The sequence below is a fragment of the Physella acuta genome, unplaced genomic scaffold, assembly GCF_028476545.2.
Source record: "Physella acuta isolate Inbredline_101_S28 unplaced genomic scaffold, ASM2847654v3 ptg000557l, whole genome shotgun sequence".
NCBI lineage: Eukaryota > Metazoa > Mollusca > Gastropoda > Physidae > Physella > Physella acuta.
In genome coordinates this window covers 2,501-212,500 of record NW_026732076.1, presented here as the reverse complement: position 1 = coordinate 212,500, position 210,000 = coordinate 2,501, and the positions used below count along the sequence as shown (strand labels likewise).

Genomic DNA, 210,000 nt, shown 5'->3' with positions numbered 1-210,000 from the left:
AGACTTTTCGAAATTAAGTAATTTACCGCTCTCCATGTATTCAACAAAAATTTTATTTTCAAAACAAATCAGGATCAGAGTTTCTTCCAGGCATCACTTCGGGAGCCCCCCCCCCCCCTCCCTCCACCCCCCGAAGATAGTCTACCGCCCTCCGAACGAAAAGAAATTTATATAGAAAATATATATTTTTAATATGGGGCTGAAAAGCAGCATCTTGACATCAAAAGAGCTGCAGGTTGCCGACCCCTGCCATAGTGTGATATATCTAAAGTGCTAATTATCTAAATTAATGATAAAAATAATATTGAAGGTGTTATAAAAAGAATTTCATTTTCCAAACTGATAGTGTTAATTGTTGGCACGTTCATTAAAAAAATTAATGAAAATGTATCACCCTTCACAAAAATTCTAATTGTGTCTGAAAATTATTTACTTTTAGTCTTTTAGCACTCATTACATCCCTTGATAAATTAGGAGAACACAATTACTTCCCTTTTTAAAAATTATTACACCGGGGGGGGAGGGGGGGTGGTCTGGACGAATTTTACTTTTTATTACTTTGATTTGGTGTTGGATTGTGGATTGATAAAGTAAAACACAGATATTTTAAATACTGGCTTTTATTTATTTTATACACTGAACGTACAGTTTACTAATATATTTTTTAAAATCAGTTACAGTTTAGAAGCCATTCCTAAATGTCCTCTATATTTTACTTCTATCTTTCTGTTTGCGGATAAGCTAGGGTATTATAGTCGTTCACTAAATTGAATCAGACGGTTTTGTCTGCGCCCCAGCATGGTGCGATTTGGCGCCCCGGGCTAGACTGTGAGCACTTTGCGTTTATGTTTGCATTTAAGTTTATGTTTGTGTTTATTTGCATTATTTTGAGTTATTGTTTGCGCTTAAGTTTGCGTTATTGTTTGTATTTGCATTTGTGTTTCCTTTTTGGTTTGCATTTGTGTTTTCTTTTTGTTTGGGTTTGAGGTTGGATTTGGGTTTGTTTTCGTTTGCTGTTTTGTTTGGGTTTGGGTTTTTGTTTGCATTTGTGTTATGTTTGCATTTTTTTTTTTTTGTGTGTGTTCTGGTTTTGGTTGGTTTTGGTTAGGGTTAATTAAAAAAACAAGATATTTCCAAAACCGAGGCAATGCTGGGTATATGCTCATTGCCAAACACATGTCATGGTCCTTTACAGATAGGTTTTTTACAGAGACTAGTGCAGTATATAAATATATATATATAAAAAGTGCTTGTGTGTTAGTTAAATAAAAGTTTAGCAATAAGTAAATTAGTATAATGAAAATACACAAGTATCCCTAGATAGGAAATAAAATGTCAACTGATGGTAATTTAACTAGAGAGTAATACATGCTGTGTTCTTGGGTCACAAATCTCTCAGTATGATCTATATATAAATGAAGGATATCTGCCAAAAACATTTGAAAAATAAATGTGTCTTCAGCAGGGAACATAAGGGTTAGGGTTATTGTGTTGCTTGTATGGAAGGGTTAGGGTTATTGTGTTGCTTGTCTAATGGAAGGGTTAGGGTTATTGTGTTGCTTGTATGGAAGAGTTAGGGTTATTGTGTTGCTTGTCTAATGGAAGGGTTAGGGTTATTATGTTGCTTGTCTAATGGAAGGGTTAGGGTTATTGTGTTGCTTGTCTAATGGAAGGGTTAGGGTTATTGTGTTGCTTGTATGGAAGAGTTAGGGTTATTGTGTTGCTTGTATGGATCTAATGAAAGGCGCAGGATTACATTTGATGTCACATTGTATTATGTTTGTATGTGGGATTTGTATGTGGGATTTGTCCACTTAACACAAGCAAATCGGAGAAAGTAAGTTATCCTGATGTAATTGACGCATTTGTTGTGTTTTAAAAGCCAGATCAATCAAGTAGACATGTGTTCATTTTGCTAGAGCTCACTTGAAGTAAACATTCTCTGGCATGAAGCAATCACAGTTAACACTGGCGTTTATGTTTGATCAAGGGACAACATTCCTTTTTTTTGGATGGGGGTGGGGGCGGGAGAATCTCATACTTTTTTGTATTTGTAAATTTAAAAGGATAAAAGCTTCTAGTTTGGACATTCATTTTGAGTGTAAGAAAAAACAAAAAATCCACAAGACAATTATTTTTGTTGATTAGAGAAAATTGGTGGCCTCCTATTCAGGCCCCCCCCCCCCCCCTGCCTGCCACTGAGCTCTGGCCTTATCACTTAGTATTCTAGACTCTGAGAGATAAACCTTGTCATATAATTTTTAGCTCTCACCTGCTTTCTAGGTTAGGCTTCAATTCCTATAAATTCGGTAAAAAAAAAAACGTTACTACCCAATCTAGTATTTAAACCACTTTAATTCCTACATTTTAAATTTTAGTGATTTTGAACTATGCATATTGCGAATTAATAGGTAGATCTATATGAGACATGCCTACCGTCCCGCCAGTTTTCGTCAAAGTTTTTTTTTTTAATTTTTTAAATTTTTTTTTTAAATAATTAATAAAGAAAAGTAATAAATCGAATTGAAAAAAAGGCAAGGAAAAGCAATTATCTCCCTTCAGCACTTGTATCTGTTTCCTAGTTTACTTACAATATTTACAAGTATCATCTAATTCTAGAATCCACTAATAGATCTAAATAATGTGGACAATCTAGCTTCTATACGTTCTTTTTAGTATTTGCAATTGAATTTAAGATTTAAATTATGTAGGGAGAAAAATACAATAAAAGAATGACAAACACGCTAATTTCTAGATCTAACCATACTAGTTAGTAGATCTACTGTTAGGATACTGATCTATCTTGTAAGTTGTAACCAGTAATGAAGAACTTAGTAAGAAGTAATCTAGGTTTTAGCTCTTAACTTATATTTTATATTACATACAAAGCCTTCAATAATTTTATGTCCAAGCTCTGGTTTTTATTGGAGGGGGAGGGTGGGGGCTATGCCTCAGTTTACTGGTTAACTTTTTTTTTTAATGTAAGCTGACATTAAGCAGTAAATGATTTAGTTAGCAAGAAAGTTGTGCAAACAAGTTCCGTAAATGATTTAGTTAGCAAGAAAGTTGTGCAAACAAGTTCTGTAAATGATTTAGTTAGCAAGAAAGTTGTGCAAACAAGTTCCGTAAATGATTTAGTTAGCAAGAAAGTTGTCCAAACAAGTTCCGTATTAATTCTTCTAATGTCATATACAAGTTGTCTGTTTAATGTTCCAGAATGAAATGTACCTGCTTAGAGGAGAGTTTTTAGCTTTTAAAAAGGATGAGCATGACAACTTTAAGGTATGTAACCATCTCTTATGTTTTGGCCATTTTAGAAGAGCTATGCATCACTAATGTTTTGACCATTTTTTTTAGAAGAGCAATGCATCACTAATGTTTTGACCATTTTTTTTTAGAAGAGCAATGCATCACTAATGTTTTGACCATTTTTTTTAGAAGAGCAATGCATCACTAATGTTTTGACCATTTTTTGAGAAGTTCAATGCATCACTAATGTTTTGACCATTTTTTAGAAGACCAATGCATCACTAATGTTTTGACCATTTTTTAGAAGACCAATGCATCACTAATGTTTTGACCATTTTTTGAGAAGAGCAATGCATCACTAATGTTTTGACCATTTTTTTTAGAAGAGCAATGCATCACTAATGTTTTGACCATTTTTTTTTAGAAGAGCAATGCATCACTAATGTTTTGACCATTTTTTTAGAAGAGCAATGCATCACTAATGTTTTGACCATTTTTTTTAGAAGAGCAATGCTTCACTAATGTTTTGACCATTTTTTTTTAGAAGAGCAATGCATCACTAATGTTTTGACCATTTTTTGAGAAGAGCAATGCTTCACTAATGTTTTGACCATTTTTTTTTTAGAAGAGCAATGCTTCACTAATGTTTTGACCATTTTTTGAGAAGAGCAATGCATCACTAATGTTTTGACCATTTTTTTTTAGAAGAGCAATGCATCACTAATGTTTTGACCATTTTTTTTTAGAAGAGCAATGCATCACTAATGTTTTGACCATTTTTTTAGAAGAGCAATGCATCACTAATGTTTTGACCATTTTTTTTAGAAGAGCAATGCTTCACTAATGTTTTGACCATTTTTTTTAGAAGAGTAATGCTTCACTAATATTTTGACCATTTTTTTTAGAAGAGCAATGCATCACTAATGTTTTGACCATTTTTTTAGAAGAGCAATGCATCACTAATGTTTTGACCATTTTTTTTAGAAGAGCAATGCATCACCAATGTTTTGACCATTTTTTTTAGAAGAGCAATGCATCACTAATGTTTTAACCATTTTTTTTAGAAGAGCAATGCATCACTAATGTTTTAACCATTTTTTTTAGAAGAGCAATGCATCACTATACATTTTAAATGAAGATCTTGACAAGCTGGTGGCCCGAGCTGAGAGAATAGAAAATGTTATTTACAATCTGACAGCTGCAGTAGAAAAGTTTAAAAATCCTGGATCGGCACCATCTATTAGCACACTCAGCCCTATCCTGGTGTCTCCATCAAATACAGGTACAGTTTTTGTCAAAGCTTTTATTGAAAACACCATTAGATCAGATATTTTTAATTGTATTATAAATTCAATTTATACACTTCCTATGTATGTATGTGTGTGTGTGTATATATATATATATGTATGTATATATATATATGTATATATATATATATATGTATGTATATATATATATATGTATGTATATATATATATGTATGTATATATATATATGTATGTATATATATATATGTATGCATATATATATATATGTATATATATGTATATATATATATATATACACATATATATATATTTATATATATATTTATATATATATTTATATATATATATATATATATATATATATATTTATATATATATATATATATATATATATATATATATATATATATATATATATATATACATATATACTAGCGTACCCGACCCCCGCGCGTTCCCGCGGGGATAGAAGAAAGTTTGACGAAATATATTAGAAGGATTTCACTAACACGTTACCAATCATATGTTCCTAGACGCGTGACCTTCTTTTCTACAAGTGAGTTATTTAAATGTAAACAATGCCTGCGCTTGGATCATAAATATCAGGACACGGGTTTACCTACACTGCCGCATGAAAACTTTGAGTGTACGTTAATCACTCACTGATATAATATGGTAGAACACACTTCGGTGACCGCCCATGTGTCAGAGACATAGAGGCCCGCTCTAATTGCATCATTCGCAAAGTGACGAAACTATTTGGATTTTTTTTACGGACAAAAAGAAACATCCCAGTTAATAATCTAACCTTGGTTAATTTTTCTGATTATTAAAATAAAACGTATTACATGGTCCTCAGTGGCCCATGTGAGCCTTTGGGGGCCGAAACAGACATTTTTATTTGCAGCCTAATCGTACCCTACCAGGGCGCTAGAGGACACGCCTGATTCAATTTAGTAAGCGTTTGTAATGCCCCATCCTATTCATTGTCTATCACACTGTTTAGACCTAACGTATTCACCATAGCGCTCATTGGAAAGACCAGGGCGCCAAATCGCATCCTGCCGGGGGGCCGCCCAAGCAAAATTAAATTTCCCCGCCCACACCACACACCCATCCCTATTCCCCCCCTCCCACCCCAGAAACCTTCTCGGGAGTATTCATCAGCTCCCTAAAGTTTTATGGCACCGGGATAAATTGCGTCAACCCGCAATCGTGTTTTATTTTTAAATACCGTCTATTGAGAAAAATCCCACCATTCCGTGGCGGAGCCCTTGCGAAATTAAAAATGATTTTTTGATGGCTATCGGATGAACGTTGTGAAACCGCAATCAACTTTTATTTTTATATACCATATATAGAGAGAGAAAACAAATTGCGCCCTGCCAGAGCGCAACCCCTTCAAATTTGAAAATGTTTTTAGCACAGAAACCTCCCCAGGAATATTCTCAACATCTTCCCAAAGTTTCATGGCCGTCGTGTGAACACTGTCACTGCAATTCACTTTTATTATTTTTATATACCGTATATAGAGAAAAATCCCACCATTCCGTGGTGCTGCCCTTGCGAAATTAAAAATGATTTTTGTACAGAACTCTTTCCGAGAGTGTTCTAATCAACTCCCTAAAGTCTCATGGCTATCGGGTGAACGCTGGCAAACCAAAATCGACTTTTATTTTTATATACCGCATATAGAGAAAAAACCAATCACGCCCTGCCAGGGCGCCACCCCGGCGAATTTGAAATATTTTTTTTCGCATAAACCTCCCCAAAAGATAATATAGTGATCCACGCTTTTCTTTATAGTTATATAAATAGTAGTGTATTATTATATATTTTAAGAAATTTATTCATTTTCCACTTTTTAGTACATTATTACATAAAAGCTTGTTATTAAAACGTTTTTGTTTTTTTTTTTAATTTTTTTTCAGCACTTTACTTTTTTAAAATTATGTAATTATTTTTTCCCAACACCAAAACAAAGTAATAAAAAGTAAATTCTTTTCCACTAATGCAATGTTTTGTAAAGGGAAGTAATTGTGTTTTCCTAATTTATCAAAGGGAAGTAAGTGCTAAAGGACTAAATATAAATCATTTTCAGACATAATTAGAATTTTTGTAAAAGATGATATTTTTTTTAAATTGTGTTTAATGAACATGCCGACAATTATTACTATCAGTTTGAAAAATGAAAATTATTTCCCAACACTTTCAATAGTAATTTTTTAACTCATAAATTTAGACTATGAGCACGATAATAATCTAACACTTAAATCCATCAAAGTATGTCCACGACAAACAAACTTATTACATGTTACATACAGAATTGAGCTTTATATATTAGATTGAATACGTACTGGTGGCTATTATTTTTGTAGTAGATAAAGAGTATGTTGTAGGTGTACAATGGACTGTTGCAGTTTCCTATCTTTTTATATATTTTTTTTGTCTACATTACTGTCTATAAACTGTTTTTTTTTTTGTGTACATTCAGTTGGTAAACATATCTTTTCCGTTGTCTGCTACATTTATGTAATTATAAAACCTGGACATATAATTAAAAGATTGAAATCCTATAAAAACAGCCACAACAGATGGACCAATAGCTAATGGAACTGAGGACAAAGTTGGGAGTCCAGCACAAGATGATGGTCACACTATGAGATGTAAGTTTATCATCCATTCATTGGTGCTCTAGTATGAGATGTAAGTTTATCATCCATTCATTGGTGCTCAACTATGAGATGTAAGTTTATCATCCATTCATTGATGCTCAAGTATTCCAAAAATCTCATGTTACCTTTTAACATCCAAGAAAGATGTCATTTCATTTTTCATTTCATGACACAATTCTAATTTTCTAGTGCAGTATAGAAAAAATGAACCTCATGATCAGAATCCATTTTTTTTTAGTGTGCATTGTTCTTTAAAGATTTTTTTTTTTTCATTTTTAGAATGATTATTAAGAAAGATAATTATTTTTTCATTTTTAGAATGATTAACAAGAAAGATAATTATTTTTTTCATTTTTAGAATGATTAACAAGAAAGATAATTATTTTTTTCATTTTTAGAATGATTAACAAGAAAGATAATTATTTTTTTCATTTTTAGAATGATTAACAAGAAAGATAATTATTTTTTTTCATTTTTAGAATGATTAACAAGAAAGATAATTATTTTTTTTTCATTTTTAGAATGATTAACAAGAAAGATAATTATTTTTTTTCATTTTTAGAATGATTAACAAGAAAGATAATTTTTTTTTTCATTTTTAGAATGATTAACAAAAAAGAATTATTTTTTCATTTTTAGAATGATTAACAAGAAAGATAATTATTTTTTCATTTTTAGAATGATTAACAAGAGAATGTATGAGCTGTTTGTCTGGATCTCTTGGCTGGTTAGTCTAGGTGCTACTTCAGCTGCTGACCTAGATGGAAGTTTTTGATTGAAGAGTTTTTCTTGATGCAATCATCTATGATGTGAAATATGGAAATGATTGGTAAATGATTGATTGGTAAATGATTGTAGTATATTGAACCAATGAACTTTCTTACTGTGTATAGCTAATGTGTAGGGGTGAATGTGGACATCAAATGGTCATCCATTTTTCTTGCTCTCCTGTGTTGATGTACAGAAAAAATGTTCATTTTGATCCAGTTCTTGGTGCTGTCTGCCTAACTATCTCTTGATGTTGCTGCCTACCAATGACAGAAAATATTTTGCTACCTACCAATGACAGAAAATATTTTGCTACCTACCAATGACAGAAAATATTTTCTCCATTATTAGAGCTTTTCTTCCAGTGACCAAAAAATGGAATCTGTTGGCTTGTACATTGATGAAGAGATTTTGAATGATTTAAATACTAAAACAGCCGGCTACAGAAATAATGGTGGTGTAGAAGTCAACCCCCCCCCCCCCCCTCCCACCCATAAATGTCATCTTTAAAAATGTTTCATCCCCCTAAATCAAATTTTTTTGTTGATTGTAAATATGTGTACACAACACATGTAAAGCCTACTTAAATATTCTATGCTGACATCTAACTGTCTGAAGTATGGCTGTATGCTGACATCTAGCAGTCTGAAGTATGGCTGTATGCTGACATCTAGCTGTCTGAAGTATGGCTGTATGCTGACATCTAGCTGTCTGAAGTATGGCTGTATGCTGACATCTAGCTGTCTGAAGTATGGCTGTATGCTGACATCTAGCTGTCTGAAGTATGGCTGTATGCTGACATCTAGCTGTCTGAAGTATGGCTGTATGCTCACATCTAGCTGTCTGAAGTATGTCTGTATGCTGACATCTAGCTGTCTGAAGTATGGCTGTATGCTGACATCTAGCTGTCTGAAGTATGGCTGTATGCTCACATCTAGCTGTCTGAAGTATGGCTGTATGCTCACATCTAGCTGTCTGAAGTATGGCTGTATGCTCACATCTAGCTGTCTGAAGTATGGCTGTATGCTCACATCTAGCTGTCTGAAGTATGGCTGTATGCTGACATCCAGCTGTCTGAAGTATGGCTGTATGCTGACATCTAGCTGTCTGAAGTATGGCTTTATGCTGACATCTAGCTGTCTGAAGTATGGCTGTATGCTGACATCTAGCTGTCTGAAGTATGGCTGTATGCTGACATCTAGCTGCCTGAAGTATGGCTGTATGCTGACATCTAGCTGTCTGAAGTATGGCTGTATGCTGACATCTAGCTGTCTGAAGTATGGCTGTATGCTGACATCTAGCTGTCTGAAGTATGGCTGTATGCTGACATCTGTATGTCAGGAGTGTTGGAATTACATACTGTTCTTTATATAAATGTTTGATCTTTGAACCTAAGACAATATGTACGACCTAGTTAGCCTTCACTGTATATCATGGTTTACCACCCCAAGTACAGCAGTGCTGTTTCAATAGTTCATTTTTATGTGCTTATTTTTTATTTATTACTAGATTATTAAGAGAACAAGTTATTAAAAAAAAGTTTTTAAAATAAATGCACTAAAGAAATAATATAAACTTTCTCTTTTTTATTAAAGCATTGGGTGCTAAATTAAGATTTGTTAATTTGAGAAGGTTTGTTTTATTTACTCATTTTCAGTACAATCAAAACGCTTATTATTTTAAAGGTCTTTTATACTTGTTTTATTGAATCCATAAGATTAAAAACTAGCATATATTTATGTTTAATTGAATCCATAAGATTAAAAATATGGCAGTTGACAAGTTTGAGAAAATATGGCAGTTGACAAGTTTGAGAAAATATGACAAGTGACAAGTTTGAGAAAATATGGCAGTTGACAAGTTTGAGAAAATATGGCAAGTGACAAGTTTGAGAAAATATGGCAAGTGACAAGTTTGAGAAAATATGGCAGTTGACAAGTTTGAGAAAATATGGCAGTTGACAAGTTTGAGAAATGGGAGTTGACAACTGTCCTTGTTCTATTGTGTCCATGAATGGGCCAATCAGGTTATTCTCTGTTGAAATACCAGGTCTACTGAACTAATAACCCATTATAAAATACCAGGTCTACTGAACTAATAACCCATTATAAAATACCAGGCCTACTGAACTAATAACCCATTATAAAATACCAGGTCTACTGAACTAATAACCCATTATAAAATACCAGGCCTACTGAACTAATAACCCATTATAAAATACCAGGTCTACTGAACTAATAACCCATTATAAAATACCAGGTCTACTGAACTAATAACCCATTATAAAATATATTTGACTATTCTGTGTAAGTGAAGGCTATTTTGTGCCCATACTGGATAAATAAGGCATTTACCAAGGTCACTACACATAGGATATAGATTGAACTGGGTGTATTACACCCATGATATACAGTGAAGGTCTGTCTGTGTTGACCCAATGAAAGTAGGAGCTCAGAATTCAATCTGTTGTTTTATATTCTTTCAAATTGTAATAGAAATGTGTTGTTTCAAGATGGATTCAACTGTTAAGCCTTGTAGGATGTTTACTATACCTTCTGTGTGATATTTAGATCTATAAATGTAGGCTTATATATGTGGGTATACAATTATTGGCCTATATTTATACATTCATATTTATATAACACATACACATTATTATACATGTACGTGTGCATACATATATATATGCATGTGTTACCTTTTATCTATTTATTTAATAAAATAGCATTTGCATCACTAAGACAATGAAGTAAAACTGCTTAAAAGATTGTCTAGTTTTCTATGTACAGTGTCAATAAGAATTGTCTAGTTTTCTGTGTACAGTGTCAATAAGAATTGTCTATTTTTCTATGTACAGTGTCAATAAGAATTGTCTATTTTTCTATGTACAGTGTCAATAAGAATTTGTCTATTGTCTGTTTATTGTGTGATTTCTTCTGGTTATTAATGTATCACTTCATTACTAACGTTGGTTTTGTAACTCTTGCTGGATCTGCTTTTTCTGATATACACAATCAAAGTTTCTACACAAGTATCATAAATAGGCCACTAGTACACACCTTATAGGATACAATGTGTATGGACACAAAATCTGTATGGACACAAAATCTATTGGTGTAGGGGTATGCGACCCCCCCCCCCCCCCCTCAAATAAATGACGTCATCGAGACTCCATAATAAAAAATACTGACATTACGGCACGGCCTAAATTATGTGTCTAATGTTATAGCTTATAAGTGTTTTGCCTGAAGAGTTTCTCTTCTGGTAGGGGCAAAGCCCCTTTACCCCCTCCCAAAAAGGTATAATAAAATTTAAACAGAAAATATATACTTTTACCAGTGTCGCCCCGACCCGTCGAAATTTATTCGCCCATGCAAAAATTCAAGTGCCCCCCCCCCCCCCCCCCCCCCGGGAAAAAGCCTGAAACGAACACTGTCTGCGTGAGTAAAATATATATCGTTCGAAAGTAGGAAACATGTCTATATTTTAGAAGTGGGCTCTACCTTTAGTTTGTATGAGCTACACATGCGACCAGTCTTTCTTTCAGAGTTATTCCTCCCCAGAAGTGGGAGGGGTTCTTAAAATTTTCGGGGGTAAGGGAGGACTAAATTGTTTGGGAGGGGGCGGACACAGGTAAAAATGTTTTCTATATAAAATACTTAAAAAAAACTTTTTAAAAAACCACGTTTTTCTTGTGGACTAAAAAGTAGAAAATAAATTTTCATACATTTGATGACAAAAAACGTGGGTACGTTCACCATCAAATTTCCCGACCCACGTTTTTGTGTCATCAAATGTATGAAAATTTATTTTCTACTTTTTAGTCCACAAGAAAAACGTGGTTTTTTAAAAAGTTTTTTTTAAGTATTTTATTTTCTCCTTTTTAGTCCGTTGCTACACATGCAAAAAGTTTTTTATATAGTTTATTTTCTACTTTATCTAATCACTTGATTAAGTATGACTTGACTAAGTGTTTTTAAATACACGGACTAAAAAAATCTTGAGCGACCGATACGCTTTAAACAGAGAAAGGGTGTAATTTACGTTGCTGGCGTGGAGATCTACTCACGAATCACGTGATCAAATCTCCCATAAACAAACAAATAAACGCGAAGCTGAGTTAAGGAAAACGTGTTTATGTGTATTTTAGCATGCCCAGCGTACCAACCGTGTCACCGTTAACAATGTGTTACCGTGTCCGTTCTCCTTTTTAGTCCGTTGCTACACATAAAAAACGTTGTTTTTAAAAAGTTTTTTTTTAAGTATTTTATTTTCTCCTTTTTAGTCCGTTGCTACACATGAAAACGTGGTTTTTAAAAAAGTGTTTATAAATACACGGACTAAAAATCTTGAGCGACCAGGATTCGAACCTGGGTTGTCGCGGCCACAACGCGAAGTACTAACCACTATACGATCACGGCCAGCGCGCTCACATCGATTGGGGCTGAAGTAACTGTATCAATAGGCCTCTAGTCTTGTCGGTATCTTTAGAAATCATGTCCTCAATTTTATGGTCCTTGGGGCGTAATTAAATTAAGCTAATTACGGTCACTAATTGCTAGTTTTTATGATTGCATCTGAAATTGTTAGGCGAAAGTAGCATGCATGCCAAATTTCAGGTCTCTAGAGCAATCAGAAGTGGGCTAATTTTCGATGTCAATTTTAACAACAAACACACAAACGCGAAGCTGAGTTAATAAAAACGTGTTAAAAAAGTATATTTCGTTGAATGGGACGGTAGACGTGCTTTATAGTGTGTGTGGGGATCGAGGGGGTGCTCGGGGCAGAGCCCCCCCCCCCCCCCCCCACCTAAATGCGACTTAATTCGTGTTTGAGATTAGGTGCAAGGTTTAGGGATTTGACTTCGACTGTGTTTACTATCAATGTGCAGTAACTACGTGTAGATCAAGCTTAAATCCGGTTAAAATGCAGATTCTGGATAAAAATCCGTTTTCAATGACAATTTTCGTTACCGGTTAAATTTGAAGTTTAGGTGGTGATTTTCTTTTTGATTTCGAGTTGAAGAAAAAAGACCCCACTATCAACCTAGCGCCCGTTGTATGTCTCCCTCAGCGGGCCGTTTATCTCGTCTATACTAATAGTTTCGCTGTCTGTCTATCTATCTATCTGACAAGAACGCTCTAGAGAAAACAAGCAAAATAAAAACATGCATAGAAAAACGAAAATGAAACATGACGTCACATGGAGCATAATATAATGGGAAAGTCTAAAGCCGTGGGAGTGCACACAATAATATGACGTCATTTATTCTCGAGTAAACATTGAATTAAAAAGCCAATTTTGTCTAATCTTAAAAGTGGTTTGCGTGAAGAGTTTCTTTTATACAATTCTTCGGGTAGGGGCGAAGCCCATCCCCCGCGTAAGAACGTCTCAGCCGCCCCACCCCCCCCCACCCCCAACTCAAAAGAAATGTCATCATCAATACTCTATAATAAAATTACCGCCTAATTCATGTGTCTAATCTAAAAAGTGGTTTGCTTGCAGAGTTTCTTTCATGCATCTATTCGGATAATTTTATTCGCCTCTGCAAAAATTCATTGTCTGTGAGGGGACGGACTGGAAAAAGTATATAATTATATATCGTTGAATGGGGCGGTAGAGGTGCTTTGGTGTATGTGTGGAGGGGGGGGGCTGTGCATAGCCCCTTCCTCCCAAGTAAAGAAAGAAACTCTAAATGCGACTTTTGTCATGAATGAGATTAGTTGCATGGTTTAGAGGTATGGCTACGACTGTAGTAAATATATTTAGTACGAGAAAAATGGCCCGTTGAGGAAGGATACAACGGGCGCTAGGCTGATAGTGCTGTCTCTTTTCTCTAAACTAAAACAACCCCACCCCCCCCCCCCCCCCCACACACACCCCAACCCCACCCCCCCCCCCCCAAAAAAAAACAAACATGTCTACCGTCCCATTCAACGAAATATAATTATATACTTTTTCCAGTATCCGCCCCCTCCCCGAAAATTCTACCCCCGCCCCCGAAAATTTCAAGTACCCCCCACCCCTCTCCGGGGAGAAAAAGTCTGAAAGAAACACTGGTGTCGCGCTTAGCCACTACCCGAAGAATTGCATTAAAGAAATTGCGAGAAAACCACTTTTTAGATTAGACACATTAATTAGGCGGTAATTTTATTATAGAGTATCGATGAGGAAACCACCCCCCCAACCCTCCCCCCCACACACACACCACCACCCCCCCCCCCCCCACCCCCAAAAAAACATGTCTACCGTCCCATTCAACGAAATATAATTATATACTTTTCTCCAGTGTCCGCCCCCGCAAATTTCAAGTACCCCCACCCCTCTCCGGGGAGGAAAAAGTCTGAAAGAAACACTGGTGTCGCGCTTAGCCACTACCCGAAGAATTGCATTAAAGAAATTGCGAGAAAACCACTTTTTAGATTAGACACATTAATTAGGCGGTAATTTTATTATAGAGTATCGATGAAGAAATTTCTTTTGAGTTAGGGAGGGGGGGGGGCTCAGACGTTCTTACGCGGGGGGGTGGGGCTTCGCCCCTACCCGAAGAATTGTATGCAAGAAACTCTTCACGCAAACCATTTAGATTAGACAACATTTCCTTTTTATTCAATGTTTACGCGATAATCAATGACGTCATTACATTACTGTGTGCACTTTCCGCCTTGAGATTATTTTCAACTCTATGCTAAATGTGTCGACGTCATACTTCGTTTTTCGAATTACTATGCAGGTTTTTAATTTGCTTGTGTTTTCTCTATAGCGTTCTTTTCAGATAGAATTTTTGCTTATGTTTTCTCTAGAGCGTTCTTGTCAGACAGATAGATAGATAGATAGATACACAGACAGCGAAACTATTAGTATTAATATTTAGTGTAAATGCGCGATAACTACGTGTAGATCAAGCTTAATGCGATAAAAATGACAATTCTGGATAAAAATCGTTTCGTTTCCGGTTAAATTTAATTAAGGTGGGTTTGGACAGCACTATCAAAACTAGCGCCCGTTGTACTTGTATCCTTCCTCAACGGGCCCTTTTTCTCGTGTATAAATATTGATACATATTTATAACATTTAACATAAAGATACATCGACTGAGGCATTCTAAATAAATGATCTTACTTTTAAATGTACTACTGGTCCTAGAGACTAATACTTATTTTAACAACTAAAATTTCTTTATGTGACCCTAGCAGTGGCGTAGCTAGGATTTTTGGGCCCCTATGCAAAAATTATCGTTAGCCTTTAAGCTACAATGAAGTTAAACGAAAAAAACAACTGCTACTTATGATGGAGGATATAAAAAAATATAAATATTCTGTACATTTTATAATTTATTCGTCCTTATTGTGTATTTATACTATTTTAGTATGTAGTTTTGTAAAAATGTTAAACTTACAGTTAATTTGTTTGTTTTTTTAAGTAAACAAATATAGTAGCGTCACAAGGCGGGGACAGAGGTGCGGTCAGCATAGGATGACAACATTTAGGAGTGACACCATGACAAGACATTGTAAAATTTACTGTCAAAACTAAGTTGTATCCAGATAAAATAATAAAACATTTGTGAGAGAGGGTTAACACCTCTCCGAAAATGCAAAATTGTTGGGGACGATGGTGTGACACCTTTAGTAAACACGTAGGGTAACATCCGATTTATTTAGATCTGTTTTTTTCCCATGCTTTTAATTTTGTAAATTAATAAGTTCATTGAGATCTACTTTAGCTGCTTCTATATGTTCGATTCTGAGAATGGCCAAGCTACTGACCCAATAGGCATATCTAAACTTTGTTTAATTACAAATAACATCATTATAATGAGCAAATAATGAGAACCATCAAAGACATCAAAATCTCCTTCTCGATCACCATGGAATGTTATAGAATCTTTATACTAACTAGCGTACCCGTCCGTGTTGCTGCCGTCTAGTCCCACATACCAGGGTAACAAAATAATTTGTAAGGGTTTCATTAACGCGTTACCGATAATTGTATTTTTTGTTGTGTGAGCTTGTTTTCTAAAACTGTGATAGGTTTACTTAAAATGTAAACAACGCCACTGCTATTTTTTTCGGAACTTTGTTGTCCACACCACCGCTCAGACGCCCCTGGGTGTGCTGTATGAAAGCATTGAGTGTACGTTAATCATCTTCCGTTATTGTGAGGCTGAATACCTTTCGGCGACCGCCTAGGTGACAGGGGCTTTGTGGGAGTGACTGGTTACACTACCGTAGATAGCCAGATGCAGCCTCTGTCCCTTGTAGAATATATGTGTGATTGGTGTCATATGTATGCCAAGGACGTCGAAAGCCGCCCCTGTTGAAGTTCTACTGTTGAACATTAAATTAAATTATTTCTGCAATAGAAAAGAAACGGAATTTTCATTTTATTTTAAAATTTAATTATATAAAAGAAATATTAAAACTCCAACGTAAAAAGTTTTAATTTTTTTAAGAGGAAAAAGGGCCCCTAAATACCTTGGACCCCTATGCCTTGCTTACGCTAGCTTTACGGTAGCTACGCCACTGGACCCTAGCACTGTTCCAGCCACCATTGGATCGTATATAAATTATTCACAGACACAAACACTGTTTACCTGTTAAGAGCTTTAATTATCCTTTATTTCTATGTACTCAGATCTACTGTAAGTGTCATAATTTTTTATTTTTTTTAAAGACGCATTTTCGACAGATTGTGAACCCCTGCACTTTTCTGATCAAACGTGTGTTTCAAACGTACTTATTACAGACATACATGTAACTTAAATTCAAAGAAGCTTTGTTCCCCTACATTTTGATATACTCAGAGCCGGCGTAAGGAATACGCGGGGCCTGCTTTTTTCCATTATATAAATAGCCTATATATATATATATATATATATATATATATATATATACATATATATATATATATATATATATATATATATATATATATATATATATATATTGTTACGACCCCCTTCTCTAATCCTTTCGAACTAGTCAGGGAATCGTAAACAAGAAGAACAAAATAAAAATAGGTAAATGCCAACTTCAGTGATCTCTATTTATTGCCACAAAACACAACACCTAACATTAACCCGCCACCACATGGAACACAATAGGAAAAATACACAACTATCTACAACAACTAAAGTACTTAGTACGACTACCCTACTTGTCCCTAACTTTCTAGCCTAGCCTAGGTCTAACACATGTCGTGTCTTTCCCCTAGCTCACAGAGACGACCCATGTCTGTCTCCTCTAAACCTAGCTATCCGAGACGAGTCCGTCCGTCTCCGAGTGTGTGAGTGTCCCGAGTGTGTCCCTCGTCTCCCGGTCTACCCTCCTAAAGTACTCGTCCCCCGTTCTTCACCGTGGGAACAATTTTAATTCGTGCCTGACCCTAGGTCAGATCCGTCCATGACGGTCCACTCGGCCCCATCCGATCTGGAAGGTTTTCCCAGCCGTAAATCACGGGCTGTTGGCCACGTTAAAAGCCGAATCCCGAAGACTCCAATTCTGCCACGCCCACAGCGTGGAATCTAATCCATGGTGCGGCCGTCAACTGCGTCAAGACCCCCAGACTCTCACGGCCTATACTTGCCAGTGCATGAACATGCCTAAGCATTTCATTTTAATTACCTGGCGCTCCTCGATGGGGCCAAACACAGGTAAAGATCCCTTGGGAGCGTAACAATATATAATATATATATATATATATATATATATATATATATATATATATATATATATAATACATGCACACATAATAACCGCTAAATATTTTGGAGTATATAAGCTAATGCCAAACTTCTCACTTTAATAACAGATGTTTACCTCTCCCACGTTTTACCAAATGTTCTTAGTTTTTTGTTTTTTTTTGCTAAGATATAAAAGATATAAAATCACTTTTGACAGTTATGAAATCCATACCAAACACTCACGGAAATTCAATGACATGCCAAAAAATTAGGACAATAAAGTAGTTTAAATTGTTTGTTAATGACCAATCCTAATATATAATAGCCCATGTGCGCTCTTCTCTCTCTCTCTCTCCGCAAAATATTTTCGCCGGATATCACGTCAGAATCGGCAGCGATATATGGATACCTTTATACGGACTTTTGTTGAAAATAATATGTTAGATGTTTTAAATGTATAACCACAATTTTATTTAAAGAAGAAAAATAAAAAATAAAGGCGTATTCGAATGTAGAGACACAGTTTTATTTATGCAACAGGAAAAGCATTAATAGTTGTGAAAAAGAATGCATAAAACAGTGACGTCACTAATGTTTATACATTAACTAATGACGTCATCTGCCGTGTTTAGAATAAAAAGAAATGAACTATTTCATTCAAATTTGATTTAGATCTACGTACGCTATAAAATTTATACAATACAATTTTGCTCGGGCTAAACTTAAAAAAAAAATTCTATTAGGATTCCAGATCTAGAGATTCTAGATCTAGATGATCTAGATCTACGGAAAAACTAGACTTACACAGATGTAGACCCTACCTAGATCTAGAATCTATTCAAATAAAACATTTCTATACTAAAGTATTTCAGGCCTCAATTACTTTATTGAAATCTTTGTTTATCTGTGCAATTTGCTAATCTCTATAATATATCAAGCAAAGTTGTCGGGTGCCCGACAGGGCACTTCCCGGCGCCGCAGTCACTTCAAATTTGGCAGGACTTGCCTTGGGCCGACAGAACACGGGGGCCGGTTGGCCGAAAAGTCTAAGATGAGGGGGTCAAAACTGACCTCGACTGACCGGCGCCTTATATGAGCTATAAATCGAAAAAAAAATGTCCAAGTTGGAACCTCTTCATAACTCCTGAGGTCGTAAACCGACCGTCAGGCGAATTAATTAAGCATTCAAATTCTCAATGTTTTCGAAAGCCTAAGCGAAGCTGGGCAGCATGCCTAGTAGTTAATTTAAAACTCAAGCACTTTAGGTGTATTTAAAAAAGAGACTGTGCTGTTAGTAACTTAGTAAGCGCAGAATGTTAGACAAATACAAAACAAAAGTAATTAAAGTTAAAACAAATAGAAATAAACCGGGAGTGATCTCCCCTAAACTTTCTCGAATATTCTTATATAAAACAACAGGGGATGGGAACTCGGGATATAGTTATGATTTTTAATCAATTTTAAATACATAAACTTTTTAAAATAAAATAGAATCTCATAGAAAAAAGTATTGCACACCAAGCGAACGCCGAATAAAGATGTTCATAATGGTGCGCAATATTATTAGTACTTTATAAATTTAGATGCGTTTTTGAGAAATCGGAAATAGCGTAAATTAGTACTTCCCGTCAACGGAAATTACTCAAAATTTAACAGAAGGTAGAGAATTAGATCTTTAACTTACATGTGAAATTTCATTTATCTATCTGAAATAGTACTCAAGTTATAGGCTTTTGAAAAATTCAAAGTAGGAAAAGTACCACTTCCGGTTATCGGAAACCGCTTAAAAGTTGATACGGATCTACGATTTTGATAAAATACTTATATATGAAATTTCATCAACCTAGCTGTAACGGTACTCAAGTTATCGTGTTTACACACGGACACACAGACAGACACACAGACACACAGACATACGGACAAGATTGCAAAATTATGTTTTTCCGTATCAGTGAGGTGTAAAACGTCGAGATTTGTAAAAATCTCGATTTTTTTTTTGCACGATTACAATACTTTCTCTATACTACGTATATACGAGAAAGTAAAAACGATAGCTTTCGGACTTAGCTCGAATCATGAATTAACACTGGTTATGAATCGTGAAAACCCACTCTATGTTTATGGATATCCAAAAGAAATGATTCTCAAATGTAGGGTGGAGCTTAGAGGTGGGTGGCAGTTAAATCTATGCCTTGGGTTGCCAAACCCTAAGAAAAAAAAATCTCCAAATTCGAGTAGTACGTTACTGGATCTCTGACCGGAGAAGGTTTGTGTTTATAGAGCGTCCACGTATTACATTACAGGCCATGATCGCTGTCTCACAAGGGAAGGTACGTGACTATAATTAGGGAGAAAACGACGTGACAGCCGCATACACCTTATTTATGAGTTTCCCGACGGCATGTTCGGACTGCCGTGAAAGTCAGTACTTTAGACGTGTGAGAAATCTGGACAACTTTACAATAAAGTATAAAGCTAACTCGGCCTGGTGTATCAAAACAGTATAGACTTCAAAATTTGTTTAGAATCCATACAATATTTTTTTAACCAAAACAATTATTGTCTTAACTATTGTAAAGGATATCCTACAATTAAAAAAATGTGCGTTTATTAATGACTACCATATCACTGCTCTTCAACGATGCCCATTCCTCCATAAAAGTTGTCCGACTTGGACAATTCGATGACTATATTATGTCAGCACCATTGGAAACGATTGTATATAACGATTTGAATGAATTCGGTAAATTAATAATTATGTTTGGGAACGGATGAATTTTTAAGATGACACAACATAATAACACTTTTACTTTCTTCCAAAAAAAAAAATGAATAATAAATCACTCTGTTGGATCCCCCACCCTGCCCCTATGCCCGCCACTGAATGGTTAATTTTATTATACCAAGTCAAGTAGGCTTACATATACGACAACTACAACAAGAAAGTCAGGACTAGCTTTCACTAACTGTCTACTACAGGCAACCCGTCTGTTCACTACAAAACGTCTTCCCCGGCTCGCATACAATAGGGTATCTGATTACGTGTTTTCCAAATTTTCCTCCCTGCTCAGGTCGGGGGCTAATTCGAGTCCACCCATCTCCAGTCACCTCAGGTCAAATGCGAGGCGACCGTACCCTTCACACAGGGAGGTGTGTGACACTATAATTTACGGCCCGTCCCAGTTTAGGTGGGTGATAACTCACTAGCACCAACCGGGGCCTCAGTTATAACAATCAACAACGTCGGCATTCGACCATTTAATTTTTCCCAAGTGAATTCAGCAAAAATTATTTAAGTTTACAAACTAATTCAGATAACAGTGAAGGTGCTGAAGCGCGGGGCCCCTTCAGGCGCGGGGCCTGGGGCGTCCGCCCCCCCCCCCCAAACGCCGGCTCTGGATATACTTATCAAGTATTTTCTTTTATCAGATATTTTTTGGTGATGTTTTAAAAATGTACAACATTTGTGTTTTTTTACTTCCTTTTCATTTTTTTCAAAAAGTGAGAAAAGCAAATTTCAATGCTATTAATTTAAATGATGTACTTATTTTTGAGGTTTGAAAAAAAATGAGTCTCTTCTCTATGTATTGTGACATATACTTTTACAGATATAACCTCTCAAACATGGCACTTTTTAGGGTGTTGGAAAGAAAGTTAAAAACCATTTTTTTAAAAACGTCATAACTTTTTTTACTACTTGAGATATTTGAACAAATTTAGTGCCCACTATCTTAGAATCACGAGTTCTTGACATAGCATTTTTCAAAAAAGCTCTGGGACAGTTTTAAAAAATCAGTTTGACACCCATACTTTTATGCATTACTACACCATTCATACGATCGCATGAAACTTTGGGAAGTTAACAAGAATACTCCAGGGAGATACTACATATAAGCAACAAGTCGAATGCGGTTTGAAATTGTTCATTTACTTTTCTTTTTTAGTCAGGTATAAAATCATTTATCCTCAAGCAGGAAAAAAAAATCAAATTAAATAAACAGGGAGTGGTCTCCCCTAAACTTTCTCGAATATTCTTATTTATATAAAGCTACAGGGGATATGAACTCGGGATATAGACATGATTTTTAATCCATTTTAAACACTTATACTTTTTAAAATAGAATAAAATTTTGTGGAAAAAGAATTGCACACCAAGTGAACGCCAAATAAGATGTGCATAATAGTGCACAATATTATTAGTATTTTATAAATTTACATTAGTTTTTTTGAGAAATTGGAAATAGCATAAATTACTACTTCCGGTCAACGGAAATTACTCAAAATTTAACAGAAGGTAGAGAATTAGATATTTTACTTACATGTGAAATTTTATTTATCTATCTGAAATAGTGCTCAAGTTATAGGCTTTTGAAAAAATTCAAAGTAAAAAAAAGCACCATTTCCGGTTATCGGAAATCGCTCAAAAGTTGATACGGATCTACGATTTTCATAAAATAATTATATATGAAATTTCATCAAGCTAGCTGTAGAGGTACTCAAGTTATCGTGTTTACTTACACACACACATACGGACAAGATTGCAAAATTATATTTTTCCGACTCAGGGAGGTGTAAAACGTCGATTTTTTTTTTGCACGATTACAATATTTTCTCTATACTTCTTATATAGGAGAAAGTAATTAGATTGCATTTTTCTCATTTTATTAAAATGAGAAAAATGCAATATTTTTTATTTGATTAGTTTTTCATATTGAGCCACTGCTTATGTTGAAGCATTTTTCTATTGGGTTTATTGTATGTTTTTTTTAATTAGGTTTGCCTGAGATAAACATTTTGTATTAATGCATATGGACGTTTTGTTCCTGCTTGAGGATTAATATTTTTATGCCTAGACTGTAAAGGGGAATAAACAAGCTGTTGAATGATTCGCTGCTGATACTTCGTTACATGTCTTTGCAGACAGTGCTGAGTCACTCAGTTACACTCAGTTACAAACTTCAAACATGTGCCAATCAGCTTGCTACTTGGACAAAAGTTAACAAAATGAAACTTCACCCCGATAAATCAAGTCAATGATTATTACAACTCATCAGAAACGCCTTCGTCTTCCATCCACCTCATTACCCATTACAATAGACAATACAAACATAGAACAGGTTAACCGTTATATAAATGCCTAGGATTGGTTATAGATCACAACCATATTCATTTTCTAAGAATGTCCTTATTAAAGACAACTTTTCAACTAGCAAGGATAAAGAACTTTCTGGACTATAGGAGCAGGCTAGTTTTTTATGAAGCTTTTATTCAATCTAGGTTGGATTATGCTTCTGTAGTGTGGAGCGGCAGCTTTATATCTAGGCAGCGTCCTCTTCTTTCTTTACAAAAAAGGGCTATAAAACTGGTTACTGGCTTGTCTAGTAGTCTGGATTCTTTTATTACAACTAAAATACTTCAATTAAACAAAAAGATAATATATACTAAATCAATTTTTTTATATAAAATATTCCACGAAACAGCCCCCTCTTACTTATCAGACCTATTTTCTTTTAACATTAAATTAAATTCTCGTCTTAATTTACCGTTCCCACATACAACTTTTTTCCAAAAACATAGCTTCGCCTACTCTGATTCTAATTTGTGGAACAATCTTCCTAATAAAATAAAGCTATCTAGATCTGAAAATATATTCAAATCCAAAACTAAAACAACAATTATGTAATGACCTCTCTGACTCATTGAAATATTTCTCAATCGTCTATTATTTATATTCTTTTTTTTTTATATCTCATTTTGTATTATAAATATGTAACATTATTTCTTTATTCCACATTTTTAGTGCTATGTTACTGCTATGTGTTATTGAATTGTTGTTTTATTTGTTTAAACGGCCAATGTGAAAAAAGGTTTTCGTGCCTACAATTGTTAGTTTTTTTTAATAAATTGAACTAAAATTGAAATTGCTTTATCTCAGGAACACGGGGATAAAGAATTATTCAAGAGTTGTGATAGAAGCATTTATTAACATGCTCTGGTATTACTGGTAATGATAAATAAAACCTTTTTAAATTTATTCACCAATGCAAAGTAAACACTGTATTATCCTAGTAAACTTTATTGTAATATCTTAAGTAGTCCTCATCTTTAGGTTTCAGTACACATTTTTCAGCCAAGTTGACTATCCAGCCAGGCTCCAATCCATAAAATATTTGCAGCGGATCTTTTCGCATCAACAACATAGACTGCAGAGGACCAGGCTCTGGCAGTTTATACCCATATTTCTGCGCTAGTTTTTCACGGGCCTCTAGAATTTTCTCTGGGTCCGCTAGGTAACCTCTGAACTCTGGGTCTGAATAATATTCTAGTGCATCCTGGGAATAGAAGAGCAATTACTTCATTTATTGTTTCATAATAAAAGTGAGCTTTACAAATCTTACTCTAAAAAGATAAAATCACAGACAATTTTGTGTAAAATAAGCTAAATTCTTTATTAGCTGTGGTGGACATTCTTGTGTGCTACTATTACAGGCATGTTGTGCTACTATTGCAGGCATGTTGGTACTTGTGCTACTATTGCAGGCATGTTGTGCTACTATTGCAGGCATGTTGGTACTTGTGCTACTATTGCAGGCATGTAGGTACTTGTGCTACTATTGCAGGCATGTTGTGCTACTATTGCAGGCATGTTGGTACTTGTGCTACTATTGCAGGCATGTAGGTACTTGTGCTACTATTGCAGGCATGTTGGTACTTGTGCTACTATTGCAGGCATGTTGTGCAACTATTGCAGGCATGTAGGTACTTGTGCTACTATTGCAGGCATGTTGTGCTACTATTGCAGGCATGTTGGTACTTGTGCTACTATTGCAGGCATGTAGGTACTTGTGCTACTATTGCAGGCATGTTGGTACTTGTGCTACTATTGCAGGCATGTTGATACTTGTGCTACTATTGCAGGCATGTTGTGCTACTATTGCACGCATGTTGGTACTTGTGCTACTATTGCAGGCATGTAGGTACTTGTGCTACTATCGCAGGCATGTTGTGCTACTATTGCAGGCATGTTGGTACTTGTGCTACTATTGCAGGCATGTAGGTACTTGTGCTACTATTGCAGGCATGTTGTGCTACTATTGCAGGCATGTAGGTACTTGTGCTACTATTGCAGGCATGTTGTGCTACTATTGCAGGCATGTTGGTACTTGTGCTACTATTGCAGGCATGTTGGTACTTGTGCTACTATTGCAGGCATGTTGTGCTACTATTGCAGGCATGTTGGTACTTGTGCTACTATTGCAGGCGTGTTGTGCTACTATTGCAGGCATGTTGGTACTTGTGCTACTATTGCAGGCATGTTGTGCTACTATTGCAGGCATGTTGTGCTACTATTGCAGGCATGTTGGTACTTGTGCTACTATTGCAGGCATGTAGGTACTTGTGCTACTATTGCAGGCATGTTGTGCTACTATTGCAGGCATGTTGGTACTTGTGCTACTATTGCAGGCATGTTGGTACTTGTGCTACTATTGCAGGCATGTTGTGCTACTATTGCAGGCATGTTGGTACTTGTGCTACTATTGCAGGCATGTTGGTACTTGTGCTACTATTGCAGGCATGTTGTGCTACTATTGCAGGCATGTTGGTACTTGTGCTAGTATTGCAGGCGTGTTGTGCTACTATTGCAGGCATGTTGGTACTTGTGCTACTATTGCAGGCATGTTGTGCTACTATTGCAGGCATGTTGGTACTTGTGCTACTATTGCAGGCATGTTGTGCTACTATTGCAGGCATGTTGGTACTTGTGCTACTATTGCAGGCATGTAGGTACTTGTGCTACTATTGCAGGCATGTTGTGCTACTATTGCAGGCATGTTGGTACTTGTGCTACTATTGCAGGCATGTTGGTACTTGTGCTACTATTGCAGGCATGTTGTGCTACTATTGCAGGCATGTTGGTACTTGTGCTACTATTGCAGGCATGTTGGTACTTGTGCTACTATTGCAGGCATGTTGTGCTACTATTGCAGGCATGTTGGTACTTGTGCTACTATTGCAGGCATGTTGTGCTACTATTGCAGGCATGTTGGTACTTGTGCTACTATTGCAGGCATGTTGTGCTACTATTGCAGGCATGTTGGTACTTGTGCTACTATTGCAGGCATGTTGTGCTACTATTGCAGGCATGTTGGTACTTGTGCTACTATTGCAGGCATGTTGTGCTACTATTGCAGGCATGTTGGTACTTGTGCTACTATTGCAGGCATGTTGTGCTACTATTGCAGGCATGTTGGTACTTGTGCTACTATTGCAGGCATGTAGGTACTTGTGCTACTATTGCAGGCATGTTGGTACTTGTGCTACTATTGCAGGCATGTTGTGCTACTATTGCAGGCATGTTGGTACTTGTGCTACTAACCTGTGGAGGAAGCTTGCACTTAGGTATTGGTAGACCCTTTTCAAAAAATGCTTGTGGATTATAGAGCGCAGCCAGAGACTGGGGATCATAGTAACGTGTTGTGATAGTTCCTCCATTCCTTTCAACAGCAGCTATCACTAGCTCAGTTGTCCACTGGACTTCTAGGTTCACTTGCGCACAAAAATTATCACAACCCTGAAATAAGTTCAATACATGGAGCTTGAAATAAAACAACCACAATTTTTCAACTTACACCATAATTACCACCCTATTAGCTCTGCTCGTACAAAACTACTACTACAATTTTAACCAATTCTTAATAATGTACCCAAAATTAATTTAAAAAATGGGGCAAAAACACATCTAAAACGCACAATTTTGGCCTGTGATTTTTTAGAAACATATTTGTTGTTACATTATTTGCATCTAAACAAATGAACAAGAGAACAAAACAGACCCACTGATTTGTTTTTGTCTTATTGTCATTAATTAAAACTAGCGGTAACTGTCTCATGCAAACATTCTTTTTTAACAGGAAGATTTACTGGAAGAAAAAAGGGGCTTGATAAACTAAAGTAGGTGGGTCCTGAAGAAAATTAATATAACTACTACTACAATTTTAATTGCGCCATTAAAATATGGTACAGTTACTGACCATGAATAGACTACTAAGTTGAGTAATACTGAGACGGGATAACGCTACCTAAGGGCAGATAAGAGAACTCATTGAATAAGAGACTACTAGCAATCTATGGATATAATTCTCTGCATAGACGGACCATGCGGGACACCATCACCACGTAATCTCAACAGACCATATCTCTACAGTCTGGTGAGCTGTTTACAATCATAGTGCCGGCTATTAGGCGCAGATAATTTAGTTTTTAAACTATTTGAAACTAAAGGGAGGTAATAACAAGCTCTGCTTGATATTTTCACTCATTGCAGTTTGTAAACTGCCGTCTCTAATGGCTGCACCAGTCAAGTGGGGGGGGGGGGGGGGGGGGGGGGGGGGGGGGAGGCGGCGCATGTATGGGTGATAGTGTTTTAAAGCAAAATATTTTCAGTCGCTGTAATCGTAGTGTCAAATTCACAAATTATGAATTACTGAAAAATTGAAATTAAAACAACTAAACAGCGGCGAATGCTACGTCGGGTTCAACTCATATTTAGATATTTGGGTCAACTCATATTTAGATATTTGGGTCAACTCATATTTAGATATTTGGGTCAACTCATATTTAGATATTTGGGTCAACTCATATTAAGATATTTCATTACTTGCACACAAAGAAAGTTTTTTTAGACATGAAGGGTTGCAACTCCAGAACTATTGGCTTGGAAAGACTAAATTTAGTACTTATGAAAACTTTGTAATTACAAAAAATACTAAAAAATACAAAATAATAAAAATATTAAAAGTATTCAACATTTGTTATAAGCTTTCAAATGCACTATTATAAGACAAAAATAAATTTTATTGTAAGCAAAGTAAATAAATTAAAGGAATAAATTATTTTATTTCACAACTTAAAATGAACTTAATTAAAATAATATTTTGGGGAGACATCTGTAACCATAGCTACAATATGGACCAGGTGTCAGTTCATTAACAAGATAACTGAGAGGGTTGGGGGGTTGGGGGGGGGGGGGTCCATGTGTAGATGAGGTAAGTTAGCTGGGAGAAAACTCAACAATCAAACAGGAGCGGAGTCTCTCAGGCAACAGGATTGCCAAGCTTGGTTTCCTTTCAGCAGTTTCTGGGATATAGCTGGGATATAGCTGGGATATAGCTGATGTCAGGAGATTGTATACAGAGGCTTGGGGGGGGGGGGGGAGAAGTAGAAAAAATTGAAAAGCTCATTTTACGCTGCAGTTTTGAATTATAAACAGTCAAAGTTACAAATTGCACTTTGCATACTGATTAAGAAATAGTGAATGACAAACACAGCAACGTTTTCCAAGATGAGGTAGGAACACGCTTTTTTGCTAACTAAAATCAGAAAGATTTACACTGGATTAAAGAGTAAATAACTCTTTTATCACTTAGAAAAGAGACCAATTATATAAAAGCATATTGTACAATGATGTAACACTAAAAAAGAGAGTTAGTGAAGCTCTACCAGCTTTTTCACCTACTAAAATCAGAAAGATTTACACTGCAATGATGAGTAGATAATTCTCTTAACACTAAGAAAGGAAACAATTTTATTGAAGCACATTGTGTAAGTAATAGTAAGATAAGAAAAAGATGGGGGCTACAGTTGGGTAACTGGGAAGGATTTACACCAGAAAGGTGAGTAGATGAATCGTTTACACCAGAAAGGTGAGTAGATGAATCGTTTACACCAGAAAGGTGAGTAGATGAATCGTTTACACCAGAAAGGTGAGTAGATGAATCGTTTACACAAGAAAGGTGAGTAGATGAATCGTTTACACCAGAAAGGTGAGTAGATGAATCGTTTACACCAGAAAGGTGAGTAGATGAATCGTTTACACCAGAAAGGTGAGTAGATGAATCGTTTACACCAGAAAGGTGAGTAGATGAATCGTTTACACAAGAAAGGTGAGTAGATGAATCGTTTACACCAGAAAGGTGAGTAGATGAATCGTTTACACCAGAAAGGTGAGTAGATGAATCGTTTACACCAGAAAGGTGAGTAGATGAATCGTTTACACAAGAAAGGTGAGTAGATGAATCGTTTACACCAGAAAGGTGAGTAGATGAATTGTTTACACCAGAAAGGTGTATAGATGAATCGTTTACACCAGAAAGGTGAGTAGATGAATCGTTTACACCAGAAAGGTGAGTAGATGAATCGTTTACACCAGAAAGGTGAGTAGATGAATAGTCTACACCAGAAAGGTGAGTAGATGAATCGTTTACACTTCCAATAGAAACCAATAAATCAAGAGTTCTTTGTTGTTAAAAGGTACAATTCTCTCAAGGTCAACATGAGAGATCAGATACTTTTACTTGATTGCGTTATATCTTGCCTGGATCCATAGAATTAAAGATGAATATCGTGGATTCTTGTGACACTATCTGATAAGTGAAATAGCATACAGTCATAGCGTTTGGGCGAAAGGGGATAATCTTTCATTGGTCAAAATTTTACAAGTTAAGAAAAATATAACACTGCATACTATATATTTAAAATTACTAATAAACCTGTTTACTAGAAAATTAGTATATTGTACCAAATAGATCAGACTTTTAGCTTTTTAAATTTAAATCATCCTAACTGAGCAGTATTATTAACCAAATCTATTTTTAATCATTTTGAAATTTAATAACACTTATCCAATCTAAATGTAAACTAAGTACAATACCACTTAAACTACCCTTAACTATAACACTAACCCAATTTAATTTATCTTATGCAATCTTTCTGAAACTATTTATGATTACCTAAAATAGTGATAATAATGAGTAAACAATGCAGCTTTGTTAAACTTTAAAATGAAAACGAAACCTAAAACCCGACTTATTACTTTAGAAACACTTTCAATTATTTTTAAAATCTAGTTTTTTATATCCTCAGCCCGGTTTTTTATTTCAAATGAATACAATATAGGAAAACACAGTCTATGGTACACAGATGCAGAAAACACTGCGGAACATATATATATATATATATATATATATATATATATATATATATATATATATATGGGGGAGAGGGAACCAAATTGAAAATTTGTTCCAGGCTTGGGAAGGGGTCATTACGCCACTTGTTGTGTAGGTGTCACCTTTACCTTGAACCGATGAGCTGAGTGAAGAGAGGGGTCCTGTACATGGGTCAATTCTTACTCTGCTTATCAGGCCTTGTACCTTCATTTTCAAGGCGCAATCATTTATCAGACTATCAAGTCAGTTATTTGTGTTTTGATAACTAAAATGATCTACTTTTAAAAGTATTTTACCTCCTCTGTCAAATTGACACCAAAATGATTTTTTGAAAGAAAAAACTTGAAAAGTCTTGTATTGCTGATTGATGCTAGGTCTATAGGGCGGGATGTATCAACCCTATTTAGGTCAATTAACCGTTGCATTTCCAGGAGACTGATTGGTGGATACTGCCGTCTAATGCTGCCAATACAATCATATGCAACATTTTGTTCATAAAATTGAACACATACAATTATGATTTAACACAAGGAACATTTACAGAAGTATTAATAAAATCTAACAAGCTTTAACTGTTCCTAAAGTATGCCGTCTTACACATATTGTCCGTTGTGTCCTACCATACACTAAAGAATGTCTTGTAATGCATATTGTCAATTATGTCCTACCATACACTAAAGAATGTCTTCTTACGCATATTGTCCATAATATTTCTCTGAAGGGGTTGTATCTATTAATGGATTTTGTCCTCCCTCATAGCCAAGGGGATCCCAAGTTCCACGAGCACCTTGACCCTTGTCACCTCTACCTTTTTTCTTGCTTCTCCTACTTCTATCAACTTGCTTTTTCTGGAAAATAAATTGAGAGAAATTTTTTTTAGCTCATCAACCAGGATATGTGTGGTAGTAGAGGACAATGGCAGGTCTAGTAGTATGACCTCTGACCCCAAACAATGGCATGGGCTTGTTGGGATCAACATTTTGCTGATCTTGCTCAATTTCGCTCATATTTTACTCCAGAAAAAACGGAAAATTATCAGTTTTACATCCAAAATTATCATGAATCCTGAACTGTAAACATTTAAAATATTAAAACCTGTTTTTTTCTGCCAAATCTCAAGGTTTTAAGACAAAATTGTATGTCTATACATTAAAAAGAAAATAGACATTGCAGCTGAGTTTAAACAGTCAAGAAATTCTTGATAGAATCCTCCAATTAGGTCAACTGTCAAGAAATTCTTGATAGAATCCTCCAATTAGGTCAACTGTCAAGAAATTCTTGATAGAATCCTCCAATTAGGTCAACTGTCAAGAAATTCTTGATAGAATCCTCCAATTAGGTCAACTGTCAAGAAATTCTTGATAGAATCCTCCAATTAGGTCAACTGTCAAGAAATTCTTGATAGAATCCTCCAATTAGGTCAACTGTCAAGAAATTCTTGATAGAATCCTCCAATTAAGTCAACTGTCAAGAAATTCCTGATAGAATCCTCCAATTAGGTCAACTGTCAAGAAATTCTTGATAGAATCCTCCAATTAAGTCAACTGTCAAGAAATTCCTGATAGAATCCTCCAATTAGGTCAACTGTCAAGAAATTCTTGATAGAATCCTCCAATTAAGTCAACTGTCAAGAAATTCCTGATAGAATCCTCCAATTAAGTAAACTGTCAAGAAATTCCTGATAGAATCCTCCAATTAGGTCAACTGTCAAGAAATTCCTGATAGAATCCTCCAATTAGGTCAACTGTCAAGAAATTCTTGATAGAATCCTCCAATTAGGTCAACTGTCAAGAAATTCTTGATAGAATCCTCCAATTAGGTCAACTGTCAAGAAATTCTTGATAGAATCCTCCAATTAGGTCAACTGTCAAGAAATTCTTGATAGAATCCTCCAATTAGGTCAACTGTCAAGAAATTCTTGATAGAATCCTCCAATTAGGTCAACTGTCAAGAAATTCTTGATAGAATCCTCCAATTAGGTCAACTGTCAAGAAATTCTTGATAGAATCCTCCAATTAGGTCAACTGTCAAGAAATTCTTGATAGAATCCTCCAATTAGGTCAACTGCCAAGAAATTCTTGATAGAATCCTCCAATTAGGTCAACTGTCAAGAAATTCTTGATAGAATCCTCCAATTAGGTCAACTGTCAAGAAATTCTTGATAGAATCCTCCAATTAGGTCAACTGTCAAGAAATTCTTGATAGAATCCTCCAATTAAGTCAACTGTCAAGAAATTCCTGATAGAATCCTCCAATTAGGTCAACTGTCAAGAAATTCTTGATAGAATCCTCCAATTAAGTCAACTGTCAAGAAATTCCTGATAGAATCCTCCAATTAGGTCAACTGTCAAGAAATTCTTGATAGAATCCTCCAATTAAGTCAACTGTCAAGAAATTCCTGATAGAATCCTCCAATTAAGTAAACTGTCAAGAAATTCCTGATAGAATCCTCCAATTAGGTCAACTGTCAAGAAATTCCTGATAGAATCCTCCAATTAGGTCAACTGTCAAGAAATTCTTGATAGAATCCTCCAATTAGGTCAACTGTCAAGAAATTCTTGATAGAATCCTCCAATTAGGTCAACTGTCAAGAAATTCTTGATAGAATCCTCCAATTAGGTCAACTGTCAAGAAATTCTTGATAGAATCCTCCAATTAGGTCAACTGTCAAGAAATTCTTGATAGAATCCTCCAATTAGGTCAACTGTCAAGAAATTCTTGATAGAATCCTCCAATTAGGTCAACTGTCAAGAAATTCTTGATAGAATCCTCCAATTAGGTCAACTGTCAAGAAATTCTTGATAGAATCCTCCAATTAGGTCAACTGTCAAGAAATTCTTGATAGAATCCTCCAATTAGGTCAACTGTCAAGAAATTCTTGATAGAATCCTCCAATTAGGTCAACTGTCAAGAAATTCTTGATAGAATCCTCCAATTAAGTCAACTGTCAAGAAATTCCTGATAGAATCCTCCAATTAGGTCAACTGTCAAGAAATTCTTGATAGAATCCTCCAATTAAGTCAACTGTCAAGAAATTCCTGATAGAATCCTCCAATTAGGTCAACTGTCAAGAAATTCCTGATAGAATCCTCCAATTAAGTCAACTGTCAAGAAATTCCTGATAGAATCCTCCAATTAAGTCAACTGTCAAGAAATTCCTGATAGAATCCTCCAATTAGGTCAACTGTCAAGAAATTCTTGATAGAATCCTCCAATTAGGTCAACTGTCAAGAAATTCTTGATAGAATCCTCCAATTAGGTCAACTGTCAAGAAATTCTTGATAGAATCCTCCAATTAGGTCAACTGTCAAGAAATTCTTGATAGAATCCTCCAATTAGGTCAACTGTCAAGAAATTCTTGATAGAATCCTCCAATTAGGTCAACTGTCAAGAAATTCTTGATAGAATCCTCCAATTAGGTCAACTGTCAAGAAATTCTTGATAGAATCCTCCAATTAAGTCAACTGTCAAGAAATTCCTGATAGAATCCTCCAATTAGGTCAACTGTCAAGAAATTCCTGATAGAATCCTCCAATTAGGTCAACTGTCAAGAAATTCTTGATAGAATCCTCCAATTAGGTCAACTGTTAAGAAATTCTTGATAGAATCCTCCAATTAGGTCAACTGTCAAGAAATTCTTGATAGAATCCTCCAATTAGGTCAACTGTCAAGAAGTTCTTGATAGAATCCTCCAATTAGGTCAACTGTCAAGAAATTCTTGATAGAATCCTCCAATTAGGTCAACTGTCAAGAAATTCTTGATAGAATCCTCCAATTAGGTCAACTGTCAAGAAATTCTTGATAGAATCCTCCAATTAGGTCAACTGTCAAGAAATTCTTGATAGAATCCTCCAATTAAGTCAACTGTCAAGAAATTCCTGATAGAATCCTCCAATTAGGTCAACTGTCTTGCTTCACGTGACTCAGCCGTTCCACACATCCAAACTATCCACTACCTACAGACCTAAAGATCCATAGGGCATATGAACTAAACCTCAGCATACCAAGGGATGGTGTTGTCATCACTAGGCCCAGCTGCTTTACTTAACATTAGTCAGGTACCCATCACAGCTGAATGGAGTCAGGGATTTCCTACAGCCACAAGCCCTGACTGAGATCCAAACTCTAGACCTTTGGGCAAGCAGTTGAGTATTCTACCACTCAACCACACCCAGTCAGACGGTGGTCACACTTTCATTTTTCTTTTCAGTCAATTTTAAAATATGTGGACGACTTCATTTACAAATATTATCTATATGTATAAAAAGCAATGTATGTTTGTGTGTCTGTCTGTCCTTTATGCATTACTACACCTCTCATCACATCGCTGTGAAACTTTGGGAAGTTGTTGAGAATATTCCTGGGGAGATTTCTGCGAAAAAAAATATTTCAAATTCGCAGGGGTGGCGCCCCGACAGGGCCGGTTTTTTCTTTCTATATACAGTATATAAAAATAAAAGTCGATTTTGGTTTGGCATCGTTCATCCAATAGCCATGAGACTTTGGGGAGTTCATTATAAAACTCTAGGGAAGGTTTCTGTAAAAAATCATTTTTGATCTCGCAAGGGTGGCGCCACGGGAGGGTGCGATTTTTCTCTATATACGGTATATAAAAATAAAAGTCGATTTTGGTGTGACACCGTTATCCGATAGCCATGAGACTTTGGGGGAGTTGATTAGAACAATTCAGGTAAGGGTTCTGTAAAAAAATCCTGTTTTTAATTTCGCAAGGGCGGCGCCATGGGAGGCTGTGATTTTTTTCTCTATATACGGTTTATAAAAATAAAAGTCTATTTCGGTTTCACACCGTTCATCCGTGTACCATGAAACTTTGTGGAGATGATTAGATCACTCAATGGTAGGGTTCTGCAAAAAAATATTGTTTAATATTGCAAGGGGGGCGCCCAGGGGGGGGGGGGGAGGGGGGAGCGATTTTTTCTCTATACACAGTATATAAAAAATAAAACTCGGATACGGTTTATAAAAATAAAAGTCCCGAGAATATTTCTGCGAAAAAGAAAACTAAAGTTTCTTATGGGCGGCGCCATATAGGGTACAACTTTCGTCAATACATGGTTTGGCGCCCAGAGTTTTAGAGCGACTATGTTGGCACTTGGCATCCGTTAATTGAGCGTCCTGCATAGCGAGTAAGGGGTACTACTATATTCAGCGGTAAAACTACAACAGGCTTCTAAAAATAACTGTAACGCGAGGAAATCCTTCTGTACAGTTTCGTCACCTTGCGAAAGATGAAAAAATAACATTTCGAATATGAGGAGCCTACTGTAGAGTTTCGTCACTTTGCGAATGATGCAATAAGCATCTATTATTAGACAATCGGGCAGATGAGGCTCGTTAGCTGGGGACAGCCACTCTTCTAGGAGAGACAACTCCAAAATTAAACAACTGCTGCCTTGTAGTTTGTTCTTGGTTGGACAAAGGCTATGGAAGCAAATCCAAAAAGAAAAGCAGGCTGAAATCGGAGTCAATGGCCTCAATGGCGCATAACCAGTTGACACGTAATGCTTAATTGTGTTGGAGGCGTGGTCGAGTCGGCAAAAAGCTCATGGTTGATAAATTCGAACAAAGTCTCGAGTTCAAACCTTCAACACTAAAAATTAAGAACGAAGAAGAAGAAAGAAGAGACAATCCAGTCAGAAATTGAGAACGAGCATCTAATAATAGACCATTAGTAACTCTAGCATATTGCATCAGTCACATTGATATTTACAACACGTCAAATAATTTTTTTACGTGTTAAAGAAAAAAATCCTGTTCATTTGTGTCACTTTAGCGAATGACTAAATCTGCATCATTATTAACAGGATGCTATTTGGCCGATGGCACCTGTTAGTTTTAAGGAACCAGGGGGTCATACTCCGCGCCTATGCTGTAGTGTAATCGGGGGGGGGGGCCCTGAGAGCGCCCCTCTACGTCTCTGACACATGAGCGGTCACCGAAGTGTGTTCTACCATATTATTTCGGTGAGTGATTAATGTACACTAAAGGTTATCACGCGGTAGTGTAGGTAAACCCGTGTCCTGATATTTATGATCCAAGCGCAGGCATTGTTTACATTTAAATAACTCATTTTTAGAAAAGAAGGTCACGCGTCTAAGAACATATAATTGATAACGCGTTGGTGAAATTCTTCTAATATATTTCGTCAAATTTTCTTCTATCCCCGCGGCAACGCGCGGGGGTCGGGTACGCTAGTAGTATATATATGAACATAAAAATAAATGAATGTATGCTTATCTGTCTTTTACAAGTGTTAGGGCACCCCAAGTTCCCAGTAGCTTTCTTAGTACTTGGGGTCATCTGATTCAGTCATTAGGTGTTCTGATCAAATTGTCCTTCTGCACTCAATAGTCATGTGACCCAGAGGCGTAGCGACCCTTCCCGGCGCCCGGGGACAAACTTTCGATTTGCACCCCCCCTCGAACTTTTCATTTGCACCCCCCCTCAAACTTTCAATTTGGCTCGACCCCCTAAGGTCGGCGCCCGGGGACATATGTCCCCCCCCCCGCCCCCCCTCGTTACGCCTCTGATGTGACCCAAGCACCTATCTACGACAAATGAAAAAACTGCTAATCTTGCAAAATCTCATCACTATTTTAATGCGAGGCGCTAAGGAAATAGATACCATGCCTTAAAATTCCAGAAAAATTTGCGAGCTATGTAGTTCCAATAAGTACAGGCATTTCTTGTAGAACTGAACTGCTGTGAAAACAAACGACCACCAGCGCCCAACAATTCCTAGCTTAAAATATATTTGGGATATTTAGCCTGTTCAGTTACAGTAATATTGTTTGCTTTTTTTCAAAAACTAACCTGAAAATAAGGTACCCATGCCGAAATTTTCTGTGTGCTATTTTTAGAATCATTACGTCATTGTCATGCTAGTTGTCAGGCACAACTCATTTTTGTTTTTTTTTGCAGAATGAACTGTTAAGTTTGGTATTTTTTTACAAGCTTTTATATAGTTCGCAATGTCAGTTTGTTTATGGGTTTGAAGCTAATCTTGTAACTCAATTTTGTTTTGTAACTCAATTTTGACCGACTTCTAATGCAGTGATTTAGTTCAAACAATCCAGATTATTATGGTAATTTAATTTATGCAGGTGTTCATTACTTCATAAAATGGTATGAATAACATGTAGAGTAGAATTTAATAAATAATAAAATAACTAGATCTAGTTTTATTATCAACCAGTTGCTTTTTGTTATTTTCCGGTGAGTAAATAACCTAAGCTGACGCAATTACCATGGCGGGAATTAAAAGCTCGTGTACACCAGTCCACGACGTCATGTTATGCCGGTCGAGGGGCAAAAACGATGTTTGACTTCATTTTCCATTCTCGGATAACTTTCAAATTCTCTCATTTCTCGTCAACCGAGTAAGCTAGATATTTAAATGTGGTGTCAAATGTTCTCTTAAGGGGTAAGGAAGTTAATGGTGTATTTGAAATAACAATATTTTATTTTAAAAAATCCATGGGCTAATTCAACCTATTAGGCCCTATATAGTAGTTTTTCTCACTAAATCTAGAATTTACGCAATTATCAATTTAAACATGACCACTGAATAATAGACATCCATATTTAATCCATTAGGCACTAACTTTGGGGTTTTTAGTTCGTTTTAAACTAAATTACTTAATTTAATATTTATTGTCAATCACTGCCATGTCCAACACATCTCTCCATGACAACTCTTCTTAAGCTTGAAGCTAAAGAAAACCACAAATCAAATCAGAGTTCCTCACTAGTAATCATCAAATAGCGGTCACTTGGTTTTTAAAAAATAAAAATAAATTGGTTGTGATACGGACGCCGGTCTTATAAAAAAACAGCTCACAATATTTGATTTCTTTTTTCATAGACTGATAAAACTAATAATGCTTTACGTTCTCGCTCATTTCTGTACCTACACTGTTGATATTTTTTAAATTCTATTAATTTTAGTGAAACCAACTTTTGAATTTAGCCTCCGGTCTCCAAACCAAATTTTAAAATGCTTTTCTGGCATATCTAACCCTGCCACTTATGGTTTGTTGTTATGACACGGAAATCCCGCCATTTTGCGCGTGGTAAACATTTTAAATGTAATTAGTTTAAGGTCTCTGGAATTTGGCCGAAAAATCGCCGGAAATCAAACGTCCGGTCCGGGCGCCATATTGTTGTTAGCAACCGACCAAGCCTCCAAGTTAGCGAGAAATACTACTAGACTACTTAGATCTAGATCTATATAGTAGTATTTCTCGCTAACTTGGAGGCGTGGTCGGTTGCTAACAACAATATGGCGCCCGGACCGGATGTTTGATTTCCGGTGATTTTTCGGCCAAATTCCAGAGACCTTCAACTAATTACATTTAAAAATGTTTACCACGCGCAAAATGGCGGGATTTCCGTGTCATAACAACAAACCATAAGTGGCAGGGTTAGATATGCCAGAAAAGCATTTTAAAATTTGGTTTGGAGACCGGAGGCTAAATTCAAAAGTTGGTTTCATTAAAATTAATAGAATTTGAAAAATATCAACTATATAGGTCACGGGTTCCCAACCTGGGGGTCGCGACCCCCCTGGGGGTCGCGAAGGTCTTTCTGGGGGGTCGCCAACTGGTATACTAAACCTTAGTAATTTGAAACAAAACATAAATATTTAGAAGAATTTTTGAAATTCGGCTTCATTAACATCACTGGAAATGTAATGGAGAAGAAACAAAGTGCACTGTACCAAGTTGTTCTCAGATACGAATCTATGAAAACTTCAAAACTAAAACGTCATTTGAGACGAGTCATTCGGAACACACCAAAAAATATATGGAGTTCTTTCGTCGGTAAGAAGCTAGTTGCAAACGCCAGAGACTTGATCGAACAGGAAGTTTTCACCAGCATTAGTGCAAGCATCAAATGAAGTCGCGATAGAAAAATAAACAAAAAGAGAATATCTCATCAAACGCTGCATGTACGTAAATGTTAAATAACACTTTTTTTTTTAAATTAAGCTTTGACCATTGTTTGCTTTTCAAGTTGATAAATCAACATACGTGAGTTCGTGTTCGCAGTTGCTGGTCTGTGTCTATATTCAAGCGGATGATCGCAAAGAAGAGTTGCTCTTTTGTGAAGATAGCATGGAGAAAATAAATACCTTTTTTGAAACTGGATGATTAAAATGGGTTAGAACGGCTGTGGGGAGTTTGTACGGATGGCGCGCCATCTATGTTTAGCTCAAAATTGGCCTTTCAGAAAACAGAAAAGATTTAGCTACCTAACCACTGCCCTAACCAATTGACATCAAGAGTCCATTGCTAGTAAAAGTCGTAAATTATCTAAAATCTGGAGCCTTCAAAGAACTGAGCAAAAACATTATAGATCACGAGGTTCTGCTATTCTACACTATAGTACGCTGGCTGTCAAACGAAATGTTGTAAATTGTATTTTTGAATTGAAATCTGAAATCAAATTATTCTTGGAAGTGCAAAGGAAACAAGACTTTTTGGTATACTTAAAACGACATAAAGTGGTTTGAGATAGTATCATACCTTGCAGATGTGTTCGAACATCAAGATAAGCTTAACCTGAAGCTTCAGGGAAAATGAACGAATATTATAAATTTCCATGATAATCTCGGGACATTTTTATCAAAGCTGCAAAATCGGTAAAGAAAATAAATCTTGGAAATATTGTAAAATTGAGAAACTCTGCGGTGCGGTATGTGAATCTGATTGTGAGATAATTAAAATTTTGAAAGAAGCAATATCTGGGCATCTTGAATCTCTTGAAAACGAACTGCATCGCTATTTCTCTGAGCTGAAAAAAGAAGAATCTGCATTTACGCATTACCCATTCTCTTCTTCCCTTGATGTTGCCGATGAATTACAAGATGAATTCTTTGATTTGCAGAATGATTCCGAGTAAGATGAAAAACTGCAGACACAATTTTGGTGTAGTATTCACCATTCCAACCCAAACGTAAAATTGATTGACTTTTCGAGAATATATTTTCAACACTATTCTTCGATTAAAAACAAAATTAAGATATTAATAATGACATAGGTTGGCGTTAAAAAAAAAATTTTTAAATTAAAAACCTAACCACGGAGGTTTAGTGAATAGTATGCAATTTTACTCATGCTATTAAAATAGTTATCAAAAGTAGTTCATATTGAAAGTCTACCAGAAAATCTTATTTTAGTGCTTATTAATTTCCATACTAATTTCGGCTTTTTAATTCTATGGGGGTCGCGGGTCACTTATTTTTTATAAAAGGGGGTCGCCATTCGAAAAAGGTTGGGAACCACTGATATAGGTACAAAAATGATCATATAAGTAAAGCATTATTAAGTCTATCAGTCTATGTAAAAAGAAAGCAAATATTGTTGGCACTTTTGTTATAAGATCGGCTCTCATATCACAACCAATTTATTTTTATTTTTTAAAAACCATGTGACCGCTATTTGAGATCACTAGTGAGGAACTCTGGGTGCATGGCCACTTAAAAAGTCTAACCTGATTTGTGGTTTTCTTAAGCATCAAGGGTTAGAAGAGTTGTCATGGAGAGATGTGTTGGCCATGGCAGTGAGTGTCAATAAATATTACATTAAGTAATTTAGTTTAAAATGAACTAAAAACTTCAAAATTAGAGCCTAATGGATTAAATATGGATGTCTATTATTCAGTGGTCATGTTTATATTGAAAATTGCGTAAATTTTAGATTTAGTAAGAAAAACTACTATATAGCTAGTCTCATAACGCGAGTTGAATTACCTCCCCTGACCCGCTTTTTTATGGCCACTTTCTAGTTCGTTTTTTTCGATCGCGTCTCGGCAGTGTTGCTAAAAATAGCATTCGCGCAATACCATACGGGTAAATCTGTTTGGCGTCTGCTACACGTGATAGATCGTTGAATGGCCGACAAGCTGATATAAAAATTATTGCGACCGGATGCGATTTTCGTGGAAATTGAGCTAGATTTAGCAAAAGACAGCTATATTTGTGTAAAATATTATTATTTATACTTCTACTTACACAGATATTTTGATAACTGCAGTTCAGCCGTCCATTTTTCTTTTAAAATGTATCTTTAGAATTTCTGTACCTTTTGGCAATCGGTCAGGAGCATTTGCGCACTAAACCCACCCCCTACGGCAGAACCGATTTTTTTCCCAGTGAACTCGTACTGACCTCCCACATAGCTAAGATAGTACATTGATACTGATGGGAAAGCCTCTAAATCTGTATTCCTACTAGAGATCTAGAAATAAATCTAGATCGGGGAGTTTTATAATGACTTTTAAATTGAATGTCTCCAGTTTAAGATATTTTTTTTTCAAAACATAGCTACTTTTAGTACTATATTTAAGTATTTCAAACCCTTTTGGTAGTTTTTTCTTAAACTTCTTAGACCTAGATCTAGTGATTAGATATCTATATTTTGTACTTATAACTTGCAGGCCTATTAAAATAATAATAAAACAGTTTGCTTGATAACTTCATCAGGTCATTTCATAAACACAAATGTTATAATCATATAAAAATCACAAAACTATACGTAATATCTGAATTCTGTAGCCTACCTTACATTTTCATTTAAGCTAATACTGAATTAAAAAGAAATTACATTAAGGTTTGAAATTAATACAACTTGTAATTAAGAAAGAAAGCTTCAATTCTAAATACTACAAGATATAATAACAAACAATGAAACAAATTCAAAGCTTTTTTCAACCCATTTAGTCGAAAAGATTTTTATTTTTTCCGATATTGACCAAAATAAGTTTTTAAAGCTTAGGCCTAATGTTTTTACAAACATAACTCAATTTTATTAGGCCCCTGTAAACATTAATTAAGATTCCTCTGTAGACAAAGCAATCTATTTGGCAGATGAAGTAGAGTTCATGTTTCTTGACCTCGGCATATGAAGTGATTGTCCGTGTGGTCAGCCATATTCACAGCCGCCTTTACTTTTTACCTTTAATTTCCCCAATGTATATCAGGTACCCATCAGAAATGGGTGGACTCTAATTGAATTTTATTAAACAAACATTTTGATATAGGCCTAGATCTATAATCTATAACATTCCAAACAACATCTGTTCTGTAGAATTTACCTTTCTGCTTCCAAATGCGATATTTTCCAATTGAAAATTCATCACAAAACATACAATAAATTATATAAATGGCATTTTATAAATTTATATAAACTATTTACTTCCACCTTGGTGTAAAAAAATGTAGGTATAAGCAAACTGATTTCAATAGTAAGAAAGAATCATGTCTTTTCTTGCTTACTAGCTTTAAAACAAGTGAATTTGACTTTTTACCTGCGTTTTTGGTCGCGTTTCTATATATTTTATTTGCGACACTAAAAAAATTATATTTAATCAACCAATTATGCTAAATTAATAAAATTGGTACTGTTGGATTGCATTTTTAAAGCTCTACAATTATATGCTATTCTTTTTATAATTTGAAGAAAATTGAATTTATATGAGACTAACTATACTATATAGCAAATCTTGCTCGCAGACACTGCTGTTTAAAGTTGATTTCTGGCCTATAGGCCTATTGATAGCGAGGCTCACTAACTTGAAAGCGTCCTTGGTTGCTTACCAGAACATGGCGTTAGGATCGGACCATGACTTCCGGCGAGTTTTTCGACTTAGTTCCAGGGACCTCCTTGGAATTACTTTTAAAAATGTTTACCACGAGCAAAATGGCAGGTTTTCACGTTATAAAAACATGCTATAGGTGGCAAGTCGAAATATGCCAGAAAAGCATTTTCAAAAATTGCTTTGGAGAATGTAGGCTAAATTTAAAGTCGGTGTCATTCAAAGTAATATAACTTTTTAAATATAGATCTCCATATCACAAAATTGATTTCCAAAGTAAAGCATTATTAGTTTTATCATTCTATGAAAAAATAAATCAAATATCTTCAACACTTTTTTTTATAAGATGTGTCCAAAAAATGACAACCAAATTTTTTTATTTTTTTTGACCACGTGACCGCTATTTGAATGGATACGTTTACCTGGCATGGTTTTTTATTTTGCTCTTTTGTACAATAAAAAATGTTATAAAATTAAAGAAATAAAAGAATTCAAACATCACTTCTGTCCTGTCTTTTTTAAAATTCTTTTCTGATGACATTCTCTTAAATTTTTTCCCTCTATAAATATATCCCGACGATAGACGGGCCAATTCTACTTTTAGGAACTCTCTTGTAAAAAAAAATTAGATCTATTTCGCGGTCAATTAAAAAGTTAAACCCTTCAGCTTTTAAGCAGGTTGTCATGGATGGATCCCTCATACCATAGCTGTGAGTGACCAAAAAATTTAAAATTCAATAATTTAGTCTAAAACTTGCAACAACTCCCAAAATTAGTGCCTAGTGGATAAAGTATGGACGTTTTTTATTTAGTTGTCATGTTTAAGTTGAAAATTGAGTACATTTCAAATTTACTAAGAAAATCTACTATTGAGATATATTTAACCATTGATTTAGGTTTATTATCCATTTATCTATAATATTTGACACAAACATATCACAATATACTTCTGTTAAAGCCTTGACAATGAGGTAACGTTTTCTTACATTAATAGGTAAATACTAGATCTAGTAAATAGCCGCGGGCGATTTTACGTACCCAAAACGATAGATTTATTAGATTACCACACGGTGTTTTATTGTAAATGAGTCCCTCCTATAGCGTTACTAGCCCTAGATCTATATCTAGACCTACATCTAGATCTATATGGTTTTTTTCTTACGTATGCTGTTTTCGGAAGATCCTTGATATTGTTGATGGCAACTCGCGGCATAGACTTAATTAAGTTCAGTGCCCTTTCTGTCACTTTGGAAGCCATCTTTTCTTAATAAAACAATTTTATTTTCTGAAAATGAAGAACTACACCTCTCCAGTTTTTTAAAGTTCGATAAGCCTAGTAGATTCTATACTCTATACTAGTCCAGTGGTGGGCAAAGTTCGGCCCGCAGGCCAGATGCGGCCACACATTCATAAAACCCCCGCCTTGAAGTACTTGAACTGATATTTGCTTCATGTCCGTGACCGAAATTATAATGTTAACTAAAGCAGTGGGTAATCTCACCATATAGCGTTGGAAATTATCTGGTAATGTTTGTTGAGTTTCGGTAACATTCGTTACTGTAAACCAGGGGTCTCCAAACTACGGCCCGCGGGCCGGATGCGGCCCGCGAGGTCCTCTCATCCGGCCCGCGGGGATCATTTTGTCCACGGAAAAAAACGTTTGTTGGTGCTGGCTAAGGAACTTTGCCCTGAAGAATCAAAGACGTGCCTAAAAGAAACTGGCCCCCGAACTGAAATTTGTTAGTTAATGCGGCCCTCGGACTGAAAAGTTTGGAGACCCCTGCAGTGTAAACCATAGTTTATTTGACCGTTGAAATAAAAATAAAGTCAAGTGCATTGAATTAATGTTTTAACTTAATTTAAAGTTTAATTGACAGAAAAATAGCAACAATTAGGAAATCTAAATAATATTTAAAAAGTCGAGTGTAGTAATTACTAATTAATGTTTTTTTTTTTTAGAAACACAGAAAAAAACTTGCAGGAGATTTGCGACAACCAAATCTAGATCTAGTAAAGTAGAACGATTAAATTTACTAAAATTAAAAGTAGTAAGGAGAATTAGAACAAATGTTTAGTAGCAGCAATAATCAGCACATACACTTAAAATAATTAGAAATACAAAATAATTAGCAAAACAGTATTTAAAATGCAACTAAAATCAATCCAAGCACATTTTAAAACAATATGTATTAAAAAATAATATGGTGGCAAATAAATGGTTTACAGTATTTCCAGTGGTTTCCTGAATGCCATGGTTTTACTGTTGTTTTTTTTTTACTGCTGTACTATTCCGGAATAATAACCGACGCTATATCGTGATTTTACCAAGCAGTGTTTCTTCCAGACTTTTTTTAACCTGGAGGGGGGGGGGGGGGGGTCAACATTTTCCGGCGGTGGGTGGGTGGCAATGGTTGAAGTATATGTTTTCTATATAAATTCCATTTCGTTCGGGGGGGGGGGGGGGGGGGGGGGAAGGCGTAGACTTTCTTCGGGGGGGGGGGGGTTCCGCCCTCCTACCAAAGAGATGCATAGAATAAACTCTGAAATAAAGAATACAATCGTTTTAAAAGGTGCGGCCCTCCGATAAAATCCGCTACCACAAAGTGGCCTTGAGCCAAAACAACTGCTCACCCCTGTACATATTAAAATCGGACAAAAGTAAAGGCCTAATACATTTTTGAACGACTAGGAAAATACAGTGAAAATATTTGGGAAGCCAGACACTTTTTCCAAAAAGTTAGCCCGAAAAATTCAATTAATATTATGTATCTATAATATAAGCGGCCAGGTAGTGTGTCGGGGGGGGGGGGGGGGGGGGGGGTGAGCGACAGCTTCCCCTCTGGCTATTTTCAGCAAAGTGGCGCCTTTTTGGCAACTTTTTAAACTCAAAGTTTTAAACAATGATATTTGTTTAAAAAAATATTTTTGGTCGGCACATATATGTAAATCACAAGATTTCTTTTCATGCAGCAATTAAGCATTATTGTACTAGTCTAGTAGTATCTACGTTTACAACACGTATTAACAGCTGCATTAGTTTGCCATCCTAAAAATAAACCGGGAGTGATCTCCCCTAAACTTTCTCGAATATTCTTATATAAAACAACAGGGGATGGGAACTCCCTTTTAAATACTTAAAGTTTTTAAAATAGAATAAAATCTCGTAGAAAAAAGAATTGCACACCAAGTGAACACCAAATGAAATTTGCATAATAGTGCGAAATATTATTAGTAGAGAAAGTAATAACCATTACGATGCAATGCAATGTTTACATAAACCGGGAGTGATCTCCCCTAAACTTTCTAGAATATTCTAATATAACACTACGTGGGATGGCAACTCGGAATATAGACATGATTTTTGTTTACTAAAACTTTTAGAAATAAAATAGAATCTAGTAGAAAAAAGATATTATATTATTAGTACTTTATAAATTTACATGCGTTTTTTTTGAGAAATCAGAAATAGCGTAAATTAGTACTTCCGATCAACGGAAATTACTCAAAATTTGATAGAAGGTAGAGAATTAAATCTTTTACTTACATGTGAAATTTCATTTCTCTATCTGAAATAGTACTCAAGTTATAGGCTTTTGAAAAATTCAAAGTAGAAAAAGTACTACTTCCGGTTATCGGAAATCGCTCAAAAGTTGATACGGATCTACGATTTTGATAAAATACTTATATATATATATATATATATAAAATTTCATCAACCTAGCTGTAACGGTACTCAAGTTATCGTGTTTGAATCGTGTGATTAATTTTAAAAAAATTACAATACAGAAACAAAGACAACTGGTGTGGCACCTCTATTTAAATTAACTTATGGGCAAACTGCGTAGCGGTGGGGAAATTTTGACAAGGTCAACAACGTCATCACGATGAAGTAGTAGTATTCTTACAGTTTGGGTGATACTGATTACGATTACAAATTATATGAAACAGTATCAACTTTATATTAATTATTATTTTAGTTTACTAGATCTAGAACTATATTAAATTTGAATAATGTTATATTTCGTATTTAAAATTTTTTTTTTTAATTTAAACCAAAACTGATAGCACAGTTATTTATGTTAATTATCCGCTCAGTGGCAGAGGTGGGGGAGGGGTGTTAGGTGGGTTACAACCCCCCCCCCCCATCCATGGACCCCTCTATATAAAAAAATTATTGTCATAATACCACTACTACTTATTTAAATTTATTTCTGAATCAGTATACATGTGTAATTGAATAATAATATGTATGTTTAGAACGGTCAACTAAAAACTGACGCTATGTTCACTCTGAGTTGGTTATCCCCACCACCTCACCACCACAATTGTGTAGAGCGACATTAATGTCACACCTAGGTATACGCTGGGTTGGATAATTGACCTAAAGTGACCGGATCTTTTAAGTACATTTGGGAAAACGCGTAATGATGTACCAAAGTACCATGTCGCCAGAATCATAGCTTTTAAAACGTAAATCTCTGTGAATATTTTTTTGTTGTTGCAATTATCAGTAAAAAGGCGTGTGAGTAATACAGTGGTCTAATACATACCTTATCATTATGTTAAAAAATGATCTTTAAAGAACACAAAAAGTCAGTAGCTAATTGAAAAATGTATGATCTTAAATGCAAGACCGATAAGTAAGTTATATGTAGGCTATTTTTTCCAATGTTTTACTAATAATATGAAAAGCTGGCTTTTATACCAACTCTGATTTAAAAAAAACTTTCATTATGTTGTAATTCTTTAGCATTTATGATGACAATATATTTAATTCTGATTTTAGACAACATATTATTGTAAAAACGAATAGTGTTAAGCTTTTAGATTACATTCTATATTTATGATTAAATGTGTAGACATACATATTTATCTAAGAGAGTAATTATTTCCCCTTTTCGCTTGTCTTAATTTCTGTCCCAGGAATTATTACTTTAATTTTTTTACAAGGATTACAAAACAGATTATGTTGCGTTCATTGTTTTTGGTGGTAATGTGCGTATATATTTTGTTTTGTTTTGTTTAGCGTGATAATTTTTTTTTGTCGACCTACATTTTTTGTTTTGTCGGCCTACATTGTGTGTTTTTTTTATTTCTTTAGAGTGCTACTTTCAAGAGCGTATTTCGTACATTGGCCGGCCAGTGCGCATTGGCCGGCCAATGTACGAAATACGCTCTTAGTGCTAAGTTCTTCGGGCTTTGGCCAAGAGAGCCGGCCAATGCGCACATTGGCCGGCCAATGCGGGCTTCGGCCGCACTTCGGGCTTTGACCGTAACATATATACATACATACATACATATATATATATATATATATATATATATATATATATATATATATATATATATATATATATATATATATATATATATATACGTATATAGAAGATATTACAATTTTTTTTTGCTATTTTCGCCCCCCTACCCCGAAAACCTTGATACGCCCCAGAGGCGTAGCGACCCTTCCCGACGCCCGGGGACAAACTTTTTGATTTGCACCACCCCCCCTCAAGATTTCGATTTGCACCCCTCCCCCCTCAAACTTTCAATTTGCACCCCCCTCAACCTTTCAATTTATTTTTCCGACCCATTTGGCGCCCCCTAAGGTCGGCGCCCGGGGACATATGTCCCCCCCCCCTCGCTACGCTACTGTACGCCCCTGATTAAGCCCAAGTATGTATACGCCGTAATTTTGTAAAATTGCGAAAGGTTTTGTTTTATTTGTTGTTTCCCTTGAAAAAATGCGTCGTCACGTGACGTCAACATTGCTGGCGACTTGGAAACGGCGTAGATCTACAACCGTTGCGAAAATTCCTTATCAATTCTAGACTCTTGATGAATGAGCCTTTAAAGTTGAATGATGCACGGGACTTATACTATCAATATACAGTAGATTGAACAGGAAAAAATCGAAATGAGTAGAAGTACCTTAAATAATTATAATTACAACAACAGTAACAGCCACCTGAGTATTAGGAACAACAACCAGCAATCGTCTTCTAGTCAAATCAGTCGACCACCATCTCGGCCTCCATCTGAACAGGTAAGGTTTACATTTTACTCAATCCTTTCCGTTGTTGTTTTTCTTTGCTTGTTTTTTGTCTTTCAAAATTTTAAACCCAGTGAAATATTATTTGAAACATATTTGCGCTTATAATGAAATGTATTTAGTCTAAGCCTACAAGATAACGATTTCTAATTATTACTAATAAAGTAGGGGCGTATAGTGCCGTATAGATCTATGGTACTTAACGTTTCCACCCCTAACACGTATACTACACAGTATAATTAAACAACTTCGCCAGAAGTTAATTTTTATTAGAACACTAGCCATCGGTACCCGTTTCACGTGAATTATAGGCCTATATATTTTAAAATGTACTTGTTTGAGGAAAATAGATCTAATTTATGAAATAGTTATTGCTCTAAACGCAATGTGCTTTACTACACGCTGAACAATATTAGTGACAAAGCAAAAATAATAACTAATTAGCTAAAAATCAGACACATTTAACATAACACAGGCACACGCTGATTAAGTGACTTAAATGACTGCGTTAAAAATATGGCTATTCAATAGTCATTGCGTTGTTTTTAAGTAATGTGTATTAGTTTGACCGATAAAATTGTATATATTTCATAGCGTACGTCTTGATAAGTAGATCAATAGAGCTAGATCTAAATCAGTGTTTCTTCCAGACTTTTTTCTCCGGGGGGGGGGGGCACTTGAAATTTTCGGGGGGGGGGGGGCGGTAGACTTTCTTCGGGGGGGGGGGGCGGACACTGTTAAAAGTATATATTTTCTATATAAATTATATAAATTTCATTTCGTTCGGGGGGGGGGGGGGGGCGGTAAAAAAATTTCGGGGGGGCTTCGCCCCCCCCCCCCCCCCCGAAGAGATGCCTGGAAGAAACTCTGATCTAAATCAAGTTTGAATGAAGTAGATCTAGTTCCTTTCTTTAGAGTATAAAATCGGAAGATTCACATATAAAATTGAAAAAAAAAAATTTAACTTGGTGTGTCTCGATCGCGCACCATCTACTTGGTATTAAGTACACTATCATCTCAACTAGTTATACACCTTATAAATTACGGAGAATGAAAGACGTATCTAAAAAAAACTCAACTTACGTGAATATGCCTATTCCATAGCCAGTTCCATAGCTAAACAAACAGATTCTATAAAACAACTAAGGCCTGAAATAGTTTAAAAGATAATTTCATTTTTGGAATAGATTCTAGAGTAAAGTAAGGTAAAGTTTCCCTTTCAAACCTGACGGTCTATGGGCAAGTGAAGTAGAGTTCACTTGTTTCTGTGACCTCGGCATATGAAGAGATAGTGTGGTCAGCACTATGCCCAGCCGCCTTTACTTTCTCTAACGTGAGTTAGGTACCCATCAGAGTTGGGTGGACTGTCTACTGACTTTAACCCGGATTCGAACTCGAGTCTAGCTCTTCTAGAGTAGATAGTCTAAATCTAGAATCTAGATCAGTGGTTCCCAACCTTTTTCGAGTCGCGACCCCCTTTTATAAAAAGTAAGTGACCCGCGACCCCCATAGAATTAAAAAGCCGAAATTAGTATGGAAATTAATAAGCACTAAAATAAGATTTTCTAGTAGACTTTCAATATGAACTACTCTTGATAACTATTTTAATAGCATGAGTAAAATTGAATACTATTCACTAAACCTTCGTGGTTAAGTTTTTAAATTTTAAAAAAATTTTTGTTAACGCCAACCTATGTCATTATAATTATCTTAATTTTGTTTTTAATCGAAGAATACTGTTGAAAATATATTCTTGAAAAGTCAATCAATTTTACGTTTGGGTATGTATGAATGGTGAATACTACATCAAAATTGTGTCTGCAGTTTTTCATCTTACTCGGAATCATTCTGCAAATCAAAGAATTCATCTTGTAATTCATCCGTAATGCTGGCAACATCAAGGGAAGAAGAGAATGGGTAATGCGTAAATGCAGATTTTTCTTTTTTCAGCTCAGGGAAATAGCGATGCAGTTCGTTTTCAAGAGATTCAAGATGCCCAGAAATAGCTTCTTTCAAAATTTTAATTATCTCACAATCAGATTCATCTACCACACCGCAGAGTTTCTCAAATTTACAATATTTCCAAGATTTATTTTCTTTACCGATTTTGTAGCTTTGATAAAAATGCCCCGAGATTATCATGGAAAGTTATAATATTCGTTCATTTTCCCTGAAGCTTCAGGTTAAGCTTATCTTGATGTTCGAACACATCTGCTAGTTATGATACTCTATCCAACCACTCTATGTCGTTTTAAGTATACCAAAAAGTCTTGTTTCCTTTGCACTTCCAAAAACAATTTGATTTCCGATTTCAATTCAAAAACACAATTTACAACATTTCGTTTGACAGCCAGCTTACTGTAGTGTAGAAGAGCAGAACCTCGTGATCTATATTAATGTTTTTGCTCAGTTCTTTGAAGGCTGCAGTCTTTATATAATTTACGACTTATACTAGCAATGGACTCTTGATGTCGATTGGTTAGGGCAGTGGTTAGGGAGCTAAATCTTTTGTTTTCTGAAAGCCCGATTTAGAGCTCTTACGACTTATACTAGCAATGGACTCTTGATGTCGATTGGTTAGGGCAGTGGTTAGGGAGCTAAATCTTTTCTGTTTTCTGAAAGCCCGATTTAGAGATAAACATAGATTGCGCACCATCCGTACAAACCCCAACAGCCGTTCTAACCCATTTTAATCATCCAGTTTCAAAAAAGGTATTTATTTTCTCCATACTATCTTCACAAAAGAGCAGCTCTTCTTTGCTATCATCCGCATGAATATAGACACAGACCAGCAACTGCGAACACGAACTCACGTCTGTTGATTTATTAACTTGAAAAGCAAACAATGGTGAAAGCTTAATTTCAATAAAAATGTGTTATTTAACATTTACGTAGATGAAGCGTTTGATTAGATTTTCTCCTATTGTTTTTAGCGCAATTTCCATACTGGAATTGCGATTATTAATTCGTCATTTCTGGATGTGTGTCCGCAGCTTTACCGCAGCTTTAAGTCATATCTCCTCCTCAACGAAGCAATATCGAGGACTAGTTTCAAAAGCAAATATGTTAATCAAGTTCCGAGGATGATTGTGGGCTAAAAATTCCCGGAATTCCTTCCTGGATTTCCCGGAAAAGCAAAAAAAAAAAAAAAAAAAAAAAACTCGAAAAAATGCAGTTTTCGGACCATATCTCGTCAACCAGACCATTTAGCGACTTGAAACATTTACCAATAGATTCCTGCCATAATTTAGAACAATATTGCCGAAGAAAGTTTTCAAAAATATCCTTTCGTTCGGTCACAATTTTTTTTTTTAAAATTACATTATACATAATACACTACATTACTATATAGCAATATAGAGAGCGCGACAACTAAATACCCACTACACGTCCGCAAATTTTTAAAATCTCGTTAATAAATATTTTTCGAATTTGTTTTGAATTATTAAAACTACTTGTGTTGCATTATTTATTTGCTGAATATATGATTTATCTCGATTTAAAATTGTTATGGATAACATAAGGAAATTGCGCTTAAATTGTCACTAGACTTTTTATTAACTTGTTTTTTTTTTTTTTTGCTTGGCATTTTTTATCGCGACTTCATTTGATGCTTGCACTAATGCTGGTGAAAACTTCCTGTTTGATCAAGTCTCTGGCGTTTGCAACTAGCTTCTTACCGACGAAAAAACTCCATATATTTTTTGGTGTGTTCCGAATGACTCGTCTCAAATGGCGTTTTAGTTTTGAAGATTTCATAGATTCGTGACTGAGAACAACTTTGTACAATGCACTTTGTTTCTTCTCTATTACATTTCCAGTGATGTTAATGAAGCTGAATTTCAAAAATTCTTCTAAATATTTATGTTTTGTTTCAAATTACTAAGGTTTAGTATACCAGTTGGCGACCCCCCAGAAAGACCTTCGCGACCCCCAGGGGGGTCGCGACCCCCAGGTTGGGAACCCGTGATCTAGATCTTAGAGACTTAGCGTCTACGTCTAGTTTTTGCGTAGATTTAGGTCTAAACTCTAGTCTAGAATCTAGTTCTAGATCTAGAATCTCTAAATCTAGATCAGAGTTTCTTCCAGGCATCTCTTCGGAGGGGGGGGGGGGGGCTTGGCCCTAACCGCCCCCCCCCCCAAAATTCTACCGCCCCCCCCCCCCCCCCGAACGAAATGAAATTTATATAAATTACATAGAAAATATATACTTTTAATAGTGTCCACCCCCCCCCCCCCCCAAAGAAAGTCTACCGCCCCCCCCCCCCGAAAATGTCAAGTGTCAAGTGCCCCCCCCCCCCCCCCGGAGAAAAAAGTCTGGAAGAAACACTGATCTAGATCTAGAATCCACATAGATAATTTGAATGAAAAAGTTCATTTCTTTTTATTCTAAACACGGCAGATGACGTCATTAGTTAATGTATAAACATTAGTGACGTCACTGTTTTATGCGTTCTTCTTCACAACTATAAACGCTTTTCCTGTTGCATAATTAAAACTGTTTTTCTACATTCGAATACGCCTTTATTTTTTATTTTTCTTCTTTAAATAAGATTGTGGTTATACATTTAAAACATCTAACATATTATTTTCAACAAAAGTCCGTATAAAGGTATCCATATATCGCTGCAGATTCCGACGTGATATCCGGCGAAAATATTTTGCGGACAGAGAGAGAGAGAGAGAGAGAGAGAGAGAGAAGTGCGCACATGGTCTTTTATATATTAGGATGTTTAGAGTGTGTGTATATGTGTGTGAACGTGTGTGTGGGCGGGGGGGGGGGGGAGGGGGGGAAAGAGTTTACTCAAGTTTTTTTTTCTAGACAATGTGTAGTATACATGTCGCAAAGATAAACACGGTGCTAAATAGACTCATAGATTATATAATCGGAGAGTATAGACTAGTAGATCTATTACATACAGAGTAAAGTATAGTTAATAGACCTATATATAATAATTGATTACAGTGGCGTAGCGAGGTTGTGTGTCACCCGGTGCGGCACTAAATGTGTCACTCCACCGTAAAAAAATTATATATACATATATACATATATATGTATAAATAAATATATATATATACACACACACACACACACACACATATATATATATATATATATATATATATATATATATATATATATATATATATATATATATATATATATATATATATATATATATATATATATACATACACAGTGGCGTAGCTACCGTAAAGCTAGCGTAAGCAAGGCATAGGGGTCCAAGGAAAATAGGGGCCCCTTTCCCTTTTTGAAAAAAATTATAACTTTCTACACTTGAATTTTAATATTTGTTTTATAAAAATAATTTTAAAAAGAAAATGGAAATCCAGTTTCTTTTCTACTGTAGAAATAATTAAAAGTTCCAAAATGCCCTCAGTCATTTCTTACGCTATATGCAGTTGCATTAAATGGTGGGGGGAGTGGGGTCGTACAGGGCCCATCCGTAATAATAACACTACAGGCGGTGTCGCATTGTCGGATCAGACCCCCCCCCCCTCCCGTTACTCAACTGTCTGTCCTCCTCGAAATTCAATCCATCAATCATTACAATTGAGCCAATTTTTTTAATATAACACTAACAGCCGTGGACAGTGTTTTCACAACAAGCCAAGTTGAAAATTTGTCAATGGTTTTCTACTAGTTTTAACCTTAATGATATTTTGTTTGTTTATCTAATTTATCTTTAATCAATATGCCGCTACTAAAAGATTTATACTTGTTTGTCAATGATACTCAACTCTTCCAATCGCCATGAAACATAAGAAAGTCCAGAGGCATAGCGAGGGGGTGCGGACCGCACCGGGTGAGACCATTTAGGGGGATGACCCCAAGGTGAAAAATACCACAAAAAATACACAAGAAAAGTCCTTATTTAGGCAGTTTCATTAATGTTTAATTAAAGTTAATTAGTCTTTTAAGTACTTATCTACTATTATTACAAGGGGTTAGGGGTGACACCATGACGTAAATGCGCTAACTATATAGAAAACAATGCTACATCCAACTGTATTATTAAAAAAATATAGATAAATATCATTACTATTAAAGCTGCAGTGATTAAAGCTTATACACATACGTATGGGACATATATTTAAATAATAGGCCCATGTAGGCCGATGCAGACACACACACACACACACACATATATATATATATATATATATATATATATATATATATATATATATATATATGTAACTAGGGGAAGTTACCAGAGACATAAGAACGCAGTACAGCGCTGTCAACTTTGACACGACTGATGCAATAACACAGGTGTTGGCTGATAACGATCAGAAAGCCAAGGCGTAGTATCTTGGGAAGCGATACGATAAGAACGCAATACGGTCTGTCAACTTTGATGTGACAGGATGCAGATGGCTTATTAAATCGGACTGTACGACAGAAGCGGCGTAATTAACATTCTGATGCAACGATTAGAATCGATTACGATTACGATTATGATAGAACCGAATACGATTACGAATACGAAGGGGATATATAGGAAGGCGACGGCTGAGCTCGCTGGCTCTCTCTCTCGATCAGTCAGTCAGTGTGGCAGTATCAAGTTGGTTATTGAACGGGTTAGCCGTATTGTGTTAAGAAGGACGATAGACATGTGCATTCAGTTATGTGAAGACTAGTGAGGACTGTTGGGGGTCAGTTGATTCAGACTATTATTGTGAAGCATTCCTTTTGATTCATTATATTATTGTGAAGCATTTCTTTGATTCATGTAATAAAAGGATCAATAGCGAACCTGCATCTTCGAGTATCTATACTGTGGTCGATGTTGTGTAGAATGAGTGGTTAGACTCGGTAACATTTGGCGTTGTCGAGCAGAACTCGTTAACATTTGGCACTACAGGCAAATAGTCTCGTTACATTTGGCGCTGCGGACAGGATGAATTCAACGAGACCTGCCGCTTGAGGCACCCATAGTCAACCTTGTTCATAACTGTGTTTCGTGTGTGTGTGAATTCGGACATTCAGGAACAGTGAAAATTGAGGAACGAGGAAAAATTTTTCATACACACACGGTAAGAAAGAACTCTTTTTTTTACTCAAGGAATAAAATGTCTACTCTGGACGAGAAGCAGACCCATATTGTGGTCCTGCCCAGAGAGTCCCACATTAACAAATTTTACGGGGACGGTGATCCAGCTTTAACCAACAGGTTCAGTGAGGAGGTCAAAGCGGCCTGGGCCTCGAGACACATGTCACCAGAGGAAAGATTAAGACTGCTGATGGGCAGTATAGGAGAGACGGTTAGGGCAGAGGTCAAATGCCACGATAAAACCATCCAATCAGATCCAGATAAGGTGCTGGATCTAATTATGGAGACCTTTGGGGAGAGACGGTCGGGATCGCAACTGCTATCGGGGTTCGTAGGCTTAAAGCAGAGAATGGCGGAGAGTGTGATGGAGTATTCACACCGAATGAACAGGGCCTTTGATTCGGTAAAGGGCAAAACACCTGACATTGATGTACGCCTACTGAGGGACCATTTCATCGAGGGGCTAGCAACCCCGATCTTAAGGAGAGAGTTGAAAGAGGAGGTCCACAAAGACCCGCAGTTGACCTTCCTTCAGGTCAGGAACTCAGCGATCCGCAGGTCCGAGGATGAGGACCAATCGAACTGTTCGGTGGACAAAGTCTCTGTGCCGGAACAGAAACAATCCCCACCCACAGGGACCGGCACGGTGGAAACCATGATGGCTCAACTGTTGGCCCACCTGGATAAGGTAGACCAACGATTGGAGAGGTTAGAAAGCAGGTCAACAGCTGAGAATCAGGAAAAGAATGGGACAAAACAGAGACAGGTTGGACGGCCGCGACCCGCCGGTCCATCGCTCCGGTGGACGGCTGACGGTCGACCAATTTGCTTGTCCTGTTCACAACCCGGACATATGGCACGGTACTGTCAGGGAAACGGTCGTCCTCTGTAAGGCAGGGCCAGGCTACAGAGGGGCGAGGTTATGGCCCAAGAAACAAAATGATGGGAGTCTGTCCCGAAATGGTGATTACGATTGGGGACATCGCGGTGAAGGCAATTGTGGATACAGGCTCCCAGGTGACGACAATTACGGAAAATTTTTACACCAAATGGATGAAAGGAAAAGACCATAGGTTGAGGTCTGACACATGCATGCGCCTGACGGCAGCTAATGGACTAACCATTCCATACTGTGGTTATTTTCTGACGGATGTCGTGGTGGCGGGACATAGGTTGAAGCAGGTTGGGGTGTTCGTTACGAAACACAACCTAGAGACAAATGTGTCAAATATACCTTGCCTGTTGGGCATGAATATTCTTGGCCAGTTGCCAGAATTTCTTACAAATATTGTCGGATCGACCACACCAGGTCGGGGATCCAAGTTGGCCAGGTTTGCCAAGACCAGAGGAAGGATATCAGTCCCGGCAAACACGGTCAAGGCAATCACATTACAAATTGGTGATAGAAGCGTGAATGGTGATGTGATGATAGAACCATGTGGCGCCGCACTGAGGGCAGGCGTCGTGTTACTGCGGACATACACATCAGCGGAGAAGGGACTAGTTCAAGGATTAGTGGCAAATGTTTTGGATGAGGAAATTTTTATACCGCCTAATACTCTGGTAGGAGTACCACAGAACGTCGAGGTACTAAGGTCGGCACAGTGCATCGAACTGAGCAATACCAGCAGTAATGAAGTAACAATTAGGTCGGTCAATGTGACGGCCGAGGTGAAGAAAGAGGATGGCCGATCATATACATTCCCGGAAACTGAGGACCCAAAACTAAATGAATTGCTGAATAAGTACAGGGATATATTTGCCTCGTACGAGGGTGATTTGGGTTACACGGAAGTAATAAAACACCAGATACCCTTACTACAGGACAGGCCTGTGGCGCAACCTTATCGAAGATTACCACCAAGTCACTACTCGGCGGTGAAAGCACACCTGAACGATCTACTAAAAAAGGGAATTATTACAACCAGCACTAGCCCGTATGCGGCACCGATAGTAGTGGTAAAAAAGAAGTCGGGGGAGATAAGACTGTGTTGTGATTACCGGAAATTGAACAATATCACAAGAAGGGATGCATTCCCCTTGCCTCGTATTGATGAATGTCTTGATGCGTTGGGGGGAGCAAGATTTTTTTCTACCTTGGATTTGGCTAGCGGCTACCACCAAGTGGCCATGCACCCCAACGATCAACATAAGACTGCATTTATTTCTCCACTGGGACTGTACGAGTGGACCCGTATGCCGTTTGGTCTAACTAATGCACCTGCTACATTCCAGCGAGTAATGCAGAGTGCTATGAGTGACTTTCTATTTCAAATAATGTTGGTGTACTTGGATGATATACTGGTTTACTCAAAAACTTGGGAGGACCATCTAAAAAGATTAGAACAAGTGTTTCTCCGTCTTAGGGAGATAGGAGTAAAGTTGAACCCAGACAAATGCGGCTTCGGTCTGAAATCGGTACATTTTTTGGGTTATGTGATTTCGTCGGATGGCATCGCCACTGACCCAGATAAAATTGCAGCTGTTAAAGAATGGAAACAGCCAACAACTACAGTAGAGGTCAGATCATTCTTGGGCTTTGCTTCCTATTATAGAAAATTTGTACCTGGTTTTGCAAAAATTGCCGCACCGTTGCATGACTTGGTAAACAAAATGACAAAGAAACACAGTAAGGAGAAAAAGAAAGGTAAAACACAACTGATAGGTGAATTATGGACTGATGAATGCCTGAACTCGTTTAAGCTCTTGAAAAAGGCTTTGACAGAGACGCCGATATTAGGATACGCGGACTTTGACAAACCATTTCGGCTAGAAATTGACGCCAGCTCTAAAGGTCTGGGAGCTGTGCTATCACAACAACAAAAGCAAGGTTTCAGGGTTATTGCGTATGCCAGTCGAGCTCTGAAGGAATCAGAGAAGAACATGACAAATTACAGCGCCATGAAACTAGAACTTTTGACATTAAAATGGGCTGTGACTGAAAAATTCAGGGACTATCTATTAGGTGCTAAATGTGTGGTATACACTGACAATAACCCCTTGAGTCACCTAAAAACAGCAAAGTTGGGATCCATCGAACAGCGATGGGCAGCAGAATTGGCACTCTTTGACCTGGAGATAAAATATCGCCCGGGGCGGTCCAATGGCAATGCGGACGCTTTATCAAGGAATCCGTACGAGAGACCGGGCGATGAGGAAGAAACGCTGACAGGAATATGTGGGGTCAGAGCGTCAACAGATATCCCTCACGGGGTGCAAGTGATGCAAAACGGACAGACCGGGGTGGAGCACATATCCACAGAGCCCGGACATATGGACATTAGTGATTTTAATTGCCTTAATAATAAAGAGATAAGAGATGCCCAGAGAACGGATAGTGGCTTACAGCCGCTGTTGAAACACGTCCAGGAACAAAAATTCCCAGGAAGAAGGGAAAGAGAACAATTTGGTCGAGAAACAAAGAAAATACTGAGTCAGTGGGACCGTCTCAGTATAAAGGATGGTGTTCTCATGCGGAGAATTCATGACCAAATAGATGGGACAATACACCAGGTGGTGGTGCCTGGACAGTTACGAGAAGAAGTGCTAAGGTTGGCACATGACAGGGCAGGACACCAGGGTCAGGACAGGACGCACAAAATATTACGACGGAGGTGTTACTGGCCCAATATGGAGATGGAGGTCAAACGCCATTGTGAGGCTTGTGTGAGGTGTCAGCATGCGAAAATGCCAGTTGTCAAAATGAGACAGCCATCAGGACACCTACTAGCGACAAAACCACTAGAGATTGTGGCTATGGACTTTACGTCGTTGGAGCAATCATCGGATGGGACGGAACATGTGTTGGTAGTGACTGATGTATTCACCAAATGGACTGTGGCGGTGCCCACACGAGATCAGACTGCCAAAACAGTGGCAAAGGTCTTAATAGAACATTGGTTCATCAAATATGGCATACCAAGACAATTACACTCTGACCAAGGAAGGGCCTTTGAGTCAGAAGTAATTAACCAACTGTGCAGCCACTACGGGATCAACAAATCTAGAACAACCACATTTAATCCGAAAGGAAACGGACAGTGCGAGCGGTTCAACCGCAGCATGCATGATTTGCTGCGTACCCTAGAACCTGAACAGAAAAAACGTTGGCCTGATTTTCTCCCAGAGTTGGTATATCTATACAACTGCACCCCCCATGCCACAACCGGCTTTTCGCCACACATGTTGCTGTTCGGACGGGAGGCTCGACTCCCTCTTGACTTGTTCCTAGGAAAAAAGGAGAGTATGACTGGCTCATACACTGCACTGGAATATGTGAATGAACATATGAGACGAATTAGAGAAATGTACAGGGTAGTACAGGAAAGACTAGAACATGAAGCACGGCGAAGGGAACCGCCGGTACAGACAAAGGACCCGCCACTCAAACTGAACGACAGGGTACTACTGCGTAGCCACCCGTTAGGCAGAAACAAAATCCACGACCTCTGGGGACAGGAGATATGGCAAGTCGTGGAGATGCCTAAAGTAGCAGGTGGCCCCTTTAAGATAAGACCCATCGATCACACCAAACCGGATCGGTGGGCGAATATTGCTCAATTAAAGAAATATTGTCATAGTCAAGAAGAGCAGTTACACACAAGGAAACCCAAGACAATTAGGGAACCGGAAACTATAACGGAAATTCACATACCCATCCCGGAACCATGTCACCATCAACAGAACAACAGCGATACACAAGTGGAGGATAACGGCAACGAAGAGGATCCCGTTCCTCCCAGAAGCAGAGAGACAGTAGACCATCAGATAAGTGGTCCGCGGAGAAGTTTGAGAAACAGAAAGAATACGAAATTTTTTGTCAGCAACCATCAATTCTTTCATGGTCGCGCTGGTATGAGAACAGACTGTTCAAAAAGTCATAAAAGTGAATTGGTGAAGGCACCAAACGAAAAAAGGTGGATGTGAATTCTAGAACTGTTTTGTGTCTGAGGAAGATGATGTAGACACATTTGATATGTGAAATAGGGATAACGGTCAATCTTATACGAATGTGACGACATTGACAGTGAGTGGAACAATAAATTTTTTTTACGGTGGTGCGATTGACTTTGAAGGACTGCACCTGCCAAGCGTTGTTTGTGGTTGATAACACACAAAAAAAGGCAGGGGTGGATGTAACTAGGGGAAGTTACCAGAGACATAAGAACGCAGTACAGCGCTGTCAACTTTGACACGACTGATGCAATAACACAGGTGTTGGCTGATAACGATCAGAAAGCCAAGGCGTAGTATCTTGGGAAGCGATACGATAAGAACGCAATACGGTCTGTCAACTTTGATGTGACAGGATGCAGATGGCTTATTAAATCGGACTGTACGACAGAAGCGGCGTAATTAACATTCTGATGCAACGATTAGAATCGATTACGATTACGATTATGATAGAACCGAATACGATTACGAATACGAAGGGGATATATAGGAAGGCGACGGCTGAGCTCGCTGGCTCTCTCTCTCGATCAGTCAGTCAGTGTGGCAGTATCAAGTTGGTTATTGAACGGGTTAGCCGTATTGTGTTAAGAAGGACGATAGACATGTGCATTCAGTTATGTGAAGACTAGTGAGGACTGTTGGGGGTCAGTTGATTCAGACTATTATTGTGAAGCATTCCTTTTGATTCATTATATTATTGTGAAGCATTTCTTTGATTCATGTAATAAAAGGATCAATAGCGAACCTGCATCTTCGAGTATCTATACTGTGGTCGATGTTGTGTAGAATGAGTGGTTAGACTCGGTAACATTTGGCGTTGTCGAGCAGAACTCGTTAACATTTGGCACTACAGGCAAATAGTCTCGTTACATATATATATATATATATATATATATATATATATATATATATATATATATATATATATATATATATATATATACATATACATATATATATATATATACTTGGGGGTGACACCACGAAGTGCCGCACCGGGTGACACCCGACCTAGCGACGCCACTGGGAAAGTCGTTTAGAATACTCCAGAAAAAACCTCAACTGACCGTGAAATTTCCTACCCCACCCCCACTCATGAAGTGCCTACCCCTTTGAAGAGAAGCCAGAAAGAAACTCTTGACTCCTGTACAGTTTTCTGCCATAATTATTTTTATTTCGGTTTGCTTTCTTAGCGCCTGGGGTCAGTTGATTGGGTGTCGTGCACAAGGGGTCAGGGTCACTGCTTAATTCAAACTGCACAGGCATATCAGCCGGCGCCCTGGTTCCGCCGTGAGCACTACGCTGCATATACTTTATATAATGAGCGCCATATTCTAGGGATATAGAGAGCTACTATAATAGATGACTTAATAAAATAAAGGGTGTCCTCTAGCGCCTAGACAATAGTAGCCTATACGGTTGGGCGCCCCGAGTCTCTCCATTATGATGATGTTATGAAACAAATTGTAGATATGCTCTTTGGGTCAGCGACTTGGCCATCCTAAGTATCGAACACACAGAAGCAGCTAAAATGGACTTCAAGTAATATATTAATTATTTTGTTAATTTAAAAGAAAGGGAAAAAATCGAACTAAATCATGAACAACTTTTTAAAATGTGTATTTCGTTAGTTTCGTTACAAGGTTCGGTATAACCCTGTGCGTTTAATGAGTGTCACACCACCCCACCCCTCCAACAATTTTGCATTTCCGGTGGATGGTCCCCCTCTATAAATTTTATTATTTTAACTAGATAAAACACAGTTTTGACATTAAATTTTACAAGTTTTCGTCATGGTGTCATGCCTATATTGTGTAGCCTCCGCCCCCACCTTGTGACGCTAATGTGTTTGATTAATAAAATGTTACAGGCTTACTGGTAATTTGTTGGTGTGTTTTTACATAAAAGTGATATCAAATCAACGTTATTTTACGTTACGGGGTACTACATAATAATACCGTATACATACACAATTAGGACGTATAAAAATACACAATTTACAGATTGACGAAGGGGCCCAATGACAATTTTTGCATAGGGGCCCGAAAATCCTAGCTACGCCACTGTATATATATATATATATATATATATATATATATATATATATATATATATATATATATATATATATATATATATATATATATATATATATATGTATGTATTTATTAGGCATACTGACTAGCTTCGCTTCGGGTTTTCAAAAAACTTTTGAGAATTTAATGATTAATTAATTGGTGATTGGCTGATATGTGGAGTGCTTAGTTTTTTTTTAAATTTAAATGTCCGGAGTGCTTAGGGCCTAAGTTAAAAAAGTCTGAGTTATTTCATGTTGTCATGCAAGCACTAGTGGAGTATTCGCACAGTTATTACTCGCTAGGTTATTAGCACTGCAAAGGCTTCCTTAATATTATACATCAAATATTATATTAACTTCACTTTGGCAATTAATTTTTACAATTTCTTTAGAATTCATAACTTAATTTATAACGACATATCTATTTAAACGAATGCTAAACTTTGTGAATTTTGTTTTTTCTTTAAAATAACAAAAACAGTATTTTAAAATTATTACTTTAAAAAGTTATCTCCCCTGTACATTTACCAAATGACGTAGTCTTTATTACTTTTTCACAAACAACTGTTTATATAAGATAATACGGCACCTGGACAAATCTAACTACCCTAAGGTTTTTTCCGACGGGAATGTTTTTTGTTACCCTCCAGGGTAGGTCTACGACCTCACAAAATATTAGGGAGATCGTTCGTCAATTTATTTATATATATCTCATGTAAGGAGAATTCCAATCGCAGTCATTTTTTAGCCCCCATGGAGGGCTTTGAGTCATACCGACAGTTTTTCCATACAGCCTAGCCATTTACCTAGGTGCATGTAAAAAATTAGCTAGATGTAAAGACGGTAAATCAAATGCCCTAAAATCTGTGTTGAAATTCCCCTATGTTTTCCCCATAAATTACACAAGATTACATAGAGAAATACGTCTGATCAGTTTTGACCACTTTGCAGAATTTTCCCTGATATGGCGAGTTTTTTTCTGACACCCCTATGTGTTTTTCTACTACAAAATATCAGGGGGGGGGGGTAGTTCGGCAAAAGTTTTTTCGTAATATATCTCAAACAAGGCGCCGGTCAGTCGAGGTCAGTTTTGACCCTCTCTTCGTGGACTTTGCGGCCAACCGATACCGGCCTCCGTGTTCTATTGCCCCAAGGCAGGAGCCTGCCAAATTTGAAGTGCCTGCGTTGCCAGGAAGTGCCCTATAAGGCACCCGACGAAGTATAGAGAAAGTCTTGTAATCGTGCAAAAAAAAAAAATCGAGATTTTTACAAATCTCGACGTTTTACACCTCACTGATACGGAAAAACATAATTTTGCAATCTTGTCCGTATGTCTGTGTGTCTGTGTGTGTGTGCATCTGTGTGTGTAAACACGATAACTTGAGTACCGTTACAACTAGGTTGATGAAATTTCATATATAAGTATTTTATCAAAATCGTAGATCCGTATCAACTTTTGAGCGATTTCCGATAACCGGAAGTGGTACTTTTTCTACTTTGAATTTTTCAAAAGCCTATAACTTGAGTACTATTTCAGATAGAGAAATAAAATTTCACATGTAAGTAAAAGATTTAATTCTCTACCTTCTGTCAAATTTTGAGTAATTTCCGTTGACCAGAAGTAGTAATTTACGCTATTTCCAATTTCTCAAAAAACGCATGTAAATTTATAAAGTACTAATAATATTCCGCACTATTATGCACATTGTGTTTTGGCGTTCGCTTGGTGCGCAATTCTTTTTTCTACTAGATTCTATTCTATTTTTAAAAGTTTAAGTAATTAAAAATCATGTCTATATTCCGAGTTGCCATCCCACGTAGTGTTATATAATAATATTCGAGAAGGTTAAGGGGAGATCACTCCCGGTTTATTGCATAAGTGTTATGGCAATCTTTTCCTGTTCTTTGGGAAAAATACATTAAAAACCTCCCAAAACATATTTATGTTTTAGCAATCTGTCTCCTATTTGGCATATAACGGAATCAATGAAAGGAATAAATAGAGCTATTGTGTAATACTCTTGGGGAGTATTTGCCATCACATTGCAGTGTTGAATTTGTTTACTAGCTCGACGTGGAATAAGTATATCTATGTCGAACTCCCCACAAATGTCTTTGACTTCATTAAATAAGGTAGTGCATTCTGATTCAGCATCCTTCCGCATATTCACTAGTAGGCTACTTGAATGTTCAGAAAATTTTAAAGCCGCAGATAATCAACGTTTTCTGTTTGGGTATTCTGCTGACAGGAATTGTTATTGCAAAGATTTTTGAGATAACTCTAAGAGAAACTTGAAACTCAAGACTCCTAATTTCTTCTTAAAGATGAACCACTGTTGAAAAAGTTGTTGTATCGTGCCAGGATGACATAATTTCCAGTTCATCTAAAGTTGTTTTTGATGTATAAAAATGTAGACGGACTTATGACCTTCAATACATCTTGTTGCGCACAATCGCTTAAGTCGAGATGCTGATGCTTTAGGTGTTAATTTCTCTATTGAATGTGCAAGCCACGATTGTCTTTTTGATGTGTTAATAAATTGTATTCGCTACTATTATTATTGAGAAGCAATAGTACCATCTTCATTTTTATCATTTTCAGTTTTATTTTTCTTTGTAAAGAAATCAGTTAATAAAGTAGTTTTTAATTTCCTTTTTCCATCCGCCATCATTAAAATGAATTTAAATTGCTTGAAGTAGTAAAAAGATACACATTGAAACACGACTATGCGAATAAGAAAATAAATAATTATTGGTATTTCTTCTCTGTCTTTATTTAATGACTACTGTAGGTTCCTGGCTCTACATCTATATTACGCAGTTTTTCTATCTACCAACACAAGTTTTGTGTCAACAATTGTGGGTCAAGGTCACGCTTTCCTGCCCGTTGCGCATCCGGTAGTATTTTATAATAGACACCTACCAATATTCAGCCCACCCTCACCCCCTCCGGTAGTATTTTATAATAGACACCTACCAATATTCAGCCCACCCTCACCCCCTCCGGTAGTATTTTATAATAGACACCTACCAATCAGCCAACCCTCACCCCCTCCGGTAGTATTTTATAATAGACACCTACCAATATTCAGCCCACCCTCACCCCCTCCGGTAGTATTTTATAATAGACACCTACCAATATTCAGCCCACCCTCACCCCCTCCGGTAGTATTTTATAATAGACACCTACCAATCAGCCAACCCTCACCCCCTCCGGTAGTATTTTATAATAGACACCTACCAATATTCAGCCCACCCTCACCCCCTCCGGTAGTATTTTATAATAGACACCTACCAATATTCACCCCACCCTCACCCCCTCCGGTAGTATTTTATAATAGACACCTACCAATATTCACCCCACCCTCACCCCCTCCGGTAGTATTTTATAATAGACACCTACCAATATTCACCCCACCCTCACCCCCTCCGGTAGTATTTTATAATAGACACCTACCAATATTCAGCCCACCCTCACCCCCTCCGGTAGTATTTTATAATAGACACCTACCAATATTCAGCCCACCCTCACCCCCTCCGGTAGTATTTTATAATAGACACCTACCAATCAGCCAACCCTCACCCCCTCCGGTAGTATTTTATAATAGACACCTACCAATATTCAGCCAACCCTCACCCCCTCCGGTAGTATTTTATAATAGACACCTACCAATATTCACCCCACCCTCACCCCCTCCGGTAATATTTTATAATAGACACCTACCAATATTCACCCCACCCTCACCCCCTCCGGTAGTATTTTATAATAGACACCTACCAATATTCAGCCCACCCTCACCCCCTCCGGTAGTATTTTATAATAGACACAAATATTCATCCCCCTACTACACAACTTAACCGATAACCTTGTTGGGCTTTCCCTTCGCCTATTGCGACCCTGAGTGTTTGTTGTTTAAGCACTGAATGATAGCGACACAAGTCCATTGTCGTCAATAGCTGTAACTTAACGTAAAGGATTGTCATTTTGAAGGTCCTAGCCCCCTACCCCCCCCCCCCCCCCCATCACTCCTGCTTACTCCTCTGCTATCTTTATAATTTTCATTTTACTTATCTTTTTAAGTTTTCAGTTTACTTGTTTCATCCGGCATGCGAATAATAATCAATTCCTTTGTTGTTTTTCATTTTTTATTTCTAGACGCTTTCCGGTTGCACTACAATCATATTTGGCAACAAAGGCCTACCCACGTAGCACACCCCTATCCTTCAACACTCCTTAACTGATCTAACCTTGGCCAACTTTCCCTTGGCCTACTGCGTTCAAGATTATTATACACTAATTTAGCGCGATAATAAAAATCGTAACTGAATTCTACTGGTAATTCTCATCACAATGATATACATTGTTGTCCTAGAGGCTGCCAGGCTTAAGTGTTTAGTGTTTAAGCCCTAAATAATATCTGCACAAGTCAATAGCTGAATGGTTAACGTAAAAAAGTAGTCATTTTGGGGGTCCATAGGGGGTTATAACCACCCCCCCCCCTGCCTACGCCACTGATTACGCTGCTGTATATTGTGTATCAATATGATGAGGTACCATTGTATTTGGGTTTTCATTGTGTCGTTGCTGTATATTGTGTATCAATATGATGATGTAGCGGCCAATCAATGGTTTCTAGCATTGACTGAAAGGGTCGCTTGTTTTATTCAGAGACAATGTTTTGATCATGTTTAAATTATTGACTGAATTATTGATGGAATTATTGATATAATTATTGATGGAATTATTGATATAATTATTGATGGAATTATTGATGGAATTATTGATGGAATTATTGATTATACATTTTATATTTTATATAATACATTTTATTGATTATACATTTTACCGTCCCATTATATAAAAACTTAATTTGAACCCAAATTATATACACTTTACCGTCCCATTATATAAAATCTTAATTTGAATCCAAATTATATACATTTTACCGTCCCATTATATAAAAACTTAATTTGAACCCAAATTTTATACATTTAACCGTCCCATTATATAATATCTTAATTTGAACCCAAATTATATTCATTTTACCGTCCCATTATATACAAATCTTAATTTGAACCGAAATTAGATAAATTTTACCGTCCCATTATATAAAAACTTAATTTGAACCCAAATTATATACATTTTACCGTCCCATAATATAAAAACTTAATTTGAACCCAAATTATATACATTTTACCGTTCCGTTAAATAAAATCTTAATTTGAACCCAAATTATATACATTTTACCGTCCCATTATATAAAAACTTAATTTGAACCCAAATTATATACATTTTACCGTCCCATTATATAAAATCTTAATTTGAACCCAAATTATATACATTTTAACGTTCCATTTTATAAAAACTTAATTTGAACCCAAATTATATACATTTTACTGTCCCATAAAAACGACATGAGATACGGGATCAACTTCGATTAAAAAGTATTTCGTCAAATTCATCCTTATTTACATTCCCACAGATCTATAGTCTACGGAGTGTAGAGGAAATAATGTCATCTTTAAAACATCTAAATGAGATGTTATTCTCGTCTGTTTCCACCTTGCGGGATGGAAAAAATCTTAGTTTAGCGATGTTCTCTTGTTGACTAGCTTGACTCTGGTACAAACGGTTTAGCTTGACTCTGGTACAAACGGTTTAGCTTGACTCTGGTACAGCTGCAACACATTTGTTTGAAACAGGCCAAACATTAAAATAATGGTTTGATGGGCAGGTGCATGCCTTCCACCCAATGCAATAATGCCCTCTGGGTTAGGGTTAGGGTAGGCTAACCCTCACCCTAACCCTAACCCTAACCTCTGACAGAATGGCCGAAATGAAACAAAATGTACAGCTGTTGTATAGCGTCATGTAGGGTTGTATAGCGTCATATATGGTTGTATAGCGTCATACAGTGTTGTATAGCGTCATACAGTGTTGTATAGCGTCAGATAGGGTTGTATAGCGTAATAAATGGTTGAATAGCGTCATATCCGGTTCTTAAAAGCCTTGGAAATGTCAAGTCGTGTGAAGCTATTATTAATTCTTGAAGAGATTCTTTGAGATCGCACATTTATAAGGAGATGTTTAAAGATTTCCAAATCACATCACAGAAAACACATTTTCTAAAGAATGTTTAAAGATTTCCAAATCACATCACAGAAAACACATTTTCTAAAGAATGTTTAAAGATTTCCAAATCACATCACAGAAAACACATTTTCTAAAGAATGTTTAAAGATTTCCAAATCACATCACAGAAAACACATTTTCTAAAGAATGTTTAAAGATTTCCAAATCACATCACAGAAAACACATTTTCTAAAGAATGTTTAAAGATTTCCAAATTACCTCACAGAAAACACATTTTCTAAAGAATGTTTAAAGATTTCCAAATCACCTCACAGAAAACACATTTTCTAAAGAATGTTTAAAGATTTCCAAATCACATCACAGAAAACACATTTTCTAAAGAATGTTTAAAGATTTCCAAATCACCTCACAGAAAACACATTTTCTAAAGAATGTTTAAAGATTTCCAAATCACCTCACAGAAAACACATTTTCTAAAGAATGTTTAAAGATTTCCAAATCACATCACAGAAAACACATTTTCTAAAGAATGTTTAAAGATTTCCAAATCACCTCACAGAAAACACATTTTCTAAAGAATGTTTAAAGATTTCCAAATCACCTCACAGAAAACACATTTTCTAAAGAATGTTTAAAGATTTCCAAATCACATCACAGAAACACATTTTGTAAAGAATGTTTAAAGATTTCCAAATCACATCACAGAAAACACATTTTCTAAAGAATGTTTAAAGATTTCCAAATCACCTGACAGAAAACACATTTTCTAAAGAATGTTTAAAGATTTCCAAATCACATCACAGAAAACACATTTTCTAAAGAATGTTTAAAGATTTCCAAATCACCTCACAGAAAACACATTTTCTAAAGAATGTTTAAAGATTTCCAAATCACCTCACAGAAAACACATTTTCTAAAGAATGCTTAAAGTATAAAAGATTTCCAAATCACCTCACAGAAAACACATTTTCTAAAGAATGTTTAAAGATTTACAAATCACCTCACAGAAAACACATTTTCTAAAGAATGTTTAAAGATTTCCAAATCACATCACAGAAAACACATTTTCTAAAGAATGTTTAAAGATTTCCAAATCACCTCACAGAAAACACATTTTCTAAAGAATGTTTAAAGATTTCCAAATCACCTCACAGAAAACACATTTTCTAAAGAATGCTTAAAGTATTAAAGATTTCCAAATCACATCACAGAAACACATTTTCTAAAGAATGTTTAAAGATTTCCAAATCACATCACAGAAAACACATTTTCTAAAGAATGTTTAAAGATTTCCAAATCACCTCACAGAAAACACATTTTCTAAAGAATGCTTAAAGTATTAAAGATTTCCAAATCACCTCACAGAAAACACATTTTCTAAAGAATGTTTAAAGATTTTCAAATCACCTCACAGAAAACACATTTTCTAAAGAATGCTTAAAGTATTAAAGATTTCCAAATCACCTCACAGAAAACACATTTTCTAAAGAATGTTTAAAGGTTTCCAAATCACCTCACAGAAAACACATTTTCTAAAGAATGTTTAAAGATTTCCAAATCACCTCACAGAAAACACATTTTCTAAAGAATGCTTAAAGTATTAAAGATTTCCAAATCACCTCACAGAAAACACATTTTCTAAAGAATGTTTAAAGATTTCCAAATCACCTCACAGAAAACACATTTTCTAAAGAATGTTTAAAGATTTCCAAATCACCTCACAGAAAACACATTTTCTAAAGAATGTTCGTTACTTTAAAGTCAAGCACTTTGTGTGCAGGAAGGAATCAAGAGTCTATTTGATGTAAAACTACCAAGCCATACATATTCTGTCAAGTTCCATCAAGAGTCTATTTGATGTAAAACTACCAAACCATACATATTCGGTCAAGTTCCATCAAGAGTCTATTTGATGTAAAACTACCAAGCCATACATATTCTGTCAAGTTCCAGAAATATCGTCTGATGCCTAGTGGAACACACGAGGAAATTTAAAGACAGTCTGGTTGTAAGACAGTCTAGTTTAAGACAGTCTAATTGAAAGACAGTATAGTCAAGACGGCCAATATCAGCTGTTGTGACGTCAAGACGGCCAATATCAACTGTTGTGACGTCAAGACGGCCAATATCAACTGTTGTGACGTCAAGACGGCCAATATCAACTGTTGTGACGTCAAGACTGTGATGTTTAAAGTCAATTAAAAACGTTTGACTCAAGTCGGTGATTGATCTGCCATTTGAACCTATACTTTCACCTGGGTAGTAGATCTATGTATGCTTGTCTTTAAATCTTTGACTTTTTCTTCTGCTTTATTGAATGGTCCATTTTGATTTGCTCCATTGAATGGTCCTCTTGAGGTTGCTGTTGAATTCTCTTTTTTGTCTGTGATTAAAAGAGTCCTCATTTAATTCACTGCACCTTTCTTGTAAGGGGAGCTACTCTAGTCTTTCAATTCGCTTACATTTTAAGGGGAGCTACTCTAGTCTTTCAACTCGCTTACATTTTAAGGGGAGCTACTCTAGTCTTTCAACTCGCTTACATTTTAAGGGGAGCTACTCTAGTCTTTCAACTCGCTTACATTTTAAGCAGATTGACTCTTCTAGTAAGTTGAAGGTTTCTTCTCCCCCCCCCCCACCCCTAACCCCCACAAGAAGATGAGACACGTTGTATCCGTGGTTGGCCAACAGATTATGTAAGTGATGTAAATGTAAGTGGTGGTTTAAGTGATGAAAGTGTAAGTTTGGTTTAAGTGATGTAAGTGTAAGTGGTGGTGTAAGTGATGTAAGTGTAAGTGGTGGTGCAAGTGATGTAAGTGTAAGTGGTGGTTTAAGTGATGTAAGTGTAAGTAGTGGTGTAAGTGATGTAAGTGTAAGTGGTGGTTTAAGTGATGTAAGTGTAAGTGGTGGTGTAAGTGATGTAAGTGTAAGTGGTGGTTTAAGTGATGTAAGTGTAAGTGGTGGTGTAAGTGATGTAAGTGTAAGTGGTGGTGTAAGTGATGTAAGTGTAAGTGGTGGTTTAAGTGATGTAAGTGTAAGTGGTGGTGTAAGTGGTGTAAGTGTAAGTGATGGTGTAAGTGATGTAAGTGTAAGTGGTGGTGTAAGTGGTGTAAGTGGTGGTATAAGTGTAAGTGGTGGTGTAAGTGATGTAAGTGTAAGTGGTGGTTTAAGTGATGTAAGTGTAAGTGGTGGTGTAAGTGATGTAAGTGTAAGTGTTGGTGTAAGTGATGTAAGTGTAAGTGGTGGTTTAAGTGATGTAAGTGTAAGTGGTGGTGTAATATTTGAGTGCCTGTCTGAGGTGAGAGTTGGCTGACGATCATCTAATTAGTGATCGTTAATTGTGTTAATTATCTTAATAGATACATTGTTTACAGTGATAAGGTGTGTAGGTCAGACATTAGATGTCAGGTGTGTAGGTCAGACATTAGATGTCAGTAGGTCAGACATTAGATGTCAGGTGTGTAGGTCAGACATTAGATGTCAGGTGTGTAGGTCAGACATTAGATGTCATGTTGTAGGTCAGACATTAGATGTCAGGTGTGTAGGTCAGACATTAGATGTCAGGTGTGTAGGTCAGACATTAGATGTCAGGTGTGTAGGTCAGACATTAGATGTCATGTTGTAGGTCAGACATTAGATGTCATGTGCTGGTCAGACATTAGATGTCATGTGTGTAGGTCAGACATTAGATGTCAGGTGTGTAGGTCAGACATTAGATGTCATGTGTGTAGGTCAGACATTAGATGTCATGTTGTAGGTCAGACATTAGATGTCAGGTGTGTAGGTCAGACATTAGATGTCAGGTGTGTAGGTCAGACATTAGATGTCATGTTGTAGGTCAGACATTAGATGTCATGTGCTGGTCAGACATTAGATTCATGTGTGTAGGTCAGACATTAGATGTCAGGTGTGTAGGTCAGACATTAGATGTCATGTGTGTAGGTCAGACATTAGATGTCAGGTGTGTAGGTCAGACATTAGATGTCAGGTGTGTAGGTCAGACATTAGATGTCATGTGTGTAGGTCAGACATTAGATGTCAGGTGTGTAGGTCAGACATTAGATGTCATGTGCTGGTCAGACATTAGATGTCAGGTGTGTAGGTCAGACATTAGATGTCAGGTGTGTAGGTCAGACATTAGATGTCAGGTGTGTAGGTCAGACATTAGATGTCAGGTGTGTAGGTCAGACATTAGATGTCAGGTGTGTAGGTCAGACATTAGATGTCAGGTGTGTAGGTCAGACATTAGATGTCAGTAGGTCAGACATTAGATGTCAGGTGTGTAGGTCAGACATTAGATGTCAGGTGTGTAGGTCAGACATTAGATGTCAGTAGGTCAGACATTAGATGTCAGTAGGTCAGACATTAGATGTCAGGTGTGTAGGTCAGACATTAGATGTCAGGTGTGTAGGTCAGACATTAGATGTCAGGTGTGTAGGTCAGACATTAGATGTCAGGTGTGTAGGTCAGACATTAGATGTCAGTAGGTCAGACATTAGATGTCAGGTGTGTAGGTCAGACATTAGATGTCAGGTGTGTAGGTCAGACATTAGATGTCAGTAGGTCAGACATTAGATGTCAGTAGGTCAGACATTAGATGTCAGGTGTGTAGGTCAGACATTAGATGTCAGGTGTGTAGGTCAGACATTAGATGTCAGGTGTGTAGGTCAGACATTAAATGTCAGGTGTGTAGGTCAGACATTAGATGTCAGTTGTTTAAGGGACATTTTCTAGCAAAGCTGGTTGATATAATTCTTAACTGCCTAGTTCTAGCTGTGTGTGTGTGTGTGTGTGTGAAGAGCGGGTGGAGGCGGGGGGGGGGGGGGGCGGTGCTAGGAGAAAGTTTGACGAATGACCTGAAGTGTTGACATTCCAGCATAGATACAATGCCAGTTTACAGACACTTGTTGAACCAGGCATTGGCAGCATTCCAACACCGATAGCAACAGCCAAAGCACGGTGATATTCACACAACTATTGTGATTGGTGATATTCACACAACTATTGTGATTGGTGATATTCACACAACTATTGTGATTGGTGGTGATATTCACACAACTATTGTGATTGGTGGTGATATTCACAAAACTATTGTGGACGTTGATAGTCACACTACTACCGTGAATTGTGATATTCACACATCTATTATTATTGGTGATATCCACACAACTATTGTGAACGGTGATATTCACACAGCTGTTGTTATTGGTGATATGCATACAACTATTTTGGTTTCTGTAAATATTTTTTGGCCCAGTTGTTGTGGAGGCATGTTTGTAGGCTGGCGCCTGTAAATCTCTGCTTCTATTATGTTGCCGACTTGTCTGGATTGGTTTTCCACCGTCTACGCGACAATCTGAATTACTAATCCAGTTGTCTTGTTGCTAAACTTTTCCTGCCAACATCAGGCTACAATGAGTAGGGGACGGGCTGTCAAGCTACCCCCGAACTTAAATGTACCAGCAGACGATAAGCCCGGCTATAACAGACTGAAGCCTAAGGTACGATTAAAAAAACAATAGTGCTAAACCTTGGCGTTAGATTGACATTTCCTCAAGATATCGACTTTTTTAAACGCAAATGCTTCTCAAATATTGTATGTGTGTAAATACATAAAAAAGCATATATGTATATATATATATATATATGTATATATATATGTATATATATATATATATATATATATATATATATATATATATATATATATATATATATATATATATAGGCACCTAGAGATACGTATATAATTCGTGCCATTACTGTACCGTTACATTGCTCTATGTATCGCAGAACGATTTTCCCCCATTAAAATGTCAATAATCCCATCCCCCTCCCCATGTCGCCCCAGTCGTTTGAGAGTTGTAGATCGGCGAGGTCGGGTGGCCACCCTAAACCCCGACCTAGGGAGTGCCAAAATGAGTAATAAAAATAATTAAACAGCCCATTTCGAGCTACATTATTGATTACAGTCGTAGTTAAGAAAACAATCATTCTATTTGGCTTTACAAATTGATTTAACTGTTTAACATCGAAATAGATGCCATTAAAGGCCACTTGAGTCAAAAGTCTGTAAAGTAAATACATTTTCAATATTAAGAAATGACACAACTAGTAGGCTTAAACCCAGGCAGCCCAGGCTACTGAGCGATCAAAGGTTGGGTGTCCTTCGGTCAATACTTTACAGAACAACACAATTACAATTACAATACGTATACGTCATAGTATACGAGGAAGTAAAAAATAGGCAAAGAGAAATATGCACACAGAAAAACAAATAAAAATTTGCGCACACAGAAAACTACACATAGATCGATCACCAATGAGGATTATGGCAATGTGCGTGTGTTGTGTGCGTACATGTTTGAGTTTGCACGTGCCTATTTGCATACATAGACAGATTTTTTTTTCAACGTCTGTACATTTTTAGTGAATATTAAATGCGCCCTCACTTTCTAAAATGAATAGATTCATAAAGTGCTAAGATTGTCTGACTACAGATGTTTTTCGACGTAAAGTGGCGCTCTCAGGAGCCCCCCCCCCCCCCCCGATTACACTACCGCATAGGCGCAGCGTACGGCCCCTGGCTCCTTAAAACTACCAGGCGCCATCGTGCTCATAGGATAACCCAGAGTGCCAAATAGCATCCTGTTTAAAATGGGTTTAGGACAAAAGGCCGACATCCAAAAGGCCGACAAAACAAAAGGCCGACACGGACAAAAGACCGACAGATGAAAGGCCGACAGGACATATGGCCGACAGGACATAAGGCCGACAGTAAATAAGGCCGACAGTCAAAAGGCCGACAGACCATAAGGCCGACAAACCATAAGGCCGACAAACATAAAAATACTTATATCGCAAAATATGTATTACTTATAGCTCCTACCTAGATAACTATCGAAATAAGGCATACAATGAGGCAAAACGTTCAAGAGAAGAGACGATGCTAGTTGCTATTCTTATAAGGTGAACCATTGGGTAACAGCGACTGGAGATTACGGGAGTGTCTTAAACACAAATAAGAAACACCTAAATATTGCGAAATGCGGTCACTACTGTCTTTTATAGCTCCTTCTATGTAAACTAGGTGAGACAAACATCAAAGAACCAAAATCAAAAGCCGCGGGCATCATACAACATGGTGGAACGCCAAGAGACAAAGCTAGTTGCTATCTTTATGAGGTGGACAATGGGGATGACTGGAGTGTAAAAAGGATAAAAAGATAGGTGGCTTCACCACCATATTTCGCAAAAAGAATGAAAGAATCCATCTGTACATTACAATTATCTAAATGGAATTATAAGGACCCAAAACACGAGGGGTGGCACAGGTGGTGGCAGGTAATCGTCAGAAAGTATCACTCTATAGATTTTTGTTTGCTCAAAAAACTAAAAGAAGAACAAGATCACTCTATAGACTTTTGTTTGCTCAAAAAACTAAAAGAAGAACAAGGAAGAGTGGAAGTAGAGATGGAGGCAATACTGCTTGGTGAACCATCACAAAAAAAAAAACACAAAAAAAAACAACAACAATATTTACAAAAAGAGGGCAGGATAGCAAATTTAATTTCAGAACGTGAAAACAGAAGTAGATTTGAATTTCTACGTGGAATAGCATACATTTTTACTTTCTCGTATAGAGAAAGTATTGTAATCGTGCAAAAAAAAAAACAAGATTTTTACAAATCTCGACGTTTTACACCTCACTGATACGGAAAAACATAATTTTGCAATCTTGTCCGTATGTCTGTGTGTCTGTCTGTCTGTGTGTAAACACGATAACTTGAGTACCGTTACAGCTAGGTTGATGAAATTTTATATATAAGTATTTTATCAAAATCGTAGATCCTGATCAACTTTTGAGCGATTTCCGATAACCGGAAGTGGTACTTTTTCTACTTTGAATTTTTCAAAAGCCTATAACGTGAGTTCTGTCTCAGATAGATAAATGAAATTTCACATGTAAGTAAAAGATTTAATTTTCTGCCTTCTGTCAAATTTTGAGTAATTTGAGTAAAAATTTGAGAACGCATTTGAATTTATAAAGTACTAATAATATCCCGCACTATTATGCACAATTTATTTGGCGTGCAATTCTATTTTTCTATGAGATTTTATTCTATTTTAAATACTGTTCCCTACACACCCCACTCAAGGAAAAACTGTATGGGGCACCCGCTGATCTGGAGACCACAGTCCAGTTCATACACGAAGTTGGGCTTGTTGTTTAATTCCTCCATCATATACTTAATTAAGAACGAAGAAGAAGAAGAAGAAAACGGATGGTGAAATTAGACTTTTAGAGAATGCTGGAAAGTCTCTCTCTGGGTGCCGACGCATAGGAAAGCGTTTTTTTTTTTTTGCGTTTGTGTTTGCATTGTGTTTGTGTTTGCGTTGTGTTTGTGTTATGTTGAGTTGTTTGTGTTGTGTTGTGTTTGTATCGTGTTTGTGTTGTGTTTGTGTTATGTTCGGTTTTGTTTGTGTTGTGTTTTTGTTGTGTTTGTGTCATGTTTGTGTTGTGTTTGTGTTGCGTTTGTGTCGTGTTGTGTTTGTTTTGTGTTGTGTTTGTGTTGTGTTTTTGTTGTGTTTGTGTCGTGTTTGTGTTGCGTTTGTTTTGTGTTTGTGTCATGTTTGTGTTGTGTTTGTGTTGCTTTTGTGTCGTGTTGTTTTTGTTTTTGTGTTTATGTTGTGTTTGTGTTGAGTTTTGTTGTGTTTGTGTCATGTTTGTGTCATATTTGTGTTGTGTTTGTGTTGCGTTTGTGTTGTGTTTGTGTTGTGTTTGTGTCGTGTCGTGTTGTTTTGTGTTTGTTTTGTGTTGTGTTTGTGTCTTGTTTGTGTCATGTTTGTGTTGTGTTTGTGTTGCGTTCCGTTCCGTTTGTGGCGTGTTGTGTTTGTTTTGTGTTTTTGTTGTGTTTATGTTTGAGTTGTGTTTGTGTTGTGTTGGTGTTTATATTTGTTCTGTTCCCAAATTGGTACATTTAAAAATGATTAACCGTGGCAGAGCACGGGTATTCATCTAGTACATATATATATATATATATATATATATATATATATATATATATATATATATATATATATATATATATGTATGTATATCAGGTTGAAACAAGAATGGTTTTATAGTAAATTAATAGATATGGTGTTACACCTAGCCCGGACGTTGATTTTCTTAACAGTTATTGAAAATATTCAACTAAACATTTTATTCCTCTGTAAATTTTGCAGTTGGTATAAAACACCCCCCCCCCCTCTCTTCCCCCCCCCCCCCCCCCCACTCCCCCGTGATAGCTTTAAATTGAGCACAGTTAATAATAACGATAATAACGATGCTTATCTATAGTCAGCTATTAATACAGCTGGATGTAGCATTGTTTTCTTTATAGTTAGCAAATTGGTGTCACTCCCCTAATGTCGGAATCTTCAATTTAAAATACTTTAAAGACTTTTTAATTAATTAATCATTAATTGAACTGGTAAAATTATTTTTCTTCTATTTATTTGGCAATTTTTTTGTCAGGTGTCACCCTCCTAAATGGTGTCCACACCCCCACCCTTTGCCTTGCGACGCCTCTTGGTGTAGGCCTAGTCCTGCAAACCCTGCTTTATAAATTGCCTGTGGACAACCCTGCTTTATAAATTGCCTGTGGACAACCCTGCTTTATAAATTGCCTGTGGACAACCCTGCTTTATAAATTGCCTGTGGACAACCCTGCTTTATAAATTGCCTGTGGACAACCCTGCTTTATAAATTGCCTGTGGACAACCCTACTTTATAAATTGCCTGTGGACAACCCTGCTTTATAAATTGCCTGTGGACAACCCTGCTTTATAAATTGCCTGTGGACAACCCTGCTTTATAAATTGCCTGTGGACAACCCTACTTTATAAATTGCCTGTGGACAACCCTGCTTTATAAATTGCCTGTGGACAACCCTGCTTTATAAATTGCCTGTGGACAACCCTGCTTTATAAATTGCCTGTGGACAACCCTGCTTTATAAATTGCCTGTGGACAACCCTGCTTTATAAATTGCCTGTGGACAACCCTGCTTTATAAATTGCCTGTGGACAACCCTGCTTTATAAATTGCCTGTGGACAACCCTACTTTATAAATTGCCTGTGGACAACCCTTCGCTGTTGTCAAAGCGTGGGCCAATCATCTATGGTCGAAAAAACTTCGGTCAACAGCATCTGTGTATAAAATTTATATGAATGATCGGAAAATCATTTTATGTTTCTATGCACTTTAGAAAGAGCGGTGGCATTTTAAAATTAAAATATACAGGAATGAGAATCAAATATATGTGTCTATGTATACACACATTTAAAAGACTTTTAGTAGAAGTGGAGGTTGGACAAAATGGTTACTTTTATGCAAATAGTGGTCATACAATTATTTGTTCAGAGCCAATATGGCGGAAGCGATTTTGTCTGGAACCAATATGTCAGGAGCTGATTTGTTGGGACTCAATATGTCACGAGTCAATATGACGGGAACCATTTTGACGGGGATATTTTGATTGGGTCGTTTTGTCTGGGGTCGATTAGATGGGGCTGTTTTGACCGTGAACCAGTTAAACAAGAAGTTCAGAAATTCTTAACGTACATAATACTTAAATAGAAGCTAAATATAAATCACTTGAAAACAAAATTAGCACATTGCTTATTCGTTTAACTTAAGCCTCAAAAAGAACTATAACTATGCAATATATGCGGTCTATTTTTAAAATAGAAAAAAAAAATGTTCCTTTCAATAAAAAAAATTGTTCCTTTCAATTCTTTTTAGCAAATATTTGTTATATAAGACGTATCATCGAAAATTGGATATCAGCGCTTTTATTTTTGTTTCCATTGAAAGTATCTTATTTAGCAATTTTATTTAATTAGTTACATCATCTCTCAAATGTATATATTTAACTTATTTTTGTAATGAAACAAAAATGTAAGAGCAAACATATTTTTCCCTAGCTTTGTGATCTGCATGTTTACAAAGTTCCAAGCGAATTATGGCGGGAAACGTTCAACAATATTCTAAACAATGTCGTCACAGAGACGGTGTCAGTGGGGATTATCAGGTGAGTTCTCTACTATGCAGGCATCATACGATTGCATTTACACACACACACATATATATATATATATATATATATATATATATATATATATATATATATATATATATATATATATATATATATATATATACACTAGCCGTCCCAGCCAGGCCCTGTACTGGACTCAGTGAAAAACCTATCACTATATGTAAAGGACTGTGATTTGTATGTTTATTAAGCAGCATATACCCCCGGCACTGCCAGGGTTTTGGAAATATATTCATCTTCCAATTAAATTTCTATATACAAGTATGGACTCATAACCATAAACCTAACTGTAAACTTAACCCTAACCACAACCAACCACAATCAAAACTAAAACACAAACAGAAGTGGCAACACAAACTACCCTCCACACATACCTACCCTCACTACCTTCCACACATACCTACCCTCACTATCTTCCACACATACCTACCCTCACTACCTTTCCCACATACCTACCCTCACTACCTTCCACACATACCTACCCTCACTATCTTCCACACATACCTACCCTCACTACCTTTCCCACATACCTACCCTCACTACCTTTCCCACATACCTACCCTCACTACCTTCCACACATACCTACCCTCACTACCTTCCACACATACCTACCCTCACTACCTTCCACACATACCTACCCTCACTACCTTTCCCACATACCTACCCTCACTACCTTTCACCACACAAGTCATCCCCTGGAAATCGACCTCTCACTCCAAACACAAAGGCTGGGTAAAATCTTTAAATTTTTGGTGTTGAAATAGCCACCTCCAATGGCAGTTCTAAATCTGTAGTTCTAAAAGTTTGGCTATTTGGTTTCTGAGATCTTTAGTTCTAAAAGTTTGGCTATTTGGTTTCTGAATTCTTTAGTTCTAAAAGTTTGGCTATTTGGTTTCTGGGATCTGTAGTTCTAAAAGTTTGGCTATTTGGTTTCTGGGATCTGTAGTTCTAAAAGTTTGGCTATTTGGTTTCTGGGATCTGTAGTTCTAAAAGTTTGGCTATTTGGTTTCTGGGATCTGTAGTTCTAAAAGTTTGGCTATTTGGTTTCTGGGATCTGTAGTTCTAAAAGTTTGGCTATTTGGTTTCTGAGATCTTTAGTTCTAAAAGTTTGGCTATTTGGTTTCTGGGATCTGTAGTTCTAAAAGTTTGGCTATTTGGTTTCTGGGATCTGTAGTTCTAAAAGTTTGGCTATTTGGTTTCTGGGATCTGTAGTTCTAAAAGTTTGGCTATTTGGTTTCTGGGATTTGTAGTTCTAAAAGTTTGGCTATTTGGTTTCTGGGATCTGTAGTTCTAAAAGTTTGGCTATTTGGTTTCTGGGATAGGAGTTCTAATAGTTCAAATGCAGGAATTTAACACTTACTGCAGGAATTTAACACTTACTGCAGGAATTTAACACTTACTTGTAATTGTGTTAAGGGGGAGTGCTGGAGTGCTGTTAAAATGTAATCAAATGCACAATAAAATAGCATAGAACTGTATTGCGCACACATATCAGATTTAACAATATAATCCAGACCACTAGTGATCAAGTGAAATTCCAATAGCTCAACCAATACATTAGAAAGTAACTCTTCCATTGACTTGATCTAACCTAGGGTTCCTGGAGACCTACGGCTTGTAGACATTCGAGAAGAAATTGTTCAACAGCTCCAGTTGGATGAGCTCGTCCCTTATGTTTTCCTGAGGAGTGTTGGCAGAAGTCTTACAAGGGTAAGTCTTACAAGGGTAAGTCTTACAAGGGTAAGTCTTACAAGGGTAAGTTTTACAAGGGTAAGTTTTACAGGGGTAAGTTTTACAGGGGTAAGTTTTACAAGGGTAAGTTTTACAAGGGTAAATTTTACAAGGGTAAGTTTTACATGGGTAAGTTTTACAAGGGTAAGTTTTCTTTACAAGATCCTTTGACTAGCCTTTTGTTGTAGATTTTATCCTCTGTCTAGCATTTGTTTCAATAAATTTTTTCCTCTGTCTAACATTTGTTTCAATTAATTTTTTCCTCTGTCTAGCATTTTTGTCTAGCATTTTGTTGAAGTTCATTATAAAAAAGTATCCACTGTTCTACCCCACCCCCTCTCACAAACCAATCACAATTTGAACCAAAGAGAACTTCACTAGGGTGCTGTATTTTATTGTTTTATTTATCAACTATTTTCATGAAACTTATAGTCCTACCTTTCAAAATATTTGTCATTAATTGTGTTGATTAGGATAGGCTTAATTTCACAAATGGTTAGTATTTAGTTTGAAATGGGATTTGATTTCCCTTGATACATGCTGTTATTTCACCATGGGGTAACAACCAGACTTCATTCAATGTTTCATGTCATATGCCACCCTACTCATGTCATATGCCACCCTCTACATTCTACCCACCTTTCTTTTTTTCAGCTAAGAACCAAACAGGAATATCAGTTAAAGGCCAAACATTTTATTCCACCAGTAGTAAGTTTTTTTGTCTTATTGTAACTTAGCTGAAAAGTTCACACAACCGCAATGGGTGCTTCCTCTGTTTCGGTTTGATCATTGAATGTAGTGGCCCATTGTGTTCCTATTTTAGGGTGCTCTTTAAAACTTGTATGAGTGCCATAGTGCTCACATTCCCCAGTTGACCATAACGCCTGATTTGATTTAGCTAACAATTATAGTAGCCCATTGTATCCATAGTGTATCTTTAAAGTATTTGGGAGCCAGGGGCACCATGTGGGAGCCCGGGGCACCATGTGGGAGCCAGGGGCACCATGTGGGAGCCCGGGGCACCATGTGGGAGCCAGGGGCACCATGTGGGAGCCAGGGGCACCATGTGGGAGCCAGGGGCACTATGTGGGAGCCCGGGGCACCATGTGGGAGCCAGGGGCACCATGTGGGATCCAGGGGCACCATGTGGGAGCCAGGGGCACCATGTGGGAGCCAGGGGCACTATGTGGGAGCCCGGGGCACCAAATCGCCTCCTGCTGGGGCTCAGGACGACACATCAATTTATTCATGGATTATGGTAGCCCACAGCATCCTTAGTACGTAGCCTTTTTAAAAGGAATGTAAATGCAGGCAGATGCACTTGGAACAGTTTTACTGTTGAATCCACTAATACAACTAACCCTGACACTAACCCTGACACTAACCCTGACACTAACACCCGATGCAGTATCCCCAATCAATGGTCACCGAAACCTAAGATGGGAACTCGGTGCTTCCAAGTTTTTATTGATACCAAATATTTTTAGATTCAGTGTGACCTTACAGGATTTGGTAAACATTCTGGATTGATTTTAATAATTAGTGGTATCCTTGCAGCTCCTATGCTTATAGTAAATATTTCAAAGGTCTAATTTATGATTTAATGAAGCTCATTACACTTAAGTGTCAATTATATCCTCTGGTGTAAAGAAAATAAATTCTATGATAGTATTCATCATATCAAGCCTTTGAGGGTGGAGTATATATTCCCAGGAGGGATGACAGGCAAACCTAACCTACTTTTGAAATGAACAAACTTTGTATGATTCTTAGGCCTATGCTCCTGAATTAATGAACAAACTTTGTATGATTCTTAGGCCTATGCTCCTGAATTAATGAACAAACTTTGTATGATTCTTAGGCCTATGCTCCTGAATTAATGAACAAACTTTGTATGATTCTTAGGCCTATGCTCCTGAATTAATGAACAAACTTTGTATGATTCTTAGGCCTATGCTCCTGAATTAATGAACAAACTTTGTATGATTCTTAGGCCTATGCTCCTGAATTAATGAACAAACTTTGTATGATTCTTAGGCCTATGCTCCTGAATTAATGAACAAACTTTGTATGATTCTTAGGCCTATGCTCCTGAATTATATATTCTTGAAACAACACAAGAGATAAGAGAAGCAATTGCCAGCAGTGAAAGGTCCTCTCAGTCTCCTCCACTCTCCAGAAGGACATCTCCAACTCATAGAAATTATGCTTTGTTTAGAAATGGTAAGTTTTGCCGCCAACTCATAGAAATTATGCTTTGTTTAGAAATGGTAAGTTTTGCCGCCAACTCATAGAAATTATGCTTTGTTTAGAAATGGTAAGTTTTGCCGCCAACTCATAGAAATTATGCTTTGTTTAGAAATGGTAAGTTTTGCCGCCAACTCATAGAAATTATGCTTTGTTTAGAAATGGTAAGTTTTGCCGCCAACTCATAGAAATGATGCTTTGTTTAGAAATGGTAAGTTTTGCCTCCAACTCATAGAAATTATGCTTTGTTTAGAAATGGTAAGTTTTGCCGCCAACTCATAGAAATGATGCTTTGTTTAGAAATGGTAAGTTTTGCCGCCAACTCATAGAAATTATGCTTTGTTTAGAAATGGTAAGTTTTGCCGCCAACTCATAGAAATTATGCTTTGTTTAGAAATGGTAAGTTTTGCCTCCAACTCATAGAAATTATGCTTTGTTTAGAAATGGTAAGTTTTGCCGCTCTTTCTCATTTTGACAAAAAATGTGATTTAGTTTGACCCTAGAACTTGTTGAACTTGTATTTAGATTATTAAATAATTTTTTTTTAAATAAGTAGGCTTCAGACCCTCCTATGTACAAATAAAATGGTTTGTTTTTATACCTTTTGGGTCTATAACTTGCCAGAACCATATCACTTACCCTAAACTCTCACTTACCCTAACCCTATCCCTTACCCTACCACTTACCTTAACCCAAACCCCAAAATTCACCCTGATCCGGAAAACTGTGTTTAATCAAGCATAAAAAATTCTAAGGAAAGACAACTCACCTCCACTAATGTCATTAGGGGTCGTCCATAAATGACGTCACACTCGTAGGGGGGAAAGGGGGGGCGTAACTTTGTGACGGTGTGTGATGAGGGGGAGGGGGGGGGGGGGGGGTTCAGATGATGGGACGTCACATTTTTGCATTAACAAAAAGTAATGTTAGAAAACCAATTTTAGCAGTTATTTCGCATTTTAGAAAACTGTTTTAATAAATTGTAATATGAATTGATCAAAATACTCTATGTTGAGAGAGTTCAGACAAGATTTTGGAAAAAGATGGATGTTTTAAGAAAAATTAAACTGCAATTTTGAGGGGGGGGGGGGGGGAGGGGGGTTTTAGGCTGAGGTGTGACCTCATTTTAGGGGTGGGGGGTTTGGCTTTTTGTGACGATTTGCGACGGAGGGGAGGGGGGGGGGAGGTAAAAATTGTCAAAAAAAGCGTGACACCATTTATGGATGACACCTTAATGTCACAATGTCATTAATGTCACAATGTCATTAATGTCACAATGTCATTAATGTCACAATGTCAATTTTTATTTTAGACACCTCTGTGGAGGGAATAAGGTGGGGGGATAAGTTAAACTTATATAGAATTATTTTTATTTATCTTTTCAATAATAAGCCTACAACTTTTAAAAAATCATAGGTCATTGGTCAATTTTAATGTGTTATTACATTACAACCAAGTGCAATAGGCCTACAGATGTGTTTATGATTTTTTTCACAACAGATATCAAACAGCGAAAGAGTTATGAATTAAACTATGGGCAAAAAGTAGTAAACAAAAGGCTAATTTTAGTAAACAAAGAGCTACAATCTAGTAAACAAAAAATAATATAATATTCTATAATGTTTCATTAGATACCCACACTTCATTATATAAAAAATGAACCACTATTTATAACTGCTAATCAAAACGATTAGCCACCCCAGCCCAAATTATGCAATAGATAGAGATTAGTTCATTAAACTTATATGCATAATCTTTGTATGCATATTTGTCATGTTATCATACATAACTTTCAGATGGGAACATTATTCATGTATCATTTTTTTCTGCACTGGCTAATGATAATTATCTTAAAATAATTAAATACAGTCAGTTCAATGAGAGAATCATCTGATACTAACATGTGGAATCTCATACTATTAATATTTGTATTTCAATTCATGGTGGAAAAGCCATCTAGAAATAACAAAGATAATTCTTGAAGAAATCTCTGGGTATGTCAGTTTTAATACAAATATCAGTTTGAAATATTTGTTTTTATTAAAAACACGTTTTTTTACATTTCCTTTATTGATCTTCACCACTGCATGCATGCATGTTGTGTCACCACTGTCTGCATGAATGTTGTGTCACCACTGCCTGTATGAATGTTGTGTCACCACTGCCTGTATGAATGTTGTGTCACCACTGCCTGCATGAATGTTGTGTCACCACTGTCTGTATGCATGTTTTGTCACCACTGCATGCATGAATGTTGTGTCACCACTGCCTGTATGAATGTTGTGCACCACTGTCTGCATGAATGTTGTGTCACCACTGTCTGCATGAATGTTGTGTCACCACTGTGTCACAACTGTCTGAATGAATGTTGTGTCACCACTGTCTGCATGAATGTTGTGTCACCACTGTCTGCATGAATGTTGTGTCACCACTGTATCACAACTGCCTGCATGATTGTTGTGTCACCACTGTCTGCATGAATGTTGTGTCACCACTGCCTGTCATTGTTTAATGCTTCTGACCTAACTACTGGACATAAACACACTGACCTAACTGCTGGGCATAAACACACTGACCTAACTACATAAACACATAACACATACATTTTTATTCCTGTGTTCAATATTGCACAGAACAGCATCAACTAGCACCCAACATAGTTCATAAAAGAGCACTCAGCGTAAACAGCACTTAATATAGCACTTTAATATATATTAAAGAAAACTAATAATTTTTATGTCTTTATTATATAGCAATAGGAAGACTTCTGGGTTACATGTGAACAGAGGCGTAGCGACCCTTCCCGGTGCCCGGGGACAAACTTTTCGATTTGCACCCCCCCCCCCCCCCCTTAAGATTTCGATTTGCAGCCCCCCTCAAACTTTCGATTTGCACCCCCCTCAACCTTTCAATTTATCTTTCCAACCCATTTCGGCGCCCAGAGACATATGTCCCCCCCTCCCGTCGCTACGCTACTGCGTGTGAAAGACAGTAACATCATACTGCATTTTCGACGACTTTTTTTTCTTTTTAAAATCATTGCTTCTCAATATATCAACAGATAAAATCTTAAAATTGACCTCCAATGTAATTCAATAACATGCAGCCACTATGTGTAGATTCCAGTACTTATACTTTTTATTAGCTTATTTTTACAAGGTGTTATTAATTAATAAATGTTAAAAAAATATGTTTTTAGAAAAATAAATAACGTTTTTTAAAACATTTGATTCAAAGTATTTTGACCAGTTTTATAAAAATGAATACCATGATTTCAGTAACTTACAATTGAGCAGTTTATGCATCGTTTTATAACTATAAGCAATACAGTTTAAGTTTATTAACTTAGTATGAAGACTAAATGTAGTTTTTTTAAAAAAGGACATAAGTCTATGTTTTGTCATATGGCCCCTCGTATGTTTTGTCATATGTCCCTCCTATGTTTTGTCATATGTCCCTCCTATGTTTTGTCATATTGTCCCCTTATGTTTTGTCACATGTTTTTTAAAAAAGGACATAAGTCTATGTTTTGTCATATGTCCCTCCTATGTTTTGTCATATGTCCCTCCTATGTTTTGTCATATGTCCCTCCTATGTTTTGTCATATGTCCCTCGTATGTTTTGTCATATGTCCCTCCTATGTTTTGTCATATGTCCCTCGTATGTTTTGTCATATGTCCCCTTATGTTTTGTCACATGTCCTTCCTATGTTTTGTCATATGTCCCTCCTATGTTTTGACAAATTAACTGTCCTATCATCTGTATGCATGTGATACATTAATGACTCAAATCACAAATATCTTAGATCTGAAACAAAATTTATTCTCCTGTAAACTACTGAGTCCAACAAATGTTTTTTTCTTTGCTGCAGGCGATCAAGAAGATGCCCATATTTCTCCAGCCCACAGGTACCACCCCCTACCTAAAATAGACAAAAAGCCTGCAGCCTCCCCAGACCCGGACCCCAACCCTTACAACTCTGATGACTCTTCCTACAAGTACCATGACCCGTATGACCCATACACCCAACCCTCTCACCACACAGCGCAGCAACACCAAGAGAAAAATCCTGCCACTGAATGGGATGAGATGCCGGCACACACAAGAAAACAAGGGGCGCTTCATCTTTCACGCGCTCGCAACAGCTCCCCAACCAAACTTGTGAGAGCTGTGGACCGGGATGATGATTCTGATACTGCACACATTTCAAAAGATGAGAACTACAGAAAGTACAGGAGAGAAGACAATGATAACAGGATAAGGTAATTTTTTTTTTTAAACTATTCAATAGAGGCGAGCGAATTGACAAGAATCCTTCCATAATGTTGTTGACATGGAATAAAATCGTGCTTTTTTAGATTTAGCAAACAAAGCGACCGTAAAAATAATTTAAAAAATTAAAAAGTAAGCCTAAAATTAATTCAGAAATTTTATATTTTTAGAATTAATGCTAAAAAAGTTGCAAATACAGAGACCTTGAAAATAATTTGCTGAGTTTAAGGCTACATTTCTATTTATTTTCATCAAGCCTAAGTTATAACCGGATGTTTCACTCTCGTAAGACAAATATTATTGATCAAAAACTATTTGTTTACAAAACTTTGCAGATAAAGTTTAAAAAAAAAATGCAAATTTAAACCCCAAGACCTAGTTTTCCTTTTTTATCGCTTACAATGTGTACAATAAAATAAATAGAAATGTAGCCTTAAACTCAACAAATTATTTTCAAGTTCTCTGTATTTGCAACTTTTACAACATTGCTTCTAAAAATATAAAATATCTGATTTATTTTTAGGCTTAAGTTTTTATTTTTTATTATTTTTCTGGTCGCTTTGATTGCAAAATCTAAAAAAAGCACGTTTTTAACCCATGTCAACAATGTTGTAGTAGATTTGTACTTAGATAGGTAACACAACAGACGAGGAAGCCATGTTCTATGCACACCACGTTTTATTCTGAATCGGAAACAGGAAGCACATGCAAGGGACATCACTCAAAACATTATAAAATATAAGACTAATACAAGAAGAGTGAGTTCCCTTGAATTCACAAAGCTCAATATATTACATCCCTTTACCCTTAGTAAATAATAACATAGCTCTCAAGAGAGTGAATGATAGTATCTTTCAATTAACAACACTTCAAAAGTCAATACAAAACATTATATGATTTGAATCATTTGGTAGATTAAATCCTTACAAACAAACGCAAAATATGCTACAACATAATTGTCCTGTTTGACCTTCTCAGTGGCTTTTGATTTGGTGACTCAAGATTCTGACCATCTGGACTCTCTAGCTCAGGAAGTCCAGGATCTAAATCATTAATTCCAGAATTTACATTTTCTGACTCTAGACTACTTGGTTCACTCATATCAACAGAACTTGGTTGTGGAAAAACTGAGTTGGTGTGAACTGGTCAGATCTGGTGGGATTGATAGATTTACACTTATTATCTGCACAAGTTATTTTTAACTGGTCTGCGTGTCTACGGACAATAAGTCCATTATTTGTTTTTACTTTATAAGACACAGGTCCTGTACATTGAACAATTTGACCTGGCATCCATTTTTCCCCTCTCCCATAATTTCTCAGATACACATTATCATTAACCCCAAATTCTCTCTCAATGGATGTTTTGTCATGATTTACTTTTTGTGTATGTTGATGTTGGGAAACAGACCTTTGAACAGTTGGATGTAGTAGGTCAAGATGAGTTTTAATTTTCCTACCACATAGCAATTCACATGGTGCAACACCTGTTGTTATATGAGGAGTTGTGCGGTATTTGGCTAAGAACCTGTTTACTCTTTCTCTGAGAGAAAACTTGTTACCGGTACTCATTTTTACCATAGCGGTTTTGAATATGCCTACCGCTCTTTCAGCCAAACCATTCCCAGCAGGGTGATAAGGTGATGTGGTTATATGCTCAATACCATTTGCTACACAAAACAGTTTAAACTCATGAGCAGTGAAACTAGGCCCATTATCTGAAACAATTTGATCAGGTAATCCATGGGTTGAAAATATTTCCTTAAGTTCTATAATGGTATCACTTGCAGTGATTGTGTTCATGATTTTAACTTCTAACCACTTAGAATGTGAATCAATAACAATTAAGAACATTTTGTTCATGAAGGGTCCTGCGAAATCTATATGTATACGTTTCCATGGTTCGATTGGCCAGTCCCAGTTTTGCAAAGGTGCTGTAACTGGTTGCTTTGAATGTTGTGCACAGCTTGAACAAAGCTTTACATATTTTTCAATATCAGCATCCATATGTGGCCACCAGAACCACGATCGTGCAAGACTCTTCATTTTGGAAGAACCAAGATGAGTATCATGTAAAGTTCTTAAAACTTCTTTTTGTAACATTTTAGGGATAATAACCCTTGACCTCCATAGCACACATCCATTTTCTAGACTTAACTCTATTTTTCTTATTTTAGATGGCCTTAAATCATCATTCACTGACTCTTCAGGCCAACCATTCTTACAGTACTCATATACTTTTATCAAGCACTCATCTTTTTGTGTTTCTCTCTTAACATCATTCACATTTATATTGGAGTTATCCATGATAGTGAAAAGAACAAATACATCTTCTGGTACATAACTAAGGCTTTGGTTTTTTTAAAGGTAAACGACTAAGACTATCTGCACTATTCTCAGATCTAGGTTTGCATTTCAATTCATAATTGTATGCAGCTAGTGTGATAGCCCACCTTTGAACCCTTGGTGAGGCACGCTCAGGCAGGGGTTTGTTTTCCCCAAACAAACCCAGCAATGGCTTATGATCTGTAAAGATGGTGAACTCTCTACCAAACAGAAACTTGTGAAATTTCTTAACACCAAAAATGATGCCTAAGCCTTCCCTATCTAACTGAGAATAATTTTTGTCAGCCTGGTTCAAAGATCTACTGGCAAAAGCAATGGGTCTGTCACCATTTTCATCTATGTGGGATAAAACTGCTCCTACACCATCTGGTGAAGCATCACATGTTAAGATAAGTCTTTTCCCTGGGTCATAGTGATTTAGCAAGGTGTCAGAAGACAAAGCTTCTTTTGCTGCATTAAAAGCAGCATCTTGTTGTTTACCCCAGTGCCAAGTTGCATTTTTCTGCAGCAGCTTGTACAGTGGTGATAGTTTACCAGACAGATTCCCTATGAACTTCGCATAGTAATTTATCAAGCCCAAAAAAGCTCTTAGCTGTTGGGTATTTTCAGGTTTGGGTGCTTCTTTAATGGCTTTTGTTTTCTCAGGTTGAGGTCTGAGACCCTGCTTGCTCAAACTATAACCCAGAAAACTAATATCTGTCAGCATGAATTGACATTTATCTTTGTTTATCTTTAAACCCTTTTCACCAACTATTTTCAAGACTTTATCAAGTGTTTTAAGATATTCTGTGTCATTCTTACCAGTTATGTACACGTTGTCAAAGTAAACACAAACATTGGAATGTCCTGAAAAATACTGTCTATGACAGCCTGGAAAATTCCAGGGCTAGATGATATACCAAAGCAGTCTTTCATATTGGTAGAGTCCCTTATGTGTGTTTATTGTCGTATAGACTTTTGAATCTGGATGAAGTTCTAGTTGAGTGTAAGCATGACTGAAGTCTAATTCAGTGAATTTGTCTCCTCCTGCCAAATTCAAAGCAATTTCCTCAATGTTAGGAATAGGGTACCTATTTAGCTCTATTTGCTTATTCAGTGTAGCTTTATAGTCTCCACAAATTCTTACAGAACCATCCTTCTTTAACACTGGCACAATGGGCGTTACCCAATCGGAATAGTCTACCTTCTTTATGATGCCATTAGATTCCAATCTACTTAGCTCATTTTCAATTTTATCCCTCATTGCATAAGGTGGAACTCTAGCTTTGCAGTATCTTGGATTTGTGTCTTTAATGCTTATCTTCACTGTCCTATCATTTAGTAACCCTGAACTACCAAAGACACCTTCATTTTCAGATACAACTTTATCTATTGAAGTAAAACTAGATTCTCTTGCATTGTTCACTGAAAATATACTCCCCCAGTCTAACTTAATATCAACTAATCAGTTCCTACCTAGTAATGGTGGTCCGTTTCCTTCAACCACAAGAAGAGGAAGTTTAACACTTTGACCATTATAGCTTAAATGAACCATACACTCCTCTATCACCGGAACATTGTCACCTGTGTATGTTGTTAGGCACTTGTGACATGGTTGTAGAGGCACTGATCCTCCTGTGACAACGTCAAAGTCCTTCTTTGTGATGACGGTTAGAGATGCTCCCGTGTCAAGTTGGAAGATGATGCTCTTACCGTTGATACAAACTAGTACATTGATGGGAGCATGACTTGTTGATTTCACAGAGAACAGGTTGAACTCCGGCTGCGGATCAGTTTGAGCATTTTCACAGGTAGAGTGGTTCATTGGTTGGGTTAGGCTGTCTTGGTGACAGTTAACATAGTGCTGCCTTTGGTTGCGGTACTGTCCTGACTGGCTAGATCTAGCAACAGACGAAGACTTTGCAAAGCAGGCCTTGGCAATGTGACCTTGCTTACTGCACTAATAGCAAGTTGCTGACTTGAACTTGCATTGATGAGATGCATGGGGACCGTTGCATCGATACCATTTTTGATAATTATTACTAGATTTAGATCTAGGATTTGAACTTGCAGGCTGTTTAGCATAAGTTGAACTGCTCTGATGGGGTTGGTGTTTGTTGACTGACCTGCTGTCCACTGCATGGATCCCTGAAAGCGTTAGAGATCTTGCCGCATCGGATGACTGCTGGAATGAAGTTGCAAGTTGTATTGCTTTTTCCAATGTTAGATCTGACTCGAGAAGCAACTTTCTTTGAACATCAGGGCTATTTACACCTGTCACAAACTTTTCACATAGTCTGTCAGACAGCGTGTCGCCGAATTCACAGACGTAAAGCAGCAACATATTCTGATATTGATTCGTTTGGTTGACGAGTCCTACCGTCAAATCTGGCTCTACACAGGAACTTGGGTGGTGTGGGCGCATGGTGGTCTGTTAGCAGTTTGCTCAGCTCGTTAAAGCTCTTGGTAGCTGGACTAGCTGGTGCGCATAAGTCCTTTAATAGCCTAAATTGTTGAGGCCCTATGACTGTTAACAAAACAGCTCTCTTTTTGGCTTCTATCGTCACGTCGTTAGCTTCAAGGTAAAGCTTAACCTATCTAGATAATCATGAATGGTTTCTTCATTCGAATTAAATTTTTTTATCTGGCCATACAGCGCCATTATCCTGCAAATACTTAGCCAATATGCTCTAGCAAGCTTCTTCTTAAGTAAGCATGTGCTCTTTTTTAGTGGATGATCCCATCCTCGTCGCACAATGTAGTAGATTTGTACTTCGATAGGTAACACAACAGACGAGGAAGCCATGTTCTATGCACACCACATTTTATTCTGAATCGGAAACAGGAAGCACATGCAAGGGACATCACTCAAAACATTATAAAATATAAGACTAATACAAGAAGAGTGAGTTCCCTTGAATTCACAAAGCTCAATATATTACAAATGTTATGGAAGGATTCTCGTCAACTGATTCGCCTCCATTACTTTCCCTTTTTAATTGGTTTATCTTGGTTATCTTTTCTAGATAGGATAGTATGTCAGTCTTTAACTTTTGCTGTCTTGTCTAGGCCTGTGCAGTTTGACAGTCTGGAGGATGAAACAGAAGGAAGACTGGATCAACGAGACCAGTGGATGAGTGATCAGGTTTAGATTGATTTACTCCATGTCTTTCATACTTGTTCAGTGTATTGAGTGATCAGGTTTAGATTGATTTACTCCATGTCTTTCCTACTTGTTCAGTGTATTATTAAGTTCTTTATTCATTTTTTTATTCTTTTGTGTTGTGACAATGTTGCGTGATGCACTGCCTTTTTAAATCTAAATGTAATTTTTAAAATCAGTTTCCCTTTTGTCAGATGTTGTTTTAAACAATTTCCTTTTTGCCGCATTAGATGAGGAGAGAGATGGAAGAGAACAGGAGGATGGGAGAAAAAAGAGAAGAGGAAACTGAAGAAGAAAGACAGAGAAAAAAGTATGAAGAAGCTAGAAGACAAGAAGAAATGTTAGAGAGAATGAAAAGAGAAGAAGAAGAAAGAAAAAGAGAAGAAAAAGAAAGAAAAAGTGAAGAAGATAAAAGAAAAAGAGAAGAAAAAGAAAGAAAAAGAGAAGAAGAAGAAAGAAAAAGAGAAGAAGAAGAAAGAAAAAGAGAAGAAGAAGAAAGAAAAAGAGAAGAAGAAAGAAAAAGAGAAGAAAAAGAAAGAAAAAGAGAAGAAGATAAAAGAAAAAGAGAGCTTGAAGAAGAGGAAAGAAGGAAACATAATGAAGAGGCAGATAGAAGAAGAAAAGAAGAGGAAATAAAAAGAGATGAAGAAAAACTAAGAAAAGAAGAGGAAAATAGGAAAAATGAAGAAGAAAAAAGAAGGAAAGAAGAAAACAGAAGAAAACAAGAAGATGATGAAAGGAAACAAAAAGAAGACTTAAAGTTGGATGAAAGGGAAAATAAAATGGAACCAAAAAAAGTTAGTTTTAAACTTTAATTGACCCTACAAAAAACAACTTTGTCTACCTCATGCGTTTGGTACCCACTTACTCTTCAGGTACACATTTACAAAAAATCAATACACTACACACCACTTTGTACACATAATATACACCTATATCTGTAGACCACACACCTACCACATATACAACCTGCAACATATGACATACTATCAAAATATGTAATCTGTATTTGTCCCACTTAGTTTTTGACCTATCTGAATTTGAGATCTGTCTGTAGTTGGTTGCCCTAATCACTGCTTTATATTTTACTCATAACCAATTATTTTATTATCATTAATGTTGTGTTTTTACTTTCTCATATATACGAAGTATAGAGAAAGTATTGTAATCGTGCACAAAAATCACTAGAAATTTTAACAATTTTCACCTTATTACACCTCAGTCCTTCATCACATCCAAAGTATAGAGGACTTATTTTAATCGGGCAAAAATTATCAATCCAGATTTATCAAAATTAACAGGTTTTATGCGTAATCCAGTCTAAAAAAATGGGCTTTGCAATTCTGTCTGTATGTCTGTGTGTCTGTCTGTGTACCGTTACAGCTAGGTTGATGAAATTTCATATATAAGTATTTTATCAAAATGGTAGATCCTGATCAACTTTTGAGCGATTTCCGATAATCGGAAGTGGTACTTTTTCTACTTTGAATTTTTCAAAAGCCTATAACATGAGTACTATTTCAGATAGATAAATGAAATTTTACATGTAAGTAAAAGATCTAATTCTCTACCTTCAATTAATTAAATTTTGAGTAATTTCCGTTGGCCGGAAGTAGTAATTTACGCTACTTCCGATTTTTCAAAAAACTAATGTAAATTTTTAAAGGACTAATAATATTGCGCACTATTATGCACTTTTTTATTTGGCGTTCACTTGGTATGCAATTCTTTTGTCTACCAGATTTTATTCTATTTTTAAAACTTTAAGTATTTAAAATGGATAAAAAAATCATGTCTATAGCCCGAGTTCCCATCCCCTGTTATTTTATATAAGAATATTCGAGAAAGTTTAGGGGAGATCACTCCCGGTTTATTTGCTATTGATTTCTAGATGCTTACATAATGTTTAATAAAAAAATTCAAATTGATGTTTGGAGATGCGGTCTAGATCAAGAATAGCGGCCATCATAGAAATTATGAGATCAATTGTAGTGGCCAACATAAGATTAATTGTAATGGCCAACATAAGATCAATTGTAGTGGCCAGATTAATTGTAGTGGCCAGATCAATTGTAGTTGCCAGATTAATTGTAGTGGCCAGATCAATTGTAGTGGCCAGATTAATTGTAGTGGCCAGATCAATTGTAGTGGCCAACATAAGATCAATTGTAGTGGCCAGATTAATTGTAGTGGCCAGATCAATTGTAGTGGCCATATAAGATCAGGTGTAGTGGCCAACATAAGATCAATTGTAGTGGCCAGATTAATTGTAGTGGCCAGATTAATTGTAGTGGCCAGATCAATTGTAGTTGCCAGATTAATTGTAGTGGCCAGATCAATTGTAGTGGCCAGATTAATTGTAGTGGCCAGATCAATTGTAGTGGCCAACATAAGATCAATTGTAGTGGCCAGATTAATTGTAGTGGCCAGATCAATTGTAGTGGCCATATAAGATCAGGTGTAGTGGCCAACATAAGATCAATTGTAGTGGCCAGATTAATTGTAGTGGCCAGATTAATTGTAGTGGCCAGATCAATTGTAGTGGCCAGATCAATTGTAGTGGCCAGATCAATTGTAGTGGCCAGATTAATTGTAGTGGCCAGATCAATTGTAGTGGCCAGATTAATTGTAGTGGCCAGATTAATTGTAGTGGCCAGATCAATTGTAGTGGCCATATAAGATCAGGTGTAGTGGCCAACATAAGATCAATTGTAGTGGCCAGATTAATTGTAGTGGCCAGATTAATTGTAGTGGCCATATAAGATCAGTTGTAGTGGCCAACATAAAAACTATGATATTGATTGTGTATAGCAGAGCCAACCAACAGCCCCCACCCCATCCCTCTTAAACTCCCATTAAACTTTGGATTTCTTGAATGTTTAGTTTTAAAGCTAAGTATCTTCTGCATGTTAGAAAATGTAGTCATAGTCCTTTGTTTGCATATATTAACAAACCGATTTATTGCCTTAAAAAATTTGGTTAAAAACACTTTTTTTTATTGGTATTTTTTGTTTCATTTAAACTAATGGTTATTTTTTTTTTTTTGGCTTACAAAAAAAAACTACGTCTTAGAAGTCCCTGTTTTTTTTTCATTTTTGTTCTTTTTCCTCATTCTTAACTCTAGTATTGGAAGGGATCCCCTCCAACACAATTAAGTATATGTGTCAACTGGTTATGCGCCATTGAGGCCATTGACTCCGATTTCAGCCTGCTTTTCTTTTGTCCAAACAAGAACAAACTACAAGGCAGAAATTGTTTGACTCTGGAGTTGTCTCTTCTAGGAGAGTGGCTGTCCGCAGCTAACGAGCCTCATCTGCCTGGGGAATCAAACTTTTTAGCGACCTCTCCATTCAACATTTGCCTGACTTGGACGGCTATTTTTGCTAAGAAGCTTGACACACTTTTATTAAGCACTGTAAGATTACTCAATACCCTTTGGCAAAAAGCCCTTTAGCTTCTTCTTGCTGAAAAATTGAGTGATTGTACCCCATTTGCATAATTGTTTATTTTTGTTACCTAATGCGTCAAACTTTTTATTAACGTCTAAAAAAAAGTTTGTAATATACATTCATTTTAAAAAGAATCTTTTTTCTACATATTTCAAAATTCTCCGCATATTGCAGATCATCTAGAGAAATATACACCTGCTCAAACTATAAACTAAGTTGAGTTTTAGTAGCATAGAGGTTGATCTATTTCATATTAATAATCATTTGGGTTACTACACAATCCAATGACCATTCATTGATGATCTTAATCCATCTGGAAAAAAATATCAATTCTGATCAATGTGACAAAGAGTTGAAGGGGTGGGGGGGGGGGGCGAGGAAGTAAAACTTTTAATCTATGTAAGGTAAACATGTAGAGCAATGAAATAGCAATCGTTGCATGCAGTATTTTTTAAAGTCACATCTTACTTTGGAGATTAAACAATTTAATTGTAGACTTTTTTTGTTTATTGAAAGTCTTTACAGTGTAAATCAGTTGCAATTTTGATATCTATATATATAATCCTCTTCTGGGAGACGCTAGAAAACAAGCTGTAAGCGCGCCTTGCAGTCTCCTCTCTTCTTCAGTAGGCATAAATCATCCTCCCCCACCCCCACAAGGTCTGGTGAGCTGTGGTTCACGCTAAATGTTAACAATCATAGAGCAGGGTTTAGTGACTCCTATTAGGGGCAGATAATTTAGTTTAAAACTATTTTAAACTTAGGGAAGGTAATTAAGAGGAGGCTGCTTTCACGGGGGGGGGGGGGGGGTAGGGTAGGGGTTAGGGGAAATGAGGATGGAGGGGGATTATCGTCCTTAACGACTAACTGATAGTATTTTAAAGCAAATATTTTCAGTGGCAGCATTGGTACTGTCGAATTCACAAATTATGAATTACTGAAAAGTAGAAAATAAAACAACTAAATAGCGGCGTATGATACGCCGCAAGTCAGCTCGTATTGATTAATTCATAATTGTTAAAGTAATAATAGCAAAGAAAAAAGTCTACTGCAACCTGATTACAATTTGATGATGAAACACTATGGCTACTCAGTGTGCTTTATAAAATTTTTCTTTATAAACATATTTTTTATAAACATGTTCTTTATAATCTGACTTATATACACTTTCAAAAATAGAATTCAATATTTCAAAATTTGTTTGGCTTAGTCTAGTGTTGATGCTTGTTGCATCATTATATGTGCTTCATTTTCCATTGGCTTTTCTACCCAATGTTTTCTTCAGTGAACCAGGTTCACACTTTTCTACCCACTGTTTTCTTCAGTGAACCAGGTTAACACTTTTCTACCCACTGTTTTCTTCAGTGAACCAGGTTAACACTTTTCTACCCACTGTTTTCTTCAGTGAACCAGGTTAACACTTTTCTACCCAATGTTTTCTTCAGTGAACCAGGTTAACACTTTTCTACCCACTGTTTTCTTCAGTGAACCAGGTTAACACTTTTCTACCCAATGTTTTCTTCAGTGAACCAGGTTCACACTTTTCTACCCAATGTTTTCTTCAGTGAACCAGGTTCACACTTTTCTACCCAATGTTTTCTTCAGTGAACCAGGTTCACACTTTTCTACCAGATAGATTATGCTCAACTTAATTACTTAGCAATGTTTTTTTTTTCATTTTAGGATTTGACAACCTCATCACCAACAGTCAGAGATACAGAGTCAGCAAAACAAAAACGTAGAAATGAAAGTAGGTCAATTTTCAGCTAATCTACAAAGGGGAAGGGATGAGAAACCAATAAAATAAGGGTTATCAAGGTCATATAAAGGTCCAGAAGGTCATATAAATAAAGGTCCAGAAGATCGTATATTTGTTTAGAATTTTGGCTTCTACTGCTTCCCCATTTACTCCACTGCCCCCTCCCCCATGTACTACTCTACTCCCCCTCCCCTAAAGACTCCATTCCTCCCCCTCCCCATTTACTCCACTGCTCCCCCTCCCCATTTACTCCAAGGTCAGTGCACATTTCTGTCACTTTTTCAAGGTCAGTGCTCCTGTCTGCCATTTTGGAAGTTGAATGCAGAGAACCAGCCTTGTTGTAGTGCTGTTGTTTAAGGGAGTGATGATGTGGTTAAAATAAATTTCTCAGAGAACCAGCCTTGTTGTAGTGCTGTTGTTTAAGGGAGTGATGATGTGGTTAAAATAAATTTCTCAGAGAACCAGCCTTGTTGTAGTGCTGTTGTTTAAGGGAGTGATGATGTGGTTAAAATAAATTTCTCAGAGAACCAGCTGCTGAAAGACATTGAGGAGGCCAGGGTGTCCCGACAGGAGCAGGAGCGGGAGAGGGAGGAGCTGGTGAAGAAAGCCAAACAGCTGCAGCACAAGACAACCAACAGGAGAAATGAAGGTAGATACGACTACATTCTCTCTTCATAACTCCCACAACTACATTCTATGGCACTACATTGCAACATCTTTCAAATTATTTGATTCTCATTATGATGACAATAATGGATGACACCTAAGATTAACACACACAAATATTTTGATCCATATTTATCTTTATGTGAGGAAAAATAAACCACAATATTTTGAAATATCAGAAAAAACGCAGTAATAATTTCTAAAACTGAATGCTATTTATAGGATCCCAACACTAAAAATAATAGCCATGAATTAATAAATTGCTTATGGCAAAATGATAGACAAATATTTTGCTGTAAGGTGTAAAATGATAGACAAATATTTGACCACTGCCTCAGTGGCCTTGTTGGTGGGGTCACCCACTGAGGTCAGGTGGAGGTCATCCAGTTGTGAAAAGTTTGAAAGTCTGGTAGAAGTAATTTTTTTTTTTTTTTAGAAATTGGAAACTGTTAAGTACCACATTCGGTCACTGTAAATCACTCAAAATTTGCTTAATCACAAGAATAAGATCTTATAACTATGTATAAAATTTGACGTAAACAAAAAAATAAGATCTTATAACTGTATAAAATTAGGTCCACCCAAGTTAAAAGGCTCTCATGAAGTCAAGCACCACTTTGGGTTATTGGTGGTCACTCAAAAATTGAAAGTAACCAAAGTAAAAGATCTTATCCTTGTACATGAAATCTCATCTACCTAACTGAAACAGTACTCAAGTTATCAAAATCACACAGACATAAAGTACAACTTTCAATACTGGAAATCATTCAAAAGTTGATAGAAACCTGTGCATACAATGTTATACTTAAATTTGGAATTTCGTCCACCTAATTGAAATGGTAGGCTACTCAAGTTATAGGCTTTTGAGAAACTGGAAGTAGATTTAAGTACAATGTCCGGTTCCCAGAAATATCGCAAACGTTGATAGAAAACTACAAATTTGATCTTATCCTCCTTACCTGCCCAGGACAGTCACCAGTTGTTTTTAAAATGCTATTCAGCTTTTGTGATTCCAAAATAACAATTATTCTTATCCTTAGAATTTAATTTATGAATTATTCTTTTTTAGATTTTCAACAATGAATATTTTTTTAATGTTTTGGCCTAATATTTTAATTTAATTTGTTTATTTATCATTCAATAAATAAATACAACGAATATTTTTTAATGTTTTGGCCTAATATTTTAATTTAATTTGTTTATTTATCATTCAATAAATAAATACAACGAATATTTTTTAATGTTTTGGCCTAATATTTTAATTTAATTTGTTTATTTATCATTCGACTATTTTTTTATGTTTTGGCCTAATATTTTAATTTAATTTGTTTATTTATCATTCGACTATTTTTTAATGTTTTGGCCTAATATTTTAATTTAATTTGTTTATTTATCATTCAATAAATAAATACAACGAATATTTTTTAATGTTTTGGCCTAATATTTTAATTTAATTTGTTTATTTATCATTCGACTATTTTTTAATGTTTTGGCCTAATATTTTAATTTAATTTGTTTATTTATCATTCGACTATTTTTTAATGTTTTGGCCTAATATTTTAATTTAATTTGTTTATTTGTCATTCGACTATTTTTTAATGTTTTGGCCTAATATTTTAATTTAATTTGTTTATTTATCATTCGACTATTTTTTAATGTTTTGGCCTAATATTTTAATTTAATTTGTTTATTTATCATTCGACTATTTTTTAATGTTTTGGCCTAATATTTTAATTTAATTTGTTTATTTATCATTCGACTACAATAAATCTAGCTCGAGATATGTGGAAAAAAAAATATTTTGAAGAGAAAAAGAAAACGGCGCCATTAGAAGAAAACAGCAATCGTCTGCACCAGGAGCTGGAGGCCCTGCACAGGAAGTTGATGAACACGCTGGAGGGACCCAAGGACAAGAACCCTAAAATCATTGATGCCCAACCCTCTCCTAAGGTTGTTGAGCCCAGTTTTAGTGTTCAAACATTCTTGCTGTAAATCTTCAACATCATTATCTTTACCATCAACCACACTTCAACCATTACTGTCACAACCACCAACACAACCACAGACACCTTTACAACAGAGCTAAAGATTCCTTATCATAGGTGAGCTAAAGATTCAATCTTAAAAACCTTTAGCTCCATTTTTTAGGGTGAATCTGTGCTTATATTGAGCTCTTCTTTCTACCTGTCTTTGTGCCGAGGCATGTGTCCCCCCCCCCCCCCCCACCACCCTTTTGCTATTTCATTCTACCCTAAACTAAAAGAAGCAGGTCATTGACAATTTTTTCCCCCCAAAACTTTCAGAACGGCCAGGTAACTAATACTAAAATGTTTCGTTGTTCTGTGCCTTCTTCTGTTTCTTTGAAAAGTATTTTAAAAGTAACATCACAAAATGTGAAATGTATTTTTGTTGTTTTATTGAGTGACTTCTGTTGTGCCACCTTCTACATTTCAATGTTTTCATTTCACACTGGTCAACTTTTTGGTCATTTCACACTGGTCAACTTTTTGGTCATTTCACACTGGTCAACTTTTTGGTCATTTCACACTGGTCAACTTTTTGGTCATTTCACACTGGTCAACTTTTTTTTCATTTCACACTGGTCAACTTTTTGGTCATTTCACACTGGTCAACTTTTTGATCATTTAACACTGGTCAACTTTTTGGTCATTTCACACTGGTCAACTTTTTGATCATTTCACACTGGTCAACTTTTTGGTCATTTCACACTGGTCAACTTTTTGATCATTTCACACTGGTCAACTTTTTGATCATTTAACACTGGTCAACTTTTTGGTCATTTCACACTGGTCAACTTTTTGGTCATTTCACACTGGTCAACTTTTTGATCATTTAACACTGGTCAACTTTTTGGTCATTTCCCACTGGTCAGTTTTTTGGTTTCTCTAATTTCTCTTATTATTTAAATCTGAAATTCCTGACAAGCTTTAGAATTTCTAACACAAATCAACTTGAATTTTTTTCAATTGGCGTTTGATATCTTTATGTGTTAGACAGTTTGGCTTTTTTTTTGGACTGCTAATGCCACTTGAGCTACTTCAAAAACCTTTTGTCAATTTTATTTGATAGTAGAGGAGAAGTTGTTTACTTTAACAAAAAAGCTTTCAAATAAACAATAGTAAAATGCAGGTAAAATCAGGAAATGTTAGAGGAGACAAATCAAATAGTAAAAACAGACATGGTATAAAGGAAAGCTAATCATTCAGTTAATCAAATGCAGTTACAACAGTTCATTTGTTTGTATGTGTGAGTGTAAAGTTTTAAGAAAAATATCAACATCTAATTTTGTGTTACAACATTTAATTTTGTGTTCCAGAACAATTATGTCATCCAGTGCACAAAGCTCCAACATGAAATAGAAGACTTGCAGAGACGTGTTGAAAATGCAAGAATGAAGCTAACAGCAGAAATGAAGGTAAACAACAGTTTATTATTTAAGCCGCAAAGCTTTCACTGGAACTAAGTTTTCATGTGCATTTGCCTAATGTCCTCATGTTTTGCCTAATTTCCTCATGTTTTGCCTGATGTCCTCATGTTTTGCTTTTGGTGCTTTCATTACCAAACACTTCTGACCACTTTGGACATTTAAATTTAGGCAGATAATTTTTAAAGACTTGAGTTAACATTTCTAAATTTTGCATTAAATAGTCGAGTTTTATCAACTTCGCTAGGTTCAGAGCATACACTATTAGATGATTAAAATTTGATTTTAAACTTTGTGACAACAATTTTTAAATCTATCACATAGTTTAGTAATTTCACAGTCAGTGTTGTGTAGTTGTGTAAATCAACATAATCTAAGCACTCTTAACTCTATCAATGTATTAGATCACTAGTAAGTTAAAAATGTTCACTAATGCTTTGTTTTGTCATTGTGTGTACTTTAATTTTTTTTTTGTAAGATCCTTCAACTATGTATCAGCTTCTGCTTTTAAAGTCTTAGTGTGATGTTACATGTTAGTTCAACCAAACTATTCCACAAGAAAAGCTTAAAATGTACTATAGGAAATGCTTAAAACTAAGATCTAGTGGAGATTTAAAAGTTAGATCAAATTATTCCACAGGACAAATTTAAAATCTAGTTTAGATTTAAAAGTTAAACCAAACTATTCCACAGGAAATGCTTAAAAAGTAGTTGAGATTTTAAGTGTCGACTAATTTCTCTATGACTAGGAAGGTTATTTACAATGAATTGTGTGATACCAATGGCAGTTTGTTTTGTTTCTCTGCCAGGTAAACATTTTTATAAAAGTTGAGAGGCCTCCTGCCTTGCCTGAAACCCTGTCTAGAGGTACAGTTTAGCCAACTGATGCTAGTTTTATCAAAACTTCTTCCCATTTTCTGCTCATATTTATTGTCAATTAATGAATCTTAGCTCTAGGCTAACCATGTTCCGAGTCCATTCCAATCATACAGTTACATAAATTAATAAAATGTTGCATCTATTCCCGTCTAATGTCTATAAGTGTGTGTGTATCAGTCTAATGTCTATAAGCGTGTGTGTGTATATATTTTTAAAGATCTATTTCCCTGTGGACTACGTATTTTGTACTGATCATTACATGTCTGTGAAAGCTGCAGTTGGTGTCACCCCCTCCCATTTTGCCTAATGGCATTAATTCGTGCACATGTTATATTAATCCACTATTAATTCAAGTGGAAAAACGAACATTATGGGGTGTCACCCTAACCATGCTCATTGATTGACTTATCAGTTATTGAAAATATTCAACACAATTTTGTACTTGGATTCACCCCCCCCCCCAGGTGATAACTTTAAACTGTGTACTTAACAGTAATGATGTTCTCCTACATTGAGTTAATAAAACAACTAGAAGTAGCATTCTTGTCTTTACATCATGGTGTGTTGTCCCTCCCCCCCCCCCCCATTTTCACAGGATTATTTATCTATTTCACTTTAATCAACCATTCATTGAACTGGCAAAAATATTTTCGATTTTTTGCCTTGGCATCATCCCCTAAATGGTGTCATCCGGAGTGGTCCATACCCCTTGCGACACCTCTTTGTATGTCTACAACACAATATATGTGTGATTTCCTTGATACAATACAGTAAGATATATTAGGTTTCTCCTTTGTTTGATAGAAAATGTCATCATTTGTTTCATTTAAACTAATCAATAATTTTTTTAAAACAAATAGAAAATGTCATTATTTGTTTCATTTAAACTAATCAATAATTTTTTAAAACAAATTGTTAATTTTTTAAAAACAATAGCTTAACTAGACTTCTTCATTCATACAATAAAATTTTACATCGGTCACAATTGTCTTATAATACTTAGATACTATTCTTGCTATCACCAATGTAGAAATGTCCAAAGACAATTTTGCTGGTTCTGATTTGGCTTGTGTATTACTGTATCAACTATTTTTTTGCTGCAAGTTTGAACTGTTGATGTTATTGCACTGAATTTTGCCCATACCCTCATGCACTGTGTATCTGCTTACTGTTCATTTCTGTATACATGCTGCAGTACATGTATATTTTAAGCAGTATCAATTAATTTACAAAGGCAGAACTTAATTAATTCACTTTCTGTTAATAAGCACCTTGATGTGCCAAATAAATTTTGAAGAAAACACCTATTTTATTTACATGACTTATATAATTGCTATAAAAAATAAAAAACTTTACTGCTTACAATATGTTTTTAAAAATTGACTTATTACATTCTAGTCAATTTATAAAAATGGTTCATATATTTTCAGCATGACATATTTAATTTACTTAATGCTTATCTACATATTGCCATGTAAACTTTTTAAAAATTCAGCATCTGATTGTTTAATACTATTCACTAATTTGGCTGTGTAACATAAGGAAATATGTGAGGACTTTGCCTGTTTTTAATGTTTGTATTACCTGCATGTAACGTTTGTATCACCTCCTGAATGTTATCACCTGCTTGTGCTGGTATCAAATTGCTCCATAACTGACATCTAATCTTTTCTCATGTTTTTGGGGTTCAACTAAAGAATGACTAACTCAACTAACTGATCATTGAATTTAAAAAACACAATTGAAAAAACAAAACCGACAGAGATTGTACATTTTATTTTAAAAAAAAAAAAACAACAACCAAAAGTGAACATAAAAATGTTTACACTAAGTGTAAAATGAAGTCATAATTCTGGTGGGGGGGGGTCTTTCTGATTATTTGTGATAAAAGAAAAGTGTGTTTGTTAGATGGGGGGGGGGGGTTGTTGTTAGAATGTGTGGTATCACATACTCGCATTGAAGAGTTTTTTAGAAATAAAAAAGAACATTTTTAATGTTTACTGGTTTTAGTTTATATTTTAAACTTGATTATTTAGTGATTTCAGTTTATATTTTAAACTTAATGTTGAGTGACTTCAGTTTATATTTTAAACACAATGTTTAGTAATTTCTGTTTATATTTTAAACTTAATGTTTAGTGATTTCAGCTTATATTTTAAACTTGATTTTTAGTTATTTCAGTATATATTTTACCCCCCCCCCCCCCCCCCCCCCCCCACCCAACTTCCATTTTTATAACTAGGCAAAAAACTTTTCTTAAATTCAATACCAAACAAGTATACTAGCGTTGATATAGCACAAAATAAAACTCACAAAATTTTCAAATTTACCAAGAATTTTACTAGATTCACCCCTAATTTATAACATAATTACAATAAATATAATGTAATTATTAAGAAAATGTAAAAAAGAAACTGTTAGATGTCAGGGTAGTGGAATAAAAACTAACCAGCACTGGACACCTTGATATCAAAAAATTCAGTTTTCAAAAATAAGAGCTAAATGTTAAAGCTATAAAAAAATTTATGCTTAAAATTTTTAAAAAAATTTGTTGATTATCAAAATATCAAAATCAAATTTATCATAAATTTCAACTTAGTAATATATAATAATAACATTTTTCGGGCAAACAGCTTTCAGGCAATGGCTTTTGGGGATTAGTACATTCTGGCATTTGTCCATTCAGGAAAACAGCTTTTGGGCAAGTGTCCTTCGGTTTCCCATATATGTGCATACAAACATAAATAAATACACACATGAACACTCACATAATTATAGACACATCCAGTTATAGATATACATATATATATATATATATATATATATATATATATATATATATATATATATAAGCTGTACTGGCCAGGCCCTGGAATTAGAGATTAACTAAATGTCAAGGACTGTGCTAAAAAATATATGCAAACATAAACTTAAATGCAGCATACATAAACACAAAAATTAACTCAAACAATAACCCAAATGGAAATGTAAAAGCTAACGACGCAATCATTAACTTTAATGCAAAAAATAAATGCAACCACAATGTTGGACATTTAGGAACAACTTCAAAACTATTATTGATAAAAACAATAACTAGTAAACCGTACATTTAGAGCAGGGGTCTCCAAACTACGGCCCGCGGGCCGCATCCGGCCCACGGAGATCTTTTTGTCCACAGAAAAAAACGTTTGATGGTGATGGCTGAGGAATTTTTGCCCAGAAAAACCAAAGACATGCCTGGAAGAAACTGGCCCCCGAAGTGAAATTTGATAGTTAATGCTGCCCTCGGACTGAAAAGTTTGGAGACCCCTGATTTAGAGTATAAAATAGTTTGAAGGTAGTTTTTAAAATACCCTTTTTTTTACCTACCACATTGCACTTTACCAATCCATGCAAATTCTAAAATTTTTTATCCTGATTAAGGGAAGTAATGGATCAGAAAAAGGGATGTAATTAATTTTATATAATTAATGTTATATAATATATATATATATGTAAAATGTATGTTTGTGTAATTCATGGTTATAGTAAAAAACTCAACTTAATCGCCATTTTGTAATAGTCTTAAAGTGTTCATATTTGTACTAAAATCTATATTGATGATTAAGAAAACTCAATATTGATCATTTTTAAAACACATTTTCACTTTACAACTTACCGTTTTAATTAACGTAATGTGCAAAGAACAAATTTAAACTAAATCTAAATACATACCCTTCACAAAAATTCAAATTTTGTTTGAAAAAAGTTTACAAATTACATCCCTTTTTACCAATTACACACTAAATGACTTAAAAATAATTTGAAAAAGCAGAAAAAAGGTGACAATTTGATGTTAGTAAAAAAAAAAACAATTATCTAAATAGCATGGTTTGATAAAGTGCAATGTGGTAAGTAAAACACAGGTATTTTAAAAACTACCTTTTATTTATTTTATACACAGAATGTACTTTTTATTAATTATTTTTTTTTTATCAGTAACAGTTTAGAAGCTGTTCCAAAATGTTCTCTATGTTTATTTTTATATTTGCGTTATTGTTTTCGTTTATTTTTAGTTTGTGTTACTTTTGAGTTTGTGTTTGCATTTTCATTTGTTTTTTTTTGTTTTCGTTGGTTGTGGTTAGGGTTAACTTTAGAGTTAGGATTACCATTATGTGTAATTTTCTCAAACGTCCATATTTGCATATAGACATTAAATTAAAAAGGAAATTCCTAAACCTGGGCATTGTCAGGTATATACTGCTTAATAAACACAGAAGTCATGGTCCTTTACAGGGTCTGGTCATTTCATATTTATGTATATATATATATATAAGACTAAAGTTATTTATAGAATTTTTTATATTGAATTCAATGCATCTTGAGATGAACATATCTGTGTTACATGAATGTATCTGTGTTACATGTATGTGATAGCTAGTTCAGTGGGCTCTGATTTTATTATTAATGTCGGAGTTTTTGCCCATAACTAAAGATTTGGTCCAGCAATAATTTTTTAGTTTAAAATTTTAATCTTCATCTCAGATACAGTTTTTCAAAGGATTATCACATTTTCTAGTATACTAAAAAAACTACATGAATTATGTAGCAAGTCATTCAGTTTGATGCTATTATGACTTTAGTATCATTATGTAGCAAGGCATTCAGTTTGATGCTATTATGACTTTAGTATCATTATGTAGCAAGTCATTCAGTTTGATGTTATTATGACTTGAGGTTCATTATGTAGCAAGGCATTCAGTCATGTTATTATGACTTGAGGTTCATTATGTAGCAAGGCATTCAGTCATGTTATTATGACTTGAGGTTCATTATGTCAGCAATAAACTCAACTAAAACATGGTGGGAAGATAAAAAATACTTCAAATAGATCAAATTGCACCTTTATGAGAAAATATTTTTTCAAACAAAATCTTTCATGGTATAAATGGCCCACAAAGACAATATACGTTTCTATAAATACATACACAAAATATATCTGTCCACATAGAAGGTGTTTTCACTGTGAAACTGTAAAGGTTATCTCCCCTGCTTCAACAGCTACGAGTACAAGCCCAGGTGGAGATGAAAGCCGTCAGGTCTGAGGCCATGCAGAATAGAGTAGCCATTAAAACAGCACGCGGGCAGCAGCTGGAGGCTGTTCGACATTAAGCTCTCATCACAAGGCAACAGCGACATTAAGCTCTCATCACAAGGCAACAGCTTTAAATTCAGCTTTACCAAGGATTTTTTTTTTAGCAAAGGAATCTCATGTACTAGACACAAGCCATTTAAATATTGAACTCATTTGTAACTGCTATATTTTCAAACTATTGTGTATGCAACTGTAATCTTATAAAAATGTAACTGTTTTTATGGAATTTTTATTGACTGAATATTGTGAAGCAATGTCAATTTGATCTGAAATTTGTAATAATGTGAAGCAATGTCAATTTGATCTGAAATTTGTAATAATGTAAAGCAATGACAATTTGATCTGAAATTTGTAATAATGTGAAGCAATGACAATTTGATCTGAAATTTGTAATAATGTGAAGCAATGTCAATTTGTCCTGAATGGAGTAAGATGTTAGCTACAGAACCAGCAAAATGAGTCTAGCTATATTGGGTTACTCTACCCCACCATAAGTCTTAGGTGGTTTTTACTAGACCACCATGAGCTTAAGGTGGGTTACTCTACTCCCCCTTCATTGTTTCTCTTTTACAGCTTCGTAATCAAGCACAAGGAGAACTGCGTGCACTTCGAGCAGAACTGAGTGAAAGAAAACTGAATTTGGAGAAGAGTAGACAAGAACAGCTGGCCACTATTAACACCTCATACAATAGCCAACCTGAGTTCAAGGATCATTTCTTTAGAACAAGTTTGGAGAGCTTTTAATTAATGAGTCATCTCAAGTTTGGAGAGCTTTCAATTAATGAGTCATCTCAAGTTTGGAGAGCTTTTAATGAATGAGTCATCTCAAGTTTGGAGAGCTTTTAATTAATGAGTCATCTCAAGTTTGTAGAGCTTTTAATGAATGAGTCATCTGTTTCCTATTTGATTGGATATATTAAGCAGATTTTGGTTTGACCAATCAATCCAATATTTCAAACAGTGAGTTAACTGACATATCACCTCAAGAGCTTATCCCTGAAATCTGAACTCAATTCAAACCCAAAATTTTATTAAAATTTACACACATTATTAAATGAATTGATACACACATTATTAAATGAATCAATAAACAAATTATTAAATTAATCAATACACAAATTATTAAATTAATCAATACACAAATTATTAAAAGCTGACTTGAAATTACAAAATAAATGTTTTGTTTAATTTTATTGCATTTTTTTTTACTGCAACACACTATGTGTTTTACGGATTCAGTGATGAAAACAAATAATTTTACATTTTATATAGATCTATGATTAATCTTGTATAATGTAGGACTATTCAGTTGAACTTTGATTTTTTTAATAAAGTTGATCAACATGATCAGGTTCTAAAAAAACATTGACTTGTTTGAGTAAAAAATCAAGTGTTACTGGCCAAGTGAACAAAAAAACATTGACTTGTTTGAGTAAAAAATCAAGTGTTACCGGCCAAGTGAACAAAAAAACATTGACTTGTTTGAGTAAAAAATCAAGTGTTACTGGCCAAGTGAACAAAAAAACATTGACTTGTTTGAGTAAAAAATCAAGTGTTACTGGCCAAGTGAACAAAAAAACATTGACTTGTTTGAGTAAAAAATCAAGTGTTACTGGCCAAGTGAACAAAAAAACATTGACTTGTTTGAGTAAAAAATCAAGTGTTACTGGCCAAGTGAACAAAAAAACATTGACTTGTTTGAGTAAAAAATCAAGTGTTACTGGCCAAGTGAACTACAGACAGACTACAAGTACAACAGTGACATGACAAATGATCTCAGTATTCAATCAATTTTTTTAATCTTTAAATTGATTGTAGGGCCTATATACTTTTTAAATTTGTATTTACTTTTTTTTTTACACATAATAATTGTTAGATCTACTAAAATCAACTGGTTAAATAAAACAAGGCATCATAAGACTACAAAAACATATTTTTTATAAATGTAAGTAAAAAAAATTATAAATATATAATAATATAATGATGGATACCACACTAATAATCCAAACATGTGAAATAGTTTTTCAAACAGGTTTGCGACATAAAACCATTCTTTCTTAACATCATCAACCCAAAGTTGACATAACATAAACTTGACATCATCAACATAAAGTTGACATCATCAACACAAAGTTGACTTGACATCATCAACACAAAGTTGACATAACATAAAGTTGACATCATCAACACAAAGTTGACATCATCAACACAAAGTTGACATCATCAACATAAAGTTAGTTACCACTAACTTTTCTCTACTGGCTGTTGACTAGCGTGACTTCTTAAAAGTGCAGATGTCTTTCTGCCATGTGACGAAAGCTGCCTCATCATAAAAGAAACTCTTTTGTTTGCATGCACACTTCAAAAACTTGGCTCAAAGACCACACTGTTGACTTCAGACGACAGTTGTATTGTTTACAGAGAGCGGATGTCCGCTCTTTTAGGTCTCTGCCAACAATGTGAGCGGCCATCTTGCTACAAATTGGTGTTTTTATAGCCTTCCATCAATATATGAGCAATTCCCTTTGATCTAGCTTTGTCCACGTAATGTGGTAGGATGAACTCATCAATATCCCTTCGTATATTAGACTATATAGACCTACTGTCCATTGAAAATTAGTTTTAATCTACCAATTTTAATATGTTTAATGTAAGTCACAGACCTAGTCTATGTTATGATCCCTTCCTTACAATTATTATGTGTAAAAAGTAAATAAAAAGCTTCCTGACAATCAATTTTTTAAAATGTTAATAATCCTAAGTACTTTAATTATTTTGCTGTGTGAAATTTTGTCTGAGATCATTTGTCCATGAGATCATTTGTCCTGGTACATTTTGTCCTTCAGATTATATGTCATGGAACCATACAACTGTTCCATGTTTGGGACTCACAAAATATTGGAGCATGAAATCAATAGAGCTAACCTAATGTTACTGTAAACTACATTGGCATCCACGGCTGCTGTCTACAGTACCGGCGCCAGGTTATTTAGCGCCCTAGGCAAAACTTATTAAAAGCCCCCCCCCCCCCCCCGCAATTTTTTGTGTGCCCCCATATTATCAGAAGCGTAGCGACCCTTCCCGGCGCCCGGGGACAAACTTTCGATTTGCACCCCCCTCAAACTTTCAATTTGTTTTTCAAACCCATTTTGGCGCCCCCCCCCCCCTATGGACAGCGCCCTAGGCGACCGCCTTATAGGTAGCGCCGCCCCTGGCTGTGTATGAACTTTGGAGGTAGCTTGGAAATATTAGAAGGATTTGGGGTCATCCATTTATGACATCCACAAAAATTTGGGATTTTAGCCCCCCCCCCCCCCCCCCCCCCCCATTGTGGACGTCCACAAAAATTTAGTAAACCTCTCAATACATGGGACGGAGTGGTCTAGTGGTAACGCGTAAGTCTCGAGTTCGAATCCGGGCTCGTCAGTAGACCGTCCCTGAGTCCACCCAACTCTGATGGGCACCTAACTCACGTTAGGGAAAGTAAAGGCGGCTGGGCATAGTGCTGACCACACTATACTATTCCTATGCCGAGGTCACTGTTATTTGCCCTATAGACCGTCAGGTTTGAAAGGGAACTTTACTTTTTACTTTATTCAATACAGACCTGCAAAATTACTAATTCATTTACATGCAATGTGTACATTAACTAATAATGTAGTATAGGGATTTGATATTTTCAGTAACATCTATTACTAGGTCTAAATAATAATTGGGAGTTAAACTTTTCCAAGATATTCTTAATTCTACGGCATGTTAACTTATCGCGTGAATGTGATAAGACTAAAATTGTTCTTTATTGAAAGAGTGATCGCTCATGGACGCTGTGTGCCCTGCCTCTCGATTTTAAAGGCTTTCGTTACACACTCTTATTTTTTATAAAGAGTCAGAGATTGCAGGCAGTCATGCATGTTTTTTTTTTTAAATTAAAGATGCTGTAGACCGAACTTTTTACTGCCATTTGTGGCTGTCTAGCTATCAACGACTATATGGGTTCGATTAAATTCGGCTAATCAACGTGGCGCCATTTATTACATTTACTTAGCTTTACACTGCATGGGTTCCCATAACAAACCGCCTCTCCCCTTTTTTTTGTAGTCGCGCTGACCGTTAGCCCTATATACCTGACCAAGCGAGCACATTATACACGCGCTGATATTTAAATTGTTTTGAATTTTTTACTTGAAAAAAAAATTACTAGATCTACACCATCTTACATGAACGTACATTAGACTTATAAATCCTTATTTTGGTTCTCTGCTGCAGTGAGGATAAGTTCCAGATCTTAGCAAGTCTGTTGAAAGCCTGTGCTGCCATTGCTATTCTGGTGGCTATTTCTTGCCAGTGTGCCATTTGCTGAGATACAGGTTTACAGAACAAATGAGCACGTAATAGCTACACTAGTGTATTTACAGAATAAATTTGCTCTCCATTATCATCACAACCACATGAAAAAAAAATCTTCAAGATAATTTTTGCCTTTTCACATGCCCAGAATACAGATCCATCAAATGAGAATTTGAAACATAATTATAAGGAATCTATAATATAAGGCTGGTGGTAGTGTGTCAGTCAGACCGTTGATATAGATTTTGGAAACACAAATGCAAACACATCACATGGCGTGCTTTTTACTTGCAGCAGTGTCTTGTTGTTAGTATTAGAGTAAGGTTTGTTTATTTAACGACTTAAATTTATTTTATAGTAGGTAGTCCAAACTGAAATTAACTATTGATTGCAGACTTCTGGAGTATGTCATGAAAGAACTTTTAATTGTAAGGTCTATGCCACAAATTTTATAAAAATATCTCAATAAATAAAAAAGTTATGCGATTTTTAAAAAAGCAAAATTTGGTAAAAAACTGATTTTCAAAAAGTGCCATTTTTGAGAACCCATATTTTTTAAACTAAATAACATAGAAGTGTGGAAATTGGTAAAGTTGCTGCAAAGTTTGTAATATGTATGCCCAATTTTTTTCAGTCATCTAAAATGAGTCTTTCTAAGGTAAAAAAATAATTGAAAATGACAAAAATGCGTTTTGGTCACTTTTATTTTCATAAAAAAAAAAAAAAAATCAATTTTTTTTTTTTTTTTGCTTTGGAATAACTCTAAAATTATTGTGTTGGTAACATCGACGTGGAAAAATGTGTTAATTATTTTCAAAAATCACATGAGTTAAAATATTATTTTAAAAAATACCACAGTTATCTAGTGCAGGAGAAAAAGAATCAAAATTTAGTAGAGTAAATGTAATGTAATGTAGTTTAATAAAGACGTGATGCCTACAAGTGATGCAGCAGTTGATGCCACATGCTTTGGTTTCTTTTCAAACCTGATAACTGCTTTGGGGGAACAGTTTTGGGGGAACATCTTTGTACGTCTTGTTTCCCTCAACCTTGTGGAGCATCAAGAGTAAGTAATATGTTTTGGGAATTGTAGGGGGAGGGGGGAGTGGGGTCTTGGCCTTCTTCCCTTCCCTTGTAAGGAAAGTTCTGGATAGGCCACCGTAAATGTCTCCAGCTATGGAACGAACAATTGATTTAGTGATTAATAAAATATAATTAAATTTACTACTAGCCTATTGTGTAGGCCTACTATTTGTCCTATGACTATAACTGGAAACATATGAAAAAGCCTGAAAACACCTTTTTGTTAAAAGTAATTTATATTTTATATATATTTTTAAGAGTAATTCTACTGAATAAAATTTGAAATAATCGTTGTTTGTGCCACAATGGTTGAGATATCAAATGATGAAGGTACCATACTGTGGTTCTCAACATCCTATAGGACAACTTAATTGTCCTTCATTGTTACTATTATATGCATATAAAATAAATAAATAATGAGAAATACTACTAGTACTACTTACACTTACAACTAATATAGCATTTAAAACTAAGTCACAACATGTAGAATCTTAATAAATTGCACCACCATCTAAAAATTGATCTGGTATATTTTATTACGGAGACTGGCGCAGACCATTTCACATTATTTAGCAGGGGAATCAGAATCAGAGTGCACAACAGAAAATAAAAAAATTAATCACATTAGTCCTTAAAATTTAGTGTCTTTTGTTTTAAATAAATCAATAAAAATGTGTAGTTATTTTAATTATGCATTTATATTTATTTTGTGTTTCATTAATATTTTATAAGTATTTAACCTTCGTTCCGTGTAAATAATTGAGTTTGTCCACATAGTTACCAGGATTGTCTGGTGGCCATTTTGAATTTGTCGATTCATAATTTTGACGTGATAGTCCAAATAAACTGTAGTAATACGACCCTATCATTAATCCCGTTCGATAGATTTTAAAGAATTAGTAAACACTAGCATCTAATAGTTAAGTGCATCCATATTTTAAGTCCCTAGAATGTCATGAATTAAATAGCTTCACGTCTAAACACACCCTGTGTACAAGCGTAGTTCACACCAGTGTTTCTTCCAGACTTTTTTCTCCGGGGGGGCACTTGAAATCTTCGGGGGGGCGGTAAACTTTCTTCGGGGGGGCGGACACTGTTAAAAGTATATATTTTCTATATAAATTATTTAAATTTCATTTCTTTCGGGGGGGGGGGGGGGGGCGGTAAAAATTATTCGGGGGGGGGGGGGGGGGGCTTCGCCCCCCCGAAGAGATGCCTGGAAGAAACTCTGGTTCACACGCAAGAAACCGTGGACTAGTAGAGTTCAAATTTACATTAATAACGTGTACTAATTAAACCAAAGTGACATTCAAACTTAAAATTCATTTATTAAAATGGAAATGAAACGTTAAAAATGGTACTTACAACTTGTTTGAAGGCTCTAGCAAGGGTAAAATCCGTTTAGCATCATCGGTCGTCAACCTTTAAAACCGTTCGGCGAGCAACTTACTCGGGGCTGAAAGTCGACTCGAGGGTTATATGTTTATTGGGGGTACGGCTTCGCGACCGTAAATCAGAAATACTTGAATTTACAACACAAAGTAGTTATAAAACTGAACTTTACATCGGTGTAAAAATTGAAACAGAATTAGTTTGTTTCCGTGTATATATCGTCATTTAAAGTTTAAAATCTGCATTTTTTAAATGAAATAAACAAGTTATTTTTTCAATTTATACATCAAACGATAGCCTAGAATTCGATCTTTAAAATGACATTAAGATTATGCTTCTACGATGCTTCGTCGCGAAGCCGCGACCAAATAAAACAGTGTGGGGTCGATCGGTACACGCAAAACGGTGAAATTTGTTGACGTAACTGATACTTTTCAAACAAATATAAAACACATTCAAAGATGTGTTACAGATATAAAAATACCAGATTACGACAGATAAAGACTTAAACTTTATTGACATATAATTTTTATTCTTATAGGACAACTAGAAGTAGTGAAATTTTTTTTTTTGAAAACCGCAAAAAACTGACCCTAAAACGCACTTTTTCGCCAATTTGGACTACCTATTTATAGTCGCTACGGTTTTCACTCTTTCGCATAACGTAAAGAAAATATTAAATACACGCACATTGCTAAAACATAATAAAAGGATCAATGTCAAATGTCATTTTTGTTTAGATTCCTATAAAAAGTGGACATATTTTTATAATAATAGGGTCGAAAAAAATAATTAATTAAACTGTTTTGAAATTTTCCAAGGGAGGTAATTTAAAAATAAATTCAACTCTTGTTAATAAAAAAATGTGAATGCAAAGTCTCCAAGAGGGAATCATTGTCAGAATAATATAATTAGCACAATGTGAATGCAAATTCTGCAGTCGGGTAAGAGGAAATTATTGTTGGAATATTATTATTAGCATGGATTGATAAAAGGCAATCTTTTATTTATTTTATTCACTGAACGTACCGTTTGCTAATTATAATTTTTAATCAACTATTCCGCAATGGTTTTAGTCATAAAACTCTATTTTAAATTTTTAAAATTTCAAGTACTGAAATGTACATACATAAAATGTATGAATTGATAAAGTGCAATATGGTAGGTAAAACACGGATATTTTAAATACTGCCTATTATTTATTGTATACACTGAACGTACTGTTTACTAATTATTATTCTATCTTTCGGTTTGCGGACAAGCTGGGGGTTTTATAGTCGTTCGCCGAGTCAGGCGCGTCCACCGTTGCTCGGACAGGGTGCGATTTGGCGCCACGGGCTAGACTGTGAGCACTATGCGTTTATTTTTGCATTTACGTCATGTTTATGTTGTGAGTGTTGTCTTTTATGTTTGTGTGTTGCATTTGTGTTTTCGTTTGTTTGCATTGTGTTTGTTTGCATTGTATTTATGTTGTGTTTGTGTTGTTCTGTTCCCAAGTTGGTACATTTTAAAAAAGATTTACCCTGGCGGAGCACGGGGTATACAGCTAGTATTATAATAAGCAATTCATTGGGCAGATGAAGTAGAGTTCAAATGTTTCTAGACCTCACCATATGAACAGAAATAGTTTGGTTAGCACTATGCCCAGCCACCTTTACTTTATGCCAGAACAGGGAGGACTTAGGGACATCCTACAATCACAACTCCTAATTGAAATCCAAACTAGAGAGCTAAATGCTTTTCCATACGATCATGCCATTTAACAAATGGAATAATATTGAGCTTGTCATATCATTCTACAATATTGTTTTAATTACCTTCATTACTAACTTATAAAACTTTCTCTAATTTAATTTTACATAATTTATACATCTAGTTATCTAAGAAATGTATTTTGAGTAGTTGTAATCTTCCAAGTCTAAAATAAAAATAAATAAAAAGGTTTTATGGAACTGGATTAAGCAAGATTCCAGCCAGGCATGAAATAAATATTCAAATTATAAAGGCAGTGGCAGCAGAAAGCTACTGTCAGGATTCTAGGAGATTAATCCCCCTCCTCCCTGTTAAACGCCACCTGTACATTACTCCCTGTCAATTATTCACTATTTAAAAAATAAAATGCGTCTTAAAATGAACAGAAAGCTAACACAATACAGTGGTACGCTGAGATACAAGTTTAATTTGTTACAGAGGTACGCTGAATTACAAGTTTAATTTGTTACATTGGTACGCTCAACTACAAGTTTAATTTGTTACATTGGTACGCTGAGATACAAGTTTAATTTGTTACATTGGTACGCTGAGCTACAAGTTTAATTTGTTACATTGGTACGCTGAGATACAAGTTTAATTTGTTACATTGGTACGCTGAGCTACAAGTTTAATTTGTTACGTAACATTGCTGATATCTCAGACTGGTTGTATCTAAAAGTATTTGCAATTGAAATTGTATGAAATTATATTCATCTGTAAATGATATGAAATGATATTCATCTGTAAATGATACAAAATGATATTCATCTGTAAATGATATGAAGTGATATTCATCTGTAAATGATATGGAATGATATTCATCTGTAAATGATACAAAATGATATTCATCTGTAAATGATTGAAGTGATATTAATCTGTAAATGATATGGAATGATATTCATCTGTAAATGATACAAAATGATATTCATCTGTAAATGATTGAAGTGATATTCATCTGTAAATAATATGAAATGATATTCATCTGTGAATGATTGAAGTGATATTCATCTGTAAATAATATGAAATGATATTCATCTGTAAATGATATGAATCTGTTTCAGCCTGCACCAAAATTGCTACCTCAAATGTTTTCTTTTACCTATTTTTAATTTAAATAAACCGGGAGTGATCTCCCCTAAACTTTCTCGAATATTCTTATATAACACAACAGGGGATGGGAACTCGGGCTATAGACATGATTTTTAATCAATTTTAAATACTTAAAGTTTTAAAAATAGAATAAAATCTCGTAGACAAAAGAAGTGAATGCCAAATAAAAAGTGCATAATAGTGCGCAATATTATTAGTACTTTAAAAATTTACATTAGTTTTTTGAGAAATCGGAAGTAGCGTAAATTACTACTTCCGGTCAACGGAAATTACTCAAAATTTAACAGAAGGTAGAGAATTAGATCTTTGACTTACATGTGAAATTTCATTTATCTATCTGAAATAGTACTCAAGTTATAGGCTTTTGAAAAATTCAAAGTAGAAAAAATACCACTTCCGGTTATCGGAAATCGCTCAAAAGTTGATACGGATCTACGATTTTGATAAAATACTTATATATATATATAAAATTTCATCAACCTAGCTGTAACGGTACTCAACTTATCGTGTCTACACACACACACAGAAAACGGACAGAATTGCAAAGCCCAGTTTTTCAGACTGGATTACGCATAAAACCTCTTAATTTTGATAAATCTGGATTGATAATTTTTGCCCGATTAAAATAAGTCCTCTATACTCCGGATGTGATGAAGGACTGGAGGAGTAAAACGGTGAAAACTGTCAAAATTTCATGTTATTTTTGTGCACGATTACAATACTTTCTCTATACTTCGTATATACGAGAAAGTAAAAATGTGTTTACAAATAACACATTTTGTAAAAGACATATCGAAGGAGAATCACTGACCAACTACCTACACTACTAAATTCTTTCGGTCACTTTAATTTGCTTACTCGTTACACTCTTAATAGTACACTTTATCCCGGTTACACTTTTAATAGTACACTTTATCCCGGTTACACTTTTAATAGTACACTTTATCCCGGTTACACTTTTAATAGTACACTTTATCCCGGTTACACTTTTAATAGTACACTTTATCCTGGTTACACTTTTAATAGTACACTTTATCCTGAACTTCATGGAACTGAACTCAAATTCACTGAACATAGTTCAACTTAGACACTTAGAAGCTACTAGATTATTACTTTTGCTTATTCTCTCTTCACTACTCATTGCCTTTTTCACCACGCTTTACTTCATTTCATATGAAGGCCATCTCTACTTCATTTCATATGAAGGCCATCTTTACTTCATTTCATATGAAGGCCATCTAAAACAAAATCTGATAAGATAGTTTATTTTTTCCTCCCATTCAGAAAGTTGCGAAATCAGTTTGACAAACTCTTAAATAGCTGCAATGCACGATCATTTGCAAGTTTTTCAGGTGTTATTTGTCAAGAAATGTAAAACTCGCAGCTTCGGTTACTTGTATCTCAAATTTCGCACTTAACTCAAAAACAAAAAAATTTCTTGAATTCGAGGTAGATTCTACCACTGTAAGTATTATGACTAGAATAATGAATGAAAATCTTGATGAAATAAACCAGACCAACACCCAGTACAACAAATCTGTTTAGATTATTTTTCAAACGATAGAAGAAATGACTAGGATAAATCTTGACACTCAAGTGTCAGAGTAGCACTCTGGTCTGTGTAACAAATGTGCTTTCAAGCCAGTCTTGTAAACTATTCTGGCTCCACAAACAACTTACTCCTTGTAAACACCATCTTGAATAAGTTTCCGCCAAACAGAACCTCCAGGCCATTTGTAATCTTCAATGGAAGAGCTCTTCATCTCTATACTGTAACCAGGGCTCTAGTATGGGAAAAAACAATTCTCTATTTAGTTATATAATATATATGTATATTGGTTCATTTTTATATATTACATTCTCTCTTTAATTATATATGTATAATGGTTCATTATTATATATTTATAAAAACCTTTATTTCCTTTCACTTTTTAGTGCATAATTATATAATAGTTTGTTATCAAAACGTTTTTTATTCTTAAATTAATTTTTTAATTACAAGCTTTTAACTTTATTCTAAAATTAATTTTTTTAATTACAAGCTTTTAACTTTATTCTTAAATTATTTTTTAGCGCAATTTCCATTCTGGAGAATTGCGTTTATTAACCCGTCATTTCTGGATGTATGAATGTATGAATGAATGGATGTGTGTCCGCAGCTTTAAGTCGTATCTCCTCCTCAACGAAGCAATATCGAGGACTAGTTCCAAAAGCAATTATGTTAAGCAAGTTAAGAGGATGAACATAGGCCAAAAAAATTCTGAGTTTCTTTCATGGATTTCCCGGAAAAGCCAAAAAACCTCGAAAAAATGCAGTTTTTGGCCCATATCTCGGCAACCAGACTACTTAGCGACTTGAAACATTTACCAATCGATTCCTGCCATAATTTAGAACAATATTGAAAGTTTTCAAAAATATCCTTTCTTTCGGTCACAAATTTTTTTTTGAAATAATTAAAATTTGGACATGTAGGCATGTTTATCCAACCACACCACACGCGTCATCACGTTCAATAGCTGCGCCATCACGTTCAATGGCTGCGTCATCACGTTCAGTAGCTAGGTGCGCAATGGTTTTTAGTCATGTAACTCTATTATAAATGTAATATATTGTGCTTTATATTGAGGGGAACTCACTCTTCTTGTATTAGTCTTATAATGTTTGAGTGATGTCCCTTGCAGGTAATGTTCCGTTTCCGTTACAGAATAAACATGGCGTACATAAAAATGTCTTCCTCGTCTGTTGTATTATCTGTCTAAGATAACAATCCACTTCATTGGCGACGAGGATAAATCATCCACTAAAAAGAGCACATGCTTACTTAAGAAGAGGCTTGCTAGAGCATATTTGCTAAGTATTTGCAGGATAATGGCGCTGTATGGCCAGATAAAAGAATTTAATTCGAATGATGAAACCATTCATGATTATCTAGATAGGTTAAGCTTTTACCTTGAAGCTAACGACGTGACGATAGAAGCCAAAAAAGAGAGCTGTTTTGTTAACAGTCATAGGGCCTCCACAATTTAGGCTATTAATAAAGGACTTATGCGCACCAGCTAGTCCAGCTACCAAGAGCTTTAACGAGCTGAGCAAACTCCTAACAGACCATCATGCGCCTGCACCACCAAAGTTCCTGTGTAGAGCCAGATTTGACGGTAGGACTCGTCAACCAAACGAAGCAATATCAGAATATGTTGCTGCTTTACGTCATCTAAGCGAATTCTGGGACACGCTGTCTGACAGACAGGCGTAGCGACCCTTCCCGGCGCCCGGGGACATACTTTCAATTTGGCGCCCCCTTGGGAGCAAATTTTCGATTTGCACCCCCCCCCCCTCGAACTTTTCATTTGCACCCCCCCTCAAACTTTCGATTTGCACCCCCCCCCCTCAAACTTTCAATTTGGCGCCCCCCCCTATGTCCCCCCCCCCCCTCGCTACGCTACTGATGACAGACTATGTGAAAAGTTTGTGACAGGTGTAAACAGCCCTGATGTTCAAAGAAAGTTGCTTCTCGAGTCAGATCTAACATTGGAAAAAGCAATACAACTTGCAACTTCATTCCAGCAGTCATCCGAGGCGGCCAGATCTCTAGCGCTTTCAGGGATCCATGCAGTGGACAGCAGGTCAGTCAACAAACACCAACCCCATCAGAGCAGTTCAACTTATGCTAAACAGCCTGCAAGTTCAAATCCTATATCTAAATCTAGTAATAATTATCAAAAATGGTATCGATGCAACGGTCCCCATGCATCTCATCAATGCAAGTTCAAGTCAGCAACTTGCTATTAGTGCAGTAAGCAAGGTCACATTGCCAAGGCCTGCTTTGCAAAGTCTTCGTCGGTTGCTAGATCTAGCCAGTCAGGACAGTACCGCAACCAAAGGCAGCACTATGTTAACTGTCACCAAGACAGCCTAACCCAACCAATGAACCACTCTACCAGTGAAAATGCTCAAACTGATCCGCAGCCGGAGTTCAACCTGTTCTCTGTGAAATCAACAAGTCATGCTCCCATCAACGTTCTAATTTGTATCAACGGTAAGAGCATCATCTTCCAGCTTGACACGGGAGCATCTCTAACCGTCATCACAAAGAAGGACTTTGACGTTGTCACAGGAGGATCAGTGCCTCTACAACCATGTCACAAGTGCCTAACAACATACACAGGTGAAAATGTTCCGGTGATAGGAGAGTGTATAGTTCATATAAGCTATAATGGTCAAAGTGTTAAACTTCCTCTTCTTGTGGTTGAAGGAAACGGACCACCATTACTAGGTAGGAACTAGTTAGACTGGGGGAGTGTATTTTCAGTGAACAAAGCAAGAGAATCTAGTTTTACTTCAATAGATAAAGTTGTATTTGAAAATGAAGGTGTCTATGGCAGTTCAGGGTTACTAAATGATAGGACAGTGAAGATAAGCATTAAAGACACAAATCCAAGATACTGCAAAGCTAGAGTTCCACCTTATGCAATGAGGGATAAAATTGAAAATGAGCTAAGTAAATTGGAATCTAATGGTATCATAAAGAAGGTGGACTATTCCGATTGGGCAACGCCCATTGTGCCAGTGTTAAAGAAGGATGGTTCTGTAAGAATTTGTGGAGACTATAAAGCTACACTGAATAAGCAAATAGAGCTAAATAGGTACCCTATTCCTAACATTGAGGAAATTTCTTTGAATTTAGCAGGAGGAGACAAATTCACTGAATTAGACTTTAGTCATGCTTACACTCAACTAGAACTTCATCCAGATTCAAAAGTCTATACGACAATAAACACACATAAGGGACTCTACCAATATGAAAGACTATGTTTTGTTATATGATATATTTTTTTCAGGACATTCCAAATGTTTGTGTTTACTTTGACAATGTATACATAACTGGTAAGAATGACACTGAACATCTTAAAACACTTGATAAAGTCTTGAAAATAGTTGGTGAAAAGGGTTTAAAGATAAACAAAGATAAATGTCAATTCATGCTGACAGATATTAGTTTTCTGGGTTATAGTTTGAGCAAGCAGGGTCTCAGACCTCAACCTGAGAAAACAAAAGCCATTAAAGAAGCACCCAAACCTGAAAATACCCAACAGCTAAGAGCTTTTTTGGGCTTGATAAATTACTATGCGAAGTTCATAGGGAATCTGTCTGGTAAACTATCACCACTGTACAAGCTGCTGCAGAAAAATGCAACTTGGCACTGGGGTAAACAACAAGATGCTGCTTTTAATGCAGCAAAAGAAGCTTTGTCTTCTGACACCTTGCTAAATCACTATGACCCAGGGAAAAGACTTATCTTAACATGTGATGCTTCACCAGATGGTGTAGGAGCAATTTTATCCCACATAGATGAAAATGGTGACAGACCCATTGCTTTTGCCAGTAGATCTTTGAACCAGGCTGACAAAAATTATTCTCAGTTAGATAGGGAAGGCTTAGGCATCATTTTTGGTGTTAAGAAATTTCACAAGTTTCTGTTTGGTAGGGAGTTCACCATCTTTACAGATCATAAGCCATTGCTGGGTTTGTTTGGGGAAAACAAACCCCTGCCTGAGCGTGCCTCACCAAGGGTTCAAAGGTGGGCTATCACACTAGCCGCATACAATTATGAATTGAAATACAAACCTGGATCTGAGAATAGTGCAGATAGTCTTAGTCGTTTACCTTTAAAAAACCAAAGCCTTAGTTATGTACCAGAAGATGTATTTGTTCTTTTCACTATCATGGATAGCTCCAATATAAATGTGAATGATGTTAAGAGAGAAAAACAAAAAGATGAGTGCTTGATAAAAGTATATGAGTACTGTAAGAATGGTTGGCCTGAAGAGTCAGTGAATGATGATTTAAGGCCATCTAAAATAAGAAAAATAGAGTTATGTCTAGAAGATGGATGTGTGCTATGGGGGTCAAGGGTTATTATCCCTAAAATGTTACAAAAAGAAGTTTTAAGAACTTTACATGATACTCATCTTGACTCTTCCAAAATGAAAAGTCTTGCACGATCGTGGTTCTGGTGGCCACATATGGATGCTGATATTGAAAAATATGTAAAGCTTTGTTCAAGCTGTGCACAACATTCAAATCAACCAGCTACAGCACCTTTGCAAAACTGGGACTGGCCAATCGAACCATGGAAATGTATACATATAGATTTCGCAGGACCCTTCATGAACAAAATGTTCTTAATTGTTATTGATTCACATTCTAAGTGGTTAGAAGTTAAAATCATGAACAAAATCACTGCAAGTGATACCATTATTGAACTTAAGGAAATATTTTCAACTCATGGATTACCTGATCAAATTGTTTCAGATAATGGGCTTAGTTTCACTGCTCATGAGTTTAAACTGTTTTGTGTAGCATATAACCACATCACCCTATCATCCTGCTGGGAATGGTTTGGCTGAAAGAGCGGTAGCCATATTCAAAACCGCTATGGTGGTACCGGTAACAAATTTTCTCTCAGGGAAAGAGTAAACAGGTTCTTAGCCAAATACCGCACAACTCCCCATATAACAACAGGTGTTGCACCATGCGAATTGCTATGTGGTAGGAAAATTAAAACTCATCTTGACCTACTACATCCAACTGTTCAAAGGTCTGTGTCCCAACATCAACATACACAAAAAGTAAATCATGACAAAACATCCATTGAGAGAGAATTTGGGGTTAATGATAATGTGTATCTGAGAAATTATGGGAGAGGGGAAAAATGGATGCCAGGTCAAATTGTTCAATGTACAGGACCTGTGTCTTATAAAGTAAAAACAAATAATGGACTTATTGTCCGTAGACATGCAGACCAGTTAAAAATAACTTGTGCAGATAATCTATCAATCCCACCAGATCTGACCGGTTCACACCAACTCAGTTTGTTCCACAACCAAGGTCTGTTGATATGAGTGAACCAAGTATTCTAGAGTCAGAAAATGTAAATTCTGGAATTAATGATTTAGATCCTGGACTTCCTGAGCTAGAGAGTCCAGATGGTCAGAATCTTGAGTCACCAAATCAACAGCCACTGAGAAGGTCAAACAGGACAATCAAAGTCCCAGATAAGTTAGACCTTTGATTTTAAAGGTTAAGAGGACTTTGACATCATTGTTTTGTATTTTAATTATGTTGTAGCAAAAATTTTCATTTGTTTGTAAGGATTTAATCTACCAAATGATTCAAATCATATAATGTTCATGTTACAATATATTTAGTGATTAATTAAATTGTTTAACATTTTGGAAGGAATGTATATAATGTTTTGTATTGACTTTTGAAGTGTTATTAATTGAAAGGGGATCATTATTCAATCTTTCTTTTATTATTGTTTGGCAATTCTAATGTTTTAAACTAAAGAAGGAAATGGTAAGGTGATTTTAGGATACTATCATTTATTCTCTTGAAAGCTATGTTATTATTTACTAAGGGTAAAGGGATGTAATATATTGAGGTTTATATTGAGGGGAACTCACTCTTCTTGTATTAGTCTTATAATGTTTGAGTGATTTCCCTTGCAGGTAATGTTCAGTTTCCGTTATAGAATAAACATGGCGTACATAAAAATGGCTTCCTCGTCTGTTGTATTATCTGTCTAAGATAACAATCCACTTCAGTAAATAAAACATGTATTTTAACCAATGGTTTTACTAACCCTGCTCTTGATTTACGCTACGACAGAGCTATTTTTAGATAACATAAGGAAATTGCGCTAAAATTGTCACTAGACTTTTTAATTACCTTGTTTAATTACAAGCTTTTAACTTTATTCTTAAATTATTTTTTTAATTACAAGCTTTTAACTTTATTCTTAAATTATTTTTTTAATTACAAGCTTTTAACTTTATTTTTTTTACTTCCTTGTTCAACATGGACAGAGGAAATTTCGTCCAGTTCTACCAGACCAATTTTTTAAAAACTTTTGGTACATGGGTCAAGACCCAATGACAATACAATGTGACATCCAACTTGACTTAATTGGATGCGTAATTAATTTTTTAAAAGATGAATGAAAGTTTCCTAAATCTAGTACTAATTTTATGGCTCTAGCAACACATTTTGTGGCGTCGATTTGGTGCTCAAGTTTTTTAGCTGCAATTCACATGTTCAAAGAGAAATGCTTCAAAAATTTAAAAAAATTTCTTTTTAATGATTTAAACAGTGCTACATTGTTATATATTTATTGAAAAACATTGTGAGATCAAATTTGACTAACTTAGATGAAGCCTAAATTAAAGTTTGTATATAAAGTAGGCTACCTCATACACACATTTATTTGGAGTTTTTTTTAGCTGTGTGATTTTATACACATGTAGCCCTTAGCCCTGGTGACATGTAGCCCTTACCTCAGGTGGCATGTAGCCCTTAGCCCTGGTGACATGTAGCCCTTACCTCAGGTGGCATGTAGCCCTTGCCTCAGGTGGCATGTAGCCCTTACCTCAGGTGGCATGTAGCCCTTACCCCAGGTGGCATGTAGCCCTTACCTCAGGTGGCATGTAGCCCTTACCCCAGGTGGCATGTAGCCCTTACCTCAGGTGGCATGTAGCCCTTACCCCAGGTGGCATGTAGCCCTTACCTCAGGTGGCATGTAGCCCTTACCTCAGGTGGCATGTAGCCCTTACCTCAGGTGGCATGTAGCCCTTACCTCAGACAGCATGTAGCCCTTACCTCAGGTGGCATGTAGCCCTTACCCCAGGTGGCATGTAGCCCTTACCTCAGATGGCATGTAGCCCTTACCTCAGGTGGCATGTAGCCCTTACCTCAGGTGGCATGTAGCCCTTACCTCAGGTGGCATGTAGCCCTTACCTCAGGTGGCATGTAGCCCTTACCCCAGGTGGCATGTAGCCCTTACCTCAGGTGACATGTAGCCCTTACCTCAGGTGGCATGTAGCCCTTACCTCAGACAGCATGTAGCCCTTACCCCAGGTGGCATGTAGCCCTTACCTCAGGTGGCATGTAGCCCTTACCTCAGGTGGCATGTAGCCCTTACCTCAGGTGGCATGTAGCCCTTACCTCAGACAGCATGTAGCCCTTACCCCAGGTGGCATGTAGCCCTTACCTCAGGTGGCATGTAGCCCTTACCTCAGGTGGCATGTAGCCCTTACCTCAGGTGGCATGTAGCCCTTACCTCAGACAGCATGTAGCCCTTACCTCAGGTGGCATGTAGCCCTTACCTCAGGTGGCATGTAGCCCTTACCCCAGGTGGCATGTAGCCCTTACCTCAGGTGGCATGTAGCCCTTACCTCAGGTGGCATGTAGCCCTTACCTCAGGTGGCATGTAGCCCTTACCTCAGGTGGCATGTAGCCCTTACCTCAGACAGCATGTAGCCCTTACCTCAGGTGGCATGTAGCATCCATTGTGAATCTTGCATGGGTTGACAAAATGCTCATGTAAGTGATCTGTGTACTCAACCATTCTATCAAAAACAACATTAATGGCCTTTGTGTCTTGTCTGTGTGTTAAAACAACATTAATGGCCTTTGTGTCTTATCTGTGTGTTAAAACAACATTAATGGCCTTTGTGTCTTATCTGGTTGTTTTGTTTGGATACATCTACACAGTTGTGCCCTGACACACCTGAGCCCCAAATGTTATATATGATTGTGATTGAGATAATAGATGATTGTGATTGAGATAATAGATGATTGTGATTGAGATAATAGATGATTGTGATTGAGATAATAGATGATTGTGATTGAGATAATAGATGATTGTGATTGAGACAATATATGATTGTGATTGAGATAATAGATGATTGTTATTGAGATAATAGATGATTGTGATTGAGATAATAGATGATTGAGATAATAGATGATTGTGATTGTGATAATAGATTTGTACAAAGGTTGAACTACAAATCTTTCTGTCATGTTGTAGAAAGGTTGAACTACAAATCTTTCTGTCATGTTGTAGAAAGGTTGAACTACAATCTTTGTCATGTTGTAGAAAGGTTGAACTACAAATCTTTCTGTCATGTTGTAGAAAGGTTGAACTACAAATCTTTGTCATGTTGTAGAAAGGTTGAACTACAAATCTTTCTGTCATGTTGTAGAAAGGTTGAACTACAAATCTTTCTGTCATGTTGTAGAAAGGTTGAACTACAAATCTTTGTCATGTTGTAGAAAGGTTGAACTACAAATCTTTCTGTCATGTTGTAGAAAGGTTGAACTACAAATCTTTCTGTCATGTTGTAGAAAGGTTGAACTAAAAATCTTTCTGTCATGTTGTATAAAGGTTGAACTACAAATCTTTCTGTCATGTTGTAGAAAGGTTGAACTACAAATCTTTCTGTCATGTTGTAGAAAGGTTGAACTACAAATCTTTCTGTCATGTTGTAGAAAGGTTGAACTACAAATCTTTCTGTCATGTTGTAAAAAGGTTGAACTACAAATCTTTCTGTCATGTTGTAGAAAGGTTGAACTACAAATCTTTCTGTCATGTTGTAGAAAGGTTGAACTACAAATCTTTCTGTCATGTTGTAGAAAGGTTGAACTACAAATTTTTCTGTCATGTTGTAGAAAGGTTGAACTACAAATCTTTGTCATGTTGTAGAAAGGTTGAATTACAAATCTTTCTGTCATGTTGTACAAAGGTTGAACTACAAATCTTTCTGTCATGTTGTAGAAAGGTTGAACTACAAATCTTTGTCATGTTGTACAAAGGTTGAACTACAAATCTTTCTGTCATGTTGCAGAAAGGTTGAACAACAAATCTTTCTGTCATGTTGTACAAAGGTTGAACTACAAATCTTTCTGTCATGTTGTAGAAAGGTTGAACAACAAATCTTTCTGTCATGTTGTAGAAAGGTTGAACTACAAATCTTTCTGTCATGTTGTAGAAAGGTTGAACTACAAATCTTTTTGTCATGTTGTACAAAGGTTGAACTACAAATCTTTCTGTCATGTTTTAGAAAGGTTGAACTACAAATCTTTCTGTCATGTTGTAGAAAGGTTGAACTACAAATCTTTCTGTCATGTTGTAGAAAGGTTGAACTACAAATCTTTCTGTGATGTTGTAGAAAGGTTGAACTACAAATCTTTGTCATGTTGTGCAAAGGTTGAACTACAAATCTTTCTGTCATGTTGTAGAAAGGTTGAACTACATATCTTTCTGTCATGTTGTAGAAAGGTTGAACTACAAATCTTTCTGTGATGTTGTACAAAGGTTGAACTACAAATCTTTCTGTCATGTTGTAGAAAGGTTGAACTACAAATCTTTCTGTCATGTTGTAGAAAGGTTGAACTACAAATCTTTGTCATGTTGTACAAAGGTTGAACTACAAATCTTTCTGTCATGTTGTACAAAGGTTGAACAACAAATCTTTGTCATGTTGTAGAAAGGTTGAACTACAAATCTTTCTGTCATGTTGTAGAAAGGTTGAACTACAAATCTTTGTCATGTTGTAGAAAGGTTGAACTACAAATCTTTCTGTGATGTTGTAGAAAGGTTGAACTACAAATCTTTCTGTCATGTTGTAGAAAGGTTGAACTACAAATCTTTCTGTCATGTTGTAGAAAGGTTGAACTACAAATCTTTCTGTCATGTTGTAGAAAGGTTGAACTACAAATCTTTCTGTCATGTTGTAGAAAGGTTGAACTACAAATCTTTGTCATGTTGTACAAAGGTTGAACAACAAATCTTTCTGTCATGTTGTACAAAGGTTGAACTACAAATCTTTCTGTCATGTTGTAGAAAGGTTGAACTACAAATCTTTCTGTCATGTTGTAGAAAGGTTGAACTACAAATCTCTCTGTCATGTTGTAGAAAGGTTGAACTACAAATCTTTCTGTCATGTTGTAGAAAGGTTGAACTACAAATCTTTCTGTCATGTTGTAAAAAGGTTGAACTACAAATCTTTCTGTCATGTTGTAAAAAGGTTGAACTACAAATCTTTCTGTCATGTTGTAGAAAGGTTGAACTACAAATCTTTCTGTCATGTTGTAGAAAGGTTGAACTACAAATCTTTGTCATGTTGTAGAAAGGTTGAATTACAAATCTTTCTGTCATGTTGTACAAAGGTTGAACTACAAATCTTTCTGTCATGTTGTAGAAAGGTTGAACTACAAATCTTTCTGTCATGTTGTAGAAAGGTTGAACTACAAATCTTTCTGTCATGTTGTAGAAAGGTTGAACTACAAATCTTTGTCATGTTGTACAAAGGTTGAACAACAAATCTTTCTGTCATGTTGTACAAAGGTTGAACTACAAATCTTTCTGTCATGTTGTAGAAAGGTTGAACTACAAATCTTTCTGTCATGTTGTAGAAAGGTTGAACTACAAATCTCTCTGTCATGTTGTAGAAAGGTTGAACTACAAATCTTTCTGTCATGTTGTAGAAAGGTTGAACTACAAATCTTTCTGTCATGTTGTAAAAAGGTTGAACTACAAATCTTTCTGTCATGTTGTAAAAAGGTTGAACTACAAATCTTTCTGTCATGTTGTAGAAAGGTTGAACTACAAATCTTTCTGTCATGTTGTAGAAAGGTTGAACTACAAATCTTTGTCATGTTGTAGAAAGGTTGAATTACAAATCTTTCTGTCATGTTGTACAAAGGTTGAACTACAAATCTTTCTGTCATGTTGTAGAAAGGTTGAACTACAAATCTTTGTCATGTTGTACAAAGGTTGAACTACAAATCTTTCTGTCATGTTGTAGAAAGGTTGAACAACAAATCTTTCTGTCATGTTGTACAAAGGTTGAACTACAAATCTTTCTGTCATGTTGTAGAAAGGTTGAACAACAAATCTTTCTGTCATGTTGTAGAAAGGTTGAACTACAAATCTTTCTGTCATGTTGTAGAAAGGTTGAACTACAAATCTTTCTGTCATGTTGTAGAAAGGTTGAACTACAAATCTTTCTGTCATGTTGTAGAAAGGTTGAACTACAAATCTTTCTGTCATGTTGTAGAAAGGTTGAACTACAAATCTTTCTGTCATGTTGTACAAAGTTTGATTTGTATAAAAAATAGATACAAGACATGAGCTGACCTTTTCTCTAGTGAACCAGAAACTGCAATGTAATCAAACAAAGACAGGTGCTGGACGTACTCACAGAGGCCAACCCCTCCTGCATGTGGGCAAACTGGCACTGTTAGATAGGTGGGTAGAGATCAAGTTTTTTAAAACATAGGTGGGTAGAGATCAAGTTTTTTTAAACATAGGTGGGTAGAGATCAAGTTTTTTTTACACATAGTTACATAGATATTGTACTAGGATATAGAAATAACATTTTTACAGATAGTTACATATCTATTGTACTAAGCTATAGAAATAACATTTTTACAGATAGTTACATATATATTGTACTAGGACAGTGGTTCCTAAACTTTTTCGAGTGGCGACCCCTTTTATAAAAAGTAAGTGACCCGCGACCCCCATAGAATTAAAAAGCCGAAATTAGTAAGGAAATTAATAAGCACTAAAATAAGATTTTCTAGTAGACTTTCAATATGAATTACTCTTGATAACTGTTTTAATACGATGAGTACAATTGCATGCTATTTACTAAACATTCACTGTTAAATTTTTATTAACGCTAACCTATGTCATTATCAACATTCAATTTATTTCTTAATTTTGTTTTTAATCGGAGCATAGTATTGAAAATTAAATCTATTCTTGAAAAGTCAATCCATTTTACGTTTGGGTATGAATGGCGTGTGCAGTTTTTCATCTTACGCTGAATCATTCTGCAAATCAAAGAATTCATCTTGTAATTCATCGGGAATGCTGGCAACATCAAGGGAAGAAGAGAATGGGTAATGTGTCAGTGCAGATTCTTCTTCTTTCAGCTCAGAGAAATAGCGCTGCAGTTTGTTTTCAAGAGATTCAAGATGCCCAGAAATAGCTTCTTTCAAAATTTTAATTATCTCACAATCAGATCTATCACACTGCAGATTTATTTTCTTCGCCAATTTAGCAGCTTTGATAGAATTGCTCCGAGATTATTATGGAAAGTGATAATATTCATTAAGTTGATGTACGAACATACCTGTTAGTTAGGTATGATTTTCCAATCACTCTGTGTCGTTTTAAGTACCAAAAGGTCTTGTTTCCTTTGCACTTGCAAGAACAATTTGATTTCAGATTTCAATTCAAATACACAATTCACAACATTTCGTTTGCACAGTTCTTTGAAGGCTCCAGATTTAATATAATTTACTTCTTCTACTGGGAATAGGGCTGGTAAGTAGGTCACCAACCAGTTCTATGGCTCAATAAAACCTGCATGAGCCGTAGAACAGCAGTTTTAACCCATTTTAATAATCCAGTTTCAAAAAACGTATTTATTTTCTCCATGCTATCTTCACAAAATAGCAACTCTTCTATGCTATCATCTGAATGAATATAGACAAAGACCAGCAACTGCGAACACAAACTCACGTCTGTTGATTTATCAACTTGAAAAGCAAACAATTGTGAAAGTTTGATTTCATTAAAAATTTGTTATTTAACATATACAGAAATGTTAACTAAAAGCCGCTGAATAGTAATATCTCTTATTGTGTTCTTTTTTTTTTTTTTTGCTTGGCATTTTCTATCGGGCCGTCATTTGACGCTAGGACTAATGCTGTGTTTCCTTGGTGAAAACTTCCTGTTCGATCAAGTCTCAGACGTTTGCAACTAGCTTCATACCAACAAAAGACCTCCATATCTTTTTTGTTGTGTTCCGAATGACTCGTCTGAAAATGACGTTTTAGATTTGAAGGTTTCATAGACTCATGACTGAGAACACCTTTGCACTATACGGATTGTTTCTTCTCTATTCCATTTCCTGTGATGTTAGTAAAGCCGAATTTCAGATATTCTTCTAAATATTTATGTTTTGTTTCTCATTGCTAAGGTTTAGTATAACAGTTGGTGACCCCCCCCCCCCCCCCCCCCCAGAAAGCCCTTCGCGACCCCCAGTTTGGGAACCCGTGTACTAGGATATAGAAATAACATTTTTACAGATGTATAGAATGGCTCAAGCTAATGTAGCTAGTTGCACAAAATTTTTTAAGCAATTAAAATGACAAAACAACAAAACAGGGTTGTATTAAGAGGACTTAACGCTGAAAACAAAAATTGGTCACGTCGAGAGTATAGAAAAAAGACGAATGGGAGATAAACTCTGCGTAGGCACACAATTATAAAATTTTCAAATAAGTATTTTTTAATGCATTTACAACGGCATGTAGTATCTATACCAAGATATTAATAAATTATTTAATTTTAAAAAGGTCTATTAAAAATTATTTAAATAAAAATAGACCACTGGCTAGATTCAATCATTTAACTCAAATGTCATTGTAATAGTAAAAATTAAAGAAACTGGCTGAGTAAAAAAAAACATTCCTAATTCCTAGGTAAGCGGTATCATAGCGACAGCTCAGTACAGTGCAACATATATGAGTGTTTTATACTTATCGGAAGCATGTCAGTTAAGAGATAATCTTTGGGTGTCGTTGGTTAACTGAATTAGCTGGTTGCGAAACAAACAACAATGTTATCAAGAATCGACCATTTTACACAGCTACGTAGACAGATGCAAGACACAAGGATTTCTGCCCAACTTTTGCCTCCAGGTTTAAATACCAGAACTGGCCACCTAGTTTTGAACATGAGGGACAGTTTGGTCGTGGGATGACCTACGGTCACCAGGCCGGGTACCGAACTATCAGTTTAGTTAGCGGACGTACTACATACTAGACCACACTGTCCCGTTGTCATAACATTTAACAAAAGCTTGGGGCTACAGGGTCTGGAAAAACGTCTGGCAACAATGAGGATAAGCTATGGATTGGGAGGGGAATGTGTGTAAAAAAGTGTGACTTAATTTGTGGACAATGAAGGGGAGATTCAATGCTGCACCACGTTTAGAAAAGCAAGAGGTACCCCAGGACTACATAGCTAACTTATCAACCATACTTTACATACTTTCAACTTCATTTTAGATGTAGTATTCGAAAAAATAAAAAACACTAACTTAACAAAAGCAACTCAATTAGCACCCGACTCAAAGATTTTTAACTCAGGAACCCTCACCCCTCCTCATACAATCGTTATCTGAGTGTGAGTGGGTATCAAGCAAATAAAAATATGCCTTTGTTTACAAGGGTATGTTTTTATTCTTTAGCAAGATAAACTAATGGGATATGAAATAAATGAAGACTATCAGTGTACACATTCAACTTGTTACAATAGAATGAACATACTCGTAAAATGTTGTGTTTTTAACTAATTTTTCTTATATTAATAAGATTTGGATCCCACATAGTATACATGGTGAATTTAATCAACCACTGTTCAATTAATAATTTTCACCTTTGGCTTATAATGTTTAAGACAGCTTAGATACATCTTTATTTTAAATTTTAAACAAGTAAAAAGTTGAAATAAAACCGCTGCTAATAAGGAGGACATATATAATTGGAATCATAATCGCATTCTGTTATTATTTAAACAGTTAACACAGCAATGCAAACGACTAAATTTAAATTAGATTTTTTTGTTCACAAAAGGTTTAGAGCCTGTAATGTCATATTTTATTTACCTGTGCAACTAGCAAAGCTAATGTATAGAATGGCTCAAGCTAATTTACAAAAAATTGCTTGCACATACATTGTGACTGTAACCAACGCTTATAATAAAAAAATGCCAAATCAATTTTTGTACAAGCTATCTAATTAATTTTTGTACCAGCTCTCTAATTAATTTTTGTACAAGCTATCTAATTAATTTTTGTACAAGCTAATTAATTATTGTACAAGGTATCTAAATATTTGCAAGTTAATTAAAATGTATAAAGGGTTAGGTACAAGGTATCTAAATATTTGCAGGTTAATTAAAATGTATAAAGGGTTAGGGTTAGGTACAAGGTATCTAAATATTTGCAGGTAAATTAAAATGTATAAAGGGTTAGTGTTAGGTACAAGGTATCTAAATATTTGCAGGTTAATTAAAATGTATAAAGGGTTAGTGTTACGTACAAGGTATCTAAATATTTGCAGGTTAATTAAAGGGTCTCAGATAAATGACATCACACATCATCACCTATGTCTGAGCCCCCCCCCCCTGGACAAGTGACGTCATTTAGGGATGAGCCCTAATTAAAAAAAAACCTCTGACCTCCATATTTTCGAGCCATTAGAATGACAGCTAGGTTTTCACTGACTCCCCCAAGTCTACAGCTGTCTATCTGACAGAACTGCATGGCGCCGGCCTTGAGGAACTGTTTGAACATGACCCTGTTCTGGCACTGCTCACCTGTGGCCACGCCAATACCCAGGGGCTGGAGCGCCTGCAGGGAGAAATACAGGACACAGTGACCTAGGGATGGTCTAATGTCACAGTGACCTAGGGATGGTCTAATGTCACAGTGACCTAGGTCTGGTCTAATGTCACAGTGACCTAGGGATGGTCTAATGTCACAGTGACCTAGGGTTGGTCTAATGTCACAGTGACCTAGGGTTGGTCTAATGTCACAGTGACCTAGGTCTAATGTATTCTAAAAGATGGCTAAAGGCTGGTTCATCTACTTTTAATTCAGTTGTTAACTAATTAGGTTCAGTTAACTAATTAGGATCAGTTAATTAATTAGGTTCAGTTAACTAATTAGGATCAGTTAACTAATTAGGTTCAGTTAACTAATTAGGTTCAGTTGTTAACTAATTAGGTTCAGTTAACTAATTAGGTTCAGTTAACTTATTAGGTTCAGTTAACTAATTAGGTTCAGTTGTTAACTGATTAGGTTCAGTTGTTAACTAATTAGGTGCAGTCGTTAACTAATTCGGTTCAGTCGTTAACTAATTAGGTTCAGTCGTTAACTAATTAGGTTCAGTTGTTAACTAATTAGGTTCAGTTGTTAACTAATTCGGTTCAGTTGTTAACTAATTAGGTTCAGTTGTTAACTAATTAGGTTCAGTCGTTAACTAATTAGGTTCAGTTGTTAACTAATTAGGTTCAGTTGTTAACTAATGGACGCCAGCGAGTTGACGAGATTCCTTCCATAATGTTGTTGACATGGAATAAAAACGTGCTTTTTAGATTTAGACCGTAAAAAATAAAAAAAAAACTTAAGCCTAAAATTAATTTAGAAATTTTATATTTTTAGAATAAATGCTATAAAAGTTGCAAATCCAGAGAACTTGAAAATAATTTGTTGAGTTTAAGGCTACATTTCTATTTATTTTCATCAAGCCTAAGTTATAACCGGATGTTTCACTTTCATAAGACAAATATTGATTGGCTGTACAGTAACTTAGTGATCGATAACTATTTGTTTACAAAACTTTGCAGATCAAGTTTTTAAATAACAATGCAAATTTAAAACCCCATGACCTAGTTTTCTAAAATGTGTACAATAAAATTTATGGCGGCCTATCCAATAGCAGGATGCCATTGTTTATGTCGCCATTACATGTGAAAACCAAATTTTTATTTAGTTACCGAAAATATTAAAAACATCAAATACATCCAATCTTTAGTAAAGAAAAAACCAGACAGGCAGGATTTTATAACCATATTAATTGTAACTATGCCGTGCATGATTTTTAAATTAATTTATGGACCTCTCAAATACCTTTGAGACTTTTCTCGCTGGTGTCCATTATGCACACCATTAGGTGATATGAATGATACTACTAAACTGACAAGATAAACTGACAAGAGAAAAAGACAAGATACACTGACAGGTGATATGAATGAAAAGAAATGTCACCAACTTGTGCTATTTCTCTGTGTCCTAAAATATCATCTGGGGACGTGGGTTCTTCTATCCAGGTGATGTTAAAGTGGACCAGTTCACGCATCCAATCAATGGCCTCCTGCACCTCCCACTTTTGGTTGGCATCAACCATCTGGTTAGAGATGGTAGTGGATGGTGGTGGATGGTGGTGGATGGTATTAGATGATTGTGGATGGTAGTAGATGGTGGTGGATGGTGGTGGATGGTAGTGGATGGTGGTGGATGGTAGTGGATGGTGGTGGATGGTATTAGATGATTGTGGATGGTAGTAGATGGTGGTGGATGGTGGTGGATGGTAGTGGATGGTGGTGGATGGTAGTGGATGGTGGTGGATGGTAGTAGATGGTAGTAGATGACAGTGGATGGTAGTAGATGGTAGCAGATGGTAGTGGATGGTGGTGGATGGTAGTGACATTTTTAAAAATGTGGTAAAAAAGGCTTACTGCATATTGTATTTGTAGGTTGGTATTTACTGTATATTCTATCTATAGGTTGGTGAGTTTACTGTATATTCTATTTGTAGGTTTGTAGGTTTACTGTTTATTCTATCTGCAGGTTTGTAGGTTTACTGTATATTCTATTTGCAGGTTGGTAGATTTATATTGTATATGTGGCAAGCATTGGGCTATCACTATAGCTGTGGCAAGTATTTGGCTATCACTATAGCTGTGGCAAGTATTGGGTTATAGCTGTGGCAAGTATTGGGCTATAGCTATGGCAAGTATTGGGCTATAGCTGTGGCAAGTATTGGGCTATAGCTGTGGCAAGTATTGGGCTATCACTATAGCTGTGGCAAGTATTTGGCTATCACTATAGCTGTGGCAAGTATTGGGCTATAGCTATGGCAAGTATTGGGCTATAGCTGTGGCAAGTATTGGGCTATAGCTGTGGCAAGTATTGGGCTATCATTATAGCTGTGGCAAGTATTGGGCTATAGCTGTGGCAAGTATTGGGCTATAGCTGTGGCAAGTATTGGGTTATAGCTGTGGCAAGTATTGGGCTATAGCTGTGGCAAGTATTGGGCTATAGCTGTGGCAAGTATTGGGCTATCACTATAGCTGTGGCAAGTATTGGGCCATAGCTGTGGCAAGCTTTGGGCTATAGCTGTGGCAAGTATTGGGCTATCACTATAGTTGTGGCAAGCATTGGGCTATCACTATAGCTGTGGCAAGTATTGGGCTATAGCTGTGGCAAGCTTTGGGCTATAGCTGTGGCAAGCATTGGGCTATCACTATAGTTGTGGCAAGCATTGGGCTATCACTATAGCTGTGGCAAGTATTGGGCTATAGCTGTGGCAAGTATTGGGCTATAGCTGTGGCAAGTATTGGGCTATAGCTGTGGCAAGCATTGGGCTATCACTATAGCTGTGGCAAGTATTGGGCCATAGCTGTGGCAAGTATTAGGCTATCACTATAGCTGTGGCAAGCATTGGGCTATCACTATAGCTGTGGCAAGTATTGGGCTATAGCTGTGCAAGCATTTGGCTATCACTATAGCTGTGGCAAGCATTGGGCTATCACTATAGCTGTGGCAAGCATTGGGCTATCACTATAGCTGTGGCAAGTATTGGGCTATAGCTGTGGCAAGTATTGGGCTATAGCTGTGGCAAGTATTGGGCTATCACTATAGCTGTGGTTGCAGTTGAAGAAAGAAACTTTGAGACCAACCAATAAATGAGACGGCTCCATAGACTGGCGTAAAATCTTGGCTCGGCGTTTGTCATCTTGTAGGTCAGAGCCAACTTTCATCTTAAATCTGTTCATTAAAAGTTGTTTCATTCATCATATCTGTTCATTAAAAGTTGTTTAATTCATCTTAAATCTGTTCATTAAATTTGTTTAATTCATCTTAAATCTGTTCATTAAATTTGTTTAATTCATCTTAAATCTGTTCATTAAATTTGTTTAATTCATCTTAAATCTGTTCATTAAATTTGTTTAATTCATCTTAAATCTGTTCATTAAAAGTTGTTTAATTCATCTTAAATCTGTTCATTAAATTTGTTTAATTCATCTTAAATCTGTTCATTAAAAGTTGTTTAATTCATCTTAAATCTGTTCATTAAAAGTTGTTTAATTCATCTTAAATCTGTTCATTAAAAGTTGTTTAATTCAAGTTATATTCTATGTTTATTATTATATTAATTAACCAAATAAATGTATCAATTCTAAATATGAAAAGGTTTTTTGGTGTTTAATACACGCAGACTGTGAAACAAATGTGATCCACCATTGTATAACTTAGCACATGCACGTTTTACTGTGAAACAAATGTGATCCACCATTGTATAACTTAGCACATGCACATTTTACTGTGAAACAAATGTGATCCACCATTGTGTAACTTAGCACATGCACATTTTACTATTTCATGATAACTGGGACCCAGCGACCTGTTTATAAATACGAGTGCCGTGACACTAGATTTTTTAGATAACAGCTGTTGAGCAAGCTAAAATTTGAGCTAATATTTTATCATAAAAACTTTTCTTATTAAAAACATGGAAAAAAAACAACTGGTGTGGCATTTTTTTTTTTTTTTTTTGAGGGCTGGAACAGATTTCAACGGGAAAAAAATTGTTTGAAATACAAGCAATGTTAACGAACAAATTGAATTCTTATCTCCAGGTACCATATAATTAGATATATATATATATATATATATATATATATATATATATATATGTATATATATACATATATATCTAAATATATATATATATATATATATATGTATATATGTATGTATATATGTATATATGTATATATGTATATATGTATATATGTATATATGTATATATATATATGTATATATATATATGTATGTATATATATATATATATATATGTATATATATATATATATATATATATATATATATATATATATATATATATATATATATATATATATATATGAGACTTGGGCCTTATATACTGAGGACAAAAACAAAAATGAAAAGTTTGATGGGTCTTTAAGAAACCCTGGACCTTTATCAAGCCTTAGACACCTATGTACTGAAACTAAAAAGTATTTGAATGAAAACAATTTCTGACCTTGTAAAACCTTGACCTTGTGCTTCTTGACACAACTGAAATTTTTAAAAAATATTCATCGAAAGCTAGAGCTGTATGATATTAAATAGGGCATATCCAGGGTTTTAGACGAGGGGGAATAGTGAGGGCAGAAAAAGGTATTGTTCATATCTATCTATCTGATCTATTTGATCTATCTGATCTATCTATCTATCTTTCTATCTGATCTATCTATCTGATCTATCTATCTATCTATCTATCTATCTATCTATCTACCTACCTACCTACCTACCTATCTATCTATCTATCTATCTCTATATATCTATATCTATATCTATATCTATATCTATATATACGAGAAAAATGGCTTGTTGAGGAAGGATACAACGGACGCTAGGTTGATAGTGCTGTCTCTTTTCTCTAAACTAAAACCAACCCCCCCCCCCCCCCCACACACTACCGTCCCATTCAACGAAATATAATTATATAATTTTTCCAGTGTCCGCCCAATCCCTGAAAATTCTACCCCCGCCCCCGAAAATTTCAAGTACCCCCACCCCTCTCCGGGGAGGAAAAAGTCTGAAAGAAACATTGGTCACATTTGTAGATCATACAAACTAAAGGAAGAACCTGGGCGGGGCTTCGCCCCTACCGTAAGAGATGCATAAAAAAAAACTGTGCACGCTAAACACTTTTTAGATTAGATAAAGTTCCTCCCTCTGGGGAGGAAAAAGTCTGAAAGAAACACTGGTGTCGCGCTTAGCCACTACCCGAAGAATTGAATGAAAGAAACTCTGCGTGCAAACCACTTTTTAGATTAGACACATGAATTAGGCGGTAATTTTATTAAAAAAGTATCGATGAAGAAATTTCTTTTGAGTTGGGGAGGGGGGGGGGCCCAGACGCTCTTACGCGGGGGTGGGGCTTTGCCCCTCCCCTACCCGAAGAATTGTATGAAAGAAACTCTTCACGCAAACCATTTAGATTAGACAAAATTGCCTTTTTATTCAATGTTTACTCGAGAATCAATGACGTCATATTACTGTGTGCACTCTCCGGCTTGAGATTATTTTTTACTACATGCTAAATGTGATATCATATTTTGTTTCCGTCTTACTGTGAAAGTTTTTAAGTTGCTTGTGTTTTCTCTAGAGCGTTCTTGTCAGATACATAGATACACAGATAGATACACAGACAGCAAAACTATTATATAGAATATATATATATATATATATATATATATATATATATATATATATATATATATATATATATATATTCATTAGGTCTCAATCAATAAGTTCAACTGACTCTTTGAATTTTCTCATCACTGTAGCCCAGCCAGGCACATGAGGTTGTGTAAGCAGGATAACCAGACTCTTTCATCTCTTGCTCTGAAACATTTTTTAAGCTCAATAATAGTCATTGCACAACATTCACTTGATACTATTCACTTGATACTATTCACTTGATACTATTCACTTGATACTATTCACTTGACAACAAATAGAAATTTGATTATCTAAGCCTGAGGGCTTCTGTGATAAAACCCTTTACAAAACCCTTTACAAAAGCCTTTACAAAACCCTTTACAAAAGCCTTTACAAAACCCTTTACAAAAGCCTTTACAAAACCCTTTACAAAACCCTTTACAAAAGCCTTTACAAAAGCCTTTACAAAAGCCTTTACAAAACCCTTTACAAAACCCTTTACAAAAGCCTTTACAAAACCCTTTACAAAAGCCTTTACAAAACCCTTTACACAACAATTGACTGTTAATGAGACATAAGAATGTAGGTAAAAATGACAGCCATATAAGAATGTAGGTAAAAATGACAGCCATATAAGAATGTAGGTAAAAATGACAGCCATATAAGAATGTAGGTAAAAATGCCAGCCATATAAGAATGTAGGTAAAAATGCCAGCTATATAAGAATGTAGGTAAAAATGCCAGCCATATAAGAATGTAGGTATTTAGTGTTGAAGGACAAACCTCGCTTGACTTTACCAGGCAGCATCTGTGTGAGCAGACCTAGAGGAAAAAAACATTGTTAAAGTGCTTACTCAAATCTAAATACACAACCAAACATGTGCTTACATAAATCTAAATACACAACCAAACATGTGCTTACACAAATCTAAATACTCAATCAAACATGTGCTTTGTTAAAGTGCTTACACAAATCTCAATACACAATCAAACATGTGCTTACACAAATCTAAATACACAATCAAACATGTGCTTTGTTAAAGTGCTTACACAAATCTAAATACACAACCAAACAAGTGCTTACACAAATCTAAATACACAACCAAACATGTGCTTTGTTAAAGTGCTTACACAAATCTAAATACACAACCAAACAAGTGCTTACACAAATCTAAATACACAACCAAACATGTGCTTTGTTAAAGTGCTTACACAAATCTAAATACACAACCAAATGTGCATACACAAATCTAAATACACAATCAAACATGTGCTTTGTTAAAGTGCTTACACAAATCTAAATACACAACCAAACATGCTTACACAAATCTAAATACACAATCAAACATGTGCTTTGTTAAAGTGCTTACACAAATCTCAATACACAATCAAACATGTGCTTTGTTAAAGTGCTTACACAAATCTCAATACACAATCAAACATGTGCTTACACAAATCTAAATACACAATCAAACATGTGCTTACACAAATCTAAATACACAATCAAATACATAAGCAAAAGCTTGAAAAAGTTTGAAATTCTGGTGACTTTATAAAAAAAATAAAAATGTGACTCACCAATGGCTTCTACTGGAGTTAAGGCATCCATTCTTTTATCAGAGAAAAACAGAAATCAGAAAACATTAGAAAACCTTTCCTCTATAGGCTTAAGGGCAGACTTTTTTCAGTGATAAGGAAGTTGTAATTAACGTAGAAAATGCAAAAAAATGCAAAAAAAATCCCTTAAAAGTATGTTTTTATGAAAATATTTTCTAAAAAGTGTTATTTTTAGGGTAAAATTGCTCAAATTAGCTCTCATTGCAATCACAATAGCAAAGCTTCTGTTTGTCAGAATAACACAAATCTTTAAAATAGTGAAATATGTAAAAATACAAAAAGGATGAACAAAAACAATTAGAAAATAATAAAAAATGGATTTTAGCCACATTTTTTAAATGTGAGACCTAAAAATTGTCAAAAAAAGTAGGGAGTAGACTTAGGTTTTTATTTTATAAAATGTGAAGTTTCAAAGATATAGAAATTCTGTAGTTCAACTTTACTAGCAGTGTTTAGTGAACATGTGTGCAAATTTCAGCTAAATATCTCAAGTAGTTTTTGAGGTATAGTGATTTAACAGGTACAATTTGGGTAAAAAGTAACATTTTGAGAAAAATGGTGAAAAATATACTAAATTTGGAAAAAAGGAGAAAAAGCGAAAACTTTACAAAAAAAAAAAACCCTTTTTAAAACCTCCCAGTTAAATAAATTGCATCTGGAGCCTCTTACTCAGCAATAAGATCTATTTAAGTTCGTTTTTAATTTTTATGTTGCCTAATGTCACGTAATATAGGTGAATTATGTAATTATGTAATTACTCTAATTAATTTAAAAAGTATAACAAATACTAGCAACATGTAATTAGGCAAAACAAGTATACAAAAATGTTCAGGATCGAATGTAGTTTCAGAAACAATAGATTTTGAAAAATCAATATTTCTGACTTAAATATGTATTGGGGGGGGGGGGGGGGGGGGGGGGGTTAACCTGCCTTTAAAAAGACACTTTAGGGAAAGTATTTCAAGCTACATGTATCTGACCAGAAAAATGCGCTAAAAATGTGCAAGGAAGTAATGAGATAATAATTTCAGAAAGTTAGTTTTTTTTTCTATTCAAATCTACAAACATGGGAAAGAAATATGTATGTCTATGTAATAATACAGTCACATACCAACTGAAACACAATCCTTATTGCTAAGCTATCTCTGTGGTGTTTTTAATAAATGCAATTTTTTATTAGCTCATTTTTCTATGTGCGCAAATTTCCAAATTTCCCCAAAGTATTTTTCTGGGAACAATCAAAGTCAATTGTTGAGACAAGTTGCTCTACTTACATGTATCTGAAGTCAATTGTTTAGACAAGTTGGTCTACTTACATGTATCTGAAGTCAATTGTTGAGACAAGTTGCTCTGGTTCCTAAGAAATTTAAAAATTGTTGAATAACAAACTGTAAAAGATTAGATCTAAAGATGGTTTGTTGATGATAAAACAACCTCAGCCACCTCTATCTAACCGTTTTTGTAGTTCTCAATCATCTTTTTTTTCTCTTACACTAACCACACACCTATAACACCAACCACACATATAACACCAACCACACTTATATAACACCAACCACACACCTATAACACCAACCACACTTATATAACACCAACCACACTTATATAACACCAACCACACTTATATAACACCAACCACACTTATATAACACCAACCACACTTATATAACACCAACCACACACCTATAACACCAACCACACTTATATAACACCAACCATACTTATATAACACCAACCACACACCTATAACACCAACCACACTTATATAACACCAACCACACTTATATAACACCAACCACACTTATATAACACCAACCACACACCTATAACGCCAACCACACCTATAACACCAACCACACTTATATAACACCAACCACACACCTATAACACCAACCACACTTATATAACACCAACCACACTTATATAACACCAACCACACACCAATAACACTAACCACACTTATATAACACCAAACACACACCTATAACACCAACCACACTTATAAAACACCAACCACACACCTATAACACCAACCACACTTATATAACACCAACCACACTTATATAACACCAACCACACACCAATAACACTAACCACACTTATATAACACCAAACAACACACCTATAACACCAACCACACTTATAAAACACCAACCACACACCTATAACACCAACCACACTTATATAACACCAACCGCACTTATATAACACCAACCACACTTATATAACACCAACCACACACCTATAACACCAACCACACACCTATAACACCAACCACACTTATATAACACCAACCACACTTATATAACACCAACCACACACCTATAACACCAACCACACACCTATAACACCAACCACACTTATATAACACCAACCACACTTATATAACACTAACCACACCTATAACACCAACCACACACCTATAACACCAACCACACACCTATAACACCAACCACACTTATATAACACCAACCACACTTATATAACACTAACCTCACCTATAACACCAACCACACACCTATAACACCAACCACACACCTATAACACCAACCACACACCTATAACACCAACCACACTTATATAACACCAACCACACTTATATAACACTAACCACACCTATAACACCAACCACACACCTATAACACCAACCACACACCTATAACACCAACCACACACCTATAACACCAACCACACACCTATAACACCAACCACACACGTATAACACCAACCACACTTATATAACACCAACCACACTTTTAACACCAACCACACACCTATAACACCAACCACACACCTATAACACCAACCACACTTATATAACACCAACCACACTTATATAACACTAACCACACCTATAACACCAACCACACACCAATAACACCAACCACACACCTATAACACCAACCACACTTATATAACACCAACCACACTTATATAACACCAACCACACTTATATAACACCAACCACACACCGATAACACCAACCACACTTATATAACACCAACCACACACCTATAACACCAACCACACTTATATAACACCAACCACACACCTATAACACCAACCACACTTATATAACACCAACCATACTTATATAACACCAACCACACACCTATAACACCAAACACACTTATATAACACCAACCACACTTATATAACACCAACCACACTTATATAACACCAACCACACACCTATAACGCCAACCACACCTATAACACCAACCACACTTATATAACACCAACCACACACCTATAACACCAACCACACTTATATAACACCAACCACACTTATATAACACCAACCACACACCAATAACACTAACCACACTTATATAACACCAAACACACACCTATAACACCAACCACACTTATAAAACACCAACCACACACCTATAACACCAACCACACTTATATAACACCAACCACACTTATATAACACCAACCACACACCTATAACACCAACCACACACCTATAACACCAACCACACTTATATAACACCAACCACACACCTATAACACCAACCACACTTATATAACACCAACCACACTTATATAACACCAACCACACTTATATAACACCAACCACACACCTATAACACCAACCATACTTATATAACACCAACCACACTTATATAACACCAACCACACACCTATAACACCAACCACACACCTATAACACCAACCATACTTATATAACACCAACCACACACCTATAACACCAACCACACACCTATAACACCAACCACACACCTATAACACCAACCACACTTATATAACACCAACCACACACCTATAACACCAACCACACACCTATAACACCAACCATACTTATATAACACCAACCACACACTTTTAACACCAACCACACTTATATAACACCAACCATACTTATATAACACCAACCACACACCTATAACACCAACCACACACCTATAATGCCAACCACACTTATATAACACCAACCACACACCTATAACACCAACCACACACCTATAACACCAACCACACTTATATAACACCAACCACACACCTATAACACCAACCACACACCTATAACACCAACCACACTTATATAACACTAACCACACCTATAACACCAACCACACACCAATAACACCAACCACACACCTATAACACCAACCACACTTATATAACACCAACCACACTTATATAACACCAACCACACACCTATAACACCAACCACACACCTATAACACCAACCACACACCTATAACACCAACCACACTTATAAAAACACCAACCACACTTATATAACACTAACCACACCTATAACACCAACCACACACCTATAACACCAACCACACACCTATAACACCAACCACACTTATATAACACCAACCACACACCAATAACACCAACCACACACCTATAACACCAACCACACTTATATAACACCAACCACACTTATATAACACCAACCACACTAATATAACACCAACCACACACCTATAACACCAACCACACACCTATAACGCCAACCACACCTATAACACCAACCACACTTATATAACACCAACCACACACCTATAACACCAACCACACTTATATAACACCAACCACACTTATATAACACCAACCACACACCAATAACACTAACCACACTTATATAACACCAAACACACACCTATAACACCAACCACACTTATAAAACACCAACCACACACCTATAACACCAACCACACTTATATAACACCAACCACACTTATATAACACCAACCACACACCTATAACACCAACCACACACCTATAACACCAACCACACTTATATAACACCAACCACACACCTATAACACCAACCACACTTATATAACACCAACCACACTTATATAACACCAACCACACTTATATAACACCAACCACACACCTATAACACCAACCATACTTATATAACACCAACCACACTTATATAACACCAACCACACACCTATAACACCAACCACACACCTATAACACCAACCACACTTATATAACACTAACCACACCTATAACACCAACCACACACCTATAACACCAACCACACTTATATAACACCAACCACACTTATATAACACCAACCACACACCTATAACACCAACCACACACCTATAACACCAACCACACACCTATAACACCAACCACACTTATAAAAACACCAACCACACTTATATAACACCAACCACACTTATATAACACTAACCACACCTATAACACCAACCACACACCTATAACACCAACCACACACCTATAACACCAACCACACACCTATAACACCAACCACACACCTATAACACCAACCACACACGTATAACACCAACCACACTTATATAACACCAACCACACTTTTAACACCAACCACACCTATAACACCAACCACACACCTATAACACCAACCACACTTATATAACACCAACCACACTTATATAACACTAACCACACCTATAACACCAACCACACACCAATAACACCAACCACACACCTATAACACCAACCACACTTATATAACACCAACCACACTTATATAACACCAACCACACTTATATAACACCAACCACACACCGATAACACCAACCACACTTATATAACACCAACCACACACCTATAACACCAACCACACTTATATAACACCAACCACACACCTATAACACCAACCACACTTATATAACACCAACCATACTTATATAACACCAACCACACACCTATAACACCAAACACACTTATATAACACCAACCACACTTATATAACACCAACCACACTTATATAACACCAACCACACACCTATAACGCCAACCACACCTATAACACCAACCACACTTATATAACACCAACCACACACCTATAACACCAACCACACTTATATAACACCAACCACACTTATATAACACCAACCACACACCAATAACACTAACCACACTTATATAACACCAAACACACACCTATAACACCAACCACACTTATAAAACACCAACCACACACCTATAACACCAACCACACTTATATAACACCAACCACACTTATATAACACCAACCACACACCTATAACACCAACCACACACCTATAACACCAACCACACTTATATAACACCAACCACACACCTATAACACCAACCACACTTATATAACACCAACCACACTTATATAACACCAACCACACTTATATAACACCAACCACACACCTATAACACCAACCATACTTATATAACACCAACCACACTTATATAACACCAACCACACACCTATAACACCAACCACACACCTATAACACCAACCATACTTATATAACACCAACCACACACCTATAACACCAACCACACACCTATAACACCAACCACACACCTATAACACCAACCACACTTATATAACACCAACCACACACCTATAACACCAACCACACACCTATAACACCAACCATACTTATATAACACCAACCACACACTTTTAACACCAACCACACTTATATAACACCAACCATACTTATATAACACCAACCACACACCTATAACACCAACCACACACCTATAATGCCAACCACACTTATATAACACCAACCACACACCTATAACACCAACCACACACCTATAACACCAACCACACTTATATAACACCAACCACACACCTATAACACCAACCACACACCTATAACACCAACCACACTTATATAACACTAACCACACCTATAACACCAACCACACACCAATAACACCAACCACACACCTATAACACCAACCACACTTATATAACACCAACCACACTTATATAACACCAACCACACACCTATAACACCAACCACACACCTATAACACCAACCACACACCTATAACACCAACCACACTTATAAAAACACCAACCACACTTATATAACACTAACCACACCTATAACACCAACCACACACCTATAACACCAACCACACACCTATAACACCAACCACACTTATATAACACCAACCACACACCAATAACACCAACCACACACCTATAACACCAACCACACACCTATAACACCAACCACACTTATATAACACCAACCACACTTATATAACACCAACCACACTAATATAACACCAACCACACACCTATAACACCAACCACACACCTATAACACCAACCACACACCTATAACACCAACCACACTTATATAACACCAACCACACTTATATAACACCAACCACACTTATATAACACCAACCACACTTATATAACACCAACCACACATATAACACCAACCACACACCTATAACACCAACCACACACCTATAACACCAACCACACACCTATAACACCAACCACACTTATATAACACCAACCACACTTATATAACACCAACCACACTTATATAACACCAACCACACTTATATAACACCAACCACACACCTATAACACCAACCACACTTATATAACACCAACCACACTTATATAACACTAACCACACACCTATAACACCAACCACACACCAATAACACCAACCACACATCTATAACACCAACCACACTTATATAACACCAACCACACTTATATAACACCAACCTCACACCTATAACACCAACCACACACCTATAACACCAACCACACTTATATAACACCAACCACACTTATATAACACCAACCACACACCTATAACACCAACCACACTTATATAACACCAACCACACTTATATAACACCAACCACACACCTATAACACCAACCACACACCTATAACACCAACCACACACCTATAACACCAACCACACTTATATAACACCAACCACACTTATATAACACCAACCACACACCTATAACACCAACCACACACCTATAACACCAACCACACTTATATAACACCAACCACACTTATATAACACCAACCACACTTATATAACACCAACCACACCTATAACACCAACCACACACGTATAACACCAACCACACACCTATAACACCAACCACACTTATATAACACCAACCACACTTATATAACACCAACCACACTTATATAACACCAACCACACTTATATAACACCAACCACACACCTATAACACCAACCACACACCTATAACACCAACCACACTTATATAACACCAACCACACTTATATAACACCAACCACACTTATATAACACCAACCACACTTATATAACACCAACCACACTTATATAACACCAACCACACACCTATAACACCAACCACACTTATATAACACCAACCACACTTATATAACACCAACCACACACCTATAACACCAACCACACACCTATAACACCAACCACACTTATATAACACCAACCACACTTGTATAACACCAACCACACACCTATAACACCAACCACACTTATATAACACCAACCACACACCTATAACACCAACCACACACCTATAACACCAACCACACTTATATAACACCAACCACACTTATATAACACCAACCACACTTATATAACACCAACCACACCTATAACACCAACCACACACGTATAACACCAACCACACACCTATAACACCAACCACACTTATATAACACCAAGTACACACCTATAACACCAACCACACTTATATAACACCAACCACACTTATATAACACCAACCACACCTATAACACCAACCACACACGTATAACACCAACCACACACCTATAACACCAACCACACACCTATAACACCAACCACACTTATATAACACCAACCACACACCTATAACACCAACCACACTTATATAACACCAACAACACTTTTATAACATCAACCTCACTTATATAACACCAACCACACCCCTATAACACAAACCATACTTATATAACACCAACCACACACCTATAACACCAACCACACTTATACAACACCAACCATACTTATATAACACAAACCATACTTATATAACACAAACCACACTTATATAACACCAACCACACACCTATAACACCAACCACACACCTATAGCACCAACCACACACCTATAACACCAACCACACTTATATAACACCAACCACACTTATATAACACCAACCACACACCTATAACACCAACCACACTTATATAACACCAACCACACACCTATAACACCAACCACACACCTATAACACCAACCACACTTATATAACACCAACCACACTTATATAACACCAACCACACTTATATAACACCAACCACACTTATATAACACTAACCACACCTATAACACCAACCACACACCTATAACACCAACCACACTTATATAACACCAACCACACACCTATAACACCAACCACACACCTATAACACCAACCACACTTATATAACACCAACCACACTTATATAACACCAACCACACACCTATAACACCAACCACACTTATATAACACCAACCACACACCTATAACACCAACCACACTTATATAACACCAACCACACACCTATAACACCAAACACACTTATATAACACCAACCACACTTATATAACACCAACCACACACCTATAACACCAACCACACTTATATAACACCAACCACACCTATAACACCAACCACACACCTATAACACCAACCACACTTATATAACACCAACCACACTTATATAACACCAACCACACCTATAACACCAACCACACACGTATAACACCAACCACACACCAATAACACCAACCACACACCTATAACACCAACCACACTTATATAACACCAACCACACACCAATAACACTAACCACACTTATATAACACCAACCACACTTATATAACACCAACCACACTTATATAACACCAACCACACACCTATAACACCAACCACACACCTATAACACCAACCATACTTATATAACACCAACCACACTTATATAACACCAACCACACTTATATAACACCTACCACACTTATATAACACCAACCACACTTATATAACACCAACCACACACCAATAACACTAACCACACTTATATAACACCAACCACACTTATATAACACCAACCACACTTATATAACACCAACCACACACCTATAACACCAACCACACACCTATAACACCAACCATACTTATATAACACCAACCACACTTATATAACACCAACCACACTTATATAACACCAACCACACTTATATAACACCAACCACACTTATAAAACACCAACCACACTTATATAACACCAACCACACTTATATAACACCAACCACACAGCTATAACACCAACCACACAGCTATAACACCAACCACACACCAATAACACCAACCACACACCAATAACACTAACCACACTTATATAACACCAACCACACTTATATAACACCAACCACACTTATATAACACCAACCACACACCTATAACACCAACCACACACCTATAACACCAACCATACTTATATAACACCAACCACACTTATATAACACCAACCACACTTATATAACACCAACCACACTTATATAACACCAACCACACACCTATAACACCAACCACACACCTATAACACCAACCACACACCTATAACACCAACCACACTTATATAACACCAACCACACTTATATAACACCAAACACACACCTATAACACCAACCACACTTATATAACACCAACCACACTTATATAACACCAACCACACACCTATAACACCAACCACACTTATATAACACTAACCACACTTATATAACACCAACCACACACCTATAACACCAACCACACACCTATAACACCAACCACACTTATATAACACCAACCACACACCAATAACACTAACCACACACCTATAACACCAACCACACTTATATAACACCAACCACACTTATATAACACCAAACACACACCTATAACACCAACCACACTTATATAACACCAACCACACTTATATAACACCAACCACACTTATATAACACCAACCACACCTATAACACCAACCACACACGTATAACACCAACCACACACCAATAACACCAACCACACACCTATAACACCAACCACACCTATAACACCAACCACACAACTAAAACACCAACCACACTTATATAACACCAACCACACACCTATAACACCAACCACACTTATATAACACCAACCACACACCAATAACACCAACCACACACCTATAACACCAACCACACTTATATAACACCAACCACACTTATATAACACCAACCACACTTATATAACACCAACCACACCTATAACACCAACCACACACGTATAACACCAACCACACACCTATAACACCAACCACACTTATATAACACCAACCACACTTATATAACACCAACCACACTTATATAACACCAACCACACTTATATAACACCAACCACACACCTATAACACCAACCACACACCTATAACACCAACCACACTTATATAACACCAACCACGCTTATATAACACCAACCACACACCTATAACACCAACCACACTTATATAACACCAACCACACTTATATAACACCAACCACACTTATATAACACCAACCACACACCTATAACACCAACCACACTTATATAACACCAACCACACTTATATAACACCAACCACACACCTATAACACCAACCACACTTATATAACACCAACCACACTTATATAACACCAACCACACCTATAACACCAACCACACACGTATAACACCAACCACACACCTATAACACCAACCACACACCTATAACACCAACCACACACCTATAACACCAACCACACTTATACAACACCAACCACACACCTATAACACCAACCACACTTATATAACACCAACCACACTTATATAACACCAACCACACTTATATAACACCAACCACACCTATAACACCAACCACACACGTATAACACCAACCACACACCTATAACACCAACCACACACCTATAACACCAACCACACTTATATAACACCAACCACACACCTATAACACCAACCACACACCTATAACACCAACCACACACCTATAACACCAACCATACTTATATAACACCAACCACACACTTTTAACACCAACCACACTTATATAACACCAACCATACTTATATAACACCAACCACACACCTATAACACCAACCACACACCTATAATGCCAACCACACTTATATAACACCAACCACACACCTATAACACCAACCACACACCTATAACACCAACCACACTTATATAACACCAACCACACACTTTTAACACCAACCACACACCTATAACACCAACCACACCTATAACACCAACCACACTTTTATAACACCAACCACACTTATATAACACCAACCACACACCAATAACACCAACCACACACCTATAACACCAACCACACACCTATAACACCAACCACACTTATATAACACCAACCACACTTATATAACACCAACCACACACCTATAACACCAACCACACTTATATAACACCAACCACACACCTATAACACCAACCACACACCTATAACACCAACCACACTTATATAACACCAACCACACACCTATAACACCAACCACACTTATATAACACCAACCACACTTATATAACACCAACCACACTTATATAACACCAACAACATTTTTATAACATCAACCACACTTATATAACACCAACCACACACCTATAACACCAACCACACACCTATAACACCAACCACACACATATAACACCAACCACACTTATATAACACCAACCACACACTTTTAACACCAACCACACTTATATAACACCAACCATACTTATATAACACCAACCACACACCTATAACACCAACCACACACCTATAACACCAACCACACTTATATAACACCAACCACACTTATATAACACCAACCACACTTATATAACACCAACCACACACCTATAACACCAACCACACTTATATAACACCAACCACACTTATATAACACCAACCACACTTATATAACACCAACCACACTTATATAACACCAACCACACTTATAACACCAACCACACACCTATAACACCAACCACACTTATATACACCAACCACACTTATATAACACCAACCACACACCTATAACACCAACCACACTTATATAACACCAACCACACTTATAACACCAACCACACACCTATAACACCAACCACACTTATATAACACCAACCACACTTATATAACACCAACCACACTTATATAACACCAACCACACACCTATAACACCAACCACACACCTATAACACCAACCATACTTATATAACACCAACCACACTTATATAACACCAACCACACACCTATAACACCAACCACACACCTATAACACCAACCACACACCTATAACACCAACCACACTTATATAACACCACCACACACCTATAACACCAACCACACTTATATAACACCAACCACACTTATATAACACCAACCACACTTATATAACACCAACCACACTTATATAACACCAACCACACACCTATAACACCAACCACACACCTATAACACCAACCACACTTATATAACACCAACCACACACCTATAACACCAACCACACTTATATAACACCAACCCACACTTATATAACACCAACCACACACCTATAACACCAACCACACACCTATAACACCAACCACACTTATATAACACCAACCACACACTTTTAACACCAACCACACTTATATAACACCAACCACACTTATATAACACCAACCATACTTATATAAACACCAACCACACACCTATAACACCAACCACACACCTATAACACCAACCACACACCTATAACACCAACCACACTTATATAACACCAACAACACTTTTATAACATCAACCTCACTTATAAAACACCAACCACACACCTATAACACCAACCACACTTATATAACACCAACCACACACCAATAACACCAACCACACTTATATAACACCAACCACACACCAATAACACCAACCACACTTATATAACACCAACCACACTTATATAACACCAACCACACACCTATAACACCAACCACACTTATATAACACCAACCACACTTATATAACACCAACCACACTTATATAACACCAACCACACTTATATAACACCAACCACACACCTATAACACCAACCACAATTATATAACACCAACCACACACCTATAACACCAACCACACTTATATAACACCAACCACACACCTATAACACCAACCACACTTATATAACACCAACCACACTTATATAACACCAACCACACACGTATAACACCAACCACACACCTATAACACCAACCACACACCTATAACACCAACCACACACCTATAACACCAACCACACTTATATAACACCAACCACACTTATATAACACCAACCACACTTATATAACACCAACCACACTTATATAACACCAACAACATTTTTATAACATCAACCACACTTATATAACACCAACCACACACCTATAACACCAACCACACACCTATAACACCAACCACACACATATAACACCAACCACACTTATATAACACCAACCCACACACTTTTAACACCAACCACACTTATATAACACCAACCATACTTATATAACACCAACCACACACCTATAACACCAACCACACACCTATAACACCAACCACACTTATATAACACCAACCACACTTATATAACACCAACCACACTTATATAACACCAACCACACACCTATAACACCAACCACACTTATATAACACCAACCACACACCTATAACACCAACCACACTTAATATAACACCAACCACACTTATATAACACCAACCACACTTATAACACCAACCACACACCTATAACACCAACCACACTTATATAAACACCAACCACACTTATATAACACCAACCACACACCTATAACACCAACCACACTTATATAACACCAACCACACTTATAACACCAACCACACACCTATAACACCAACCACACTTATATAACACCAACCACACTTATATAACACCAACCACACTTATATAACACCAACCACACACCTATAACACCAACCACACACCTATAACACCAACCATACTTATATAACACCAACCACACTTATATAACACCAACCACACTTATATAACACCAACCACACACCTATAACACCAACCACACACCTATAACACCAACCACACACCTATAACACCAACCACACTTATATAACACCAACCACACACCTATAACACCAACCACACTTATATAACACCAACCACACTTATATAACACCAACCACACACCTATAACACCAACCACACTTATATAACACCAACCACACACCTATAACACCAACCACACACCTATAACACCAACCACACTTATATAACACCAACCCACACCACCTATAAACACCAACCACACTTATATAACACCAACCACACTTATATAACACCAACCACACACCTATAACACCAACCACACACCTATAACACCAACCACACTTATATAACACCAACCACACACTTTTTAACACCAACCACACTTATATAACACCAACCACACTTATATAACACCAACCATACTTATATAACACCAACCACACACCTATAACACCAACCACACACCTATAACACCAACCACACACCTATAACACCAACCACACTTATATAACACCAACAACACTTTTATAACATCAACCTCACTTATAAAACACCAACCACACACCTATAACACCAACCACACTTATATAACACCAACCACACACCAATAACACCAACCACACTTATATAACACCAACCACACACCAATAACACCAACCACACTTATATAAACACCAACCACACTTATATAACACCAACCACACACCTATAACACCAACCACACTTATATAACACCAACCACACTTATATAACACCAACCCACTTATATAACACCAACCACACTTATATAACACCAACCACACACCTATAACACCAACCACAATTATATAACACCAACCACACACCTATAACACCAACCACACTTATATAACACCAACCACACACCTATAACACCAACCACACTTATATAACACCAACCACACTTATATAACACCAACCACACACCTATAACACCACCACACACCTATAACACCAACCACACACCTATAACACCAACCACACACATATAACCACCAACCACACACTTTTAACACCAACCACACTTATATAACACCAACCACACTTATATAACACCAACCATACTTATATAACACCAACCACACACCTATAACACCAACCCACACACCTATAACACCAACCACACACCTATAACACCAACCACACTTATATAACACCAACAACACTTTTATAACATCAACCTCACTTATAAAACACCAACCACACACCTATAACACCAACCACACTTATATAACACCAACCACACACCAATAACACCAACCACACTTATATAACACCAACCACACACCAATAACACCAACCACACTTATATAACACCAACCACACTTATATAACACCAACCACACACCTATAACACCAACCACACTTATATAACACCAACCACACTTATATAACACCAACCACACTTATATAACACCAACCACACTTATATAACACCAACCACACACCTATAACACCAACCACAATTATATAACACCAACCACACACCTATAACACCAACCACACTTATATAACACCAACCACACACCTATAACACCAACCACACTTATATAACACCAACCACACCTATAACACCAACACACTTTTATAACACCAACCACACTTATATAACACCAACCACACACCCAATAACACCAACCACACACCCTTAACACCAACCACACACCTATAACACCAACCACACTTATATAACACCAACCACACTTATATAACACCAACCACACACCTATAACACCAACCACACTTATATAACACCAACCACACACCTATAACACCAACCACACACCTATAACACCAACCACACTTATATAACACCAACCACACACCTATAACACCAACCACACTTATATAACACCAACCACACTTATATAACACCAACCACACTTATATAACACCAACAACATTTTTATAACATCAACCACACTTATATAACACCAACCACACACCTATAACACCAACCACACACCTATAACACCAACCACACACATATAACACCAACCACACTTATATAACACCAACCACACACTTTTAACACCAACCACACTTATATAACACCAACCATACTTATATAACACCACCACACACCTATAACACCAACCACACACCTATAACACCAACCACACTTATATAACACCAACCACACTTATATAACACCAACCACACTTATATAACACCAACCACACACCTATACACCAACCACACTTATATAACACCAACCACACTTATATAACACCAACCACACTTATATAACACCAACCACACTTATATAACACCAACCACACTTATAAACACCAACCACACACCTATAACACCAACCACACTTATATAACACCAACCACACTTATATAACACCAACCACACACCTATAACACCAACCACACTTATATAACACCAACCACACTTATAACACCAACCACACACCTATAACACCAACCACACTTATATAACACCAACCACACTTATATAACACCAACCACACTTATATAACACCAACCACACACCTATAACACCAACCACACACCTATAACACCAACCATACTTATATAACACCAACCACACTTATATAACACCAACCACACACCTATAACACCAACCACACACCTATAACACCAACCACACACCTATAACACCAACCACACTTATATAACACCAACCACACACCTATAACACCAACCACACTTATATAACACCAACCACACTTATATAACACCAACCACACTTATATAACACCAACCACACTTATATAACACCAACCACACACCTATAACACCAACCACACACCTTTAACACCAACCACACTTATAAAAACACCAACCACACACCTATAACACCAACCACACTTATATAACACCAACCACACTTATATAACACCAACCACACACCTATAACACCAACCACACACCTATAACACCAACCACACTTATGTAACACCAACCACACACTTTTAACACCAACCACACTTATATAACACCAACCACACTTATATAACACCAACCATACTTATATAACACCAACCACACACCTATAACACCAACCACACACCTATAACACCAACCACACACCTATAACACCAACCACACTTATATAACACCAACAACACTTTTATAACATCAACCTCACTTATAAAACACCAACCACACACCTATAACACCAACCACACTTATATAACACCAACCACACACCAATAACACCAACCACACTTATATAACACCAACCACACACCAATAACACCAACCACACTTATATAACACCAACCACACTTATATAACACCAACCACACACCTATAACACCAACCACACTTATATAACACCAACCACACTTATATAACACCAACCACACTTATATAACACCAACCACACTTATATAACACCAACCACACACCTATAACACCAACCACAATTATATAACACCAACCACACACCTATAACACCAACCACACTTATATAACACCAACCACACACCTATAACACCAACCACACTTATATAACACCAACCACACTTATATAACACCAACCACACACGTATAACACCAACCACACACCTATAACACCAACCACACACCTATAACACCAACCACACACCTATAACACCAACCACACTTATATAACACCAACCACACTTATATAACACCAACCACACTTATATAACACCAACCACACTTATATAACACCAACAACATTTTTATAACATCAACCACACTTATATAACACCAACCACACACCTATAACACCAACCACACACCTATAACACCAACCACACACATATAACACCAACCACACTTATATAACACCAACCACACACTTTTAACACCAACCACACTTATATAACACCAACCATACTTATATAACACCAACCACACACCTATAACACCAACCACACACCTATAACACCAACCACACTTATATAACACCAACCACACTTATATAACACCAACCACACTTATATAACACCAACCACACACCTATAACACCAACCACACTTATATAACACCAACCACACACCTATAACACCAACCACACTTATATAACACCAACCACACTTATATAACACCAACCACACTTATAACACCAACCACACACCTATAACACCAACCACACTTATATAACACCAACCACACTTATATAACACCAACCACACACCTATAACACCAACCACACTTATATAACACCAACCACACTTATAACACCAACCACACACCTATAACACCAACCACACTTATATAACACCAACCACACTTATATAACACCAACCACACTTATATAACACCAACCACACACCTATAACACCAACCACACACCTATAACACCAACCATACTTATATAACACCAACCACACTTATATAACACCAACCACACTTATATAACACCAACCACACACCTATAACACCAACCACACACCTATAACACCAACCACACACCTATAACACCAACCACACTTATATAACACCAACCACACACCTATAACACCAACCACACTTATATAACACCAACCACACTTATATAACACCAACCACACTTATATAACACCAACCACACTTATATAACACCAACCACACACCTATAACACCAACCACACACCTATAACACCAACCACACTTATATAACACCAACCACACACCTATAACACCAACCACACTTATATAACACCAACCACACTTATATAACACCAACCACACACGTATAACACCAACCACACACCTATAACACCAACCACACTTATATAACACCAACCACACACTTTTAACACCAACCACACTTATATAACACCAACCACACTTATATAACACCAACCATACTTATATAACACCAACCACACACCTATAACACCAACCACACACCTATAACACCAACCACACACCTATAACACCAACCACACTTATATAACACCAACAACACTTTTATAACATCAACCTCACTTATAAAACACCAACCACACACCTATAACACCAACCACACTTATATAACACCAACCACACACCAATAACACCAACCACACTTATATAACACCAACCACACACCAATAACACCAACCACACTTATATAACACCAACCACACTTATATAACACCAACCACACACCTATAACACCAACCACACTTATATAACACCAACCACACTTATATAACACCAACCACACTTATATAACACCAACCACACTTATATAACACCAACCACACACCTATAACACCAACCACAATTATATAACACCAACCACACACCTATAACACCAACCACACTTATATAACACCAACCACACACCTATAACACCAACCACACTTATATAACACCAACCACACTTATATAACACCAACCACACACCTATAACACCAACCACACACCTATAACACCAACCACACACCTATAACACCAACCACACACATATAACACCAACCACACACTTTTAACACCAACCACACTTATATAACACCAACCACACTTATATAACACCAACCATACTTATATAACACCAACCACACACCTATAACACCAACCACACACCTATAACACCAACCACACACCTATAACACCAACCACACTTATATAACACCAACAACACTTTTATAACATCAACCTCACTTATAAAACACCAACCACACACCTATAACACCAACCACACTTATATAACACCAACCACACACCAATAACACCAACCACACTTATATAACACCAACCACACACCAATAACACCAACCACACTTATATAACACCAACCACACTTATATAACACCAACCACACACCTATAACACCAACCACACTTATATAACACCAACCACACTTATATAACACCAACCACACTTATATAACACCAACCACACTTATATAACACCAACCACACACCTATAACACCAACCACAATTATATAACACCAACCACACACCTATAACACCAACCACACTTATATAACACCAACCACACACCTATAACACCAACCACACTTATATAACACCAACCACACTTATATAACACCAACCACACACGTATAACACCAACCACACACCTATAACACCAACCACACACCTATAACACCAACCACACACCTATAACACCAACCACACTTATATAACACCAACCACACTTATATAACACCAACCACACTTATATAACACCAACCACACACCTATAACACCAACCACACACCTATAACACCAACCACACTTATATAACACCAACCACACTTATATAACACCAACCGCACTTATATAACACCAACCACACTTATATAACACCAACCACACTTATATAACACCAACCACACACCTATAACACCAACCACACACCTATAACACCAACCATACTTATATAACACCAACCACACTTATATAACACCAACCACACACCTATAACACCAACCACACACCTATAACACCAACCACACACCTATAACACCAACCACACTTATATAACACCAACCACACACCTATAACACCAACCACACTTATATAACACCAACCACACTTATATAACACCAACCACACTTATATAACACCAACCACACTTATATAACACCAACCACACACCTATAACACCAACCACACACCTATAACACCAACCACACTTATATAACACCAACCACACACCTATAACACCAACCACACTTATATAACACCAACCACACTTATATAACACCAACCACACACCTATAACACCAACCACACACCTATAACACCAACCACACTTATATAACACCAACCACACACTTTTAACACCAACCACACTTATATAACACCAACCACACTTATATAACACCAACCATACTTATATAACACCAACCACACACCTATAACACCAACCACACACCTATAACACCAACCACACACCTATAACACCAACCACACTTATATAACACCAACAACACTTTTATAACATCAACCTCACTTATAAAACACCAACCACACACCTATAACACCAACCACACTTATATAACACCAACCACACACCAATAACACCAACCACACTTATATAACACCAACCACACACCAATAACACCAACCACACTTATATAACACCAACCACACTTATATAACACCAACCACACACCTATAACACCAACCACACTTATATAACACCAACCACACTTATATAACACCAACCACACTTATATAACACCAACCACACTTATATAACACCAACCACACACCTATAACACCAACCACAATTATATAACACCAACCACACACCTATAACACCAACCACACTTATATAACACCAACCACACACCTATAACACCAACCACACTTATATAACACCAACCACACTTATATAACACCAACCACACACGTATAACACCAACCACACACCTATAACACCAACCACACACCTATAACACCAACCACACACCTATAACACCAACCACACTTATATAACACCAACCACACTTATATAACACCAACCACACTTATATAACACCAACCACACTTATATAACACCAACAACATTTTTATAACATCAACCACACTTATATAACACCAACCACACACCTATAACACCAACCACACACCTATAACACCAACCACACACATATAACACCAACCACACTTATATAACACCAACCACACACTTTTAACACCAACCACACTTATATAACACCAACCATACTTATATAACACCAACCACACACCTATAACACCAACCACACACCTATAACATTAACCACACTTATATAACACCAACCACACTTATATAACACCAACCACACTTATATAACACCAACCACACACCTATAACACCAACCACACTTATATAACACCAACCACACTTATATAACACCAACCACACTTATATAACACCAACCACACTTATATAACACCAACCACACTTATAACACCAACCACACACCTATAACACCAACCACACTTATATAACACCAACCACACTTATATAACACCAACCACACACCTATAACACCAACCACACTTATATAACACCAACCACACTTATAACACCAACCACACACCTATAACACCAACCACACTTATATAACACCAACCACACTTTTAACACCAACCACACACCTATAACACCAACCACACACCTATAACACCAACCACACACCTATAACACCAACCATACTTATATAACACCAACCACACTTATATAACACCAACCACACTTATATAACACCAACCACACACCTATAACACCAACCACACACCTATAACACCAACCACACACCTATAACACCAACCACACTTATATAACACCAACCACACACCTATAACACCAACCACACTTATATAACACCAACCACACTTATATAACACCAACCACACTTATATAACACCAACCACACTTATATAACACCAACCACACACCTATAACACCAACCACACACCTATAACACCAACCACACTTATATAACACCAACCACACACCTATAACACCAACCACACTTATATAACACCAACCACACTTATATAACACCAACCACACACCTATAACACCAACCACACTTATATAACACCAACCACACACTTTTAACACCAACCACACTTATATAACACCAACCACACTTATATAACACCAACCATACTTATATAACACCAACCACACACCTATAACACCAACCACACACCTATAACACCAACCACACACCTATAACACCAACCACACTTATATAACACCAACAACACTTTTATAACATCAACCTCACTTATAAAACACCAACCACACACCTATAACACCAACCACACTTATATAACACCAACCACACACCAATAACACCAACCACACTTATATAACACCAACCACACACCAATAACACCAACCACACTTATATAACACCAACCACACTTATATAACACCAACCACACACCTATAACACCAACCACACTTATATAACACCAACCACACTTATATAACACCAACCACACTTATATAACACCAACCACACTTATATAACACCAACCACACACCTATAACACCAACCACAATTATATAACACCAACCACACACCTATAACACCAACCACACTTATATAACACCAACCACACACCTATAACACCAACCACACTTATATAACACCAACCACACTTATATAACACCAACCACACACCTATAACACCAACCACACACCTATAACACCAACCACACACCTATAACACCAACCACACACATATAACACCAACCACACACTTTTAACACCAACCACACTTATATAACACCAACCACACTTATATAACACCAACCATACTTATATAACACCAACCACACACCTATAACACCAACCACACACCTATAACACCAACCACACACCTATAACACCAACCACACTTATATAACACCAACAACACTTTTATAACATCAACCTCACTTATAAAACACCAACCACACACCTATAACACCAACCACACTTATATAACACCAACCACACACCAATAACACCAACCACACTTATATAACACCAACCACACACCAATAACACCAACCACACTTATATAACACCAACCACACTTATATAACACCAACCACACACCTATAACACCAACCACACTTATATAACACCAACCACACTTATATAACACCAACCACACTTATATAACACCAACCACACTTATATAACACCAACCACACACCTATAACACCAACCACAATTATATAACACCAACCACACACCTATAACACCAACCACACTTATATAACACCAACCACACACCTATAACACCAACCACACTTATATAACACCAACCACACTTATATAACACCAACCACACACGTATAACACCAACCACACACCTATAACACCAACCACACACCTATAACACCAACCACACACCTATAACACCAACCACACTTATATAACACCAACCACACTTATATAACACCAACCACACTTATATAACACCAACCACACACCTATAACACCAACCACACACCTATAACACCAACCACACTTATATAACACCAACCACACTTATATAACACCAACCGCACTTATATAACACCAACCGCACTTATATAACACCAACCACACTTATATAACACCAACCACACTTATAAAACACCAACCACACACCTATAACACCAACCACACTTATATAACACCAACCACACTTATATAACACCAACCGCACTTATATAACACCAACCACACTTATATAACACCAACCACACTTATATAACGCCAACCAAATAATTGTATTAGTAAACTTTACCATGTCTACCAAAAGCTTCCATAAGGGCTGTAAAAAAAATTAAATTGTGATTTCAGTCAAAAGTTTATTAAATCAATAAAACATTTTAATTGTTCTTTTACTTTTCAATAATTTTAAAGTACAAAAATTTACATCAGTAGAGTAGTGACATTGGAAGAGTGGTGACATTGGTAGAGTAGTGACATTGGTAAAGTGGTGACATTGGTAGAGTGGTGACATTGGTAAAGTGGTGACATTGGTAGAGTGGTGACATTGGTAGAGTGGTGACATTGGTAGAGTGGTGACATTGGTAGAGTGGTGACATTGGTAGAGTAATGACTAATTAGCTAATCAACCTTTCCTTCTTTCTTGGCCCATAGATCCCACACAGCATTGGTGATAGCAGCTACGGCTAGGTGCATGACCCCCTTCTCTGGGCCCAGCTGGGGAACATGGCCAGTTTGCTTTAGATGTGCTACAAACATAGTTCCCTATTCACACATCAAAAACATAGTTCCCTATAATTCCCTACTCACACATCAATAACATAGTTCCCTACTCACACATCAATAACATAGTTCCCTATTCACACATCAATAACATAGTTCCCTATAGTTCCCTACTCACACATCAATAACATAGTTCCCTATAGTTCCCTACTCACACATCAGTAACATAGTTCCCTATAATTCCCTATTCACACATCAATAACATAGTTCCCTACTCACACATCAATAACATAGTTCCCTATAGTTTCCTACTCACACATCAATAACATAGTTCCCTATAGTTCCCTACTCACACATCAATAACATAGTTCCCTATAGTTCCCTACTCACACATCAATAACATAGTTCCCTATAGTTACCTACTCACACATCAATATCATAGTTCCCTATAATTTCCTACTCACACATAAATAACATTGTTTCCTATAATTCCCTATTCACACATCAATAACATAGTTCCCTATAATTTCCTACTCACACATAAATAACATTGTTTCCTATAATTCCCTATTCACACATCAATAACATAGTTCCCTACTCACACATCAATAGCATAGTTCCCTATAATTTCCTACTCACACATCAATAACATAGTTCCCTATAGTTCCCTACTCACACATCAATAACATAGTTCCCTATAATTCCCTATTCACACATCAATAACATAGTTCTCTACTCACACATCAATAACATAGTTCCCTACTCACACATCAATAACATAGTTCCCTATAGTTCCCTATTCACACATCAATAACATAGTTCCCTACTCACACATCAATAACATAGTTCCCTATAGTTCCCTATTCACACATCAATAACATAGTTCCCTATAATTTCCTACTCACACATCAATAACATAGTTCCCTATAGTTCCCTACTCACACATCAATAACATAGTTCCCTATAATTTCCTACTCACACATCAATAACATAGTTCCCTATAGTTCCCTACTCACACATCAATAACATAGTTCCCTATAGTTCCCTACTCACACATCAATAACATAGTTCCCTACTCACACATCAATAGCATAGTTCCCTATAATTTCCTACTCACACATCAATAACATAGTTCCCTATAGTTCCCTACTCACACATCAATAACATAGTTCCCTACTCACACATCAATAGCATAGTTCCCTACTCACACATCAATAACATAGTTCTCTATAATTCCAAATTCACACATCAATAACATAGTTCCCTACTCACACATCAATAACATAGTTCCCTATAGTTCCCTATTCACACATCAATAACATAGTTCCCTATAATTTCCTACTCACACATCAATAACATAGTTCCCTATAGTTCCCTACTCACACATCAATAACATAGTTCCCTATAATTTCCTACTCACACATCAATAACATAGTTCCCTATAGTTCCCTACTCACACATCAATAACATAGTTCCCTATAGTTCCCTACTCACACATCAATAACATAGTTCCCTACTCACACATCAATAACATAGTTCCCTACTCACACATCAATAACATAGTTCCCTACTCACACATCAATAACATAGTTCCCTACTCACACATCAATAACATAGTTCCCTACTCACACATCAATAACATAGTTCCCTACTCACACATCAATAACATAGTTCCCTATAGTTCCCTACTCACACATCAATAACATAGTTCCCTACTCCCACATCAATAACATAGTTCCCTATAGTTCCCTACTCACACATCAATAACATAGTTCCCTATAATTCCCTACTCACACATCAATAACATAGTTCCCTATAGTTCCCTAATCACACATCAATAACATAGTTCCCTACTCACACATCAATAACATAGTTCCCTACTCACACATCAATAACATAGTTCCCTATAGTTCCCTACTCACACATCAATAACATAGTTCCCTACTCACACATCAATAACATAGTTCCCTATAGTTCCCTACTCACACATCAATAACAGTTCCCTATATTTCCCTACTCACACATCAATAACATAGTTCCCTATAATTCCCTATTCACATATCAATAACATAGTTCCCTACTCACATATCAATAACATAGTTCCCTACTCACACATCAATAACATAGTTCCCTATTCACACATCAATAACATAGTTCCCTACTCACACATCAATAACATAGTTCCCTATTCACACATCAATAACATAGTTCCCTACTCACACATCAATAACATAGTTCCCTATAGTTCCCTACTCACACATCAATAACATAGTTCCCTACTCACACATCAATAACATAGTTCCCTACTCACACATCAATAACATAGTTCCCTACTCACACATCAATAACATAGTTCCCTATAATTCCCTATTCACACATCAATAACATAGTTCTCTATAGTTCCCTACTCACACATCAATATCATAGTTCCCTATAGTTCCCTACTCACACATCAATAACATAGTTCCCTATAGTTCCCTACTCACACATCAATATCATAGTTCCCTATAGTTCCCTACTCACACATCAATAACATAGTTCCCTATAATTCCCTATTCACACATCAATAACATAGTTCTCTATAGTTCCCTACTCACACATCAATATCATAGTTCCCTATAGTTCCCTACTCACACATCAATAACATAGTTCCCTATAGTTCCCTACTCACACATCAATATCATAGTTCCCTATAGTTCCCTACTCACACATCAATAACATAGTTCCCTACTCACACATCAATAACATAGTTCCCTACTCACACATCAATAACATAGTTCCCTATAGTTCCCTATTCACACATCAATAACATAGTTCCCTATAATTCCCTACTCACACATCAATAACATAGTTCCCTATAGTTCCCTACTCACACATCAATAACATAGTTCCCTATAGTTCCCTATTCACACATCAATAACATAGTTCCCTATAGTTCCCTACTCACACATCAATAACATAGTTCCCTACTCACACATCAATAACATAGTTCCCTATTCACACATCAATAACTTAATTCCCTATTCACACATCAATAACATAGTTCCCTATAATTCCCTATTCACACATCAATAACATAGTTCCCTACTCACACATCAATAACATAGTTCCCTACTCACACATCAATAACATAGTTCCCTACTCACACATCAATAACATAGTTCCCTCATCACACATCAATAACATAGTTCCCTATAATTCCCTACTCACACATCAATAACATAGTTCCCTATAATTCCCTACTCACACATCAATAACATAGTTCCCTACTCACACATCAATAACATAGTTCCCTATAGTTTCCTACTCACACATCAATAACATAGTTCCCTATAGTTCCCTACTCACACATCAATAACATAGTTCCCTATAGTTCCCTACTCACACACCAATAACATAGTTCCCTATAGTTCCCTACTCATACATCAATATCATAGTTCCCTATAGTTCCCTACTTACACATCAATAACATAGTTCCCTATAGTTCCCTACTCACACATCAATAACATAGTTCTCTATAGTTCCCTACTCACACATCAATATCATAGTTCCCTATAGTTCCCTACTCACACATCAATAACATAGTTCCCTATAGTTCCCTACTCACACATCAATATCATAGTTCCCTATAGTTCCCTACTCACACATCAATAACATAGTTCCCTACTCACACATCAATAACATAGTTCCCTACTCACACATCAATAACATAGTTCCCTATAGTTCCCTATTCACACATCAATAACATAGTTCCCTATAATTCCCTACTCACACATCAATAACATAGTTCCCTATAGTTCCCTACTCACACATCAATAACATAGTTCCCTATAGTTCCCTATTCACACATCAATAGCATAGTTCCCTATAATTCCTTATTCACACATCAATAACATAGTTCCCTACTCACACATCAATAACATAGTTCCCTACTCACACATCAATAACATAGTTCCCTATTCACACATCAATAACATAGTTCCTTACTCACACATCAATAACATAGTTCCCTATAATTCCCTACTCACACATCAATAACATAGTTCCCTATAATTCCCTACTCACACATCAATAACATAGTTCCCTACTCACAAATCAATAACATAGTTCCCTATAGTTTCCTACTCACACATCAATAACATAGTTCCCTATAGTTCCCTACTCACACATCAATAACATAGTTCCCTATAGTTCCCTACTCACACATCAATAACATAGTTCCCTATAGTTCCCTACTCACACATCAATATCATAGTTCCCTATAGTTCCCTACTCACACATCAATAACATAGTTCCCTATAGTTCCCTACTCACACATCAATAACATAGTTCCCTATAGTTCCCTACTCACACATCAATAACATAGTTCCCTATAGTTCCCTACTCACACATCAATATCATAGTTCCCTATAGTTCCCTACTCACACATCAATAACATAGTTCCCTATAGTTCCCTACTCACACATCAATAACATAGTTCCCTATAGTTCCCTACTCACACATCAATAACATAGTTCCCTATAGTTCCCTACTCACACATCAATAACATAGTTCCCTACTCACACATCAATAACATAGTTCCCTATAGTTCCCTACTCACACATCAATAACATAGTTCCCTACTCACACATCAATAACATAGTTCCCTACTCACACATCAATAACATAGTTCCCTACTCACACATCAATAACAGTTCCCCAAATTTCCCTTCTACCACATGTTTGACACAAAATTAAAAAAATGGAGTCTAACCCTAACCCTAACCCTGACGCTACCCTGAGCCTAACCCTAACCCTGACCCTAACACTAACCCTAACCCTGACGCTACCCTGAGCCTAACCCTAACCCTGACCCTAACCCTGACGCTACCCTGAGCCTAACCCTAACCCTGACCCTGACCCTGACCCTAACACTAACCCTAACCCTGACCCTAACCCTGACCCTAACACTAACCCTAACCCTGACTTGACTTAGTCCTCTCTGCTCCGTATGGAGCATAGGGCCTCCACCATTTCCTTCCATTTCTTCCTATCCTCGGCTATTAATTTTGACATCTCCCAAGACATCCCTATTGGCTTCAGTTCTTCAAGAAGACTCCGCCTCCAGGTCTGTCTTGGGCGCCCTCTCTTCCGCTTTCCCTGGGGGTTCCACTCAAGCGCTTGGCGTGTAACATTTGTGTGAGCCTTTCCCAGCGCCACTTCCTCCTTCTTATTTGCACACCTATAGGCTCCTGCCTAGCTTTCCTCCATAGTTCCAAGTTCGGCACTTTGTCCTGCCATCTCAGTTTCAGTATCTGTCTAAGGCATCTATTCATGAAGAACCCTAACCCTGACCCTAACCCTAACCCTGACCCTAACCCTGACCCTAACCCTAACCCTAACCCTGACCCTAACCCTGACCCTGACCCTAACCCTACCCATCTTATTTGGTCTTCACTTGTCAGACTTCTCCAAAATGAGGAAAAATCTTTGAAAATTTCCAGCAAATCTTGACCAATAACAAGAGGACTCAGAAGGTGAATGGCCTCACAAACTAAAAATAGAAAGTGTGGACGATAAGTCAGTATTACATTAACAATAAGTCAGTATTACACTAACAATAAGTCAGTATTACTGTATTACACTAACAATAAGTCAGTATTACACTAATAAAAAGACAGTATTACATTAAGAATAAACCAGAATTACACTAATAATAGGCCAGTATTACACTAAACCAGTATTACACTAGCAATAAACCAGAATTACACTAATAATAGGCCAGTATTACACTAAACCAGTATTACACTAGCAATAAGCAAGAATTACACTAATAATAGGCCAGTATTACACTAAACCAGTATTACACTAGCAATAAGCAAGAATTACACTAATAATAGGCCAGTATTACACTAAACCAGTATTACACTAGCAATAAGCAAGAATTACACTAATAATAGGCCAGTATTACACTAAACCAGTATTACACTAGCAATAAGCAAGAATTACACTAATAATAGGCCAGTATTACACTAAACCAGTATTACACTAGCAATAAGCAAGAATTACCAATGTTGTTGCCTCTGCCTACTGTGAATGTGATGCCATAGCCTTTTAGTCCAGATTGTGTTGTGAGTGTGACATAAGGACAGGAGTAGTCAGGAGCTTTATTCTGTTAACATTACAGGCCAAATATTCTGTTAACATTACAGGCCAAATATTCTGTTAACATTACAGGCCAAATATTCTGTTAACATTACAGGCCAAATATACTGTTAACATTACAGGCCAAATATTCTGTTAACATTACAGGCCAAATATTCTGTTAACATTACAGGCCAAATATTCTGTTAACATTAGAGGCCAAATATTCTGTTAACATTACAGGCCAAATATTCTGTTAACATTAGAGGCCAAATATTCTGTTAACATTACAGGCCAAATATTCTGTTAACATTACAGGCCAAATATTCTGTTAACATTAGAGGCCAAATATTCTGTTAACATTACAGGCCAAATATTCTGTTAACATTAGAGGCCAAATATTCTGTTAACATTACAGGCCAAATATTCTGTTAACATTAGAGGCTAAATATTCTGTTAACATTAGAGACCAAATATTCTGTTAACATTAGAGGCCAAATATTCTGTTAACATTACAGGCCAAATATTCTGTTAACATTAGAGGCTAAATATTCTGTTAACATTGGAGACCAAATATTCTGTTAACATTAGAGGCCAAATATTCTGTTAACATTAGAGGCCAAATATTCTGTTAACATTACAGGCCAAATATTCTGTTAACATTACAGGCCAAATATTCTGTTAACATTACAGGCCAAATATTCTGTTAACATTACAGGCCAAATATACTGTTAACATTACAGGCCAAATATTCTGTTAACATTACAGGCCAAATATTCTGTTAACATTACAGGCCAAATATTCTGTTAACATAAGAGGCCAAATATTCTGTTAACATTACAGGCCAAATATTCTGTTAACATTAGAGGCCAAATATTCTGTTAACATTACAGGCCAAATATTCTGTTAACATTAGAGGCTAAATATTCTGTTAACATTAGAGACCAAATATTCTGTTAACATTAGAGGCCAAATATTCTGTTAACATTACAGGCCAAATATTCTGTTAACATTAGAGGCTAAATATTCTGTTAACATTAGAGACCAAATATTCTGTTAACATTAGAGGCCAAATATTCTGTTAACATTAGAGACCAAATATTCTGTTAACATTAGAGGCTAAATATTCTGTTAACATTAGAGGCTAAATATTCTGTTAACATTAGAGGCCAAATATTCAGTTAACATTAGAGGCTAAATATTCTGTTAACATTAGAGGCTAAATATTCTGTTAACATTAGAGGCCAAATATTCAGTTAACATTAGAGGCTAAATATTCTGTTAACATTAGAGGCCAAAACTTTAAATATTTCTATAAATAAAGTACCATTGCATCAGAGCCATCAGCTTCTAGCGACGTGGGAAAGCGAATGTCTTGGACTTGTAAGTCACTGATTATGTCAGACATCTAGAATAGAGCAAAATTCTCAGATACACTCAAATCATCACAATCCACTCATCATAATCCACTTATCACAATCCACTCATCACAATCCACTCACCACAATCCACTTATCACAATCCACTCATCACAATCCACTCACCACAATCCACTCATCACAATCCACTCATCACAATCCACTTATCACAATCCACTCATCACAATCCACTCATCACAATCCACTCACCACAATCCACTCACCACAATCCACTCACCACAATCCACTCACCACAATCCACTCAGCACAATCCACTCAGCACAAGCCACTCATCACAATCCACTCACCACAATCCACTCATCACAATCCACTCACCACAATCCACTCACCACAATCCACTCACCACAATCCACTCACCACAATCCACTCACCACAATCCACTCACCACAATCCACTCACCACAATCCACTCACCACAATCCACTCACCACAATCCACTCACCACAATCCACTCACCACAATCCACTCACCAAAATCCACTCACCACAATCCACTCACCACAATCCACTCACCACAATCCACTCACCACAATTCACTCACCACAATCCAATAACCACAATCCAATAACCACAATCCAATCACCACAATCCAATCATCACAATTATTTATAGACAGCCACCAGATATTCAAGTGTTTTAATGTTAGATTAGATCTACATTGTAGCTATTCCTTGTGATAGACAAGATGTAATTATTCAGTAATTACAGGCCCTCTATATAGCATGGCCAACATGAGAGCCTTGAGTTCAAATCAGTGGAATGTCACCGAGTCCACCCAGCTCTGATGGGTACCTGACTCACCGAGTCCACCCAGCTCTGATGGATACCTAACTCACGTTAGGGAAACAAAGGCTGCTGGGCTTAATGCTGACCACACCATACCATATGCCGAGGTCTCTGAACCAGAAGAACTCTTCTTCACCTGCCCCATGTGTCTTGGGCACAAACGGAAATGATGATGAAAAACCTTGTTTAGTTACTTTAGTAATTGTCTATGTTTGTAGGCTTACCCACAAACACTCAGACACCCACCCACGCAAACTCCCACCCACACACACACACACCCACCCACACCCACACCCACACGCATGCACCCGCACACACACCCACCCACACACACACACACATGCACACTCACCCACACCCACACCAACATGCATATAATAGTATGGATATACAGATAGATATAAATAGATAATAATAAACATAGATAGGCCTATTTACCATATCTATATCTATATCTATATCTATATCTATATCTATATATATAATATATATTATATATATATATATATATATATATATATATATAAAATGTATATATATATAAATATGTCTGTCTGTCTTTGATGCATTACTACACCTTTCATCCCATCGCCATGAACATTTGGGAAGTTGTTGAGAATACTCCTGGGGTGATATCTGTGGAAAAAATATTTCAAATTCGCAAGGGGGGGGGGGGGTGGGGGGGCACAGATTCTTCTCTATATACGGTATATAAAAAAAAGTCGATTGTGGTTTGACGCTGTTCATCGTATCAAAACTTTGGGGTGGTGATGAGAAAAATCTAGGAAATGTTTCTACAAGAAAACCTTTTTTAATTTCACAAGGGCCCCGGGAGGATGCGATTTTCTTTATGTAGGGTATGTAAAAATATAAGTGGGATGCGATTTTCTTTATGTAGGGTATGTAAAAATATAAGTGGGATGCGATTTTCTTTATGTAGGGTATGTAAAAATATAAGTGGGATGCGATTTTCTTTATGTAGGGTATGTAAAAATATAAGCGGGATGCGATTTTCTTTATGTAGGGTATGTAAAAATATAAGCGGGATGCGATTTTCTTTATGTAGGGTATGTAAAAATATAAGCGGGATGCGATTTTCTTTATGTAGGGTATGTAAAAATATAAGTGGGATGCGATTTTCTTTATGTAGGGTATGTAAAAATATAAGTGGGATGCGATTTTCTTTATGTAGGGTATGTAAAAATATAAGTGGGATGCGATTTTCTTTATGTAGGGTATGTAAAAATATAAGTGGGATGCGATTTTCTTTATGTAGGGTATGTAAAAATATAAGCGGGATGCGATTTTCTTTATGTAGGGTATGTAAAAATATAAGCGGGATGCGATTTTCTTTATGTAGGGTATGTAAAAATATAAGCGGGATGCGATTTTCTTTATGTAGGGTATGTAAAAATATAAGTGGGATGCGATTTTCTTTATGTAGGGTATGTAAAAATATAAGTGGGATGCGATTTTCTTTATGTAGGGTATGTAAAAATATAAGCGGGATGCGATTTTCTTTATGTAGGGTATGTAAAAATATAAGTGGGATGCGATTTTCTTTATGTAGGGTATGTAAAAATATAAGTGGGATGCGATTTTCTTTATGTAGGGTATGTAAAAATATAAGTGGGATGCGATTTTCTTTATGTAGGGTATGTAAAAATGTAAGTGGGATGCGATTTTCTTTATGTAGGGTATGTAAAAATATAAGTGGGATGCGATTTTCTTTATGTAGGGTATGTAAAAATATAAGTGGGATGCGATTTTCTTTATGTAGGGTATGTAAAAATGTAAGTGGGATGCGATTTTCTTTATGTAGGGTATGTAAAAATATAAGTGGGATGCGATTTTCTTTATGTAGGGTATGTAAAAATATAAGTGGGATGCGATTTTCTTTATGTAGGGTATGTAAAAATATAAGTGGGATGCGATTTTCTTTATGTAGGGTATGTAAAAATATAAGTGGGATGCGATTTTCTTTATGTAGGGTATGTGAAAATATAAGTGGGATGCGATTTTCTTTATGTAGGGTATGTAAAAATATAAGTGGGATGCGATTTTCTTTATGTAGGGTATGTAAAAATATAAGTGGGATGCGATTTTCTTTATGTAGGGTATGTAAAAATATAAGTGGGATGCGATTTTCTTTATGTAGGGTATGTAAAAATATAAGTGGGATGTGATTTTCTTTATGTAGGGTATGTAAAAATATAAGTGGGATGTGATTTTCTTTATGTAGGGTATGTAAAAATATAAGTGGGATGTGATTTTCTTTATGTAGGGTGTGTAAAAATATAAGTGGGATGTGATTTTCTATATGTAGGGTATGTAAAAATATAAGTGGGATGTGATTTTCTATATGTAGGGTATGTAAAAATATAAGTGGGATGCGATTTTCTTTATGTAGGGTATGTAAAAATATAAGTGGGATGCGATTTTCTTTATGTAGGGTATGTAAAAATATAAGTGGGATGCGATTTTCTTTATGTAGGGTATGTAAAAATATAAGTGGGATGCGATTTTCTTTATGTAGGGTATGTAAAAATATAAGTGGGATGCGATTTTCTTTATGTAGGGTATGTAAAAATATAAGTGGGATGTGATTTTCTTTATGTAGGGTGTGTAAAAATATAAGTGGGATGTGATTTTCTTAATGTAGGGTGTGTAAAAATATAAGTGGGATGTGATTTTCTTTATGTAGGGTGTGTAAAAATATAAGTGGGATGCGATTTGACACCGTTTATCCCTGTGCCATAAAATTTGATGGGAGTTGATGAAATTACTCCCGAGAAGGTTACTGCGAACAAAATAATTAACATTTGTTATGGGCGGCGCCCAGGGAGGATGAGATTTTTGTCAATTCATGGTTTGGTGCCCAGAGTTCCATAGGAGCTATCTTAGCATTTGGTATCCTTCAATCCGATTCCAGTTTTTATTATGTAAATTTTTTATGGACAAAGGGAAACAACCACGTTAACATTTTTTACAAAATAATCCAAGCCTGGTTATTTCCTCTGTATATTCAAAATAAAATTCCTTATTTTTATTCTGGGGCCTTTTGAGCCTTTGGAGGCCGGAAATGAGCAATCTTAACAACTCCTAAAAGTTTAACGACAAAGTAATGCATTAAGGACACACACACACATACTTTCACTATTATATATACATATGTACTACACACACACACACACACACACACACACACACATATATATATATATATATATATATATATATATATATATATATATATATATATATATATATATATATATATATATATATATATATATATATATATATATATGATAAAAGTCAAGGATATAAATTATAATTTTATAACCCTAGACATATTAAGTATTTATTTTATATTGGCTAAAGTGACTATATATGACTTTAATAGTTTATAATAGTCTATAGCCACTATTAAATTAAGAGTAGTATTGAATATTGAATATAGGCCTAGTTAAATAGTTATAGATATTAGATATAGAGTCTAGATAGGCCTAGCTAATAATAATAAATAATACTATACTAATACTTAGTAATAGTATTACTATACTATAGGCCTACATGCTTTTTAAAAAAAAGACCTAACCTTCTTCCCATATGCTAGATCTAAAATGCTTCTTAGGATAGATCAAACCTAATGTTTCTTTCAATTTTCTATTCTAAAAGACAGTGCCTCAAGAGATTGTGGAACTAGGCCATCTACAGACACTGCAAAATCAGCTGATAGGCCTAATGATAGGTGACTGGCGCTCTTCTCATTAAAAAAATCTGGAAGATATGCATAAGCTTCAGTCTAATAATAGATTCACATTTTCCTTTACAAAATCGCTTGCCCTAAATTCTAAAGGCTAGAATCTAGAAGAACCTGGTCTAACTAATTATAAATTATTAATTTGGTGTATAATACAATATTTATTAAATAGACGATTTTTCTGAATCCAGATTAGAATAGAGAAAAGTAGATTGTTTTAATTTTAATTGATCTTAAGATAAAGTGCTTTACTTGTAATAATTACAAGTTTAATTTAAGACTTAAGGCTAAGGGGAGGGTGGAGTAGGGTGTTATGTATAAATAGGGTTAGGGCTATACTACATAAAAACATACATAATACCTATGCCCTATTCCTATTAGATGTGACAGTTGCATTTTTTATTTCAGCGCCATATATTTTTAAAGGGGAACCATTGCTTTCAAATAAAGATAATCCCTAATAGATCTAGTATGTCGACTGTTAGCCTAACTACCGACCACCATTGTCTAAATGCTTCCCACCAATTTAAGTGATTATTTAAGTCCACGCGTGGCCAGCCTTCTGCTTGGCTATGCAGTGTTGAGTGTATGTACTAGATCTAACTAGATCTCTAGATTAGAATGTTGCCGCTATCCGTGTTATATTGGCCTAGATCTAGGGAGTGTGTACTAGGCTCAAAGCGTTAGTTAGATCTAACCTACATTTTAATTATTAGGCTAAGCCACCCACAAGTCTAATGAATTGAATATAAAGCGATTGTCCCATTTATTTAGATCTAGAATTTCTGAATTAGATTCTCAAGACCTCTGCTCAGTAGATCTTATCTATGTTATGTTAGCCTAAGTTGTTATTGGACGTGACCATTGTTTCCCTTCAGCCTTAAAAAAAAAATTGAAACGAGAGATGGCAATTCCATAAACTATTCAAAGTAAAACGAACACAAATATTTAGAATAAGATCTAGATTCTAGATCTAGATCAAGCCGATGTACAAAAAAATGTTAGACCTACTATTTAGATCTAGAAATCTAGATTCTGCATTCTAACTCTTAATGTCTTTAAAAGAAAATTATTCGAGGTCGAGGGTTCATTAAAAAAGGTTAGAAGCCAGATATCATTAGTGAAGTGGTAGATCTAGGCTAACACTAACTACTGCTAAAAGAAAAAAAAAGAATATGTAGGCCTAATATTCATACAAAAATAAAAATAGCATTAGCAAGTGGTCCATGAAGGACCGATACTTCATGACGTGATCAATTGATAACAAAATGTAGACCTAGACTAGTAGAAATGAAAAGTGGCAGATTCTTTTTATAGGAATCAATGGTAGATTCTAGATAGATTCTAGATCTAGAACCTAGATCTCTAGGTGTTTTTAGTCATTTTAGTGGTGTTAATGACATTAATTTAATTAACATTATTAGTATTATAATTCTTCATGCATTTAAATAAAAGATGATGCTTTGAAATATATCTTTTAAATTAGGTAAATTATGCCTAAAGCAGGATTTGTATCAATTTTACTTAATTATTGTTTTAATTATAGTATAAACTTACATAAAGGGCTAAGTAAAGGCCCTTTAAAAGGGGCATATATTATTTTAGTAGGCCATAATATATATATATATATATATATATATATATATATATATATATATATATATATATATATATATATATATATATATATATATATATATATATATATATATATATGTATATATATAGGCCTATATATATATATATATATATATATATATATATATATATATATATATATATATATATATATATAGGCCTATGTGTATCTATCTATCTACCTATATAATATATATAAATATAATATATTATAGGTATAGGTAGGCCCTATAGGCTGAATATATATACTATAGGAAGGTCTATAATATATATATATATATATATATATATATATATATATATATATATATATATATATATATATATATATATATAGGCCTATATATATATATTATACATATATATAGGCCTATATATATACATATAGGCTATATATATAATATATTATATAGGCCTACCTATAGGCCTAGGCCTAATATATATATATATATATATAGGTGTATATATATATATAGGCCTATATATATATACATATATATATATATATATATATATATATATATATATATATATATATATATATATATATATATATATATATATATAATATATATATATATATATATATATAGGCCTATGTGTATCTATCTATCTACCTATATAATATATATATATATATAATATATTATAGGTATAGGTAGGCCCTATATATATATATACTATAGGAAGGTCTATAATATATATATATATATATATATATATATATATATATATATATATATATATATATATATATATAGGCCTATATAATATATATATATATATATATATATATATGTTTATTAAACAATAGCCTGTATAGTGAAAGGCCTAGATCTATAGCCTAATGCATTTTTTCAAAATTTAATGAATTATTAATCTTTAGGCTTAAATTTTATTATAGACCTATTATTTTAGATTGAGCCACTAGAGTATAGGCCCTAAATACTATTTATTAAGTAGACCTTACATTTAAAATATAAATACTATTTATTAAATAGACCTTACATTTAAAATATAAATACGATTTATTAAATAGACCTTACATTTAAAATATAAATACTATTTATTAAATAGACCTTACATTTAAAATATAAATACTATTTATTAAATAGACCTTACATTTAAAATATAAATACTATTTATTAAATAGACCTTACATTTAAAATATAAATACTATTCATTAAATAGACCTTACATTTAAAATATAAATACTATTTATTAAATAGACCTTACATTTAAAATATAAATACTATTTATTAAATAGATCTTTCATAAATGATGTCACACTCGTAGGGGTTAGGGGGGGGTCCGTAATTTTGAGATGGTGTGTGCATTTTGCATTATAAAAAAGCAATGTTAGAAAACGAATTTTAGATGTTATTTCGTGGTTTAGAAAACTGTTTTAATAAATTACAGTAGGAACTGATTAAAATACTGTATTTTGACAGACCTAAGACAAGATTTTGGAAAAATATCGATGTTTTAAAAAAAATTAACTGCAATTTTGAGGTGGGGGGGGGGGGGGGGTTTGGGGTAGGCTGAGGTGAGACATCATTTTAGGGGGGGGGGGGTCTGGCTGTTTGTGACGATGTGTGACGGAGGGGAGGGGGGAGGTAAAAAGGTCCAAAAAAGCATGACGTCATTTATGGATGGCCCCTGTGTGATTCTTGTCATTTATGGATGACCCCTGTGTGATTCTCGTCATTTATGGATGACCCCTGTGTGATTCTCGTCATTTATGGATGACCCCTGTGTGATTCTTGTCATTTATGGATGACCCCTGTGTGATTCTCGTCATCAACTTATGAAGTACACAAAAACAATTAAATTGTAGTTACCCTCTCATGTCAACTTTGGATGAACCCTACCCTAACCCTAACCCTACCCCTTCTAATAATGCTTTTAGCAGAGGAGACTTCAATTACTTCTTACAATTACTTTTACAATTACATGTTACAATTACATGTTATGTGTAAGGTCCTATAGACTGGCTATTGTATTAAATGTGTTTTTTTTATGTGGCATTGAATGTGTTGTAGTTCAAGAAATGTTTTCAATATATCTAAGCTATCAAGTTAAGTAGGTCAAAGTTAATACATTGGAAACACATATTTTTAAGTGTCCTAATTTGGAATATAGGAAATCATGTACAATTAGCCTACAGGACTTTGATAATGAAAAAAACGACTAGATTTTTATATAATATTTGTTATTAAATTTTATGAAATTACATTAAGTTACTACATAACTAAACCAATTCCAAATTTAATGAAAGGAAGTGAATATTAAAGAAGTGCATGTTCTTAAAATATTTTTGCAATGTAATATAAAATATTAAATACATTTTCTATTTAATCAGATTCAAGATGGATTCAACAGCCACAGACCCTGATGGTGTAGAGATTAAGACAAAGGTAAAAAAAAAATTTAGTCTATAGTTAGGATCAGAGTCTAGGTTGTTTTATGCAGAAATTTTTTTTCTGAACATTTAACTATGTGTCTTTTGAAACAATGTAAAAAGTTACAGGATATTTTTTTACCTGTAGGCCTAAATAAAAATGTGTTGTATGGAAATCTAATAGGCACATTAGCAATCTGAGACATTGGATGGGGGGGGGGGGGTCAGTAGATGCACAGAGTGATGGCAAATTGAAGACAGCAATGGAAATTAATTATTGAGTAAGCAATGTATGGACCATTTAATACATCAAAAGCGAAGGTGAGGGGGGGGGGATAATGTGAACAGATAGTGGTGATTTAAGTTTAGGTGATTCTAGTGCCATAAAACCATTAACAAAAGAAGGGGGGTGGGGTAATGTGAACAGATAGTGGTGATTTAAGTTTAGGTGATTCTAGTGCCATAAAACCATTAACAAAAGAAGTGGGGGGGGGGGGGGCATCAATTTAAAGAGTTACTTCACATTTCATCTAGTGGTGGCAGATGTGTTTTACTGGTGGTGGCAGATGTATTATACTAAGACTAATGGGATGTTTTTGGGATACATGGGATTTTGTTGGGACAAATTTGATTATGTGGTAGTTTCACAATTTTGTTTTTAATATTGGGGCTGAACTACCATGCTGCCAGACCCCTCAATACTGGGGACCCAGGTCGTTTAGGGACCCAAAATCTGGGGACCCAGGTTGTTTAGGGACCCAAAATCTAACAAAAAACCCACTGAATTTTTCTCGTAACTATCACCTGGTGTTGTGTAGAAAAATACTTTTTTTTAAAATCTACATAAAACATAGTGAGAAAGATAGCCATACCTTCAAAACTTATCCATAACTTATTTTCTTTAAATAGTCAAACAGGGGTGCCCATAAAGCTGATTAAAATAGATTTGTACTTATCAGACTGTACAATATGAACATGAGGCAAGCATAGTTTGTAGGTCAATGTCTAAATATAGCTTTTTTGTTAAGTACAAAGCAATTACTTCTCTTAATTATTTTTTTTAAAGAATGATCTAGTTATAAAAAGGAATTTGTTAAAATTAATAATATAAATACAAAAAGCATAAGGATAAAATAAACCATTATACATATCAAGCTTTATATATATATATATATATATATATATATATAGGCCTATATATATATATATATATATATATATATATATATATATATATATATATATATATATATATATATATATATATATATATATCCTAATATATAAATCCCCACGTTCGCACATCTCTCTCTCTCTCTCTCTTTCTCTGTCCGCAAAAAATTTTCGCCGGACATCACGTCAGAATCGGCAGCGATATATCGAGAACTTTTTACGGACTTTTGTTGAAAAAAATATGTTAGATGTTTTAAATGTATAACCACAAAATTATTTAAATAAGAAAAATAAAAAATAAAGGCGTATTCGAATATAGAGAAACAGTATTATTTATGCAACCGGAAAAGCATTAATATATGTGAAAAAGAACGCATAAAACTGTGACGTCACTATTGCTTATACATTAACTAATGACGTCATCTGCCGTGTTTAGAATGAAAAGAAATGAACTATTTCATTCAAATTTGATTTAGATCTACGTACACTATGAAATGTATACAATACAATTTTTCCGGCCTAAACTCATAAAATTTATTTTATGTATTTGGATTCTAGATCTAGAGATTCTAGATCTAGACTAAATCTAAATCTACGCAATAACTAGATCTAGACGGGTGTGGGGAAATTGCGAGACGCGAAAAGCGAAATGGCGAGGCGGGAAAATGCGAGAAGGTAATGCGAGACATACCTGCGGAATTAAGGGTAAACAGCGAGACACTTTTTGCGAAAAAAAGTTTTTTCCTTTTTTTCTATCTTTATTTATTTAAATTCTTTTTTTTTGTTTTAAAATAAACAAGCATTTAGCCATACCCTTTAACACGAGTGTTGTATGTTGTTATTTTTTATCTAGATACTAAGAAGATAGATAGATCTAGATATAGATCTATCTATTTAAAAATCCTAACATCGTTGCTGTGCTACTGTCATCGCCCGCTCTTGTTAGCGAGAGGAAAATCCCGTCTCAGTCGGCATTAATTTAAAAATCTGCCCGCTCATGTTTATACAAACGTGAGCTGTGTCATTGTGAATTGGTATAGTCTTGTCAGCAGGAGAGATATTTTGCAACATCTATTTATGGATTTTTGTACTTGCAAAAAGTGTACAAGTATAAACAATTCTAAAAAGTGCAATTTATTTTTTTATTAAGTAATTTTAATTACAAACAAAATTTACAAACAAAATCTTCTGAAACAGTCCTCAAACACACCTCGTGACACCATCTTTCACACATAGTACATCCAACCCACCAGTTCATTAGACTCCCATTTATACATTTTTCTTTTGCTACTTCTTCCAATCCATATTCACAACATGTCACATTCTCATCACAGTTGACCTCCTCGTTCATCCCACAAACAACACTGGCACCCATGTTCTCATCATCATCATCCGCACGCTCAACATCTGTTTTCCGTTTTTTATAATTTCCCAAAATCTTGTCTAATTTCGGTAAAAATTGAGTATTTTAATCAATTCCTATTACAATGTATTAAAACAGTTTTCTAAAACGTCTAAAATTCTTTTTCTAACATTGCTTTTTTATAGTGTGACTTCACATCTAACCCCCCCTCCTCCCCCTCATCACACATCGTCATAAAATTACAGACCCCCCCCCTACGAGTGTGACGTCATTTATGGAAGACCCCAATTAACACCACCACCAAAACCAAAAAAATCAGATAAGTTCAACTTGGTTTTAAAAATATTTGAAGTAGGCCCATAGCTTACGATATAGCACGAGCAACTGATAATATCGGTGACGTCACTTTATTTTGTTGTATCCAAATGATGTAGGCATTTCCTTGTGCTTAGATTTATATGGTAAAAAAAGCTAGAAAAAAAATCGTAGGCGGCGGCTATAATACAAAATTTCTATGCAACAATAGAAAATATGTTTGCGGCGGCAGCGGATCCGGGCACGGCGATCTTCAAAGACGGTAAACCAGGCGGCCTCGGCGTTCCACACAAAAGACAGAAGTTGATCTATCGTCGGCGGTATTTCCGTCGGTTTCAAACAAGGTGGTATTCTAAGTCGACACAAAAGATGGGGGGAGTTGACAAATCATCAGTATGTCTAACGACGGAAAAATCGGAAGTTTTAACAATGTAAACGAAACGTCTTTGAAGTCTTGACCAAATACCACTGAAAATCGGGTGCGGTAAATTTTTCGCAGAAATCTTCGCATTTCAACACCACCCAGCGTAAGTATCGGCTTGTGGTAAAATGCGAGACAAAAAAGTCACGTGACCGACCGTTTTCGCGCCCTTCTCGCATTTTCCCGCCTCGCCATTTCGCTTTTCGCGTCTCGCAATTTCCCCACACCCGATCTAGACGTAGACGCTAAGATCTTGATTTAGACTCTAACTTCTCTAAAATCAATTCCAAAAATAAACTTCTATATTAGGACTAAACTATTTCAAGACTTATTTATTTTATACAAAATCTTTGTTATGAACTGGCTAATTTGGGATAAAAAATTAATTTGAAAGAATATGCATATTCGCGTAAGTTAAGATTTTAAAATACGTCTTTCATTCTCCGTATTTTATAAGGTGCCTAAATAGCGGAGATGTTAGTGTACATTAAACCACGCAGGTGGTGCGGGTTCGAGACACAGCAAGTCAACTTGGTTGATGTATTCTTTTTAGCGCAATTTCCATTCTGGAGAATTGCGTTTATTAACCCGTCATTTCTGGATGTATGAATGTATGAATGAATGAATGGATGGATGTGTGTCCGCAGCTTTAAGTCGTATCTCCTCCTCAACGAAGCAATATCGATGACTAGTTCCAAAAGCAATTATGTTAAGCAAGTTACGAGGATGAACATAGGCTATAAAAATTCCGGGTTTCTTTCATGGATTTCCCGGAAAAGCCAAAAAACCTCGAAAAAAAGCAGTTTTTGGCCCATATCTCGGCAACCAGACCACTTAGCGACTTGAAACATGTACCAATCGATTCCTGCCATAATTTAGAACAATATTGCCGAAGAAAGTTTTCAAAAATATCCTTTCGTTCGGTCACAAAAATTTTTTTTAATTAATTAAAATTTGGACCGAATTAGTAGGCATTTTTTCCAACCACACCACACGCGTCATCACGTTCAATAGCTGCACCATCACGTTCTATGGCTTCGTCATCACGTTCAGTAGCTAGGCGCGCAATGGTTTTTAGTCATGTAACTCTATTGTAAATAAAACGTATAAAATACTGAAATTTTTTTTTAATAAAAAACGTTTTAATAACTAACCAATGGTTTTACTAACCCTGCTCTTGATTTACGCTACGACAGAGCTATTTTTAGATAACATAAGGAAATTGCGCTAAAATTGTCACTAGACTTTTTAATTAACTTGTTTTATTATGCTCGGGCTAAACTTAAAAAAAAATTCTTTTAGGAATCTAGATCTAGATCTAGATTGTCGGGTGTCCGATAGGGCACTTCCCGGCGCCGCAGGCGCTTCAAATTTGGCATGATCTTGCCTTGGTGCGACAGAACACGGGGGCCGGTTGGCCGAAAAGTCTACGATGTGGGGGTCAAAACTGACCTCGACTGACCGGTACCTTATATGAGCTATAAATCGAAAAAAAATGTCCACCGAGGAACCTCTTCATAACTCTTGAGGTCGTAGACCGACCTTCGGGCGAATTAATTAAGCATTAAAATTCTCAATGTTTTCGAAAGCCTAAGCGAAGCTGGGCAGCATGCCTAGTATATATATATATGGCTTATATATTTATCAATATATGTATCTATGTATATATTTAAAGTGCCCCGACAAAATATTTGGGTGGGAGTCTTATTTTGACTAGTTCTGCATCTGTATGAGATTTTGTGGCTGTCACAAAGAGTGAAATAAATTTTCAAGAGATGCCTCTGTGTTTATTAAACAAATTAAAATACTGCTAATTGACTAGCAAATTAATATTTCTGTCCCACATTTTCAGACCACTATAATTATATTTGAAGAAGACTTGACTAGATTTGATTTAAAATACTCTCTTGTATAACTTTTTTTAATATCTCAGTATCTTCGACTTGAAAAAACTCATCAGACAGAAGATGAAGTGTTGCCATTGTGGAGAAAACTCTGTTTTGCTGTGGGTGGCGCCCCCTACCAGATCACTGCTACAGTCATAGGATTTTTTTTAAATATATTTCTTTTAGAGGTTGCTTTGGTAAGCATTTGACAAATTCAAGACTTAGTGCTTAATGATGTGAAATGTCTGGTGTTTAATAATATGAAATGTCTGGTGTTTAATGATGTGAAATGTCTGGTGTTTAATGATGTGAAATGTCTGGTGTTTAATGATGTGAAATGTCTGAATGATGTGAAATGTCTGGTGTTTAATGATGTGAAATGTCTGGTGTTTAATGATGTGAAATGTCTGAAAGATGTGAAATGTCTGGTGTAAAATGATGTGAAATGTTTGGTGTTTGATGATGTGGAATGTCTGAATGATGTGAAATGTCTGAATGATGTGAAATGTCTGAATGATGTGAAATGTCTGAATAATGTGAAATGTCTGGTGTTTAATGATGTGAAATGTCTGGTGTTTAATGATGTGAAATGTCTGGTGTTTAATGATGTGGAATGTCTTAATGATGTGAAATGTCTGGTGTTTAATGATGTGAAATGTCTGGTGTTTAATGATGTGGAATGTCTGAATGATGTGAAATGTCTGGTGTTTAATGATGTGAAATGTCTGGTGTTTAATGATGTGAAATGTCTGAATGATGTGAAATGTCTGGTGTTTGATGATGTGAAATGTCTGGTGTTTAATGATGTGAAATGTCTGAATGATGTGAAATGTCTGGTGTTTAATGATGTGAAATGTCTGGTGTTTAATGATGTGAAATGTCTGAAAGATGTGAAATGTCTGGTGTAAAATGATGTGAAATGTTTGGTGTTTGATGATGTGGAATGTCTGAATGATGTGAAATGTCTGAATAATGTGAAATGTCTGGTGTTTAATGATGTGAAATGTCTGGTGTTTAATGATGTGAAATGTCTGGTGTTTAATGATGTGAAATGTCTGGTGTTTAATGATGTAAAATGTCTGGTGTTTAATGATGTGAAATGTCTGGTGTTTAATGATGTGAAATGTCTGGTGTTTAATGATGTGGAATGTCTGAATGATGTGAAATGTCTGAATGATGTGAAATGTCTGGTGTTTAATGATGTGAAATGTCTGGTGTTTAATAATGTGGAATGTGTCTGAATGATGTGAAATGTCTGGTGTTTAATGATGTGAAATGTCTGGTGTTTAATGATGTGAAATGTCTGGTGTTTAATGATGTGAAATGTCTGGTGTTTAATGATGTGAAATGTCTGGTGTTTAATGATGTGAAATGTCTGGTGTTTAATGATGTGAAATGTCTGGTGTTTAATGATGTGAAATGTCTGGTGTTTAATGATGTGAAATGTCTGGTGTTTAATGATGTGAAATGTCTGGTGTTTAATGATGTGAAATGTCTGGTGTTTAATAATGTGGAATGTCTTAATGATGTGAAATGTCTGGTGTTTAATGATGTGAAATGTCTGGTGTTTAATAATGTGGAATGTCTGAATGATGTGAAATGTCTGGTGTTTAATGATGTGCAATGTCTGGTGTTAAATGATATGAAATGTCTGGTGTTAAATGATATGAAATGTCTGGTGTAAAATGATGTGAAATGTTTGGTGTTTGATGATGTGGAATGTCTGAATGATGTGAAATGTCTGAATGATGTGAAATGTCTGAATAATGTGAAATGTCTGGTGTTTAATGATGTGAAATGTCTGGTGTTTAATGATGTGAAATGTCTGGTGTTTAATGATGTGAAATGTCTGGTGTTTAATGATGTAAAATGTCTGGTGTTTAATGATGTGAAATGTCTGGTGTTTAATGATGTGAAATGTCTGGTGTTTAATGATGTGGAATGTCTGAATGATGTGAAATGTCTGAATGATGTGAAATGTCTGAATGATGTGAAATGTCTGGTGTTTAATGATGTGAAATGTCTGGTGTTTAATAATGTGGAATGTCTGAATGATGTGAAATGTCTGGTGTTTAATGATGTGAAATGTCTGGTGTTTAATGATGTGAAATGTCTGGTGTTTAATGATGTCGAATGTCTTAATGATGTGAAAAGTCTGGTGTTTAATGATGTGAAATGTCTGGTGTTTAATGATGTGAAATGTCTGGTGTTTAATGATGTGGAATCTCTTAATGATGTGAAAAGTCTGGTGTTTAATGATGTGAAATGTTTGGTGTTTGATTATGTGAAATGTCTGGTGTTTAATGATGTGAAATGTCTGAATGATGTGAAATGTCTGGTGTTTAATGATGTGAAATGTCTGGTGTTTAATGATGTGAAATGTCTGAGAGATGTGAAATGTCTGGTGTAAAATGATGTGAAATGTTTGGTGTTTGATGATGTGGAATGTCTGAATGATGTGAAATGTCTGAATGATGTGAAATGTCTGAATGATGTGAAATGTCTGAATAATGTGAAATGTCTGGTGTTTAATGATGTGAAATGTCTGGTGTTTAATGATGTGAAATGTCTGGTGTTTAATGATGTGAAATGTCTGGTGTTTAATGATGTAAAATGTCTGGTGTTTAATGATGTGAAATGTCTGGTGTTTAATGATGTGAAATGTCTGGTGTTTAATGATGTGGAATGTCTGAATGATGTGAAATGTCTGAATGATGTGAAATGTCTGGTGTTTAATGATGTGAAATGTCTGGTGTTTAATAATGTGGAATGTGTCTGAATGATGTGAAATGTCTGGTGTTTAATGATGTGAAATGTCTGGTGTTTAATGATGTGAAATGTCTGGTGTTTAATGATGTGAAATGTCTGGTGTTTAATGATGTGAAATGTCTGGTGTTTAATGATGTGAAATGTCTGGTGTTTAATGATGTGAAATGTCTGGTGTTTAATGATGTGAAATGTCTGGTGTTTATTGATGTGAAATGTCTGGTGTTTAATGATGTGAAATGTCTGGTGTTTAATGATGTGGAATGTCTTAATGATGTGAAAAGTCTGGTGTTTAATGATGTGAAATGTTTGGTGTTTGATTATGTGAAATGTCTGAATGATGTGAAATGTCTGGTGTTTGATGATGTGAAATGTCTGGTGTTTAATGATGTGAAATGTCTGGTGTTTAATGATGTGAAATGTCTGAAAGATGTGAAATGTCTGGTGTTTAATGATGTGAAATGTCTGGTGTTTAATGATGTGAAATGTCTGAATGATGTGAAATGTCTGGTGTTTAATGATGTGAAATGTCTGAATGATGTGAAATGTCTGGTGTTTAATGATGTGAAATGTCTGGTGTTTAATGATGTGAAATGTCTGGTGTTTAATGATGTGAAATGTCTGAATGATGTGAAATTTCTGGTGTTTAATGATGTGAAATGTCTGGTGTTTAATGATGTGAAATGTCTGGTGTTTAATGATGTGAAATGTCTGAATGATGTGAAATGTCTGGTGTTTGATGATGTGAAATGTCTGGTGTTTGATGATGTAAAATGTCTGGTGTTTAATGATGTGAAATGTCTGAATGATGTGAAATGTCTGGTGTTTAATGATGTGAAATGTCTGGTGTTTAATGATGTGAAATGTCTGGTGTTTAATGATGTGAAATGTCTGAATGATGTGAAATGTCTGGTGTTTAATGATGTGAAATGTCTGTTCTATAATGATGTGAAATGTCTGGTGTTTAATGATGTGAAATGTCTGGTGTTTGATGATGTGAAATGTCTGAATGATGTGAAATGTCTGGTGTTTAATGATGTGAAATGTCTGGTGTTTAATGATGTGAAATGTCTGGTGTTTAATGATGTGAAATGTCTGGTGTTTAATGATGTGAAATGTCTGGTGTTTAATGATGTGGAATGTCTTAATGATGTGAAAAGTCTGGTGTTTAATGATGTGAAATGTTTGGTGTTTGATTATGTGAAATGTCTGAATGATGTGAAATGTCTGGTGTTTGATGATGTGAAATGTCTGGTGTTTAATGATGTGAAATGTCTGGTGTTTAATGATGTGAAATGTCTGAAAGATGTGAAATGTCTGGTGTTTAATGATGTGAAATGTCTGGTGTTTAATGATGTGAAATGTCTGAATGATGTGAAATGTCTGGTGTTTAATGATGTGAAATGTCTGGTGTTTAATGATGTGAAATGTCTGAAAGATGTGAAATGTCTGGTGTAAAATGATGTGAAATGTTTGGTGTTTGATGATGTGGAATGTCTGAATGATGTGAAATGTCTGAATGATGTGAAATGTCTGAATGATGTGAAATGTCTGAATAATGTGAAATGTCTGGTGTTTAATGATGTGAAATGTCTGGTGTTTAATGATGTGAAATGTCTGGTGTTTAATGATGTGGAATGTCTTAATGATGTGAAATGTCTGGTGTTTAATGATGTGAAATGTCTGGTGTTTAATGATGTGGAATGTCTGAATGATGTGAAATGTCTGGTGTTTAATGATGTGAAATGTCTGGTGTTTAATGATGTGAAATGTCTGAATGATGTGAAATGTCTGGTGTTTGATGATGTGAAATGTCTGGTGTTTAATGATGTGAAATGTCTGAATGATGTGAAATGTCTGGTGTTTAATGATGTGAAATGTCTGGTGTTTAATGATGTGAAATGTCTGAAAGATGTGAAATTTCTGGTGTAAAATGATGTGAAATGTTTGGTGTTTGATGATGTGGAATGTCTGAATGATGTGAAATGTCTGAATAATGTGAAATGTCTGGTGTTTAATGATGTGAAATGTCTGGTGTTTAATGATGTGAAATGTCTGGTGTTTAATGATGTGAAATGTCTGGTGTTTAATGATGTAAAATGTCTGGTGTTTAATGATGTGAAATGTCTGGTGTTTAATGATGTGAAATGTCTGGTGTTTAATGATGTGGAATGTCTGAATGATGTGAAATGTCTGAATGATGTGAAATATCTGGTGTTTAATGATGTGAAATGTCTGGTGTTTAATAATGTGGAATGTGTCTGAATGATGTGAAATGTCTGGTGTTTAATGATGTGAAATGTCTGGTGTTTAATGATGTGAAATGTCTGGTGTTTAATGATGTGAAATGTCTGGTGTTTAATGATGTGAAATGTCTGGTGTTTAATGATGTGAAATGTCTGGTGTTTAATGATGTGAAATGTCTGGTGTTTAATGATGTGAAATGTCTGGTGTTTAATGATGTGAAATGTCTGGTGTTTAATGATGTGAAATGTCTGGTGTTTAATGATGTGGAATGTCTTAATGATGTGAAAAGTCTGGTGTTTAATGATGTGAAATGTTTGGTGTTTGATTATGTGAAATGTCTGAATGATGTGAAATGTCTGGTGTTTGATGATGTGAAATGTCTGGTGTTTAATGATGTGAAATGTCTTGTGTTTAATGATGTGAAATGTCTGAAAGATGTGAAATGTCTGGTGTTTAATGATGTGAAATGTCTGAATGATGTGAAATGTCTGGTGTTTAATGATGTGAAATGTCTGGTGTTTAATGATGTGAAATGTCTGGTGTTTAATGATGTGAAATGTCTGAAAGATGTGAAATTTCTGGTGTTTAATGATGTGAAATGTCTGGTGTTTAATGATGTGAAATGTCTGGTGTTTAATGATGTGAAATGTCTGAATGATGTGAAATGTCTGGTGTTTGATGATGTGAAATGTCTGGTGTTTGATGATGTAAAATGTCTGGTGTTTAATGATGTGAAATGTCTGAATGATGTGAAATGTCTGGTGTTTAATGATGTGAAATGTCTGGTGTTTAATGATGTGAAATGTCTGGTGTTTAATGATGTGAAATGTCTGAATGATGTGAAATGTCTGGTGTTTAATGATGTGAAATGTCTGTTCTATAATGATGTGAAATGTCTGGTGTTTAATGATGTGAAATGTCTGGTGTTTGATGATGTGAAATGTCTGAATGATGTGAAATGTCTGGTGTTTAATGATGTGAAATGTCTGGTGTTTAATGATGTGAAATGTCTGGTGTTTAATGATGTGAAATGTCTGGTGTTTAATGATTTGAAATGTCTGGTGTTTAATGATGTGAAATGTCTGGTGTTTAATGATGTGAAATGTCTGGTGTTTAATGATGTGAAATGTCTGGTGTTTAATGATGTGGAATGTCTTAATGATGTGAAAAGTCTGGTGTTTAATGATGTGAAATGTTTGGTGTTTGATTATGTGAAATGTCTGAATGATGTGAAATGTCTGGTGTTTGATGATGTGAAATGTCTGGTGTTTAATGATGTGAAATGTCTGGTGTTTAATGATGTGAAATGTCTGAAAGATGTGAAATGTCTGGTGTTTAATGATGTGAAATGTCTGGTGTTTAATGATGTGAAATGTCTGAATGATGTGAAATGTCTGGTGTTTAATGATGTGACATGTCTGGTGTTTAATGATGTGAAATGTCTGAAAGATGTGAAATGTCTGGTGTAAAATGATGTGAAATGTTTGGTGTTTGATGATGTGGAATGTCTGAATGATGTGAAATGTCTGAATGATGTGAAATGTCTGAATGATGTGAAATGTCTGAATAATGTGAAATGTCTGGTGTTTAATGATGTGAAATGTCTGGTGTTTAATGATGTGAAATGTCTGGTGTTTAATGATGTGGAATGTCTTAATGATGTGAAATGTCTGGTGTTTAATGATGTGAAATGTCTGGTGTTTAATGATGTGGAATGTCTGAATGATGTGAAATGTCTGGTGTTTAATGATGTGAAATGTCTGGTGTTTAATGATGTGAAATGTCTGAATGATGTGAAATGTCTGGTGTTTGATGATGTGAAATGTCTGGTGTTTAATGATGTGAAATGTCTGAATGATGTGAAATGTCTGGTGTTTAATGATGTGAAATGTCTGGTGTTTAATGATGTGAAATGTCTGAAAGATGTGAAATGTCTGGTGTAAAATGATGTGAAATGTTTGGTGTTTGATGATGTGGAATGTCTGAATGATGTGAAATGTCTGAATAATGTGAAATGTCTGGTGTTTAATGATGTGAAATGTCTGGTGTTTAATGATGTGAAATGTCTGGTGTTTAATGATGTGAAATGTCTGGTGTTTAATGATGTAAAATGTCTGGTGTTTAATGATGTGAAATGTCTGGTGTTTAATGATGTGAAATGTCTGGTGTTTAATGATGTGGAATGTCTGAATGATGTGAAATGTCTGAATGATGTGAAATATCTGGTGTTTAATGATGTGAAATGTCTGGTGTTTAATAATGTGGAATGTGTCTGAATGATGTGAAATGTCTGGTGTTTAATGATGTGAAATGTCTGGTGTTTAATGATGTGAAATGTCTGGTGTTTAATGATGTGAAATGTCTGGTGTTTAATGATGTGAAATGTCTGGTGTTTAATGATGTGAAATGTCTGGTGTTTAATGATGTGAAATGTCTGGTGTTTAATGATGTGAAATGTCTGGTGTTTAATGATGTGAAATGTCTGGTGTTTAATGATGTGAAATGTCTGGTGTTTAATGATGTGAAATGTCTGGTGTTTAATAATGTGGAATGTCTTAATGATGTGAAATGTCTGGTGTTTAATGATGTGAAATGTCTGGTGTTTAATAATGTGGAATGTCTGAATGATGTGAAATGTCTGGTGTTTAATGATGTGCAATGTCTGGTGTTAAATGATATGAAATGTCTGGTGTAAAATGATGTGAAATGTTTGGTGTTTGATGATGTGGAATGTCTGAATGATGTGAAATGTCTGAATGATGTGAAATGTCTGAATAATGTGAAATGTCTGGTGTTTAATGATGTGAAATGTCTGGTGTTTAATGATGTGAAATGTCTGGTGTTTAATGATGTGAAATGTCTGGTGTTTAATGATGTAAAATGTCTGGTGTTTAATGATGTGAAATGTCTGGTGTTTAATGATGTGAAATGTCTGGTGTTTAATGATGTGGAATGTCTGAATGATGTGAAATGTCTGAATGATGTGAAATGTCTGAATGATGTGAAATGTCTGGTGTTTAATGATGTGAAATGTCTGGTGTTTAATAATGTGGAATGTCTGAATGATGTGAAATGTCTGGTGTTTAATGATGTGAAATGTCTGGTGTTTAATGATGTGGAATGTCTGAATGATGTGAAATGTCTGAATGATGTGAAATGTCTGAATGATGTGAAATGTCTGGTGTTTAATGATGTGAAATGTCTGGTGTTTAATGATGTGAAATGTCTGGTGTTTAATGATGTCGAATGTCTTAATGATGTGAAAAGTCTGGTGTTTAATGATGTGAAATGTCTGGTGTTTAATGATGTGAAATGTCTGGTGTTTAATGATGTGGAATGTCTTAATGATGTGAAAAGTCTGGTGTTTAATGATGTGAAATGTTTGGTGTTTGATTATGTGAAATGTCTGGTGTTTAATGATGTGAAATATCTGAATGATGTGAAATGTCTGGTGTTTAATGATGTGAAATGTCTGGTGTTTAATGATGTGAAATGTCTGAGAGATGTGAAATGTCTGGTGTAAAATGATGTGAAATGTTTGGTGTTTGATGATGTGGAATGTCTGAATGATGTGAAATGTCTGAATGATGTGAAATGTCTGAATGATGTGAAATGTCTGAATAATGTGAAATGTCTGGTGTTTAATGATGTGAAATGTCTGGTGTTTAATGATGTGAAATGTCTGGTGTTTAATGATGTGAAATGTCTGGTGTTTAATGATGTAAAATGTCTGGTGTTTAATGATGTGAAATGTCTGGTGTTTAATGATGTGAAATGTCTGAGAGATGTGAAATGTCTGGTGTAAAATGATGTGAAATGTTTGGTGTTTGATGATGTGGAATGTCTGAATGATGTGAAATGTCTGAATGATGTGAAATGTCTGAATGATGTGAAATGTCTGAATAATGTGAAATGTCTGGTGTTTAATGATGTGAAATGTCTGGTGTTTAATGATGTGAAATGTCTGGTGTTTAATGATGTGAAATGTCTGGTGTTTAATGATGTAAAATGTCTGGTGTTTAATGATGTGAAATGTCTGGTGTTTAATGATGTGAAATGTCTGGTGTTTAATGATGTGGAATGTCTGAATGATGTGAAATGTCTGAATGATGTGAAATGTCTGGTGTTTAATGATGTGAAATGTCTGGTGTTTAATAATGTGGAATGTGTCTGAATGATGTGAAATGTCTGGTGTTTAATGATGTGAAATGTCTGGTGTTTAATGATGTGAAATGTCTGGTGTTTAATGATGTGAAATGTCTGGTGTTTAATGATGTGAAATGTCTGGTGTTTAATGATGTGAAATGTCTGGTGTTTAATGATGTGAAATGTCTGGTGTTTAATGATGTGAAATGTCTGGTGTTTATTGATGTGAAATGTCTGGTGTTTAATGATGTGAAATGTCTGGTGTTTAATGATGTGGAATGTCTTAATGATGTGAAAAGTCTGGTGTTTAATGATGTGAAATGTTTGGTGTTTGATTATGTGAAATGTCTGAATGATGTGAAATGTCTGGTGTTTGATGATGTGAAATGTCTGGTGTTTAATGATGTGAAATGTCTGGTGTTTAATGATGTGAAATGTCTGAAAGATGTGAAATGTCTGGTGTTTAATGATGTGAAATGTCTGGTGTTTAATGATGTGAAATGTCTGAATGATGTGAAATGTCTGATGTTTAATGATGTGAAATGTCTGAATGATGTGAAATGTCTGAATGATGTGAAATGTCTGAATAATGTGAAATGTCTGGTGTTTAATGATGTGAAATGTCTGGTGTTTAATGATGTGAAATGTCTGGTGTTTAATGATGTGAAATGTCTGGTGTTTAATGATGTAAAATGTCTGGTGTTTAATGATGTGAAATGTCTGGTGTTTAATGATGTGAAATGTCTGGTGTTTAATGATGTGGAATGTCTGAATGATGTGAAATGTCTGAATGATGTGAAATGTCTGGTGTTTAATGATGTGAAATGTCTGGTGTTTAATAATGTGGAATGTGTCTGAATGATGTGAAATGTCTGGTGTTTAATGATGTGAAATGTCTGGTGTTTAATGATGTGAAATGTCTGGTGTTTAATGATGTGAAATGTCTGGTGTTTAATGATGTGAAATGTCTGGTGTTTAATGATGTGAAATGTCTGGTGTTTAATGATGTGAAATGTCTGGTGTTTAATGATGTGAAATGTCTGGTGTTTATTGATGTGAAATGTCTGGTGTTTAATGATGTGAAATGTCTGGTGTTTAATGATGTGGAATGTCTTAATGATGTGAAAAGTCTGGTGTTTAATGATGTGAAATGTTTGGTGTTTGATTATGTGAAATGTCTGAATGATGTGAAATGTCTGGTGTTTGATGATGTGAAATGTCTGGTGTTTAATGATGTGAAATGTCTGGTGTTTAATGATGTGAAATGTCTGAAAGATGTGAAATGTCTGGTGTTTAATGATGTGAAATGTCTGGTGTTTAATGATGTGAAATGTCTGAATGATGTGAAATGTCTGATGTTTAATGATGTGAAATGTCTGAATGATGTGAAATGTCTGGTGTTTAATGATGTGAAATGTCTGGTGTTTAATGATGTGAAATGTCTGGTGTTTAATGATGTGAAATGTCTGAATGATGTGAAATTTCTGGTGTTTAATGATGTGAAATGTCTGGTGTTTAATGATGTGAAATGTCTGGTGTTTAATGATGTGAAATGTCTGAATGATGTGAAATGTCTGGTGTTTGATGATGTGAAATGTCTGGTGTTTGATGATGTAAAATGTCTGGTGTTTAATGATGTGAAATGTCTGAATGATGTGAAATGTCTGGTGTTTGATGATGTGAAATGTCTGTTCTATAATGATGTGAAATGTCTGGTGTTTAATGATGTGAAATGTCTGGTGTTTGATGATGTGAAATGTCTGAATGATGTGAAATGTCTGGTGTTTAATGATGTGAAATGTCTGGTGTTTAATGATGTGAAATGTCTGGTGTTTAATGATGTGAAATGTCTGGTGTTTAATGATTTGAAATGTCTGGTGTTTAATGATGTGAAATGTCTGGTGTTTAATGATGTGAAATGTCTGGTGTTTAATGATGTGAAATGTCTGGTGTTTAATGATGTGAAATGTCTGAATGATGTGAAATGTCTGAATGATGTGGAATGTCTAGTATTAAATGATGTGAAATGTTCTCTCCAGTTAAAGCCAAGGTATGTGTCCATCATATTGTTCAGCGGCAAGGCTTGGGATGCTGTAACTGATCCCACTATTGGGATCTTGGTTCAGAAAACTAACACCAGATGGGGCAAAATGAGGCCGTGGTAAATGTCATTTCTAAAACAGATCAAAACTTATACCCTAGCAACAGTGGTGTTGCGAGGCTGGGGGTCACAGGCTGGGGGTCAAAGGCTGGGGGTCACCTGGTACGGGACCTCTTGGTGTGGTGACAGGACAAAATATCTCAGGACAAAATATCTCAGACAAAATATCTCACGGACAAAATATCTCAGACAAAATATCTCACGGACAAAATATCTCAGACAAAATATCTCAGACAAAATATCTCAGGACAAAATATCTCAGACAAAATATCTCAGACAAAATATCTCAGACAAAATATCTCACGGACAAAATATCTCAGACAAAATATCTCAGACAAAATATCTCAATGACAAAATATCTCAGACAAAATATCTCAGACAAAATATCTCACGGACAAAATATCTCAGACAAAATATCTCACGGACAAAATATCTCAGACAAAATATCTCAGACAAAATATCTCAGGACAAAATATCTCAGACAAAATATCTCAGGACAAAATATCTCAGACAAAATATCTCAGGACAAAATATCTCAGACAAAATATCTCAGACAAAATATCTCATGGACAAAATATCTCAGACAAAATATCTCAGACAAAATATCTCACGGACAAAATATCTCAGACAAAATATCTCAGACAAAATATCTCACGGACAAAATATCTCAGACAAAATATCTCACGGACAAAATATCTCAGACAAAATATCTCAGACAAAATATCTCAGACAAAATATCTCAGGACAAAATATCTCAGACAAAATATCTCACGGACAAAATATCTCAGACAAAATATCTCAGACAAAATATCTCAGACAAAATATCTCAGACAAAATATCTCAGACAAAATATCTCAGACAAAATATCTCATACAAAATATCTCACGGACAAAAGATACCAGGACAAAATATATCAGGACAAATGATACCACAGACAATTGATCTCAGACAAAATATCCCAGACAAAATAGGGAAAGATATCTGCCCTCCTTGGACAATACAACTAACATCAACAGTCAATAGTTATGCGTCGGTCACACCTTAGTGATCAGGTGACAAATGCTTATTTAAACAAACAGCAGTCATCCCAGAGCTAAGTTTGTCGTAGGGTGCATTAAACAAAGCAAAATTAGTGGTGATTACTCAGTTATGGCCTCTTTCGTTACCTCGCGGAAAGGTTTTAGGACATTAGTTTCTGGTGAATTTATGTTTGCCATAAGCAGGCAAAGAGATTTGGAAATGTGAAATTAGGACATGTCGAGCAAGAGTTCACAAAATAGATGATCACATAGTTTTGGAGAGGTGTGGTCATATTGATGTACCTGACTGCAAAGAAACCTAAACGTTATGTTTGTGCTGATGATGCAATAAAAACAATAGTTTAACGTTACAAACCTGAAGACCCATTCACATTTTTAAAAAATATTTCGCGTGTTTTGAACCTTTATGTTGTATAACATCCATTACTTTATTTGTTTTATACATTATCATTAAAAAAGTAAACAGACCGATATTAACAGTCAATTAAAAAAAGTTCAAATCAGCTAAAATCATCATACATACTATTACAATTTCTCTGTCTGAGATATTTTGTCTGAGATCATTTGTCCTGAGATCATTTGTCATGGAACCCTTGGTGTCACCCCCCCCCCCCCCCAACCAGAAAAAACATGTTTCATATATATATATATATATATATATATATATATATATATATATATATATATATATATATATATATATATATATATATATATATATATATAGGTCTAAATTGCAACTATATATACTTGCGATTGGTGACATCCCCTTCCCATTTTGCTTAATGCATTTAACTTGTGCTCATAATCCACCTATTTATTCATGTGGAAAAAGCATCGTTTTCATAATAAATCATTAGATATTGGTGTCACCCCCTCTACTGTCATTGATTGACTTACCTTTTATTCAAAATACTCAACAAGCCTTTATTGCTCTCTAAATTTTGCAGCTTTAAAGTGTGCACAGATGGTTGTCTGTAGTTAGTTATTAATACCAGTGGATTAATTCTTATTTATCATTAATTGAACTGTCAGAAAGCTTTTTTCTTCTATATATTGTGAAATTTTTAGCCATGGTTTCACCTCCTAAATGATGTCATCTGGTGCGGTCCGCACCCCTCGCCCCGCCTCGCAAAAACTCTGCCTAGCAATTAAACCAATTGTTTGCATTGATTTGTTGCCTATGATTTGATTTGTTGCCTATGATTTGATTTGTTGCCTATGATTTGATTTTCTTCCTAGGATATTGTTGTCTACACCATTTGCTTGTGCCTGCTACTTCCTACTATTTTACATTCCCTGGGGCAGCAAACTGGACAGCAAGGGTCTGCTTGTAGTTGACGCATCCGACTCAGCTAAACTGGGATTTTATTTTGCTGTCTACTGTCTGTTTCAAGGTTTCCTGACTGTATGTAGAGCTTTCAGGTTTTTTTCTGTCTACTCTTTAATACCAGTAAAACATGACACCATGACATGACACCAGTAAAACATGAAACCAGTAAAACATGACACCAGTAAAACATGACACCAGTAAAACATGACACCAGTAAAATATGACATCATGACATGACACCAGTAAAACATGACACCATGACATGACACCAGTAAAACATGACACCATGACATGACACCAGTAAAACATAACACCAGTAAAACATGACACCAGTAAAACATGACACCAGTAAAACATGAAACCAGTAAAACATGACACCATGACATGACACCAGTAAAACATGACACCAGTAAAACATGAAACCAGTAAAACATGACACCAGTAAAACATGACACCAGTAAAACATGACATCATGACATGACACCAGTAAAACATGACACCATGACATGACACCAGTATAACATGACACCATGACATGACACCAGTAAAACATGACACCAGTAAAACATGACACCAGTAAAACATGACACCAGTAAAACATGACACCAGTAAAACATGACACCAGTAAAACATGACACCAGTAAAACATGACACCATTAAAACATGACACCATGACATGACACCAGTAAAACATGGCACCAGTAAAACATGACACCAGTATAACATGACAGCATGACATGACACCATGACATGACACCAGTAAAACATGACACCAGTAAAACATGACACCATGACATGACACCAGTAAAACATGACACCAGTAAAACATGAAACCAGTAAAACATGACACCAGTAAAACATGACACCAGTAAAACATGACACCAGTAAAATAGGACATCATGACATGACACCAGTAAAACATGACACCATGACATGACACCAGTAAAACATGACACCATGACATGACACCAGTAAAACATGACACCAGTAAAACATGACACCAGTAAAACATGACACCAGTAAAACATGAATCATGACATGACACCAGTAAAACATGACACCATGACATGACACCAGAATAACATGACACCATGACATGACACCAGTAAAACATGACACCAGTAAAACATGACACCAGTAAAACATGACACCAGTAAAACATGACACCAGTAAAACATGACACCAGTAAAACATGACACCATTAAAACATGACACCAGTAAAACATGACACCATTAAAACATGACACCATGACATGACACCAGTAAAACATGGCACCAGTAAAACATGACACCAGTATAACATGACACCATGACATGACACCATGACATGACACCAGTAAAACATGACACCAGTAAAACATGACACCATGACATGACACCAGTAAAACATGACACCAGTAAAACATGACACCAGTAAAACATGACACCAGTAAAACATGAAACCAGTAAAACATGACACCATGACATGACACCAGTAAAACATGACACCAGTAAAACATGAAACCAGTAAAACATGACACCAGTAAAACATGACATCATGACATGACACCAGTAAAACATGACACCATGACATGACACCAGTATAACATGACACCATGACATGACACCAGTAAAACATGACACCAGTAAAACATGACACCAGTAAAACATGACACCAGTAAAACATGACACCAGTAAAACATGACACCAGTAAAACATGACACCATTAAAACATGACACCATGACATGACACCAGTAAAACATGGCACCAGTAAAACATGACACCAGTATAACATGACACCATGACATGACACCATGACATGACACCAGTAAAACATGACACCAGTAAAACATGACACCATGACATGACACCAGTAAAACATGACACCAGTAAAACATGAAACCAGTAAAACATGACACCAGTAAAACATGACACCAGTAAAACATGACACCAGTAAAATAGGACATCATGACATGACACCAGTAAAACATGACACCATGACATGACACCAGTAAAACATGACACCATGACATGACACCAGTAAAACATGACACCAGTAAAACATGACACCAGTAAAACATGACACCAGTAAAACATGAAATCAGTAAAACATGACACCATGACATGACACCAGTAAAACATGACACCAGTAAAACATGAAACCAGTAAAACATGACACCAGTAAAACATGACACCAGTAAAACATGACACCAGTAAAACATGACACCAGTAAAACATGACATCATGACATGACACCAGTAAAACATGACACCACAACATGACCCCAGTATAACATGACACCATGACATGACACCAGTAAAACATGACACCAGTAAAACATGACACCAGTAAAACATGACACCAGTAAAACATGACACCAGTAAAACATGACACCAGTAAAACATGACACCAGTAAAACATGACACCATTAAAACATGACACCATGACATGACACCAGTAAAACATGGCACCAGTAAAACATGACACCAATATAACATGACACCATGACATGACATCAGTAAAACATGACACCAGTAAAACATGACACCAGTATAACATGACACCAGTAAAAAATGACACCAGTAAAGCATGACACCAGTAAAAAATTACACCAGTAAAGCATGGCACCAGTAAAACATGACACCATGACATGACACCAGTAAAACATGACACCAGTAAAACATGACACCATGACATGACACCAGTAAAACATGACACCAGTAAAACATGACACCATGACATGACACCAGTAAAACATGACAACAGTAAAACATGACACCAGTAAAACATGACACCATGACATGACACCAGTAAAGCATGACACCAGTAAAACATGACACCATGACATGACACCAGTAAAACATGACACCAGTAAAGCATGACACCAGTAAAACATGACACCATGATATGACATTAGTACAGACATCTTCCCCTTTTTTAAAAATGTACTCTTATTTCTATTTTCTCATGTGTCATGTGTGTTACTGTCTGTATTTTAGTGCTTACATGTCTTACTGTCTGTATTTTAGTGCTTACATGTCTTACTGTCTGTATTTTAGTGCTTACATGTCTTACTGTCTGTATTTTAGTGCTTACATGTCTTACTGTCTGTATTTTAGTGCTTACATGTCTTACTGTCTGTATTTTAGTGCTTACATGTCTTACTGTATGTATTTTAATGCTTACATATCTTACTGTCTGTATTTTAGTGCTTACATATCTTACTGTCTGTATTTTAGTGTTTACATGTGCCTTACACTGCCATGACCATGTATGTCACAACTGTCCAGAAAGAAAGGGACTCAATCACATTTATCAGTAAGATTTCATTGATTCTTTACTGCTAGTAGGTACCAGTCAACTACTTAACCATTCAACAAGTCAACCACTTAACCAGTCAACCACTTAATCAGTCAGCCAGTCAACCACTTAACCAGTCAACCACTTAACCAGTCAACCACTTAACTATTCAACCACTTAACCAGTCAACCACTTAACCAGTCAACCACTTAACCAGTCAACCACTTAATCAGTCAACCACTTAACCAGTCAACCACTTAACTATTCAACCACTTAACCATTCAACCACTTAACTATTCAACCACTTAACCAGTCAACCACTTAACTATTCAACCACTTAACCATTCAACCAGTCAACCACTTAACCATTCAACCACTTAACCAGTCAACCACTTAACCAGTCAACTACTTAAGCATTCAACCAGTCAACCACTTAACCAGTCAACCACTTAATCAGTCAACCACTTAATCAGTCAGCCAGTCAACCACTTAACCAGTCAACCACTTAACCAGTCAACCACTTAACCAGTAAACCACCTAACCAGTCAACCACTTAACCAGTCAACCACTTAACCATTCAACCACTTAACCAGTCAGCCAGTCAACCACTTAACCAGTCAACCAGCAGTTAAAAAATCAGCCTAGCATGTCTTGCAACAGTTGACCACTTATATTTTGTGTTGTGTTTTAAATCTCTTCCTCTTAAGATCAGTGTCAATAAACTGGCAAAATATTTTTAAAAATATTTCCCCAGGAATTGCAAAAGATTTTAAAAATATTTCCCCAGGAATGGCAAAAGATTTTAAAATATTTCCCCAGGGATGGCAAAAGATTTTAAAATATTTCCCCAGAGATGGCAAAAGATTTTAAAATATTTCCCCAGGAATGGCAAAAGATTTTTTAAATTTTTTCCCCAGGGATGGCAAAAGATTTTTTAAATTTTTTCCCCAGGGATGGCAAAAGATTTTAAAATATTTCCCCAGGGATGGCAAAAGATTTTAAAATATTTCCCCAGGAATGGCAAAAGATTTTAAAATATTTCCCCAGGGATGGCAAAAGATTTTAAAATATTTCCCCAGGAATGGCAAAAGAATTTTAAATATTTCCCCAGGAATGGCAAAAGATTTTAAAATATTTCCCCAGGGATGGCAAAAGATTTTTAAAATATTTCCCCAGAGATGGCAAAAGATTTTAAAATATTTCCCCAGGGATGGCAAAAGATTTTAAAATATTTCCCCAGGGATGGCAAAAGATTTTAAAATATTTCCCCAGGAATGGCAAAAGATTTTAAAATATTTCCCCAGGGATGGCAAAAGATTTTAAAATATTTCCCCAGGAATGGCAAAAGATTTTAAAATATTTCCCCAGGGATGGCAAAAGATTTTAAAATATTTCCCCAGGAATGGCAAAAGATTTTAAAATATTTTCCCAGGAATGGCAAAAGATTTTAAAATATTTCCCCAGGGATGGCAAAAGATTTTAAAATATTTCCCCAGGAATGGCAAAAGATTTTAAAATATTTCCCCAGGGATGGCAAAAGATTTTAAAATATTTCCCCAGGAATGGCAAAAGATTTTAAAATATTTCCCCAGGGATGGCAAAAGATTTTAAAATATTTCCCCAGGAATGGCAAAAGATTTTAAAATATTTCCCCAGGAATGGCAAAAGATTTTAAAATATTTCCCCAGGAATGGCAAAAGATTTTAAAATATTTCCCCAGGGATGGCAAAAGATTTTAAAATATTTCCCCAGGAATGGCAAAAGATTTTAAAATATTTCCCCAGGAATGGCAAAAGATTTTAAAATATTTCCCCAGGGATGGCAAAAGATTTTAAAATATTTCCCCAGGAATGGCAAAAGATTTAAAAATATTTCCCCAGGGATGGCAAAAGATTTAAAAATATTTCCCCAGGGATGGCAAAAGATTTTAAAATATTTCCCCAGGGATGGCAAAAGATTTTAAAATATTTCCCCAGGGATGGCAAAAGATTTTAAAATATTTCCCCAGGGATGGCAAAAGATTTTAAAAATATTTCCCCAGGGATGGCAAAAGATTTTAAAATATTTCCCCAGATTTTAAAATATTTCCCCAGATTTTAAAAATATTTCCCCAGATTTTAAAATATTTCCCCAGATTTTAAAATATTTCCCCAGATTTAAAAATATTTCCCCAGATTTTAAAATATTTCCCCAGATTTTAAAATATTTCCCCAGATTTTAAAATATTTCCCCAGATTTTAAAATATTTCCCCAGATTTTAAAATATTTCCCCAGATTTTAAAAATATTTCCCCAGATTTTAAAATATTTCCCCAGATTTTAAAATATTTCCCCAGATTTTAAAATATTTCCCCAGATTTAAAAAAATATTTCCCCAGATTTTAAAATATTTCCCCAGATTTTAAAATATTTCCCCAGATTTTAAAATATTTCCCCAGATTTAAAAATATTTCCCCAGATTTTAAAATATTTCCCCAGATTTTAAAATATTTCCCCAGATTTTAAAATATTTCCCCAGATTTTAAAATATTTCCCCAGATTTTAAAATATTTCCCCAGATTTAAAAATATTTCCCCAGATTTTAAAATATTTCCCCAGATTTTAAAATATTTCCCCAGATTTTAAAATATTTCCCCAGATTTTAAAAATATTTCCCCAGGGATGGCGTTTGAAGTGACCGGTGTGCTGGTTGCTGTTGTAACTCAAGGTCTTTTTGTTGGCAACACAAGGTGTAAAGGAAATGAGGAACCAGGGGTGAACAGAACTGGCCTTTTGGAGCAGGTGGGCCATCTAGAGTCTAATGTTTAGATGGGCCATCTAGTCTAAGGTTGGCCATCTAGAGTGAAAGGTTAGGTGGGCCATCTAGAGTGTAAGGTTAGGTTGGCCATCTAGTCTAAGGTTGGCCATCTAGAGTGTAAGGTTAGGTTGGCCATCTAGAGTGTAAGGTTAGGTTGGCCATCTAGAGTGTAAGGTTGGATGGGCCATCTAGAGTGTAAGGTTGGGTTGGCCATCTAGTCTAAGGTTGGCCATCTAGAGTGTAAGGTTAGGTTGGCCATCTAGAGTGTAAGGTTGGGTTGGCCATCTAGTCTAAGGTTGGCCATCTAGAGTGTAAGGTTAGGTTGGCCATCTAGAGTGTAAGGTTAGGTTGGCCATCTAGAGTGTAAGGTTGGATGGGCCATCTAGAGTGTAAGGTTGGGTTGGCCATCTAGTCTAAGGTTGGCCATCTAGAGTGTAAGGTTAG

The 210,000-nt window shown here is 35.9% G+C and overlaps 6 protein-coding genes across 23 annotated transcripts in view; 3 read left to right on the top strand and 3 right to left on the bottom strand.

The window, feature by feature from the left end:
* The window catches only part of LOC131946386 (EF-hand calcium-binding domain-containing protein 14), a 50,998-nt gene extending 39,962 nt beyond the window's left edge, over positions 1–11,036 (top strand). For 7 of the 8 annotated variants that reach the window (XM_059307115.1, XM_059307116.1, XM_059307117.1 and 4 more), the window contains exons 10-13: positions 3,217–3,282; positions 4,354–4,531; positions 7,103–7,183; positions 7,871–11,036. In XM_059307115.1, coding sequence (XP_059163098.1) covers positions 3,217–3,282; positions 4,354–4,531; positions 7,103–7,183; positions 7,871–7,872 — 327 coding nt within the window. In that variant the 3' untranslated portion in view covers positions 7,873–11,036. Of the gene's footprint in view, positions 1–3,216; positions 3,283–4,353; positions 4,532–7,102; positions 7,184–7,510; positions 7,525–7,870 lie in introns of those variants that run through there. The other variant, XM_059307114.1, reaches the window with a different exon arrangement.
* Positions 7,933–9,611, bottom strand: LOC131946385 (apolipoprotein A-IV-like). The gene is made up of 3 exons (XM_059307109.1): positions 9,608–9,611; positions 8,544–9,290; positions 7,933–7,994 (listed from the first exon to the last, which is right to left on the bottom strand). Exons 1-3 carry the CDS (start codon positions 9,609–9,611, stop codon positions 7,933–7,935), a joined length of 813 nt encoding a protein of 270 aa, XP_059163092.1.
* A 12,562-nt stretch (positions 11,037–23,598) lies between the features above and the next one.
* LOC131946390 (large ribosomal subunit protein uL15m) lies at positions 23,599–43,586 on the bottom strand. Its single transcript, XM_059307128.1, has 5 exons — positions 43,434–43,586; positions 30,347–30,501; positions 29,950–30,115; positions 26,023–26,217; positions 23,599–23,977 (listed from the first exon to the last, which is right to left on the bottom strand). The coding sequence occupies exons 1-5, from the start codon at positions 43,527–43,529 to the stop codon at positions 23,711–23,713; spliced, it is 879 nt and encodes a 292-aa protein (XP_059163111.1). The 5' UTR covers positions 43,530–43,586; the 3' UTR covers positions 23,599–23,710.
* Positions 43,587–48,024: 4,438 nt separating this feature from the next.
* Positions 48,025–110,030, top strand: LOC131946388 (spermatogenesis-associated protein 1). Of its 6 annotated transcripts, none has more exons than XM_059307121.1 (14): positions 48,025–48,314; positions 79,495–79,601; positions 81,224–81,338; positions 82,014–82,067; positions 83,441–83,582; positions 87,478–87,868; positions 93,272–93,347; positions 93,596–94,162; positions 98,498–98,564; positions 99,097–99,222; positions 101,014–101,189; positions 102,577–102,675; positions 108,604–108,728; positions 108,759–109,412. In XM_059307121.1, the coding sequence occupies exons 1-13, from the start codon at positions 48,186–48,188 to the stop codon at positions 108,712–108,714; spliced, it is 2,160 nt and encodes a 719-aa protein (XP_059163104.1). In that variant the 5' UTR covers positions 48,025–48,185; the 3' UTR covers positions 108,715–108,728; positions 108,759–109,412. The 6 variants fall into 6 exon arrangements, with proteins under 6 accessions (XP_059163104.1, XP_059163106.1, XP_059163101.1 ...); XM_059307123.1 differs by lacking the exon at positions 108,604–108,728 and adding an exon at positions 103,494–103,551 and having other exon boundaries at positions 109,271–109,411; XM_059307118.1 differs by lacking the exon at positions 108,604–108,728 and having other exon boundaries at positions 109,271–110,028.
* A 7,644-nt stretch (positions 110,031–117,674) lies between these two features.
* LOC131946389 (mitochondrial enolase superfamily member 1) lies at positions 117,675–185,522 on the bottom strand. Of its 3 annotated transcripts, none has more exons than XM_059307126.1 (17): positions 185,502–185,522; positions 175,929–176,009; positions 174,527–174,629; positions 173,896–174,011; positions 168,386–168,472; positions 168,051–168,077; positions 144,279–144,319; positions 142,924–142,955; positions 142,129–142,167; positions 141,446–141,528; positions 140,156–140,190; positions 138,768–138,855; positions 137,078–137,212; positions 135,483–135,654; positions 131,361–131,460; positions 127,707–127,788; positions 117,675–120,165 (listed from the first exon to the last, which is right to left on the bottom strand). In XM_059307126.1, exons 2-17 carry the CDS (start codon positions 176,007–176,009, stop codon positions 120,058–120,060), a joined length of 1,329 nt encoding a protein of 442 aa, XP_059163109.1. In that variant the 5' UTR covers positions 185,502–185,522; the 3' UTR covers positions 117,675–120,057. The 3 variants fall into 3 exon arrangements, with proteins under 3 accessions (XP_059163109.1, XP_059163108.1, XP_059163110.1); XM_059307125.1 differs by lacking the exon at positions 185,502–185,522 and adding an exon at positions 180,426–180,540; XM_059307127.1 differs by lacking the exons at positions 168,386–168,472; positions 185,502–185,522 and adding an exon at positions 180,426–180,540.
* Positions 181,059–209,582, top strand: LOC131946391 (sodium-dependent lysophosphatidylcholine symporter 1-B). Of its 4 annotated transcripts, none has more exons than XM_059307131.1 (7): positions 181,059–181,176; positions 184,591–184,645; positions 189,835–189,984; positions 200,986–201,107; positions 203,390–203,555; positions 206,700–206,778; positions 209,419–209,582. In XM_059307131.1, the coding sequence occupies exons 2-7, from the start codon at positions 184,598–184,600 to the stop codon at positions 209,565–209,567; spliced, it is 714 nt and encodes a 237-aa protein (XP_059163114.1). In that variant the 5' UTR covers positions 181,059–181,176; positions 184,591–184,597; the 3' UTR covers positions 209,568–209,582. The 4 variants fall into 4 exon arrangements, with proteins under 4 accessions (XP_059163114.1, XP_059163113.1, XP_059163112.1 ...); XM_059307130.1 differs by lacking the exon at positions 181,059–181,176 and adding an exon at positions 181,595–181,916; XM_059307129.1 differs by lacking the exon at positions 181,059–181,176 and adding an exon at positions 181,595–182,076.
* Positions 209,583–210,000: the final 418 nt, after the last annotated feature.

Bases quoted from the DNA above. Each gene is read 5' to 3' on its own strand.
- LOC131946391 (XM_059307131.1), top strand. From the start codon at position 184,598: ATGGATTCAACAGCCACAGACCCTGATGGTGTAGAGATTAAGACAAAG. The intron at 184,646-189,834 runs GTAAAAAAAAAA...TTAATATCTCAG, and splicing joins GTGTAGAGATTAAGACAAAG to TATCTTCGACTTGAAAAAAC. The intron at 201,108-203,389 runs GTAAATGTCATT...TTTTCTTCCTAG, and splicing joins TGGGGCAAAATGAGGCCGTG to GATATTGTTGTCTACACCAT.
- LOC131946385 (XM_059307109.1), bottom strand. The intron at 7,995-8,543 runs GTAGGCTTTACA...TTCACATCATAG, and splicing joins TGTCAGCATAGAATATTTAA to ATGATTGCATCAAGAAAAAC.
- LOC131946389 (XM_059307126.1), bottom strand. From the start codon at position 176,009: ATGTCTGACATAATCAGTGACTTACAAGTCCAAGACATTCGCTTTCCC. The intron at 142,956-144,278 runs GTAAGTAGACCA...CTCTGATAAAAG, and splicing joins ACAATTGACTTCAGATACAT to AATGGATGCCTTAACTCCAG. The intron at 141,529-142,128 runs GTTTGTCCTTCA...AAAATGTTTCAG, and splicing joins GCCTGGTAAAGTCAAGCGAG to AGCAAGAGATGAAAGAGTCT.
- LOC131946390 (XM_059307128.1), bottom strand. From the start codon at position 43,529: ATGGCTTCCAAAGTGACAGAAAGGGCACTGAACTTAATTAAGTCTATG. The intron at 30,502-43,433 runs GTAAGAAAAAAA...TTTATTTTCCAG, and splicing joins ATCTTCCGAAAACAGCATAC to AAAAAGCAAGTTGATAGAAG. The intron at 26,218-29,949 runs GTAAAATACTTT...AACTTATTTCAG, and splicing joins GTGTCAATTTGACAGAGGAG to GGTTGTGATAATTTTTGTGC.
- LOC131946388 (XM_059307118.1), top strand. From the start codon at position 48,186: ATGAGTAGAAGTACCTTAAATAATTATAATTACAACAACAGTAACAGC. The intron at 94,163-98,497 runs GTTAGTTTTAAA...TTTTCATTTTAG, and splicing joins ATAAAATGGAACCAAAAAAA to GATTTGACAACCTCATCACC. The intron at 98,565-99,096 runs GTAGGTCAATTT...TAAATTTCTCAG, and splicing joins ACAAAAACGTAGAAATGAAA to AGAACCAGCTGCTGAAAGAC.